Genomic DNA, 288358 nt, shown 5'->3' on the forward strand with positions numbered 1-288358 from the left:
GACATAGATATACAGAAATATAGAAAGAAAGAGAATATAGAAATGTAGAGCAACAGAGAGAGAGAGATACAGAAAAATGTAATCAAGAAAAGAGACACAGAGAGACAGAGACAGAGAGAGACAGTGAGAGAAAGAGTGAGCCAGCAAAACATATAGATATAGAAAGAGATGCTTCAATATTCTAATCAGTTAACATCATTTTTGTACCTGGTTTAATATTGATACAGAAAATTGTACCATCTATTGCCTGATTTCTTAATTATATGTTGGGAGAAGGGGGGCAGTCATGTTCTGTCCAAATAATAAAATTCTTCTCCTCTGTATCTTGTCAGAGGTGACACTTCCATTTTATCTGCACATTTGACACAAATCAAGGTAGACTACAAGATCCCCAAGGAAACATTAAGTACAATCCCTAAGGCAAAGCCTACATAAGTAGCAAAGAGTTGGAAAAAATACTTTAGAGTGAAATTATGCTCAGTAGACCCATCTCCCTACCAAAATCTCTGGAGACAAGTCAACACTCCAATTGAGCAATTAGGATGCAATTGAATTCTCTGAAGAAGTAATGAGTCTTATGGGAAGTACTTGTTAGGCTTTAAGCCAGCCAAGTCCAATGAAAGAAATCCCCTTGACTTGAGATGAGAGTGGCAGTTCTGCAGACCACAATGTATTAGATCTGTAGATATTAAAGCTAAATGCAGGGATGTGTGTTAGACAACTTGTACTGGTTCATGAAAACTGTTTAGTTTTCTACTCGAAATTTTCACCTCAGACATTGTGGGAAAATGCTAAAAATTATAGCTTGATTTATGTTTTTCAATTGTTTAGACACAAGAAAGGGATGGAGAAAACATTAATAATGCTTAGGTTCAAGTATGTTTTGCACATTTTTTTTTCTTGAGAAGCCTATAATTAAATATTTTAGTGCACTCTTAATTTAACAGTTTAGAGAGGTTGACACACACATTTTGAGATCTAGCTCAGTGGTTGGGAGGATTCAAAAGAAAGTATGAGAAAGAAAATGTATTAGACTGACTACCAAGCTGAAGGTCTATAGAATAATTATGCTAATTTCATTGTTATATGCCTGTTATGAAACTTGAACAATATATCAGCATCATTCTAGGGAACAGAATCCCTTCCATTTGAACTGTCTTAGGAAGATTTTAATGATTTCATGGCAGTATAAGATACTAGACACTGAGGTCCTTTCTCAATTTAAACTGTGGAACATTCAAACTCTATTGCAGAGAGTGCAACTCAAATGGGCTGGCCATATTGTTTGAATTTCAAACATATCCTTGTTGAAGAAATTATTTTATGGAAAACTCATACAGGGCAAGCATTCATAAGGTGGTCAGAAAAAGTGATACAAGGACATTTTCAAGGTCTCTCTTAAGAACTTTAGAATTGATTGCATAATATGATAGGCACTGGCACAGGTCCATCTATCGTGGCAGACCCTAATCATTGAAAGTGTTGTACTCTATGAGCAAAGCAGACTTGAAGTAGCTGAAAAGAAATGTGAATTTGTGCAAAATTAGAGAATCCATTCCAAATGTTCTTATTTTACTAATAATTTTATTAAAACTTTTTATTTTCAAAATAAATACATAGATAATTTTTAACATTCACCCTTGCAATTTTTCCCTCTATTCCTCCTATCCCTTCCCCTAGACTGAAAATAATACAATATATGTTAAACATATGCACTTCTTGTATATATATTTCTACAATTATTGTGCTGCACAAGAAAAATCAGATCAAAAAGGGAAAAATGAGAAAGAAAACAAAATGTAAGCAAACAACAATAAAAAGAGTGAAAATACTACGGTGTGATTCACACCCAGTCACCACAGCCCTCTTTCTGGGTGCAGATGGCTCTCTTCATCACAAGACCATTGAAACTGTCTGAATCATCTCATTGTTGAACAAAGTCACATCCATCATAATTAATCAACGTAAAATCTTGCTGTTGCCATGAACAATGATCTTCTCACTCACTTCACTTAGCGTCAGTTTCTGTGAGTTTCTCCAAGTCTCTCTAAAATCATCCTACTGATTGTTTCTTACAGAGCAATAATATTACATAACATTCTCATACCATAACTTATTCAGCCATTCTCCAACTGATGGGCATCCACTCAGTTTCCAGTTTCTTGCCACTACAAAAAGAGCTGCCACAAACATTTTTGCACATGTGGGTTTTTTCCCTCCTTTAATATCTCTTTGGGATATAAGCCCAGTAGAAACACTGATGGATCAAAGAGTATACACAGTTTGATAACTTTTTGAGCATAGTTCCAAATTGCTCTCCAGAATGGTTGAATCTATTCACAACTCCATCAACAATGTGTCAGTGTCCCAGTTTCCCCACATCCCCTCCAAAATTAGTCATTATCTTTGCCTATCATATTAGTCATTCTGAGAGGTATGGTACCTTAGAGTAGTCTTTATTTGCATTTCTGATTTAGACAACCTTTTCAGATGACTCAAACTGGTTTCAGTTTCTTCATCTGAAAAGTGTCTCTTCATATCTTTTGACCATTGATCAACTGGAGAATAGTTTGAATTCTTATAAATTTGAGTCACTTCTCTATATATTTTAGAAATGAGGCCTTTATCAGAACTCTTAGATGTAAAAATGTTTTCCCAATTCATTGCTTCCCTTCTAATCTTGCCTGCATTAGGTTTGCTTGTACAAAAACTTTTTAGCATAATATAATCAAAATTATAAATGGTGCCTGCATTCAGCTGCCTCCTCCTCCCCCTCTTGTCATCCTGGCTGATTGAAATAGACATTTTCTGAAGTTCTTCCAAAATATCTTTGGTTGGAAATTTGTTACACTCCAAATACTTGGGGTTCTGTCATTCCAAAACTAGTTCAAAGGCTTGATCTGATTCTGATCTGAGGGATGCCTAGAAGAGCTCAGATAAAGACCTGTCTACTGTCCACCATCTTGGCTACACCCCCATCTACACACACAAACTCCAAATATTCTTAATAATAATTTGTCCCTAACCTTTGATAGAGCCTTCAAAGTTCATATTGGTCTTGAATAGCAACAGTCCAACACAAAGTAACTTGACTCTAATATAGTGACGTCATTTTGGTCCTATTGGAGAAATAGAGATTATCTAATTAAATGCCTTCACTTTACAAATTAGGAAGCAAAAGTCAAGATAAAGAAAGCTGACTGCCAAGATTATAAAAGTGTTCTATAAGAGACTCAAAATTAGAAGAGTTTGTATATATGCAGGTGATATGACTGAAAGAAACATTAGAAGCTATTTAATAAAGCTCTTGAGTACCATTGAGGTAAAATGATTTTTCCAAGGCCACACTACTTGTAAATGGGAAGATATAGGGTTTAAGGTCTTCTGACTCTGAGCCCATTGATAATTCCATTATATTGTACTACTTTCATGTCCCTTTTTTTGTTGTTTTTGTTATACCTGACAGCTAATTCAACTCTAAAACTACTAGCATACTTTTCAACAATGAGATGATTCAGGGCTATTTTAATAGACTTGTGATGGAGAGAGCCATCTGCATCTAGAGAGAGCACTATAGGGAATGAATGTGGATTACAACATAGTATTGTCATCTTTGTTATGTTTGTTTGTCTTTTTTTCTTTCTCATGCTGCACAAGAAAAATCAGATCAAAGGGAGAAAAATGAGAAAGAAATCCCATTTCCTAGCTGTGTGATCCTGGGCAAGTCACTTAACCCCAATTGCCTCAGCAAAAAAGAAAAAAAAGAAAAATTGCACATATTTAACCTGTATTGGATTCCTTGTTATCTAGGAAAAAGGGGAGAGGAAAAGGGAGAGAGAAAAACTTGGAACACAAGGTTTTGCATGGGTGAATGTTGAAAACTATCTTGCATATATTTTGAAAAATAATTCTATTATTATAAAAATTAAACTATTATTATTATAAAATTATTATTATATTATAATTATAATTGTTATGATATTATATTATAATTATTATTATTATAAAAAATAAACAAATATTAGCATATTCTTTTCCTTTCCTACTTCTATAGCTTGTGAGACATATTTGGTTCTCTGCTTCCAGCCCCCTTAGATTTACAAATAAGCTGTAAATCAGATTCAGAGCTTCTCTATCTATGTCCTACATCTACCAGTAGATGTCATTCAGAATCCAGACCACCATATTGACCTTTGATACCTGTAAGGCCTGCCTTTTCCTAAACTGTAGGTGACATGCCTTTGTTGTAATTAATCTTAGTCTTTTGTCCTCTGTAACTTCAGTTAAGTTGATCTAAATTCTTCTATAATCCTGATTGGCTTCAGAACACATTATGCACTTTGACCTCTCTTGGTATACTCATAATTTTAAAAAAAAAAGCACATCCTCAAGTAATTTATATCAAGGAGTCCTTGAGAATAAAGCTACAGTTAGCATGAGGGGCAGAGGCTGAGAACTGGGTTCCAGGTTAAATAACTTAATTAATTTTGCCCAAGTCTCCAAAGAGAATAATTAAGAAATAATTAGAAATTTAGAGCCAAAGGAGCTAGGCTCAAATCTTTGGTCCCTTGCTATCTCTGGCCCTCAAGAAATCATTTCTTCTCTATGAAGTTCAATTTCTTATTTGTAAAATGAAGACCCTTTCAATTCTTTATCTATCATTCTTTATTCCAAAGTATTATAGATAGTTAATAAAACGACTGGAATTGCACTAGAAGATAGCAACAAGATATGATGCGATTTAAATCTGAAAATTTAGATTTGGAGAGATGTTAGAAATACACCCTACAATTATAGATGAGAAAACTGAGATCTACAGAGAAGTAGAAATTGGGATAAAGGTGCTAAAAATAGGTAGAACTGAAAAGATATCTCTCATGTTACAAAAGAATGAACTTGTGACCAATAAGAATGAGTGATTTGTCCAGTGTCAAAGAACTCATAAAAATCAGACATAGCTTTTGAAGGCAAATTTACTAATGTCAAATCTAGTTCCCATAATGCTATGCTATGGATTGAAAAGCCTGTGAGTACATTTAGGCTGTGGTGAGGAAGACTACAGATAGTACTCCCCTTCCTAATGAGAATTATAAGAAGTGAATAGATGTGAGGATGACAGAGAATAGATCAGTAGTAATCAGCTTGAGATTAGTTAGCTGAAGATTTGGCTAGCATTGATGTGCAAGTCAGGAAATCTGAGCCCTAGTCTTAGGGCTATTGTGATATTGCACATGTCTTTCTGCCTGACAGAACCTCCATTTCCTTCCAGGTAGAACAGTTTGTGATATTATAATTCAAAGAATGACAAGTATGTTAGTTAGAAATTTGACCTCAGATGACAAATAAAGGGTATGACATGAGTACCAAATGCAGCAAGACCATGGTATGAGGTGAGAGATTATATTATATCCCAGGTAATAGATAAAATACACATTTAATCTCTGAATAATTGTGGTCATTTCTTTCTGAGTTAAGAACAAATCATCTTTGCATTAGTTGGTTTTGAAAACTGGACAGAATCTTAGAGCCCATCGAATTTGATCCCCCCCTTTGGCAGACAAAAAAACTAAAGCACAAAGAGTTTAAATAATTCCTAAAATCACATATCTAATGAATAGTAGGACTGAAGTTTGAATCCAAGTCCTCTGAATAAATGATGAAATCCATTATTTTTTCTGCTTTCATTATTCTTCTATGTAATAAGGAATAATATAATACTCTATGTAATACTCCTCTGAATAGAAGAGTAGAAAGAACTATATTAGAAAATAAAAGTGATGCAAAAAATAAAGATATCACTAAAATTTAAAATAACCCACATTTTTATCCATTTCATTATGCTTTAAAACTACAAGAATCTGATTCCTTTATAAGCACAAACTTTTGACAAATGGGAGGATAAAAGTAAACAAACATTAATTGAAAAATGAAGAACTGCTTCTTAAGAGGTCAAGAAAGAAATATTCTAGGAAGGAAAGGGAGTCCAAAAGGACTATATATTTATAATTTATTGATCTTGTAGAAGCAACCTTCATTAAGCCTGCAATACTTTTAACAAGTAACAAGAGAGAGATATGTGTATGTGTCCCCATCAAATAACATTAGAATGATTTTCTTACAAAGGTTCCATATAAAGCTAATTCTGGGTCCCTAGTATATGGCTTATACATACAATGATTTGTTCATCTATGCACAATAAATCATCATATATAGTAAGTGCTTTCTCCTCAAATTTTCTTTGTCCACTAGCTTTTCTATGATTAAAAACAAGACAAAAATAAAAACAAGTTTTAACAAAGTAATGCAGTGCTGAAAGCAACTGTCACAGAGTGGAGATTGTTTTTGTTCTCCGTGGATAATCTAGTAGAGAAAGGTTGAACAATCATCCTATGTATATCTGGTAGAAGTCAGAATTGTGTCTGCTATGAATGGATTTCCTATGGCAAAATATCATTACAGTGAATCACTTTCCAAAATTAATCAAATTTCAATATAAAATTACATACAATTCATAGTATCTTCAACTATCCTCAGTAACACTGAAATATAAAGGATGGTATGCATCCAAACTAGGTGATCTAACCCTCGCACCCTCCCCCCCCCAAAAAAAAAGAAAAACAAAACTTTTAGCCAGAGATTCAGTAATAGGGTGAGTATGATCTAGAAATATATTAGCCCTTGAAAAAATTTCTATTAACTAAGGTAGCTAGTGTGTTTTTAATTAAACAAATGCAGGTCCTTACCAAATGAAACTACCACACCTGGTTTATGCATGATCTTTTGACTTATCCTTGGCTATATCTGTGAGTGGTATGGGGCAAATGGGACTTTGCCCTAAAATGTTGACAAGGAAAGGCATACATTTATTGTGGGGAAAAATGCTTTCTCCTTACATTGACTGATCAGTGTCATCATACTTTGACTAATGGTCCTACTCCAATCCTGTTACCAGATAGCACTGTTTCAAGGTTGCTACTCCTATGGAACCATCACTATTGCTTCCTTCATTTGAACCCACATTCATCTCCAACTTTCATGAGGTCAAGGACAAAACACTGTGAGGAAGGGTTTCTGACTCCCATATTGCAACTACATCTGTGAACAGGATTATCATCTACATCCGAGGGGTCAAACACTTGGTCTGTTGACATCATGTGGCTCATAACACTCTTGAGTGTGACCTGAACCACATTAAAATGTAGTTCTTATCTGATTTTAATGTGATAACGTATAAATAGAAAAAGAAACATATAAAAATATTTGGTTTTCTAAATCAATATACATTCCATAGGAATACTTATGTACAATTAGTGACTCCCACTTGTATTTAAAAACAAACTCTTTGAGTTTGATATTATTTCTCTACACTGTGTGTCCTCCTTCCCTGCCACTGATTTTGCCCTAATGTGAAGAATTACCAGTTAGTACTCTACTCAGAGCTTCTCTGCCTTGTGCTAAGTCCTCAATTGCCTGTCCCCACCCCCACTTAGTTTACCTTTGAAAAATGATTGCTATTTTCTTTTATTTTTCCAATAATAGATTTTTATTTTCAAAATATATGCAAAGATAGTTTTAAATATTCACCCTAGCAAAACATTGTGTTCCAAATTTTTCTGCCTCTTTTTTTCCCACTCCTTCCTCTAGACAGCATCATACAATATATGTTAAACATGTACAATTCTTCTATACATATTTTCACATTTATCATGCTGCACAATAAAAATCAGATCAAAAAGGGGAAACATGAAAAAGAAAATAAAAAGCAAACAACAACAAAAAAGATGAAAATACTATGTTGTGATTCCTCATTCAGTCTCAACAGTTCCCTTTCTGGATGCAGATGGCTCTTTCCATTACAAGTCTATTGGAATTGAACTGAATCATGTATCTATCATTTAAATGATTGATATTTATTTTAGTGGGCAAATTACAAAGGGAACTGAGCCCTTTATACAAAAGACCTTACCTTAACATGTCTTACCTTTAGCAGTCATAGCACACTGGCTAGCATCTTGCAATCATATTCTAGAGGGTAACTATGTATAAGATAAAGATGAGTAAAGAGATTTGTATAACCTGAATTCTCTTTGAATGGACAAAAGGAAAGCAATAAAAATACATAAGTAATTTCCTCCTGATTGCATATAACACTATGCCAATAGAGTGCCAGTGACCCTCATATCTTAATTCTAGAATGCGAATGGCATGTGTTTAGGCTCTTGGGAAACATTTAAAAAAACAACTACCTGACCAGATGACTAGGTTACAAAGCAAATGAACTGTAATAATAAGAGATAGTGATAAGAGTTGTGATGGTGATAATGTTTAAATGAGTCCTTCCAATACATTCTTTTATTGACAAACTGTAATCTACTCTGGCATGCCTTCCTTCCTGATCATTAAAATGTCCTTCTGCACATGTTTCCTTAATGTACTATATATACATATATGTGTCCATGTGCAGGACACACACCCAAATGAACACTGAAAACTCAGCTGAACCAAAGGATTCTGGTTGCTACAAAAAAAGGTGGGGAGCAGCTAGGTTGCACAGTGGATAGAGCACCAGCCCTGAAGACATGAGGACCGGAGTTCAAATCTGACCTCAGATGCTTAACACTTCCTACCTATGTGACCCTGGGTGAGTCACTTAACCCCAATTTCCTCAGCAAAAAAAAAAAAAAAAGAAAAAAGAAAAATGTAGGAACCAGAAAGCAGAAGAGGATGAGGACTTTGCTATTTGTAATCTATCACTAAAGTGCTAAAAGATCAAAAACAAATTTAGAATTGCCCTTTGTGGTCACACCCCAAATTTCACAAAAAAAAAAAAAAAGAAAAGAAAAGGGGGGCCCAAACAGGAGAAGACCGCTTTTTAACCTTCCTTTACAAATTTAGACTCAAAATGTCTTGGTTCTAAACCAAAGAAAAGAACAATCAAAAAAAATCCAAGTTCCCCAAAAATTTTCCAAGGCCAGGGGAGATGCGCAGAAGGGAGAAAATTCTGAGGAGGCTCAAACCGGCGAAAGAAAACTACACAAGCAAGCCCCAACCCCAGTAGGGCTTTTCCTTTCAGCTGTGATCCCACGGCAGGAGGACCAGCCTGGTTAGCCCAATCTGCCCAGTGGGAGCCCCAGCTTGGGGCCATAGACTTTTCCAGGCCCGATTTGATTGGGCAGGGAACAGGGGCAGGTTGGGTTTTGGGTCCTGGTCCGGGTCAGCTGCCAAACCCAGTCCCAAAGAGGCCCCGGCCGGGGGGACACTTTCCCCTTAGTCTCTGAAGGGCAATCATAATCCACTCAGCCCTACTAAAGTTTAGCTCTGCCTTGCTAATCCATTCCTTTGGGGAAGGAAAAACCTCACCGAGCACCCCCTTGGGAGCTAAACTTTTTAAATCTTTCCCTGGAGGAAGCCGGGCCTTCCTAGGAGACCTACCCTAAAATTTTTAAAAACATGAATAAAAAAGATGAAAAGAACGATCAACAGCTTTATGAAAAAGAGCAGGTCAGCAAACCGAAGAGACCCCAAACAGCAAAAATCATCAGATTGTCCTCCTTTACATAATTTCTCATAGAAGAGACCATTAAAAAGTCTCAAAAGAGGTTAGAAGAAAATAAAGGAAAAAAAGTTACAAGAAAAATTTCCCTGAAATACGAATTAAAAAATAAAGAATTCACTAGAAAGTAGGTTTTGAATTGGAAAAAAAAAACACACAAGAAAGTAGGATCGTGAATTGAAAAAGAAAAAATTATAAAAAAAAAAAAATTAGTGAAATGGAAAAAAATTCCACAGACCAAAAAACATTCAAAAACCAATTGGAATATACAGAAAGAATAAAAAAAGCTAAGAAAAAATAATTCTTTTAAAAATTAGAACTGAAAAAATTAAACTAATGATTCATTGGACGCAAGAATCAGTCAAAAAACAAAAAATGACAAACTGAAAAAACCCGAATTATCTACCAAAAACGACAGACTTGGAAAATAGATCTAGGAGAATAATCAGGATTATTGGACTTTCCAAACTATGATAAAAAAAGAGCCTAGATACTATTTTACAAGAAATCATCAAAGAAACTAGATGTAATAGAATCAAAGGGAAATGGATTGAAAGACACAACACCCAAAGAACCCCTAAATAAAACCCCAAAGAATATTGTGGCCAAAAACAAGATTAAGGAAAAAATTTTACAACAGCCAAAAAAACCATTTAAATACCGAGGTGCCATAAAGATCCCAAGATCTGGTGCCTCCACATTAAAGGAAAGAAGGGCCTGGAATCTATATTCGAAAGGCACAAGAACTTGGTGCCCAAGAATAAACACCCAGCTAAGTTTAATTTTTCCAGGGAAGAAGATGGAATTTAATAAACAAAATGAATTCCATTTTTTGAAGAAAAAACCAAATAAACAAAAATTTGATTCCAACCATAGAACCAAGAGATGCAGAAAAGGTAAAATCCAGAACTGTATTTCTGTTGTGGATATAAAAAATACATAATTTTGATTTTATGATATAAATAAAAGGGAAGTAGATATGGAAAAAGGGATGGGCAGAATAATGGAAGGAGGATAAAAAGAGGGAAACCAATCCCATGAGGCAAAGGAAACTTATCATATCTGGGAATTTGGGGGGAGGAACATTGTGTGAATCTTACTCCATCAAGTTGGCCAAAAAAAATAATTGACATTTGTTTTAGAAAAATTCTTCCCCATTAAAACCGGAGAGTAAAAGGGAAAAAGAAAAAGAATAAGGGAAGGGGAAAAGAATGGGGAGGGAGGGATTATAAAGAGGGTAACACTTATACTTAGTACATAAGTTCAAAAAGGGAAAGAGGGTTGGGGGAAGAAAATAAATAATCAGGGTTTTGGATGGTAGGAAACAAGTTTAGTAATTTAACTTTAAATGTGAATGGATGAACTCCCCATAAAGAGGGAAAGGAGATAGATGGATAAAAGTCAGAACCCAAAATGTTTTTACAAGAAACAATTTAGAGGGGGAACATATGGGTAAAGGAAAAGGCTGGCAAATCTTTATCTTCGGGTGAATAAAAAGGGGTAATCCATTCAGCAAAAGAAAAATTATCAATTAAGAATAAGAAGGAAACTACATCCTGCTAAAGGGAATAAACAACGAACAATATCAATATTAAACAAAACCAAGTGGATGGCACCACTTCCTAAAGGAAAGTTAAGAGGTTGCAAGAAAAATGACAACAAAACTGAAAAGGGAGATCTAACCTTCACCTAAATTAGAAAACCCAAAACAAATAAGAAAGAAATTAAAGGAAAAATAGAATATTAGAAAAAATTATTATTTGATCTTTGAGAAAATTGAATGGAGAAGAAGGGAATAACTTTCTTTCACAGTTCATGAACCTATTAAAAAATTGACCAACATCAGGCATAAAGACCTCAAAATTAAATGCAAGAAAGCAGAAATAGAAATCTTTTTTTCAGATCATGATGCAATAAAAACTACATTCAAAAAAAAAATTAGGGGCAAATAGACCAAAAAGTAATTGGAAACAAACAATCTCATCTTAAAGAATGATTGGGGTGAAGCAGCAAATTATAGATACAATTTAATAATTTCACCATGAAATAAATGAGAGACATCATACCAAAAATTTTAATAAAAAGTAAAAGAGGGAATTTTATATCCTTAGAGGTTACTTAAAAACAAGAAAGAAAAGATTAATGTTGGCTTCACTAAAAAACTAAAAAACCAAATTAAAACCCCCAATCAAATACTAAATTGAAATTTAAAATTAAAAAGAAATTAAAAAAGAAAGTAAAAAAAAAAATTGAACTAATTAATAAAAACTAAGATTTTCTAGAAAAAACCAAAAAAAAACAATTTGAAAATCTGATTAGAAAAAAAGAGGAAATGAAACTTTCCACCAAAAAGGAAATTTAAAAAAATTGGGTTACTCAACTTTATCCAATTTTTAAAAAAATGGTCCCCCAAAAAAAAACTTAGACTAAAAGGAGGGAAGAAATTGTTGAAATCCCACAGAAAAAAATAGAACACAAAAACAATCCCCAAAAAAAAATCCCCAGGCCAGATGGATTTAATGAATTTTACCAAAATTTAAAAACAATTCCCTTTAATCTTTAAATTATTTGATAAAATAAATGAAGGAGTCCCCAAATTCCTTCTATACACAACAGGTAAAATACCAAACCATAGGCAAAACAAAGAAAAAAAAAACCAATTCCTTAATATTATTAAAAATTTTAAAAAATATTGAAAAAACCCAAAAAAAATCATCTCCAAAATAATAACACAAAATCAAAATTTTACCAGGAAATCAGGGAAATTTTATTAAAAAACTATCAATAATTTGGCCATAAAAAAATTAACAAAAAAACATCTCAAAATGCAGAAAAAGCATTTGATAAAAAAACAAACATCGATTCCTATTAAAACTTGAGATATAGGAAAAAAATTTTCCTTAAAATAATACACATCTATTTAAAACCATCAGAACACAAAAGGAACAACTCAACCATTCCCAAAATCAAAAAATTCCTAATTTCACCTTACTAAAAAATTTATTAAAACACTACTAAATAAACTAAAAAAATTAAAAAAAAAACAAAGAAAGCCAAATTATCACTCCCCGATATATACAAAAAAAACCCAAATTCTCAAAAAAATTAAAAAATCCCAACACAAATTTTTATAAAATAAACCCCAAATCACGATTTTATATACACACAAAACCAACATCAAGTTAAAAGTTCCTTTAAATAACCAAAAAAAATTTAAATCCAAAAAAAATAAAACTTTAAAAAATTACAACCACCACAAATTAATCATCAACCAATTGAAAAATTAAAGCCCAACAAAAAAAAAAGAACAATATTCCTAATCAATCCCATTTCTTTAGCACTAAAAAAAACAAAAAAAATTTTTGCCAAAAAAAAACAAAAATTCATTGGAAAAAAAAGGCAAACAAGGAATTAATGAAAAAAACAAAATTAATTTTCGTACCAACTAAAATTATAATAGACAGCATTAAAAAAGATTTGGTTTGGCTAAAAATTAAAGGACAAAAAAATTGGTTCAAGGGAAAACACAACAAATAAGCAACCAAAAACCCAAAATCCCAAAAAACTTCGTTTGAAAAAAAATTTGGAAAATTAAACAAAGGCAAATACATTACCAACTTTGCCGTCACCAAGAAACAAAATTTCAAATCACAAAAGAAAAAATAAAAAGGAACATAGGAAGTTTATTCAACCTGTGGAAGGGAAGGTTTTAACCCTAAAAGGAATTGGACATTCATCACAAAAAAAAAATTTTTTATATTATATATAATTATAATTTTCAGCAAAGAAACCAAAACAAAAAGCGAAAAGAATTTATTATGCCCAAAAAAATAACCGGGAATGCTCCTTCAAAAAACCCTATTTATGCAAAAATGCATTTTTATTTCCCTTCATTTTAAAACTAATTCCCATTCTTTTTTAACAAAAAAGAAATTAACAGGCGTTTATTTAATTATTTCCAGGCATTCCATCTTTAAAAAAATTAACAAATTTTTAAAAATCACCTGATTATCCCAAAAAAATTTTTGGCAAAAAATTTCTTTTTGGAAACACCATTTTAAATTTTTTTTCAAACCGCCCCGTGGCCCCCCAAAAAAATTGGCAGGAAATGCCTTGCCAAAACCAGTTTCAAAAAAACCAATTTTTTTTACCGTTTAAACGCCTGCCGGGGGGCTTTTCCCAAGCCTTCGCCGGTCAAATTTTTACATGCTAAACGGGTAAACCCAAAAAACAAAAGCCAAAAACCTTCAAATTTACCCTTTCAAAACACTTTCCAATCAAAAGGCACAAGCCCATTTAAAGGCAACAACGACCAATACAACAAAAATACAAAAAAAACAAATATGGAACATTTTCCCGCAAAAAAAAATTTTCCTTTTGGCACCAAACCCACACACCGTAATAAATGGCCCGGCGTTTCCCCCAAAATCTGCCTGTATTCAAAATCTGACTCTTCAAGTCAGAGCTTCAAATATAGCACTTAAACAGGTAATTATTTCTTTGAAGAAAAGCTCTTGATTGGTGGTTTCTTTTAAGCCAGGAAGCATGGTGAAGTTGAGATTTTTCTGAAAAAGGCCTCAGACAAGGATTCTGTGTAATGGGCTGAGGCTTGAGTTGATGCACTGAGGTCCCAAGTACGTGAGGCTAACTAGTAATTGGGCTGTACTCTATTAATATACATGATTGGATAAAGAATGGTCCCTGCCCACTTTCTGTGCAAGTCCTGATGTGTTGTAAAAATACGATTTTGGTGGGTGGAGACAGAGAGAGAGCAGGAAAGAAGCTGGGGAGATTGGGCCTGTTGAGACTGGCTGTGGTTGTGGGCTGGTCGACTAGTTTTGACTCATTGCAACATTGCTATCCCATTCTCTTCCACCTGATCTTTCTTCACTGAAATAAAGACCGGGATTTTCTTTAACCAATTCTGTCTTGTGCTGATTTTTAAAAACACGATCTTCACATTTGGCCCAACGGTGAGAACCAAGGACTGAAGAAGTCCTGACCAGAACTTGGGTGATATTTTAATAGACAAATAAGGAACTTATTTTCTTAAAACTAAACCAGTGATCTTTTTTTTTTTTGGCAAATACAAATGCAAAAAGACTTCCATCCCGCCCCAACCCCACCCAAGAGTGGTGTTATAGAAAGCATGATTAAGCTGACAGAAATAAGGGTTACTTATAACTTGGGAAACAGATAGAGATTTGTGGTATATTAAACTGCATCTCCCTTGATCGTAGAGGAAGAGCAGATCTCTCAAGATAACTGGTCCCGGGTTGGACAAGAGACGTCCATACATTTCAGAGAATATGGTCCTCATTCAATTTCCATGGAGGCATTTTATTTATACAATGTGTTTCAGTTAGCACTAAGAATCCCTAGAAGAAAGAAAATCCTTGGTCCTTCCACCTCAAATTAGCTAATGATATTAAGGAGGAAGACAAAGAAGAGATTAATGACCATATCCAAGGCATGGAGACTTAATGAGCAAGGGTGGGTGACCTTTCCCCTCAGGAGAGTGGCTTAGCCCCACCCAGGAGCAAGTGATTGACTCTTTCCACCAACTCCACCCCTCAGGGATGGAGGGGAGGGGCAGGGGGGGGCAGGACAGGACCAATCTTGAGTAGGCTTCAAGAGGGCTTAATGAAGGCCAAAGAAAAGGGTGTGGACATCCGGGAGCTTCAGCCACTTATGTTTTCTGTAATTTCCCAGTCTAATGCCTCAGGTCAGCAAAGTTGAAGATGTGCCCCTTTTAACTTAGAAATCATTAAAGATCTTAAAAAGGCTTGCACTAATTATGGGGCTACATCAGCTTATGTTAAGATGCTGTTACAGAATTTGATTTCAAAGTCTTGACTCCTGATGACTGGAAATCTATAGCAAATGTATGCCTAGAACCTGGACAAAATTACATGTGGCTTTCTGAATATAGTGAGTTCTGTAGGATACAAGCCCAACAAAATAGTCAAAATGCTGTTCATGCTGCGATCACCTAGACCTACTACAAGGTATGGTCCATATGCAGACATCACACAGGTTAATTATTCAGTAGCAGCATATGAGCAAATTGCTGCTAATGCTATCAAAGTGTGTGCTTCGATTCACAATAAAAATGACAAAGGTGAGGCTTCATAAAATAATGCAAGGGCCAGATGAGCCCTTTGCTGACTTTTGTGGACATTTGCAGACTGCTATACAGAACTAATGGGAAAATCCACAACAAATTTTGTAATAAGGCAACTTGCTAAGGAAAATGCTAATGAGGTGCAGAAGGATTATACTAGGACTGCCCAAGGATGCCCTTTAGAGGAGTTCATAAGACGCTGTGCCACAGTGGGCACAAATGCCTTTATAGCCAGACTATGATGCAGACTTCCCAAGATTCCAACATGGTAGACAGGGTCCTTCCGGCAAGGGACCCTAGAGAGACACGTCAATGCTTTCAGTGGGTAAAGTAGGGCATCTGAAAGCTCAATGTTGGTATAGAGGCAGAATGAGAAAACAGGGTGGGAGAAAAGACCCAATATCCCATGTCCAAATGCAACAGAGGCTTCCCATTGGGCCTCAGAATGTAGACAGGTTCAGGGAAATGGGATGAGGGGCCCAGCCCCAGGGCCCCAGGCAAAAAACACTTGGGGCATGATGGCAGCCAATGGTGCACCCAGAGAGTGCCTAGACGGCCAATACCCCAATATGACCAATCAGCCAGGAAGCAACCTGATGGAAGAAAGGGATTACAATTAAGGAGAATAGAGTTTTATGCAGCTGAGACAACTGAGATACCCCTTGGAGAGGTGAAATATGTTCCTCTCCTGCCTATGGATCCCTTGCCTCCAGGCACAGTAGGCTTGACCATTTTACCTCCTGAGAGTACATACAAAACAGTGTCCATCCACATACTGATGTGGGTAAGTGGGGAATGTGTAGATAATATCCAGTCACCAATAAGACAGACAAGTGTGACATCACCCAGGAGAAATAATAGCATCAGGTTTACTCATACAGAATCCTAATAAGCAGCCTGGTGATAGTCACCCAGATTCTGATTCCAGATCACAAAATCCACAATTTACTGACAGACTGTAACAACTGACTGACCTATGCCACAATCTATATAAATGGCCTTCCATTGAAAGGATTGGTAGACACTGGTGCAGATCGGACAGTCATTAGAGGTGCCAGCTGGCCCAGTCACTGCAAAGATTAAAGCAGACACCTACATGTCTGGTGTAGGAGGATCAAAGCAACTGAAGTTAGTGCTGCCCTATGAGATGGACTTTGAAGGCAAAACAGGAGTTTGTACTCCTTAAGTTGAAAAAATCCATCAATCTGTGGGAAAGAGACGTTTTACAGCAATTAGGTTAAAAAATGAGTACTCAGTTTTTAAGCAGGGCTGCTGTTGAAGGCCTGCCAACACTTTCACCTGTTCCTATCCAATGGAAAACTGATACACCAGTGTGGATAGAGCAGGGGCCCTTAAGTAAAGATAAAATTCAGGCCTTATTAGATATAGTACAGGAGCAGCTTGACCAAGGACACTTAAAACCTTCTTAAGTCCTTGAATTCCCCAGTGTTTGTTGTGAAAAAGAAACTAAAATGGAGATGTTAACGGATTTAAGAAAAGTGAATGGAACAGATGGAAACTATGGGAACTCTTCAGCCTGACTTCCATCTCCTACTGTTGCCTAGAGAATGGCCCTTTGGGTCATGATATTAAGGATTGTTTCTATTCTATCCCTCTGGATAAGGAGGATAGAAAGATTTGCCTTTCAGTGCCCAGCGTTAACTTAGCTGAGCCTTTATAAAGATATGAATGGAAGTTTTGCCACAGGGAATGAAAACAGCCCTACTATGTTTCAAATGTATGTTGCTGCTGCTCTTGCTCAGTAAGAAAAGCATTCCCAAAAGTTATGCTATTACATTACATGGATGACATTTTGGGATCATGAGGAACAAATGTAGAGGCATGTCACAAAAGACCATAGAAACACTAAGGAATTACAAATATACATAGCACCAGAAAAAATTCAAAGACATGCCTTTTCAATATTTAGGATATGAAGTATACCCTAAGGTGCTTACAGTTCAAAACTCTCCTTAAGAACAGAAAAGCTAAACCATTAAATCATTTTCAGAAATTGATAGGAGATATCCAATGGATGCGACCAGTGTTAGGTTTGACACCTATCAGTTACAAACCGTTATATGACATTTTAAGGGGAGACAGTACTTAAATTCACCACGCCAGCTTACAAAAAGAAGCTCAAGAGCCTTGGAGAAATTGAACTGGCTTTTATCCAATGTGGTTGAAAGAGTCACTCAAAACCCTTGGAGATATGTTTTTGCCACACAAGAGGCACCTCCACAGCAGTCCTTCATCAAGGACACAGAGGATAGAGTGGGGAACCTCCAGCACAACCAGAACAAAGCCTTACACCCTACCCAGTGCTTGTGGCTAGAATTTTATTAAAGGCCACTAAGCGAGCAGTACAATTATCTGGGACAAGACCTGATAAGATATACACCTTTTATACCAATACACAAATTAATTGTGTTGTGAGACCATCCCAGAGTGGCAAATTTTATTAGCCATGGCTCCAAATTTTTTACATGGGTCTCCATTAAAGATAACAGACTATTACATAATTGGCGATGGAGTCTTGAAGAAAAGTTTCTAAAGTTCCTCTTCAAGGACCAACTATCTTCACGGATGTATCCAAACATAATATTTGTGCTGTGTACCTCATGATCTAACTATAAAGAGAGTAGTCAGACTCCTTTTCAGTCCACTCAGCAGAATGAATTGTACGATCATTCTAGCCTACTTATTATCCAGGAGACATAAATATAATATCTGATTCGCCTATTCAGTAGGTGTGTAAAAGAATTGCCACAGCCCAAAATTAAATTTGCAGCCCCAATATATATCAGCCTTTAAGAATCTTCAAGAGCAAGAGAAAGCATCCAGGTAAGATCTATATATTAATGTCCATTCTCAAGTGGACTTCCAGGTCCCATATTTGATGGCACCAAAGGCAGATCGCCTTCTAACTATGTTGGTCAATACCCCTTTGTTCCAAGAAGCTCAGGCATCTCATTCTAAAATCATCAGGCTGCCTGAGCTTTACGTTTACAATTTGGAATAAAAGAGGAAGATAGAGATACTAAAAGCCTTAAGGCTTGCCTTCCTTTCCATGTCCTACACTGCTTCCAGGGAAGAACCCTCGTGGTTTGAGAACCCAGTAAATCTGGCAAATGGATTGGACCCATTATAAATCTTTTGGTCGTCTGTCTTTCATCCATGTTGTGGTAGACACCTTTCAGGATTCACTTTTGCAATGCCAGCAGCAAAACAGACAGCCCGAATGGTCACTGAATTCTTTCATACAAGCATTTGCCATTATGGTGTGCACAAGAAAAAAGACAATGGTCCTGCTACTTCAAAACATTTTGCACACTTTTGTGCACAGTATAAGATTTTACACACCACGGGCATACCTTTAATCCTCAAGGACAGGCAATAGTGAGAGGAGAAACAGAGATATTAAGACGCTCCTCCAAAAACAAAAGAAAGGGGAGCCACAGGTAACCCTAGAGAGCTTCTAAATCTAGCTTTTATACTATTAACTTCTTTGATTTTGATAAAGATGCACTGGCTCCAGCAGACAGGTTTTATAACCCACTGGAAGGTCAGTGTCCAGTGGAGTAGCTCCACCATTGTAGATAATCGCCAGGTGATGTGGGAGACCCAGAAAGTGGTGAATGGAAAGGACCAGATAGGCTAACTACTTTGGGAGAGGGGTTTGCTTGTATCTCTACAGGTGGAGAAGGAATCAGATGGGTGCCAACGACATATTTGCCTTGTCCATCGAGAGAGACGGAGCAGACCCTGAAACAAAGGAGAAGACCCAAGAAATATCAGGTGGTGCTGTTGCTGATTGTGCTCACCATTGAAAGAGCGTGGCAGAGGGTTTGACCCATGGACATCAAAGATTGTTGGACTTTCAAAACCCTCAGGAATCAATCATTGGATTCTCTGAGCCATGGATTCGAAAACTCTCAGGAATCATTGATTCTCTGAGAAATGATAAGACTGTTACAACACTTCAAAATCTGCTGGAAATCATTGGATTCCTAACATAAAAAAGACTTTGAGACTTCAAAAACTCAGGGGATCATTGGATTCCCTGACATGTGAAACAATGGACATAGATTGGTTTTGGACTATCTCTTGGCTGCTGAAGAAGGTGTATATGTGACTGTTGTTTACATACCCACCTTCTAGGACTTCTGGTGATCTTTTCCAACACCATGTTGATTTATATTGTTTGCTATTCCTACTTGGTGTACAACATGTTTGTTCACCACATCGAGCCACACTGACTGGAGGGGAGGGTCATCCAATAGCCTCATGTATTGCTAATGTGCTTGTGTAATACCTCCCATGCTGATGGGTTTGTGCATAATAAGACCCTTCACCCAGAAACCCACTAGCAACCCCATTTCCCTTTGGTGCTTTTCATCTCCTTCCTGAGATGTCAGGTAGGGCGGATCATCTCCTTTTAGTGCTTTCACCGCCTTTTCTGAGAAGTCAGGGAGGCTGTGATCACCTTTCGGTGCTTTCACCTCCTTCTGAGAAGAAGGCGTGATCACCTCCCCTTGGGGTCTGACCTCCTGAGGAGTCAGGGAAGCATGACCACCTGTGTTTTAAAATAAAAGAAAGGGAGATGTAATGGCTGAGGCTTGAGTTGATGCACTGAGGTCCCAAGTACGTGAGGCTAACTAGTAATTGGGCCATACTCTATTAATATACATGATTGGATAAAGAATGGTCCCTGCCCACCTCTCTGTGCAAGTCCTGATGTGTTGTTAGGAAATGACGATTTTGGTGGTAGGCAGAGAGAGAGACAGGAAGAGAAGTGGGAGAGATTGGGCCTGAGTTCGAGACCTGAGCGCTGGTTGTGGCTGCTGGTCGAGCTAGTTTTTGACTCCAGTGCAACACATTGCTATCGCCGATTCTCTTCCACCTCCGATCTTTCTTCACTGAGAATAAAGACTGACAATTTTCCCCTAACCTGAATTCCTGTCTCGTGCTGATTTTAAAATACACGATCTTCACTTTCTGAATGTCTTGTTTTCAGGGCTCAGGACAGTGTGGAAGAGTAGACTGCAATGTTGACAGCTTAACAATGGGAACTGTGGATAGGTGCCCAGATTAAGTCTCTTTATCTGTATTTTGATCTCTTATAAGCACAACTACTGATGACAGCACCATGCTAAGATACTTCATTTTTAATGTGAATTTTTCAAAGGATGTACTCAAAATAAGGTTTTAATTATCAGTGACATACATGGTAGAGGCTGAAGAGCTAGAGAGAGACTCATTCTCTCAGTAGTTCAGCTTTATGCAGAGGCTTAATATCTTCTTCCCTGTTCTTTTAATTATGAAAAGTCCAGAAAATGGTAAATGGCTAATTGATTTAAGGAATTATGAAACAGGGACAGAGATGTCCAGTTCTTTGGGTAATTGCCAGAAAATAGAATGATAGTAGTGGGAAGTGAGGCAGCAATCATACTTTATTTCTTTTGAGTCAATGGAGGTTAAGTGACTTACCCAAAATCACATAGCTAGTAAATACTTGAGGTTGGATTTAAACTCAAGTCTTCTTAACTCCAGTTGTCCACTGCAAAATCTTGTCTCTGCAATCATATTTTAATAAGGCACAAAGTGTATAAGGGAAAATAGCAGAAACTACAGAGAAAAGGGGCACAATAGAGAGAGGGATATAGAAGTAGAAAAGTGCAGGGATAGGGAATAGTGTAGCAAAAGGAAGCAGGCAGTGTTGAAGAATAGACAAAGAGGTGGTAAGTCACTTGTGTAACTGTGGATTGGAGTTGGGGCAGGACGCTCAAGCAGTATAGCCTCTTAGGAGATGGAGGAGTGCTGGAGTTAACACAGGAGTTTGAGGTCTTGTTTTCAAAATTTGGTGGGGGCAGATAAACTTATCTTTGCTATACTCGGGTTCATTTATTAACACATCCAAACCTTTTCAAAGTTGTAAATAAAATGTTAAAGTTATTATACCCTTGTCATCTCAAAGTTATCAGTAACATTTGATGCCTGCTGATCTTATTGCAAATGTCTAAAAATTATCTGAGATTTATTTAAGACCAAAAGATCATGAAAGCAAGACTTAGATAACATCCTCTGATTTAAAATGGGGTCTAAGGTTGTAAAATTCTTGCCAGAGTCCTTTTTAATAGGCTGATCCTACATCTGGAAGAAGGTTATCTCCCTGAGAGCCAGTTTAGCTTCAGAAGGGACCAAGGAAGGGAACAGTTGATATGATGTTTATTGCCTGACAACTCCTGGAGAAATGCCAGAATAGAGATCTGTATATAATATTTGTAGATCTGATCAACACCTTTGATACTGTCAATCAAGAGAACTTATGGAAAATTATGTTAAAATGTGGTTGCCAGAGAAGTTCTAGGTTATAGACAATGGACAATGCTCTTGAGCTTTTCCAGTTACCAATAGAGTATGCTTTTCCCATGTTTTTTAGCATGATATTTTCAGCCATGTTGTCAAATGCCTTCAGTGAAGACAAATCTAGAATCAGCATCAGCTACCACATTGATGATAAGTTCTTCATCTTAAAAAGGCTACAAACTAAAACTAAAGTGGATGGACTGTTAGTGCATATTTTTTGTTTGCAAATGATTGTGCACTCAATGAAGCTTCTAAAGCTGAGTTGCAACAAAAAGTGGATCAATTCTTGGCAGCTTGTGCTAATTTGGGCTAATTTAACACCAAGAAAATATGGGTCCTCCATCAGCCAACACCAATCATCCATATGTGGAACCATCAGTTACAGCAAATGGAGAAGTTTTGAACGTTGTAGATAAGTTCACTTACATTGGCAATATTCTTTCCAGGGATTCCCCCACACATACTTTTTGTACCACTTGTCTCAGTATTTTCTGTGCTATTTACTGATACATCCTTGTCCACATTGATAATGAGGTTGTCACATACATTGCCAGAGCCTGCTCAGCGTTTGGGAGGCTCTGAAGTAAAGTGTGGGAAAGGATAGATATTAGACTATCAAAATTAAAGTCTACAGAGCTGTTGGTCTGATTTCATTTTATGCCTGTGAAACCTGCACAGTATACCAGCACCATGATAGGAAAATGAATCGCTTCCATTTAAATTGTCTTAGGAAGATCCTGAAGATCACCTGGCAGGCTAACTGCCAATCACTTAGGTCCTTTCTGGAGCTAACCTTTCAAACATTCAGACTCTAATGTAGAGAGCAGAGTTCTGTTGGTCTGGTCACATTGTTCAAATGCCAAATGTACACTTGCCTTAAAAAAAAAAGTATTTTGTGGATAACACACACAGGACAAAGCCTCACAAGGTGGTCAAGGACAGGCCTCTCTTAAGAACTTTAGAAATGATTGTATGACATGAGAAACACTGGCACAGGATCACCCAGAATGGCGTACACTCATCAAAAAAGGTGCTGTGCTCTATGAGCAAAGCAGAATTGAATTAGCCCAGAAGAAATGTGAGCTGTGCAAAGTTAGAGAAGCTACCCTAAATGTTTGACCTGTGGCAGAGCATTCTGAGCTCATATTGGTCTACTCAGACACATCAGACACACTGTAACTTGAATGTAACATAGTGATGTCATTTGGGGTCTTTGTTGAAAACAATCTTACTCCCTGTTATTATTACTTTATACTGGCTAACCTACAAACTTACTATCCTGAGTAGGATTGGGAGCGGCCATGGGAACCAGAACAAGATTCATCCACCACCACCCCCAGTCCCATGACACGCTCTACTATAGCTATGGGTTAATCTAAAGAAAATCATATCAAGTACAGTAATCAGTATAAACTCAAAAGATCCTTGTAGGAAATCTACCCATTTGCCCAGAAAAAAATAGATTGGTTAAAAATAGTCATTGGCCCTGGAGAAAAGTTTTTGTTGTCTATGATGATGGCCTCAACAGTGTTATGCTGTGTGTCATATAAATTGTGATGAGGATTTTTTCTTTGAATGGGTCAATCATATGCAATAGAAAGAGTTCACAAAACCATAAAATCATTTATTTAAAACCAGCCTATCATTCATCACCATAAGTGCAAAAGTGTATTGTCCTTCAACTGATTTGTCAAATATTCTTAGTGTCCTTAATTTTTCTCTGCAATAGTTTAGTTTCTCTGCAGTAGACATCTCTGCATCCTTCAGTTTGCAGTGGACATCTACTCTTGTAATTCCCCAGGTTATACATCCAGTAAGGGCACCTGAGCCTAGCGGGCCATATTCCACTGCACATGAATCCTGGGGCAAGAGACATTCGGGTCTAGTGAGTGTTGTTGGGGATCAAATACTTTTAGCTCCAATCTGCAACCTTCCCATTTTCTTTCCCATCACTACCTGCCTTTCTTCACCACAATTTCCCAACTTCATGCTGTCTATACTAGGATTCCCCCACACAAACTTTTTGTACCACTTGTCTCAGTATTTTCTGTGCCATTTACTCATACATCCTTATTAAAGTGTGATTGCAGCCTCACTTTCTACTGTCACAATGATCTTTCCATACAACAGCACAAAGCACCAAGTGTGTCTCCCTCATTTCATAATTTCTTAAATTAAATAGCAATTCAAATGTGTTCTAATATTGAACAATATAGTTAAATTCAAATAACATACACCAACTTCCCTTTGCTAGATCTTGAAAACAGGTTGGAAAAAGAAATGTTCAATATTGTCCAAACCAGAAAAGATTAAAAACCAGAGACTTTTCAGGTAAAAACCTTTCAATGATAAGAATCCTTAGGAAAAAATTCAGAAAAGTGCCAGACTATTTTTCTTCACATGACCAGGTTTGTTTTGCTTAATAATAATGACACAAATCAGAATATAATAGCTAATGGTCTTAGACTTTAATTTTCTATCATCAATTTTACTTTTTCTTATATGCCTTAAACAATAATTGCTGCTACTTCATTGTGGATCAATTATCAGCTAACCTATTCCTTAGCACTACAGTGATAAAATGCAGTATTTTATTTTGATAATTTTTATAAAGAACGGTAGAAAAGAGAAAATGAATGGATCCAGAGCATAGGGCAAAGGATGGTCCCAATGGGGTCAGTCACCATCCTGGAGAATATTGGGATCCTGGGCAAAAAAGAGGACATTGGGCATTTTGTTGGGAATGAGACACAGATAGGGATAAGAAGGGTCCAGAAATGGAGGTGAGACATTACTAAAATTTTAACTGACTTTAAAATTGTGCTAAGGGATGATCCTCTATTTCAATACAAGCCTCTTTCCACAAGTCTCTCCATCATGATGTCTCATAAGGAGAATAAATCCGTAAAGTAATGGAAGAAAATACTTACAATGATCCTCAGAGACCATCTAGACCTGGTTGGAAATCACTATTATAGCTATATTTCTTTCCAAGGTAACCATTATATTGGATTAACTTTAATTGTGAAGAAGTTTTTTTTTCTTCCGACAGAACTAAATCTCCCATTCTACAACTTTATTCCAGTATTTGCAAGTAAGTCTTCCTTCAGTACCTAATAAGAAAAAATATAATGCATCTTCAATATGACAGCCAACATGTACATGCCTTTGCTAAGCAGTGCTGTTCAAAACACAATATACACAGTAAAAAAAAAAAAAAAAAAAAAGATATGTTCTAGCCATAGGAGAGGAAGACTATAACCTCTTTTGCTTTAGACATTATGTTCCTGTTAATTGGCCCAAAGATAAAATATACTCAATTGGATGCCTCTTCAACTATTGCCTCATTTGGAGAACATCAGGCCCTTACATAACTTCAGCAGTTTTAAAGTCTTTTTTAGTCTTTTCATCATGTTATCAATTGCATCACTTTGCTTCTTCTATCTGCCATATACTAATATTAGTACAAGTACTACCACAAATACTAGCATTTATTAAATGCCTACTATGTGACAGACCATATGCTGAGAGCTTAATAAATGTTATGACATTTCAGAATCACAACAACCCTGGGATATAGGAGCTATTGTTTTCATTTACAGTTGTGGATAGTAAGGAAAACAGGGGCTAAATGACTTATTCAAGATAAAAAAGCTAGTATCTAAGCCAGAGATTGTAGGTTTAGCATTCTCCCATTTTAGTGTCTTATTATGGTCCACTTCAGCATGGCTTAAATCAGTAGTGTCAAACTCAAATAGAAATTAGGAGTTACTAAACCAGATAAAAGGATTCCTGCAGATGATATATTTTCTACCAAAAAAATATAGATTAATATTATCTGTGTCCTTTTATTTTTCATCTATTTTGATAAAGAATTCCCAATTATATTTAAATCAGGTTCAGATTATGTTTTACAAGTAGTATGTCTACTCCCTGCTTCTATTAGTGGCAACCCTACTATTCCAGTTTATACTGGCTTAAGACTTCTGTCTTCTTCAACTCCAAAATTCAATTAATCATTAATACCTATTGATTTTATGGCTCTAATATTTGTTGAATTTTTTCTTTCCTTTCTCCTCCCATTGTCACCTTTCTAGTTCAAATCTTTTTCATCTTTTATCTGGAGTTGTGAACTAATCTCCTAACTGGTCTCCTCACCATCAACACTTTAGTCACAGTCATTCATCCTATAAAGTAATAAGAAAGTCTATAAGTATTTATTTTAATATATATTTATAGTTAAATATTTCTCAAATATGCTTTTAAAAATTTAAAATTCACTTTAATAATGTTTGAGTCTCAATTCTCTCCCTTCCTCTTATCCCTTGAGAATGCAACTAATACTAAATTGACTGTACATGTGAAGTCACACAAAACATATTTCCATATTAGTCATATATGAGTATTTGTTTTTTTTTTGTTTTGTTTTTCCAATATTTCTTTTTTTTTTATTTAATAGCCTTTTATTTACAGGTTATATGCATGGGTAACTTTACAGCGTTAACAATTGCCAAACCTCTTGTTCCAATTTTTCACCTCTTACCCCCTACCCCCTCCCCTAGATGGCAGGATGACCAGTAGATGTTAAATACATTAAAATATAAATTAGATTCACAATAAGTATACATGACCAAAACATTATTTTGCTGTATAAAAAGAATCAGACTCTGAAATATTGTACAATTGGCTTGTGAAGGAAATCAAAAATGCAGGTGGGTATAAATATAGGGATTGGGAATTCAATGTAATGGTTTTTAGTCATCTTCCAGAGTTCTTTCTCTGGGAATAGTTGGTTCAGTTCATTACTGCTCCATTGGAAATGATTTGGTTGATCTCCTTGCTGAGGATGGCCAGGTCCATCAGAACTGGTCATCATATAGTATTGTTGTTGAAGTATATAATGATCTCCTGGTCCTGCTCATTTCACTCAACATCAGTTCATGTAAGTCTCTCCAGGCCTTTCTGAAATTATCCTGTTGGTCATTTCTTACAGAACAGTAATATTCCATAATTTTCATATACCACAATTTATTCAGCCATTGTCCAACTGATGGACAACCATTCAGTTTCCAGATTCTAGCCACTACAAAAAGGGCTGCCACAGACATTTGTGCACATACACGTCCCTTTCCCTTCTTTATGATCTTTTTGGGATATAAGCCCAGTAGTAACACTGCTGGATCAAAGGGGATGCACAATTTGATAACTTTTTAAGCATAGTTCCAAACTACTCTCCAGAATGGTTGTATTTGTTCACAACTCAATAATGCATCAATGTCCCAGTTTTCCCACATCCCTCCAACAATCATCATTATTTTTTCCTGTCATCTTAGCCAATCGGCAGGTGTGTAGTGTATCTTAGAGTTGTCTCAATTTTGCATTTCTCTGATTAATAATGACTTGGAGCATCTTTTCATATGACTAGAAATAGTTTCAATTTCTTCATCTGAGAATTGTCTGTTCATATCCTTTGACCATTTTTCAATTGGAGAATGGCTTGATTTTTTATAAATTAGAGTTAATTCTCTATATATTTTGGAAATGAGGCCTTTATCAGAACCTTTGACTGTAAAAATATTTTCCCAGTTTATTGCTTCCCTTCTAATCTTGTCTGCATTAGTTTTGTTTGTACAAAAACTTTTCAGTTTGGTATAATCGAAATTTTCTATTTTGTGATCAGTAATGATCTCTAGTTCTGCTTTGGTCATAAAGACCTTCCCCTTCCACAGATCTGAGAGGTAAACTATCCTGTGTTCCTCTAATTTATTAATAATTTCATTATTTATGCCTAGGTCATGAAACCATTTTGACCTCATCTTTGTGTACGGTGTTAAGTGTGGATCAATGCCTAGTTTCTGCCATATTAGTTTCCAATTTTCCAGCAATTTTTTTATCAAACAGTAAGTTCTTATCCCAAAAGCTGGGATCTTTGGGTTTGTCAAAGACTAGGTTGCTATATTTGTTGACTGTTTTATCCCTTGAACCTAATCTATTCCACTGATCAACTAATCTATTCCTTAGCCAATACCAAATAGTTTTGGTAACTGCTGCTCTATAATATAATTTTAGATCTGGTACAGCTAAGCCACCTTCATTTGATTTTTTTTTCATTAATTCCCTTGAAATTCTTGACCTTTTGTTTTTCCATATGAACTTTGTTGTTATTTTTTCTAGGTCATTAAAATAGTTTTTTGGGAGTCTGATTGGTATAGCGCTAAATAAATAGATTAGTTTAGGTAATATTGTTATCTTTATTATATTTGCTCGCCCTATCCAAGAGCATTTAATATTTTTCCAATTGGTTAGATCGGATTTGATTTGTGTGAAAAGTGGTCTGTAATTTTGCTCATAAAGTTTCTGATTTTCCCTTGGCAGATAGATTCCCAAATATTTTATATTATCAGTAGTTACTTTAAATCTTTAAATGGAATTTCTCTTTGTAACTCTGACTGTTGGATTTTGTTAGTGATATATAAGAATGCTGATGACTTATGTGGGTTTATTTTATAACCAGCAACTTTGCTAAAGTTGTGGATTATTTCTAATAACTTTTTAGTAGAATCTCTGGGGTTCTCTAAATATACCATCATGTTGTTGGCAAAGAGTGATAATTTGGTTTCCTCATTGCCTATCCTTATTCCTTTAATCTGTTTCTCAGCTCTTATTGCCAAAGCTAGCGTTTCTAATACAATATTAAATAGTAACAGTGATAGTGGGCAACCTTGTTTCACTCCAGATCTTATTGGGAATGGTTGCAGTTTGTCTCCATTACATATGATGCTTACTGATGGTTTTAAATAGATGCTGTGATTTTTTTAAGGAAAAGTCCATTTATTCCTATACTCCAGTGTTTTTAATAAGAATGGTTGTTGGTTTTGTCAAATGCTTTTCTGCATCTATTGAGATGATATATGGTTTTTGTTAATTTGGTTGTTAATATGGCCAATTATATTGATAGTTTTCCTAATATTGAACCAGCCCTGCATTCCTGGTATAAATCCTACTTGATCATAGTGTATTATCTTGGAGATGATTTTCTGTAGTCTTTTTGCTAATATCTTATTTAAGATTTTAGCATCAATATTCATTAGGGAGATTGGTCTATAATTTTCTTTCTCTTTTTTTAATCTACCTGGTTTAGGTATCATGACCATGTCTGTGTCATAGAAGGAATTTGGTAGGACTCCTTCATTCCCTATTTTATCAAATAATTTATAGCATTGGGGCCAATTGTTCTTTAAATGTTTGGTGGGAATTCACATGTAAATCCATCTGGTCCTGGGGATTTTTTCTTAGGGAGTTGTTTAATTGCCTGTTCTATTTCTTTTTCTGAAATGGGACTATTCAAGCAATTTACTTCCTCCTCTGTTAGTCTGGGAAGTCTATATTTTTGGAGGTAGTCATCCATTTCACTTAGGTTATCAAATTTATTGGCATAAAGTTGAGCAAAATAACTCCTTATTATTTCTCCAATTTCCTCTTCATTGGTAGAAAGTTCTCCATTTTCATTTTTAAGACTACTAATTTCGTTTTCCTCCCTCCTTTTACTAATTGGATTTACCAAAGGCTTATCTATTTTATTGGCTTTTTCATAGAACCAACTCTTAGTTTTATTAATTAGTTCAATAGTTTTTTTTACGTTCAATATTTGTAATTTCTCCTTTTAATTTTAGGATTTCCAATTTAGTATTTGATTGGGGGTTTTTAATTTGGTCTTTTTTTAGTTTTTTTAGTTGCAAGCCCAATTCATTAATCTTTTCTTTCTCTGTTTTATTCAAGTAAGCCTCTAAGGATATAAAATTCCCTCTTATTACTGCTTTGGCTTCATCCCATAAATTATGGTATGATGTCTCATCATTGTCATTATCTTGAGTGAAATTATTAATTGTATCTATAATTTGCTGCTTCACCCAATCATTCTTTAAGATGAGATTGTTTAGTTTCCAATTACTTTTTGGTCTATTTCCCCCTAACTTTTTGTTGAATGTAGTTTTTATTGCATCATGATCTGAAAAGAAAGCATTTACTATTTCTGCTTTCTTGCATTTAATTTTGAGGTCTTTATGTCCTAATATATGGTCAATTTTTGAATAGGTTCCATGAACTGCTGAGAAGAAAGTATATTCCTTTCTATCTCCATTCAATTTTCTCCAAAGTTCTAACATACCTAATTTTTCTAATATTATATTTACTTCTTTAATTTCTTTCTTATTTGTTTTGTGGTTTGATTTGTCTAATTCTGAGAGTGCAAGGTTGAGATCTCCTACTATTACAGTTTTGTTGTCTATTTCTTCTTGCAACTCTCTTAACTTCTCCTTTAGGAAGTTGAGTGCCATACCACTTGGTGCATATATGTTTAATATTGATATTGCTTCGTTGTTTATGCTACCCTTTAGCAGGATGTAGTTTCCTTCCTTATCTCTTTTAATTAGATCAATTTTTACTTTTGCTTGATCTGAGATAAGGATGGCTACCCCTGCTTTTTTGACTTCACCTGAAGCATAATAGATTTTGCTCCAGCCTTTTACCTTTACTCTATATGTATCCCCCTGCTTTAAATGTGTTTCTTGTAAACAACATATTGTAGGGTTCTGACTTTTGATCCAGTCTGCTATCTGCCTCCTCTTTATGGGGGAGTTCATCCCATTCACATTTACGGTTAGAATTACTAAATCTGTATTTCCTGCCATCCTAATAACCCCAGATTGTGCTTTACTTATTCTTGCCTCCCCCAACCCTCTTTCCCCCTTTTAAACTTATGTACCCCTCTTGTATCACGATACTTATCCTCTTTATAATCCCTCCCTCCCCCCCTTTGAGTCTTTCCCCCTTCCTTCCCTTATTACTCTTTTTCTTTTCCCTTTTCCTCTCCCCCGTTTTTAATGAGGCGAGAGAGAATTTTCTCTAAAACAAATGTCAATTATTTTTTCTTTGAGCCAACTCTGATGAGAGTAAGATTCACACAATGTTCCTCCCCCTCTCTAAATTCCCTCAGATATGATAAGTTTCCTTAGCCTCTTTGTGGGATGTGGTTTCCCTCTTTTTATCCCTCCTTCCCACCTTATTCTGCCATCATCCCTTTTCCATATCTACTTCCCTTTTTTATGTTATATCAGTACAATCAAATTATACATGTATTCTTTTTGTATATCCACAACAGAAATACAATTCTCAAGAGTTATTTTTACCTTTTTCTGCATCTCTTGAGTTCTATTCTTGGAGATCAAATTTTTTGTTTAGTTCTGGTTTTTTCTTCAGAAACAAATGGAATTCATTTGTCATTAAATGTCCATCTTCTTCCCTGGAAGAAAATGCTCAGCTTAGCTGGGTAGTTTATTCTTGGCTGCATCCCAAGTTCTTGTGCCTTTCGGAATATCAGATTCCAGGCCCTTCGGTCCTTTAATGTGGAGGCAACCAGATCTTGGGTGATCCTTATTGTGGCACCTCGGTATTTAAATTGTTTTTTTTTTTTTTTTTTTTTGGTTGCTTGTAAAATTTTTTCCTTAATCTGATAGTTCTGAAATTTGGCCACAATATTCCTTGGGGTTTTTATTTTAGGGTTTCTTTCAGAAGGTGTTCGATGAATTCTTTCAATGTCTATTTTACCTTCTGATTCTATTACATCTGGGCAGTTCTTTTTGATGATTTCTTGTAAAATAGTATCTAGGCTCTTTTTTTCATCATAGTTTTTGGAAAGTCCAATAATCCTCACATTATCTCTCCTTGATCTATTTTCCAAGTCCTTTGTTTTTGCAAGTAGATATTTCATGGTTTTTTCCAGTTTGTCATTTTTTTTGTTTTTGCTTGACTGATTCTTGCTTTCTCAATGAATCATTAGTTTCTATTTGTTCAGTTCTAATTTCTAAAGAATTATTTTCTTCATTAGCTTTTTTACTTCTTTCTGTATATGTCCAATTGAGTTTTTAAATGTATTGTTTTGGTCTTTAGAATTTTTTTCCATTTCACTAATTTTTTTTTTAGTAAATTATTTTCTTTTTCCAATTCACAGATCCTACTTTCTTGCGAGTTCTTTGTCTTTTCCAATTCACAAATCCTACTTTCTAGTGAATTCTTTATTTTTTCCAATTCACAATTCTTACTTTCCTGAGATTTTTCAATTTTTTCCAGTTCACAAATTTTGTTTCCCTGCACTTCCTGGGAATTTTTTATCTTTTCCAATTCGTATTTCAGGAAGTTGTTGCTCTCTTGTAAGGCTTCTCTTTCCTTTCCCCATTTATCTTATAACTCTCTTTTGAAACTTTTAATGGTCTCTTCTATGAGAGCATCACGTAAAGGAGGACAGTCTGATGCATTTTTGCTGTTTGTTGTCTCTTCAGGTTAGCTGACCTGCTCTTTTTCTGCATAGAAGGTGTCAATTGTTCTTTTCATCTTTTTATTCATGTTTTAAAGCCTTTAGGGTATGTCTCCTAGGCAAGGGGGTTACCAGCTTCCTCTGCAGAACAGGGAGAGATGTAAACCAGTTTCCGTCTCCGAGGTATGGGAGTGCTCTGAGTGAGAGTTTTCCCTTCCCCCAATAGGAAGTGGATTCAGCACTGGCGGAGCTATCGAAGTGCCCAGTTGGGCTGTGTGTGTTAGCGATTGCCCTTGGCTAGAGACTAAGGGGTGAAATTGTCACTGCCCCAGGCCAAAGCCTCTTGTGGGACCGTGAGTATTAGCAGCTTACCACAGACCGCAGACTGCTGACCGCTGATTCTACCGAACTCTGCCCCAGTGTCTCTGCCGGACAAATCAACCCTGGGAAAGCTCTATGGCCCCAAGCGGAGCCCCCCACTGCACAGATTGGAGGCTAACCCGGGCTGTGTCCTCCTGCCGTGCAGGATCACAACTGCCCCAAGGAAAAGCCCTGTACTGCGGGTTGGGGCTGTGGGCTTGTGCTGAAATCTGTGCTTTCACTTTCGGTTTGAGACTCTCCTCGGAACCTAATTTCTCTCCCAGTCTGCACTGATCTCCCCCCTGGCCCCGGAACCAACCATTTTTGGTGAGACTGCAGATTTTCTTCGGCTTGTGAGTTGTTCTACTTCTTATCTTTATGAATTGTAGCAATCAAGACTATTTTTGAGGCTCAATATAATATTGATAGAGAGGATAAGAGAAGAGCTTAGAAAGTCCTGTGTGCCTTCTCCGCCATCTTGGCTCCGCCCCCCATATATGAGCATTTGTTAAGTTCTTTCTATATGCTAGGTATTGTGCTGAACCCTAAAGAAGAGAAAAAATACAATACTTGCTCTAAGCTGCTCCAATCCTAAGAGGGAACACAAACATGAATCATAAGTACATATAAAATATATTACACATTAGATAAAAAGCAATCTCAGAGGGAAGATACTAAAGGGTACCAAAAGGTCGTTTGTTTAAATCATTAACTTTTCTAAAGTATCCCTTCAGCCATGTCACTCCTTTTACAGAAGCATAATATTTACTGTTATATGACCATTTAAAATCCCAACTCAATCCTTTACTGTTTGATGTTGTCCAAGTCACTTTCTCTCTCTTGGACTCACTTTCCCCATCTACAAGATTAAGATATTAAAGTAGATGTATTTATTTCTTTTTTTAAAAAAAATATTTATTTTTTTGTGAACTTAAGATATACAACATTTTCATAAAGTAGCAAATTAGATAAAAAGATAATTGCAAATGAAACCTCAAATCTATTACACACAACTTTTTTTTTTCTTTCCTCCATTCTTTTACCCTACAGATTGCTATCATTAAACACAAATAGTTTTATATATGTGAAATATTCTATACATATTTCTATTTATCATTTCTTTCTCTGGATATAGATATCATCTTCCTTCACAGATGCTTTGTAGTTAATTTGGATATTTGTAATAGTCAAAATGATTTTGTCCCTGAAAATCATTTTAAAAACAATATTGATGTCACTAAATAAAACATTGTCTTGTTTCTATTCAATTCACTATTCATTACTTCATGCAAATCTATCCCTGTTTTTTCTAAGATAACTGAGCTCATCATTTTTTATTGCACAGTAGCAGTGTATCATGATCCTATATCACAACTTGTTCAGTCATTCTCCAATTGACAAATATCTCTTCAATTTCCAGTTCATTGCCATCACAAAGAGAGCTGCTCTAAATACTTTAGAACATATAGGTTCTTTTCCTTTTTCCTTAATCATCTTTGGAAGTAGATGGTGATGGTATTGCTGGGTTAAAATGTATAAGTAGTTTAATAACTAGGCATAATTCCACATTGCTCTCCAAAATGGTTGTTCACAGTTCCATCAACAGTGAATTATTATCAAAATGTTTCTATATCCCCTCCAAAGTGTATTACTTTTCCCTTCAATCTTTTAGCAGGTCTGATAAGTATAAAATGTTATCTCAATTTTTTAATTTGCATTTCTCTAATTATTAATGATTTAGAGCATTTTTCTATGACTATGTATTGTTTTTATTCATTGGAAAACTGCTTTTTCATATCCTTCAACTATTTATCAACTGAAGAATGACTTATTCTTATATATTTGACAACATTTTTTATATATTTAAGATATGGGAAATTTATCTAAGAAACTGTCTAAAAATCCCACCCCTCCCATTTTCTGCTTTTTTTGTGATTTTGGCTATATTTGTTTTATTTGCTTTTTAATTTAATGTAACTGGAATTATTTGGTTTATCACTCATATTGCTCTATGTTTTATATATTCATAAATTATTTGCCTTTATGTAAGTTTGATAGGAAATGTGTTCTACATTCTTGAAAATTTCTTATAATATTTCTATTATTCATTTTGACCTTATTATAATATAGCAATAATAAGGTAAATAATATTGTAATAATGTAAATGGTATAAAATATTGGTACATTATCCAGTTTCTGCCAAACTACTTTCCAGTTTTCCAAATAACTTTTTAAATGAATAATGAATTTTTATCTGCAAAATTTGTTTTTACACTTGTCAAATGGAAAGTTGCTATAATCATTTGCTATTGTAAATTGTATGTCTATTCTCTTCCACTGATGTACTACTTTTCTATAGAGTAGATATTTTTTACCAGTTGTTTCCAAATCCAATGATTGATGGAGGTGAATTATTTTTCCAAATAAAGTGCAAAACTTTGTCTACCATTCTAGGCTTTTCATGAATTGATCCAAATACATATTTCTTTATGTATTTGTTAAGATTCTTCTTAATGAACATTTCATTTCAATAACACTGATTATTTTCTGCCTTTCAAGAACATTTAGAAATTGTTACCTACATATCTCATGTCATGCTTTTCTTTATGCTCAAGTGTTTTCCTTTCTAGTTTTGCCTTTCTAATACATATTTTTTTAACAGACCCCAGATGAAATGTCTCCACCACCATGAGTTGTAGAAGACTACAGATAATGAGGAACCTTGAATGAGGTATAAGACGCTTTTGTCCAGTAAGAGGAACTCTGCTGATGTGTTTGGTTCGGCTCCTCATTCCTCCTAGGAGCATCTCTGCCTTCCTAAGAAGTTGAGGGTGTGACAACCTATATGGTTATTAAAGCAGAGTTATATTAAAGTGGCAAAGAGACATCTGCACACAATAGCAAGTTGTTTATGTGGTCCCACATACACAGTATCATATAGTTGGTACATGTGCAATGTGCTATAGTTATATAAAGCTATTAGGGTATACAAGACTGAGAAAAATTTGAATAAATGGACTTCTATTTGACCATCTTTGTGAGTTCCGCCCCTTCAGATCTCACCCATGATCAGGATTTGGGCTAGTACCAAAATCCTCTGTTGAACAAGTCCACACAATGAGTTATTTTCTGGTCTACCCATCCAGATGTATCTTTTCCCTTCTCTCAATCACCATAGCATCCTGCATCTAACTTATTTAACTTTTATGCTTACTAGATCTAAAATTTGGAGATCTCAGTTTAAATCTTAGATAAATATAAAATATTATATTGAGTTCAAAAAATCCATTTTACAACCTCAAGATGGGAGGAGCTTTGCTAAAAAGTAGCTGATAAGAAAAAGATATTCGGGATTTAATGTACTAGAAATTGAAAATGACTCAACATTGTAATATAATAGTCTCTAAAGTAAATATAATCTTGGCTATGTTAAGAAAAGCAAAGAATCCAGAAATAACTGGATAGATCCATCCTGTTCTGAGTATATTCAGGTCTAGGTACACTAACTAGGAAGATATTAGTAAGACGGAATGTGTGCTGAAAAGGAAAATTTTGATAATAATAACTGACACTTAAATAGGTCTTTAATTTTTTTTTCAAATTATTTTGTATCATTTAAATGCTACCTCATTAAGGTATGAGCAGTTTGTTGAAAGAAGCATAAAAATACTTTGCATAAAGGAGAAATAAATCAACTTAGGAAAAAAGTAAAGGAGTATTTACTTTCAAAGTTGAAAAGTTGAGGAAAGGATTCTGGGAATATGGCAGAGTAGGTTGATAAATATCAAGCTCTCCCAATTTCCCCCACAAGTAGAATAAATTTGCATCACAGGGCAGATGAAAAACAAAGAAAACTTGGGGCAAAACAGGAGTCCTCCTGGTACAACCCTGACGAAATCTGAAGAAAGACCCTGGCCCAGAATTAACCAGTCTGTAGTACAAACATCACTGGGCTAGTGCCACAGAAACACCTAGTGAGGATTCCCTCCAGCTATTTGGTTGTGGCTGAATCCTCAGCAGAAACATATACTTTCACCATTCAGATTATTTGTCAAATTGGGGTTTGAGTCCAGGAAGACAGAGAGAACCTTTGCTGATTGGGAATACCAGGCCCAGTTGTGCTGCTGAGACTTGGCCCTGGAAGAGAAAAAAACAGCAACTACAGAGTGAAGAGTGAAGCAGGGCCAATGCTAGATGTGAGCACTTATAGGAAGATAGAGCTCATGGTTTGGGGTTCTTGGTCAGAGTGAAGAGCTGAAGGGAAGCTTGAGGTACCATCTCCCCACCCCACAATTAGAGGTGCTTACACTAATACCTCTTAATAAAAATATAATAATTAACTGAAAAAGAATAAAGAACTCCACTATTGAAACATGTTATGGGAACAGGAAAGACTGGGCTTCATCTTCAGAAGAGGACACTTTAGGTAAAAAATAAAAAGCTTCTGCCCCAAAGAGAAACATGAAATGGTTCCCTGCCTCTTATGGGCAGGAATTATGAAATAAAGATTTTTACAAGGTGTTAAGTCGGTAGAATTGATGAGACAATGGTTATCTAGTTTAGCATGGTGATTAATAATTCTCTAAGTTTAGTATGTTTGATTTAATCCCACAACAAATAATGGTTTCCTAGTGATATAATGATTGGTTTATACTCAGTGTAGAGCATATAAACTGGGAACCTCAGCCAGATTCAGAGAGCTAGAGAAAACAAAAAAACTCGAGGTGGGAGCTCAAGCTCTCAGAGCCAAGGAGGGAGATGCATTCTATCTTCATCAGGTGGTTGGCCTGGCCTCCTGCATTTCCTCCACTGAAACCAAGTCTCATCTAAAGGCCCTCCAGAAAATTAGCCTAGCCCCAAGTGAAGGAGATAGGACTTTTAAGGAGATAATTAAGACTTTTGGACTTTTAACATTTATTAAATTTTATTTTATTAAATTTATTAAAATTTAACATTTATTCTTGTGGTGATTACTCTACTGAAAAGAAGGCTGCCCCAGAGACCTCCAAGAAAACCCAACAGGAACATTATACCTGCCCAGAAAGAATTTATAGAAAAACTCAAAACAAAAAAAGAATTCAAAAATCAAATGAGAGACATTGAGGAAACTAAAGAAAAAAATTAAAACCATCCAAGAAAAACAGAAAGATTATGAAAGAAAAAGTTAATCCATTAGAAAACAAGATACAAAGATTTAAAGATGAAAATAATTCTTTGAAAATTAGAATCTGGCAAGGGGGGATTCAGTGAAACTATGAGAGATGAAGAAATAACAAAACAGATTATAAATAATGAGAAAATAGAACAGAATGTGAATCATCTCATAAGAAAAACAACAGGCCTGGAGAACAGATCAAGAAGAAAAAATATAAAAATAATTGGACTGCTAGAAAGTTGTGACCAAAAAGAGAACCTTGACACAATAATACAGAAAATAATCCTAGAAAATTGTCCTAGATTGATAGAACCTGAGGGAAAATAGAAATAGAAAAAATTCACAGATCACCATTTCATAGAGATCCTTTGTTAAAAAAACAAAAACAAAAACAAAAAAACAAAAACAAACAAACAAACAAAAAAAAAACACGTAGGAGTATTCTTGCCAAATTTTGAACCCCCCAGATCAAAGAGAAAACTTTGCAAGAAATAAGAAAAAAAGCAATTCAAATATGCTGGAGCTACAATTGGAATTGTACAATACTTAACAGCAGCTACAATAAAAGACTGCAGATCTTGGAATCATATCTACAGAAAAGAAAAAGAAAAGAAAACTAAGTCTACAGCCAAAACTATCATATCAAGCAAAATTATTTATAATTTTGAATACAAAAAAAAAAAAAAAACCCAGACATACAATGAACGTTCAGATTGTCAGGACTTTCTATCAACAAAACTTTAACTTAACAGGAAAATTAAAAAACAACCAATATGTAAGAGAAATGTTAAGGAATTCAACATAAACAAGCTGTTTAAATGTGGACAAATTGTTTATTTTCTTTACATGGAAAATGTAAAAGATTTACATCAATAATAGGGTAAGCTCAAAAGAAAGATTGGCAGAGGAAAAGTAAAAGTTGTATACCAATGAGGTGCAGAGAAAGAATAGACAGAGAAGCATTAGAGGGGGAGGAGGGCTCATAGTTCTGAAAATCTACTCACATCGAGAATGGGTTCAATAGGCAAAACTATATGTATACCACGAAGGGTATAACATCTCCAAAAACTATAATGAAATAAAGGGGGAGGGATAGATAGATAGATGGGGAAACAAAGGGTGAGGGAAGTAAGCCAGAAAAGATAAATGGTAAAGAATTTAATAAGAGTCAGCAGGAATAGGAAAAACATGTGGGTGTGTGTATGTATATGCATGTATATATACTTATGGTTGCAAGGACTAATTTTGAAGAATTATGCACCCATATGTTTTGAAAAATAAAAAGCTTTAATTAAAAAATAATATTGCTGTTACTATGTGCAATCCTACATCTGTTCACGTCATTGTGCATCAGTTTATGTAAGTTTTTCCAAGTTTTTCTGAAATATCCTGTTTGTCATTTCTTATTACAGAACACTATTCCATTATACGCATACATTACAGCTTGTTTAGCCAATTAATAGTTACCCCTTTGATTTCCAATGCTTAGCCAATGCAAAAAGAGATACTATAATTTTGTACAAAGAGCTCCTTTTTCCTTTTTTATTGTTGATGTCTTTGGCATATATATTTAGAGCTAGTATTGCTGTATTAAACGGTATGCAGAATTCTATAGCCCTTTGAATATAGTTACAAATTTCTCTCCAAAATCATTACATCAATTAACAACTCCATCAACAATGGGTCAGTGTCCCAGTTTTCCCACATCCCTCCAATATACATAATTTTTTGTTTTTGTTATATCTGAAAGGTTTGAGGTGGTACCTCATTAATTTAGAGTGCATTTCTCTAATCCCTTACATAGCTAGAAAAATCCTTGATGTCTTTCTCTAAAAATTTCCTGTTTACATTCTTTGATCATCGATCAATTGAGAAATAACATTTGATTCATTTATCCATATATTTGAGAACTTTTTCAGAAATACTTTTTTGCAAAATTTTCCATCGGTTTTCTTCTTTCTTTACGATTTTGGTTGCATTGGTTTTGTTTGTGTGAAAACTTTTTAATTTTAAATAATATTATTTTTTTATTTTATATTTATAATGCTCTTTATATCTTTTTTCAGTCTAAATTCTTACATCATCCATAAATGTGTCAGACAAATTATTTCAATATCTTTGGTATATGATAACACCCTTTATGTGTAAATCATGTACCCATTTTGCCATTATCTTAGTATATGAAATGAGATGATAGGCAATGATAACAAAGTATTTCTGGTAACTGGCCCTTGAGGAGGCTTCTTTTGATTGTTTTAAGTCAGGGGTGGGGGCACTGTTTCTGTTGCTATGGAAACAGAGCCTATCTACTAGCAGACCCTGCAGGAAAAATTCTTTTGCTTATCTTTAGTGTGAGGGGGGGGGGGGGGTCTGCTGCTCCTGAGTTGCTATAGAAACAGCATCTCTCTGTTGGTAGGCCCCAGGGACTGGGTCTTGGTGTTACTAACTCTGAAGTAGGGCTTAACTGCTGGTCAGCAATAGGGTCAAAGGTTTGACAATAGTTTGTACTCCAAAGACTGCTCACTTGCCTAGGGGACTGCCATTTAGTAGGAGGCTGAGGCCTAACTGATGGGTTATCCATGTCTTGGAGCCTTGTAGCAAGTCTCCTCTTGGGAATCTAATTACTTCTTTTGTTTTTTTGGCTTTTGCTCCCTCACAGACCTTTCCTGTTACCAGTAAGCAGGTAAGTTTTACCAGTAAAACTGTTCCCCTGCTCCTATACCAATTTGAGTTTTCTGTAATTGTTTGGATGAGAATTTGGGAGGACTTTAGAGGGATTCTTCCTCACTCTGACATTTTGATACCAGATATCCAAGAAATAGTTTTCACAACCAGAAAATGATTTAAAAAAAAAGACTTCTCTGAGAACTAAGAAAAAGTCTGAGACGGTAATGTGGGCCTTTAATTTATTTGCAGATAACTTTTTAAAATCTTAGAAGGTTAAAATTCACAAAATATGTCACGTTCTTCTTTGGAGTTTATGGGGTGATTTTATAAGGATTGTTGGTTTTTATAACAGTGGAACAAAAGTTGCTTGTGAGTTTTTAATCTTATCAGAGAAAGATGAGGTTTTGAGTACCAGAAGACTTAATTAGAACCAGTGAAAAGAATTTGGATGGGATGCTGAAGAATTGGAGAGGAGATAGAACTCAGCAGGAGGCAGAGGAAAAAAGAAAAACAAAGCAAAACAAAACAACAAAACAATCTTTAGTAGAATTGAGTGAAAAAATCAATAGGAGGGGAGTTCAAGTGAGGAGATGACTTTAATAACTAGTTCCTGATGAATTGACCAAAATTGTTCTTTGGAAGATAGTTGAATTGCCCTTTGGCACTATCAACAAATAGAAATGAAACCTCTCATTAGGTGCATATTTGCTCTCTGCTTCCCTCAAAGCTGAAAAGGAAGAAGCAAAAAAGTAAAATACACATTTTGAAATTGATTTGCTATTGGGTCAGCTAGTTGACAGCTGATTGGTTGATAACAGAATTCTGATGAATGAATGGTTCATTGTATTTGCCTACATTTCCTAGCAACAGCTAGTTTGATGAAATTTGCAATGGCTTAAAGAAAACTATTAGGCAATTCAGTAGAGTAACACTTTTTCAATACCTTTTTAAGGTTGACTATATATAAAGAGCTTGCCTATATTTCATCCATTTCACTAGAGAAGGCAAGATTTCACCAGTAGGTGGCTATAGGCCAGTAGGAGAAACTACTTTGTGTGATGCAGCTGTTTCTGAATAGACCAAAAACAACAAATCCTATGGCCCAGGGTTGTACCCCCAGAACATGAGTTTGCCTCATTCATGTACACCAACTATGCATTCATCTGCATAGTTTCTCTAAATGTATTCCTACTCTCCCAGATACTAAAAGCACTGATATGAGTGTGTGACCCAGATTTATGTTTAAGTTTTATCACTTCAGGGGCTGATATTCTTCTATATGTTTTATAGTTAATTATTTAGCTATTTAGTTGGAAGCTATTTGCTTCCAACCCTTTAAAATTTCATTTGGGATTTTCTTGGCAAAGACACAGTAATTATTTGCAATTTCCTTCTCTAGTTCACTTTACAGATGCGAAAAATCAAGGCAAATAGGGTTAAGTGACTTGTCTAGAGTCATATTTGTCCAGGTTAATACATGTCTGAGGACAGATTTGAATCCAGAAAGAACCCTCTTCCTTATTCAAGACCCAGCACTCTATACCTTGTGCCAATATTAAGTAACTAATATATTGACTAATATGTATTTTACTTCATTTTAAAGGTAATCCATTTTATGTTATTATTAAGTAGATGTTTACAATCTAATGGTATTAATATTTTGAGAGATATATTTTGTGTAAATGGGACTCCCACCCATGAAGGCTCAACAACTATAATGTTGAATAGATGTCCACCTAAAGAATGTCCTAGTACTCTAGGACTTTGAATGTAGTTATAAGGTGGTATTTCCAGCTATTCTCTGGGAACTCAAACTTGCCAGGTTGAATGAGTCAACACAAAAATGGATTGAGAGATACATGCTAAGAAGTACCCCATAAATGCATATAAATAAACATTATTTCATTTGTGACTGACAAAGGTTTTTCAAAATAGATATTATGGATATTAATACCCAATTTATAGATGGGGAAATTGAAATTCAGAGAGTGCCTTGTCTTAAGTCACACGAGTAATAAATATTCTAGATAGCATTTAGCCCAGAATTCTATCACTACATGATTTCCTTAAGTTTATTTCATGTAAGGGAGGGGAAATATGTACCTGAAAGAAATGAATACTTAGAAGGAACCTGAGAGGGGCCTTTAAATGTTTTGGTAAGAAGTTAGAATTATTCTGTTTAGTTGCAGAGAACAGAATTAGGAACAATTAAAGAAAGTTTCAAGGGAGCAAATAAAGCTTAATATAAAGAACTTGCTAACTTAATATAAACTTGCTAATAATTAAAGTTATTTGTAAAGTTCAATGTCAAATATTAGATTCCACACACTTCCCCCAAGGGAACACCTAAACAAAGACTGGATATCTACATTTCAGGTGTATAAGGGGAACTATTTTTAAGGTATGATTTGGGTTGTATGGTCTCTGATATTTCTTTTAAATGCTTGGATTCTTTTGTAACTGTTTTACTCTTGAGAAAAATGGTGCAAAGAAGTTAACTGACTAACCTGTGATCAAACACGTTAGTATTTAGTATATAAACAAGGATTCTTCTAAGGTCTTTGGTTTTGAGTCCTTTGTTCTATTGACTCTAATTGTATTCCTCTTTGGGGTGAAAGTATTACTATCAAGTATTTCAGCTGTGCAAGAGTCGCATTCATTTCATGTAATTATTAGCAACTTTCTTATTTTTGGTGCCAAATTATTTCATTGAACTGCACTCTTTCAACTGCATCACAGTTCTTCTGTAGGAAGTCATTCTACTCCATGAGATAGAATCTTCTGATTGGCTGGAAATGATCACTTTGTCTTATAATAATTTTTAAAGTATGATAAAGTGATAATGTTATTTAATGATTCAAGAAGATAATCCTGGCTTTGAATTACAATGGCTGTATAATTGCCAGTAAAGTCAATTTTCAAGTTATTAAGTAGAAGCTTTTATGAAGACACTGTATTTGTTAGATATCTAATTATTTAGAAGAGAGCTAAATGATTGCATGTATTTAAGTATTTCATTGACAAGTGAGAAAAGAGAGAAGCTATTGTCATATTGTCCCCAGTGAGCTGCCTGTCAGTAGAGCTAAGTAGTTTAAATGATCTAGAGGCAAGTTGGTGAGACTAGAGCAGATCAAATCAGCATTTCTATCATTGATGCTCAGTGGGAAGGTTCTTGTCTTGGTCATTTCATGTAACATCCAATAGTGGATAGACAAATTGTCAAAGGAAATTAATTTCTTCTCCATTACCATATAAATCTCCTTAAGTAGTTATGGCACTTCCACAACTATTATTTACATTCAATTTGAGGAATCCTTTTTGGTGAAGCAAAACTAAAGGATACAAAGGAAAGGAAGCTAGATTTTTGAATCAGAAAAAAATTAATCCTGGATCTTTGTTAATTTCCTTATTATTTGACCTTGAACAAGTCCTTTCATCTCTCTCAAATTATCTGTAAAATGAAGGACTAGACTATATAACCCAGATAACAAATCTAAAACGTGTGATTTTTTTTTTTTAACATTAGTAGTTGGCTTTTTTTGGTAATATTGAGATCTTGATTTAGTATGTATTTGTTCAGCATTTTATATGTACATAATAAATGTTACATATATGTATATATAATATATACGTATTATAAAACATGTACTTAATAAGTACAATTAAACATCTACACAGAAAGCCAGTGTGGCATAATAGAAACTGAGCTGTACTTGGAATGGAGAAGACATGGATTGAAATCGTTGTTTTGATAAATAATGATTGCGTGAAACCACTAAACAAATTATTTACTTTCTCAATACTTCAAGCAAGAGAACAGCTATACAGCACAGTGGCTACATAGTAAGCCTTAGAACCCTGGCCTATTACACATTTCCTGAATTCAAATCTGGTCCATCAGATACTTATTAGCTGTGTAACCCTGGGCAAGCTACTTAGTTCCACATAAAATGAGCTGGAGATGGAAATAGCAGTTATTTCCATTTTTTTGCCAAGAAAATCACAAATGGGATCATGAAAAGTTGGACACGACTGAAAAAACAACTGCATAACTATTTCAGGTAACTCTCTAAGAGTGACTTGCACTGGTAGAGGGAATCTCCTTACTAAGAAGTTTGTGATATCAGTGAAATGATAGGCCTGATTCCTGCTGGCAACAGAAAGGTGAAAAATAACCGTCAGTATCCTCACAGAACTTACAAACCTTTAGGGAAGTGTGTCATCCAATATGACACAAGCACTCATAAAGAAAGAATATAAAATTGGAAGAAAAGAAAGGATAAGGTAAAAGCCATATAAAATGGGAGAAAGTTGATGGAAGAATAATCACTTTGAAGTATGTGGAAAGCTTCAAGGAACAGGTAGGAAGAAGAGGAGGCCTTATAGGGATCTTAAAACTCAAAACATCCAAAAAGATGACTTTTTATGTTCTCTTTTTTTCTTGGAATGCCATGATTTTTCAAGTCAATCAGGTTCATAAGAGTCTTAGTTGAGATTATTAATTAGGGTTCTTGTATTCACCTACATAAATATGCAAAAATTGACCAAAATTAACAGCATACCAAACCATCTAAGGAATGAGAAAAAACTAATTTTGTCGATCTTATTTTCCCCTTCAATCAACATATGTTCCCAGATATTTTTCTTCATTTCATTAATCAACCAATTATTTATACAGAGGGAGAAAATCCTATTTGGATTCCAAAAATGCATGATGAACTTGGCTAAATTCTCTGAGATGTACATTAGGAAATAATTAGTCAATATCACAATCAAACTACCCAAAACAATTTTTGCCACCACTCCAGGATAATTTTTTTGCAAATTGAATAACTGTTCATTTATTTAATGAAAGGAATACTGCAGTGATTATTATATAGTCAAATCACAATTTATGACTTAGAAATAAAAGAAGTGTTTAAGAAGGATTTTCTAAAATTGACTATTGATAATAAGCATTTTGGGAAGAAATTACCCAGAGAGAGGTACAACTTCATAAAGAACTATTATTTGAATTTCAGTGGATTCTAGTAGAGAAGAACTATGATTTGAATCTCAGTGGATTCTAGTGGAGCCAGCTGAAAAGGAAAAAGCATTGCAACAAAGCATTCTATTGTCCAAAATTGCTTTATCCCAAACAGTTACACAGGAGGCCTAAAGATGTTTTGTCAGCCCTAAACTACTCTGAAGAAACCTGCAAAAAAGGTAGCAGTGTTTTCTTCTGTATTGAAACTTTGTTTCTTAGCATCTTCAAAAACCACTAGCATCTCTTGAGTTTCCAACACCAGCCCAATTTCTTCACTTATGTGTGCCATCTGCATAACACTTCCACCACAGTCACAGAATTAACACTGAGATGACTATATATTCCAAAAAGCATTTATAAAACATTGTGTGTAAGGCATTGTCAGATTCTGGGGATACAATGAGAAAAGTGCTCTCAAAGGGCTTATTTTCTACTAGAGGTGGAGGGCAAGAAAGGATATATAAGAGAGAAATGCAATTCACGAGACTGAACCAAATAATACAATAATAATAGCTCACATATAAATAGTGCTGTACAATTTACCAAATATTGCACACATATCATTTGTTCTTCACAATAATGCTATTGGTAGCTCCATTGAACAGATGAGAATTGTTTAAGTGACTTGCCCAGGATGACAGGTAAAAAAAATGCCCAAGGTATATTAAAATTTATATCTTCCTAATTCCAGATATGCCTTAAAATATTTTAATTAAATCTTTTTATTTTCAATGCATATGTATAAATGGTTTTCAACATTCTCTTGCAAAATCTTGCATTATTTATTTTTTTTCCTTTCTCCCCCGCACTCCCTTCCCTACAAAGCAAGTAATTCAATATATGTTAAAAATGTGCAATTCTTCTATATATATTTCCACAATAATCATGATACACAAAAACGTCATATCAAAAAGAAAAAAAAAGAGAAAGAAATTCAAGCAAAAAACAAAAAAATGAAAAATACTATGTTCTACTCAGTCCTCTCAGTGTGGAGATGGCTCTCTTCATCACAAGATTATTGGAAGCAGTCTGAATCACTTTTCTGTTAAAATAAGCCATGTACATCAGAATTGATCATTTTAAAATCTTGCTGTTGATGTGTACAATGTTCTACTGGTTCTAATCACTTCACTTAGCATCAGTTCATGTAAGTCTCTCCAGGTCTCTCTGAAATCATCTTGATGATTGTTTTGTATAGAATAATAATATTCCATAACATTCTTGTACCATAACTTACTATTCTCCAAATGTTGGACATACACTCAGTTTCTAGTTCTTGTCACTATAAAACATTATCTACAATCATTTTTGCACATGTGGGTCTTTTTCCCTTTTCCTTTTTTTATGATTTCTCTGGGATAAAGATCTAGTAGAAACACTGCTGGATCAAAAGATATGCACAGTTTGATAACCCATTGGGCATAATTCCAATTGTTTTGTAATTGTGTGATATAATTCCTGATGTCTTGGCAGGTAGGTTTCCTAATATTTTTATACTATTTATAGTTATTTTAAATGGAATTTCTCTTTGTATCTCTTGCTGCTGAACTTTGTTAGTATGATATAGAAATGCTGATCATTTATATGGATTTATTTTGTATACTACACCTTTGCTAAAGTTGTGAATTGGTTCTAATTTTTTAGTTGATTCTCCAAGTATGCCATCATTTCATCTTCAAAGAGTGATCATTTGGTTTCCTCATTACCAACTCCAATTCCTTTAATTTTTTTCTTTTCTTATTGATAAAGCTAATATTTCTAATACAATATTTAATAATAATGGTGATGGTAGGCATCCTTATTTTACTCCTGATCTTACTAAGGATGGTTCTAGTTTGTCCCAATTATATATGATGCTTGCTAAGGGTTTCAAGGAGATGCCACTGATCATTTTAAGGAAAACTCCATTTATTTGTATACTTTTTAGTGTTTTTAATAGGAATGGGTGTTGGATTTTGTCAGTGGCTTTTTCTGCATCCAATGAGATAATAATATGATTTTTTAGTTTTCTTATTGATATAATGAATTATGCTAATAATTTTCCTAATATTGAAATAGCCCTGCATTCCTGGTATAAATCCTACTTGGTCATGGTGTATTATTCTTGTGAGAACTTGCTATAATTTCTTTGATAATCTTTTAGTTATGTTTTTTGCATGAATATTGGTCTATAATTTTGTTTCTCTGTTTTGAATCTACCCAGTTTAGTTATCAACACCATAACTGTGTCATAAAATGAATTTGGTAGGATTCCTTCTTAACTTATTTTTCCAAATAGTGTGCATAGTATTAGAATTAACTGTTGTTTAAATTTTAGGTAAAATTCACATGTAAATCAATCTAGCCCTGGAGATTCTTCCTTAGGAAGTTTATTATAAGTTAGTTCAAATTCTTTTTCAAAAATGGGACTAATTATATAATTTATTTCTTCCTCTCTTAATCTGGACAATCTATATTTTTGTAAGTATTCATCTATTTCACTTAGATTATCAGATTTATATAGTTAGGTAAAATAGTTCCTAATTATATTTGTTTTATTAGAGCTTTTTATTTACAAGATATATGCTTGGGTAATTTTTCAGCATTGATAATTGCAAAACCTTTTGTTCCAATTTTTCCCCTTCTTACCCTTACCCCAGATGGCAGGTTGACCAATACATGTAAAATATGTTAAAGTATAACTTAAATATAATATATGTATACATGTCCAAACAGTTATTTTGCTGTACATAAAGAATCAGACTCTGAAATATTGTACAATTAACCTGTGCAGAAAATCAAAAATGCAGGCAGACAAAAATAGAGGGATTGGGAATTCTATGTAGTGGTTCACAGCCATCTCCCAGAGTTCTTTCACTGGGTGTAGCTGGTTCAATTCATTACTGCTCTTTTGGAACTGATTGGCTTCATCTCATTGCCGAAAAGGGCCACGTCCATCAGAATTAATCATCATATACTATTGTTGTTGAAGTATACAATGATTTCCTGGTCCTGCTCATTTCATTCAGCATCAGTTCATGTAAGTCTCTCTAGGTCTTTCTGAAATGTAATTCAATATATATTAAACATGGTAGAAATATATCCTAAATCCAACATATGCACACATATTTATACAATTATCTTGCTGCTCAAGAAAAATCAGATCATGAGCATAAAGAATGAGATTATAAATAAATTAGAGGAACACAGGATAGTTTACCTCTCAGACCTGTGGAAGAGGAAGGAATTTATGACCAAAGAAGTACTAGAGATCATTACTGATCACAAAATAGAAAATTTTGATTAGACCAAACTGAAAAGTTTTTGTACAAACAAAACTAATGCAGACAAGATTAGAAGGAAAGCAATAAACTGGGAAAATATTTTTACAGTCAAAGGTTCTGATAAAGGACTCATTTCCAAAATATATAGAGAATTGACTCTATAAGAAATCAAGCCATTCTCCCATTGATAAATGGTCAAAGAATATGAACAGACAATTCTCAGATGAAGAAATTGAAACTATTTCCAGCCATATGAAAAGATGCTCCAAGTCATTATTAATAAGAGAAATGCAAATTAAGACAACTCTGAGATACCACTACACACCTGTCAGACTGGCTAGAATGACAGGGAAAGATAATGTGGAATGGTGGAGGGGATGTGGGAAAACAGAGACACTAATCCATTGTTGGTGGAATTGTGAATACATCTAACCATTCTGGAGAGCAATTTGGAACTATGCTCAAAAAATTATCAAACTGTTCATATCCTTTGATCCAGCAGTGTTACTACTGGTCTTATATCCCAAAGAAATCATAAAGAAGGGAAAGGGACCTGTATGTGCACAAATGTTTGTGGTAGCCCTCTTTGTAGTGGCCAGAAACTGGAAACTGAGTGGATGCCCATCAATTGGAGAATGGCTGAATAAATTGTGGTATATCAATATTATGGAATATTATTGTTCTGTAAGAAATGACCAACAGGATGATTTCAGAAAGGCCTGGAGAGACTTACATGAACTGATGCTGAGTGAAATGAGCAGGACCAGGAGATCATTATATACTTCAACAACAATACTATATGATGACCAATTCTGATGGACATGGCCATCCTCAGCAATGAGATGAACCAAATTATTTCCAGTGGAACAGTAATGAACTGAACCAGCTATGCCCAGCGAAAGAACTCTGGGAGATGACTAAGAACCATTGCATTGAATTCCCAATCCCTATATTTTTGCCTACCTGCATTTTTGATTTCCTTCACAGGCTAATTGTACAATATTTCAGTCTGATTCTTTTTGTATAGCAAAATAATGGTTTGGTCATGTATACTTATTGTGTATCTAATTTACATTTTAATATAGTTAACATCTACTGGTCATCCTGCCATCTAGGCGAGGGGGTAGGGGGAAGGAGGGGAAAAATTGGAACAAGAGGTTTGGCAATTGTAAATGCTGTAAAGTTACCCATACATATAACCTGTAAATAAAAGGCTATTAAAATTTAAAAAAAAGAGAGGGAAAGAAAAATCAGAGCAAAAGGGAAAAATGAGAAAGAAAATAAAATGCAAGCAAACAACAAAAAAATAGTGAAAATGCTATGTTGTGAAGCACACTGAGTTTCCACACTCCTCTCTCTGGGTTCAGACTGCTCTCTTCATCACAAGATCATTGGAACTGGTCTGAATCATCTCATTATTGAGAAGAGTCATGTGCATCAGAATTTATCATCATATAATCTTGCTGTTGCCATGTACAATGTTCTCCTGGTTCTGCTCATTTCACTTAGCATCAGTTCATGTAAGTATCCTCAGGCCTTTCTGAAATCAGCCTGATGATAGTTTCTTATTAAACAATAATATTCCATAACATTCATATATCATAACTTAGTCATTCTCCAATTGATGAGCATACATTCAGTTTCCAGTTTCTTGCCACTACAAAAAGGGCTGCCACCCCACATAATTTATTAAAGACTGCAAATTACAAAGAATAGAGAAATCTTTACCAGTAACCTAACACAGATTAATTCATATTCTTCCAAAAGTCTCATATATTTTCTTACTACTTATTAAGTACTTGAGTGTTCAAGATACTGTGCTACATTTGAGACAAAAAAGGGAAATAAACTGTGTCAAAGTCCTTCAGAAAAGTCTACTTGATTGATAACTGTTTGCTAGGTTGTTTCTGCTAATGACTTCCTAATCATGCAATCGGGATACTCATATGTTACAAACAGAAACCAGCTTGAAAATTAGAGAATGAAATTAACACAGAACCACAAAGAATCTCAAATGACTCTATGACTTTGGTAGAATAACTGGCAGAAAAATGAAAGGTAAGTTTCTCTAAATATATCAAATGACATCTTACATTCTAAAAGGGATAAATTCATATTTAGCCAGCAACCCAGCAGAGCTATGATCTCCTTCCTGGTTGGTAAAAAGTAACAAGTGATACTTGTTGGGCAAGGCATAAAAGCCTTTAATCCAGTAAGAAATCCTAAAAACAGGCTTGTACTCTCTATGGGCCTATGTCACCTTATGTTAGAATGTTATTAGAGAATTTGGCTTATGAAATTGCAACTCCTAATGATGGGAAATCCATAGCAAAAACATGCTTAGAATGAGGATAGACCCTGTTGTGGCTTTCTGAGTGCAGTGAACTCTGTTGAACACAAATCCAATGAAATAGGCAGTCTGGAGTTAACAGACAAGTTACCTTTGAACAATTGGTAGGCATAGGTCCTTATGCAGAGACCATGACACAGATTAATTACCCTTTGGCCATATCTGAGCAAATCACTTCTGCTGTAACTAAAGCATGGGGTGCTCTTCCAAGAAAACAGGACATAGCAGAATCATTTACTAAGATAGTTCAGGGTCCCAATGAACCCTTTGTGGGACATCTACAAACTACCACTGGAAAAAATGAAGCAATGGAAATACGGTAAGGCAAATCACTAGATAAGTGCTAATGAGTGTAGAAGAAGAGTTATTCTATGGCTAAAAAAGGATGCCCCTCTAAATGAGATCATAAGGCACTGTGCCACAGTGGGCATGCATACCTTCCATGCCCAGACTATGATGCATGGGAAGACCCAAACATGGGGAAACAGGACCTTCTGGAATTTTGTTAAAGGCCATTAAAGGAATAATACAACTATCTGGGAAAGGATCTAACAAGATATACATCTTTTATATCAATGTACTAATTAATGTATATGGTAAAACCATCCCAGAATGGGAAATTTTATTAGTCATAGTTCCAAATTTCTCACACAGGTCTCCCATAAGTATAGTTCAGCTATATGTAATTGTCAATGAGTTTTTGAAGAAAAGATTTCTAAGACCTCCCTTAAAGGACCAACCATTTTTACAGATGCAACCAAACATAACATATGTATTTTATATTTTCCTGACTTAGTTAAAAAAAAAAAAACAGTAGTCAGAAGATCCTTTCAGTCCAAGCAGCAGAATGAGTTGTATGCAATTATGCTAGCTCTTGCTTTATTATCCAGGAGATGTAAACATAATATCTAATTTGTCTTATTCAGATAATTATTCTTTGCACTACAAAAAAATTGTTACAGCCCATATAAAATTTGTGGCCTCTTAACATGTTTCAGATTTTTAAGGAACTTCAGGAGCAAGTGCATAACCACCCAGATAAGTATTACCTCTTGCATGTCCCTTCTCATACTGGTATTCCAGGACCTATTTTTTTATGGACATTCAGAAGCAGTTAGCCCTGTTAGCCAATACTCCCCTAATTCAGGCCACCCAAGCATTTCATTCTAGATATCATCAGGCTGCACAAAATTTACTTCTGAAGTTTGGAATAACAAAAGAGGAAGCTAGGAGCATAGTAAAAGCCTATATAGCTTTCCTCCCTTTTCATGCTCTATGTGCCCTCCAGGGAAAAATTCTTGTGACTTGAGGTCCAATGACATTTGGCAGATGGATGTGACCCATTATAAATCCTTTGGTCATCTGTCTTTTATCCACATTATTTGGACACCTTCTCAGTATTTACTTTTGCAATATTGGTGGCAAAAGAGATGGCCTGGGTGTTCACTGAATTCCTTACACAGGCCTTTGCAGTTATGGGCATTTCACAAGCAGTAAAAACAGATAATGGACCTGCATATACTTTCAAACATTTTGCATGCTTTTCTGAGCAGTATCAGATTTCACACACCACTGGCAAACCCTTCAATTCTCAAGGACAGACAATAGTAAAGAAACTCTCCTCCAAAAACAAAAGAAAGGGGGAGCCACAGGTAACCCTGGAGAACATCTAAATTTAATCCTTTATACTATTAATATTTTGGTTTTTGAGGAGGATATACTGGCTCCAGCAGACAGGTTTCATAACCAACAGAAGGGCAATGGCTAGTGCCAGCAGCTCCAGTATCTTTAGATAATCTCTAGGTGGTGTGGAAAGATCCAGAGAGTGGTGAATGGAAAGGACCAGATAGACTAACTGCTTGGAGCAGAGGTTTTTTTGTTCTCTGAGAGATGGAAAAGGAATTTGATAGTTGCCAATGAGCCATATCCACCTTGTCCATTGGAAAGAGACAAAAAAACAAAAGACCCTGGAAATAAAGTAGAAGACCTGGGAAACATCAGGGGATTTCCTCTTTGCACTGACCACTGAAAGAACATGGCTATTAGCCCGATGTGTATAAGTGGGTGGGCTACCTTGACCACAAGGTTGTCTTAATGAATATTACCATGAACATAAAAGTAATTGCTTATAAGACTGATGCAGGACTTCAAAACCTGCAGGAATCATTTGATTCCCTGGCACATGAAGTGATGGACAGTAGATTGGTTTTGGACTATCTCTTGTCTGCTGAAGAAAGTGTATGTGAGGTTGTGAATTCCTCTTGTTATATGTGTATCAATAACTCACAGTAGATGAGGTGGCTCAATGGATGAGAGACGTAAGACAACCTTCATTTGGTACTTCTAGGAAGTCCTTCATTTCATCTTGTTTACTCATATTGCTTATTATATTACTACTTCTCCGTGTGTGTGATCACCCCCCCTGCCCCCCGCTGAAACTTGTTATCCATTGTTTTATGGATTTAACCACTGATAAATACCTGCCCCAATTAAAAAAAAAAGGGGGAGAGATGTTGTGGGCCACAGGTAGTGAGGAACCCTGGATGAGGAGTAAAACCATTTAGTCTAGAAAGGATCAATGTGTCTTGTTTGGCTCCCCATCCCTCATAAGTGTGTCTTTGCCTTCCTGAGAAGTCAGGGTTTGATAACCTGTGTTGTACTTTAAGCAGAGCTATGTTGACTTGGCAAGGAAACATCTGCACACAATAGTAAGTTGTTTATGTGGTAATGCATATTCAGTATCCTAAGTAATATAAGTGTATTACATAAGCATAGAGTATATAAGGCTGAGGAATATTTTGAATAAACAGGCTCCTGCTTGACTATCCTTCAGAGCCTCTTCACTCCTTACCCAATAGGCTGGTACTAAAGTCCTTTTATAAGCATATTTGGACAGATATTGACCATATAGTAGTAGAGATAATCACCTTACCTGACAACAAGATGTCTTCAAAATATAAATGGACAGTATATTCTAGAGAATAAATAATAGTTTATTATATTATATATATATATATAATTATAATATATAATATTATATCTTAATTAACTGTTACATATTTCCTAACCTCGCTAGCAGGTTAATGTTTTTGTACTATCTCCTAAATTTGCCTTCCCTCTTAGGCAGCCAAACTATAGGCCTCTGGCCTTGTTCAGAAGACAGCTACCATAATTCCTTTTTCATATTTCACTTTTTTCTTTCATAAAACCAAATAAATGAAAGATTAATGAAGACACAAATGCCTATCTAGAAATTGAAAGACACCATTGATAAATCAGGATTAAGTTAGTAGATCAAAGATTTAAAATCTATGCACACATTCATTTTATGACAAATGAACAAAAAAATTTAAGTTGCCTGTGAATCTTAAATTAGTACAAGGTTAATTGAAAAAAAATATTCCAGCACATTTGGAAATATTTTATTGCATCTTTGTCACATCTGACTGCAAAAGATATATTCATTTTTCCCATTTAGAACTGAAATAACTTCACAAAGCCACAGCCTTTTACATTCTAAACACTGGATTAATCTGCAAATTGCACTTTGGGGAGTGGCAATTCTCAAGGTCTAGTTCCCTAATCATTTCTTTTAATTCTTCTTCATAGAGTAATAGCATAGCATGACAGGGCTAGAAGGGACTTTTGAGATTATTAAGCGGAGCCTGCTCACTTAGCAGATGAGAAAACTGATTTCCAGAGACTTAAGTTCCTTTAGATAACACAGCTAGTAAGTTGGCAGAGCAGAAAATCACATCCAAGATTTCTAACTCCAAGTCTATTCTTTCAATGACAACATGCTGATTCATGATTTCTGACAGTGGACCTTACTGGCAGGATTATTGTTTTTGTTTTGTTTTGTTTTGTTTTGTTTTTTTGATGAGAGAACTTTTATTAAGGGGCCATAGTATATAAAGAAGGCAAACAGTAACAAAGCAAACTTTATGCTCATTTATAATCATTTATCTACATTAAAGGAAAATATAAAATAAAATCATAAGTAAATCATTCATCATAGCATTACCTCGCATATAATATATATTTAAGAAATGCTAGTTGACTGGAACATTTACTGAGGATCCTCACTCTCCCACAAGAAATACTTATTAGACCTCTCCATCTAGATATCCTTTAGGTATCTCTAACTCAACACCTTCTAATTGGAATTCATTAACTCCCCTAGCTTGCATATAATCTGTAATGGCTTCTTAAAAATTTTTCCATTTGTGACCCTTTTTGCCTGAGAAATTTTTACATGACCCCAGGTATATAAGTATATAAAATAGGTATACAAATCAAACATTTACTGAAAAATAATTTTGTAATGCCTACTTCAGTTATACAGTTCCATATGGAGTTTCAACCCACAGTTTATGAAGCCTTGCTCTAGAATTACAGAATCTGAGAGAAGGGACTTCAGTGATTATTAACCCATAAATGAAAATAACACCCATTACAGCATACATCGCAGTTTCTACCTGGATATACACAAGGCAAGGCAAAAAAGGTGCATCTCACTTGTTGAAAAGTTTCAAATTCCTTCTTTTTCTGGGAAGGGGGCACTAACATCATTGAATTTTCTAGCAACCATGGTGTCATTATAATCTTTCCTCTCTATCTTGATTTGTACCAATTTTGTCATATGTAAAATGGGAGTAATAATACCTACTTCACAGAATTTTAAGATCAAATAATAAAATATTTTAGCTTAAATGAAAACACACATTGCCAGGAAGCTTTACAAAGTACAGTGAAATGAGAGAAAGATGCAATGTAAAGCAACTCCTTATGTTCCTTTACATAAGCTGTCTCCCATGCCTAGAATGGAGTCTCTCCTCAGCATCATTTCTTAGAATCCTTTGCTCTCCTTCAAGGCTTAGCTCAGATACTGAATCCCCAAAGAAATCTTTTCCCCCTGAGGCTTTAGAATTCTAACACCTCTCAAATTATTTTGTATTTATTTATTTAGTTACATTTTGGATCATTCAGTTATCTTTCCCTCCTCAATTCTAGTCAGAACAATATGGGAAGAGGACACCAAGGTACATAGAGAGTACCCATTACAAAAAAATTAAAAATACTTTTATAAAGCAAACAAAGAAAAAACATGCCCCAAAATCAGACAGAGACCAGAAAACTTTAAGGTTTAAAGTTATAAATTTACTAATAAAGTGTACTTTAATCCTCTATATGAAAATACAAATTTTAATCTAATCCTTAAGAATGGGTGGGTAAAACAACAAATCATAGACACAATAATTTCATCCAAGAGAATGACAACAATGGAACATACCAAAATTTGTGGGATCTATCCAAAGCAATTATTAAAGGAAATTTTATATTTCTAGATACTTACTTGCATAAAATAGAGAAAGAGAAAATCAATGAATTGGACTTGCAACTAGAAAAGCTAGAAAAAGAACAAATTAAAAACCTCCAATTAAATACTGGATTTGAGATTCTAAAAATAAAAGGGAAGATTAATAAAATTTAAAGTAAGAAAAGTATTGAATTAATAAAACCAAGAGTTGGTTTTATGAAAAAAACAACAAAATAAACTTTTTTGTGAATTTGATAGAAAAAGGAAAGAAAAACATCAAATTGTTAGTCTCAAAAATGAAAAGGAAGAATTTTCCACCAATGAAGAGGAAACTAGAGCAATAATGAGTTATTTTGCCCAATGATATGTCCATAAATATGATAATGCAAATGAAATGGAATAATACTTAGAAAAATGCAGATTGCTCAGATTAACAGAAGAGGAAATGAATTACTTAAATAGTCCCATTTTAGAAAAAGAAACAGAGCAAGCTATTAATCGTCTCGCTAAGAAAAAATATCCAGGGCTAATTGGATTTACATGTGAATTATACCAAATATTTAAAGAACAATTAATTCCAACAATATACAAAGTATTTGAAAAAAATAAGAAGGAATCCTGCCAAATTCCTTTTATGACACAAATATGGTACTGATACCTAAACCAGCTGGGGTGAAAACAAAGAAAATTATAGACCAGTTTCCCTAAAGAATATTCATGCGCAAATCGTAAGTAAAATATTAGAAAAGAGATTATAGAAATGAAGGCAACTCTGAATTACCACTACATATCTGTCAGATTGGCCAAAATAACAGAAAAGGACAATGATGAATCTTTTTTTTTTTTTTTTTTTTTTTTTTTTTTTTTATTTAATAGCCTTTTATTTACAGGATATATACATGGGTAACTTTACAGCATTAACAATTGCCAAACCTCTTGTTCCAATTTTTCACCTCTTACCCCCCCACCCCCTCCCCTAAATGTCAGGATGACCAGTAGATGTTAAAATATATTAAAATATAACTTAGATACACAATAAGTATACATGACCAAAACATTATTTTGCTGTACAAAAAGAATCAGACTCTGAATTATTGTACAATTAGCTTGTGAAGGAAATCAAAAATGCAGGTGGGCATAAATATAGGGATTGGGAATTCAATGTAATGGTTTTTAGTCATCTCCCAGAGTTCTTTTTCTGGGTATAGCTAGTTCAGTTCATTACTGCTCCATTAGAAATGATTTGGTTGATCTCGTTGCTGAGGATGGCCTGATCCATCAGAACTGGTCATCATCTAGTATTGTTGTAGAAGTATATAATGATCTCCTGGTCCTGCTCATTTCACTCAGCATCAGTTCGTGTAAGTCTCTCCAGGCCTTTCTGAAATCATCCTGTTGGTCATTTCTTACAGAACAGTAATATTCCATAATTTTCATATACCACAATTTATTCAGCCATTCTCCAACTGATGGACATCCATTCAGTTTCCAGTTTCTAGCCACTACAAAAAGGGCTGCCACAAACATTCGTGCACATACAGGTCCCTTTCCCTTCTTTATAATCTCTTTGGGATATAATCCCAGTAGTAACACTGCTGGATCAAAGGGTATGCACAGTTTGATAACTTTTTGAGCATAGTTCCAAACTACTCTCCAAAATGGTTGGATTCGTTCACAACTCCACCAACAATGCATCAATGTCCCAGTTTTCCCGCATCCCCTCCAACAATCATCATTATTTTTTCCTGTCATCTTAGCCAATCTGACAGGTGTGTAGTGGTATCTTAGAGTTGTCTTAATTTGCATTTCTCTGATTAATAATGACTTGGAGCATCTTTTCATATGACTAGAAATAGTTTCAATTTCTTCATCTGAGAATTGTCTGTTCATATCCTTTGACCATTTTTCAATTGGAGAATGGCTTGATTTTTTATAAATTAGAGTTAATTCTCTATATATTTTGGAAATGAGGCCTTTATCAGAACCTTTGACTGTAAAAATATTTTCCCAGTTTATTGCTTCCCTTCTAATCTTGTCTGCATTAGTTTTGTTTGTACAAAAACTTTTCAGTTTGGTATAATCGAAATTTTCTATTTTGTGATCAGTAATGATCTCTAGTTCTGCTTTGGTCATAAAGACCTTCCCCTTCCACAGGTCTGAGAGGTAAACTATCCTGTGTTCCTCTAATTTATTAATAATTTCATTCTTTATGCCTAGGTCATGAACCCATTTTGACCTTATCTTGGTGTACGGCGTTAAGTATGGATCAATGCCTAGTTTCTGCCATATTAGTTTCCAATTTTCCCAGCAATTTTTATCAAACAGTAAGTTCTTATCCCAAAAGCTGGGGTCTTTGGGTTTGTCAAAGACTAGGTTGCAATAGTTGACTGTTTTGTCCCTTGAACCTAACCTATTCCACTGATCAACTAATCTCTTCCTTAGCCAATACGAATTGGTTTTGGCAACTGCTGCTCTATAATATAATTTTAGATCTGGTATAGCTAAGCCACCTTCATTTGATTTTTTTCATTAATTCCCTTGAAATTCTTGACCTTTTGTTTTTCCATATGAATTTTGTTGTTATTTTTTCTAGGTCACTAAAATAGTTTTTTGGGAGTCTGATTGGTATAGCGCTAAATAAATAGATGAGTTTAGGTAATATTGTCATCTTTATTATATTTGCTCACCCTATCCAAGAGCACTTAATATTTTTCCAATTGGTTAGATCAGACTTAATTTGTGTGAAAAGTGATCTGTAATTTTGCTCATAAAGTTTCTGATTTTCCCTTGGCAGATACATTCCTAAATATTTTATATTATCAGTAGTTACTTTAAATGGAATTTCTCTTTGTAACTCTGACTGTTGGATTTTGTTAGTGGTATATAACAATGCTGATGACTTATGTAGGTTTATTTTATAACCAGCAACTTTGCTAAAGTTGTGGATTATTTCTAATAACTTTTTAATAGAATCTCTGGGGTTCTCTAAGTATACCGTCATATCATCGGCAAAGAGTGATAATTTGGTTTCTTCATTGTCTATTTTTATTCCTTTAATCTCTTTCTCAGCTCTTATTGCCAAAGCTAGGGTTTCTAATACAATATTAAATAGTAACGGTGATAGTGGGCAACCTTGTTTTACTCCAGATCTTATTGGGAATGGTTGCAGTTTGTCTCCATTACATATGATGTTTACTGATGGTTTTAAATAGATGCTGCTGATTATTTTAAGGAAAAGTCCATTTATTCCTATACTCTCAAGTGTTTTTAATAGGAATGGATGCTGGATTTCGTCAAATGCTTTTTCTGCATCTATTGAGATGATCATATGGTTTTTGTTAATTTGGTTATTAATATGGCCAATTATATTGATAGTTTTCCTAATATTGAGCCAGCCCTGCATTCCTAGTATAAATCCTACTTGATCATAGCGTATTATCCTGGGGATGATTTTCTGTAGTCTTTTTGCTAATATCTTATTTAAGATTTTAGCATCAATATTCATTAGGGAGATTGGTCTATAATTTTCTTTCTCTGTTTTCGACCTACCTGGTTTAGGTATCAGTACCATGTCTGTGTCATAGAAGGAATTTGGTAGGACTCCTTCATTCCCTATTTTATCAAATAATTTATACAGCATTGGGGCCAACTGTTCTTTAAATGTTTGGTAGAATTCACATGTAAATCCATCTGGTCCTGGGGATTTTTTCTTAGGGAGTTGTTTAATTGCCTGTTCTATTTCTTTTTCTGAAATGGGACTATTCAAGTAATTTACTTCCTCCTCTGTTAGTCTGGGAAGTCTATATCTTTGGAGGTAGTCATCCATTTCACTTAGGTTATCAAATTTATTGGCATAAAGTTGGGCAAAATAACTTATTATTTCTCTAATTTCCTCTTCATTGGTGGAAAGTTCTCCCTTTTCATTTTTAAGACTACTAATTTCATTTTCCTCCCTCCTTTTTCTAATCAGATTTACCAAAGGCTTATCTATTTTATTGGCATTTTCATAGAACCAACTCTTAGTTTTATTAATTAGTTCAATAGTTTTTTTACTTTCAATATTTTTAATTTCTCCTTTTAATTTTAGAATGTCAAATTTAGTGTTTGATTGGGGGTTTTTAATTTGGTCTTTTTTTAGTTTTTTTAGTTGCAAGCCCAATTCATTAATCTTTTCTTTCTCTGTTTTATTCAAGTAAGCCTCTAAGGATATAACATTTCCTCTTATTACCGCTTTGGCTGCATCCCACAAATTTTGGTATGATGTCTCATCGACAATGATGAATCTTGAAGGGGATGTGGGAAAACTGGGGCACTAAGACATTGTCTGTGGAGTTGTTAACTGATTCAGCCATTCTGGAGAGGAATTTGCAACTATGCCCAAAAGACTATCAAATTGCATACCCTTTAATTGCAGTGTTTCAATTGGGCTTATATTTCAAAGAGATCTTAAAGGATAGAGAAGGATCCACATGTGCAAAAAATGTTTATAACAGTCCTTTTTATAGTGGCAAGAAACTGGAAACTGAGTGGATGCCCATAAGTTGGAGAATGGCTGAATAAATTATGCTATATGAATGTTATGGAATATAATTGTTCTAGAAGAAATTATCAGGAGAATGATTTCAGAGAGAGCTGGAGAAACATGAACTGATGCTGAACACATTGGAACCATGTACATGGCAACAGCAAGATTACACAATGATGAATTCTGATTCTCAACAATGAGACAATTCAGACCAGTTCCAATGAGCTTGTGAACCATCTACCACTAAAAAAAAGGACTGTCAGAACTGAGTGAGGATTACAACATAGCATTCTCACTCTTTTTGTTGATGTTTGCTTGCCTATTTTCTTTCTTACTTTTTCTTTTTTGATTTGATTTTTCTTGTGTAACAAGATAATTTTATAAATATGTATGCATATATTGGACTTAAATATGTATATTTTACCATGTTTAGCATCTATTGGACTTCTCGCTATCTAGGGGAGGCGGTGTAAAGAAAGAGGAATTCCAAACATTGGGTTTTGCAAGAGTGAATGTTGAAGAATTACCCATGCATCTTTTGAAAATTAAAAAGCTTTAATAAAAAAAAAGAAAATTCTAATTTTATGTGCATGAAGTTATTCAAATTTTTCCCTGCACAGTCTTCTAGTATTTTTACCCTCTCTTTCCCTCTCCAGGACTGGAGACACATCTCCCTTATCAGTCAGGTAGTGATTGTTGTTGTCATCAAGTTCATGGTTCCATTTGGGGTTTTCTTGGCAAAAATGTTGGAATGGCTTAATATTTCTTTCTCTAGTTCATTTTACAGTTGAAGGAATTAGGTGACTTTGCCCAGAATCACTCAACTAGTAAGTGACTGAGGCTGGATTTGAACAAAGGAAGATAAGTTTTTCTGAGTCTTTGTTTTGGCACTCCATTCACTATGCTATCTAGCTGCTCTACTTTGAAGAAGGAAAGACTATAAATCCTATATGGCTAAAATTTCTTCCTTTAGCTGAATGAAGAGATGTTTCTTCCTAACAAGTATGCCTTTAGAAATCAAGTTCACTTGTTTTCACTCTGCCAAGTTTATAAATCAGCCCAAAACTGGTAGCATGCATTGTGCTTCCTCATGAATTTCTGTATTTACATAAACGTGAATAAAAGGCTCATTTTCTTTCCTCTAAAATCCATCCCTCTTTCCAACTTCTCTATTTCAATAGAAGTTACCACAACCTTCCTGGTCAGGTAGATTCATAAACTTCTTGACTTGCCCTCACTTCTCAATCTGTTGCCAAGTCATATGGATTCCACTATTGTTGGATCATTGGAACTTACCCTCTTTTCCTTCTTCCACATCATCCTAATTCAGTCACTGTCTTCTATATTATTACAATAGCAGTGTTTTCTCTCCTCTGTCCCTCTTCAATTTGTGTATCACATAATTTCAAAATGATATTCTTAAAATAATCTCTGACAATGTCATCCTGCCCTGCTCTAGAAACCCCCAAGTCACTCCAATAATTTAAGGAAACAGTACTAACTTTTCTGTTTGATGCTTTAAAAACTTCACTTCTTGGTCACAACTAATTTTTCTAAGCATTACATATTTCTACTTTTCATGTATTATATTGCTTAATCAATCCCAATAATCTGAAGGACCATTTCTCATCTTCATTTCTTTGCACAGGTGTCTCCTATGCCTGGAATAATCTCCATTCTTGTAGAGGACTGAAACTCCAAAAAGGTGTGCTTAAATCAGACAGCAAAGCACATAATGCTATTTACCTATTTGATGTGAGATAATGGCTCTATATACATATATTTAGATGAGAAGGTGATGTGATGACTCTCCTCATCATTGGTGCTTGCTGAATGTTTGGTGGTGAGGTAATCATAGGCAAGAATTGGAGGGCTGAGGGAGAGAAGTCAGAGTCACTTGGCTGCAGGATGAGGAGGAGAGAGGCTGGAGACTCCAGAATTCAGGATACATTTTTGGCAAGCTGAGTGGCAGATTGCCTGCCTCCTTCATTTCTCCCCCTAAAAACCAAGAACTTTGATAGATCCTGACTCTGATTGATCCTGAGGCCCTACAGGGAGCTAGTCCAGACATTATACATTCTCATTCCCATTTTTCAGAATCTTTACCAGCTTAAAGGCTCAGCTTAAATATCTTTGTGTTACATTAGAAGATTTATACCAATCCCCACTAATTGCTTATGACTAGAGAAGAACTCCACTGAACAATAATGGTGGCAGTAAGTTTTCCTTAGATAATATAGTAGATAGAGCACTGGGCTTGGAGATAGGAATATCATGATTTGGAAGAATGTTGTACACAGCAACAAGAAAATTTTGCAATGATTCATTCTGATTGACATGGCTCTTTTCAACAGTGAGGAGATTCAGGCCAATTCCCTTGTGATGGAGAAAGCCATCTGCATCCAGAGGCAGGACTGTGGGGACTGTATGTGGATCACAATAGTACTTTCACCCTTTTTGTTTTTGTTTGCTAGCCTTTTGTTTTCTTTATTTCTCATTTTTTTTCTTTTTGATCTGTGTGTGTATGTGTGTGCGCGCGTATGCAGCATGATAATTGTAGAAATATGAATAGAAGAAATGCACATGTTTAACATATATTGGATTACTTGCTCTTTGGGGGAGGGAATGGTGGGAAAGGAGGAAGAAAAAAATTGGAGAACAAGGTTTTTCAAGGATGAATGGTGAAAACTATCTTTTTGACCCCAGTTTTGGGGATAAGAACTCACTATTTGATAAAAACTGCTGGGAAAATTGGAAACTAGTATGGAAGAAACTAGGTATTGACTCACACCTAACACCACATGCCAAGATAAGGTCGAAATGGGTTCATGATTTAAACATAAAGCAAGATATAAACAAATTACAAGAACATAGGACAGTTTACTTCTCAGATCTGTGGAGAAGGAAGGAATTTGTGTCCAAAGAAGAACTGCAACTCATAATTTAACATCAAATAGATAATTTTGATTATATTAAATTAAAAAATTTTCCACAAACAAAATTAATGCAGACAATATTAGAAGGAAAGCAATAAATGGGAAACATTTTTATATTTAAACATTCTGATAAAGGCCTCATTTCTAAAACATATGGAGAATTAAAATTTATAAAAATTCAAGCCATTCTCCAATTGATAAATGGTCAAATGATATGAACAGATAATTTTCAGATGAAGAAATTAAAAACCATTTCTAATCATATGAAAAGATGTCCTAAATCACTATTGCTCAGAAAAATGCAAATTAAGACAACTCTGAGGTACTGCTATACACCTCTGAGATTGGCTAACATAACAGGAAAAGATAATGATGAGCGTTAGAGGGGATGTGGGAAAACTAGGATACTGATACATTGTTGGTGGAACTGTGAACAGATCGAGCCATTCTGGAGAACAATTTGGAACTATGCTTTTAAAAAGTTATCAAATTGTGTATACCCTTTGATCCAGCAGTGTTTTTACTGGGCTTATATCCCAAAGAAAACTTAAAGGAAGGAAAGGGACCCACATGTGCAAAAATGTGGCAGCCCTTTTTTGTAGTGGCAAGAAATTAGAAACTGAGTGTCTGCCCATCAGGTGGAGAATGGCTGAATATGTTCTGGTATATGAATGTTATGGAATATTATCTTTTGTAAGAAACTATCAAGAGGATGATTTTAGAGAGGCCTGGAGAGATATGAACTGATACTAAGTGAAATGAACATAACCAGGAGATCGTTGTGTATGGCAACAACAATATTATAAGATGATCGATTTTAATGAAAGCGATTCTTTCCAGCAATAAGATGATTGATCCTAATTCCAATGATTTTGTGATGAAGAGAGTCATCTCCAGCTAGATTGATGACTGTGGGAACTGAATGTGGATCACGGCATAACATTCTCACTCTTTTTGATGTTTGCTTGCATTTTATTTTCTTACTCATTTTCTTTCCTTTTGGATCTGATTTTTCTTATGCATCAAGAGAATTATATAAATATGTTTATACATGTTGGATTTAACATATTTTAACATGTATAACATATATTGGATTGATTGGAGGGGTGGAGGGGAAGAAGGAGAAAATCTGAAACACAAATATATGCAAGGGTCAATGTTGAAAAATTATCTGTGCATATATTTTGAAAATAAAAAGTAAAAAAAAAAGAGAAAACTATCTTTGTATTTATTTTGAAAAAAAACTATTATTTTAAAAAAAGAGAATGTTTTGGCTCAGATCTGGCCCTAGGGTCTGGTGCATATTGTCTTTTATTTTTTTCTTCCTTTCTTTTCTGAACAGGTCATCTGCTAAGCATCCTCATCTTATTGAGACCAGAAGCTGCCAGATTTCCCAGCCAATGACCGATTAGCTATGATAGAAAAAGGGAAAGCACAACTTTTTTTTTCCCTTCTATTTTTCTCTGGATCTTGAGTTCCATACACCAGGCTAAGTTGAGCTCTTGCTTGAGTCCATAGTTTCTTCACTTCAGTCTGATGACTGGCCCTGCTGGATTTGTGAATCAAACTTTTATGAAAACTGTGTTGTATTATATTCCTTTCCTTGATCAAGGGAGCACTCAAATTATGCAGTTTCTGGAACAGTGATGTCAAACTAAAATATAAACTGGGCTACTGATCCTTATAAAAAACATCCCTGTGACTGAATATTGCTATAGAAAAACATATATTAGCATCTATTGAACTTCTTTGTGTTTTGTTAAATATTTCCCAATTATATAATCTTCTACTTTGGATCACTTTCAAAAGTTTTGCAGGGTATGTGACTAACATTTTTGTACTAGAACTGCTGATAGTGGAACTTATAGGATCTACGGAAGCGAAAAATCTCTTGTATATCAGGTCATAGATTAAAAGCTCTAAAAGAAGTTAGAAATTATCTAGTCCTGTCCATCATATTACAGTTGAAGAAATTTAGTTACAATTGGTGAAGTGACTTGTCCAAGGGCACACAGCTAATGAATAAGAAAGCCAAGAATTTTATAATTCAGTGTTAATTTTTATTAAGCATTGTTTCTGAGCTTATCAATTCAATGGTTGGATTAAAAAGATCTTAGATGAGGTGTCCTAACATGTTTGGCTGCTTCTATGGTGAGCTTACTTTATTATGCTAAAATCATGTGTTATCTGATCTCATTGAAATATAATAAGTCTAAGAAGGAGGTGGGGCTTGGCCTCTAGATGAAGGTCCAGAGCTAATTTCTGGTTAGATAAAACCATAAATTTATATGTACCTTGAAAATAAATACATGTCACAAATAACAAAGTATTTATGCAGCAATTCTCTGGTGGAAAGGGCTGTGCAATACTACCTCCCCCATTCCCCTCCACCCTACCTCATCCCACCCCATCCACTCCCCTCTCCCACCCAGGGTAAGCCTGGAATTCCCCCAGGATCCAGCTCTTTAGAGCAGAATAACAGTGGATAAGTTGCTGTCATTGTCAATTGGTATTTAAAAGGGTGTTATTACACCATAATCTATCATTTCAGAAATGTAGATAACATATTTCTTTTGGTTAATCACTTCTATTATACATCTAGGAATCAATGAGTTAGGTTTCTTAAAACTTACCTTCCTCTCATTTTCTTTTTTTTTTGGGCGGGGGTACTATGAGGGGAAAGATTTATTTTCTCTTTTTTGGAAGTGCTTAATACTTTAAAAAACACATGAGAATATGAACAGATGAGGGCTTCCTTTATCCCTCCTTTGTCACCATTTCTTTCCATATTTTTGACCAAAGGCCCAAACCTCTCTAGTCACTTTTAATTACCAAGTTGACTAGCCTATTGACTCTTTTAAAATGTTACAATTGGGGGGCGGAGCCAAGAGGGGGGCGGAGCCAAGATGGTGGAGAAGACACACAGGACTTTCTAAGCTCTTCTCTTACCCACTTTATCAATATTATATCGAGCCTCAAAAATAGTCTTGACTGCCAACCAAAAAAGAAAGAAAATCAACCCAAAACCAGTCAAGAAAAAAAATTTTCGGCAGTCCAGGGCCAAAAAAGGTTATTCCTGGGCCTGGGGAAAAGATCCAGGGCCCAGCCCAAGAGAACGGGGTTTCCCTTGGGGAGCCCCCAAACGGAAAGGAAAGCCAGGTCCCCAACTGCCCAGTAACCCCAGCTTGGGGGCTTTTCCAAGGCCGTTGATCCGGCACGGGCCGGGGGACCGGCCTTGGGTTACTCCAATCCATGAAAACTCTGGGCCTGGGGCAAGGGACACTTTCACCCCTTAGTCTCTAGCCGAGGGGAATCCCTAACCCACACAGCCCAACTGGGCACTTTGATAGCTGGCCAGTGCTGAATCCACTTCCTGTTGGGGGAAGGGAAAACTATCACTCAGAGCACTCCCATATCTTGCAGCCGGAAATCGGTTTACATCTTTCCCTGTTTGCCTTGGGAACCTTTGCCTGGAACTTTCAAAACATGAATAAAAAGAAAAAGAACAATTGAAAGCCTTCAGGAAAAAGGGCGGTTACAAACCCTGAAGGACCTCAAACGCAAAATGCATCCAGACTTGTCCCCTTTACCCGGATGCTTCCCTCAAAGAGACCATTAAAAAGTCTCCCAAAAGGAGTTGGAAGATAAATGGGGAAAGGAAAGAGAAGCCTTACAAAACCTTTCTTTCCAAAAATGAATTGGAAAAGGTTAAAAATTGGGGTTGCGGGAAACAAAAGTGGTGGGTTGGAAAAAATAAAAGAATTCACTGAAAGTGGGATTTTTGGAATTGGAAAAAAGACAAAGAGGCTCACAAAGTGGGATCTGTGAACTGGAAAAAGAAAAATAATTAACAAAAAATTAGTGAAATGGAAAAAATTCCACAGACCAAAACAATAAATTTAAAAAACTCTTGGAATTATCGAAAAAAGTAAAAAGCTAAATGAAGAAAATAATTCTTTTAAAAATTGAAACTGAAAAATTGAAACTAATGATTCTTGAAAAGCAAGAATCAGTCAAAAAGCAAAAGCAAAAAAAAAAAAAACATGAATTATCTCCAAAAACGACGGGAACTTGGAAAATAGATCTGGGAGAGATAATAGGTTATTGGACTTTGAAAACTATGATGAAAAAAGAGCCTAGATACTTTTTACAAGAAATCATCAAAGAGAACTCCAGATGTAAGAATCGGAAGGTAAAAATAGGCATTGAAAAGAATTCACCAAACACCTTCCGAAAAAACCCCTAAAATAAAACCCCAAGGAAATTGTGGAAATTTCGGAACCATCAGATTGAGGAAAAAATTTTACAACGCCAAAAAACCCTTTAAAATACCGGGTGCCCAAAGGATCAACCAAGATCTGCTGCCTCCAATTAAAGGAAAAAGAAGGGCCTGGAATTTTATTAGAAAAGGCACAAGAACTTGGGATGCAACCAAAATAAACCACCCATCTAAGCTGGAGCATTTTCTTTCCCAGGGAAGAAGATGGAATTTTAATGAAACAAATGGAATTCCATTTGGTTTCTGAAGAAAAAACAGAACTACCAAATAATTTCATCTCCAACCATAGAACCTAAGAGATTGAAAAGGTAAAATAACTCTTTGGTTGTATTTTGGTTGTGGATATCAAAAAGAATAATGTTATAATTTGATTGTCTGATATAATTAAAAAAAGTAGATGGGGAAAAGGGATGATGGCAGAATAAAATTGGGAAGGAAGGGATAAAAGGGCCCCACATCCCAAAAGAGGCTAAGGAAACTTATCATATCTGAAATTTAGAAGGGGAGGAACATTGTGGAATCTTACTCTCATCGAAGTTCTCAAAGAAATAATAATTGAATTTGTTTTAAGAGAAAATTCTCCTCGCCCCATTAAAAACGGGGAGGAAAGGAAAGGGGAAAAAAAGAGAATAAAAGGGAAGGAAGGGAAAGACCCCAAAAAGGGGGAGGGAGGGATTATAAAGAGGGTAAGCATCCATGATACAAAGGGGAATGGTTTAAAGGGGAAAGAGGCAAGAATAAGTAAATCATAATCTGGGGTTATTAGATGGCAGGGAAAGGATTTAGTAATTCTAACCGAAAATTGAATGGGATGAACTCCCCCCATAAAAGGCAGATGGAATTGGATCAAAAGTCAGAACCCTCCAATTATGTTGTTTACAAGAAAACACATTTTCAGGAGGATACATGGAAATTAAAGGTAAAAGGCTGGGGCAAAATCTTTATGCTTGGAGGTGAAGTCAAAAAGCAGGGGTTGATCCTTTCTCGGATCCAAAAGCAAAATTGATCTAATTAAAAGGAATGGAAGGTAACTACATCCTGCTAAAGGTAGCATAAACAACGAAGGCCTTATCAATCTAAAACATATTGCACCGGGTGGTATGGCATCCAACTTCCTAAAGGGAGGAAGGAAAGAAGTTCCAGAAGAAATAGACAACAAAACTGTAAAGGGGAGATCTCAACCCTTTGGAATTTCCCAAATTAGAAAAATCAAACCACAAAAAATAAGAAAGAAAGGAGTAAATAGAATATTAGAAAAATTAGGTTTTAGATGTATAGAAAAATTGGAATTGGAATAGAAAGGAATATACTTTTCTTCCTCAGCAGTTCCATGGAACCTATTCAAAAATTGACCATATATTAGGACATAAAGACCTCAAAATTAAAATGCAAGAAAGCAGACATAGTAAATGCTTTTTTTCAGATCATGATGCAATAAAAACTACATTCAACAAAAAAAGTTAGGGGAAAATAGACCAAAAGTACTTGGAAAACTAAAAACTTCATCTTAAAAGAATGATTGGGTGAAGCAACAAATTATAGATACAATTTAATTTCCCGGGATAAGAAAGGGCCTTAAAATTTGGGGATGCAGCCAAAGCGGTAATAAGAGGGAATTTTATATCCTTAGAGGCTTACTTGAATAAAACAGAGAAAGAAAAAGACCCAATGAATTGTGCTTGCAACTAAAAAACTAAAAAAGACCAAATTAAAAACCCCCAATCAAATATAAATTAAATTTAAAATTAAAAGGAGAAATTAAAAATATTGAAAGTAAAAAAAAACTATTGAACTTATTAATAAAAGTAAAGTTTTCTATGAAAAAAGCCAATCAAATAGATAAGCCTTTTTAAATCTGATTGAAAAGGGAAAATGAAATTAGTTTAGTCTTAAAATGAAAAGGAGAACTTTCCCACCAAATGAAGAGGAAATTAGAGAAATAATAAGGATTATTTTGCTCAACTTTATGCCAAAAATTTATTAACCTAATGAAATGGATGACTACCTCCCAAAAATATAGACTTCCCAGACTAAAGAGGAGGAAGTAAATTGTTTGAATAGTCCCATTTCAGAAAAAAGAAATAGAACAGGCAATTAAACAACCCCTAAGAAAAACTCCCAGGACCAGATGGATTTAATGTGACTTTTACCAAACATTTAAAGAACAAATTTGGCCCCAATCTATATAAATTTTTGATAAAATAGGGAAAAGGAGTCCTACCAAATTCCTTCTATGACACAACATGGTACTGATAACCTAAAACCGGAGGCTGAGAACAAGAAAGAAAATTATAACCAATTCTCCCTAATGAATATTGATGCAAAATCTTAAATAAGATAATTAAAAAGACTACAAGAAAAATCATCTCCAAGATAATACACTATGATCAAGTAAGGTTTATACCAGGAATGCAGGGCTGGTTCAATATTAGGAAAACTATCAATATAATTGGCCATGTTAATAACCAAATTAACAAAAACCATATGATTATCTCAATAGATGCAGAAAAAGCATTTGATAAAACCAACATCCATTCCTTTTAAAAACACTTGAGAGCATAGAATAAAATGGACTTTTCCTTAAAATAATCAACGCATCTTTTTTAAAACCATCAGTTAGCATCCAATGTAATGGAACAAACTGCAACCATTCCCAATAAGATCTGGGGAAACAAGGTTCCCACTATCACCGTTACTATTTAATATTGTTTAGAAATGCTTTTTAGCAATAAGAGCTGAGAAAAGTTAAAGGAATTAGAATAGGCAATGGAAAACCAAATTATCCTCTTTTATGGGAGGAACGGAAAGAGATTCTACTAAAAAAGTTATTAGAAATAATCCACAACTTTTAAAAGTTGCTGGTTATAAATAAACCCACATAAGTCATCAAATTTTTTATATCACTAGCAAAAATCCAACAGTCAAGTTAAAAAGAAATTTCCTTTTAAATTAACTACTGATAAATTAAAAATTTGGAATCTAGGTAAAAGGAAAATCAGAAACTTTTATGGAGCAAAATTAGAGACCACTTTTTCCACAAATTAAGTCTGATCTAACCAATTGGAAAATATTAAATGCTCTTGGATAGGGCGAGCAAATATAAAAAAGATGACAAATTACCTAAACTAATCTTTTTTGCTATACCAATCAGACTTAAAAACTATTTTTAAGACCTTAGAAAAATAACAACAAAGTTCAATGGAAAAACAAAAGGCGTTTCAAGGAATTAAAAAAAATCAAATGAAGGTGGCTTAGCTGTACCAGATCCTAAAACTATATTATGAGCAAGTTCAAATCCATTTGGTTGGGTAAGGAAAATTGATTAGTTGATCGGTGGAATAAGGTTAGGGGTTCAAGGGATAAAACAGTCAAAAATATAAACCTAGTCTTTGACAAACTCAAAGACCCCAGGTTTTGGGATAAGAACTTACTGTTTGATAAAATTGCTGGGAAAATTGAAAACAATATAGAAACTGGGCATTTGATCCATACTTAACACCGTACACCAAGAAAAGGTCAAAATGGGTTCATGACCTAGGCATAAAGAATGAAATTATTAATAAATTAGAGGAACACAGGATAGTTTGCCTCTCAGACTTGTGGAAGGGGAAGGTCTTTGTGACCAAAGAAGAACTAGAGATCATTACTGATCACAAAATAGAAAATTTGGATTATACCAAACTGAAAAGTTTTTGTAGAAACAAAACTAATTCAGACAAGTTTAGAAGGGAAGCAATAAACTGGGAAAATATTTTTACAGTCAAAGGTTCTGTTAAAGGCCTCTTTTCCAAAATATATAGAATTAACTCTAATTTATAAAAAATCAAGCCATTCTCCAATTGAAAAATGGTCAAAGGATATGAACAGACAATTCTCAGATGAAGAAATTGAAACTATTTCTAGTCATATGAAAAGATGCTCCAAGTCATTATTAATCAGAGAAATGCAAATTAAGACAACTCTAAGATACCATTACACATCTGTCAGATTGGCTAAGATGACAGGAAAAATAATGATGATTGTTGGGGGATGTGGGAAAACTGGGACATTGATGCATTGTTGGTGGAGTTGTGAACGAATCCAACCATTTTGGAGAGTAGTTTGGAACTATGCTCAAAAAGTTATCAAACTGTGCATACCCTTTGATTCAGCAGTGTTACTACTGGGCTTATATCCCAAGGAGATTATAAAGAAGGGAAAGGAACTTGTATGTGCACAAATGTTTGTGGCAGCCCTTTTTGTAGTGGCTAAAAACTGGAAACTCAATGGATGTCCATCAGTTGGAGAATGGCTGAATAAATTGTGGTATATGAATATTATGGAATATTAGTGTTCTGGAAGAAATGACCAACAGGATGATTTCAGAAAGGACTGGAGGGACTTACACGAACTGATACTGAGTGAAATGAGCAGGACCAGGAGATCATTATATACTTCAACAACAATAGTATATGATGACCAGTTCTGATGGACCAGGCCATCCTCAGCAACAAGATCAACCAAATCATTTCCAATGGAGCAGTAATGAACTGAACCAGCTATGCCCAGAAAAAGAACTCTGGGAGATGACTAAACACCATTACATTGAATTCCCAATTCCTATATTTATGCCCACATGCATTTTTGATTTCCTTCACAAGCTAGTGGTACAATATTTCAGAGTCTGATTATTTTTGTACAGCAAAATAACGTTTTGGTCATGTATACTTATTGTGTATCTAATTTATATTTTAATGTACTTAACATCTACTGGTCATCCTGCCATCTGGGGGAGGGGTTGGGGGGGGTAAGAGCTGAAAAAATGGAACAAGAGGTTTGGCAATTGTTAATGCTGTAAAATTACCCATGCATATATCCTGTAAATAAAAGGCTATTAAATTTAAAAAAAATAAAATAAAATATTACAATTATGATAATTTTCTGCCTTCTTCTTGTCTTTCTTCCCTCCCCCAATACCTGGTATTAAAAGAAAGAAAGAAAGAAACAAAAAGCAAAAAAACCCAGACCTTTGGGATTATATACATAGAGGAAGGTAAATGTGAGAATGCTGATGCAAGTATCAGATACTACTGATCAGTCCATTGGACTCTTTAGGTAATGGGCTGCCCTGTTAAATCATACCCTTTTTGTGCAAAATTTCAAGCTCTACTCGACTAGTCAAGTCTTTCCATTTGAATTATAAACACTGTGGTTATGAAATTCTGCTTTCTTTCCCTTTTCTAACATTCAGGAAAAAAAAAAAACTATTCTCTTGCATGAAAATTTATAATTATAACAAATAATTATAGTTTTCTCTTAAGATCCCATCTTTATCTTGATATTCCACTCTTTTGAAGAAATCAGACTAGATGACATAAATTTCAATATGTCCATTCCTCCTTTCCCCATCACTATGGGAAAAACATCTACTGTATCTAAATTGCCTTAAACATTAATGCATCAATATTAAGCATTAAGTATCTGGTTTCATACATGTTCGTATATGGGTACTTCCTTCATCAAAGCAATCTACAAGCTCACCATGACTAAGTTTATGGTTTTTGAGTGTTGTCATGATAGAAATCCATGACCTTCTATGAGATAGTGATTGCAGCTTGCTTTTATTCTGTTGCCCATGTTGTAACAATTGCCTTTTGCTGAAACCTCAAAAGATATCTTGGGGTTTACAAACTAGGATTGTGCCTTTAATCCAAATAACTTCTTGCTCTCATTGATTGATCAAGAGTAGTTGGTTGTTGACTAGGCTAAGTTCCAATTGGGCATCAATATAATAAAGCATTTTTTGTGTTTGTTTGTTTTTCCCCTCTCCCATTGGCCTGAGGCAATTGGGGTTAACTGACTTACCCAGGGCTACACAGCTAGGAAGTGTTCAGTTTCTGAGGCCAAATTTGAATTCTGGTCCTCCTGACTCCAGGGCTGGTGCTCTATCCACTGCACTACCTAGCTGCTCTGAGTTTTCTGTTTCTTTTTTTATATAGGTCCCAACCAGCCACATTCAACCAGCTATCTAAGGAAACACTTGGATTAAAGTTTGACTTTTAAACTTTCATTCTCCTGTGATTGCTTTTGGTGTTTTACTCCAATCTTTTACTTAAATTATGATTCAAAATGTCTTTTAATTTCTTTTCATATGTGTCTTCTTCATCAGAATTCTTTATGTAGATATGGGTTACTAAATACACAATAATCATTAGTCTCCAAGCCCCAGAATTTTAATCTCTTCAAACTTTCAAGGTACTGCAATGTAAAATCATTTTCTATATCTATCACTCAGTGTCACCAGAAACTACTTCAGTGGACCATATTTACCCTCTGATCAAAACCTATTCCTATACCAAAGTTAATTCTACTTTATTTGTTGATTGTCTTTGTTTTCCTAAACTTCAACCTTCACCTAATTTCTCTCCTGCATCCTTTCTCTTGCCTACTGTAAAATCCTTTTACTCTTGCTTTGGCAGTCTAACTCAAAATCACAACATTCTGTAAAGCAATAGACAAGACACATGAGCTGATAAAAACAATATTCCTTTTAAAGCCTAATTAAAGTGTACTGACCAGGTCAGTAATGATGGCAGCAGTATTAGATAAGATCTATATATTTCTTTAAATCAGAGCTCAAATTTCTTATCCAACATGCTTTCCCAAATTAATTATATCTATTCTCCATCATGCAATCATCTTCCCAGTTGCCTATTGCTTTACATTTATTGTTTTATGACATGGGAGTATGTGACCTACATTTTCTTCTTTTTTTAGTTAATAATAGTTCCTATGTATAAAGTTTCCAAAGAGTTTAGATAAATTCAGAAATGAATAGGTCTTCATGGGTCATGTAGTTCAATGCCTTCACTTTTAAAATTGAGGAAACTGAAGCAAAAAATAGCAAAGCAGGAAATGGAATGCATGTCCTCTAATCCCCAAACCACAATTCTTTGTAACATTCTGTACCATTTTCTCTGTACCATTCTGCCTGACAGATTAACTTGTTTGAACAACCCTGTGAGGGTATCATTTTACAGCTATATATGAACTCAAGCCCAGCAAGCTTAATTAACTCATGGACTTACATGTCTGACAAGTATCTGAGGTGGAATTTGAATCCAGATTAGAAAATCTGACTCTGGAGCTACATGACATGCATTCAAATCTTACCTCTGATGTGTATTACCTATATGGAATGGGCAAATTACTTAGTTTCCCTTAAACTCAGGCTCCTCATCTCTAAAATAAGAACATTGGACTGGATGGTCTCAGGTCCTTCCAGCTTAAAAATTATTCATTTTGTGATTTCAATTCAAGTCCTGCCTTAATTAGCTCTCAGATGATGTTATATATGACCTCTCTTAAAGAAAATCAGTCAAATTTGCAGTTAAATAATTTTTTTAGAATCTAGAATAAGACCTTTCTCACTATTTGTTAATTCCATTTGATTTGAAATGTTATTTCCCATCAAAACATTCAGGAATATCTATAACATCCCAATGGGTTATTCAAGTGACATTCTTTTGCTAAGATTGAATTTTAGGACTGGAACAAAGAAAACTCCCAATTTCTCTAGCACTTTAGCCAAAATGCCACCTTTTGTAATATTAACTGGATATACCCAGACAGCTGCAATGATGTTATCACACATTTTTGTCTGGACAGGGCTGATATTTTAAGGCATTAATCATTAGACATCTTCATGTACCTGTGATTACACCAAAGCAACTCTAGTTATATTACTGCTAACAACAGGTCACAATGAGTACCCACATATGATTTAAAAAATGATGTCATTTCTCATTAAAATGAAACTTTCATCAGAGCAGGAAATCTTCTGTGATTTTATTAGAAGAAATAACCCTTCAACTCTTCTTGGCCTCATGAGCAGTTGATTTTCTAATAAAGGAAACTGCCTAAAGAAATAAGCTGGTGGGTCCACTTTTAGTTTACATCGTTGAGAGCAATAATCAACAGTGGTTCCTTTGTTCAGGAACTTGTTCAGAGGTAGTCACAGTAAATAAAAAAATAAAAGAAGTCTTTTAACTATATCTGCCATGAATATCATTTTCTGGATAGAAGTACTCAACAATCATGTTAATTAAATTATCCAATATAGTAGTTTAAAGACATTTTCTTCAAGATAATTCATGTTTGTATAACTAAAATGGTTTATGTAAAACGGAGTCCTTTATCATTCTTTATTATGTGGTTAAGAATAATATATTGACAAGTACTGATTTAATATATGCTCTTTCCTGGAAAAAAGACAACTCAGATACATATTCTTTTATGTCTCGGTACCTATGTTTGTAGGACAAAGCAAACAAGATAATTCATTTTTTTCTTTCTTTCCTTTTATATCATTTGATCTTTTAAAAATAAGACATACAAAATAATACTTGGGGAATATCTACCTGCCAAAACAAGCTCAGGGATAATATGAACACAATTACAAAACACTTTTCAACCAGATAAAGTCAGAACTAAACAGTTGGAACAATATAAATTGGTCATAGATAGGTTCAACTAATATAATAAAAATGACAATTCCACCTAAATTGGCTGCTTCTTCAGTGTCATACCAATCAAACTGCCAAAATATTATTTTATAGCGCTAGAAAAATAATAACAAAATTCATCTGGAACAACAAAAGGTCAAGAATATCAAAGGACTTAATAGAAAAAAAATACAAAAGATGGTGGCTTGGCAGTAACATACATAAAACTACATCATAAAGCAGCAGCTGTCAATAAAACCATTTGGTACTGGCTAAGAAATAGTGGTGGATCAGTGGAATAAGTGAAATACACATGATACAATAATCAATGCCTATAGTAATCTAATATTCAGTAAACCTTCCAAACTCCAGCTTCTGAGATAAGAACTCACCTTTTGGCAAAAATTGCTGGAAAACAATATGCCAGAAACTTGGCATAGAACTACATCTCATATCCCATAAGAAAATAAGGTCAAAATGGGTACATGATTCGGGTATAAAGAATGGTGTCATAAGCAAATTAGGAGAGCAAAGGATAATTTGCTTATCAGATCTTTGGAGAAGAGAAGAATTTATGACCAAAGGAAAAGTGGAGAACATTATAAAATACAAAATGGACAAGTTTGATTATATTAAGTTTTGCTTTTGCATAAATAAAAACAACAGAAACAAGACAAATAGGGAAGTACAAAGCTGGCAAAAACATTTTTATAAACAGTTTTTCTGATAAAGGTCTCATCTCTAAAATATATAAAAACTGTGTCAAATTTATAAGAATATAAGTCATTATTCAATAAATTGTCAAATGATACAAATAGATAACTTTCAGATGACAAAATAAAAACCATCTATTGTCATATGAAAAAATATTCTACATCATTATTGATTAGAGAAATACAATTCTGAGGTGCTACCTCACACCTCTCAAATTAGCTAAGATGAAAGGAAAAGATAATAATGTTGGAGGAGATTTGAGAAAACTGGGACACTAATGCATTGTTGGTAGAATTGTGAAATGAGCCAACCATTCTGCAGAACAATTTAGAACAATGCCCAAAGAGCTATAAAATGGTGCATATCCTTTGACCTCGCAGTGCCATTATTGGGAGGGACCACAGGTGCAAAAATGTTTGTAACAGCCCTTTTTGTGGTAGCAAAGAACTGGAAAAATGAGTAGATACCCATCAATTGGGGAATGGCTGAACAAGTTGTGGTATATGAAGGTAGTGGAATATTATTGTTTTATAAAAATGATGAACAAGCTGACTTTAGAAAGGACTAGAAAGATTTACATGAAGTCATGCTGAGAAAACAAGCAGAACCAGGAATATATACACAGTAACAGCAAGAATGTGAGATGATCAACTATGCTTGGTTCTTCTCAATGGTTCAGTGCTCCAAATCATTTCCAATAGATTTTGAATAGAAAATGCCATCTGTATCCAGAAAAAGAACTATAGAGATTGAATGCAAATCAACACATGCTATGTTTACTTCTCTTTTCTGTATTTTTTCCCCTCTCCCATGGTTTTTCCCATTTGTTTTGATTTTTCTCTTACAACATGATTCATAAAGCAATGTGCATAAAATAAATAATTTTAAAAGAAAAAATAGATTAAAAATAAGACATATGAGCATGTGTTTTTCCAAAGAAAATGGTGCAACTGAAAAGAGGAGTAAAGAAAATGTTTTGATTTAATTTGAGAGGAGACTTAAAAGTTGTTTCCAGAGCTTGTTTTCTAGTCCAAAACTATTTGCTGAATCTTATCTTGAGACCTAATCCAACTAAGCCATTTGAGATAATCTAAATCTTTGATGGGTAAGGAGTAAGCTCTAAATTATATTCTTAGACAAATTATTGTCATGAAAAACTTGTTCTCTTTTTGTATACTGCAGTTCACTCTGGTTTTGTGTGCATAAGGGAAGAGAATTGAAGAGCTAATATGCATTAATTGACTACCATGTGCCAGACATTGTTCTAGGTTTTATATTGCCAAATTATATGTATTAATATCTAACATGTATAGATTAAATTTATGTCTATTATATACAATTAGAATAAAATTAAGATCTCTGTATTCCTCAGATAATCCTTTTTTTTTTTTAAACTTTCTACCCATTTTCTTCCCTACAAATTACAAACAATTGGCAGGTATTTCAGTTCTTTGTATTACATAGTTAGGATCTTAGCATCAGAGATTGATTGATGAAAAAGAACTTATCTGTTTTTTCCTCCAACTCCTTAGTTATAGATGAGGAACATGAGACTCAGAGATGTGGTAATTTTCCCAGGGCCACATGAGTCTTTTAACTCAGGTTCTAAATGCATTGACTTTTCAGGGTTCCAGGTGTCAACCACAATTCCTTGCCTTTAAATATTTTTTTTTGTTTTGTTTTCTAGATAAGTCAAATTGAACAAAATTTTTCTTGGGCAATTGACTCATCAATAGTAAGAATGATAATTGGTGCTGGTCACAGAGTTAACTGTTAATGCAGTTAGATGTCCAGGCTAAGGATTAGGGGAAAGGTAAATTTGGATGTGGAAATTCTCAGCTTTTATTATCAGCTTCTTCGTTGTGATAGGTGTGTAGAGTTGACAGTGTAAGGCATCTTTGTTGAAACTGCTAGTATATAGTCTTCATTTGTTTGCATGTCTAAGTAGAATTCTAATTGTGGGTTCATATTACATACAAAATTCCTCAGTTTCAAAGACTAATGAAGGCTTAGTTACAGCAAGAAGTGTTTCAACACTGGTTGACCCAGTACAATACAGGAATGTATTGCTAGATACCCCATAAATTGCTATAAAAGTTCCCTAATGCCTATTAAATACAATCTGAACTCTTCATCTGCCGTTTAAGGTCATTATGATGAATACAAAGGTTATTATTATGTTCTGAGAAGGTTTAAGTCTCTCAAATGTTTAGAAACCTAGATGTATGAATTCTGAAGAGAAAAATATAAAGATTTTTTAATAGTTTTAACTGTTCTTTCAACTCCACAGCCCTCCTAAAAGAAAGAAATGGAAATGTGTTACTGTTATTTTTACTAAGAAATCTTATTCTCATCCTCATTCCCTTCTGATTCTATTGTCATACAAAGATATGGCTTTTCTCATACCTCCTTTGGAAACTTAGAGACAATTTTTTTTCAGTCTGGTTTCTCCAGGAACTATTCTCCAGTCAAACAGCCTTCTGTGCTATACTACCAACATTAAGTACTAATGCTACTTGATCACTAGCTTTTTGAAAGCTCTATAACCTTACTTTTTCTCAGATATTCAGACTCTTACAACTTCCATCCTGATCATTTTCTGCCCTCTCTTCTTAAGTAACTCAATCCTCATGCTCTCTCTCTGTTTCTTGATTTATAAATTCTGTCTCCCTTTGCCCTTCCACTTTCCTTCCTTAGGAAGTATGTATTAAAAGCTTATTTCCTAGCACATATGTGAATGTACATTAGTAAAGAAGAAAGGGAACATAAATAAAGTAAAACAAAACAAAACAAAACAAAAGAAAAACCTTCAGTCTGAGCCCTGTTTTACCACTTGCGATCTGTGAGGTGCTGGACAAGCCATACAATCTGCTATAGCCTCAATTTCCTATCAGCAAAATGAGGCTAATATTTTACACTTACCAGAACTACAGAGTAGTTGAGGTGTAAGGTCCTTAAGAACAATAGAATATTATGTAATTGTTGGAGCATATGAGTGCTCACAGTAGGCTAACATCTCTGATATAAGAGCTTGTTGATCCGTTTTCAAGGCTGCTCTTCCATCTTCGGTGTCCCACCTCCATCAAGTCTCACCTGTGGTGCCACAATACTCTAGTTGGAGTAAAGCCATTCCCCAAGAAAACCTTGGCAGACAAACTAAATCAGGTTAAGGATAACCACAGTCTTTTTTAAAGATTTCTTTTTTATTTTCAAACATATGTATAGATAGTTTTCAAGATTCACCTCTGCAAAACCTGGTGTTCCAAAATTTTTTCCATCCCTTCTGCCTACCCCCTCCCCTAGATGGCAAATAATCCAATATATGTTAAACACGTGCAATCTTCTATACATATTTCCACAATTATCATATTACACAGGAAAAATCAGATCAAAAAGGGAAAAAATGAGAAAGAAAACAAAATGCAAGCCAATAACAAAAAAGATGAAAATGCTATACTGTGATCTACACTCAGTCCCCATAGTTTGTTCATTCTCTCTCTCTCTCTCTCTCTCTCTCTCTCTCTCTCTCTCTCTCTCTTTATTTCTCTCTCTCTCTCTCTTTCTTTCTCTCTCTCACCAGTCTCTTGGACTTGGCCTAAATCTAGCTTGTCTTTGAAAAGAGTCACATTCATCAGAAATTATTATTGTATAATCTAGCTGTTGTTACAGTGATCTCCCGGTTCTGCTTGTTTCATTTAGCTTCAGTTCATATAAGTCTCTCCAGTTCTCTCTAAAATCAACCTGCTGATCGTTTCTTACAGAATAATAATATTCCATAATATTCATATACTACAAGTTATTCAGCCATTCTCCAGTTGATGGGCATCCACTCAGTTTCCAGTTTCTTGCCACTACAAAAAGGGCTGCCACAAATATTTTTGCACATGTGGCTCCCTTTTCCTCATTTAAAATCTCTTTGGGATATAGGCCAAGTGTTTCTATTGAGTTTATATATTTTATTATTATTATTATTATAGCTTTTTTATTTATAAGATATATGCATTGGTAATTTTTCAGCATTAACCCTTGCAAAACCTTCTATAACCACAGCCTTAAATCCAATTCACAAGCAAATTAAGACATCACATTTCACATCTTGAGGTCATTGATCTTAGAAAATAAAGGAAAAAGAACAATGTATATATTAATTGTTATCTACAGAAAGCAGAGATGACTCTAATATTAGCATCACAAGAGGTTTTTTAATATTTATGCAATGGAACATGCATAGGGCAAATTGGGGGGATTGAAAGAAGCATGGAATTGTAGACCAAACTGCACTTGACTTTAGAAATTACCTGGTCTGGATTCCAAGTGTAAGAGAGATCATTGACTTACTGGATCAATTATTTCACCCTTTGAAAGGAACTATCAGGTTCCTTAATGTATTGAGAAAGTCTCAATCAACCAATAAAATAATTTAAATTAAATGTGAAAAATTCTTAAAAATCAATGAATGTAATATTGTCTGGAATTCTGTAATGTTCGGGTTAGCTTTCTGGAGGATCTCAGGACCAGACTTGATCTTAGGGGAGGAGTGCAGGAAGCAGGAGAGCCACCAGGAGGATGGTCAAAGATGGAATGTCTCATTTCCAGTCCTCTTAGCCTTTAAATACCTTGGTATGATTACATCATTACAGCACACTCTTCATGTGTCAACTAAGGAATCATTACATCATCATGCTAAATACCAAGTATATGTACATTAAAGAACCAAAATCTCATCAATCCACTGAGTTAACACCTTGTTGTAAGTATCCCTATTTCAAATACACTTCTCCAGACTTCTGGCCCTCTACAGAATTCTATTCCAATTGGTTGAGGGACTTGTTATAACCTGTGAGTCTTCTTTAAAGTATCAGATTAGTTCAGTACCCAGTACCCTATGAAGTAAAAGCTCCCAGTTAAGTCCCTGATAAAGAATAGCTAAAGGAAGCAGGGGGAAGAGGAAAGCATCTTGACTTTTAGCCTCAGGTTCCTTCCTCTATTTTTTGACTGTGGAATATCTTTTAAATTGATGCATCAGGAGAATATTGGACTTGCCATTCCACCCACCCCAAGAGGGTATTTTCCTGAGAAAGTAGCAATTATTGGCAGCATTTGTAAATTGGGAGTCAAGAATAGGTTGGGTAACAATTATTCTTTTCTCCCCAACTCCTGCCCTAATACTTGGAGAATCCAGCATACATACTGATTATCCCTTAAATACCAAGCCATTCTGTTTATTAGTCTACTCACCTTCCATGTGCTACTCCTTCACCCCTATTAGCCACACACTAAAATGGCCAAGCCCTCAATCTTGTCAACATTCATAATTGTACCACCTCCATGTTCAATAATTCTGAAATAATTCCCTTATCTGACTACAATCTATTGACTTTTCACCCATTTCTCTTCCCTTCACTTATAAAACTTCTACTGTTATGATTCAAACCAGTTCCAATTGTTCTGTGATAAAGAGAGTTATCTACACACAGAGAGAGGACCATGCGAACTGAGTGTGGACCACAACATAGCATTTTCACTCTTTTTATTGTTTGCTTGCATTTCATTTTGCTTCTCTTTTTTTCATGCATCATGATAATTGTGTAAATATGTATGCATATATTGGATTTAACATGTATTTCTACCATGTTTAACATATATTGGACTACTTGCCATCTAGGAAAGGGCATGTGGGAAAAGGGGGAAAATCGAAACACAAGGTTTTGCAAGGACTAATGTTGAAGAATTTTCCATGCATATGTTTTGAAAAATAAAAAGCTTTAATTAAAAAAAATACCTCTGCTCTTCAACTACACTGTATATATCTTTTAATCTTTTGAATGTTCAACTCTCTCCCAGGCTATCTGTCTTATACTAAACTATTTTCCTCTTTTTTTCTCATCTTGACCATTAACCAATTCAATTCTTCAATGTTTTTGTTTTCTTGAATCCCCATCTCTTTTACATTGCCAGTTATGCCTAGCCAAAGCTCAGCCTTGCATAACAACCAACTTCACTTCTGTGCCTACATGTATGTGCAACTAAACAAAGGTGGAGAAAATCACATAACTTTTAACTGAGTACACTACAAATTTATATTACTTTTTAAATACATGTCACAATAGTTTTCAACATTCATTTTTGTAAGATTTGGGGTTTTTCTTGCTCCCTTCCTTATCTCCCCCCACCCCAAGACAGCAAGCAATCTGATAGAGGTTAAATATGTACAATTCTTTAAAATATATCTATCTCCATTATAAAATTTTATATTATGTAACTCCAACTGGGCCATCACTGCTGCTGGGCAATCTTAGACATCCCTTGTCAATTCACTATCACATTCTACACAAAGGTACTTCTAAATTTTTCATCCCCTCTCAAATATTTCTTAGCTTCTTTTGCCCTCATTCTCTCAATAGGAAATTTTGCTTTTCATTTTAGAAAAACTCATTATCCATCTCCCCTTCCCTTTGTCTCCATTTTGCCACTCTCTTCTCCTTAATCCTGTCTTACATGATAAAGTAAAATTTCTCCTTAGTAAAGCTAATCCTTCACTTTGTCCTACTGATCCCATCCCACCCCATCTCCTCCAACAGATGGGCCCTTCAGTCATTCCCATACTTTCATTTTTTTTCTTCTCTCCTTCTCCTGGTTCATTTTCTACTACCTACAAACATAACCTTATGAGTCCTATCCTGAAAACAAAGCAGAACACTTTACTTGATCTTTCCATCCCTGCTGTCATCCTATTCCATTCCTGTCCTTTGTAGCTGAAGTCCTCAAAAAGACTTTCTACAAAAGATACCTCCACCTTCTTTCTTCTCTCTCTCTTCTTAAATCTTTTCATTCTGGCATCCAAAGGAGTATGTTCTTCCTCCTCTGCTCCAACTACTGATCTTATGAATTTCCGTTAAGTCCTAATTAAAATCCCTCTTAATTATGGGGGACTTTCCTAACCCCTCTTAATTCAAGTAACCTCCCTCGTTTAATGATTTCCTATTTATCCTGTATGTAGTTTTTTTGTATTTGTTTGCCTGTTGTCTCTCCCATCAATTGGTAAGCTCTTTGAAGACAAAGATGGTCTTTCCAATCTTTTTGTGTCTGACACAGTAGGAGATTAACAACTTGAAAAACAACTTCTAGACTTCATAGGTGAATAGCTGTATCAGGCTTAAGAGAAATTTTTGAAACTCACTAAAAAGAAAAAAAAGCATTTTCAAGGGCTATGTTACCCCATTGCATGAATGAGCTTTTCTAAACCTCAGCCCCTGTTTCCCTGAACTCTGTATGCATTAGTGAGAGAATGTATAGCAAAATATTGAGACTATTAAAAAAATTATAATAGCTTTCCCAAAAATTCAGTCAAGCCTACTAAATGATATCTCTAACAATCATGGGTTGAAATACAGCAGTGGGAGCTTATAACATATATTTATAAGGAGAGACAATCCCAAATTTATTAAGGTTACAACTACAACCCTTACAGGATATATGGGCACATTTTAAGGATCCAATTTGTTAAGACAAAAAGAAATTGGGATAGTGGCACCAAAGTATGTACTGCACCATCAAAGACATTTTGGTAGGAGCAATGATGTTTTGCTTTAAGTAACATTGGTCTCAATAAACAGCAGATGTATAGTTTTTATATTATCAAATACAATAAAAAATTTACTCCCAAACCATACCCAACTTCTTAATAAAAAACAAAATATTTTTTCATCTATATGTCCTTCCTACTGCAAACAAAAAGAGATCAGTTATGGATACAAAAAAGTCTAAATTCAAGTCTCAATCCTAATACTGAGTGATATTATATGTTGTAATCTTTCTCAGCTTTCCCCCTCATCTATAAATTTAGAATGATACACATTCTATCTCATGTTATTATTGTACAGCTCAGATCAGAAAGTTTATGTGTGGAGTGCCTTATAAATCTTAAAGTGGAATATCAATGTGAGGGGTTACTAATGTTCAAACATATCCCTTGGGTCAATGACTAATCGACCACCTTTGAAATTTTTGCAGGTAAATTCAAGAATTGTCAGTGGTGCTGCCAAAAGCTAATTCATAGACATTCTAAATTGGGAAAATAAGTTTCTTATGGGATACTTCTCCAGGGAAAAAGTTCCTGAATCAAAGACAAAAGCATCATGATCAAGAAATATAAAATAACACAAATGATGAATCTAGGGAATTTTTCTTATAGCTCTAACCATGGAGTTGTAACTATTAACTATTAATAATCAGCCCTTTTATGCATCTCCTGAATTGAACTTGATTTATTTCATGTACTTTTTTTTTCTTTTATGTGCAAAGGGGGGGCAATTTGTATGGAACATCAAATATACTGTCAGACTCAGTTTATTAAATTTTCTCAATATTTTTGTTTTCTTTTTTTAAAAAAAAGTATTTGTTACAAGGGATATAATATTGGGGAGGAGATAGGATAAGAACATATGCAGAAATGGAAGTATTATAAATTCTAAAAAACAAAACAAAAAACCCTGATCATTTACTCCTGAATTTTAATCTGCAGCATTTCTGTCTTTGGGACAAGGCAGAGTTAGACACAAGACTGCAAGACTGCAAGACTGCAAGACTAACAAGAGTTAGACACCTGACTGCAAGAGTCACATGATGGGAATAAGAAGTTTAAGATGGAATTAAAATTCTGTATTTAGTGATTAACTAATAAAGTTTATATATTCAGTGATTACTTACCAACCTTATTGAAACCGTGTCATAAATGAGTGGCTTTTCCTTTTGAACAAGATAAAGAAAGACTGAAATTGGCCTGGAATACCTTGAGCTTTGTTTATTCAGAAACTGGACATCCTATCTCTTAGTGTAGTAGATGCTGCCAGAAGGCCAAATAAATTGGGAAAAGTTATTGAGACAACACTGCAAATGGAACTCAGCAGAAGGCATCCCAAGACTTCTATATTCTTAACTTTTTACAGCTTATCCTTTCAAAAATGGCTCCTAATTGGTCCCACTGGGAGGCTCAGGGCTCAGCCATCAGGCACAACAAGTACAGATTTGAGGACTGTCACCTGTGATATAGGTTTTACAAGAGAAAACATGGAAATCTCCACTAATACCTGGACAGGTTGTTTGACTAAACTATATTGCTCTGTAATGATAATAATAACTGACAACTGTATTGAATTTTGAGATTGCAAAAATATTTTACATATATTATCTTGTTTGAGCTTTATCACAATTCCATGAGACAGGTATTTTTGTTATTTATTAATTTTTATACTTAAGAAATAAGAAAAAAAGAGCCTCAGATAGATTCAGTTTACCCAAGATAAAATATCTAGTAACTACCAGGAGTGGAATTTGAACCTAACTCTCTCTTTACTACAAAGTAAACATGGTTACTATTAGATTATACCATGGACCATACTGTACTGTGACAATTTTTTTTCAGATTCCCTTCCCCTGGATTTAATTTATTGCACATTTATAGAGTCTACTGAATGTAAACTATTATGTGACATTAGGAATGCATATGGAAAGTCAGTGATGTCTTGAAAGGTGGCAGCAAGTTCTTCACCCAGATAATGGCATACAAGTGAAATTAGTGAAATATTTACAAGAAATCAAAGTGAGAGGCAAGAGCAATAGGAACATTATGGGAGGACTCACTGCTAACTGTGGATATGGTGGGGGTGTTCTCCTAATGAAAAATAGTATAGCTGAGTTTGAGCTTGAAAGAAGTGGAGGATGGCTTGGGGGGGGGCAAAATGGGGGGAGCAGGAAGAACTCTCTGTGATCCCCTCTAACCTTCTCTCAAATCACAGCAGATTAATCCTCTATATTGGTTTTGAAGTCAAAGAATCTACAGATATTTGGAGTACAACACATTCCTAGAAGAAGATACCTTAGAAGAACTTCAGAACAGGTCTGTTTCAGATGGGCAAGGGGACAGTCTTTGGAGACCCAGACTGCAGCATGGGAGACTGGGACAAGGAGCTGGGCTAAGAGTCAGATAATTGAAGCTTCCACCCACCTGGGAATTTTCTGTGAGCCTTTTAGGCTACTCTGTCCTGGTTGCAAGCAGGTGTTTTGGCAGATTTGCCTTTTGCAAAGGGCAAATTGTACACCACTAAGTCAACCCCAGAATAACACTGGATCTAGCCACCATTACCCAGAAGTGAAAATCAATGAGCAGAACTGACCCAGGGCAAATTAAAGCAGCTGTTGCTCCTTTGCATTAAACAGACCTCAAGCCTTAAAAAAATAAAAATAAAAAGTACAAAAAAAAACTCTCACCATAGATGGCTTTTATGGAAAGAGAGAACAGACCTCAAATCCTGAGTTTTCTAAAGGCAAAGAAACTCCAGATGAAGCCTCAAAGAGAGACATGACCTGGTCCCCATTTCATTAGGCTTTCTTCAAAGATTGCACAAAGGATCTTAAAAGAGAGTTAGAAGAAAAGTAGAGACATGAAATGAGATCATTGCAAGAAGAAATAGAAAAAGCATACAATGTCCTACAAAAGTCATATGAAAAAGACACCAATTGACTGAAAAACAAATTTGTGAAATGGAAAAAAGAATCCATTGACCAAAAAAATACAATTGGCTAACTGCAAAATGAACTAAAAATGGTAACTGAAGAAAATAAAACACTAAAAATTAGAATTGAATGAATGGACGTGAATGACTCAATAAAAGTTCAAGAATCAGTCAAACAAAAACAAAAAAAGAAAGAAAAAGTAGAAGAAAATGTGAAATATCTCCTAGAAAAGAACAACTGACCTGGGAAAATAGACCAAGGAGAAACAATCTAAAGATTATTGGATTTCGTGAAAGCCATGATGAAAAAAAGAACCTAGACATTATCTTACAGGAAATCATAAAAGAAAACTGCTCTGAAATTTTAGAATCAGAAGGTTAAAATAGCTATAGAAAGAATCATTGATCATCTCCTGAAAAAAAATTCAATCTACAAGGAATACTGCGACTAAATTTTAGAACTATTGCACCAAGGAAAAGATATTGCAAGCAGCCAGAAAGAAACAATTTAAATACCAAGGAGCCAAAATTATGATTACCCACGGCCTAGCAGCTTCCATCTGAAAGGATCAAAGTGCCTCAAATCTGATATTCTGAAAGGCAAAGCAAAGGAATTTGAATTAAAATCAAGAATAATATGTGCAACTAAAATGAGCATTATCTTTCAGGGATTAAGATGGACATTCAATGATATAGTGAATTTCACCTATTTCTAATGAAAAGATCAGAACTGAACAAAAAAATTTGATCTCCAAACTCATAACTCAAGCATAAAATAAAAAGGAAAGAACTTTTGAGAACTATTTTTCTGTTATGGGCATACTTAGAAAATGTGGGTATTATTTGATTTTATTATGATAATATGAAAAAGAAACTAGTGGTGGAAATAGGATCGTACTGGAAAAAGAGGAAAAGGTTATAAAATAAGAGAAATTACATCTCATGAAGAGGCAAAGAAAATCTATTATAACTGAGAGAAAGAAGGAAGGAGGATGAGCCTTGTGTGAATCTTACTCTCATCAGATTTGGCTCTAAGAGACAATATCAGACATATTTGGTTTCACAGAGAAACTTGTCTTATCTTATAGGAAAGTAGGGGGGAAAGAAGAAAAACAAAGGAAAAGACTAATAGAAGGGAAAACAAAAGAATTAGGGGAAAGGTATAAAAAAGGGGAGGTGCCATTAAAGGGGGAAGGCTGTTTGAAGGAGATGGTCATCAAAAGCAAAATACTGGGGAGGAGGGCAAGGGGAAAGGAAAGAGAAAACCTAATTTGGGGTAAATAAGATGGCAAGATACACAGAATTAGTTATTTTAACTGTGAATGTGAATGGGATGAACTATCTCATAAAACAGAAGAGAATAGCAGATGGGATTAAAAGCCAGAATTCTACAATATGTTGTGTACAAGAAACACATTTAAAGCAGAGTGATACAAACAGAGTAAAGGTAAAGGGCTGGAGCAGAATATATTATGCTTCAGGTAAAGAAAAAAAAAAAGCAGGAGTAGTAATACTGATCTCAGATCAAGTAAAAGCAAAAATATATCTAATTAAAAGAGATAAGGAAAGAAACTATATCTTACTAAAGGGTACCATAGTTAATGAAGCAATATGAATATTAAACATATATTCACCAAGTAATATAGCATGGAAATTCCTAAAGGAGAAGTTAAGAGAGATACAAGAAGAAATAAAAAGCAAAACTATACTGGTGAGGATCTCAACCTTGCTCTCGTAGAACTAGATAAATCGAACCACAAAATAAAGAAAGAAGTTAAGGAGGTAACAAAATGTTAGAAAAGTTAGGTATGATAGAGCTTTGGAGAAAATTGAATGGAGACAGAAAGGAGTTTAGTTTTTTCTCAGCAGTTCATGGAACATACAAAAATTGACCATGTTTTAGGGCATAAATCTTCAAAATCAAAAGCAGAAAGAAACAAGTGGAGAATTTAAAATTATACGTAGGAATGAGTGTTTACTTGAGAATTTTTAAGAGCAGAAATACAGAATAGTAGAGAGACTTCCAGATATATAGTCTGCAGACCTCAGTCAAAATTTTAATTCTGACACACACTAATTTTGTGACTTTAAATATTTTTCATTCATTCATATTCATCTATTTATTTATCTTTGTATCTCTTTTCTCATATTTAGTTTGAACTGGTGGTTCTTGAAGACCATATTTGAACAATAATGAACTATACAACACCATTCTTTTCAAGTCACTGTATCATAGAACTTAAGATCTTAAATTTTACATGAGATCAGAAGCTAAGGGATATGTATTCAGTCATTCCCATGTGGGGCGGAGCCAAGATGGCGGAGAAGACACACGCGTCTTTCTAAGCTCTTCTCTTACCCTCTTTATCAATAATATATCAAGCCTCAAAAATAGTCTTGACTGCTACAATTCGTAAAGATAAGAAGTAGAACAACTCACCAGCCGAAAAAAATCTGCAGTCTCGCCAAAAAAGGTTGGTTCCGGGGCCAGGGGGGAGATCGGCACAGACTGGGAGAGAAATTAGGTTCCGAGGAGAGTCTCAAACCGAGGGTGAAGGCACAGATCTCAGCACAAGCGCGCAGCCCCAACCCGCAGTAAGGGGCTTTTCCTTGGGGCAGTTGTGATCCTGCACGGCAGGAGGACGCAGCCCGGGTTAGCCTCCAATCTGCGCAGGGGGGAGCTCGGCTTGGGCCATAGAGCTTTTTTCCAGGGCCGATTTGCATCAGGCGAGACTCTGGGCAGAGTTTGTGGCTGTCTGCGTCCTGCAGTCAGCTCTACACTCACAGTCCCACAAGAGGCTCCGGCCTGGGCAGTGACGTTCACCACTTAGTCTAGCCCAGGCAATCGATAATCCACCAGCCCTTCAAGCAGTTTGATAGCTCTGCCAGTGCTGAATCCACTCCTGTTGGGGAAGGGAAAACCTCACATAGAGCACTCCCATACCTTGAGCCGGAAATCGGTTTACATCTCTCCCTATTCTGCAGAGGAAGCTGTAACCCCTTGCCTAGAGACCACCCTAAAGGCTTTAAAACATGAATAAAAGATGAAAGAACAATCGACAGTTTATGCAGAAAAAGAGCAGGTCAGCAAACCTAAGAGACCTCAAACAGCAAAATGCATCAGACTGTCCTCCTTACAGAATGCTCTCAGAAGAGGCCACAAAGTCTCAAAAGAGAGTTAGAAGATAAATGGGAAAGGAAAGAGAGCCTTACAAGAGAGCAACAACTTCCTGAAATACGAATTGAAAAATAAAGAATTCACACAAAGTAGGATTTAGTGATTTGAAAAGACAAAGAACTCCAAGAAAGTAGGATCCATGAATTGAAAAGACAAAGAACACGCAAGAAAGTAGGATCTGTGAATTGAAAGAAAATAATTCACTAAAAAAAAAATTAGTGAAATGGAAAAAATCTACAGACCAAAAACAATACATTCAAAACTAAATTGACATATACAGAAAGAAGTAAAAAAGCTATTGAAGAAAATAATTTTAAAAATTAGAACTGAACAAATTGAAACTAATGATCTCATTGAGACAGCAAGAATCAGTCAAGCAAAACAAAAATGACAAACTGAAAAACCACGAATTATCTACTTGCAAAAAACGACAGACTTGGAAAATAGATCTAGGAGAGATAATCTGAGGATTATTGGACTTCTGAAAACTATGATGAAAAAAAGAGCCTAGATACTATTTTACAAGAAATCATCAAAGAGAACTGCCCAGATGTAATAGAATCAGAAGGCAAAATAGGCATTGAAAGAATTCATCGAACACCTTCTGAAAGAAACCCTAAAATAAAAACCCCAAGGAATATTGTGGCAAAATTTCAGAACTATAAGATTAAGGAAAATTTTACAAGCAGCCAAAAACCATTTAAATACCGAGGTGCCACAATAGATCACCCAAGATCTGGCTGCCTACATTAAAGGAAAGAAGGCCTGGAATATGATATTCCGAAAGGCACAAGAACTTCTGAGATGCAGCCTAAGAATAAACTACCCAGCTAAGTTGAGCATTTTCTTCCAGGGAAGAAGATGGATATTTAATGAAACAAATGAATTCCATTTGTTTCGAAGAAAACCAGAACTAAACAAAAATTTGATCTACAAGAATAGAACTCAAGAGATGCAGGAAAAGGTAAAATAACCTTTGAGAATTGTATTTCTGTTGTGGATATACAAAAGAATACATGTATAATTTGATTGTACTGAATAACATAAAAAGGGAAGTAGATATGGAAAAGGGATGATGGCAGAATAAGGTGGAAGGAGGGATAAAAGAGGGGAACCACATCCCACAAAGAGGCTAAGGAAACTTATCATATCTGAGGGAATTTAGAGAGGGAGGAACATGTGTGAATCTTACTCTCATCAGAGTTGGCTCAAAGAAAAATAATTGACATTTGTTTTAGAGAAAATCTCTCTCATTAAAAAACGGGGGAGAGGAAAAGGAAAAGAAAAAGAGTAATAAGGAAGGAAGGGGAAAGACTCAAAGGGGGAGAGGGAGGGATTATAAAGAGGATAAGTATCGATACAAGAGGGGATATAAGTTTAAAGGGGGAAAGAGGGTTGGGGGAGGCAAGAATAAGAAGCACAATCTGGGGTTATTAGGATGGCAGGAAATACAGATTTAGTAATTCTAACCGTAAATGTAATGGATGAACTCCCATAAAGAGGAGGCGATAGCAGACTGGATCAAAAGTCAGAACCCTACAATATGTTGTTTACAAGAAACACATTTAAAGCAGGGGATGCATATAGAGTAAAAGTAAAAGGCTGGAGCAAATCTATTATGCTTCAGTGAAGTCAAAAGAGGGTAGCCATCCTATCTCAGATCAAGCAAAAGTAAAATTGATCTAATTAAAAGAGATAAGAAGCTAACTACATCCTGCTAAAGGGTAGCAAAACAACGAAGCAATATCAATATTAAACATATATGCACCAAGTGGTATGGCACTCAACTTCCTAAAGGAGAAGTTAAGAGAGTGCAAGAAGAAATAGACAACAAAACTGTAATAGTAGGAGATCTCAACCTTGCACTCTCAGAATTAGACAACTCAAACCACAAAACAAATAAGAAAGAAATTAAAGAAGTAAATAGAATATTAGAAAAATTAGGTATGTTGGATCTTGGAGAAAATTGAATGGAGATAGAAGGAATATACTTTCTTCTCAGCAGTCATGGAACCTATTCAAAAATTGACCATATTAGGACATAAAGACCTTAAATTAAATGCAAGAAAGCAGAAATAGTAAATGCTTTCTTTTCTGATCATGATGCAAAAAAACTACATTCAACAAAAAATTAGGGGAATAGACCAAAAAGTAATTGAAACTAAACAATCTCATCTTAAAGAATGATTGGTGAAGCAGCAAATTATGATACAATTAATATCACCTAAGATAATGACAATGATGAGACATCATACCAAAATTTGTGGGATGCAGCCAAAGCGTAATAAGAGGGAATTTTATATCCTTAGAGGCTTACTTGAATAAAACAGAGAAAGAAAAGATTAATGAATTGGGCTTGAACTAAAAACTAAAAAGACCAAATTAAAACCCCAATCAAATACTAAATTGGAAATTCTAAATTGAAAGGAGAAATTAAAAATATTGAAAGTAAAAACTATTGAACTAATTAATAAAACTAAGAGTTGGTTCTATGAAAAGCCAATAAAATAGATAAGCCTTTGGTAAATCTGATTAGAAAAAGGAGGGAGGAAATGAAATTAGTAGTCTTAAAATGAAAAGGAGAACTTCCACCAATGAAGAGGAAATTAGAAAAATAATAAGGAGTTATTTTGCTCAACTTATGCCAATAAATTTGATAACCAAGTGAAATGGATGACTACCCAAAAATACAGACTTCCCAGACTAACAGAGGAAGAAGTAAATTGCTTGAATAGTCCCATTTCAGAAAAGAAATAGAACAGCAATTAAACAACTCCCTAAGAAAAATCCCCAGGACCAGATGGATTTACATGTGAATTTACCAAACATTTAAAGAACAATTGGCCCTAATGCTAATATAAATTATTTGATAAAATAGGGAATGAAGGAGTCCTACCAAATTCCTTCTATGACACAGACATGGTATGATACCTAAACCAGGTAGGCTGAAAACAGAGAAAGAAAATTATAGACCAATCTCCCTAATGAATATTGATGCTAAAATCTTAAATAAGATATTAGCAAAAAGACTACAGAAAATCATCTCCAAGATAATACACTATGATCAAGTAGGATTTATACCAGGAATGCAGGGCTGGTTCAATATTAGGAAAACTATCAATATAATTGGCCATGTCAATAACCAAATTAACAAAACCATATGATCATCTCAATAGATGCAGAAAAGCATTTGATAAAATCCAACATCCATTCCTATTAAAACACTTGAGAGTATAGGAATAATGGACTTTCCTTAAAATAATCAGCAGCATCTATTTAAACCATCAGTAAGCATCATATGTAATGGAGACAAACTGCAACCATTCCAATAAGATCTGAGGAAACAAGGTTGCCCATATCACCGTTACTATTTAATATTGTATTAGAAACGCTAGCTATAGCAATAAGAGCTGAGAAAGAGATTAAAGGAATAAGAATAGGCAATGAGAAGCCAAATTATCACTCTTTGCCGATGACATGATGGTATACTTAGAGAACCCCAGAGATTCTGCTAAAAGTTATTAGAAATAATCCACAACTTAGCTAAAGTTGTGGTTATAAATAAACCCATAAGTCATCAGCATTCTTATATATCACTAACAAATCCAACAGTCAGAGTTACAAAGAGAAATTCCATTTAAAGTAACTACTGATAATATAAATATTTAGGAATCTATCTGCCAAGGGAAAATCAGAAACTTTATGAGCAAAATTACAGACCACTTTTCACACAAATTAAGTCTGATCTAACCAATTGAAAAATATTAAATGCTCTTGGATAGGGCGAGCAAATATAATAAAGATGACAATATTACCTAAACTAATCTATTTATTTAGCGCTATACCAATCAGACTCCCAAAAACTATTTTAATGACCTAGAAAAAATAACAACAAAGTTCATATGGAAAACAAAAGGTCAAGAATTCAAGGAATTAATGAAAAAAAATCAAATGATGGTGGCTTTAGCTGTACCAGATCTAAAACTATACTATAGAGCAGCAGTTACCAAAACTATTTGTATGGCTAAGAACAGATTAGTTGATCAGTGGAATAGATTAGGTTCAGGATAAACAGTCAACAAATATAGCAACCTAGTCTTTGACAAACCCAAAGATCCCAGCTTTTGGGATAAGAACTTACTGTTTGATAAAAATTGCGGAAAATTGGAAACTAATATGGCAGAAACTAGGCATTGATCCATACTTAACGCCGTATACCAAGATAAGGTCAAAATGGGTTCATGACCTAGGCATAAAGAATGAAATTATTAATAAATTAGAGGAACTTAGGATAGTTCACCTCTCGGACCTGTGGAAGGGGAAGGTTTTTATGACCAAAGCAGAACTAGAGATCATTACTGATCACAAAATAGAAAATTTCGATTATACCAAACTGAAAAGTTTTGTACAAACAAAACTAATGCAGACAAGATTAGAAGGAAGCAATAAACTGGAAAATATTTTACAGTCAAAGGTTCTGATAAAGGCCTCATTTCCAAAATATATAGAGAATTAACTCTAATTTATAAAAATCAAGCCATTCTCCAATTGAAAATGGTCAAAGGATATGAACAGACAATTCTCAGATGAAGAAATTGAAACTATTTCTAGTCATATGAAAAGATGCTCCAAGTCATTATTAATCAGAGAAATGCAAATTAAGACAACTCTAAGATACACTACACACCTGTCAGATTGGCTAAGATGACAGGAAAATAATGATGATTGTTGGAGGGGATGTGGGAAAACTGGGACATTGATTCATTGTTGGTGGAGTTGTGAACGAATCCAACCATTTTGGAGAGTAGTTTGGAACTATGCTCAAAAGTTATCAAACTGTCATACCTTTGATCCACAGTAGTGTTACTACTGGGATTATATCCCAAAGAGATTATAAAGAAGGGAAAGGGACCTGTATGTGCACGAATGTTTGTGGCAGCCCTTTTGTAGTGGCTAGAAACTGGAAACTGAATGGATGTCCATCAGTTGGAGAATGGCTGAATAAATTGTGGTATATGAAAATTATGGAATATTACTGTTCTGTAAGAATGACCAACAGGATGATTTCAGAAAGGCCTGGAGAGACTTACACGAACTGATGCTGAGGAAATGAGCAGGACCAGGAGATCATTATATACTTCAACAATACTAGATGATGACTAGCCCTGATGGATCAGGCCATCCTCAGCAACAAGATCAACCAAATCATTTCTAATGGAGCAGTAATGAACTGAACTAACATACCCAGAAAAGAACTCTGGGAGATGACTAAAACCATTACATTGAATTCCCAGTCCCTATATTTATGCACACCTGCATCTTTGATTTCCTTCATAAGTTTAATTGTAAATAATTCAGAGTCTGATTCTTTTGTACAGCAAAATAATGTTTTGGTCATGTATACTTATTGTGTATCTAAGTTATATTTTAATATATTTAAATCTACTGGTCATCCTGCCATTTAGGGAGGGGTGGGGGGGTAAGAGGTGAAAAATTGGAACAAGAGGTTTGGCAATTGTTAATGCTGTAAAGTTACCCATGTATATATCCTGTAAATTAAAGGCTATTAAATAAAAAAAAAAAAAAAGTCATTCCCATGTTATAGATGAAGAAACTGATGTTCAGTGAGGCCAAGAAAATTTTTCAGAAATATTCAGCTAGTATCAGAGACAGAATTTAATTCCAGAAGATGAAAATAAATAAATCATGGGGATTACAATAAATATAATACACTTTGCATACATTATCTAGTTTGTTTCTCATTAGCAATCCTATATTGTAGGTACATTATTATTTCCATTATAGAAATGCCAAAAATGAGGCACAGAAAGGTCAAATAATGTGCCTTTTTTAATTCACACAATTAATGAGCATCTACGGAGTGATCTGAACCCAGGTTTTGCTAACTTCAAGTTCAGCACTTTATTTATTCCATGTCTGTTTCTCAAACTTTTCTTGACTTTGCTTGAGGACTTTCAATGAAGCGCAAACTAATTTTCTAGTTTTTTTTTTAATCATTCTATTCCTATAAGGAAGTGTTTTTTTTGTTTTACTTTAAAATTTTTATTTTTCTAAAAAGATAGAAATCTACCTCTTTTCAACTTCTAACCATTATTTTCAGTTCTTCTCACTGGATCCAAGCAAATATAATCTGCACCCATTTTAGTTTCTTTTGAATAAATATAGCCATCCAGAGCCATATTCTCAACATGAGTACTATCCCATCCAGTCTTGAGACTTCTAATTTCCCTCCCTCCTTTAGGATTCCTAGTTCTTATTTTTAACCATCTATCATCCATTTGTGTATAGACATTCATATTTCATCTTTTTGTATATAGTCCAATGGATTTTTTGCTTGTTCCTTTCTTGAACTTTGTCTCCTGTGGATTATCGGAAATCTTTTGCTGTTCTTCCTACATTCTTGATGATTCCTATTCTTGATGATGCCAACCTTGGCAGGGGTACATAAGGAATTTTCTCTTTTCCTTCTTTTTCAGCTTAAAGTATTTTCAGTTTTTTTGTTTAAGTCTTGTATTGTTCAATGTGCTCTATTCTTGGCAAAAAGATTTCTTTTCTTTTAAGCAGTGATCTAAAAGCTCAAATCTTATTCTGAGAAAGCATCTTGTTAACCAGCTATTCACTTTTCACATCTAATTTTGTCATGTCTGTTATCAGAAGTAACAATGAAAACAATCCCTATTTCTTCAGATCTTCTAGTGTTCTGCCCAGAACTTCATAAACTTTAATTTTTTGTTTAGGATTTTTTTAATATGTATTATGTGTATCCAAGTGAAGCACTAGATTTGACAAGTCTTGTGAGATCCTTTGTCATATCCAGGATATATTTCCCAGGAACCAAAACAGACTTTTCCGTGATTAATATCAGCAGAAAGTCCCAAATATCTCTACTTAATGACCTTAACCATTATGTCATCTTTAAATCCTTCCAATCACTCCTCAGATCACTAGCAATTATTGCCTTCTTAGATGGTCCAAGGGAAAAGCCACATACCCATTGCTCCATGTTCATTGACTCTTCTTTCTAATCTTCTGTTGTAATATCTTTCAACCTCCATCCTCCTGACATAGGCTAGAAATTCCTTTTCCTTTTAAAGATGCTTTTTCTTTTCATTTATTTTCTCTTCTTTTCTTTTCCATTTCATCTCCATAAATGTTGTGTAGTTTTCTTTTGTTTTTTATAGCTCAGATCTCCTTGGCAACTTACAGAATTTAGAAGTATTCTTTCAGTAACTTTACCTTCTTTTTGCAGTCTGTATTCTTAGCTTATAGTTACCTGATTGTGAAATAAAGACAAACAGTACATACCCTTTGCAGATCATATGAAAATCTATCCTTTATATTTATTTCCTAGTAAGTAAATATTTATTCCTTTACTAAGTGTAAGAAAAAATGACTTGATAAATGATTGCAGGTGAATGTTATAGGGAGAGAAAGGACAGAGAGAGTTTGAAGTTTAAAGCGTGGGTAACTTTACAATATGCTGACATAGAAATAGAGAAGTTAGAAAAAGAATAGATAGGAATTTTTGTTTGTTTTGTTTTGTTTTTGAGAGGTGCAAGACAAGGAATTTTGTTTTGAACAGTTTGAGTTTGACATGCAAGAAAGTTACATTTCATTTGAAATGTTCACTAGCAACTGTGATACTTAAACTCAGATAAGATTTAAAAGGTATAAGGAGAGGTCAAAATTTAAGCCACATGAGAGAATGAGATTACAAAAGCAGAAATTAGAGAAGGAATAGGGAGATCAACATAACTTGATGAAAGGGGGTCAGGATTAATGATGCAAAGACTTGAATTTAGATCCTTGTTCTGCCATTTAATGTCTATATGGCTTTTGGCAAATATTTTATCCTCAGTTACCTTATGTAGAAAATGAATGGGTTGAATGTGATGATTCCTAATATATCTTATAGCTCTAAAATTATGATTCTATGAACAGGAGAATGTCCAAAGCAAAGTCATACTATTTTCACACTTTGGAGAAAGTGTAGAGAAAGAAGTTGAGGCAATGAAGGATACTAAGAAACAGAGAGGAAGACAGAGAATTGGAAGAAAGCCAAGAGAGGAGTAAGCCAACAGGCCAAATTCATCAAAAGATTAAGAAAGATGAGGATTAAATGAAAATTTTTTAGATTTGGTGATCAGGAGGCCATTGATAACTTTGGGGAAAGTAGTTGTAGTCATCAGAATGGAAGGACTGAGAGATGGGATACTAAAAGATGAGGACTGAACTCCTGATTAAGCAGAAGCAGAAAGTTTAGGTGGTCACATGTAAAAGCTCACTTGTATAATGCCTATTACTGAGCAGTCTGAAGGCGGTGGATCACTTCAGCTTGAGTGTTTTGAGTTATCATGGGATAAAGTTTATGGAATAGCCACACAAAGGCTAGTAGCAATCAACAGACTATACTAATGAGAGACCTCATGCTTCCAGTAGTAGATAAATCTAACCCAACAATAAATGAGAAAGAAATTAAAGAGGTGAATATAATTCTAGAAAATGTAGCTATAATAGCTTCTGAAAATAGTTGAATGGTAATAGAAAGGAATATACCTTTGTCTCATCAGTACATAATACTTAATGAAAAACTGACCAGGTTGGATCATAAAGCCTCATAACCAAAGGTAGAAAAGCAGAAGTATTAAATGCATCCTTTTCAGATCAAAATTCAACAAAAATCATACTCAATAAAAGACAATGGAAAGATAAAGGAAAAATTGATTAAAACATAAATAATCTAATCCTTAATAAATAGGTCAAACAACAAATCATAGAAACAATTAAAATTTTTACTAAAGAGAATGACAATAATGACATATATCAAAATTATGGGATGCAGCCAAAGAAGTATTTAGGAGAAAATTTATATCTCTAAACACCTGCATCAATGAAATACAGACAGAACAGATAAAAAATTGGACATGTGAAAAAAATTTCTTCAAAGCCTCATTTTAATATTCTTGATAATATCAAAGTAAAACAGGGAAGAATGATAGATTTAATTGTAAATCCTTAATTATAAAGTATTCATGCCCTAGCCCTACTTCTTTTTTATGGATATTTAAATAATTAACATGGAGTAAATCAGCCTTTATGTCAGGAAGAGATGCATTAAAATCATGCAATTAAAACATACTGTATTTCTCAAATGGCATAGTCAATTTTAAACTCTTTGGGCATAATTCCAGATTGCTCTCTGAAATGTTTGGATTAGTTCACAATTCCACAAAAGATGAATTTAGTGGTCCAATTTTTTCACATCCCTTATAATGTTTGTCACTTTCCCTTTCAATCATTTTAGTCTATGTAATAGATGTAAAATGATATCTCAAGTTTGTTTTGATTTGCATTCTCTAATCATAATTTAGAATATTTTATATGACTATATTTCATTATGATTTCTTCATTGAAAATGGCCTTTTCATATCCTTTGATCATTTATCAATTGGAGAATGACTCATAGATTTGACAAAGTTATTTATATATTTTAGATTATTAGACCTTTGTCTGAGAAACTGTGTATAAAGTCTCCCCCTGACCCAGTTTTCTATTTTCCTTCTGATCTTGGCTATATTTGTTTTATTTGACTTTGTGAGCTTGAGAAAGTCATTAACCTCTTAGTAATCCCGGGTAATTGTAAGATTATTTTGCAGATGAATTGCTGATTTGGATTAGAAGGTAGAGTGATCTCTATACATACAGAGGTTTCCTACATGTATATATGATGCCTTGTTGTCTCCTGTCTCTTCCAGCTCATATGTCTGAAGTATACTAATAAATATGATACATGTCTTCTTGCAATTTGAAACAAGAATATAAACATCTTACTCTCTACTGGTGACGTTTTTATTATCTTTAACTAGGAGTGAAGAAGCAGCTGAATCTGCTAATTATTGTAGCAAAAGAAGCTGAATGTAACCGTATACAAATAAAATTGTGTGGCAGACATTTTCCAACATCATGATGACCAACACAAAATAGTCTCTTCCAATAGGCTTATTCAGGTAACTTCTTGGTTCAGCCTGGGTGGATGTTTCAGGTAGATGGCTCATAATCTGACTTCTACAGAACTAAGGTTCTTCCATGATTGAAGTACCTGCCTAAAGAATTTTTCAGGTCAAAATAATCTCTTCCATGCTACATGAAGTAGAAATTTTCTGGTTTTCATTTCAATAGTTTTTAAGAACATTCAACGTTCCTTGGCAGGGCAAATGACCCTGCAACATGTAGGCAAGAGCCATCTCATGACACACATGTGAAGGGCTAGAATAGAATACAAGTTTGCATTCTGCTTATCATATCCAAAACATTCCAATATTTAAACTTTTAGGACTTTCAACAGAGAATTCATCCCAGAAGTGACTATTTCCAGCCTTTCCAATCTAGGGGCTAACCAAAGATATCTAATTAGATTAAAAGGGTGGCAGGGTACTATGGCACATCAAGAAAATATACCTTCATAAAATATCCTTCATGTTATTAGGCTCTAGGCACCACATCTTAGAAGGGACATTGACAAATATTTTCCAGTCTAGGGTAGCCTCCATGGAAATGATCCACATAACCATACTAGAAGAAAATTGGTTGAAGAAAGAGGGGGATTCTTTGCTAAGAAAAGAAAAAATTCTGGGAGAATTTATTCACTTTCAATACATATTGGAAGGACTATCCTGTGGAACAAAGATTAGATTTATTTTGTTTGGTCCCAGTGAGAAGATTCATAGTGATAGGTTGATTTAGAAGGAGATAGATTTTGAGTGAGGGGGGAAAAAAAGCCTTTTCTGATACAACAATTAGAGCTATCCCAGAATGCAACTTATTGCTTTGTAAGGAACTGAAGTCTTTGTCACCAAAGAACTTCAAACAAAAGATCAATTTTTGGGAACACTGCAGACAGAATTTGTTCATGTATCAAGTAGACTTAGGATTAGGTGAATATTAACACCAGTTTTAATTTTACAATTCAGTGTTTTTGTGATTTTAAAATTGTGGTTTTTAAGCATTTTCTTTAAAAATATATGTTTTGTTGTTGTAAAGTAATTTTTATCATATCCAACTCTGTAACCCCATTTAGTTTTGGATGAATATTACTTATCATTTTAAAGTAGTTCCATTTATTTCTATGCTGTCTAGTATTTTTAATAAGAATGGATGTTGTATTTTATCAGACCTTTTTTTTGCATCTATTTAGATAAGCACGTGATTGTTAGTATTATTATTGACATGGTCAAATATGCTGATAGTTTTCCTAATATTAAGCCAACCCTGGATTTCTGATATAATTCCCACACAGTTATAATATGTGATCCTTGTAATATATTGCCAGATCTCTTTGTTAATATTTATTTAATTTTTTTCATCAATACTCATGAGGGAAATTAGCACCATATCTGTGCCATAAACTGAATTTAGTAAGAATTCTTTTCTTATTTTTCCAAAGTATTTATATAGTATAGCAATTAATTATTATTTAAATGTTTGGTAGAATACATTTGTCCCTGAATTTTTTCTTCTTCTTGATAATTTGTTCAATTTCTTTTTCTAAAATAAGGTTATTGAAATATTGTATTTCCTCTTCTGCTAGTTTGGATAATTTATATTTTTAAAAATATTTATCCATTTCATTTAGATTCAGGTTTTTTTGATATACAATTAAATAAACTAGCTTCTAATTATTTTTTAATTTCCTCTTCTTTGGTAATAAATTGATTCCTTTCATTTTTGTTCCTGTCAATATGATTTTTTTTCCTTTTTCTAAAAAATAAAATTAATTTCTTATCAATTTTGCTATTTTTTCATAAAACTAGCACCTAATTTTATTTATTAGTTCAATAGTTTTCTGACCGTCTCTTTATTTACCTTTCTTTTGATACATAGGCTTTACAATTGGTGTTTAATTGGGGATTTTAAATTTGTTCTTTTTCTAGGTTTTTTTTTCCTCACATGCCCAATCTGTTATCTATTCTGTCTCTCTTTCATTGGTATAAATGTTTAGAGATATAAATTTGCAGCTAAACATTTCTTCAGCTGCATCCCATAAATTTTGATATGTTGTATCATTATTGTCATTCTCTTTAGTAAAATTTTTTATTGTTTCTATGATTTGTTCTTTGATCTACTTAATCTTGAGGATTAGATTATTTAGTTTCTAATCAATTTTTTATTTATCTTTCCATTGCCTTTTGTTGAGTGTATTTTTGGTTGCATTTTGATTTGAAAAGGATGAATCTAATACTTCTGCTTTTCTGTTTTCAGTTGTGAAGTTTTTCTGACCCAATATGGTCAGTTTATGAGTAGATGCCATGTACTGATGAGACAAAGGTATATTCCTTTGCTATTGCCATTCAACTTTCTTCAGAGAGCTATAATCTCCAGATTTTCTAGAATTATTGTCACCTCTTTAATTTCTTTCTTATTTATTGTAGGGTTAGGTCTGAAAGGGTGAGGTTACCCACTAGTATAATCTATTTCCTCCTAAAACTAATTAAACTGATCCTTTAAAAATTCAGATACTATGCTGTTGGATACATCTCTGTTTAATGTTGATAATTCTTTATAGTCTATCATATTTTTTTCAGTAAGGTTTAGTTTCCTTTCTTCTCTCTTTTAATTAGATCTTTTTTTCTTTTGCTTTGTCTGAGATCACGATTGTTCCTGATTTTTTTTTTAATATCATCTGAACCATAATAGATTCTGTCCCATCCCCTTATCTTTACTCTGTGTCTCTGAGTCTTAGATGTATTTCTTGTAAACAGTGTTATTTTAGGATTCTGGTTGTTAATACATTCTGCTATATACTTCCATTTTATTGGTGAGCTCTATGATAACTGTTTATTTCTCTCCATCCTCTTTTTCATTGCTTGTCTCTTCTCTTCCTCTAACCTTATGCCCTGTCCTCATAAGTGTTTTACTGCTGATCAATGATTCCCCCAATTTGCCCTCCATTCTCTCAGTGCTGCCCTCCCCCCGTCCTTTCTCTTATCCCCATTCCTTTTTACTTTCCTATGGAGTAAGGTTGATTTGTATATTCAACTGAGTATGTATATTATTCCTTTTTTTTTTGAGTCAGATCTGATAAGAGTAAGATTTAAATATTGTCTGTCACTCTCATTATTCTTTCTACTATAATAGCTCTTTCACATTTCTTTTATGTGAGATAATTTGACTCATTCTATCTTTCCCTTCCCCTTTGTCCAGTGCAAACTTCTTTCTCATCCCTTAATTAGTTGTATATCATTGCACTCTAGTCATTTCATATCACACCTTCTATGTATGTACTCCTAATTGTCCTTATAGTTACGAAGTTCTTTAAAGTTAAAGTTCTTTAGTTAAAAATATCACCTTGTCATGTAGGAATACAAATCATTTAACCTTATTGAATCTCTTATATTTTATCATTTTTATTTTTTTCCTTTTTAATGTCTCTTTTGAGTCATATTTAAGGATCATTTTTTATTAAGTTCTGCTATTTTTAATTATAAATGCTTGAATATCCTCTATTTCATTAAATATTCCTTCCTCTCACTCCCAGAATAATCATACTGTTTTGTGAATACTTGAGTTGTGGTTATTATCCCAACTCTTTTGTCTGCAGGAATATTATATGGCAAGCCTTCTAATTCTTTATTATAGAAGTGCTAAATTACATGTAATCCTGCCTAGATGTGTCTTTGTGATATTTGAATTGTTTCTTTCTGTTTGCTTGTTGTATTTTTTTCCTCAACTTGATTGATAATTTTCATTTTGGGATTTCTTTCATGTGGTGATCAGTGGATCCTTTTATTTACATTTTACCTCTTGTTCTAGGATATGAGGAAAATTTTTCTTAATACAGTTTTGAAAGATGCTGTTCAGGCTGTTTTTTTGTTTTTTTTTTGATCATGTGTTTTATGCAGTCCTGTGATTCTTAAATTACCACTCTTGAATTTATTTGCCAGGTCAATTGTTTTTCCAATGAGAAATTTCACATTTTCTTCTTTTTTAAAAAAATATTTTAATTTTATTTTGTTATTTCTTGAAATCTTATTGCAATCATTGGGTTCCATGTGGCCAATTCTAATTCTTAAGGATTTATTTTCTTGGCCAATTCAATTTTTAATGAGTTATTTTGTTCAGTGAATTTTTAAATATCTTCTTCCATTTTTTTTGTGTTTATTTTACTATGTTGTTGACTCACGATTCCTTTATATTACTCTCATTTATTTTCCCAATTGTTCTTCTATTTGTTAAATTTGCTTTTAAAAAGTGTTTTTAAAACTCTTCCAGGAGCTTTTTCTGCTTTGATGCTGATTTATATTTTTTCTTTGAGGCTTACCATTTATGACATTTTGACACTTGTCTTCTTCTAAATTTGTGCTTTGATCTTCTCTGTTACCATAATAATTTTCTAAGGTTAAGTATTTTTTTTTGCTTGTGATTTTATTTTATGATTTTGTGCTTTTGTGTAAGAGTTGGGTTCTGCTCCTTCACTGTCCCAAGTTTCTTGTTCTGGGGCCCAGTGCCTTGCAGCTTTCACTGGATCCCAGAGGCTAGCTATTGGTTCACATTAGAAGGGGCCTCCAAGTGACCTGTATTGAGGGTATAGTCTACTGCTCTCCAGCTCCAGGGGCAGGATCTCACTGCCAGCTTTTTGGGTGTAGTGGTAGAAATAGCTACTGATCAGCAATGGTGTGTGTGTGTGTGGTGGGAGGACTGTTCCTTAGAGATCTTGCTGTGCTATTATTTTGAAACAGATGGCTTACCTTCTGGGCTGCAGGCTTGCAGTGGAGCAGTATCTTAGTGGTGGATTTCCTTAAGGCTTCAGAGCTTTACTGTAGACCAGAGTATGCTTCCCTCCCATCCCAGTGCAACAGACCTTTCCTGCTGGGTTGATAGGCTGCTTCATCAATTCTAAACAGAATCCGAAGTATTTTTTAAGGTTATTCAGAAGGAATTTGGGAGAACTTCAGGGAATTTCTTTTTTTTTTTTCCCTTCCTTTTTTTTTTTTTTTAATAGCCTTTTATTTACAGGATATATGTATGCATGGGTAATTTTACAGCATTAACAATTGCCAAACCTCTTGTTCCAATTTTTCACCTCTTACCCCCCCACCCCCTCCCCTAGATGGCAGGATGACCAGTAGATGTTAAATATATTAAAATATAAATTAGATAAACAATAAGCATACATGACCAAAACGTTATTTTGCTGTACAAAAGAATCAGACTCTGAAATATTGTACAATTAAGCTGAAGGAAATAAAAAATGCAGGTGTGCATAAATATAGGTATTAGAATTTAATGTAATGGTTTTTAGTCATCTCCCAGAGTTCTTTTTCTAGGCATAGCTGGTTCAGTTCATTACTGCTCCATTAGAAATGATTTGGTTGATCTCGTTGCTGAGTATGGCCTGGTCCATCAGAACTGGTCATCATATAGTATTGTTGTTGAAGTATATAATGATCTTCTGGTCCTGCTCATTTCACTCAGCATCAGTTCATGTAAGTCATTCTAGACCTTTTTGAAATTATCCTGTTGGTCATTTCTTACAGAACAGTAATATTCCATAATATTCATATACCACAGTTTATTCAGCCATTCTCCAACTGATGGAAATCCATTCAGTTTCCAGTTTTTAGCCACTACAAAAGGGCTGCCACAAACATTCGTGCACATACAGGTCCCTTTCCCTTCTTTATAATTTCTTTGGGATATAATCCCAATAGTAACACTGCTGGATCAAAGGGTATGCACAGTTTGATAACTTTTTGAGCATAGTTCCAAACTACTCTCCAAAATGGTTGGATTTGTTCACAACTCCAAAACAATGCATCAATGTCCCAGTTTTCCCACATCCCCTCCAACAATCATCATTATTTTTTCCTGTCATCTTAGCCAATCTGACAGGTGTGTAGTGATATCTTAGAGTTGTCTTAATTTGGATTTCTCTGATTAATAATGACTTGGAACATATTTTCATATGACTAGAAATAGTTTCAATTTCTTCATCTGAGAATTGTCTGTTCATATCCTTTGACCATTTTTCAATTGGAGAATGGCTTGATTTTTTATAAATTAGAGTTAATTCTCTATATATTTTGGAAATGAGGCCTTTATCAGAATCTTTGACTGTAAAAATATTTTCCCAGTTTATTGCTACCCTTCTAATCTTATCTGCATTAGTTTTGTTTGTACAAAACTTTTCAGTTTGGTTAATTGAAATTTTCTATTTTGTGATCAGTAATGATCTCTAGTTCTGCTTTGGCCATAAAGACCTTCCCCTTCCACAGGTCTGAGAGGTAAACTATCCTATGTTCCTTTAATTTATTAATAATTTCATTCTTTATGCCTAGGTCATGAACCCATTTTGACCTTATCTTGGTGTACGGCGTTAAGTATGGATCAATGCCTAGTTTCTGCCATATTAGTTTCCAATTTTCCCAGCAATTTTATCAAACAGTAAGTTCTTATCCCAAAAGCTGGGATCTTTGGGTTTGATCAAAGACTAGGTTGCTATATTTGTTGACTGTTTTATCCTTGAACCTAATCTATTCCACTGATCAACTAATCTGTTCCTTAGCCAATACCAAATAGTTTTGGTAACTGCTGCTCTATAATATAATTTTAGATCTGGTACAGCTAAGCCACCTTCATTTGATTTTTTTCATTAATTCCTTGAAATTCTTGACCTTTTGTTTTCCATATGAACTTTGTTGTTATTTTTCTAGGTCATTAAAATAGTTTTTGGGACTCTGATTGGTATAGCGCTAAATAAATAGATTAGTTTAGGTAATATTGTCATCTTTATTATATTTGCTCGCCTATCCAAGAGCATTTAATATTTTCCAATTGGTTAGATCAGACTTAATTTGTGTGAAAAGTGGTCTGTAATTTTGCTCATAAAGTTTCTGATTTTCCCTTGGCAGATAGATTCCTAAATATTTTATATTATCAGTAGTTACTTTAAATGAATTTCTCTTTGTAACTCTGACTGTTGGATTTTGTTAGTGATATATAAGAATGCTGATGACTTATGTGGGTTTATTTTATAACCAGCAACTTTGCTAAAGTTGTAGATTATTTCTAATAACTTTTTAGCAGAATCTCTGGGGTTCTCTAAGTATGCCATCATGTCATCGGCAAAGAGTGATAATTTGGCTTCCTCATTGCCTATTCTTATTCCTTTAATCTTTCTCAGCTCTTATTGCTAAAGCTAGCGTTTCTAATACAATATTAAATAGTAAAGGTGATAGTGGGCAACCTTGTTTCACTCCAGATCTTATTGGGAATGGTTGCAGTTTGTCTCCATTACATATGATGCTTACTGATGGTTTTAAATAGATGCTGCTGATTATTTTAAGGAAAAGTCCATCTATTCCTATACTCTCAAGTGTTTTTAATAGGAATGATGTTGGATTTTATCAAATGCTTTTTCTGCATCTATTGAGATGATCATATGGTTTTTGTTAATTTGGTTATTAACATGGCCAATTATATTGATAGTTTTCCTAATATTGAACCAGCCCTGCATTCCTGGTATAAATCCTACTTGATCATAGTGTATTATCTTGGAGATGATTTTCTGTAGTCTTTTTGCTAATATCTTATTTAAGATTTTAGCATCAATATTCATTAGAGAGATTGGTCTATAATTTTCTTTCTCTGTTTTCAGCCTACCTGGTATAGGTATCAGTACCATGTCTGTGTCATAGAAGGAAGTTGGTAGGACTCCTTCATTCCCTATTTTATCAAATAATTTATATAGCATTGGGGCTAATTGTTCTTTAAATGTTTGGTAAAATTCACATGTAAATCCATCTGGTCCTGGGGATTTTTTTCTTAGGGAGTTGTTTAATTGCCTGTTCTATTTCTTTTTCTGAAATGGGACTATTCAAGCAATTTACTTCCTCCTCTGTTAGTCTGGGAAGTCTATATTTTTGGAGGTAGTCATCCATTTCACTTAGGTTATCAAATTTATTGGCATAAAGTTGAGCAAAATAACTCCTTATTATTTCTGTAATTTCCTCTTCACTGGTGGAAAGTTCTCCCTTTTCATTTTTAAGACTACTAATTTCATTTTCCTCCCTCCTTTTCTAATCAGATTTACCAAAGGCTTATCTATTTTATTGGCTTTTTCATAGAATCAACTCTTAGTTTTATTAATTAGTTCAATAGTTTTTTTACTTTCAATATTTTTAATTTCTCCTTTTAACTTTAGAATTTCCAATTTAGCATTTGATTAGGGGTTTTTAATTTGGTCTTTTTTTAGTTTTTTTTTTATTTGCAAGCCCATTTCATTAATCTTTTCTTTCTCTGTTTTATTCAAGTAAGCCTCTAAGGATATAAAATTCCCTCTTATTACCGCTTTGGCTGCATCCCACAAATTTTTGTATGAAGTCTCATCATTGTCATTATCTTGAGTGAAATTATTAATTGTATCTATAATTTGCTGCTTCACCCAATCATTCTTTAAGATGAGATTGTTTAGTTTCCAATTACTTTTTGATCTATTTCCCCCTAACTTTTTGTTGAATGTAGTTTTTATTGCATCATGATCTGAAAAGAAAACATTTACTATTTCTGCTTTCTTGCATTTCATTTTGAGGTCTTTATGTCCTAATATATGGTCAATTTTTGAATAGGTTCCATGAACTGCTGAGAAGAAAGTATATTCCTTTCTATCGCCATTCAATTTTCTCCAAAGATCCAACATACCTAATTTTTCTAATATTCTATTTACTTCTTTAATTTCTTTCTTATTTGTTTTGTGATTTGATTTGTCTAATTCTGAGAGTGCAAGGTTGAGATCTCCTACTATTACAGTTTTGTTGTCTATTTCTTCTTGCAACTCTCTTAACTTCTCCTTTAGGAAGTTGGATGCCATACCACTTGGTGCATATATGTTTAATATTGATATTGGTTCGTTGTTTATGCTACCCTTTAGCAGGATGTAGTTTCCTTCCTTATCTCTTTTAATTAGATCAATGTTTGCTTTTGCTTGATCTGAGATAAGGATGGCTACCCCTGCTTTTTTGACTTCACCTGAAGCATAATAGATTTTGCTCCAGCCTTTTACCTTTACTCTATATATATCTCCCTGCTTTAAATGTGTTTCTTGTAAACAACATATTGTAGGGTTCTGACTTTTGATCCAGTCTGCTATCTGCCTCCTCTTTATGGGGGAGTTCATCCCATTCAAATTTACGGTTAGAATTACTAAATCTGTATTTCCTGCCATCCTAATAAACCCAGATTATGCTTTACTTATTATTGCTTCCCCCAACCTTCTTTCCCCCTTTTCAACTTATGTACCCCTCTTGTATCATGATGCTTACCCTCTTTATAATCCCTCCCTCCCCGCCTTTGAGTCTTTTCCCCTTCCTTCCCTTATTACTCTTTTTCTTTTCCCTTTTCCTCTCCCCCGTTTTAATGAGGCAAGAGAGAATTTTCTCTAAAACAAATGTCAATTATTTTTCTTTGAGCCAACTCTGATGAGAGTAAGATTCACAATGTTCCTCCCCTCTTAAATTCCCTCAGATATGATAAGTTTCCTTTGCCTCTTTGTGGGATGTGGTTTCCCTCTTTTTATCCCTCCTTCCCACCTTATTCTGCCATCATCCCTTTTCCATATCTACTTCCCTTTTTTATGTTATATCAGTACAATCAAATTATACATGTATTCTTTTTGTATATCCACAACAGAAATACAATTCTCAAGAGTTATTTACCTTTTCTGCATCTCTTGAGTTCTATTCTTGGAGATCAAATTTTTTGTTTAGTTCTGGTTTTTCTTCAGAAACAAATGGAATTCATTTGTTTCATTAAATTCCATCTTCTTCCTGGAAGAAAATGCTCATTAGCTGGGTAGTTTATTCTTGGCTGCATCCCAAGTTCTTGTGCCTTTCAGAATATCATATTCCAGGCCCTTCTTTCCTTTAATGTAGAGGCAGCCAGATCTTGGGTGATCCTTATTGTGGCACCTTGGTATTTAAATGTTTTTTTTTGTTTTTTTTTTTGCTGCTTGTAAAATTTTTTCCTTAATCTGATAGTTCTGAAATTTGGCCACAATATTCCTTGGGGTTTTATTTTAGGGTTTCTTTCAGAAGGTGTTTGATGAATTCTTTCAATGCCTATTTTACCTTCTGATTCTATTACATCTGGGCAGTTCTCTTTTGATGATTTCTTGTAAAATAGTATCTAGGGTCTTTTTTTTCATCATAGTTTTCGGAAGAGTCCAATAATCCTCAGATTATCTCTCTAGATCTATTTTCAAGTCTGTTGTTTTTGCAAGTAGATAATTCATGGTTTTTTCCAGTTTGTTATTTTCTTGTTTTTGCTTGACTGATTCTTGCTGTCTCAATGAATCATTAGTTTCTATTTGTTTAGTTCTAATTTTTAAAGAATTATTTTCTTCATTAGCTTTTTTTTACTTCTTTCTGTATATGTCAATTGAGTTTTTAAATGTATTGTTTTGGTCTGTGGAATTTTTTTCCATTTCACTAATTTTTTTTTAGTGAATTATTTTCTTTTTCCAATTCACAGATCCTACTTTCTTGCGAGTTCTTTATTTTTTCAATTCACCAATTTTGTTTCCCTGCACTTCCTGGAGATTTTTAACTTTTCAATTCATATTTCAGGAAGTTGTTGCTCTCTTGTAAGGCTTCTCTTTCCTTTCCCCATTTATCTTCTAACTCTCTTTTGAGACTTTTAATGGTCTCTTCTATGAGAGCATCATGTAAAGGAGGACAGTCTGATGCATTTTTGCTGTTTGAGGTCTCTCAGTAAAGAGAGGTTTACTGACCTGCTTTTTTTCTGCATAGAAGCTGTCGATTGTTCTTTTCATCTTTTTATTCATGTTTTAAAGCCTTTAGGGTATGTCTCCTAGGCAAGGGGGTTACCAGCTTCCTCTGCAGAGCAGGGAGAGATGTAAACCGATTTCCGGTTCCGAGGTATGGGAGTGCTCTGAGAGTTTTCCCTTCCCTCAACAGGAAGTGGATTAAGCACTGGCCGAGCTATGGAAGTGCCCAGTTGGGCTGTGTGGGTTAGAGATTGCCCTTGGCTAGAGACTAAGGGGTGAAAGTGTCACTGCCCCAGGCCGGAGCCTCTTGTGGGACTGTGAGTATTAGCAGCTGACTGCAGACCGCCCCCAACTCTGCCCCAGTATCTCTGCCTGATGCAAATTGTCCCTGGAAAAGCTCTATGGCCCCAAGCCAAGCCCCACACTGTGCAGATTGGAGGCCAACCTGAGCTGTGTCCTCCTGCTGTGCAGGATCACAGCTGCCCCAAGGAAAAGCCCCGTACTGCGGGTTGGGGCTGCAAGCTTGTGCTGAGATCTGTACTTTCACTTTCGGTTTGAGGCTCTCCTCAGAACCTAAATTTTCTCCCAGTCTGCGCTGATCTCCCCCCAGGGCCCGGAACCAACCTTTTTTTGGCGAGACTGCAGATTTTCTTTGGCTGGTGAGTTGTTCTACTTCTTATCTTTACAAATTGTAGCAGTCAAGACTATTTTTGAGGCTTGATATAATATTGATAAAGAGGGTAAGAGAAGAGCTTAGAAAGTCCTGTGTGTCTTCTCTGCCATCTTTGCTCCGCCCCCTCGAACTAAAGGGAATTTCTTCCTTGCTCCAGAAGTTTATAATATAATTTTAAAACTTATTTTTTTTTTATTTTTTGGATAAAGAGATTTTTTTATATAATAAATTCTTTACCTTTCTGTCTCCCATGAACTATGATTTCTTGAAGATCATTGACATTGGGTCAGTCTTACCAGTAATCTGTAATAATGGAAATTATGATAGATGCATTCTCTACATAATTTAGTTGTTATAAGGGTTGAGTGAGATAATAAGTAGGAATTGTTTTGTGACCTTAAAGTACTATGTTAAAGTAAATTAATAATCAAACATAAATAATAAAGTTTAAATTCACAAGGATACTTGGGGAACATCTAATTTAATATGTTTATCTTACAATGAAGGAAACTGAGACCTAGAGGGGGGAATGAGTAACCTAAATATATCAAATATCAGAACATATGTTAAAACCTAAGTTCTGATTTTAGAACTAAAGTTATTTTATATAATACAACAGAATGATACTAACGAACAACTATAAGAAGATTGTAAAGGGAAAATTTCTTGCTAAAAATTATAGAAAAGATACATATATTTAAATTATGTATTATTAATAGGAATTATCATCTTAAGTTTCCTGAAGTTCCATTTTTGAACTTCAGAGTAATAAAGCAGCAAAAAAAACCAAATTGCCACTGGTGGTCAACATTCACTTCATTAGTACCTAATTTCCAAGAAAAATATGACGTGATACTAAGAAAAATAAAATTTATCCTCAAAGATAAAACCTAATGGACCTGAAGAAATAAATACAAAGTGTGAAAAGATATTCAAGTTAAGGAGCAGTTGCAAAATATCTCTAGCAGCAATGGACAATAACATGAATGAAAAAAAATGGTGATTTGTAGAAATTTATCTCAAGAATGGTTTTTCAAGTGAATGATAAAGCAATGCTATAAATAGTTCATTTTTGAATAAGTAAAAACAAACAAGTCAATAAGTTCTTTTATTGTGGATTGTTTTGTTTTTCCTTATGGTGTGTTCAGTTATTTTGATCAATATTTGAATTTTAAATTCAGAAACCATAAAGAGATTTATTCATTTATATCATTTTATGGCAAATTCTCATTTACATAAGATTTACATAAGATTTTTCAAGTGGCCATTTTTTTCAAGTGAATCTACCCTTAAAGGGAAATAAAATTCTTTACCCCATTTAGTAATGAGTGTTTGAGCTAATACATGACATAGCTAATCTATGCCTTGAATAGCATTCTATGACTCTCTTGATAATGAGTTTGAAGTCATTTGGACAAATGCCTTATAGTTTATATGGCAATTGGTTTACTTTTCCCTCTGGAATGTGAAGTCAAACAAGGTATTCTAAACAATTTGAAAAAAATCAAGTAAGGAAAAACAATTAAAAAATAAAAATCCCTCCAAAAGCATGTAAATCTCCAAACAAGAGAGAGAAGAGTTGGTTTACTTCTTAAACAGTTAATGAAATAGGCAAATTAACAGAGAAATAATTTTTTTTATTTAATTTATGAATTTTGTTAGTTTTCTGCTTCTAAAGTGGTACCACATTTAATAGTGCCAAGAAGCATCATTGAAATGAAATATTGTTTGATGTGGAGCCAGCATATTTATGACCTTTTTGAGAAGTTAATACAAAAGAGTGTTTGTCATTAAAGGTCTCCCCAAGTACCTCATTACAATATGGTGGGAATCCTAGGTGCTCAAAGACTGGACCACCTGCAGAACAAAAGCTCTGTCAAGGTTTGGGTAGATTTGAGAGGACGTTTAAGTCCTGGCTAACATATTATAATTGTTGTCTCAGAATCACTCAGTTTAGCATAAGCTTAGAGAGGCTAATTATTACTTATCTGGACATTTAATTAATGAAGATTTTTCATCATAGCAATTCATGGTGACCAGGCAAAGTGGATGGCGCTTGCAACTGGTAATTTGATATTCTTAGGGCATAGACAGGGATTTTTAAGCATTAAAAGATACAGAAAGAACAGTGAAGAATGTTTACCTATATTGCTGTTCTGTGAGGTGAATAATAGATGTTGATAAACCTTGTTTCCTCCCTGTGTCACAAGTGTTTCAGCAAAAAATTAGGTGTTATATACAAAATTATTTCCTCTATGCAACCAGCCAGCCCTGGTGGCTTGTGATTATTCTCTATCATTTGTTGGTTAATGTTTGGCATTTCAAGCCCTCTTCAACCTCCCTTCCATTTATTCTTTTAGACTTCTTATTCTATTCCCCTATCATATAATCTCTGTTCAGCCAAAACAGCCCTACTTCCTGTTCACCACAACTTGAATGTATTTTTTCTTTATCTTCCTAGAAACTTCCCTGAAATGTACTTTTTCTTTCCCTCCCCTAGAAACCATATTTTTCTTCAAATGTCAATTCAAATGTTATGTTCCATAGTAGTTCTTCCTCCATTTCCCCAATTCTTAGTGACTTCTGAAATTATTTTTATTTACATTTTGTTTACTTTGTATTTATTTTGCATCTTTAACTTTCCACCTGTATCCTATCAAAATACAAGCTTCTAGAAAACAGAGCTTTCTCATTGTTGTTTTAGTAGCTCTATTGCTTTTCACAATGCTGCTGACATTTAATACATTCTTACTAAGTATTTATTGAACATATGAATGAATGAAAAACATATCAGAAACATTCTGCTAATCGCATGAAATGCATATTACATAATTTTCAGACTGATGCTCACTTGTGGTTAAACTTGCTAAAGAATCTCCTCTCTATTTTGGCCAAAATGCAGTTTATATTGTGGAGAGGTTACAGAGTTATTCTTTCTGTATTCATACAATCGTAGTCTCTAAAGTGTAGTATATGTACCCCAAATGTGTGCAACACATTTTTTTGGATCTTTTGGAATACATAAAGAAAACATTATAGATTATTTTTTCTATTTGTCTAAATAGAGGAAGAACATGGTTCTCCAATATTTAATATTCACATTCACATCTGTGTCTTCCTTCAATTTTTATATTCTATGACCACATGCCACTTGTAATACCTAAGATATCCTAAAGGAAAATATGAGTTCTACCATTCAGAGGATAATAATGGTATCCTCACTCATTCATTTGCTCTCAGCATATTGCAAAATATTACAATTTTTCTATCACCATTTAACTGTTTCTATGGATTATAATCTTTAGTTTAAACTAAAGCAAACCTTTAAAATGGACTAATAGCTTAAAAGGATTCTTGCAAAGAAATGTATTGAAATCAACAGGTGTGGAGGATACAAAATAAACCCACATAAGTCAGAAGCATTCTTATACTAACAAAATTCAACACTTAGAGTTACAAAGAGAAATTCCATTTAAATTAACTACCCATAGTGTAAAATATTTGGGAATCTATCTGCCAAGGGAAAATCAGGAACTATATGACAAAAACTACAAAAGACTTTCCACACAAATAAAGTGAGATCTAACCAACTGGAAAAATATCAAATGCTTTTGGATAGGGCAAGCAAATATCATAAAGATGACAATACTACCTAAACTAATCTATTTATTTAGTGCTATACCAATCAGACTCCCAAAAATTATTTTAATGACCTAGAAAAAATAACAAAGTTCATATGGGAAAACAAAAGGTCAAAAATTTCAAGGGAATTAATGAAAAATAAAATAAAATAAAATAAAGGTGGCCTAGCTGTACCAGAAATAAAATTATATTATAAAGCTGCCATTATCAAAACTATTTGGTATTGGCTAAGAAATAGACTAGTTGATCAGTGGAATAGGTTAGGTTTAAAGGACAAAACAGTCAATAACTTTAACAATCTAGTGTTTGACAAACCCAAAGACTCCAGCTTTTGGGATAAGAACTCACTGTTTGACAAAAACTGCTGGGAAAATTGGAAATTAGTATGGCAGAAACTAGGCATTGACCCACACTTAATACCATTCACCAAGAGAAGGTCAAAATGGATCCATGACCTAGGCATAAAGAATGAGATTATAAATAAATTAAAAGAACATAGGATAGTTTACCTCTCAGACCTTTGGAAGAGTAAGGAATTTATGACCAAAGAACTAGAGATCATTAAAATAGAAAATTTTGATTAGTTTTTTTGTACAAACAAAACTAATGCAGACAAGATTAGAAGGGATGCAGTAAACTGGGAAAATATTTTCACAGTCAAAGATTCTGATAAAGGCCTCAGTTCCAAAATATATAGAGAATTGACTCTAATTTATAAGAAATCAAGCCCTTCTCCAATTGATAAATGGTCAAAGTATATAAACAGACAATTCTCAGAAGAAGAAATTGAAACTATTTCTAACCATATGAAAAAATGCTCCAAGTCATTATTAATCAGAGAAATACAAATTTAGACAACTCTGAGATACCACTACACACCTGTCAAATTGGCAAGAATGACAGGGAAAGATAATGTGGAGATGTTGGAGGAGGGAAAACTGGGAAACTGATACATTGTTGGTGGAATTGTGAATACATCCAGCCATTCTGGGAGCAATTTGGAACTATGCTCAAAAAGTTATCAAACTGTGCATACCCTTTGATCCAGCAGTGTTACTACTGGGATTATATCCCAAAGAGATCTTAAAAAAGGGCAAGGGATCTGTATGTGCACGAATGTTTGTGGCAGCCCTCTTTGTAGTGGCCAGAAACTGGAAACTGAGTAGATGCCCATCAATTGGAGAATGGCTGAATAAATTGTGGTATATGAATATTATGGAATATTATTGCTCTGTAAGAAATGACCAACAGGATGATTTCAAAAAGGTCTAGAATGACTTACATGAACTGATGCTAAGTGAAATGAGCAGGACCAGGAGATCATTATATACTTCAACAACAATACTATATGATGATCAATTCTGATGGACGTGGCCCTCTTCAAGAATGAGATGAACCAAATCAGTTCCAATAGAGCAGTAATGAATTGAACCAGGTTCATCCAGTGAAAGAACTCTGGAAAATGACTATGAAACACTACATAGGATTCCCAATCCCTCTATTTTTGTCCACCTGCATTTTTTATTTCCTTCACAGCCTAATTGTACAATATTTCAAAATCTGATTTTTTTGTACACAAAATAACTATATGGACATGTATACATATATTGTATTTGACTTATACTTTAACATATTTAACATGTATTGGTCAACCTGCCATCTGGGGGAGAGGGTGGGGGGAAGGAAGGGAAAAGTTGAAACAAAAGGTTTTGCTACTATCAATGCTGAAAAATTACCCATGCATATATCTTGTAAATTAAAATCTATATGTATATGTGTATATATATATATATATATATATATATATATATATGTATAAACCAACAGTTGTGATCAAAGATTAAAGAACCAACCAAAAGGATAATTATAGAGATTGTGTTGGGTTTCACAGTTAGCCAATCTATCATTGATGCCTCAGGGAACAACTAACAACTTTCAGGTCACATCCTGTCAGTATCTGTGATATGGTCTTATCTAGCTGTGCTACCACATTTACAATGTAGTAACTATTTTATATCTGAGCCCATTCTCCTCAAGGTGTCAAGGAAAGAATGTGTCCCTGAGTCATTGGAAACAATGGGTGATAATTCTGTTTTTGCCATTCAAAGAAAGTAGCCCTTTATAAAAAAAAATATTTTATAAATGGAATTAGAGAGTTAGTCACTGGAGGTTAATAGTTGAGAATAGGACACAATATGGAGGTTCAAAGCAATAGCATTAGACACAAGACATTTCAGTCTTTTACAACCAACTCCAGAATCCGACAGGAGAGATGTGACTAGTCTTCTGAAGAAAAACTTCAGATCATCACCTATGCCCCCAAAATATGAAAACAATAACAAAATGGCAGCTGACATTTTTCCTACTCTTAAGTTTGTCATTAGTCCAATTACTCAGTAAAAAGCAATGATATACTAATCAGATCTGACAAGAAGTCACAATGAACATGAAAGATTTTGTACAATAGAAGTTTGTTGGTTATCTTGAAATAAAGTAGTTTTTAAGAGTCATTGAGCATAAGAGTGTTAGATCTTTTACAGCTAGACAAATGTTTCAGGTTTTCTTAACTTTATTATGACAAATGGTTGTCAGTAATATAATAGCTAGCAAATATTTTAACACAGCTTGGAGGAGCTTAATAAACATGATTGACTGATACACACTTAACTTGTCTCTTCACAGCAAAGGTGATACTGTAACAAATGAGACAGTAACTGCTTGTTGAAAGAAACTCTTCATAGGAAAGAGAATTTTGGGTCAGATATCATTGTTATGTGACCAAAAATAATATCATCTCTTAAAAATTTCATGTCTATATACTTTAAAACTTGGAAACAATTATCTAACCTATTTCAAATTTTCCCAATGTAAAGTCTTATGGAATTTTAAATTCACTTGCCAAAATATAAAAGTGTAATCATTCTCCAGAGTTTAAAAGAATAACTGCTTGTGACCAGGAAAAATGTATTTATTTGCTAGATTTTAATAAAAAATTTTGTAAAATTTTGGTGGGTGGAATTGAAAAATGCTTGTCTTTTAATAAGCACAGAAAATGATCCACTTTCTCCATTTGAACCTATTCATTTTTGTTATTTAACTCTAGCGTTATAACAGTGATTAAAACAGAATATGAAAATAAAGTTAGAAAAAAAATTTAAATATTTGCTTCATATATAAGTTTTCTCAAACCCTTGGCAGCCATCTTAAAGCATCTAAAGAGATATAATGAAGAAGAAGGTTTTTTATAAGAGTGTTTAGGTCCTAGTAAGTTAAACTTAAAAGAAGGGGGAGAAGCTGAAGAAGTAGATTGGGCTTTGACTTAAAGGGATTTAAGTGAACGGAATGAAAAACGCATTTTTAGTTGTTTGATGTCAATTTTGCAGCGTTTTGTCAATAGTAGAATATGCCAGGAATTTTTTATAGGCTTTATATGGAATTTGAACAGAATTAGTTAAACAGAATTGAATAAAGAAATAATGGGAAAATGAAAGAATTAAGTTTTAATAGATAATATTCTTCATGTAAGACCCCCAGTTCTGTTTCCACTCTGATCCCTCATATCTATCACCTGAGGCAGCCTGTGTCCTCTTGCTCTGATTAGTTGGTTCTTTCCCAAACCTCCATTTCACAGACCACCCCCAGCCCAATGATTCCTTTATTTCTTCCATACTTTCTCTACCATGTATTTACATCATCCCCTCCAGGGCCTACAACTCTTTAGCTTTCCATTATGTGTTTTCTTCCTCTATTAGAATTTTGGCATCTAGATGTTAGAGGTAGCCTTTCTTCTTCCCATTCATATTTTTATTTCCAGTACTCAACCTAGTGCCTGATATATAGAAAGTACATAACAAAAGTTTGTTAGCTTGACTTTACTAAATGATGGATTCTATTCTAACTTGTCTATGCAGATTTAATACCAGGGTTTTAGTTTTATATTGTTGTTGTTTCTTCTAAAGGGGAGAATATAAATGCTGCATAATTATAGATACATTTTAAATTTAAAAATAACAAAACTATGAAGCTTCTACTAAAAATACTTATAACTGTGCTTTATTATTTATGACAGGAAAGATCATGTTTGTCTTGCCCATGAAAGGAGTTTCCTTGAGAATATACTTCTCACCATACAGTGATAAGATGTGCAGAATGGGGCATATATTTTAAAGACATAATCAATATGTTGTTTTGTCTTGCTTAACTAAATAAATTTATTGCAAATGAGATTATATTGGGGGGAGGGGTTCATTGGGAGTAATAGTAATAGTAAAAATAAAATCTATTTTATACAAATACATACACATGTAATTTGTATAAGACTGGATGTGTATGTGTTTTTGAAAACACAGAAGTAGAAAATGGGACATGTTATTAAAAAAAGAGAGAGAGTAGACTTTTATGGTGATAGATGAGTGTATGAATTCACTTCAGTAACAAACTTTTATTCCAAATGCATGGAGGGGGCTACTACAATAGTTTGTATAATATGTCCATCCTCACGAGGCTTGGAGTCTAGTAGAGGAAATAAGACTTATACTAAAAATAAAATACAGTCCATAATAAAATGTGAAAACTCATAAGCAACAAAAGAAAGCATTTCAAGATCTCCTGGGAAAAATGAATTATTTTCTACCTTGAGGCATGACAGAAGACTTCGTGTAAGAATATTATTTGAGTTGAACCTTGAAGGGTGGATGATCTTGAAAGACTGGTTGATAGTGGGATGGTTAAGGGAGTAATTAGGGTTCATGGTACCACATGAACAAAAACCCAGTGATTTTTTTTTATTTAATAGCTTTTTATTTACAGGTTATATGTATGGGTAACTTTACAGCATTAACAATTGCCAAACCTCTTGTTCCAATTTTTCCCTTCTTACCCCTCACCCCCTCCCCCAGATGGCAGGATGACCAGTAGATGTTAAATATATTAATATATAAATTAGATACACAATAAGTATCCATGACCAAACTGTTGTTTTGTTGTACAAAAAGAATCAGACTCTGAAATATTGTACAATTAGCTTGTGAAGGAAATCAAAATGCAGGTGGGCATGAATATAGGGATTGGGAATTCAATGTAATGGTTTTTAGTCATCTCCCAGAGTTCTTTCTCTGGGTGTAGCTGGTTCAGTTCATTACTGCTCCATTGGAAATGATTTGGTTGATCTCCTTGCTGAGGATGGCCAGGTCCATCAGAACTGGTCATCATATAGTATTGTTGTTGAAGTATATAATGATCTCCTGCTTCTGCTCGTTTCACTCAGCATCAGTTCGTGTAAGTCTCTCCAGGCCTTTCTGAAATCATCCTGTTGGTCATTTCTTACAGAACAATAATATTCCATAATATTCATATACCACAATTTATTCAGCCATTCTCCAACTGATGGGCATCCACTCAGTTTCCAGTTTCTAGCCACTACAAAGAGGGCTGCCCCAGTGATTTATTTTTAAAGTAGTTCCACTAGAACATGTGCATTATATGAGAATATGGAATGACCTGAGACTTAGACAGGGAAGACCTGCATAAGATATACACTGACATATGTGACTTTGGATAAATCACTTCACCACAGAGTTTCATTATCCTTAACTGAAAAATGGGGATAATAATAGCATTTACCATATAAGATAGTTGTGAGGATCAAATGAGTAATAAATATAAAGAACTTTGCAAATATTTATGTGTTATATAAAGTGAACCTATGTAATTATTATTGCTGTTGTTATTTGTAGGCAAAGGAAGAAGAGTTTGATAACCATTTCTTATAATTCCACACATAATATTATCTAACTAGTCCTATGATAATCATATTTTTTCCACCTTCAAATTGAAAAATTCTTAGTCTTTTCAAAATAATCTTTCTCAATATTTCTAAAGGCATCATTAATATACATCATCAATTCAGATGCACTTCAAAAGAAAGAGAATTTTAGTTAATAGCTCTTGCATTTTCTGATAGATTTCATTTAGTTGCTGGATATGCCATCACTATGCTAACTTTTTATGATATCAATCAATTTACAAACAGGTTTTAAGAATGTGATTGTTAATGGAAATGGAAGGTTTCTGTGCCACTAACAAAAATTGATTTATATCTAAATGGGTGGTTTCTGATACATTTTGAGTTGATTTTGTCATTTCAATGACAACAGTAAGGTTTCATTTATTAATCTGAAATCAACATTTTCACAAACTAATCTAGGACTGGATATAGATTTAGCATAAATCCTTAAGTGATATGCAAACAAATCACAGAAAAGATAAATTTTAAAATGAACATCAAATGAAAAATCAGTACATAAGAAATCGAAGTCATTTCTATAAGCAGAAAAGTGAAAGTAACATTTTTCCCCCTTATATCTGTGCAACCCCATGACTGCCATCAACAGTTTTTACAGGACTTTTGACCCAAAGCAAATGTAAACAAGAGTCAAGTCCTACTGAAAGCTACGTGTATAACTTTGAGGATTTAAAATTTCAATTTGAGAGCCAAAATGGCAAAAAGTAGACAGGACTTTACCCAAGTTCTTATTGCCTTCCATCAGAATCAACACCAGATCGAGCCTCTGATGGAATTTGAAGTGAAAGAACTCACAAATATTTGGAGTGTAACAAATTTCCAGAAGAATTCCCAGTCCTTCTTGGAAGGAGTTCAGGAAAGTCTGCATCAGTCAGGGAGGAAGAGACACCCCAAAAGAAGCTCAGCATAGGGAGGCCCAGGGTAGAGAGATACCCCATGGGAATATAGTGGCAGACTTAGCCAAAATACAGCAGTGTTGACTACTCTGATCTGATTCAGAACCCTTTGGATTGGCAAACTAATGAGATCTCCAGCACAAGTACAGAGGCAAGTTGAGCCCCTGATCACTATTATGCCTCGCCACAAAAGAAGATACTTGGCCAGGCCCATTCAACTAGGGAGTAAGCCTACAGCACCACTGGTCCCAGAGCAATGCTGTCACCCAGTAGAGGAAGCTCAGGACCATCTCTGCTGTGCCTTAGGAACAGACCTCAACCTTTAAGAGTGAGCAAAAAACAAAAACAAAAACAAGAAGGGCCCTGACCATACATACCTATTATGGAGACAAAGAAGAACAGACTTTAAACTCTGAGAACATTAAAGGCAAAATGTCTTCCAAAGGGAAATATAAACTGGTCTCCAACTCAAAAAGTTGTGTTGGAAGAACTCAAAAAAAAATCTTAAAAGATAGAAGAAAAATAGGGAAAGAAAATGAAAACTTTGCAGGAGAGTTTGAAAAAGAAAACAGAAATTTTCTGAATAAAACAACTTTTTAAAAATACATTTGGTGAAATGGGAAAAAAACATACTGAAGAAAACCATTTCTTAAAAAAATAGATTTGACAAAATGTAAAAACTATACTAGTAGGGAATCTCAACCTTGCTCTGTCAAAACTAGGTAAATCAAATCATAAAATAAACAAGAAAAAAATTAAGGAGGTAAGTAGAATTTTACAAAAATTAGATACAATAGATCTTTAGAGAAAACTGAATAGAGGCTGAAAGTAATAAATATTTTTCTCAGCAGTACATGGAAGCTACACAAAAATTGGCCATATATTAGGCCATAAAACCTCACAATCAAATGCAGAAAAGCAGAAGTACTAAATGCATCCTTTAAGGATCGATATGCAATAAAAATTACATGTAATAAAGGGGCAGGGAAGACCAAAAATTAGTTGGAAACTAAATAAACTAATCCCAAAGAATGAGTGGGTAAAACAATCCATAGAAACAATAATTTCATCCAGGAGTATGACAATAATGAGACAACATAACATTTATCAGAAGAAGGCAAAACAGTTCTCAGAATAAATTTTATATATCTATATGCTTACATTAAAAATAGAGAAAAATAAAATCAATGTATTATGCATGCAAAAAGAACAATAAAAAATCAATGCCAACTTTGAAATTCTGAAAATAAAAGGAGAGATTAATAAGATTGAAAGTAAGAAAACTATTAAAATAATAATAAATGAACAAAACTAAAAGTTGGTTTTATGAAAAACCAACAAAATAGGCAAGCCTTTAGTTAATTTGACAAAGAAAAGGAAAAAAAAATCAAATTGTCAATATCAAAAATGAAGAGGGTAAATGAAGAGGAAATTAAAGCAATAATTAGGAGTTACTTTGCCCAACTTTATGCCAATAAATGTGATAAAAGAGATGGAACAAGCTATTAATAAATTCTCTAAGAAAAAAAATCTCCAGTATCTGATGGATTTACAAGTGAATTTACCAATTATATAAAGAACAAGTAATTCTAACATTACAGAAATTATTTGGAAAAAAAGGGAAGAAGGAATTTTACAAAATTCCTTTTATGACACAGATACAGTGTTAATACTTAAACCAGGAAAGATCAAATAGAAAAAGAAAAGAATAGACCAATTTCTATAATGAACATTGATGCACAATTCTTAAATAAAATATGAGGAAAGAGATTATAGTAACATCTCCAGGACAATATACTATGATCAAGTAGGACTTATACCAGGAACGCAGAACTGGTTCAATATCAGGAAAACTATTAGCATAATTGATCATATAAATAACCAAACTAACAGAAAACATATAATTATATCAATAGATTAAAAAAAAGCATTTGACAAAATACAACACCTACTCCTTTTAAAAATACTAGAGAACATATGACTGATTGGAGTTTTCCTTAAAATGATAATTATCATCTATGTAAAGCCATCAGCAAGTATTATTTGTAATAGGGATAGAAAAGGAATGGTTACCAAAAGGATCAGGGGTGAAACATCATTGCCCATTGTCACTATTACTATTCAATATTGTATTAGAAGTGTTAGCTTTAGCAATCAAGGAAGAAAAATGAAATTAAATGAAATAGAGTAGGCAATGAGAAAATAAAAAAAGTTTTTCTTGGCAGATGATATGATAGTATAATTAGAGGATCAATTAAAAACTACTAGAAACAATGAACAAGTTTAGCAAAATTATAGGATACAAAATAAATCTACAGAAATCATCAGCATTTCTATAAATTACCAACAAAGTCCAGCAGTGAGAGCTACAAAGAGAAACTCTATTTGAAATAAGTGTAGGTAATATAAAGTATTTAGGAGTCCACCTACCAAAAAAGGCCAGGAAAAATATAAGCATAATTACAAAACACTTTTCACACAAATAGATCTAAACAATTGGAAGATTATCAAGTGCTCATAGGTAGGCTGAATAATATAATAAAAATGACAATTCTATCAAAATCAATCTACTTATTCAGTGTCAGACCAAGCAAACTGTCAATTATAGAACTAGAAAAAATAATAACAAAATTTATCTGGAAGAATAAAAGATCAAGAATTTCAATGGAATTAATGAAAAAATGTAAATCAAGATGGCTTATCTATATTAGATCTAAAACTATATTATAAAGCAGAGGTCATAAAAGGCATTTGGTACTGGATAAGAAATAGTGTATTTGATCATTGGAATAGGTTAGCTTTACAAGAAATAATAGTCAATGACTACAGTAATCTAGTGTTTGATAAACCCAAAGACTACAGCTTCTGAACAAAAATTGCTTGGAAAATTGGAAAATAGTATGACATAAACTAGACATTTACCAATACTTAACACCTTATACTAAGATAAGGTCAAGATGGGGGGGTCAAGATTTAATAATAAAGGGTAATTGTATAAGCAAATTAGGAAAAGAAGGAATATTCTCCACCTCATATCTGTGAAGAAGGAATTTACAAGCCATTCTAAATCAATAAATGGTCAAAAGATATGAACTGGTAATTTTCAGATGAAGAAATTAAAGCTATTTCTAGTCATATGAAAAAATGTTCTAAATTACTATTGATTAGAAAAAATACAAATCAAAACAACTCAGAAGTACCACTACACACCTCTCAAATTGCCTTAAAATGACAGGAAAAGATAAAGATTACCACAGAGATCATTAAAAAAGAGAAAAGGACCCACATGTGTAAGAATGTTTGTAGTAGCCTTTTATGCAGTGGGAAGGAACTGGACACGAAGTGGTTGCCCATCATTTGGGGAATGACTGAATAAATTATGGTATATGAATGTTATGGAATATTGTTGTTCTATAAGAAATGATCAGCAGGATGATATCAGAAAGGCCCAGAAAGACTTCATGAATTGATGTTAAGTGAGTAGAACCAAGAGGACACAGCAACAACAAGATTATGTGATGATCAATTCTGAGGGACTTGACTCTTTCCAAACAACAAGGTGATGAATGTCATTTCTAATAGTCTTGTGATGGAGAGAGCCACCTGCACTCAGAAAGAGAACTGTGGAGACTAAGTGTGGATTACAATATAGTATTTTCACCTTTTTTTAATTTTTGCTTGTTTACTTTTTTCACTCTTTTTTCTTTCTGATATGATTTTTCTTGTGCAGCATGATAAATGTGGAAATGTAGAAGAATTGCACATATTGAATGGATATTGGATTATTTGCTGTAAGGTAGAGGGGGTGAGAGGAAAGGAAGGAGAAAAATTTGGAAGACAAGGTTTTGAAAGGTTGAATATTAAAACCATCCTTGCATGTATTTTGAAAATAAAAGATATTATGTTTCAAAAAAAAAAAAAAAAAGAACTCAAGTTGAAATATTAACACATGTTATCCCCAGATAGAGTGGTGATAGTGGTGATAGTGGTGATAAACACAGAATGAAGATAGTGGTATATAAATATGGGTATGTGGGAGGCAGAGAAGGGGGGGATGAAGAGGGAGAGAGGGAGGGAAAAAGGAAGGAAATGGAAGGAAGAAGAGGGAGGGAAGGTGGGAAAAGGAGGGAGAAAGGGAAGTAGGGCGAGAAAGGGATAGAAGGAGAAAGAAAGGTAGGAGGAGAGGGAGAGGAAGAGGGAAAGGGAAAAAGGAGACACAGAGAGAGAAGGTATTACTAAGGAGAGAATTTGTTTTGCTTGTCTATATATTTTTAAATATTTTTGTTTTTCTTATTTTCCCAGTGGGGAAGGAGGAAGGGAAGAAGGGATTCAGATAATGCAAATATGAAAGTAAAATAAAATTGAATTGAAAAAAAAAAGGGAGGGTTCATATATATGAGGAGTAGTTACTAGGAAGAACCAGAGATAGAAAATAGAATTAATAAAAATGCATTTTACTTAAAAATAAAAATAATCCAAGATGTGATTCAAGATACAGTCTTATTGATATCAATAGTTCTTTTTTTCTACATTTCCTCAATCTCTCTTTGTGCTTCACAGATAGCCAATCCTCTCTGACATCAGAAGGTCTTCCAAGTAACTACTCAGATTATATCCTATAGGCAGCTATCTACTCTGCTTAGTCATCATGCAAATCCAAAAACCTAGGGAAAGCTTCCCTCATAGCTAAAGTTATCAATTAAGTCAAGGACCTAGATGCCATGATTTTAAGGCAGCTAAGGTGTTCAGAATTCTAAAACTATGGAGTTGGGAAGCCTTGAAAGTAAATTTCAGTTTAGCCACTTTTTAGCTATGTGGGAGGCAGAGAAGGGGGGGATGAAGAGGGAGAGAGGGAGGGAATTTTTTTTACCTAATCATTTCACTTAAGCTTTTGAAACTTTATTTTCTTTATGTGTTACACAGAGACAGTAATAGCATTTATTTCACAGAGTTGTTGTGAGGAGCAAAAGATATAATACATGCAAAATACTTTGTATATTTTAAAGTACTACATAAAGGTTAGGTTTTATTTATGTAGCTAGAATTTAGGTAGCATTTTAAGATTTGCAAAATGCCATATATGTTATCTTATTTGATCTTCACAGAAACTCTGAGATAGATCCAATTATTATCCCCATTTTGCAGATGAAGAGACTAAGGCTGAGAGAAGGTAGATTGCACATTTATTATTTTTATTATTTTTCTGCATAACAGAAAACATTCATAATGAAATTCAGAAGATATCTAGAGAATCTAGATAAAAAAAGAATCACAGAATATGATAGGGCTTTCATAATTACAAGAACAACAAAAGGAAACTATTACAGATATTTTTTCTACATTGTTTTACAGCTTTAACTTTTTTCTAAATAATTTTTTGGGGGTGGGAAGATTTCAGTTTTTATAGAAACATTCTCAACATCAAAATGAAATTGACCAAGTCTTATTTATTTACTTACATACTAATTTGTATATTTGTTTAAATTACTTTTATTGGATGTTGATAGAATCCCCCAAACCTTATCCCTTCCCACAAAAAAAGGCAAAGACAAGAACAGGCATTACCTTCAGATATGTACTTGGAAGTTTATGTTATAAATCATACTTCACTGGCAGAGAAAATAATGGGAACAATCATCACTACTTATGACTGGAAATAACATCTAGGTAAACACCAACATCTGCCACCTGTGTAAACAAATCTGTTATCAAAGGACAGGTTAGGCTGCATGCTATTTTAATATTCATCAGAGATAGGAGAATTTATAAATCCCTATCCCTCTGTGTTCTTAAGAGGGGAAGAAAAGCATACATAGTTTAAAAGTTTAAAAAACTATTATTTTAAATTTCATGAATTTTTACTGCTCAAATGCAATTCAATGAAGAGAATTGCTTAAGATTTCAGGAAGGAGAACTGATTTAGATCTACTAGGCTATACATCTACAGCCTAGTAGAGAGTACTGGCTCAGGAGTCAGGAGGGCCTGAATTCAAATCTAGCCTCAGACAGTTGTCACTTACTGTATGCCTCTGAACAAATCACTTAACTCTGATTTCCTAACCAAAAGAAAACTAAATAAATAAGAGGAAGAAAGGAAAGAAGGAGGGAAAGAGGGAGGGAGGAAAGAAAAAACAATCAGAGACTCAGAATTAGAGAAGCCAAAAGGGATTTATTTCAATCCACAAGAAAGGGCAACTCCAACTGACAAGGTGATGTTAGTAAAGAAGTGCAACGCACAAATTGCAAAACACAAAAATTAAATATATCCTGCATGTCTATTAAATTGACTCATGCATGTTAATGCAAAATCCCCCACTTGCCCTGGCCTTTTCTCTCATTGTTTGAAGGAACCAGGATTTATATTCTAAACAAGGAAATCTACCCCTGATACAACAATAACAACAACAACAAATTGCCTTTAAAATAAGTTCTTAAATGCTAATTAAGAGTTGGGGAAACAGAAAGAGAATGTTCATTCAAGACAATCAAACACCTGCAGTTTTTTAGCTATAACTCAATTTGTTATTGCAAAGTCTCAAGTCACAATTAGGATATATGTGGAAGTCACATCCTTATGAGAAGTCTTCACTTAGTTTCTCTGATTCAGTTCCTCCTCTTTATTTATTAAGCTTTGAAGACCTCTCACACCATTCTTGATACATTTCCTCAACCATTTTGTTCTCAGTCTCCAATCCCTCTGGACCTGGTTTAACCTTTTGCTCTACTAAGGTCCATCCTTGTCTAACTGGACTTCCTTCTTCAGGTTTTTCCAATTTTTATTATCCTGACTAGTGATGTCGTACTACCTTTGTGATAAACTGTAACATAAAGGGGAGACAGACAAGGAACAGGATGACTCCATTTAAAGTTATCTGCAGAAATCAAAGAAACTGTTTCTACTAGTTTCCTCCAAACCAAGACCACCAAGAAATAGATGGTGAAGACCAGGTTTGGAATGGGATGTGGGTCAATTTTTTGATGTCTTGGCTAACTTCCTTTACTGCCTGCTCATCATTATCATGCAATAAGTAGTTTAATACCCATCTATACCGAAGTACTGCTTCTCTAGTGTAAATGGCTTGGTCTGCTAACAAATCCAGTGCTTTTGTGGTCTGGTCAACGATGGTCTGGAGTCCAATTAGCCTATTCAGATAGGTTGAGGTTCTGTACCCCCAACTCCCATTCAGAGGACACCTATTACCCCAACCATTTGTGTCCCCGGTAATTAGAGTACATAACCTATCACAAATAAAAATAGCTATCACAAAAGTCAGCAACAACAAAAATGCTAAAAGAAACAGATCACAAACTTTTTAGACATATTCTCAAGGTTTATGTATCCATCTAGTAGGAAGTAATCTCCTTCTCAGCTTTAACTTCAAATCATCAGGATAGTTTGAGTCCACAGTCCACTCAATGGATGTGGTAACTAATCCCTTAGCCCACATCTGTTGGTTCCAGCCTTTCTCCTTAGTTCTCAAAGTGATGTCCCACATCAGTAAGACTTGGAAAATTCCCTCCCAGGAAAAAGTGAGTTTTTTTTTCCTTTTTCCACATCTGGATCAACACCCAGTCTCTGGGCTCAAATCTGTGTACAGGAAATCCTAATGGTGGAATCTGAGCAATTAGTCCTTTATTCTGCAACATAATCAAATGTTTTGTCAGAGAGCTCATATAATTCCTGAGGAATTCATCTCTACTGTCAAAATACTTTCAGTTTCCCTCTTCTCTTCTGGGATAAGCATACCCAAAGAGGAGTTCATAAGGGGATATTCCAATATCCCTCCAGGATTTGGTCCTAATTCTGAGAAGGGCCAGGGGCAGGCATTAAGTCCATGGCAATCTTGTTTCTAATGCTAATTTTGGAAGTTGCCTCCTGATCTCCTGGTTCATCCTTTCTACTTTACCTGAGCAAGAAGGGTGCCAAGGAGTATGAAACTCCCAGGTAATATCAAAGACCTTTGACAGGGACTGAAAAATCTTAGAGGTAAAATGAATCCCCTGGTCCAAGTCTATCCTCTCCACTATTCCCTGTCTGGGAATAATATGTTCCAATCAAATCTTACTAACAATTCAAGAAGTAATTTGGGTCACTAGGAAGACCTTTACCCATGAGATCAGATGATCTACTATGACAAGCAGGTATCTGAGTTAACCTACCAAGGGGCAGCTCAATAAAGTTCACCTATATGTTCTACAAAGGTATAATTCCCAGGGGCCTTCCTCCTGTTGGTGCCTTTTGCAGGGCAGATTTAAATTTGTTCTTCAATAAATAAGGCAACCATCCACTAGCTAGCATGCAAGGGTATACAGGTCAGGGGATACAAACTGGGTCAAGACTGCATCCTGTAGGTTTTGGACGTGGCAAAGCTGCTGTAAAATATGCCTCATATTTACCTTGTTCAGCACTTCCCAGCAATGAGGGAGGTACCATTTACCATTACAGTCCTTGGGCTCCCAACTCTCAGGCTCATTATTTTTCCTCTTCTGACAAAGGTGGAGTGCCTAGACTTGGGACAAAGGAGGGGATCAAGACTAACAGAAGATCAGCCCATGCAGATTCCTCATTCCCTGCCCTTATTTCCTTAACTGAAAGATGGTTTCCTCTATCTTCAAAGGACTGACCAGATTGATGGTCATTCACATATAAAATAATATTGGTTTCAGGCAGTAAAATGTTTTTCAAGACTTGTAATAACAATGTAGTATAGGCTAATTCCTTATCCTTAGGATGACCTTATCTCTTTCTTCCCAATTTTTTCCAAACACATGCACCACTCCCCAGGCATATTTAGAATCAGTATAAATATTCCCTCGTTTCTTTTCCAATATCTTCAGGACTTGATTGAGGGCATAAAGTTCACAGGTTTGGGCAGACTGTTTTAGGACAACGTCAGGGGTCCTCAAACTACAGTCTGCAGGCCAGACACGGCAGCTGAGGACGATTATCCCTCACCCAGGACTATGAAGTTTCTTTATAGTTTTTGTTTTTACTATACTCCGGCCCTCCAACAGTCTGAGGGACAGTGAATTGGCCTCCTATTTAAAAAGTTTGAGGACCCCTGTAAGGTAATCCTCCAACTTCAACTATTGCACTCCTATGTCCATCAGTTATAGTATATCCATTTTTTTTTCCTTTTTTCCTTCCACCACTTGAGAAGATCCATCTATGAATAAATTATTACCCCTGGGATTGGGGATTCTTACATATCTTCCCATATTTTTGTTTGAAAATCAATTATTTCAAAATAACAATGTTTTTGTCATGGCCCTTTTTGACCATCACTGGCAGTTAGAAAAGAGAGAGGATTCAAATGATGATCTTGGGCTAATATCAAATCATCTTTTTCTAGGAGTATGGCCTCATATTTCAGAATTCTGCATCTGATGATCCATCTCTTGGTCCTTTGATTTAATATGGACCTAACTTGGTGGGGAACACTAACTATGAGGCTACCTCCAAAAGTGAATTTTCTGCTTCCCTCCACTAATAGCTGCAACAGCTTGAATACTAATAGGCCATCTCTGTGCTACCAGATCTAATATTATGAAAAAAAAGGACACAGGTCTCTTTTGACCTCCTTTCTTTTATGCCAATACCCCTAAAGCTGTTCCCTGAACTACATTAACAAATAAATGAAAGGGTTTTTCTAGGGAAGGGAGAGCCAGTACAGAAGACATTAAAGCCTCTTTTCATTGTAGGAAATTCATTTGTCCTGCCACTTACTATTTAACATTGTTAGGCTCCCCTTCCAATAGATTTTGGTATTAGGATTTTGCCAAAATAGTATATGAATTATTGCAATTTCTACAATACCCTGTTAATCCTAGAAATTTTTGGAGTTCTTTCTTTGTTTTTTGCAGTGGATTCTGGAGGATTCTAGACACACGTTTGGGATCAAGCTTCTTACTCCACTCATTAATTAGGGGCCCTAAGCATCTTACTTCCCTTTCCACAAATTGTGGGGTTTCCTTTTGAGATTCTGAGCCCCTCCCTCCTTAGATAGTTTAGCAATTCAGTGGAGGCTTTACTGATCTCTCTTTTTTTATTTTTTTCCAGTGAGTAAAAATCATCAACATATTGTGAGTTGGGTACCTGGAGGAGCTCTAAATTTCTCTAAAATGGTTTTAAATACTTGCCCAAATAGATCAGGGGATTCTGTATATTTCTGTGGCAGAATACAAGCACCTATACTGATGTTTTCTTACAGTGTCCAGCTCTTCCCATTAAAAAGCAAAGGACCTGCTTTCAGGATTTAGTGGACAAACTCAGAACGCATCTTTTAAGTCTACCACACTAAACCACTTACTGGTCTCAAAAAATCTTTCCCATTACTGTATATCTATTTGGCATTACAGTATGAGAAGGGAGGACTATTCTATTAATTTCCCTCAAATCCTGCACCAACCTGTAGGAGCCATTTTCCTTCTTAACTGGTAGTATAGGGATATTAAAAGGAGATATGCAGGGTTCTAGTAATCCCTTTGTCACTGATCCTTGGATTACTAGTTGTAGTCCTCTTTTTCCCTCCAAAGTAATGGGGTACTATCTGACTCTGACCATCATGTTCAAGTCCTTCAGATTGATTCTTATGAAATCTGTTAAACCTTAGGATTAATTCTATTTTCTTCCATTCTTTTAATAACAACATTCTTCTGATTGTATAATCTGAGTCCCCTGTGGTATTGAATAGACAATTTGGTAATCAAATCTCTTCCTAACAAATTTACAGCTGCCTCTGGGACTAGCAGGAATTTTTCCAAAGTCAGCACCCTAGCACATTCTAGTTTCAAAACCTCAGTAAGAGGTACAATAAAAATTTGTCCTTTTACATCTGAAATTAAGATATTTTCTTTGAATGATATGAACCCCAGGGCAACTGAGTTACAGAGGATCTAGCAGCCCTAGTATGTATCAAGAAAACCAATTCCTCTTTGTCTAGTCCATTCTTAAATTTATTAAGGGCTCTAGATGAGTCGTTTCAATGAGCCCCTAACACCCATAATCCTCCAGTTCTATCAGGGAGTAGATCTTTTGTTCCCTCTTCCTCTGTGCGCAATCTGTATTCATATGTCCTTCTAGTCCATAAATGAAACAAATCAATGGAGTCTGTCCAGGATGGGCCACTCCCCTTCCTTTTTCTGAATCTTCTGCTGACAGGCCTTTAGGGCAAAAAGCCCTCCTTCCCCACCTATACCAGATTGCCCTTGAATTTTCTTTATAGCCTTAGCAACTGTTTGCACCATCTGAAACATAACTTTAGTTTGCTCCTCCTATTGTTTGAGGGACTGTAGCATAATTTGGGCATTCTTTCTCTTTCTTTCTTCTCCACAGTCCTCTGGTTACATATATCTTCTGGCCCATTTTTAATAATTCTTGCAAGGGCTTGCTCTGCCACCCCTCTTTCTTCTGTAGCTTTTTGTTCATATCTGGCTACAATTGGTGACAAAGTATACCCAAATCAGACTCTATCATAGCATCATTTTCTCCATCATACATCTTCATTATACATTTCTTGACTCTTTTTAAAAAGACTGAGGAGATCTCTTCCTTTACTTGCTTTATTTCTGTTACTTTATTTATATTTTGACTTCAAGGGACTGAATTTCCAAACCCTGAACAATCATCTGTCTTAGGTCTCTCATACTTTCTCTATAAACTGGATTATTATATCCCCTTTGGGATCCTGAAGGGAAAATTTTTGTTCTTTCCTGGGACCTCCCTGTGCCATCAGACGGACATCATCCCAGGTCTGCTCTTCACCTTTCCTAATCAGCCCCTGCTTTTCTTCAGTGAAAAGGATCCCTAATATTGACATCAGTTCCATCCAGATGTTAATATTAGGACCAAGGAATTGGTCAAACTGTTCCACTAACCCAGATGGATCATCTACAATGGCCTTCATCTCTTTTTTAAAAGTTTCTCACCTCCATGCTTCTCAGGGAAGTATTTACAAACCTGATTCCTTCCTGGGCAAGGAGGACCTCTCTAAATGGAAACAAGCTAGTCTTTGTGGATAGTGGAATGTTTTCTGATCTTTTAATATTTGTTTAAGTTTCCTCAGAAGAGAGCCATGAGGAGAGGAAAGAGTTAATGGTTTTAAATAATTTCAGCTCGTTTCTTCAACTCCTCCCTAGAGCTGAGGCAAGAATGAGAGTTCCAGTAGCCATAGGAGCAGTGGCCATAGGATCAGGAGCAAAGGGAGAAAGCAGTGATGAGAGGAGGTCCCAATGATAGAGTTTCTCTGGTTCTTCTTCCTCCTACTTCAAAACAGATTACCCCACAATTGGCAACCATGAGGCCACATATTCACTCTCCTCAGAATTAACAAACTCCTTTGAATTTACATACAGATTCAATTTTTGGCAGACTCGGATCTCAGAAGATATATACTTTGGTCAGAAGACATTTTCTGCAAATGAGGCATCTGCCCAAATAATAGTATTTAATCATTTTTATTTTTGTCCTTCCCTGTATATTTTAGTATTTTTAATCCAATTCTTAAATCTACTTCCTAAGAGTCTATCTTTCAGAATACTAAATAAGTTCTTAGAGCTAGCAACTTTAGATTATTTCTTTCCCATGATTCACAGTTTCTTGTCCTCTTTAACTCTTTAACTCGCTGTATCTTACCAAAGTAAAATAGAATCCTTACAGATCTGAATCACTTAGAATTTTCCCAAAATCAAAGGGAAATGAGAGCCTTTTATGTACTTTAATTGCCTAAATTCTCTCAATCCCAGTCATCCAGGAAGTTCACTAGTTCTTGGCAGTATGACAGTGTTCTTACAGATCTGACCATTTAGGGTTTCTTCACCAGTTTCTTGCTCACCTGGGTTGTACACAAATTATCTGGCTGATTTTGAACTTCTCTCAGCTAGCTTAACTCCTGGACCAGATTAATTCTCTATCTTTGCTAACCCATCTGTGTTTTTGCTTTCTCCAAGAGTCTCTCTTTAAGAGCTTACCCAATTGGAGCGAGAGTTCCTAGCCAAGTCCCAAGGATCATGGAAGAACTCTCCAGAGGGTACCTGCCCAAGCATTTGATATGGTAGAGTCCCCTCACAAACAGAAAATATCCTGGATGAGCCCCCAAACTGTGTGAAACAATAACAACCACAAAAATAATCAGAGACTCTCATAGTAAGAAAAACAAAAAGGTGTTTATTAAGATCTCATGAGAAAGGGCAACTCCCATCTGACAAAGTGTTTTGTCAGTAAAGAAGTATAAAACACAAGATTAAATAGATCCTGACCTTAGAAGCCCCGCCCCCAACCCCACCCTCATCCCTATCTTTTTCCCATTGTTTGTGAGAGTCCAGGCTTACATTCTAAAAGAAGAAAGCTATCCCAGAAACAAAAGAATAAATCATCTTTACAAGAAGTATTAAATGCTAATTAAGAGTTGAGGAAAACAAAAAGGGAATGTCAAATATCTATAGCTTTTTAGCTATAATTAAACTTGTTATTGCAAAGTTTTAAGTCACAATTAGGGCATAGATCAAAATCACATCCTTATAAGAAGTCTTCATTTAGTTTCTCCCATAAAGGAAGGAAGAGAAAAGGAGGAAGGAAATAAAGGAGGGAGAGAGAAGGAGGAAGGGAGAACTACAGCCTGGTATAATAAAATGAGTGCTGACTTTGTATCCAAAGGATCTGATTCAAATCTTGACTTTGCTTCCTGGATATATGCTTCAAGGCGACTCACTCATTCGTGAAGCTTCTTTTTCCTTATTTTTAAAATAAATATTACTTTCATTATCTAGTTCAAGAATTATGCCAGAAAAATACTTAGTAGATGATGAAGTACTAGAGAAATGTGAATAATAATTATTATACAGTGTTTTCTTATGATTCATTTATATGGGAATTGGACTTGCATCATTAACCACTAAATCACAGGACAAGTACATTAGTAAACAAATGAAAGGAGGACTAGTTGGGTGAAAATGACCATTACTATGATCAAGCCCCGTGTTAGCTCTGGGGATAGAAGATGAAAAACACATCTAACCTTGTTCTTAAAAAACTCAGATTCTAATGGGAGAGGCATTTCATATATGAAGATGCAGTTATTCAGTTATCTTTGGGACATGGTAGCAACAAAGAGGCAATAAATCTTTAGTGAATTTTTCATTTATATTTATATTTATCTATGAAGTTTATCCATTTGACAATTCTGTGGACTTTGGTGATGAGGAACAATTATCCTTTATTTCCAATAGTCGTGGCTGCCAAGGAATGCTGAGGAATAGTTGTGATGGTAGCTGTAGTATCTGCAGAGGCAAGTACATCACTCAATGGTAACCAATGGAAGAGTGGTATGCTTTTGGGAAAGGGAAGCTGCTATAATGGCAGCTTCTAGATGAAAGGCTTTCAGCTGCCATCTCCAAGATCTGAGAGGAGATAGTGGACAAGGTAATTGCAAAGGTTTAGCTCACCTGCCCCTCCCTCAGAACACCATTTTGCTTCACTAAAGGAAAACTTAAAATCTTTAGAAATGTTATCTTAGTTTGTCCAGAACAGGCTTAGAAGAGAGGGATTAAAGAACAAAAACAAAACAAAACAAAAACCCAAAAAGCTGATAACAGTTTTAAATTAACATAATACTTTAAAGTTTATAGACTGTTACAATTAACTTTTTAAAACAAGGGCTCTAATGGGAAGTTTTTCACAGCTAAAGGATAGACTAAAGGATTCATGGACATAGAAACCACTCTGATGATGAGAGAAGACCAGGAATTTTTGAGAGGATAAGAGTATTTATGGTGGTGGTGGTTGGTTGTTGGGCATTTTTGGACTTGGGCCAGCACCAGCAGGTAGACAATTGAAAGGAAAGGATGCTGCTACCCTGACTAAATTTAATCTTGAGCAGCTGGAAGAATAGTGTTCTTCCTACTTAAGAATTGACACTTGAGCAAGATTTGCTACCACACTGGGACTGCCTGAATTTATACTCTTTTTACTTCCTTTTACTCTTCTACCTCCAGGTAAAGATAAGTTGATGTTTATTGCATTCTGAGTGAGTCCTTGTGATAAATAAGTGGACCACAAAATAGGAATTGACATAGGGGAATCTCTGAACAAATAAACTGTAGACTTAAACACAAGTGAAAATCTCTCTCTCTCTCTCTCTCTCCCTCCCTCTCTCTCTCTCTTTCTTTTCCCCTCCCTTCTTTTTTTTTCCTTCCTCCTACCACTCTTCTGTGTGTGTATCTGTCTGTTTCCCCACCAATATCACCATCCCCCCAAAAGAAAGACTTAAACTATATTATATTTATTTTTGTAACTTCATGGCAACCCCATGAGACAGATACTATGGATACTTTAGCCCCATTTTACAAATGAGGAAACAGGTTCAAAGAGTATTTTTGATTTTGTCCCATAGTAAGTGTCCCTAAAAAGAAATTTGAACCAAAATTTCCATATGTCAAGTCCAATGGACAATACAATCTCTTCTTTTATTTGAGGAGGAGGACAAGGAAAAGGAGAAAAAAAAGGAAGAGACATTTATATGATAACTTAAAATTTGACAAGTCCTTTACATACATTCTGTCTTTTATCTTTACAATACCTTTTAAAATAATGCTACAGACCATTACCTGCATTTTATAGATGAAAAAATTGAGAATCAAAAAGATAAAGTGATAAATCCAGTATCACACAGTAAGTTAATTCTGAAGGCAGAATTTGCCTCCAGGTCATCCTGGCTCCAAGTTGCTAGCACTCTACCAAGATCAAAAGAAAGAGGAAAAAGTGGTCTAAATGTGTGTCTGTCTATCCTATCATCTGATCCCAACGAAGAATGACTCAAAGTCAACTATGTGAAACTTCTAATTTATTGTCTTTAGACAAAATATGGCTCAAAGCAAGCCCTCAATAAATGTTTATTGGCTTGACTGTATAGATGGAGGTAAAAGAACTGAGAAGACTGTGCTTCCTACATAAGACATCTCATCCTTCTCACCTTACCACAACTTCAGATGCCATCTCTGGGATGCCAGGCTCTGCAGCCTTAGTTTTACCTTACCCAGAACCAGGGCTCTACACTTCCCAACCATCACTGTGCTATCTTACTGCAATACCCCTACTTTTCTGCTGTCTAACACTACTTCATGTATTTTTTTTTTCATACATTAGAATGTATTTCTGAGGTCAGGGATTATTTATATTGCTTGCATTTATATCCTGAGGGTTTAACACAGTGCCCACCACATAGTAAATTTTAGATAAAAAATGTTTTGCCTGTTTCTATCTATCTAATATATTTATCACTCTATTTTAAAAATTAATTTTAACTATTCAGTGGAGTCCATCTACAAGTTGTCACTGTTGGTGATGATTGAAAAAAAATAGGTCACTTTAATTAACCATGTAGACAAACTCTACCTTCTGAGTTGATGGAATTTATGACTTGGACAAGTTCCAGAATTATTCTTTCATGACATAAGTTTCCAGAAGGATCAATTGGTACCCAAGCAGCATAGAATCTGCAAAATACTAGAGAATATTTTTTTAATTTTAAAATAGCTTGTCAATGCTGCAGAATCTGTATGGTCTATGACAGTTCCATATAGCCAGTCTAATTTATAACTGTGATGCAGCTCTCCTTTGCTTTCCATTTCTTACCATGGTACCCTTCCACAAACAACTAGTAAAGTTTACTAGTCTCCATTTCCTTCAAAATAAAATATAAATTCCTGTAGTGGATATTTAAGACTTTACATAATCTGATTCCAGCTAATTTTACTATTATTTCTTCTCATGCACTATTTCCTCTAGTTAGATGGGCTTATTGTTAGCTATTCCCTACATAGGACATTGTATCTCCCACTCATTTGCCTTTGCAAAAAAATGCCTGGAAAAAGCATCAGCACCTTCAATGCTTACCTCTTGCAAGAAGAAGTAATATTTTCCCTTAGTTATTACTTCCATCTCTTCTGTTTGAAATTAGTATATACATGTGTATACATATATGCATACATATAATGTGTGTATGTATACGAATGTATGCATAGATGTGTATGTGAGCATGTAACAATCTAGTAGAGTGTAAGAGAATCTAATTGCCTTGAGGGCAAATACTATCTGAAGCATGTGTACAAACACACATGCATAAAAATTTATAAATTTATAGATAAGTGCATGTATTACTCTAGTGCCTGGAACAATTTCTGATCACCACTCCCCAAAATATGTGCTTCCTTTTTCTACTAGAATATAAACTCCCTGATGTTGGACCTCTCTTTGCTTATATTTATATGCCAAACATTTAGTATATAATCAATTTCTTCTCTTCCTGCCTCCTTGCCTCTCTCTTTACCTCCCTCCTTCTCTGCCTTCCTCCTTGTATCCTTCCCTCCTTTTCTTCCTCCCTCCCTTCCTCCCTTCCTTCCTTCCTCCCTTCCCCTCCCTTATCTCTTCCTTCCTTCCTTCCTTCCTTCCTTCCTTCCTTCCTGCCTTCCTTCCTTCCTTCCTTTCTTCTTTCCTCCTTTCCTTCCTTCCATCCCAGAATATCATAGCCAAAAATAACATTAGAAGTCATCTAATACAATGTCCCACTAAATGAAAGAATGCATTCCTTTTGCAACAAATCTGACAGTTCATGAACACTTTTAGTAACAGTGAACTCACTTATTCACAAGGCAGTTTCTTCCAGGTTTTTGGCATGTAAACTTCTCTTAGCATTTTATTTGGGAATTAAATACAAAAATGAGGCTTATACCTTTCTTTATAAGGTAGAGGGGGAGTGAGGAGGCAGAAGATGAAAAAGACAAAATTCCTAATAGTGATGCAATATGTCTATTGGGCCACATTATTAACTGGCAACTTACCCAATAGGGTTTCCTGACTATGTAGTACATATATCATTGGCTGCATATCCAATATTCATTATTGATATATTTGGGGGAAAAAAAGACAAATCTCACTTTCTCCTACTGTGCAATGAAATTTATTTCATAGTAGGTAGGCTTAAGACAGTCAATTACCATAGACCAAAGATCATATTTAATGTGTATTTGCCTTCTCTTCTTTTTTAAAAAACCAAAATATTAACATTTCACTCAGATAGTTTAATCAATGGGTACTTTTTCACTTCCTCTTTAGGAACTGAGTCAGCAGCAAATACAGAGCCACAGAGCCTTAGTTATTTGTGCTATAAAAGTTTCCTTGCTATTTTATTGTCAACCATCAATTCTTCCTGAAAAGGACAATAAGGAATGTGTGTGAGGATGGATCTTCGTTTGGCATTTCATAGGATTTTATTTCAATGAGTAAATTTGATGTTATATAGTCTATTTTCTTCTATTTTAGAAGAAGTCATTGAGTTTTGAATATAATTGGGGGAAATATTAAATAAAAAAATTAAATTAAAAAAGTCATTGAGAATTAGAAAGGTTAAATGACTTCTCCAAAGTCACTCAGTTAGTCAGTAGTAAATAATACAAGCTCAAGCTTTTCTAAATCCAAATTCATTGGACTTTCCACTAACCCATATTATCTCTATTCAGTTTTTTTTTTCTTGGTAGAGATGAGTGAGTGTGTGTGTGTGTGTGTGTGTGTGTGTTTGGGATTTTTTGTTCAGTATCTAAGAACTCAAGGGAAACTATTAGACAGCTGTTGGTTAGCCTGCAGAAAATAAATTGAAACACATTTCTCTTGATATAGTCCCCTGTGTCTACTGCTGAATACAATATCAATGTGATTGCTTATCCTTCTTTGTATTCATGGTGCCACTTTTGTATATTTTTCATCTGGAAAGAAACTTGTTTTCTTTTTCTTTTATCAAGAGTTAAAAAAAATAGCATCTGCTTTCTTTCTCTCCTAAAACCATTTATATAACTTAGTCCACAGCTCTTATACCCCATCTCAACTCAAGGCCTTATGAAAGGAAGAACTCTCAGCTTGGGAGCTCAACTCAGAAGAGTAATTTATCTCTTTGACTCCATACTAGCCCCATAAATTAGAGTTAATCTAGGCAAAATTCTCAAAAATCTAGCTCAAATGTAGGTGTCTTCAAATATGGAGAACAGTGACCCCATGACTTCAAAGGACTAGATGATCATTGGGTTTAGAGCATTGATTTTTTAACTCACCACAGAAAATGAACAATACAAAGTATTCACAAAAGTCCATGAACAAAAAAAGAGACATAAATCATATTAGGTTCATTATTCTCTCCCTGAAAGGAAGCAGTATGTATATCACTGCCAGCATGTCTAATATTTATTGACTCACCCGAATCAAAAAGAAAATATATCTCCTTACACTGAACAAAGAAATGTACTGCACAATGAGAATGGTTAGGACAGTCAGCTTAGGCTTAAGCACATTAGGAATTCCATTATTAAAAATTTTACTTCACATTGTATTTATGCTAAAGCAATATCTCAGTTGGAAAAATTAAGATTTTTTTCTCACCCCCATGGCATAGTTTTACTCTTAGTTATAGGTCACTCTTTATTGATTGTCTTCTTCCTTCTCAAGAAAATATTGTTCAGAAAAACTTCTCCATATAGGACACCTATGGCCAAATGATGAAATTCAGAAACCCAGAATCTTTAAGAAATTCTTAAACTTGGAAATACTTACCTTGGAATTTTCTATGTGCTAACTCTGGAGATATCTAAGGGATACAGAAAATCAGTAAGCCTGAAATCAGGAAAATCTAGGTTTAAAATCTAACTTTAAACAAACCTGTTAACTGTGTGACTCTGGACAAGACACTTAAGCTCTTACACTTAACCTTTTACAGTTACCTCAACTGTAAAATGAGGGTTATAGTACCTACTTCCTAGAGTTCTTATGAAACTCAAATGAATAGTATAGTACTTAATAGGTACTTGATAAAGTATATTAATGAACCTAGTAGTTCTTGACTTGTATTCTAAAAAAAAAAAAAAAAAAAGAAAGCATAAGAAGGCAGAAACTGAAGGTCTAAGAGCTCATTTCTCAGATGAGCTTCTCCTCCCAATAGCCTTTACTGCTCCTGATTAATGGAGGGGGAGGATAAATCTTTCTCTATGTCCACCTAGTCTGGAAGTCAAAAGAGAGAAAGGAGACTACAACTTTTTTTTCAAATCCAGTTTATAGACTATGGGGGAAAAGAAAATTTTTCTATAAACCTGTATTTTCAACCACTTAAATTTTCTTTCTCTTAACTTTGATAATTAATAATATATTTCATCAAAATTTTCAGTCCCTAAATACTTCACATACATTAATCCTCATAACACACCCTGAGCACGTTTACTCATTTGGCTTTGTTGCTTGATTGTGCTTGTTGTTGTTGCTGTTGATATTTTTGTTCAGACCTATGATTTCAGTGGTCTAAGGATACTTCCTGAGAAAATTACTTCTATCTCCAGATTTGTGACTATTTTAAAACTCATATTCTTAAGGCATTGTTTGGGGTCACTGATAGCTTACATTATCAAGCCAAGGTCACATAATCTGTATATGTCACAGATGGGATCTGAACCCAGGTTTTCCATTCCCTTTCTATGTTTTCTCTCCTCTGAGGTAGAAATACATGCATTATTATCCTATTTTCCACAACAATCCCAGAGTTAGTCAGTATCCAAAAGCCATCTATTCCATTCTGTGACTGAACAGATATCTCTTGGTCAATGCCTCCATGAGCCCTGTGGGATCATTGATTTTACAGTTGGGATGGGTGTGAGAGACTCAAAGAGGTTATTTATCTAAAGCCATGAGAGATATAAATATCATGGTCAGAATTTGAACTCAAATCTTCTCACTCTAGAACCTATGCTTTTTCTACTATCTTATGCTTTTCCCCTTCAGGAGTTTAGATTCACTGAAGTGTTTTACAGGAGACAGAGCCAAGTAGGTGGAATAAAGATAGGAACTCATCCAACCTCTCCCCCAAACTGCTCCAAATCCCTTTAAATAATGACTCTCAACAAGTTTTAGAGCATCAGAACACCCAAAAAGATGGAATAAAATATTTTCCAGTAGAACACAACTCATAAGAACAGCAGAAAAGGTTTGTGATATCAGGGTGGAAGTCCAGGGTGAAGTCCTGGTGCAAGCCATTTCAGCCCAGCCCTGGACCAGTTCTAGCCCTAGTCCCAGTCCCATGCCAGTAAAGCAGGAATTGGTCCAATGACCTCCGAATCATTGGAAATACTAGTGTTTTCAGACCTCTCAGGCTAAAGACATCAAAAAGGATCTGGAAATTCAGCAGAAAAAAATCTGTGGCAACAGAGAGGGAAACCAGTTTGCAATTCCAGTGCAGAGCATACCAGGGTAGGTTACAGCCCAAGACCCCAGCATTAGCTAAGAAGGACTCTGTTTCTTTATCACGCTAGATTTTGCAACTACAGTGTGGTAGGGACACTCCTAAGAGCTTTAGGGCAGAAAAGAGTGCTTGTGGTCAGATCCCTAGAAGGATCTCTGAAAACAGCTGTACAAAATCCCTGTAGCTTGGAATAATGCACCTTCCACCTTGGAAACAAAATTAAAAATTTAACAACCAACTCTGAGGAATCTGTTCTAGTCGGTGTCAGCTTACACCTTGCTAGATGACATCTAGATTCCCTTCTGGATCTAAATAAATTATTCTATGATTATTATCCCCATTGTGTAAATGATAAAATTAAGACTGAAAGGTTGTGTAGTACTTATGGTCACAAAGCAATGTACTACCCAAGTTTTCTTGACACTAAGCCAAACATCTTACTGTATCCCGTATTTTATCTTTTTTAATACCCAAGAGTAAATAAAACACAACAATGCCCATCAGCATTGTGCCCCTAATGCGTAAGTAATAACTTTCCAGGGTAGAAGTCCATAGAGTTTTCTATCCAAAATTTCTCTTGAGATTGTGAATTAAAACAAACACAAATTTAACAACTTTAATCAATTTATTTATTTTGGTAAGTATTTACTATTTATGGGATGTTGTGATCATGAAAATATTATTTTTTATCTTCAAATTACAAGGATGAGGTTCTAAAATGATAATGATAGCATATGTCTATGAGAATTGAGAGTAAGAAGGCATGTTCTTTTCCTCCACTCCCTTTGAATAGAGGTTTCACTGATAATTCTTTCTGTATTTCAGCAGTGAAAGTAGGTCAAGCCCCTCAACTGCTGTGAAAGAAGGAGTCCTATTGACAAGGTTCAAAGCTGCTACAAAGATTTCTGAAGAAGTGCCCTTCCAGCAGCTATCTGTGTTACAGGAATCTCCAAAGGACTTTCCAGAATGGAAAAAGAAATTCTATGATATTCATGGACTTCACCAATTCAAACAATATTCATTCACTAAAGAGAAGCACTTGTCTCCTTTTTTCTATCCTTGAAATAGTAAATCCCTAGAAACTAAGTTTCTCAGCTTAAAGTAGGCATATAATTAGTTTGATGTGTGATATTTTTGCTAGAAACCAACATACCCCTGAAAAAGTGTCATAGAAAAGTATCAGCATGGGATAGGGAGGAAGGAGATGGACAAAGTAGAGCATGGTGAGGAATTTGATTTTACATTTGATCATGTAAACATGACATCAAGGCAGTAAATTATTCTAATTCAACCTGCAATAGAAAAAATAGTGGAGGCAGCGCCAAGATGGAGAGAAAAGGTAATTAATTGCCTGAGCTCTCCCCAAAATCCCTGTAAAAACATTTAAATAATGTCATTACATAATTACTGCAGAACACACAAAAGGATGTGAAAAATACTTTTCCAACCAAAGATAACTTAGAAGGTAAGTAGGAAAGGATTGCAATATCTGGGTAAGTATAGAGCACAATCCAATACAGGCTCACCAGAGCAGACTGGTACCAAGCAAAGCAGGAAGAGTCCTTGTGAGCCATTCAATCAGCAGCAACAGCCTCTACTTCTAGAGCTTTCATTTCACAGATGACAAGGAAATTGAACAACATATCAGAAGGAGATTATAGGATCTGTTTGCTGATAGTGGCAACAGGAATCTGTTGCTTTGCTCATACTCAGATCTGAATTACAGTCCACAATCCCAAGGCAAGGAGAAGTACTATCTGCAATGGAACAGGGACCTTTATCACAGTTCCAGAGCAGAAAACACTGCATGTAGCTGCTCATAGATGAGAGCGTAGCCCAGAAGAATAACAAACACATTCCTCCTTAGATCATTCCACTTTGGAAGAACTGAAAAATTTACAATTCTCTAAAAGTATCTCTGAAAACAACTGCACAAAACCCCTAAAGCTTAGGACATCCCAGAAGCAGAGCCTTATTTTAGCATAAAGTTAAAAAAAAAAAAAAAAGACTGGAAAAATGAGCAAACAAGGAAAAAATTCTGGTCATAAAAAGTTACTATGAGGAGCAAAACTGTCCTGATACTTTTTAATCAGAGGATAAAATAGAAATTGAAAGAATCTACCAATCACCTGAAAGAGAATCCAGAATGCAAACTCCCAGGGATATTATAGCCAAATTACAGAGCTCCCAGGTCAAGGAGAGCATATTGCAAACAGAAAGAAACAATTCAAGTATTGTGAAGCCACAGGTAACACAAGAATTGTCAATTTCTTATATAAAAGTATTGAAGTGATTGGAACATGTTATTTCAAAGGAAAAAGGAAGTAAGGATTGCAATCAAGAATTACCTTCCTAATAAAAATGCATATAATCCTTCAGGAAGGAAAATGGATATTCAATAGAGTAGAGGATTTTCAAACTTTCTTGATGAAAAGACCAGAGCTCAACAGAAAATCTGACTTTCAAATGCAAGAGTGAAGAGAAACTTTTATAAAAAGGCAAATAGAGAAGGGAAATCATTAGGGAATTAATAAGTTGGAATTATTTACATTGGCATGGTAATATTTGCGACTCATCAATACTTTCTTACTATTAGGACAATTAGACAGTGTAGGACAGTTAAAAGATGTATATATAGACAGAATGTATAAGTATGAGTTAAAAATGAAAGGAAGATATCTAAGAAAGTTAAGGTATGAGAAAAAGCAATGTACAGGGAAGGAGGGAAAGGGAGCAGTAAAATAAGGTAAATTATCTCACATAAAAGTGTCAAGAAAAAGAAGGGAAGATGTAAGGGGCAGCAAGTGAATAGTCTCTCTTACTTTCTTTAATTGACTCTAAGAGGGAATAACACACACACACACACACACACACACACACACACACACACACTCACTTAGGTAGGAGGGGAAAGATGTGAAGAAATGGAAGGGAGGGTAAAATTTGGGAGACAGTATCAGAAGTTAACATTTTTGAGGAGGAACAAGGTGAAAGGAGAGAGAGAATAGAATAACAAGGCAATGGAGAATAGGATAGAGAGGAATATATTTAGCAGTCATAACTGTGCAAACATTTTGAAGGAAGTTTTTCAAAGGCCTTATTTCTCAAATATATAAATGAGTAAAATTTATAAAAGTTGAAGAAAGTACTCTAAATTGGTACTGATTGGATGAATTGAAATTGAAAAAATTGTGAGGTAATACCTCACACTTATTAGATTGGTTAATAGGACAGAAAATGAAAATGGTAAATGTTAGAAAGGATGTGGAGAAAATGAAACATTAATGCACTATTGGTGGAGTTGTAAACCAATTCACCCATTCTTTAGAGTAATTTGGAGTTATGTCAAGTTAGAGCTATATGCTTACAAAATCATGCATAATTTTTGACCTAGCAGTGCCATTATGAAGCATCCAAAAAGGGATTTAAAAAGGGGGGAAAGGACATATATGTGTGGAAATATAAATAACAGCTTTTATCTGCTAACAGATGACAAGGTGTTGGAGATTGGGAGGATACCATTTGGGTATTGGGGAATGACTTAACAAATTGTTCTGAGATTATGTTGAAATACTATTCGGCTCTAAGAAATAAAATAAGGAGTGAAACAAGATTGTTCATTATTACCACTGTTATTCAATATTGTACTAGATATGTTAGATTTAGCAATGAGAAGAAAAATTAAAGTGAAGAAATTAGAGTAGGTAAGGATGAAAAAAAAGCTAGCATTCATTGCAGATGATATGATGGTATATTCAATTCAAATTGTTCTGAGATTATGTTGGAATACTATTCTGCTCTAAGAAATAAAATAAGGAGTGAAATAAGATTGTTCATTATTACCACTGTTATTCAATATTGTACTAGATATGTTAGATTTAGCAATGAGAAGAAAAAATAAAGTGAAGGAATTAGAGTAGGTAAGGATGAAAAAAAAAACAGCATTCATTGCAGATGATATGATGGTATATTTAGAGAATCCTAGAAATTCAAATAAATAACTATTAGAAACAATTAACAACTTTAGCAAAGTTGTACTTTATAAAATAAACTCGCATAAATTATTGGCATTTCTATACATTACCAAGTAAAACCTAGCAGCAAGAGATAGAAATAGAAATTCCATTTAAAATAATGTAGACATAAAAATATTTTGGAATTTGCCTGCCAACAAAAAGTCAATGAACATCATTACAAAACACTTTTCACATAAATAAAGTTAGATCTAAACAACTGGAAGAACATCAAATGCTCATTTGTAGGTCAAATTAATACAATAAAAATGACAATTTTACCTAAATTCATCTACTTATTCAGTGCCATAACAATCAAATTGCCAAGAAATTATTTTATAAGGACTAGAAAAAATATCAAAATTCTTCTGGAAGAACAAAAGGTCAAGAATTTCAAGGGAATTAGTGTGTGGGGGGGGGGAAGCAAGCAAAGGTGGCCTACCTATACCAGATACAACTTGGTAGTAGCTAAGAAATAGCATAGTAAATCAGTGGAATATGTTAGGTTCACAAGACACAATAGTCAACAATCACAGTAATCTAGTGTTTAATAAACTCAAAGACTCCAGCTTCTGGGATAAGAACTCATTATTGGACAAAAATTTCTGGGAAAATTAGAAAATATTATGGCAGAAACTAGGCACTGATGAACACTAACAGCCTATACCATGATGAGGTTAAAGTAGGTTGATAAAGTAGGTTGAAGTTAGACTTCAGATTGATACCATAAGTAAATTAGGAGAACTAGAAGTAATAGTTTACCTCTCAGATCTATGGAGAAGTAAACAATGCATGGCCAAAGAAAAACTAGAGAACATTATAAAATGCAAAATGGATAATTCTGATTACAGTAAGTTAAAACATTTTTACACAAACAAAACTAAATTATCCAAAATTAGAATGGAAACATAAAACTGGGAAGGAATTTTTACAGCCAGTGTTTCTGATAAAGGTCTCATTTCTAAAATATATAGAGAACTGGAGAACTGATTCAAATTTATATGAATACAAGCCATTGCCTAATTGATAAATAGTGAAAGAATATGAATAGACAATTTTCATATAAAAAAATAAAGCCATTTTTAGTCATATGAAAAATGTTCTAAATTACTATTGATTATAGAAATACAAATTAAAACAACTCTGAAGTACCATTTCAAAACTCATGGAATGGCTAAGATAACAGAAAAAGATAATGATGAATGTTGGAGGAAATGTGGGAAAACTGGGACACTAATGCATTGTTGGTGGAGTTGTGAACTGATAAAACCATTCTTGAGAGTCATATGGATCTATGCCCAAAGGGCTATCAAATTGTGCATACACTTTGAGCCAGCCATTGTGCTACTGGATCTGTATCCCAAGGAAAACATAGAGGCAGAAAGATCCATATGTGCATTACTGTGGCAAGGAATTAGAAATTGAGTGGATACCCTTCTGTTGCAGAGTGGTTGAATAAATTATGGTATATGAGTATAATGGAATATTATTGTTCTATAAGAAATGATGAGCAGGCTATTTTTAGAAAGGCCTGGGAAAATTTAGATGAACTAAGTGAAGTTAACAGAACCAGGAGAACATTGTACACAGTAACAATAAGATAACATAATGATCAATTGTGATAGACTTGGCTCTTTTCAACAATGAATTGATTCAAGGTAGTTCCAATAGACTTGTGATAAAAAGTGGCAACCACATCCAGAGAGAGAACTGGAGACTGAAGATATATCAAAGGAGAGTATTTTCAACTGTTTGTTGCTGATTGTTTGCTTCTTATTTTTCTTATGGTTTTTCCTCCCCTTTTGATCTGATTTTTCTTTTTGCACAGCATGACAAATGTGGAAATATATTTAGAATAATTGCATGTATTTAATCTATATCAGATTGCTTGCTGTCTTGGGGTTGAGGAAGGAGGTTTCAGAAAAAGCTGGATTTACATCAACTTATAAAAAATGAATTGTACTATCTAAAAAATAACACCAATATTGTAGAATGATTACCTCTGTATGACTTGGCTGTCATCAACATTGTAAAGATCCGTGACAACTCTGAAGGATTTATGATGAAAAAGGCTAACCATCCCCAGACAAAGAAATGATGGTGTCTGAATAAACATTGAAGTATACTTTTTTTAATTTTATTTTTCTTGAAGTTATTTATATATTTGTTTGGTCTTTGTTTTCTTTCACAGCATGACTAATATGGAAATATGTTTTTCTTGATTACACATGTATAAGTTATATGGAATTGCTTGTTTTCTTAAGGGCAGGAAGGGAGAGAATTCAAAACTCAAAGTTTTAAAAATAAATGTTAAAATTGTTTTTCATGTAATTGGGAAAAATATTAAGAATTCATTTTTTTTAATTAAAAAAAGAATAGTGGGTTCAAATTCTATCTCATTAAGGACTATAGGTTTTTATAGGACTATCATTCTACAGAATTAAGGAACCTCAAAGGGTTTCCAATCAAACTCCATTATTTTATATTTGATGAAAATGAGACCCAGAGAGGTTGTCATTTGCTCTAGATCACGCATAAGAGAGGGGTTCAAATCCAGATCCTCCAGTTCTCCAGAGCCATTGCTCTTTTCAGATTGCTATTTACTACCTGTGATCTTGGATAAGTCACTTTCCTCCTGAGAATATTTTCTTATCTGTTACATGTTACATGTAATATATTGCTTATAAGGTCTCTTAGAGATCTAGGTTACTTATGTTAATTTATTAACATTAGGAGACACCAATGAAGATCTATAATAGGATTTCAAACTTCAGAAGACAACAAAGCTCTTGACTTTAAGTGGAAAAGACAGACCTCTCATATGGAAAAGTGCAGGGACCCTACAGTTCCAAAAGCAATCATTACAATTGAAGGAAAGAAGGGAGGATGTCAAGTATTATGTGAATTTTGCTCTTATTGAATTTAGCTCAAAGAGAGACGATCAGATTCATTAGTTCATATAGAGATTTGTCTCACCATATAAGAAAGTAGGAGAGAATGAGGAAAGGAAAGGGAAAGGCTAACATAAGAAGAAAAGAAGTAGAAGGAGAGAAGGATAAGAGAGGGGAGAGGGCTGTAAAAGGAGGAGTGTTAGAAGAAAAAGTTAGTCAGAAGCAAAACACTGAGGAGAAAGGAAAGGGGGAAAGGAAAGAAAAAAAATATAACTAGGGGAAAATAAAATGGAGGAAATACAATCGGTAAGTTTAACTATTAATGTGAATAGGATGAACTCTCCCATAAAACAAAATCAGAAGACTGTATTAAAAGTAGAATCCTACAATATGTTGTTAACAAGAAACACATTTAAAACAGAGCAATACAGAGTAAAGATAAAAAGTTAGAGCCGAATCTACTATACTTCAGGTGAAATTAAAAAAAGCAGAGATAGCAATCTGAAACTCAGATCAAGCAAAAACAAAAATAGATCTAATTAAAAGAGATAAAAAAGGAATGTACATTTTGCTAAAGGGTAGAGTAGATAATGAAATAATATCAATACTAAAGATATATGGACCAAGTGATATAACATCCAAATTCTTAGAACAGTTAAGAAAGCTGCAAGAAGAAATAGACAGCAAAACTATACCAGTGGGGTATCTCAACCTTGCTCTTTCAGAACTAGATTAAATTGAAACACAAAATAAGTAAGAAAAAAGTTAAGGAGTAAATAGAATTTTAGAAAAGTTAGATATGATAGATCTTTGGAAAATATTGAATGTATACAGAAAAGAATATACATTTTTTTCTCAGCAGCACATGAAACCTACACAAAAATTGACTATGTATTAGAGCATAAAAACTTCAAAATCAAATGCAGAAAGGCAAAAAATAGTAAATACATCTTTTTCAGAACATGAAACAATACAAATTATGTGTAATAAAGGGCCAGGGAAAAATAAACCAAAAATTGGAAATTAAATAATCTAATCCTAAAGAATGTATGAGTGAAACAAGAAGTCATAGATGATATTTCATCCAAAAAGAATGGCATTAAAGAGACAACAGACCAAAATTTATGGGATTCAGCCAAAGTGCTTCTTAGAGGAAGTTTTACATCTCTAAATGTTTACATGCATAATATAGAAAAAGATTAGACCAATGAATTGGGAATGCAACTAAAAAACCTAGAAAAATAACAAATTAAAAAAAACAATTTAATGCCAAATTTGAAATTTTGAAAAAAAAAAAAGGAAGATTAATAAAATTGAAAATAAGAAAACTATTGACCTAACAAAACTAAGAGTTGGCTTATGGAAAAACAATGACAACAACAACAACAACAACAATAACAACAACAACAACAAACATCAACAACAAAATAAACCATTAGTTAATTTGATTAGAAAAAGGAAAGAAGAAAATCAAATTAGTTTTATCAAAAATGAAAAGGATGAACTTTCCACAAATGAAGACGAAGTTAGAGCAATGATTAGGAGCTATTTTACCCAACTATATGCCATTACATTTTATAACCTAAGTGAAATAGATGAATATTTACAAATAAAAATATTGCCCAGATTAACAGAGGAGAAAATAAATTACTTAAAATAGCATCATTTTAGAAAAAGAAAGTGATTTCTTTTATCTATTAATCCTATTAATCAATTCCCCAAGAAAAAATCTCTAGGGTTAGATGGAGTTACATCTGAACTCTACTATTTTAAAAAACAATTAAATTCAATACTAAGCAAATTATTTGAAATAATAGGAAAAGAAAAGACCTATCAAATTCATTTTATGATACAGATATTGTGCTGGTTCCTAAATCTTATAGGATCAAAACAAGAGAAAGTGAATTGTAGATCAATTTCCCTAATGAATATTTTATTCAAGAAAATATTAGCGAAGACATTAATTTTCCAATATGTTTTTGGATTCTCTATTTGTAGGGTAGGTGTCTTTTGTGTATGAAATGTAATGAGTTTTTAGCTAGTATCATAAGCATTTGATGGTTTGTACTTTTTCATCTTGACATTGTGTTGCAGTTTCTATCATTCTCTTGTATGATTTGCTTTGATTACAAAATGTAAATTCCTTACAGATAAATTTCCCATGACATGCTATCAAAACCCCCTCTATTTCTATAAAGAAATATAAGAACTCTACAATTTGTTCAACATTTCTTGATCAATTTGCTGTTAGCTAAATAGATGCTGAAGTCTTTCATGGAGAACTTTTTTAAACTCTGTATTTGGATATTAGCCATTTCATTGGCTTAGCCTGAAGATAAAGTATTTGACATCACATTCTACAAATCCAGAAACATTTACCTGTTGTCATCCTTTATTTTTGCATTGCAGAGTGATTGTTTTTTGTGCTCAACATATTTTCTTTTTTTTAATTATTATTATAGCTTTTTATTTAGAAGATATATGCATGTGTAATTTTTCAGCATTGACCCTTGCAAAACATTCTGTTCCAACTTTTCCCTTCCTTCCTCCCATCCTCTCTCCTAGATAGCAGGTAGACCAATATATGCTAAATATGTTAAAGTATATATTAAATACAATATATATATATATATATATATATATATATATATATATACATATATATATATATATATGCATATCCATACAGTTATTTTGCTACACAAGAAGAATCGGACTTAGAAATAAGGTAAAAATAACCTGAGAAGGAAATAAAAAATGCAAACAGACAAAAACAGAGGGAGTGGAAATCCTATGTTGTGGCTCACACTCATTTCCCAGAGTTCTTTTGCTGGGTATAGCTGCTTCTTTTCATTATTGAGCAAATGGAACTGATTTGGTTCATCTCATTGTTGAAGAGAGCCATGTCCATCAGAATTGATCATCATGTAATTGTTGTTGAAGTGTAATGGGCTGAGGCTTGAGTTGATGCACTGAGGTCCCAAGCATGTGAGGCTAAATAGTAATTGGACTATACTCTATTAATATACATGCTTGGATAAAGAATGGCCCCCGCCCACTCTCTGTGCAAGTCCTGTTGTGTTGTATAGGAAATGATGATTTTGGTGGGTGGAGGCAGAGAAACAGGAAGAGAGGCTGGGAGAGATTGAGCCTGGGTTCTATGCTCCTAGCTGCTAGTCATGTGGCTGCTGGTCTAGCTAGCTTCTTGACTCAGCTGCACACATTGTTCTTGCCCATTCTCTTCCACCTCCGATCTTTCTTCACTGTGAATAAAGATTGATGATTTTCTCCTAACCTGAATTCCTGACTCCGGCTGATTTTGAAATATTTGGTCTTCACATTGAAGTATATAATGATCTCCTGGTCCTGCTCATTTCACTCAGCATCAGTTCATGTAAGTTTCTCCAGGCCTTTCTGAAATCATCCTCCAGGTCATTTCTTCCAGAACAATAATATTCCATAACATTCATGTACCACAACTTATTCAGCCATTCTCCAGTTGGTGGGCATCCATTCAATTTCCATTTTCTAGCCACTACAAAAAAGGCTGGCACAAATATTTTAGAACATACGGGTCCCTTTCACTTCTTTAAGATTTCTTTGGGATATAAGCCCAGTAGTAACACTGCTGGATCAAAGGTTATGTAAAGTTTGATAACTTTTTGAGAATAGTTCCAAATTGCTCTCTAGAATGGTTGGATGCATTTACAATTCCACTAACAATGTATCAGTGTCCCAGTTTTCCCACATCCCCTCCAACATTCAGGGTTTATTTTTCCTGTCATCCTACCCAATCTGAAAGGTGTACAGTGGAATCTCAGAGTTGTCTTAATGTGCATTTCTCTCATTAATAATGATTTGGACCATCTTTTCATATGGCTAGAAATAGTTTCTATTTCTTCATCTGAAAATTGTCTGTTCATATCCTTTGGCCATTTATCAATTGGAGAATGGCTTGATTTCTAATAAATTAGGGTCAATTCTCTATATATTTTGGAAATGAGGCCTTTATCAGAACCTTTAAGTGTAAAAATGTTTTCCCAGTTTATTGCTTCCTTTCTAATCTTGTCTGCATTAGTTTTGTTTATACAAAAGCTTTTTTCATTTGATATAATCAAAATTTTCTATTTTGTGATCAATAATGATCTCTAGTTCTTTGGTCACAAATTCCTTCCTCCTCCACAAGTCTGAGAGATAAAGTATTCTACATTCTTCTAATTTATTTATAATCTCATTCTTTATGCCTAGATCATGAACCCATTTTTACCTTGTCTTTGTGTATGGTGTTAAATGTGGGTCAATACCTAGTTTTTGTTATACTTATTTCCAATTTTCACAGCAGATTTTGTCAAATAGTGAATTCTTATCCCAAAAGCTGTTGTCTTTGGGTTTGTCAAACACTAGATTATTAAAGTTATTGACTATTTTGTCCTGTGAATCTAATCTATTCCACTAATCAACTAATCTATTTCATAGCCAATACCAAATGGTTTTGGTGACTGCTGCTTTATAATATAGTTTTAGATCAGTAAAGCTAGGCCACCTTTGTTTCATTTTTTTTTTCACTAATTCCTTGAAACCCTTTTGTTCTTCCAGATGAATTTTGTTGTTATTTTTTCTAGGTCATTTAAATAGTTTTTTTGGGAATCTGATTAGTATAGCACTAAATAAATAGATTAGTTTATTGTCATCTTTGTGATATTTGCTCACCCTATCCAAGAGCACTTAATATTTTTCCAATTGCTTAAATCTGACTTTGTTTTTGTTGAAAGTATTTTGTAGCTTTGCTCATATAATTCCTGACTTTCCCTTGGCAGATAGATTCCCAAATATTTTATCCTATTGGTAGTTACTTTAAATGTAATTTATCTTTGTGGACTCTGTTAGTGATATATAAGAATGCTGATGATTTATGTGGGTTTATTTTGTATCCTGTAACTTTGCTAAAGTTGTGGATAATTTCTAATAGCTTTTTAGTAGAATCTCTAGGGTTTTCAAGGTATACCCTCATATCATCTGCAAAGAGTGATTAATTTTGTTTCCTCACTACCTACTCTAATTCCTTTAATCTCTTTCTCAACTCATTGCTGAAGCTAGCATTTTTAATACAATATTGAACAGCAATGGTGATAGTGGGCAGCCTTATTTCACTCCTGATCTTATTGAGAATGGTTCCAGTTTATCCCCATTACATATAATGCTTAGTGATGGTTTTAAATAGATGCTACTGACTATTTTAAAGAAAAGTCCACTTATTCCTATATTCTTAAGTGTTTTTAATAGGAATGGATCCAAAAATATTTTCTTATGTTTTTAGGCCATTTATCCTGTGCTCTCAAAGTATGCATCATTTTTCTTTCCCCCTTTTGTTGGGGGAGCATTTAGGCTTTCTAGAAATGACTGAAGATGATGAGCCCTTTATTTTGTTTCCATTTTACAGCTTTTAATTAGGCAATGTTCAGATTCACCGTGCCCAAATTATATGTTAAGACTGGTATCTCCTAGCTGCTTATTGTTCTAAGCATGTTCTTCCCATTAAACTTTGACTTCAGGATACCAGTCAATTTCTTCATTTATGAACCCCCCCTTTTTTTCTCAATAACTTGATATCTGAAGTGTCTTGCCTGGAAAAGACCATGGTATTTACAAATATTATCTTTATCCCTTAATTCAATGTAATCTCTGGATTTAAAGTCAAACCTTTCAATTCTTTTTCTTCCTTGGTCTGCATTTAAATAAAAAAAAAGAAAAACATTCACTTATTAAATTCAAATGACATTTTTATTGTTGGAGGAAATAGGAAGTGAAAGTAGCTATTTAATGTGCTTTTCAGTGGAGCCACATAAGTTGATGGCATCCTTGGACATAAAATGATAAACAAGATGTTTGACTGTAAATCTTTCTTTAATCAATAAGCCGTATTTGGTTCTTTAAAGAAGTTATGAAAATGAACTTAAAAGCTAGGCAGAAAAATGAGGCTGAAATTGGCTTTGTAAAAGATGCTATATTTTATATCAATTATTCTTGTCATTATTGTTTTGGTGGCAGTTTTTAGTTAGAGGACAATTTTTTAATAGGAATCAAATATACTATGCTTGATTCAAAAGCATATACTATATAAATAAGCCTTCAGTGCAAAATTGTCCCACCATTTTTGCAGTAATTAATAGACATGGTGTAAATTTGAGAATGGTTTATTTAATAATTATAAATTCAATAATGAATTGCTATTTACACTCCTGAGAATTTTTGACAAATCCCTTTTGCTCCTTAGTCAATAAAATAATTTATTCTAGATATTTATATTTTTTATTTGTATAAACTATGAATGTTTTATATAAAATGCAAAAATTGGCCTACATTAGAAATAATTGTTGCTATTTTCTTCCTTTGATATACATATGTGGGCATCTTCTATTTAGAAAAATGAAATCTGGCTTTTATCTGAGAGAAAGCTGCTAAAGAACTTAGCTAGTAATCTATTTGAAGCATTTGAGTCAATAATTATGAATCTTTTTCTGGACTTACCAATTGCCACTTTTAAAGAAATCTAGATTTTAAACAACTTCACATGATATGGTAATTCTCTCTTTCATTATATTAGTGCCACATAAGCTTTCTGTTCCATGACTGATTTAGCTTGCTCTTTTGTTGTACTGGAGTACTTTTGAATAGATAACACTAAATTTCCAAACTGCATCCTGAGGAGTTCTTTCTCATAGTTTTTTTTCTTCTTTGTAAGCCTCTATTATAGACTTTTTGATCGATATTCTTTTATTTCTGTTCTTCTTTGCATAGATTCCCTTCTTGTATCATCATCTATTTAGCTTTCATTTTTAATTGTTTGATTAAGAGTTTTAAAAATTTGTGAAATATCTGTTTTAATTTCATTTTATGTGTGTGTGCATCTGTGTGTCTCATGGACTTTATTGGGCAGATATGGTGTTCAGGATTTGTAATTCATGCCAATATGTAAGCTTCTAAAATCCTGTTCCTTCCACAATTTCTTTTCTTTTCTTTTTTTTTCTTTTTTAAACTCAGTCTTTCATGTAAGTGGTTGATACATGGTCTTAATAATACTTCAAGATAGCTCCACCTTTCATCCTGTAGACCTTATGGTAGCAATGGTTATAACATTTATTGTTGGGTGCACATCTGTAATTTTAACTATTCATCATCAAATGCTGTGAGATAAAGTGTTCTTTTGTGATGATTATAATAGATTAAGAACTTTTAAAAATCACTGTTTTTAGTAAAGTTGGTTAATTCATGGATTCACACCACCAAACTCAAAGACTTTTTGAAATTGCATTTTAAGCACATTCACTAAAGTATTCAAGGCATCAGCATTACTTTAACCATGCATTTTGTTACCAGGTATCATTTCTAGAATTTGTATTAATTGCAGGACTTCAGGTTCTTCAGCTTTTCCCTCTATAGATTTAAATAACTTCTCAATTTCTACTCATTTCATCTAATGTGGACAGCATAAAAAATTATGTTTTGACTATCATCCTTCAATAATCTAAAATATATTATTTAACTTGGAACTAAGAATAATTTTGTCAAAAAAAAAGTCTCTTTTTGTGATAAATACTATCTAGATCAAATTTATTTTCAGTAGATCATACACTGGCCTTTCTGATTTCTTCCAAGTTAGCTTCCTTTTTTTTTTTTTTTTTTTTTTTTTTTTTTTTGGCAGTACCAGAATAAAACAATCAACCAAAGCAGAAAGATGAAGTGTTGTTTCAACCAGGAATATGTAAGTCTTAAAAAGTAGAAACAAACTAAGTTATAAAGGCTTTGAAGGCATTTTTATTTGATCCTGGAGGCAATAAGTAATCACTGAAGTTTACTGAGTGGGGTGGGGCACAGGAATACCATAATTGGACCAGTGCTTTAGAAAAATCATTTTAGTAGCTATTGGAGTAGGAAAAGAACTGTGACTCTAATTGGGCTATTTAAGTAGCCTAGGTGTGGCGTGATGAGTTCTGGGATTGGAGTGATGTCAGGGTCAGAGGAAAGAAAGAGGAATATTTGAAAGATATCGTGAAAGTAAAATCTACAGGTTGATGACAGATTGGATATGGGGGATGTAAAATATTGAGAAGTTGAGTATGATTTGTTGCTTTTGACACAAAGGAACTAGAAGGATAGTATTGCCCTCTAGAGTTATTAGGGATATAGGAGGCAGGATATTATGGGAAAAAGATAATGAATTCAATTTTTGACATGCTGAGTTTAACATGCACAAAAGGAAGCTGAAGAGGGAAAATTAGAAGAAGGTATTCAGCAAGGGACAAAATGGAGAAGTCCAAAGAAGTCTTAAAATATTATAGGACAATTAGAACCTGATTATCCTGGGTCTCCTCCTTAAATGGATATTTTGGAATCTGTATCTCTGCCTGACATTTAGAAACCTAGATCCTAACCCAATTAGTGGTATCAGCAGTGTTCAAAAGTCTAAAGTTTTAGGGTTCTTTTCAGAACTTCACAGCTTCTGTAGCTGTCTCAGGAAACACCAAGTCCCTAAAGTACTTTACATTGACTAGAATGCCCTTACTTTGTTTTTTTAAGCTTTTTATTTTCAAAACATATGCATAGTTTTCAACATTTTCCCTTACAAAAACCTGTGTTCCATTTTTTTTTTTCTCTTTCCCTTCTCCCCCATGGGCCTCTTTCTGTGTGCAAATGGCTCTTTCCAACACAAGTCCATTGAAATTGGCCTGAATCACCTAACTGTTGAAAAGAGCCATGTCCATCAGAACTGATCATCATATAATCTTGCTGTTGCTGTGTATAATGATCTCCTAGTTCTACACACTTCACATAGCATCAGTTCACGTAAGTCTCTCCAGGGCCTTCTGAAATCATCCTGCTGATCATTACTTACAATGTACAAAATGTACATTGTACAATGTACAAAAATTCAATATTAAAAACAATATTGTATAGCATTCATATACTGTAAGTTCTTCAGCCATTCTCCAACTGATGAGCATCAACTCAGTTTCGAGTTCCTTGCCACTACAAAAAAGAGCTGCTACATATATTTTTGCACATGTGAGTCTATTTACTTTTTTTATGATCTCTTTGGGATATAATCCCAGTAGAAATACTGATGGATCAAAGAAAAAGAGCAGTTTGATAGCACTTTTGGCACAGTTCCATATTGTTCTCCAGAATGGTTGGATCAGTTCATAATTCCACAAGCAATGTATTAGTGTCCTAGTTTTTTCCACATCACTTCCAACATTCATCATTATCTTTTCCTGTCATCTTAGTCAATATGACTGGTATCTCAGAGTTGTCTTAACTTGCATTTCTCTGAGCATTTTTTCACATGACTAGAAATGGTTTTAATTTCTTCCTTTGAAAATTGTCTATTCCATATCCTTTAACCATTTATCAATTGGAGAATGATTTGGAATACCCTTGCTTTGACATTGCTCCTCTTCCACCCATGCATGTATAAATTATAAAATAATTTTGAGAGGCAAAATTTTAGATTAAATTATAATCAATTTGTATTAATTACAGCAGCAAGTTATTAACAATGGAGCTCTTTATGTTCTTAATAGTCAAAGACAAAGCTATAAGAAAAGGATCCTGGAAATACATACAAGAGAGCCCTTTATAGCGGGAACAGAAAGTTCAAACAATGTCTTGAATTCCCCCCTCTACATTCTCCAGAAGATTATAAGCCCTTTAAGGAAAAGAAGCCTTAAAAACAACAACAACAAAAACAAACAAACAAACAAACAAAAAATTACAGCACTTAGTATTGTAACATTCACTCTACTAGGCACTGAATAAATACTAAATAAGAAAATTAGGGGCAGCTAATGGCACAATGTATAGAGCACTGGCTCTAGAACCAGGAGGACCAAATTCATATGCAGCCTCAGATACATAAACCTTACTAGCTGTGGGACTTCAAGCATGTCACTTAACAACAATTCCTTACCAAAGGGGGGAAAAAAGAAAATTACTTAATTGTTAACTACCATCACTTAAAATATTTGGCCAAATAAAATTCTACAGAAAAATATGTGGTAATGTGATGCAATGGAAAAAGGGCTGAGACTAAAATCAGACTTCATTCTAAATCCTGCCTCTGACACCTATTTATGTCTGTGTCTTTGCATGTCATTTAAATCTACCAGATTTAGTTTTCTTATCCATAAAAATGAAAGGGTTGGAACAAATGGCCTCTGAGGTCCCATCTAAATCTATATCTAGAATTCTATAAAATAAATGGGGCCATTGCATGTAGGCAGACTCTCTTGCAAGAAAAAAAAATTAATATCATCATACTTCCATGCATATGGAAATAGCATGTGAGCCTACAGTGGGAGGAAGCTCGCCTATTATTCCCTCTTCCTGTCAAAAAATAGTTAAAATGTGTTGCAGGATGATTAAGTAGTTAAATTTAATAGCATATAAGTATGTGCTTCCATAAAATAATTTTCCTTTATTTTTATTGATTCTCTAACACTTTATTGAGTAGAATGCATGTTTTGTGTGGTGTTTACTGTAGTCTTATTGATTCTCTACAGTCTGAGTAGATGAGAAGCATAGAAATGTTTTTTTTTTCCCTATTATTTTCTCTCAGAGCTTCTCAAGGTCTTAAACTGTAAGGTAACCTTTAGTTCTAAGTTTTGCATCTTTATAAAATGATGTTTCCTGTATTGAGTAGTGGTGATGCTTGTATTAAATAAGCTACATGCATGTTCCTCAAAGACTGTTAATAAGTTACTCCTCCCCTCCAAATTTTTTTCTTATTAGTTTTCATTTTAATTGCTAAGAACTTTGGTTCTCTCATGTTATGAGCCAGAACTTGAAACAAGGTGATAACTCAATGGAATTGATAGAAACAATGCTTAAGTTAACATCTTTGAGAGTTCACACATTAGCTCACACATTAGTTCACATATTTGGGAGATTTCAGGGTTCAGTATGAGATATCCAAATTCACACCTCCCATAATCCCACCCTCAGGGGAGGAGTCAACCTTTGGGTTTACACCTCTAAAAGAGCATAAAAACAGCTGAGCTCAGTCAGGATGGTTCAGTTGAAAAGATTGAGAGGGGAGTGTCAGTTGGAGATTGAGAAGCCACAAGTCAGAGTTGAGCTAGAGGCAGAAGCTGGAAGAGCTAAAAGACAAGCTGCAAGTGCTCTTGAAACCAAGGAGGGAGATAGACCTCTCTCTATATATATGCATATGCACTACTTTATAAGGCAGCTCATTATAATTTTAATTTTAATTATGGACAACTCTATTAAAGGGGGCAACTAAGTAGTACAATGGATAGAGGACTGGATCAACCCTGGATTCTGGAGAAACCAAGTTCAAATCTGGCATCAGCCATTTAATAGCCAAACAGCTATGTGTCCTTGGGCAAATAATCTATATGTCCCTTAGTTTTCTCATCTATAAAATGATGGAAAAGGAAATGGATAACCACTCTTACATTTTTGTCAAGGAAACCCCAAATGGGTTGGACACCACTATAACAACTTATTAACAACAATCAATTATCAAAAATGTCTTCCTTCTGTTGAACTATAGTTTACCTCTACTTCTACCCTTTTGTATTAGTTGCTCTACAGCAAGATGCTGAGCACGCCTAAATCTTCTTTCACATAATAATCATTCAAGTAGGGAATTAATCTTAATCTTGTCTTCTGCAGGCTTAAACTAGATTCTCCAAATATTTTTCAGGTTTCAAGTCACTTCAATAACTAATTTATCTTCTTCTTAACACATACGGTATTTGCACTCCCAACTTATAATACCTTTTTTTTTTTTTTTTTTAATTTAATAGCCTTTTATTTACAGGATATATACATGGGTAACTTTACAGCATTAACAATTGCCAAACCTCTTGTTCCAATTTTTCACCTCTTAACCCCCACCCCTCCCCTAAATGGCAGGATGACCAGTAGATGTTAAATATATTAAAATATAACTTAGATACACAATAAGTATACATGACCAAAACATTATTTTGCTGTACAAAAAGAATCAGACTCTGAATTATTGTACGATTAGCTTGTGAAGGAAATCAAAAATGCAGGTGTGCATAAATATAGGGATTGGGAATTCAATGTAATGGTTTTTAGTCATCTCCCAGAGTTCTTTTTCTGGGTATAGCTAGTTCAGTTCATTACTGCTCCATTAGAAATGATTTGGTTGATCTCGTTGCTGAGGATGGCCTGATCCATCAGAACTGGTCATCATCTAGTATTGTTGTAGAAGTATATAATGATCTCCTGGTCCTGCTCATTTCACTCAGCATCAGTTCGTGTAAGTCTCTCCAGGCCTTTCTGAAATCATCCTGTTGGTCATTTCTTACAGAACAGTAATATTCCATAATTTTCATATACCACAATTTATTCAGCCATTCTCCAACTGATGGACATCCATTCAGTTTCCAGTTTCTAGCCACTACAAAAAGGGCTGCCACAAACATTCGTGCACATACAGGTCCCTTTCCCTTCTTTATAATCTCTTTGGGATATAATCCCAGTAGTAACACTGCTGGATCAAAGGGTATGCACAGTTTGATAACTTTTTGAGCATAGATCCAAACTACTCTCCAAAATGGTTGGATTCGTTCACAACTCCACCAACAATGAATCAATGTCCCAGTTTTCCCACATCCCCTCCAACAATCATCATTATTTTTTCCTGTCATCTTAGCCAATCTGACAGGTGTGTAGTGGTATCTTAGAGTTGTCACCTCTTTTTTAAAAATGATGAAAGTCAAATATTTTATTTCAGATGTGATTTGATCAGAGTACAAAACATCCAGAACACTATCTTTTGTCAATGGCCCCTGTTTCTCTTTTTTTTAACAGAGATATTATTTGGTGACATACTTTGAATACAGGTATGTATATGTATATTAACTATGATAGTTGGGAATTAAGGGCACATTTTTTAACATAGAGTTTGATTTTATTCTGTTTAGAAGGTACATTTGATTAAGTTGCACTGGTTGGGCATTTTTTCTGTTTTTGGCACTGATTAATTTAGAAATCAATAACAATAAAAATTGCTTCCCCTTTATTCTTCTGATTTTTCATTCTCCATCCCTTATAAAGTTTGTCTATTTGTTATTATATCAGATAGTCATAATCAATGTATATATTTTTAAATTCTACTCTCTTAACTATATATATATATATACACATATGAATGTATATAGATAGATATAGAGACAGAAAGAGACAGAGAGAGAAAGAGAATGTAATATGTATATACAATTCAAGAAATATATTTTCTGGGTAATTAATAATTTTATTTATTATAGCTAGCAAAAATTTAATAAAAGGATGTTTGTGTGGCCATCTCTCATAAACCAAAGAATGATACTAATGGCCTATATTGATGCTTATATGTCATTGGATGTTCTTGATAAATGGCAATTGACTCTGATTGGTTAACAATGAGAATGAATATTAAAATTAACTAATAAGAATAATAAAATAAACTAATGAGAAGAATGAAAATTATAATGAGAAGCAGAGCTATTTTAATGAGAGGCTAGGAGAAGGTAATTTTATTTATGTCACTCTTATTTCCAGATCACCCCTATATGATGACAACGTATTTTAAAATCAGCCAGTGTCAGGAATTCAGGTTAAGGGAAAATCTTCAATCTTTATTCTCAGTAGAGGTGAAGAAGAATCGGAGGTGAAGGAGGATCGGAGGTGAAGGAGGATCGGAGGTGAAGGGGGGATCGCAATAGCAATGTGTGCAGCTGAGTCAAGAAGCCAGCCAGACCAGAAGCCAGCCAGCCTTCTCTTCCGCTCCTCTCTCCACTCCTCTGCCTCCACCCACCAAAATCGTCATTTCCTATACAACACATCAGGACACATCAGGACTTGCAGAGAATGGGTGGGGCCATTCTTTCTCCAAGCATATATATTAATAGAGTGTAGTCCAATTACTATTTAGCCTCACATGCTTGGGACCTCAGTGCATCAATTCGAGCTTCAGTCTATTACATCCCCAGCCCTGGACAATGTAGACAAAGTATCTACCCTCTACCCAAGGTGCATGGAATACAATGATTTTCCCCTGTTGGGTGGGGTCTGAACAAGATTAAAGAAAATGTTAAATCCCATCTCTTTATCAGTCCTATTATTCAGGATCTGATTTTATCTAGCAGAGAATGAGGAAATAGGAAGGGAAGAAATCCTAGATCTCCCCAGATTATTAATATATTGATAGAAATACTAATTTTCCTCTACATATAGTGAATATATATATATATATATATATATATATATATAGCTGTATGTTACATGATTTATATTATTGTTATATTAGGTGACATATGTATGTATGTGTGTGTGTATATATATAAAACCTAAAAAGAATAAGAACTGCCCTTTGCCTTTTTTAAAAAATTCCAGAATTTAGTCCAAGGAACAGTAGATGCTTTTTTAAATGATTGATATTTCTTCCTATATTTCCATTAGAAATCACAGAAGAATTAACAAATATAGATTATATACTGTTAAAATAAGACCATACCATCATCTTTTATATAGGGTTATGATATTAGTTGGATAGACATATCTGGGACAAATTTAGGAATGGATCTAACTCAGAAAACTATCCTATAACATCCTTCTTTGGTGTTCCCTTTCTCTTTTATATGTAAATACATTGCATAATTCAACATTTTAATAAATCTATGAATCTGACAATATGGATAATCCTTCACCAGCAAATATTGAAATCTAGATGTCTTTTTATACCATCTGATTCCACAAGCTTTTCACAAAGGAACCACAGAACGTAGAAGAGATCCAGCCATATGAACGTTAAGGTAGATAGATAGAAATAGCTATTGCAATACAATTGATTTCCTTCATTTTTATTTTATTTTATGTTTAAAAATATTAATTATGGGTACCATATTTCATGGTCCTTCTGCTATTCCTTGCTCTTGCCACATGACTAGCCACCTCCTCTACCAATCCTTCATTTTTTTCAAGGTTATACCTTATTCAATTTCTTGGACACAGATCCTTAAAAATATATATACCATGGTGTACCTGAAATTCACAAAATTAGCCATTATTATAAATTTTATCATTTGGATGAGGGTATTTCTTGGCTATTTGTTTTCTATAGAGATTTATCTTCCTTTCATATGTGACATATAAGTCTTTGGGAGGAAATAAAAAATGCATGTGAAATATTGCACTGGTGTGGAAAACAGAAAATAGCATAATAATGCTGCATCTTATAATATCTATCAAAAATCATCAAAAAATTTTCCATAACTTCCATGCATATGTCATATACTCCATGAAATAAAGATTTTATTTGCATAATTTTACAGGATCACAGAATTTCAGAAGAATATACCTTAGTGGCCAATTATTTGGTCCCAAACCTGAAAAAGGACCCTTTCTATAGCATACATGAAAGATAAGCTGATTGTTTTCCTTTTATACATATTTTTCTTACTTCTGTTCTATAGAAAAATGAACCAGAGGCAGCTAGGTGGCGCAGTGGATAGAGCACCAGCCCTAAAATCAGGAGGACCTGAGTTCAAATGTGATCTGAGACAGCTAACATTTTCTAGCTGTGTGACCCTGGGCAAATAACTTAACCCCAGTTGCCTCTGGAAAAAAAGAAAAAAAAAAAAAAAAGCATCCATTCCTTCCTCCAAATGATAATCTTTTAAATATTTGAAAGAAAGGGGGCAGAATTTTAACAAAAGAGCCAGCAGGAGCCAGTTTTAAGGTGAAAAGAAAGAGTTTCTAATGATGGAAATTTAGGAACCATGACAGTATAATGAGTCATATTGGGCTCATGAGGGCCTTCTCAGGATTGCTCTTATTTCATTAAGAGGTAGAATTAAACTTAATACAAATTTCCTATCCTGGAGACAGTCACCACTTTAAACATTTGTGTTTCTTTTGTTTGTTTGTTTGTTTTTTGATAACTTCCTGAGACTGTAACTTCTTGAGGGCAGGAACTATTTTTATTTTATCAGTTAGGTGCAAAATAAGAGTGTATGGGATTGAATTGAACTGTAAACACTCTGAAAAATCAAGTTTTCCTACTGCAATAAGTCATTTTAAATTTGTTTTTGTTACTGTAATTCCTATTTCATCCCTTGGTGAGTCTCAGTTTCCCCATTTGTAAAATTGTTGCAATCAAATGTATTCTATTTATCTTAGACTTGATGTTAGTAACTTTTTTTTTTTTTTGGTAAAATGTGAACCACTACTCAAATGTAATTATAGTTATACTTTCCACATTGTAGAGGAAATTAAGGGGCACAATATCCCCTCACTCTGGAAAATACTCATAGAATGTTTTGATTCTCCCTTCACACCAGAGAAGAAGTCAATGATTATGGTATTAAAAGACAAAATATATTTATATTATACAAAGATATATATGAATTTCTGAGTTTTCAAACATTTTATGTGCCATCTGTTGGCCTTTTCTATGGCTTCCACAAAACCCCTTCCAAATTCCCAATACTTTACATTGATTTACAATATATTGGAACTATGATGGAAAAAAATCACAATGTGGAAGGGATAATTATTATTATTAATTTTATTATCAACTACATTTTTATTTTATTCTTCCTAAAAATGCCATTGTTTGTTGTTGTATGTACATTTGCATGGAAAGATAGTTTTCAACATTCATTCTTGCAAAAGCTTGTATCCCAAATCCCAATCCCTTTCTCCCCTTTTCTAGACAGCAAATAATCCAATATAGGTTAAACATGTGCAATTCTTCTAAACATGTTTCTACATTTATCATGCTGCACAAGAAAAATTAGAGCAAAATGGGAAAAAAATGAGAAGAAAAAAAAAACCGAAAAAGCAAACAACAACAAAAAGGTAAAATACTATGTTGTGATCTATATTCATTCCCCTCTCTCTGAATGCAGATGGCTCACTCCATCACAAATCTATTGCAATTGGCCTAACTCTCACTGTTAAAAAAAATTAAGTCTGTCACAGTTGATCATTACACAATCTTGTTGTTGCTACACAAAATGCTCTTTTGGCTATACTCACTTCACTTAGAATCAGTTCATGTAAGTCTCTCCAGGTCTTTCTGAAATCACAAGAAAATATATTAATCCCCACTCTAACATATCCCATTTTGTTATACTTTAGAATTTGAATATCACTAATATTCTTTCTGCAGAAAGTAAGGAGCACTGGAAAGAGAGCTGTCCTTGAATCAAGAGCCCTGAATTCAAATATTACTTCAGTCTGATAATGATCCTATTTAACATCTAAGTTGTCCCCTAACACAAAAATTCTCTGAGACTATAATAGCAGATATTAATAATTACAGCAATCCATGACAATTCTGCAGTATTAATAATGAAAAATGTTTCCACCTTCAGAGAATTAATGACTCTGAGTACAGATTGAAGCACATTTTAATTTTTTTTTTAATTTTTCTTGCTTTTGTTAACATAGCCAGTATAAAATTGTTCTGAATGACTTTACATGTATAACAAAGTATCATATTGTTTTTCTTTTCAATAGATGGATTAAGGGTTGGTGGGAGAGAATTTAGAATTCAAAAATTTTGAAAAGAATTTAAAATATAAAATAAATAATATGGTAGTAGAGCAGGTATCATGTGAGGGAAGATGGGAAAAGTGAGGGAGATACTTAAACAATGAAATCAGTAATCTAGTCAAAAAGAAAATATCTTAATATTATCTGATCAAATTCTAGCTAACGTTTTTCTTAGAATGTCGCAATATGATCTTTTTCATAACTATGTCACTTTTGCTTAAATTAGTTCTTATTAACAATAATAAAAATTATGTAGATTTACATCACTTTTATTTTTATTTTCTTGATGACATTCACTCCTATTAAGAAATTTGAGGTGTTTTATTGCCAGTAGTTTTCAAGGAGTCAAATGAAATTTCTCAGGATTTAGTATCATTAGACTAGGTTGGAAGAGAAGAGATTATCTTCTGTTCAGATATGACCTTTACCATCTTAAAGAGCAATATGTTATTTTGGAATGAAGGCTAACATAATAACCTTTTTTTTCACGAATGTCTGTTGGACATAAGATACTTAAGAATGTCCCACTATATGTCAATGTAACAGAAAGGAAATATAAAATAAGATTTTCAAGGATTTAGAAAGCACTAAATTGTCAATCTGTCTAATAAATATAGCTTCCCATCTAATAAAGGCTGAAGGGATAGGGCAAGAAATAAATTTATGAATCACCCACTCCTGTTAGAGAATTGGATGAAGAATAGGGGATGTAAGAAGAGAAAAGCAAAGGAAAATCAAGTTAAAACAGAAATCCATTGGCTTCAAATGAGCAAAACCAGCATATATTAACCTTCCCCAAAACTTTCCTTTTGTTGGCAATTCTGAACTTTCTTGCTACTGTGGAACTCATTACTATCTTCCCAGTCAGGATTACCAGGTCAGTGTCATTATCCCTTTCACACTCTTATTCACCCCCACATAATTCATTGATAAATCTTGTCATTTATAACTTAACAACTTTTGTGAATCCTCTTCCCTCTATTCGTATAGTCACAACCACGGTTTAGCCCTTTATCACTTCTCATCTAAACTACTCTGATATACTTCTAACTGGTAGAACTTGCCCCAACTCTCACCTATCCCAATCCATATTCTGTCCAGTTATCAAGGAGATATTTTGAACTACGACACCCTATTGCTTAATAGTTCTAGTAGGTTCCATCTCTATTAATTTTAATATCAGATATAAAGTTTAGTGTTTGTTCCCCACTCTTCTTTCTCTCCCTGCCCCATGATGAAAATTAGAGGGGCAAAAGTTTGCTTTGAGTATACACTTTTAGAACTGTAGCTTCTCATAACATGGGTACTTAAAAGATTTAGAAGAACAAATAAGTTATATTACTTATGAATTTTGCTTTCTACACTTACATCAGAATTCAACCCTACAAGGCATAGCTCATCACACCACTGACTATTTATTTATGATCCTTATTCACCAAGTATTTAAAGCCATGGAGTTATCAGTGATTGAAAAAATTCATCAACTCCCTGGGACCTCGGGAACATTCTAAATTCTCTCTGTTAATTTACAAATAAGGAAACTAAGACACACAAAGTATAATGGACTGGTTTGAAGGAGATATTTTAGTATCCATTTCAGTTCCCTTTCTTCTGTATCATTAAATTCAATTCAGTATCAAATATATGGCAGGCATCTATTTCATGGAAGTCACTGAGGTTATTAAAAAGAAAAACCCAAAAGATACCCCAGCTTTAAGAAGTTTTTACTGAACTCAAGTCAAGGAATTTGACTTGTTTTTATTTTCTTGACTGCTGTGATACAGGAGTTACCTGTCAGTGGCTGCTAGAGATCTAACTCAGACCTATAGAATGGATCTCTTCATGTAAGAGGAGGATGATGAGGATGATAAAAGGAGATTGAGAGACAGTTGCATTCTCTGACCTCCCTCCTCTTTCCTCTGGCCTCCAATTTATTTCATTCCCAATCCACAAGGACCATCTGTGTTAGTAAAGGCTGCTTTGCAATTCCTTCAAGTGCTATGATTCACAGATGTGGAGGCTCTCAGAAACTTGACCTGCCCTTTCACTTAGATATGTTCCTTAACATTTGATGACATTCACTACTATTAAGAAATTTGAGGTGTTTTATTTATAGTAGTTTTCAAAGAGTCAAATGACATTGACAAATTCCACATCATATCCTGTGCAATTTGCTTACAACTCCCAGCTGTTAAGACTCTCAGAGCTTCAATTTTCTTGTATTTAAGGTAGGGAAGATAATGACCTGATTGGATTCTTTTAAGAAAAGTGCCTTTGAAAATTTACAATCCTATATGAGATGTTTTTTTTTTTTTTTTTTGTTGTTGTTGTTGATGATGATGAGGAGGAAGAGGAGGAGGAATAGGGAAGAAATGAAATGAAATGAAGCAGATTATGGACAAAATGTTAAATACTTTGATTGTATCCCATTTGTTATATTACTCTATCCCATTTATTATATTATTTTCCATTATAATTACTCATGCTTGTCTCATGTTACTATATCATTTGTAAATAGTTGTTTACTTGTTATCTTTCTCATTAGGCTATAAGATCCTTGAAAGCAAGGACTGTCTCCCTCCAATTCTTCTTTCCTTCCTTCCTTCCTTTTTTATTGTTTTTATCTTCAATGCTTTGCAGTGTTTGGTACATGGTAAGCATTTAAGAAAGGTTTGTTAACTTGATTTGACTTATTTATTAACCTCCAGAAAGCAAGTAGCATACTCATTAAAAGTTTGTTTAGATAAGCATCTAAAACAGTGCTTTTCCCTAAATATTTTCAGCTCTAAATATTGCTCAAAATCATTTGGATTGATTAAAGCAGTTATTCAAACACAAAACTGAATCAGTACTGAATATTTTTCTGTACTATATATGAATGCTGCAAAAGTAGGGAATTTCAAATTTTTCAGTAATGTTTTAGCTTTGATTTAGTTTGATTTCTGAAGGCAATAGTGGAACTGTTGAACTAATATTGAAGGAAAATGAATGAAATTTGAAATTATGTAAAAAACTTTTTAATGTGTATCTATGACACCCCAAAAGATCTAATTAAAATCTATAAAGCTGAGTAAGATAATAAATTTGAAAGAGCTTTGAATACTAGAAGACTAAGCTCAGCCTGCTTTCAGTTAAACTTGGCAGAATAGTGTGTACTTGGGTTAAGATACTTGCAAACCATTTTATTTTTATTATGAGGTTGTTGGGTTTTTTATGTATATGAAGGGTATTTTAAAATTATCATCTGTAAATTCCTTCCAAATCTCAGAGCTTTCTAAAAGACATCAAGGAAAGTTCTATCCTGCTTCAATTCATGTTAGTACTATTTTGTTACCTATAATTCACTTCATTAAATATGAAAATACCAAGATTCATGAGAGAGTGAGGAATTTTCTTTTTCTTTTCACTACACATTCAATTCATATACTATTCAATGTAAAACAGGGCACTGGACCTTTGCCAAGTGATTAGAGTAATGTTTCATTTTCCATTTTTAGTTCTATTCAAATGTTTTTTCTCCAGCTCACTATGCCCTTTAGAACTGGCTTCAGTTTATTTTTCTTTCATTTTCTTTCTCTCTCTCTTCCTTCTTTTCTCCCTCTGTGCGTCCCTCACTCCTTTCTTTCTCCTTCACTCCCTTTCTCTCTCTCCTCCCTCTTTCCCTTCTTTCCTTCCTTTTCTATTCTCTTTTTTTTTTCTTCCTTCACAGGATTAAGCAATATTTAATACAGGATGTTTGACACTTTCCTCTTCAGTAAGCTAACATAAATTTTCTAGGTTTTTCCTACTTAAATTAATGCTCCAGATACATTTTTGAAAAACCAACGAAAAGGATTACTTTGAAAAGAATATAAGAAAATGTAAGATATAAATATAGGTCATCAACATCCAAGAAATGTTTAAGTATGCCCAGAGTAGCATCCCCAATTTCCACTAAAGATTGTAGAATGAGACAAATTAAACGTTCATGTAGAAAAACCCAAAAGATTTAGCTTTTCTACAAAAAGGAACTAGAGACAGGAGATTTATGAAGAAATATGGAGTACTAATACGGGCAAAATGCATCAGGGACTAGCTATTTGATCTGGTTTTTAATCATTTCAGACTCTCACTAGGGTTTTTCTATTGAATATAACAAAAGCATTTCCCTGTCTCATCATTACTCATAGGAAAGTCAGTCCAGACAAGCCTTCTTCTCACCCCACCCCCAAAACATCGTTTCTCAAAAGAATTTAAATGTTAAGCACCAAGAGGATTTAAAAATAAATGATATCTTGATCTTCTAGACTATTCAGACGTACATTTCTTGAATTTTTCTTGGAATGGGAAGAGAAGGATCATTTTTGTATTTTCAGGAGAATCACATAACTTTAGAGTAGCAACAGTTCCCAATATCTATTAATGGGACCTATATTGGAAAAATTGTCTCCAGTATTCCTCTAAAAAACTTCTAGCTAATAACTCCACTGAGATCAGAGATAGACATTTTGGAACCCCAGGGTACATATCTAAGGTGGAATATCATTCTAGGAAATCTTATAGCCCAGGGCAGAGATGAAATTAAGGTGAAAAAAAAAATTACTGGAAAAATAACAAAGAACCAGACAAGGTTCAGAGGCAGAAAAAGGATTTTATATGTAATTCTGGTAATAGTAAGGATCCAGTAGAGTTTTAAAAGTATGGGAAAGGGGGTGATATGGTAAGATCTGCTCTTTAAGAAAATCACTTTGGTAGCTGAGAGAAAGGTGAACTGAAATTGGGAGACTTGAAGTGGTAAGATCAATCAGAAATTTATTGCAAAATTCCAGTAACAAATTGATGAGGGCTTGTATGAGGGAAATAAAGGAGAGAAATTGAAGCACAGAGGACATGTTTTGAAGTTGAAAGTGATAAGGCTGGATATGGGGGATGAGAGAGTAGGGAAATCAAAGACAACATACACGTCCTTTAACCAAGATAATTGACATTAGAGATGTTTGAGACGGGGCTAGAAGGTAGGTGTAGATGGAAGAGAATTAGCTCAATTTTAGACATATTAAATTTAAAGTATCTAAAGGAATTCAATGGGGACTTGAGATTTTTGCTATTATGATTTCTTAAGTCTGGATATTCTCCTGATTGTCAGTGTTCTTCTAGGAAGATTATAACAGAATTAGCATCTTTGTGTAAGATCCTCTTTCAAGGGAAAATGCATTTCTTAATGTAATTTTAGGTCATTAAATTTTTTTCAGTTGCCATTAATGAGAAGTGACCTATTTTCTCATCCTTTGGTTGATTATATACAAGCTCATAACATTCCCCTTCCCCTAAAACCATCCCTATTCTGGAATCACTGTATTTTATTAGTAAAGGTATAGATTCTGTTAAAGAAAACAGAGAGGGTGGATAGATAGAGAAAAAGAGACACAGAGACAGAGAGAGATAGATAGAGGGAGAGAAATAGAGACAGAGACAGAGAGCATAAAAACTTACTATGCCAGATACTATGCCAAAACATGGATATACAAAGAAAAATAAAAGCCAGTCCTTGCTCTCAAGGAGATTATAGTATAATGGGTGAGACAACACATAAACATGTAACAAACTATATACAGGAGAAAGTTTTAAAAATTAATAGAAGAAAGCATTAGAATCAAAAGGGCCTAGGAAAGCCTTCTGGTAAAAACTAGTTTGTTTGTTTTTTCTTGCTGGGGCAATTGGGATTAAGTGACTTGCCTAGAGTCACAAAGCTATAAAGTGTTCTGTCTGAGTTCAGATTTGAACTCAGGTCCTGGTTCCTGACCAGTACTGTCAGTACCTGACTTCAGGTCTGTTACTCTACCCACTGCACCATCTAACTGCCCAGGCATACATACACACACACACACACACACATATATATATATATATATTTAAATAGCTTTTTCTTTTTCCAAATATATGCACAGATAGTTTTCAACATCTACCTTTGCAAAACCTTATATTCCAAATTTTTCTCCTTCTCTCTCCTTTTCCCCCACCACTAGAAAGTAAGCAATCCTATAATAGGAAAATGTGTGCAAATCTTCTAAATATTTTTCCATATTTTTCATGCAGTACAAGAAAAATCAGATCAAAAGGAAAAAAATGAGAAAGGAAAAAAAAAGGAGACAAACAACAGCAACAATAAACAAGATGAAAATAATATTAAGTCTCCATCAGAACGATGGATTCGATAGCTCTCTCCATCACAAGTCTATTGGAATTGCCTTGAATCATTTCATTGTTGAAAAGAGCCAAATCCATCAAAGTTGATAATCATATAATCTTGTTGAGTACAATGTTCTCTTGGAAGAACCTAAGATATTAGTTGATGCTTAGAGGAAAGGTTCTGGCCAGTAGGCAGAGATGAAGATAAAAAGAAATCCAGACATGAGGGACAGTTAGTAAAAAATTTCAGGAGACAAGGAGATGTGTCTTGTTCTAGGAACACTCACTACAACTATATAGAATTATATAGAATCTATGTAATGTATTAACAACTAGAAGAATTTTAACAGTAGAGAGAAAACCAGGCCTCAGTCTTGGAAGAAGAAAAACAGAAATTCTGAAAGACAGAAAGGAGGAAGAAGGACATTTTAAGGAAGATAGAGGAAGAAGGCAGTACATATGCATAGACATAGGTAATATCTATTATTGGTAAAAGTTTATAGCTTATAAGCAAAGTATTCATATGACATTAAAGGGTAGGTGGGAACTACATTATATAGGTCCTTATAATCAAACTGAAGTTATTGTACTTTATCTTAGGGACAATGGGAACATACTGTGTGTTTTTTAGTAGGAAGGTAACATTTGCATACCTGTGCTTTTTTATATCAATAACTGCTTGGATATATTAAACAGAGAAAGGAATGACTGGAAACCAAATGACAAACTAAGTACTATTTAGAAATAAGTGATAAAGATCTGAACTGGAATGATAATTGTATGAATAACAAAAGATGTAGGGGCAGGGAAAGATGGATGGAAGACATAGTAAGGAAGTATAAATAACAAATTTTTGAAAAGTGAGAAAAGATGAAGGCTAAGGGAAAATGAACCATCCAGGATGGCTTTCCGTTTCAAGCTAAACTACTACTCTAACATAGTTTTTAACATACTTAGCAATGCACTTTCTGTCAAAATATCAAGAATCTGTCTCCGTTCTTCTGGATTAGAGTTGTTCTACAGAGCTGAGAAGTGAAAATGAAGCCGAGTCTCAGAGGATACGGTGTGCCTTGGTGAAAGGGCAGTTTTTTTTTGTGTCCCCTCCCTCCCCCCAAGATAGCTGGAAATCTGCTCTGCTCAGTGTATCATCTATGTCTCTGTGGAACCCTTTCTTATCAAAGTAAGATATAATTCATTTTGTTCTTACTTAGGACTTAATAGCAAACTTTTACTTCATTGAAGTAATTGAACCCAAATTAGGTAATCACTCAAAGTAATCTAAAACACAGGGTCATATTTTTTTCACTAAGCAACTAATAAAATCTTCAAATGTTTTATAAAATGAGTATTTTTTTTATTATTCAATCTTTTCAATCTTATCTGACCCCATTTGGGATTTTCTTAGCAAAGTTACTGGAATGGTTTGCCATTTCCTTTTTCAGCTAATTTTACAGATGAATACGAGTATTAGACAATAAATATCAAATATATTGATACTTCAACTGCTACTGATGTGATGCTCTAGCCCTCACTAAAGCAGTAACAATTTGATGCCTTAGGAGATGACCAGTCTAGCTATCATCTAACTAATGCTTTAAATTTGTAAAAGGACTTTAATTTTCATGTCTACTTCTTCCTCATCATCACTCTTGGTAATGAATCAAGTCAGTACACTAGAGAGCACCTCATCTGGAATCAAAGGCTATGAGTTCTATTAACTATGCCCCTTTTGGCACACTACTTAATTCATCTGGGCCTTATATTTCTAATATGCTGAAAAAATGACAGAGAAAGAGGCAGAGGCAGACAGATACAGAAAGACAGACAGTGTAAGAGAGACACAGAGAAAGACAGAGACACAAAAAGAGACTGACAAAGAGACACAGAGAGAAACAGAGAGAGAAAGGGGGGGAGGTTGGAATAAGTGACTTCTACTCTAAAGTTATAATCTTTTAATCCCATGATTTTTCTCTCCACAGCAAGGTTACATAATTTACTGAGGATCGACAATAAACCAGCAGCAGATATAAGATTTAAATCTGCCATACCTAATTTATTATCTGTTGCTCAGCATTCTGTCACCCTTGCCTTTCTATCTGATTAGCTAAAAGATATATGCCAACATAGAACAGAAATATGGATGTAGAATCTATAATCCCTATAAACCTACCTGATAGTGAGGACTACAGAATGGGGGGGGAGGGGGGGAGGGGAGGGAGTGGGACAACCAAAGAGGTCCTTATTCTGACTTCTGGAAAAAATGCCAAACCATGAACTAGTACTTCTGATCTGTCACAAAAACAAATATAATTTCCTCTTCCATTTAATTTTCTTTTTTCTTTCACCTGTCTGATAGGCTGGCTAGTTACCATGGAGACTAATAGCACAGAAAAAGCTGGAAAAGATAGAACATCTGTGAACATGGAGTAACTTCTTTTGCATTATCTAGATACCGGGAATAAAGAACATACATATTGGGAAAATGAGAGACATAGAAGGACTATTTTTAGATCCACATATTATGTGTTTAACTTACATAAAAATTCTCAAAATTTATTTACACCTGGGCTCATAAAGGCACAACTCATCATATCCAACCTTCTTATTTCAAAGATATGGCAAAAAGGTCCAGAAAATTTAATGGAATGAAGGGAGGTCCTTGGTCAACCTATCCTCATTTAGCTTTTCATTAATTTCTCCCAAAATATCCTTCCTCAAATTCGATTTCTAGTCTTGTTTTGTTTTTCTACAGTGCCAAAGCCTTCTATATAACCAGTGCTTACCACAATACTTGTCACTATTAGGCACTTAATAAATTCTTAATGACTATCTTTATAATTTTCTTCCTTTATTTGGGTATACACCTTTATTTCTGTCCTTGTTCATTTGGTTATTTACCTCATACCAAATTCACGAGTAATGCACAGAAAGTAAGGGGGAAGTAGGAAAAAGAAATAGTAGTTGTGGCTGTAATACAGCCCCCTTCTCCCAGTCATTTGTTGATATTAGAAGTGTGATGGGCAAATAATTAAAGTCTTTAAACTATATTAAGTGCTATCTCTTGTCGTGCCAGGTTTTAGGAAGAGATAAGTATATATGATCCAGAAAAACACAGTTGGCCTTTCCAGTGCCTTTGAATTGATGATATGGCTTTCTTGTTTGCAGCCTTGTAGTTTTAAGCAAGAGAATCACCAAGAACTCCTGCAACCATCAGAACTCTGTTCCCACTGAATGAGACTTAAGATTAGATATAATCTTGGCATGGTGAATAGAACACTGCACTTGAAGCCCATAAGACTGGCATTCAAATGTCTTCCCAAATATTGACTCTATACTACAAGGCAATCCCATGCTATGGTTTCCTCATATATATAATGGGGGAGGGATAAAGTGCACTTAATTTTCTCTTCCAGGTCTAAATATGTAGCCCTTTCATTTTTCCCCATAGACCATGATAGACAGAAGAAAAAATAAAGATGTTCAAATCTGAAAGAAGTTTGAGTCCTTAGAGCTGAAGCTGGGAAGTACTTTATGATATTTGTCTAAGCTGCTTGAATTCATTATGATTCTAGTAAGATAATTTACTGCTATACTTTTAACCATCAAACTAGAGTTTTGCATACATATGGATTTATTTAGCTTTATATTTAACAGAGGTAATTTTCAGTGACAGAAGCAAAAAAATGGAGTAACCCCAGTATAGAATGTGGGATGTAAGTGTCCTTAGGCCTGGAATAGCATCCTAGCATTCCATATGTCAAGTTGGTGATCACCCTATTATATAAGGTATTCCAGAGATCTTAGTGAGGTTTGAAATTTCAGGAGGACATGGGACACGTCTATCATATATTGCATACCTTTTCAAAAAATCTATTCAGTATTTTACAAATAAAATAATAATTTCCCATTTTTGATGTTTCTATATATCTTCTTTCAATTGAAATCAAAGCCCCATTCACTAATTAACGGTTATTCACCTCACATTTACATCTGTAGAAGTATTATTATTTTTCCTATTCTACAAGTCGAGGATGAAGAACACCTGAGGGTTTCAGAAATTTGAGCAGAGCTTAGAATTATTCTAGTCACTACCATTCAATATTAAATTTCTATGAAATGAAAAGTCCAGATATTAGTGACAGAAAAGATAACAACAAATTTTGCAGGGAAAATTAAAATGGAAAAAAAGATGAAGAGTTTCACATATAAGGAAGTTACCATATTTCATGTAAGCCTATGAGATAACATCTCATGATAGGAGCAATACAAGAAGTTGCATCTCTGCCCTGAAATGTGCAGGAATGAGAAGCAAATCATGTTATTGGAAAGGCCTTGGCTCAGAAATGTTCATTTCCTCTTAGGAAAAATGAAATCAAGGTTGTTTATCAACCTTTACAAAAACTGACTCCTCAGTGTGGTTAACTCTGACATATAGCAAAAGGAAGAAGTGTCTCTCTCCAGTATCCTTTTTTATAATATAATATGAGTGTGTGTGTGTGTGTGTGTGTGCGTGTGTGTGTGTGTGTAAAACTTCCAAAAAGATGATTTCTGTAGAACGATTCAGGTACTCAAAGATTGTATTCAAATATTAGACATACCTGAAATAAAGACCATCCTATATAAATACTACTTTAATTATGATTTTCAAATTAGTTTTTCTAGTTCAGCAGTCAAGAGAAAGTCCTTGTGACCCCAAAGTGGCCCCATGCAGTGTAACCACTACTGAAAATCTTGTGTTGAAAATAGAAAAATGAAAAGTGAGTTCCTATTCAGCCTAGTGATGTGTGCTCCAGCTCTAAAAGGATGATATCTCGGTTTTAACTGGGAATTTTAAGTTAAAACTTCTTATTGAAGAATAAAGTCTTTGAATGGAGCTGGATTCTGATCTCCAAAAGTATCCTGAAATACCTAAGGAGCAAGGATTTAGATACCATTAGGGCAAAGGTCACAATTCTTACTTTTGTTTACTTCAGCTGAGAAATCCAAATCAGATATTCGTGCCTTCTCACTACAAATTGTTGCCTTCCTACATGCTGAAATTAATTTCTCTATGCCCAAAAGTTGTATTCAGCTTCTAATTTGGCTTTTTTTGTATATTTTTGACACATTAATACTCCAGCAAAATCATGACAAAAAGCAAATGACTGCTGTATTTTTCATATATTCACCTTCATGAAAGGTTAAAACAAACATTCAACTAATAAAATTCAACTCAACAATTTATTATGCATATAAATGTATGTAATATCTCTCTCACTTTAATCCAATTCACTTGCACATCATGGCATCATTTCCTTGGGGTCATGGTCCTCTCTGAGAATGAAGGACAAATAACAACAATTAAGGATCTCCTATTTACCAGACACTATGCTAAGCTCTTAGGATACCAAAAGAAAAAAAAAAAACAAACAGTCCTTGCTCTAAAAAAAAAAAAACAAAAAAAAAAAAAACCCCAAAAAAACCACATAGTTCTTTAGAAACTATCATAGACGATAATCAGCAAACAGCTGTGTACAATCAAGATACATACAGGATAAATTGGAGATAGACCCAGAGAGAAGATGCTAAGATTAAAGAGAACTGAAAAAGACTTCTTAAAGGTGTTTTAGCTGGGACTTCAAGAAAGTGCAAGGAACAGCAGGGAGGCCAATGTCACTGAATCACAGAGTACGTAGAGAGGAATAAGATATGAAAAGATTAGAAAGTAGGAAGGAGTCAATTTATGAAGAATTAAAAAAAATATATAGCATTTTATATGTGATGGTGGAGGTAATAAGGAGCCATTGACGTTTGAATCAAGGGGAAATATGGGCAGACATATTTTAGAAAGATTATATTTGAGTGAAGGATAATCAGGAGTGGGGAGAGATTTGAGGCATGGGGACCAATTGCCAGTTTGGTGGCAGTGTCAGAAGAGAAAAGGAAGCATTAATAATAGATGTTATGTAGATAGGAAAAATAGTATATGACACAATTTTTTTTTTTTTTCATGTAAAAAGTCATTGCTTTTCTCAAATCAAAACCAAATATTTTATTACCATTACTTTTTTTATTTTTCATCTATCATTTTAGCTCAATATTCAATTGGCTAGTTTCCCTTCATGCTATTATTATAGTAAAGTATCAATAATTGCTGTTTCATTCCCATTGGATAGAGGTGGATATGATCAATTATCACTCAGTCAAAAATCACAGTTCCAGGCACTGTGTTAAATGCTGAAGATACAAAAATAATCAAAAAGAAAGATGTAAAAGAAAGGTAGTCTCTGCCCTCAAAAAGTTTATCAATTCTAATGAGAGATTGTAAAGGGCTTAAACTCTGAATAGGTGCACTTGAATCGGACAACCAAGCACTTAAGGCTAATTACCTATTGGACAATAACTCTATTAGCCAGTTTGGAATTTCTCTTCTCATGGTTAATGCTAGCTCAATGCTTGGGGTTAGGAGAATTGTAGGAGGGATTAGGGGATGGAGTGAGACAAGCCAGAATCACTTTGGAGGAAGACAATGAGAAGGGAGATTGGTGGAGAGTTTGTGGCAGTATTGTCCATCCTGTTCACTTCTCCCCCTAAAGACCAAGGACTTTGGCTTATCCTGACTGCAGCTGATTCTGAGGCCTCCAGGGAGCTAGCCCAGAACTTACAGGACAGGACAACTGAAACAAAGATAGCTGTAAAGGGGGAGGAGAGAATTGGCACATGCTCAGAGGAATGATTCACAGTCTGAAGATCTAGAGGATAGCTGGTCTGGGCTCCTCCCCAAAATGAAGGCTCCAGGGGAAACTCAGCAGTGGAAGAAGAGGAATAAATTTATGTTCTAGGGAAACAGATGAAGCAGAGTGACAAAAATTGGAGAGTCTAAAGTACATTTTCTTACATTTTATTATCTTTCATAGAAACACCTACATCATTGTTGCTTTTTTACAAAGGGTGTCCTTACCTTCCATTAGAATCTGATACATATTGTGTTTGCATAGCTTTACACCCTCCACCCTAGAAATAACAATGGTTGACATGTAGCTCCAAGCACCAACAGCTACCTATCTTGGAAAAACAAATTAGTAATTCTCATTTTAACTCATAAGGTGTTTCAGATTTTCTCCTAATCATGAATAGTTGAGCAAATAACAGCTATTCCCTGAGGGAAGTCAGGTAGAACCAGAATTTTAAAAAGCAAAACAGATTCTAGACTTCATGAAGAAAAAGTACTTCATCTTCCCTTGTGTTCTGAGCCTATTAATGAGGGTGATTCTGAAAATGCAACTATGCTTGTTTAATGTGATACAAAAAAGGGGATTGTTTCTAATGACTTGTATGGTGAATTACATTTGACATATTCCTTTCTGAACCTCCCTGTCAGTTAAGTAACTGATGTACTATATCAATACTTGTTCATTCAACTCATATGTTAAGAAAAAAAATGCACAAGGGAAAATACATTCATTTTCATTACTGAGACACTAAGAAGTCAGAGCCTCTGATATATTAAAAACAGCTATTATAAAAGATAATCATGCTGTGGTGGAAAAAGGCAGGATTTACTTAAAAGGACCTGTATTCAAGTTCCACTTCTGATATAATTCCATAGTGGGTCAATCATAAGAATATCTTTTAAACTCTGTGTCCCAGGCATCATTTCAAGACCATATTCTTCATTGGGAATTTCCTATATCAATTAAATTACAGGTATAATTTAAAAAACAGACAAATAAATTGTACAAGTGAACTATCTACCACAGTGGCAGATTTTCATGTTGCAAATAGAAAAATAGCATATATAACTTCAAGCCCATACTTGTATTTCCAGAGATTCTTTTGCCTTCCTCCTTTTATCAATGGCAGATCATATAAATTCTTCAACCTAGAAAATCAATCAACAAAAAAGTGATCAAAAGTTAGGGCCTTACTGTGTACCACTATGCTAAATTCTGGGGATAAAAATCTAAAAAAATAAAGAAAAAACAATCCCTGCCCCCAAGGAGCCTATGCTATAATGGGATAAGACAACACATAAAGGATACTGAAAAGCAAAGATGAAGAATAACAGAAAAAGGTACCTGATATGGAGACATGGGGATCAATAAAAAATGTCCTAAAGTAATACAGCCAGGTGTTGTCTAAGTTGAGCTTTCTCCTTACATGAATGTTTGGAATTGATAGCCCTTCCCACCAATCAGAGAGTTGGAGGGTAGTGATGAGATAAAGTAACAAAACTAATAAGAGATCTTGCAGGATGATGAATTTATCTTAATAATTACTGGGGCAAGGAAGAGAAGTAAGTCAGAGAAACCTCAAAATAGTTTAGCTAGATGAGAAATAACAAATGGGATCTATGAGTTGCTATGGCAAAAAAGTTTATCACCTGGTCACCCACTTTGGAGTGATGAGTCTTCTTTTTTCCTTTTTTAGAGGGATAGGAGTAGGCAATTAAATCAAGGCCAACAAGTTATCAAAAATAATGGTCATTTGGCTATCTCTTTTAGACCAAAGAAAAAATATTTTATCAAGGATTTTTTGGGACTTATGAGAGAAAATAATGAGAAAGGGAGAGAATGGAAAAATGAATGACAAAATGACTTGATGAAAATCAAAGGGGGAAATCCCCTTTGAGAACATTGACAAAATAAAAGAGGACAGTCTCCTTTGATACACAGACCTTATAAATAAAAGACACAAAGGAAAACGTAGATGTCTCCCTTCCTCTAGGTACATCTGATGCAGTTCTGTGGCTCTGGTCTGTTCTTCTCCAGCTCTGGTCTGTTCTTCTCCAGCTAAGGTCACTTGTAGAAGTTTTCCTTGTGTTTTTCTATTTTATTGTCCCCTTTTTGAATACAGAAAGGATTAAAGGTTAGAATCAGAAATTTTAGGTTGAGGAGAGTCAAAATCTTAAGAGATTCTCAGGAAAGGACCTCTGTCTGGGTGAAGCAATCTCAACATACAGGAGAGCACTCTTTCCAGACTTAATCTCTGCCTCTTTTCCTACAAAATGCCTTGGGGTGGGTGTCATAACTGAGACATTTTAAAAGGTTTGAGGGTTCCAGAGACATAGTGAGTGGAGAATTTAATCCTTTTATTTAATACTCCAGCCAGAGTAGTGATAAAAAAAAAAGTTCATTTTGTCTCTCTTAGACCAAAGAACACTGAAGCCTTTCTTTCTTGAAATCAAAGAATCAATCAATACACATGATTTGTCTACATCTGTAAAATGAAAAGGAAATGTCAAACCACTCTACCATCTTTGTCAAGAAAAACCCAAATGGAGGCATTAAACTTTTTTTGCCAATTTTAACCCCTTTTTATCTGAGAAATTTTTATGCCATCCTTTTTTGAATGTGAGCCAAGGTCTTTCTGGCAGTGCTTGTGTATGCACAATGCAAAGTGTGCATGCTGTTTGTTCAAAATCAATACTGCAGTGCAATCTGGAAATCTGTCTTATGCAATCTGGAATTATGCCTATAAAACTGTGCATACCTTTTGAGCCAGCATTGCCATTACTGGGACTGTATTCCAAGGAAATCATAAAGGAGGGAAAAGGACTCACATGTACAAAAATATTTGCAGCAGCTCTTTTTTGTGGTATCAAAGAACTGGAAAAGGAGTGGATGTCCGTCAATTGCTGAATGGCTGAAAAAGTTTTGGTATATGAAGGTAATGGGATATTGTTGTTCTATAAAAAATAATGAAAAAGCTGATTATAGAAAGGTCTGGAAAGATTTACATGAACTGATGCTGATTGAAAAAAGTAGAAACAGGAATACATTGTACACAATAACAGCAAGAATGTGCAATGATCAACTATGACAGGCTTGATTCTTCTCAATGGTTCAGTGATCCAAAGCAATCCCAGTAGATTGGACAGAAAATGCCATCTGCATACAGAAAAAGTTCAAAGGAGACTGAATATAAATCAACACATGCTATGTTCACTTCATTTTTCTTTTTTTATGTCTCCCAAGGTTTTTCCCTTTTGCTCTGATTTTTCTCTCCCAATATGATTAATAAAGCAATGTGCATTAAAGATTAATTTACTACAATTAAAAAGATGACTACAGTACATTTGTATGATGAAACATGGAGAAGCACTGTCAGAAACATCTTAGATTCATTACACATTTGATTTTGAATTACTTTTTGGTCATTGTATTTAAAATTCTTATACTGTTACTAGATTTTCCAAAATCCCCACATTTAATTATGTAATCTCCATATGAGATTTTGATCTATAATTTAAGAAGCTTTGTCTTAGATTATTCTTAATTGCATATATGATTTCTCAATTTAGTGCTCTGCATTACTTATTAATAAATGTTTATTGATTTAATTTGAATTCAGGACCTTGGTATATAGTGAGGCAGCATTGATAAAAGGTCTTTACCAATTCTGGGCCATGCAGCTATTCATTAGTTCCTATGCACCCTAATCAGTCCCATAATGAAAATCACTAGGATTGGAGACAGTTTCATTATTTCCTTGAGTTCAAAATTTCCTTAACTATGTATTACTTTCATCTGTTCACAATGGGCACTGGAAAGAATTTTTGGACTGAGTTCAGGGTTGAAGTGAATTCATAACAAGGACAGGAGCAATGTGAAGTGAATATATAAAAAGGATAGTAATCTTAATAGGTAGACTCTAGGGCTCACCACTTGAATGATAATAAATGTGCCTATCACCCTTTGATGCCTCTTTCTGGGAAAATATATAAGTACGGACATAGTCATTCTCTATTCCTAATGGTATTCTAGAGATACAATGGTAGTCAACCTCTATTTGTGTTCTCTTGGTTTCTTGGCGAGTATGTGGCGAGTTTGTCTAGAAAGCCTTTTAATTTGTATAACTAGTCATTGACTATAAAAACTGGGAGTGTGCAGGATGAGTATGGGGGGAAATGAATAGAAGGCATAGATTACATAAAAATAATGTTTTGGGATGGGCAAATAAACCATACTGTTGTTGAACTAGAATCAGTAATTGTAGAATTATCTTAAACATATAATTATAAACTACGTAGTTAATGTCTTTAACCCAGAAGCTCTAAAGCTTTAGTAATAATAAAGATTGTCCTGATCAAAGGCACATTGAGATGGAGTTCAGTTTGATATCAATGCTGGATTAGAACATTTTTTTAAACTAATTTACTCATACCAATTCATTACAATGAAAAGTACAGATAACTTTCCCAAATTTGATCCATGAGGATATATGACTGTGCTCTAAAAAAATATTTACTTAGAGAGAGTTGTAGCATATCCTACTATAATTTTTTTCTGAGTAGTTTAATTCAATAGTTGGCAATTTCAAATCAAGAGGGAGGCTGTCAATATATTCTTGACCAGCAGGCAACTTACTACATCATCTAATAAGGAATCTTTCCCGTGGCCAAGAGAAAGAAAGAGTAATTAAATAGAAAGATGTTTTTTGCCCTCCAAATAAGATAAAATGAAAATCAAGATGTAATCATGTAGAGATCAAGAAATGATCTTAGAGATCATCTAGTTAAATCCATTCATTTTATAAATGAGGAAAGTAAGGCTAAAAGAGGAAAAACAATTTGACCCTGATAATATAATTAATAACAGCCAAGATTTGAACTCAGGACCTCTGACTTCAAATCCAATAACCTTTTCACTAGTCCATAAAGGTTAAATCCAACTTAATCCAGATTTGTGAGTATGCCCTTAGAGAAAAGATTCATGAACAATTAATCTAGACGCCCTGGAGTTCCTCTCCTCTTACTGCTGAAAGAGTCAGGTGTCTTAGTGTTATACCTCTAAGCAAGATAACTGATTTCACAGAATCATTATCTATAAAGATGGAAGGTGTGCTTATATACAGAGCTAATGCTATGGTCATCACTTTTTTTTTCCTCTAGACAATTTTATTTCTGTGGTTAGTTAATTTATTTTTAATAGTTTTTTATTTACAAGTTATATGTATGAGTAATTTTACAGCATTGACAATTGCCAAACCTTTTGTTCCAATTTTTCCCCTCCTTCCCCCCATCCCCTCCCCAAGATGGCAGGGATGACCAGTAGATGTTAAATATATTAAAGTATAAATTAGATACACAATATATATACATGGTCATCACTTCTGTTGGAGGTTGTTTAAGGGAGAAAATTAATTTTGTTTTGTTTGGATTGGGGAGGAAAGAGGCAAATGCATTTGAACATAATGATAATTTTACTTTTAATTCAATATTCAGTTTGTTTGTATTTTCAATTCATAAATTATTCACACAGAAAGGGGCCTTAGAGAGTATTGTTTCAAACCTATTCCTTTTGCAGATGAGAGAACCATGGCCCAGAGAAGTTAAAAATTACTTGCCAGAGGTTACATGGTGAATGGGAGTCAAGACTTGAATCAAGATTTCCTAATTCCAAGTCCCATATCAGACATATTTTCCTATACTATGCTACATCAAATCATACTGAAATATAAAATAGGCTCCCAAATGAAAATGTTAGCGTGAACAGTTTAAATCTCAGAGAATACAAAATAGAATAACAAAAACAACTTCTTAAAATTAGTCTCCATAAAAAAAAAGTAAGAGAAACATTTGCTTTGGGACTCAAAAGAATATACAGTCTTATAAAATTGCATTGCCTTTAGTATACATCATTCTTAATGTCCATTTTTCCAATCTTCAAAATATCCCTAGGAAATAAGACTGTTTCTCATCTTTCCAAAGATAGAAAACAAATTGGACAGTTTCTCCCATGTTATAGTGTAAGGCAAAGCAACTTATTTGAAGGAAACATTAAGTGCTTTTTCAAAGGTTAAGTGTAAAAGGGTAGCAGATTTAGAAATGATTAAAGACAATCACTGATGCCTGAGAGATGAACCTCCTAGGGGAAAAAATCACTTGGTCCCATCAAGATTGCAGAGCAAGCCCACTCTTTATCTACCTTTATCTAATCTCTTCTTTTTGAGTAGATATACTCATTCATAGCTATATTCTAGTCATGGTGCTATACTCAAGTTTAATTACCTAATTTTTTTTTTATTTTTTAATTATCTATTTATTTAAAACTAAATATAAAATAAGGAAAAAATAGAAAAAGAAAAATAAGAAAATTTTTAAAAAGCATTGTCATGTGCCCAGGAAAACATCAAAGGGGAATAAAAATATGTAATAATAAACTTTCATTTCAAGAAAGAATGTATGATCATAGAAGACAGTATATTCATGACTGTACATTTTTTTTCCTTCCTTGTAGGTTATTATTTTGTTCCTTACTCTACATTTTTTACTTTATTTTTTTCCTCTTTCATCTTCCCTTCCCCAAGCAGGCTACAATTAAGTACACACACACACACACACACACACACATTCAAAATTCTCATATGTATATTTATATACACACATGCATATACATGTCCCTATATGCATATGTGTACACATAAAATATAAACATCTACATCTACATGCTTGTCAACAGTCATCTGAAATATTAATATGACTGACATATAATATAGATTTCTCTTGATTGAATCTTTCAGTTTGTCTTTGGCCAAGATGAATGATTAATAGCCCTACTTTTTTTTCTAATAAATTCTACTTTTGATCCTTGTTATAATGTTTGTATATCTTTTATTTCCCCTTATAATTTAATTCTCCTCATTAACTTGCCTTGCTATTGTTTACCCTTCCTCCATCCTTGCAGTCTTCCTTTATTTTCTCTCTCCTTTCCCCCCTCCACATCTTTTCTCTCCCTCTTTATCTCTTTCCCATTAATCAACATACCTTGCCCCACTGCCATAAATCTACACATCCTTCCACACCCACTTCATCCTATTCCCTCCCCCCTTATTTTTTATAGATTTTGGAGGGTGCCATACCCTTTATGATATTTATATCTATCTATATCATATCTATATATCTAAGTATCTCTATTTATCTATATCTGTATCTATATATGATCTCCAATTTAATCCATTCCTAATGTAAGTAGGTTTTCAGAACTACCAGCCCTTCTCCCCTCTTCTAATGTCTATTATTTCTTCCCCTGAAATTCATTTCTACAATATAATTATTATTTTTACCTTTTCCTAGAAAATTTTGCTTTTTAAGGTCAGATCAATCATACTTAGCCCCAACTCATTCAACAACATTCATAGTTCTTTAGATTGTCACTTATTATTCTAGGACCAGCACTCTTTTATCATAGCTATTGTTGTAGTTCCAGCATATTTGAATTGATGTTTTGGTTTTTTTTTCTTTCTACAAGAAATGGCTTCTGTACTCATCAGGTACACTGGATCCTTTCCCCCAGGACCACATCTCTAAAGAGCAGCAGAGGTTTCTTCAGTTTTCCCAATCTCAGACCCCAACTCCCTTTGTGGTCTGGAAAGTGAAAATTCCATAGGTCAGCACTGAAACTACCTCCAAACCCAGCTAGATCCAGGGCTCCCTGCTTGCTGGTTCTGTGGAGCTAGCCTGGAGATGTTTATACTTCACACAGATTAAACCTCAGTTCTGGGTTTTTTCTCTGGGTCTTCTCACCTTGTGCCAGAAGAGCTCCTACTTTGTCCCAAATCTTTTACACTAATTTATGTTCATCCTGAGGCACAATTTTTTTTTGGGGGGGGAGGCAATCTGAAGAACTTGGAATTTTCTGAGCTACTTTACTATCTTCCCAGAATCCTCCAGATTCCTCATTTTTAAAAAAGAGTTGGAGATGACCTTTGATGCCCTGCTTCATTCTAAATTTCAAACTCTAAGGATTATAGATCATAGTTTTAAGGGACCACATGAGAAAGGAGACCAACACCATCAACAGGTTCAGTAACTTGTCCCAAATCATACATCTAGTTTTAGTTAGCATTTGACTTCAGGTTTTCAAGCCCAGTGTTTGATCCTCTATGCCTTTTCTTAGATAACATCTCCTAGGTTTACCTCCAGAGTATTTCTTTTTGTGCTGTTCTTGTTCAGACATATCTGAATTTTTGTGACCCCATGGTTTTCTTGGAAAAGATACTGGAATTGTTTGCCATTTTCTTCTTCAGTTCATTTTTAAGATGAGTAAACTGAGGCAAAAAAGGATAAATGATTTTCCCAGGTTTATTTAGCTAGTAAGTATTTCAAGCCCTGTGTGGCACTGTATGTCTTATATCATGCTTGTTATTTTTTGTGACATCTGCCTTGGTGGATGTAAATAAACAGTTTTGTCTTTAATCCTGTTTCAAAACTACTTGCAGTTCAAACATTCTTAATTTGATTAATGAATCATCACACAAATGAAGTTCTCTTGACCCATTTTTCTTGGTCTCTCTCTCCCTGGCCAAGTTTCCATTATTCCTGTATCATATGCCCTAGCCCAGAAACACAAACTACTTAATGTCTCTGCCACTATCCTTTGAATAACTTCTTCATTTCCCATATCTGCCTTTCTCTTCTGAAGCTCCTACTTTCAATTAGTATAAGTGATAAAAGACTACAAATAGTGACACAAGAGAACAATCTGGAATCAGATAACATAAGTTCAAACCCTGTTTCTCACACCAATTGCCTTATGATATTGGCCAAGTAATTTAACCTTCCTAGATCTGTCATCAGTGCTAAAATGAAGGGATTGGACTAGATGGCTCCTTTGATCATTTTCAGCTCTGTCTTAAATCCTTCTTTTCCTTGGTGTCATGATTCCTAAAGAAAATCTTTATTTTTTTTCTATCTACTTGGAATGCCAGGTAGCTAAGAAACATGGCAACATGATAATACTTAATGAGTAATATGGTAGTTTTATGTTTTTACCATAGATGGTGAGTACTAATAAAAACCCAAGGTTTCAGAATGGGAACTTGGACTGTTACAACAAAGAGTGATGTTGCAAATATTAAGGTGTGTGTATACCATGTGCATCATGTGTATATATAATCATTATTATATAATGTGTGTATGTGTCTGTGTATCGTATGTATCATGTGTAAATGTAATCATTATTATACAAAATATATTAGACCTTGTGTTTCTTTCGTTTACTCATTTTTATCTTTAAAAAATGAGAATAATGAATGATGTCTTACCTTTTTCAAATATATCTGAGTTGAGCTGGAATAGACAAACTCATAATTCTTCTCAAATCTAATATCTCAACCCCACACCTCATGATTGCTATAGAAAAATATCCAAAACCATTTTTTTATTATTTCATTAAGTCTCTAAACTTTGAAATAAGAATTAGTTACTAATAATCTTATCATTATACATTTTAAATAAAAAGAAACTGAGGCAGAGAAAAGCTAAGTAACTTTTCCATGGTCACACAGCTAAGAAGTGTCGAAGTGAGATTTAAAACCTAGGTCTCAGAGGCAGAGCCAAGGTGGCAGAGGAAAGACAGGAACTTGCCCAATCTCTCCCCCAAATTGTTCCAAATTCCTTTAAGTAATGACTCTAAACAAATTTTAGAGTGTCAGAACACCCAAAAAGACAGAATAGAACATTTTCCACCCAAAGGCAACTTAGAAGCTCAGTAGAAAATATAGGAACCCAGTGTAGTCTCAGCCCCAGACTAGTGCCAACCCAGCCCAGGCCCTACCTCTGAAGCAGCAGAAGTACTGGTGGTTTCCAGACCTCTCAGCCCAGGGATACCAAACAGGAGCTCAAAAGTCAGCAGAAAAGGTCTATGGAGCCAGAGTGTAAACCAGTGCAGCCCCTACCCTAACCCCAACTCTAGCCTATTAAGTCGTTTCTGAAATTTTAACAGTCTATGAGTCTTCTTTCCTCTGAGCTCCTATAGTAAGATTTTGCACTCCTTTTATGGCATTTCCAGATTAACTCAGATTACTTATCAAGTTGGCAAATCCTGTCTTTATTTCATTATTTTATACACATTGTTCTATTTCCCTAAAAACTTTCAAACTCCTTGAAGGAAAGGCCCTAGCATATTTTTAATTTCCAGGTCATTTAATTATTTGTATGTAATAATGCACATATGTATTATTAGATATTGAATTAATGAATATTTATAGTATATATACATATAGATTAATTTTATCCCAGAAAACATTACCTGAAAGCTTAATATAAATGATATATAATGTATCTATTTGGCGGATAGTCTATTCCTGATGAATATATATATATATATATATATATATATATATATATAGGATTCAAAATGTACTAAGTATAACACAGAAAGACAGAAAGACACAAAAGAATTAAAACCAAATTGTACATATGTAAGAGACCAAGAAAAAAAAAAGTTGAAACAATGACCTTTAAACATTTTGGCATAAATAATTGATTTTAATACTAAGCTAATATTTATGTCAAGTGAAGTGACATTGTGTTACTCAAATTTCTTCATAGATTACACACTTTCCAAAAAGATAAACAAACCAACCAACCCTTGTTTTGACTAATCTGTCAGTCCCTTTTAAAGCTCTATTTTCTAATCTTCACACCAATTCCAAAATGTTCCATTTTTGCACATTAAGCACCTTTGTTATTTAATGAAATAAGAGACCATAGCAAACAAGTAACGTCTTCTTTTAGAGAGTGCAATCCAAGTGTATTTTTTTGTGGAGGGCAGGGGACAGAATCACTTCTCATGGTCTATCTGGACTATTGGAATAAAAATGGATGATAGAGATTATAGTCATCATCTGTACTGGTGCATGCAAGAAAATCAAAGTCTTATCAAAATCCTTACTGCCATCTGTATCTACACTATGTTCCTGAAAGTCAAAAAACCCTGAAATCTTACAAATGATGATCCTGATGTTTAGTCTACCATGATGCCAAAAGAAAAAATAAATGTTAATGTTCCTGATCTGTTATGTAGATAGAGTATTGGCATCCCTCTCCCTCCAAAATAGCTAATCCCCTCTCAGTGTCTGAAATGCTAACCTTTTGGTTTCATCCCTAATGCTTTTTAAAGTACTCTAAAAAATACTGCCATGATGCAAATTATTCATCTCTACTATCCTTGACTGGAATTTATCAGTATATTTTCCTTCACATGCAGGTAGAATGGAATAGACATTAGATAAGCAATGCTAAAAGTGAGCAGGAATGGAGGATATGATATTCAAGGCAAGCTTTGCCAACTTCACTTAAATTGTTATTCTTCACTGGACCATTATCCATGTCCTCCTCAATTACTGATGACTGGGGAGTTGTTGGAATCAGATTATTTTAGCTATCTACTCTTGCATGATAACAACATAGATAGAAGACAGATTAGAGGACACAAAAAGGCTTGGATTTCTTTCAGTCTCTTTGCACAATGCCAAATGGTGATGAGGTTCCCACAAAGATCAAGAGAGAAATTATCAATTCCAAAAAGCTTCCTGCAATGATCTATGCACTAGAACATTAGTCTCTGAGAGAAAACAAAAAATCAGGAGACTGAGCTCACTTAGAATGTAATGGAAAGGACAATGTACACAATCTTCCATCAGAACAAAGAGGCTTACAGAAGGTCAGAGAAGGCAAATGTACTGGAAGCAATTTATTGTATAAACACTGGTTGGTTCCTTTAGCAAGGAGGAAAATCAATAAATGAACCATTTTGACATACAGATTGGAAACACTAGGGCTACAAATAACCAAGAAATCAGAAGTGAAAAGAAAAAATATATATAATATATTCTGATACTTGTATCTACAAAAAGCAAATGTGAATATAATTGAATGAATCAATGAATCAGTGGATGGGCAGATAGATTTAACATTACAAAAATATATAGTAGGAAAAGAAGAGTACTCATTCTTCTCTTTCAATATACAATATGATGTGTGGATTCTGTGCTTGTTAGATGACTTGGTCCTCTCTAGGGTACACTTTCTCCTACATCTCTCTTTTTTCAGTCCTCCCTCCTCACTTGTAAAATATTGAGATTCTATCTGAATATTTCATAATCAAAACTCAAGCTAAGTAATATCATTTTTTCCTGCTTATAATAGACTATCAGTTCATTAAAAGCTCAATGTTTGCCAAAACATTTTAACCCAAAGCTTAAGAAAACATTTGTATGTTGTTTAGATTTGGAAACTTGCTATTTCACTAAGTGAAAAGAGAAAAAAATCTTAATTATAAAGTGTTCTTTGACTAGAAGCACAGGGATCTGTTTTAACCTATACAAAGCCACTGTCAAATCCATTCTGATTTCCAGAGAAAATTCAGTGTTCAACAAGAACTATTCAAAAGTATGTTTTCTGGAGTGTAGTTTGTGGTACTTAAGAGTACTTTAACATAATAGAAAAAAATGTTAGGTAACAAAATGTAAGCTATGATATAACTGAAACTAAAACTATATACATTCAGACACATTAAATGCAATTTCAAACACCATGTCATAATCATGTGACAGACAAATCATACTGGAATGTAATAATAAAAGACTTTTTTCTAGCAGCAAAAGTTTCAAAAGAAATCATTATTTTTTTAAAGACAAGTAGCTAATGCAGTGGATAGAGAGTGGAGTCTAAAGTCAGAAATTGTGTGATCCTGAGTAACTAGTTTAAACTCTGCCTCAATTTACTCAACTTTAAAATGGGAATTATATCAGCACATACCTCCCAGAGTTGTGAGGATCAAATGAGATAATAAAGGGACTTAGCATGGCACATGGTTTAGAGTAAGCACAGTAATGATTATTTCCTTCTTTCCAATTACTAAGTGGAAGCTTTGTAAATAATTAGCAGCAGCATCTATCCACCAGTGATTTGGTTTTGTAAGTTCACAAGTAGAAAGGGAGAATGTGTTTCTTTGTTAAAATACTCACATATAAGTTACAGGAGATCACCAGGCAACACATAATTGTCTCATTGAAAGCACTGTGTGTGGCCAAAGACAGTGAGCTTGAAATGGAATAATTTCATCCTTTAAAACCTTGGATTTGCTTCCTACAGAGGATAATTTGCTTTGTTCTGTCCAATAATTGAGTCTAGCTCTCCAATTCTCAAATCCTAGAATTTAAAGGGACAACAAAAGTCAACTCTCAGAAAGATAAGGGGGGCATCTATTGACAATAAATAAGCAGTTAAATAAACATTCCCCATCTTTTATTTTCCTAAATCACATAAGCTACAAGCAAGCTATGTTATCTCCATACTGTAGAATGTCAGCTCCTAATGAGCAGAAGATGTTTTGTTTTTATTGTTGTTTTTGCTCTTCAAGATCTAGCACAGTGTCTGGCACATAATATACTTTTTTGGCTGGAAGTGGCTTATTTTTATCAAAATATTAATGTGTTACAATGTACTCATACAAAATCTAGGTGAATATGATTTGTAACTCCATGAGTGAGGCCTCAACTGAAGTTTAAATAGTTTAAAAGGACAATTTTCCTGGTCTGTGGTCATATGACTTTACAAGACCTTATCCAACCTCTCATTTTAAAGATGGGAAAACTGTGAGGGTTTTTTAAATACATGGTAGTTTTCATAAACATATGAACTAAGGAGAATTGCTAGATAGGCACCCATGTGCCAAATGTTTCATTTTTTAAAAAACGTTTAAAAAACAATGATGAATTAAATTATCTTTATTTCAAAAACCAATGGATAGTCTGGTTTTTTTAATAGTTTCTCAGGACTAGAAATAAAAATTTTTATGAATTTTTTGGCATTCTGGTGAGACCATGAAACCCTTTTCAGAATAATATTGTTAAACAGTTGAAGAAAATGCCAAAATTCAATTAGTCAATCAGTAAGCATTTATTTATTGCTTATTCTAAGACCTAGGGGAATGATGAAAAGGGTAGTAATCATGACTTGGTCTCCAGATCCTCACCCTAACCACCTTAAGTTGTTCCATCCTCTATATAACCCTGTTTTATAGCTAGATTTGACCAGAAAATCTGATAATTTATCATCCCCTCTTTTGTATATGTAATTTCTTTTTGTGCAAAATGAGGCTATTGGCCTGAGTGAACATTGAGGTACCTTATAATTCAACTTCTGAGCTTATTCCTTGTTCAGTCTTATCCCAAAGGGGAAGCATTGGATGACTGATGCAGATAAGTTAAATGAGGGGCAAAAAGTCTTAATTGTTAGAGGTATGACAGGCCCAGTTTGGAAAGCTAGTGGCTTCTTTTTCCCTCCTTGGAGGTCATCCAGCAAACGTTGGATAGCTAAGTTAAGAATACTGTCAGAAAGATCCTTGTTCATTCAGGTTAACTTAGAGGCCTTTTTGGACCCTGTGAAAGGTTTACTGAGGTCTGGTCCAGACTAGGGAAGGGCAGGGCCCCATTGGCATAGCACGTGACTATGCTTTATTAGCTTCTGTAGGGGAGTATTAGAACTGTTGTAAAAGAACATTTCTAAAGCCTAGAAATGTTTGGGAAAGAGACACTGGTGCAGGAGATTTTTTTTTAAATCCTAGTATAGGAGTTTATGTTTAGCCCTAATATATTTCATATCACTCATATTCTTGCCTCATTTCAACTCAAGTATTCCTGGACAGGCATCTCACAAAAGGCTTACTTACAAGAGGAGACAATGCAAGATTGAGCATACTTTGGTGTAAATTTATATCAGTGGGAAAATAACTCAAAACATATTTTCTACTGACTAAGTCATTAGCACATCTGTCTCTCAATATGATTCCATCTGTCAAATAGTCAGGAAGATATCTGTTTACTCTGCCACTTCTTCAGCTGTCAAGAGTACTTGTTTCCAAACTATGACTCTTCTCACTTTCCACACTGAACCACTCAGGAATGAGAGTTCTCTATCTTCTCCCTTTGCCTGTTGGGAATATAATCCTTTATTCTCCTCCTAGTACTTATAAGAACAGAACACTGAAAATCTGTAGGATATTTTACATATACATTTGTAAACTGATGAGTAAAGATTATAGTTATATATTATAATGATCTGATGATAATGATAATCATAAAAACTGGGAGAAATAAAGTTTGTATCCAAAGTTTCTTCCTATATTTTTCTCTCACATTTTTCTCTCCAGAATCTTTCCTTCTCAAACAAAAACATACACAGGGCCTTGGGTAACCTTCCTGAAAAATATTTTGTGGGTTTTTATCAGAAAGATAACAATCATACTCAGCACCTGCTACAACAATGTAGCAATTAGCTAATTGTTCATCCGTGGATCTATGATTAAATGCTGTCATTAACTGGACTCCTCTTATTTCCCTTGCAGCACAAAGACTGTATGATGTAACTAGTATTGAATACAAGTAGAAGCTATTTACACTAAATTCAAATTAAAGTATCTATAGTCTTAAACTTTTCTGGCAAGTACATAATAATCAGGGGTCAATGGGCATAGAAAAAATAATGGGATATGTCAAAACATCTTCCTTATTTGAAAATAAAAATAGAATAATCTCTCTGTCTCTCTCTCTCTCTCTGTCTCTCTCTCTCTCTCTCTCTCTTTCTTGCTCTCACTCTCTCACCATCTCACTCTCTTGTTCTTACTTTCATTCTGTCTCTCTTTCTTTGTTTGTATGTCTTTGACACACATATACATATACACATTTTTGCTCTGTAGAGTTCCTGAGATGTTGAATCAGAAAATGTTAAGCTTAATTTTTCACAGAAAAACAAAGCATCTCCCAGAATGTTAAAATTGACCTCTTTATCATAAAAAGAATTCGGTACAAGAATGTTGGTTCATTTGTTTGTTTCTTTTTTGTATCAAAAAGGAGACACAATCTAAGTAATTAGAAAACTAGATAATGAATCCATTATAAAAGCTGACATGGATAATTCAAATCCTTTTCTGTAAGACTAACTTTTTTATTAACTTATGCCAGTTGATTTAGAAAATGCCTAAAAATGGAAAGGAACCTTAAAGACTATATAATTCCTTCTTCTGTTTTTCTCCACTTCACTGATATAGAACAGCACCTTCTCTGTAAGAAGTAATGCTAGAAGGTTTCCTAGGGGCACTGGAGGTAAGTGTTTTGCTTGTGAGTGTGCTGCTATTTTATGTCAGAGCAAGATTTGAATCCAGAACTTTCAGAGCTGCAAAGCTGAACCTCCATCCACAATTCCACACTTCCTCTCATTTTAAACATCAGAACACTAAGGCCCAGATATTTAAGATGACACCCTAAAGCCATAAAGCTATTTAGGGGATGAAATTATATTTAGTATATAACAAATTAAACTATTTCTGCAATTAAATTATGAGGTCTTCCTCAAACCTCATACATAGTAGTAATATTTCTAAAATGTGAAAATGTTTCTTTATCTATTAAGCCTTCTCTGGACATTTTATCCATAAGGAATTTCTCTTCCCTTTGAACACCTATATAAAGAATATATTCTGTTCTTTCATTATTTATTGAGAGGTCATCTAATGATCATATCCTATCTTGTATTTAATAATTTGTATATGTATCATCCCTCCTAAGAAAATTTAGGGTCTTGAATGTAAGAACCTTACCATTTTTTTCTGTTTAGTTCTTTGTAAAGTCTAGATATTGAACTAAATACAAAATTAATGAATGCCATTCTAATTAACTGAGAATATGGAAATATTAAGAAGACTAATCAGCAAAAGAATCCTTAAAAAGGGTTTAAAAGAGGCGAAGCTACAAAATTAATGACAGGATGATAGTGATCTTTCATTTCACCAACAAGAAGAGAGTATTCTTGGTCAATAGAAGCTAAGAAAATATTCTTATCTGTGTCAGCAGCATAGGAAACAAAAGAATGAAAAAATAAGAAATATGAATGAAAAAGGGAAAATACTATAAAAACAGGAATAACCACAAAATATAAACTAAGCAGAGGATAGGACAGAGGAGAAAGGTGAAAAAGGAGCAGGGACAGCATAGGAGTATTTAAGGACAAACATACTCTACATACTTTAGTATCCCCAGAAGGCAACACTATGTGAGCATGGCAATATAATTGTTGGTCCTGCTGATTGCCATGAGTCATTAAGAAAAGGTTGACTTATATTGTCTATATCCTATTTAACAAAGCAAGTGTGTAATATAATAATGGAAGTTTTTTTTTTCCAAAATCTAATTAACATATTTGAAGAATTACTTTCAACTAGCTAAAGTACAAAGAAAATTTCTTAAATGACTATGTAGTTGTATTTTCTACAATGTTTAACATATATTGGACTACTTACCATCCAAGAGAGTGGGTGGAGGAAAGGGAAAAAATTGGAACACAAGGTTTTGTAAGGGTTAGTGTTGAATAATTATCCATTTATGTGTTTTGAAAAATAAAAAAAAAGCTTTAATTTTAAAAATGACTATGTAGTGATCCCAAGTTTTAAAAAATTCCTGGCTAAATTTTTAATATCTATTTCACACATTTTATAATTCTTTTTAAAAGACCAATCCTATTATGTACCTATGCTTATTCAAATAATGGTAACAGATGAAATTACTATATATTTTATTAAGATTAAAGCCATATCCAGGTGGTACCCATATTTATCCCTTTAGTACCTTAAAATGTTTCTACTCTAATTCTTTCATTTTTACATTTTGTATTTGGAGGGAAATAGATCTTTAGTTTTGACAATATTAGTTTTACATCTTTCTGTTGGGGTTTTCCTGGAGGCAGCCTTAGTCTCATTTGAAATAAATAATTACTCCAAAACGCAGCCAGCTGGTAAAAGTGCAAACGTTTATTTCTCCTTCCAAATTAGCCCAGTTAGTTGAGGTCTATCTCTCTGCTTGGCTCCAAGAGATCTTGCAGCTTTGTCCTTGGCTTCTGCCTCTGCTTTCTTCAGCCTCCAGCTCAACTCCGACTCGTGGCTTTTCAATCTCCAACTGAGGCGAGTAGGCTTCTGTATCTCCCAGAGTGCTCTGTCTCCAACCCCAGTCGAAGTTTACCAGAACTCTCTTGAGTCGCTCACTGGAACTGTATTTATGCTACTTCTCTGAGAGTGGGATTGTGAGATATCTCCCAGCATGCTCTCTGAAATCTCCCAAACATGTGAACTCCATTGAATTCTTAGATACTTACCAGTTCTCTAAAGGTGTGAACACAAGCATTGTTTCCATCAGTTGTACTTAGTACCTAGTTCAAGTTCTGGCCCAAAATAACTCTTTCTAAGATTAAATCAACTCCAATGGCTTAACACTTTGTAAAGATTCCAACATCTTTCTATTAGATTTCAATCTTAATACCATTCCCAAGAATATTGCTACTTAAGTTATGCCTCCTTTTCTCTAGAAATTCCCAGAACTTCCTCTCAGCTTCTGAAAATACAATCTTTATTATATTTGAAAAGACAAAAATAGCCTTCACTTGATGCTCTCTAACTGCCATCATATTTTTCTCCTGTTTGCTAGAATAAACAATATGTCTACAGATGGTGTTTCCATTGCATTCCATTCATTCCATGTTGTTTTCCATCTTGCTTTTGATGCTTTACAAAGTGCCTCATACTCTATAGAATTGTATTCTGCTGTAATGCCTGAGAAACTGAGGCAAGGCAGAGATTAGGCTTTAAATATTTTAATAGTGGAGAATTTAGATTAGTGGCCAAACAGGACCCATGTCCAGCCCCCAACTGGCTAAATGGAACTCTTGTCTCAAAGCATCCAGCACTCAGTAAGTAATTCCATAGATTTTTATAGGGCTCCAGCTATCAGGGAAACAAAGACAAGTGAGGGCAGAGCACCAGGTGAGTGGAAATTCCAGGAAGGGCTATAACTTTTTAATTCTGATAGGTTGAGAGTCAAGAAGGTAATGGAGTAGGAGATAGAAAGTCTGGGCCAAAAAGATAATGAGTACCATCCAGGGAATTGAGATAAGCCATCTGGAGTTTTATGACTCTTTGGAATGTGGGAATCAACAGAGCAACAGTCTTATTCAGGCAAGGAAGGGTGGTATCCAGCATGGAAACTGAGGTATTACAATTCAGGGATACAGGTATTATACTGCAAAGTTATCAATGACCTCTGCCTTGCAAAGTACAAAGACCTTTTGATCTGTTTTCATTTTCCTTTACTTTTTTTACAGGATCTGACAATAATGATTGCCTCCTTCTTTAAATTTGGCCTACCCCAGTCTCCATGACTCTTCCCTATCGTGGCTTTCCTGCTGTTTTTCAGTCTACTCTTCTTTACCTTATTCAAGGAGTCCCCCTTTTGTTACTCTCTCTTAAATAGGCATATCCTTAGAACTCAGTCTTTACTCTTTTGTCCTTTTCACTTTGTAATTCTTCCATTAACTATAGAATTGTAACCTAAAACCTTCTAGTATATTATGACTCCAACTTTTTCATGTCATTTTAATGAGCTTTTATTTTTTATTGATACTTTCTTCTCAGTATATCCTTTACCACCACTTTAGATCAGTCCTTTCAAACTTCATATCCTGTAAAATGATTTGCCTGTTTCTAGCCTTCCCTCTCATCAATAAATGAGACAAATGCTAATAAATTAATTTTACTAAAATACCATTGTCACAGTTTCATCACATCAATCCCTTGCTTTAAAAAATAAAGAATACTAATTAGTTTGATTGACAACTTTCCAGATGGTAAAATTATGTGGGAACAACATAAAGTCCATTTTCCTCTGCTTAGAACTCAAGGTTTTCAACAATCTATTTTAAATTCACCTTTATATTATCTTTGGGTTCTTTACCCAGACTTAAATTTGCTGCCCCAGCTCAAATGATTTTCATGCTGTTTCCTTGTTCTTCTTCTTTTCCATACAAATACCTCTGCTGCAATTGTTTCTCTTTTCAGTCAATCAAAAAGCATCATTAAGCATCAGTAATTATCAGTACAAATCCAATGAATTAAATAATACTTACTTGTATGAAAACTATATCCTAATGGAGAGGAGTCCATAAGGACATACATAGAACAAATAGAAAAAAAAAAAGAATACACACAAAATAATTAAATATAGGATAATTTGAGGAGGAGAATTTTTCAGAATGTCCACTCCACTCTCCTCCAAATTTATAAATTTACTAGCTCTTCAAGGATCAGCTAAAAACTTGCTTCCTCCATGAAGTGTAAAGTTGCTGCCCCAAAGCACTTTTTACTTCTATATTTTATATTCACAAAACACAGAAAGAAGGCATATCTATGCAACTCATTTAGAGCTTGCAGCAGACCTCTCTAATTTGTTTTAATCTTTTTATCCAAATGTGTTTTTTTGCTAGTTACTAATTGTTCTATCATCAGATATTTATTGTTTAACATGTGCCAGGTACTTTGTAAACCACTGGGAATACAAAGGCAAATGATGAAATATTCCTTGCCCTTGAGAGGTTTACATTTTAGTAAGAAAAATATAATTTGGAAGTATATGTGTAATAAACTCAAACAATGCAAATAAATACAAGATAATGATGAAGAGATGAAGGTTTTAGGAATGACAGATTTTTATCTTTCTATGGCTTTGTTTACATGTAGTAGATAATAATGATAATAACAGCAAGCATTTATATAGCTCTTAAAGTTTTGAGAAACACTTTGCAAATATTGTACATTTTTATCTTCACAATAAACCTAAGAAGTGCTATTATTATTTCCATTTTACAGGTGATAAAACTGAGGTTGACAAACTTAAGAGATTTGCACAAAGTTAAACAAATGGCATTTCTGGATGAGATTTGAACTCAAGTTATCTTGAGTCTAAATCCAATGATTTTTCCAAAGTATGGTTTAATTGTTTCCATATATAAAAGTACCTGAAATATTATTAATCACTGGACATTCAAAATAGCCTGATTCCACTAAGAGGGTGATTACAGGAGTATAATAGACAATTTACCAATGGTATGACTCAATGCATATATCAACTATCTATGCATTTTTTAATGACTCTTGCTGGAAAATATAAGTTCTCTATTTTAGATAACTGAAAAGTTGTTATGTTAGGTTATTTAAGCCATAAGGATATTCACACAGCAGGATACACAAACACACACACACACATATAACATATACATATACATAGATACATAGATATGTGTGTATATATATATATATATATATATACACATGTGTATACATATATGTGAATATAAACTTTCTTTTTTCATGTTTCTAAAGAAAAACATACTTTTTATATGGGGATTGGTTAGTTGATCTCTAAAAGCCCTTCTAGCTCTATACCCTATATTTCTAGCAAGCTTTTATCAAGGTACTTCTTGGATTATCAATTTTAATCTCTCTCTTGCTGAGTAGACAACCCTTTTGAACTAATGTGACCAAAATCATTCATTTTCTGAACACCAGTTTCAGATGGGTAATATTTTCTCATGTATTTAACCTGGTTCTCAAAAACCAGTCAATAAAAACATATGTGAAGTTCCTTGCCAAGCCAAGATTTGAAATCTTTCTCTGGATAAAACTTAGTAGCCTTTGTTTTTTATTAGAGACATTTAATAATTCAGGACTTCAGTGTCTGGTATCTTATCCTGGCAGTGATCTTCAGAGTCTTCCTATGACAATTCAAATGGAAGCAATTCAGTTTCCTGGCATGTCACTGGTATTCCATCCAAATTTCTCAGGCATACAACAACAAGGTCAACACAACAGCTCTGTAGACTTTCAGTTTGGTAGTCAGTCTAATACCTCTTCTCTACCACACTTTCCTTTGAAGCCTCCCAAACACTAAGCTTGCTATGGCAATATTATCATTGTGGACATCCCTGGAAAGTATATTGCCAAGGTAAGAAAATTTATCTATAGTATTCAAAAATTCACTATTTGCTATAAGGAAAGATTTAAGTATAGATGTGTGGTTCTGTCTGATGGACGACTTATGCTTTCTTGATGTTAACTGTTAGGCCAAAATTAGCACAAAAAGCAGAGAACTTATCCATAATTTGTTGCATCTCAACTTCAGAGGCTGCATTGAATGCAGTCATCTGCAAACAACAACAACAACAAAATGAAGCAACACTCCCTCTACTTTAATTTTGGCTTATAAGCTTTTCAAGTTTAAGAATTTACCATCAGTGTGGCAGCTAACTTTGATTCCATGTTTGTCCTCATTGAAGGTGTTTGACAACATGGCTGAAATTGCCAAGCATTCCAGCTCTACTGCAGAGAATACAACTTAATTGGGTCAATCACATTGTTTGAGAACCAAATGTATACTTGCCAAAAAGACTATATTATGAACAACTTACACAGGGCAAGTTCTCACAAGATGGTGGATACAAGGACACTTTCAAGGTCTCTCTTAAGACCTTTAAAATTGATTGTATGACATGGGAGATACCGGCACAGGACCACCCAGTCATGCCCTCATGAGAGAAGGTGCTGTGCCCTATGAGCAAAGCAGAATTGAATTAACTCTGAAAAAAATGTGAGCTGTGCAAAGTTAGAGAAGTCACACTAAATGTTCAGAGGGACCATTTTATCCAATTTGTGGCAGAGCATTCTGAACTTGTATTGGTCTGATCAATCACAGTTAAACTTGCTAACTTGACTCTAATATAGTGTTGTCATTTTGCTTGCCTTTGAGAACAAAGGACCACAACCAAGTAAGGATTAGGGATCACCTCCTTAAAGCAATAAGACACCACTCTGGGAATTAAGTAGGAGTTTTAACATACTCAGTTTTTAAAAATCTGTCATTCAAGTTTTGGAGATAAAATTGTTATAAATAATTTTCAGAAGTTATATTCAAGGCTAGCATTGTAGTGAGAGTCTAACTCTACACAAATAAATTGAAAATAATATGTGATACCTGACCATCTTGGGTTAAGATGTATAAATTGCTTTATGTATATTTTCTCATTTCATATCCACAAAATATTGTAAAGTAAGGACTAGAATTATTTAAAATCTAGATTTTCTGAGTCTATAGTCTCAGACAGGAATCATATTACTATAAAAAAGAAACTTCACAGATCATCTCATCTAAACTTTTCATTTTTTTTGTTGCTAAAATAACTGAAGGATATAAATGTTGAATGACTTGTCCAATGTGAGTAAGCTTTCCCATTTTCCTACAGAAAGTGTCAATATAGGATTTGAACCCATGTCATTTGAATGTGAATATGAATATGCTGATTCCAGCAATAGTACATTATAGAAAAAATATTTTAAATGTATGCTTCCACTTATTATATGACTACTTATATGGGGCACTTAGGTAACATAGTAGTATTGAGTGCTGGAATAGGAATCAGGAAGACTCATTTCTTGTTACTTCAAATATACTTAGATACTTAATAGGTAGGTGACCCTAGACAAGGGTTCTATTTGCCTCAATTTCCTCATCTGTAAAATGAGCTGCAGAAGGAAATGGCAAAACACTATAATATCTTTGCCATAAGTTGAACACGGCTGAAACAACTCAATGACAAGAACACTAAAAGCCAAGTTCTTCACTAGGTGCTGCTTATTTAAGACTTGACTCTTGTGTTCATTGTGGAAGAGAATAAACCTTTATATAGCAACTACTATTTTAGGTACTGTACTAAGTTCTTTATAAATATCTCAACTGATTATAAAAATACCCATTTTATACCTAAAATAACTTTTTCAGGGTAACACAGCTCCTAAGTACCTGCCACCAGATCTTAATTGAGATCTTCTTAACCCCAAGCCCAAAAATCTTTCATGGCACGTAGGTATTATTGAATTTTAAAGCAAACCCAAACTAAAAACTCCAAGTAACTCTTTTGGTCAATTACAGTGAGCCCTAGCTCTATCACCCCCCAAAAAATTTGTCTCATCCTATATTTTTTCTTTTCCAGGGATCTTCTATCCCTACCTTTTTATTTAACCAGACAAGTGAGCTTTTCACAAGGAATGATGGGCATGTTCCATCCATACACATCTTAAACCCCTCCCCCTCCTTTTCTAAGGAGCAGCTCAGCTCCAAAGCTTCATCATTTAGATTCTCTTTGTTATCCTTCTGGAAGCTTTTGTGGATTTTCTTGGGGGGAAAAATGGATTATCAGACCTTTGAAGTACTATGTAATTGCCTACTTGAGATTGAATGAATATTTTTTCATATTCTACTATCATTCATTTCTATGACAATGGATCAATGAAGAGGCAGCTTTGCTTTCCTTTGGCATACTTAGATGTCCCTTAAATATAGAGGTGAGTTTAGACTATTTGGTAAGTGGCAGAATTTAAATTGTTCTTTCCTAGGGTAGAGAACTAGAGTTTAACATTTCACCCTTTGAAGAGACTGATTCTTCAAGATCAACACATTGGTTGGTTCAAATTCAATATGTATTTATTAAATTAACAACCATGACTGATGTTTTCACATCAGGAGAAATGTTTGAGAAAATAGTCGACATCAGTTTGACATGAATTTTTCATAAACAAAGCAATGTATAAGAGACATATGATGGTAAAAAAAGCATATCATTTGTGAGCACACAAAGGAAACCCATTATCAGATGGTTTTCTGTCTGTATACATGTGTATGTATGTATGTGTGTGGGCATACTTATGTTTTTACTAAATAGAACTGTTTTTATTTCCCAGCAGGGATGCTTCTATATTTCGGTTTCCTCAATTTATTTCTGTATTGCATAATGAAATGTTATTGCAAAATTTCAGCTTGTAAAAAATATCTCTTTTTAGAAAGGTTAGTAGTATGTAGCTGAATCAGATAGTGTCTGAAAATGTCATTCAGTCCACAGCAATCTAATCATGTAGTTGTGCCAAGCAGTAAAGGTCCACAAAGAGAACTAGAAATAATAATCCTTCTACTTTTCAAACATTTACTAAATGTGTGATTTTGGTTTAATTCTGTCACCTATTTGAGTTTCAGTTTCCTCATCTATAAAATAGGCATAAAACATATACTATCCAACTTATAGTACACTTCTGAAAAAAAGAAAAAAAATGCTTTATCAAGCTTAAATGATATAAAGTTTGAGTGATAGCCACCATCATTACTATTATCACTCTCAAACTAGATAAAAAGACCCTAAAGGGATCTTGGCCCATTTTTATATCTCTTTTTCTCTCTCTCTCTTTTCTCTCTTCTTCTTCTTCTTCTTCTCTCTCTCTCTCTCTCTCTCTCTCTCTCTCTCTCTCATTCTCTCTCTCTCTCTCTCTTTCTCTCTCTGTCTCTCTTTCTCCCTCCCTCCTTTCCTCTCTCCCTCACTTGTTCCCTTTCTTCCTTCCTCCCACTTTCCTTTCCCTCCCTCTCTCTCTTTTTTCTTTTTTTTTAAATTTTGTTTACTTATTTTTTTTAACCCATTGCTTTATGAATCATTTTGGGAAGGAAAAATCAGAGCAAAAAGGGAAAAAGCATGCCTCTCTCCCTCTATTCCTCCCTCCCTCCCCCCCATCTGTCTCTGTCTCTGTCTCTTTCTCTGTCTGTTTGTCTCTGTGTGTGTGTCTCTATTTTTCTTGTGGGTTTGTTTTTGTTTTTCTTTTTCTTTTGGGGGGGGGGCATAGGAGATCTATGTTTTCTTTCACAACATGACTTTTATGGAAATGTTTTGCATAACTTCATAAGTGGTTTCTTAATGGAATTTGAAGGTGGAGATAAGGGAAAAAATCTGGAACTCAAAAGTTTTAAAAAGGAAAGTAAAAAAATAATGTAACTGGGGCAAATGTAAAATAAATAAGGGCTCAACAACAACAACAAAAAAGAAATGTTTCATCAGAAACACCTACATATAATTATACCTACTAAGGATCTAGGGAAGCTTTACTTAAAATAGTGTCAGTCGTTATACTTGATAGAGCACTGCATCTGTGATCTCATTAGTACTGCAAACTGCAATCCAAGCATGCTTATACTTCATGGATATTTTGGTCTAAGATCTTCCATATATTTTATACAACAGAATGATATATATCTCTCTAGTAAAAATAAAAGAAAATAAAAACAAAAAACAAAAAACAAAACAAAACAAACCATTTTATAGATAATAAACTACTCCAAAGAAGAGGAAAAACATGAAGTTATTTTTTTCTTTACACAATATACCCCATCTCACTTTTGCCTTACAAAATCCCAGGCTTTCTTCAAAATGACTTCCACATATGGCAAATTTATTCCAATTGTTCATACCGTTCCTTTCTTTTACCAAAATTACTTTGTCTGTCTTTGTTTTAAATAACATTCTGTGTATGTATGGTTTTCCCCATGTAGAATTGCAGCTATACAAAAAATTAAAATGTTCTCTGTTCTTATAATGTTCGTATTTTAAATGAGAATACAGAAGCAAATGGTATCACCACAAATACAAATATAGGACTAAAAGACTTTTAAAAAAAAAGGAAAATATTACCAAAGGAGAAGTATGGAAAAATTTAGAGATGAAATGGCAGCCAAATTAAACATTGGAGGAGAAAGTCAAGAATTATAAGATTCAATAATTTCAAAGTTTGTAGGGAATCTCACCAGCTGTCTAGTCCAATTAATCCCTGATGGGAAACTCCACTTTAATATTTTTGACAAGTGGTCCTTTTGTCTCGATTTGAAGACCTCTAAGCAGGGGGGACCTCTTAATTTCTTGAGGCAGCTTATTCTATTTTTAGACATCTCTAATTGGTAAAAGTGGATTAAAAAAAATGACCTGACATAGAAGAAAGAACCCAACCATAAAACCTTACTAGAAGAACACAAAAGACTAGGGTTCATCTTCAGAGGAGGACACTGACAGAAAAATCAACTGGAAAAGGAGATAAAGAGTCTCAAAGCTGAAAATAATTCTTTCAAAATTAGAATTGTAAAGCTATGAGACCAAGAAATAATAAAACAGATTATAAAGAATGAAAAAATAAAACAGAATGTGAAATATAAGAAAAACAACAAATCTAGAGAACAGATCAAGAAAAAAAAAATTAAGAATAATTGAAGTACTTGAAAGCTGTGACCAAAAAAAGAAAAAAGAACCTTAACCCTCCATAATAATATTTGCCATCATCTACAATGCATGATCAACGAACCAATGAGCCCTGTTTCAACTCTCCGACCATTGAGCCACTCTCTTTCAATAACTTTAGCTCTAGGTATCAAATTAGGCCTTGCCCCCTTCCACTTCTGAGTGCCAGAAGTAACACAAGGAATCCCACTCCTAACTGGAATAATCCTTCTAACATGACAAAAAAATTGCCCCCACAGCTATCCTTTTCCAAATTGCCCCTTGCCTAAATATAAAAGTTCTCATTACTCTTGCAATCCTATCCACCCTCATAGGTGGCTGAGGGGGTCTCAACCAGACCCACCTATGAAAGATTCTACACAATAATGCAATAAATAATCCAAGAAAATTGTCTTGGAACAACAGAACATGAGAGGAAAGTAGAATTAGAAAAGAATACACTGATCACTGCCTCAAAGAAATCCTTTGTGGAAAATAAATGGGAATATTATTGCCAAATTTGAAACCCACAGATCAAACAGAAAATTTTGCAAGAAACAAGAAAAAAATTAAAATACTCTAGCGCTACAATTTGGATTGTTCAGAACTTAGCAGCAGCCACAACAAAAGACTGTAGATTCTGAAGTCATATCTTCTAGCAATCAAAAGAACTAAATAGTCAAAAACATGATATCCAACCCATTGAATAGGAAAAAAAATGGACATTCAGTAAGCTTGCAGATTTTCTGAACTTTCTATCAATCAAACCCTAACTCAATAGAAGTTTTAACAGACAAGAATTAATATCAACATTCAATTTCAAGGAATTAGCATGGACAGATTGTTGATGTTTTTACATGGAAATGTATTCCTTACGTTTAAGATCGACATCAGTAATAGGGTAGCTCAAAAGAAAGATTGGGACAGAGTTGAAAGAAAAATAGTAATTATGTTATTATACAAATGAGGTGCAGAGGAAGAATAAACATGGAGGTATGGGGGGGGTGTTATGTGCCAGAACTCGAAACAAGGTACTAAGTAAGTGGAACTGAGGAGACAGTGGTTAAATCTAGTTTAGCATTGATTTAATCCTACAACAAATAATGGTTTCCTAGTGATATAATGATTGGTGTGTACTCAGTGTGGAACGTATAAGGGAGGAGCTGTCAGGGCCAGTAGGACAAGCCCACTTGAAGCTCTTGGAGAAAGAGACAGATTCATTCCATCTTCCACCTTTGTGCTGGCTGGAGGTTGAAGCTGGCAGAGGCAAGGAGGCAAGTGGCAGGAGCTCTCGGAACCAAGGAGAGAGATAGGCCTCTAAGAAAGCTAACCAGGCCTCAGGAAAAGTGACAAGACTTTGAAGGAAACAATAAAGAATTTGGACTTTAACTCCTGGCTACATTTGGGGAAATTACACTGAACTGGAACAAAGGCTGTCTCCAAAAGCCCCCCAAGAAATCTGCTCCCAGAGAACAATACATTCAAGAGAAGAACATTACATGGGAGAAGGATTCATTGTTCTGAAAGCCCATTCGTATCAGAAATGAGTTAAAGAGGCAACATTAAATCTATATTATGAGGGGTAAAACACCCTCTAAAATCTATAAAGATTTAAATAGGGAGGAATGAGTGGAGGGGAAGCAAAGGGTGGGGGAAGAAGATAAGGGAGGGGATCTATAGTTAGGGAGAAGTTATGTAATAGGTAAATTAAGGAGCAGAATTAAAACAAAAATTAACAGGGACAGGAAAGATGGGTTTGTGCATATGTGTAGGGAGGAGTGTGTATGTGTCTGTGTGTGTGTATGTGTGTCTGTGTCTGTATCTGTGTCTGTGTGTATGCATATATCTATAAGGGTATACATGAATATATCTTTGCTTAATTGTAGCAAGCTTGGGGGACTTGGTGGGAGAATGATAGGGAGAAAAAAAAAAAAGAAAAAAGGTACACAACAGAGCTCCTTCAAGAAGCGAGAATTTATAAACTTTGTGCTTGTATTTATATTTTCAGTATTTAGCACAGCACTGACACATAGAACTCAATAAACACTTATTGATTTGATTTGTCTCTCAGCAGCAGTGGCAAAGGCAATGAAACCCTTGTTTCTTATGACTCTCTTTAACTCTCTCCTTTGCTGGATGTCTGAAGTATGTTTTCTGTTATGACTGTCTAAGATGGCATGAACTATATGTTCACTTCCAAGGCCAGAGATGTAAAGAAGAATGAGAAGACTGTGCCATTTTTCCAGAATGACGATGAAATGAACTTTAGGCTAGAGGAGTGAAGAGGATTCCATGTGGGCCACATGTCTCAAAATGAACAATCCCTTGAGCCACCATTGTCAAAATGCTGCTGGACAAGGACCTCTCTATGTCACCTATGAATCCAAGGGAAACAAAAAAAGAAGACTTAATATTAACTGCAAAGTCTCCAAGTATATGTCACTCAGGAACAAGAGTTACATAACTCTAAGGAAGACCAGAAGAAGAAACTGACAGTGTCTACAATAAAAGTACTATGAGGAAATGAAGGACTACCTAGGCAAAGAAACATAGTGATCTATCTTAAAGCAACTATTTCCAGGTCCCTTCTCTTAGGCTCAGTTCAACCACCCAAATACAATAATACCCTCTTTCTGAAAGACCAGGAAGAAGAAGGAAAGGGTAGTTTCTTTACTGATTTGCCAAACTTACCCTTCACCCATGTACAGATCCCTCAATCTTTTCCCAAGTTTTCTGGGTTTCCTAAACCACCTTTGGCCTTCTAATCCTCCTGAGTTGAAACAGGCAACCCATTTTGTGACATTGCAGATACATATGCATGTACTCCCAGGTGGAATGGGAGGAGTATCTGTATTTTTTTTTTTTATATAACAACCCATTTCCTTCTTTGTTGCACTCCCAGTTTCTCTTCCCTTTCATTCTATCATTTTCTAACCCTGATAATGACTTTGCATGTTTGTTTCTTTTTTTGACTGAATGTAATATTGTAGAATTGGAGAGAATGTCCATGGATAAGGAGATGGATATAGATATAGATATAACGTCCAAGAGAGACAGAAAAACAGAGGCAGAGAGAATTTAAATTGAAAAGTAAGAGTTTCAAATAGAGGAAATAAAATATCCTCTATGATGAAGTGCTTAAGGGAAGAGATTATCTAATTTTTGATCCTCATATTTCCATGTTCTTGTACATAGTAGATGTTAGCAGATATTCAGAATAATAATTTCAGCGATGCAAACAGCTATAGAGATAATAAATTTAAACACATAACCAAACACACACATGCACAAAGATTTTCTTTCTTTTATTATTACTGAAGTGCTGATGGTGGTAATAAGAAACCATTTAAAATATTGGTAAATATTTATTATCTATTCTACTACAACTATGATCATTTCAATAGAAGCATCAATAACTTTATAGGCCACAGCAGTCAATTCTTCGCAAATCCACATATTAAGCACCTTTGATGTTCTAGTTGGTATCTAGAACATAATAATCTTTCTTTTTTTACAACTGACTTTTAGGGAAAAGAAAGGATGGGGGGTAGGGGAACAGATGCAGCTTTCTTATATAGAAAGACTTTGCTTATTACATGGTCCTTTTAAATCACAGGCTTTGGAAAGGTGTTATTTTAGCTCTTTTTATTTCAACCTTTAATTACCACCTCTGTGCACCGGAATGTTCTTTAAGTAGGTTCTGGGAGTTGTTGATTTTAATTGGTTTTTAAGGAATTGATTTATTTTCAGGAGACTTAAAAAGTACAGATTTCAAAAGGGTAATACTGGTTTCCACAGAATTACTATGACGTTCAATCCCTAATGATCTCATTTATTAGTATATGTAGATACTATCTCAATGGCCAAGAAAACCACAGAGGGTTTTTTTTTTTTTAATAACAAAGTTTAATCTTGTCCATTGTCCTAAGATTTTTTTTTAAGAAGAATGGAAGAACTAATAGCATGTCTACTGGTGATCTAAAAAATCCTTGGTTAAGTCTCTTTATAGTGTTTGAGTTAAATGGCAATGGAAGATTTAAACCAATATAAAACAATGCTAAAAGCTAAAAAAGCAATTACAATAACACTTGAACTAGTGTTCAAGTCAATATAGTCATTTGTATCATATGCTTCAAGTTTCCACTAAAATAAAATATAGACTTAGGAATGTCTTTTAGTCATGATAAATAAAAGTAATTCTGAAGTTGTTTTCTACAACTGAAGAATTAGCATTTTATTTGTATTTTGTATAGAGTTTTTTGCTGGTTTAATCTTGTGAAAGATTATAGAAATGTGATCATTATTCTTATGTAAGAAACATGTATTCAGGTCTGGACATCACACACAGAATTGAAACAAATGAAGAAATTTCCAAAAGATGAAAAACTTTGTGACAAGCACATCTAACACCATATAATCTAATGAAATTTAACTATTTTGTTTTAGGCACTTATTACTTTTTAGGCACTATTCTAGATTCTAAGGACTGTGGAAATAAAAATAATTTTCTAAATTTTCACGAATTTGCTTCTAAGATGCAAAATGATAAATTACATGCAAAATAATTTTTTCTCTTTTTTTAAGGCTTTCTTTATCTCTCTTTTTTAAAGCTCTTATTTTCAAAACATATGCATGGATAATTTTTCAATACTGACCCTTTCATAGCCTTGTGTTTCAGATTTTCCTCCCTGCCCCCCACCCCTCCCCAGATGGTAAGCAATCCAATATATGTCATACATGTTAAAATATATGTTAAATACAATATGTGTAAACATATTTATACAATTCTCTTGCTGCACAAGAAAAATCAGATCAAAAAGGTAAGTAAATAAGTAAGATAACAAAATGCAAGTGAACAAAAACAAAAAGAGTATGTTATGTTGTGATCTACATTTAGTTTTCATAGTCCTCTCTCTGGATGTAGATGGCTCTCTTCATCACAAGATCATTAGAACTGGCATCACTCACCTCATTGTTGGAAAGTGTCATTTTCATCAGAATTGATCTTTATATAATCTTATTGTTGCCATATACAATGATCCCCTGGTTCTGCTTATTTCACTTAGCATCAGTAAGTCTCTCTAAAATCATCCTCCTAATCATTTCTTATAGAACAATATTGCATTACATTCATATATCATAATTTATTCAGCCATTCTTCAACAGATGGGCATCCACTCAGTTTTTAGTTTCTTGCTATTATGAGCTGCCACAAACATTTCCTGCAAAATAATTTTGAGGAAGAAAAGAACACAACAATTATGGGGGCTGGATTATCTCAGATATACTCTAGAAATGTCCCCAGTGAACCATTTTTTTTCATAGATTGAATCATATTATGGGAGATATTATTTAAATATAAATTGCTAATGAAGCCCTTTGTAAAATGGAATAATCATATACCATCCCCACCTATATTTTCATACCAAAAAATTAGCAGATTGTTTTTTTTTTTTTTTTTTTTTTTTTTTTTGTTGCTGAGGCAGTTGGGGTTAGATGACTTGCCCAGGGTCACACAGCCAGGAAATATTAAGTGTCTGAATATTAAGTGTCTGAAGCCAGATTTGAACTCAGGTCCTCCTGACTTCAGAGATAGATTAGCAGATTGGTTTTGACTAAATCAGTGTTCCCTCAAATCCTAAATCTTGTTCTATCAGATATTGTGTGTGTGTGTATGTGTGTATAAAAATATTATACATACATAGTATTGAAAAATTAATAGACCTCTTGGAAGAATTCATATATATACACTCAAAAAAAAGTAAATCTTGCAAGCATATTTACCACTTAAAGTTACAGGACCAGAGGGATCTGTAAATAATTGTGTCTAAGTCCCCTCAAAACAACAAAGCTGCTGTAGGAGCAGCTAGGTGACACAATGGGTAGAGCACTAGCCCTGAAGTCAAAAGGACCTGAGTTCAGATCTGGTCTCAGACCCTTAACAGTTCCTTAAGCGAGTCATTTAACCCCAATTGTCTCAGGGGAAAAAAAAGAAAGAAAACAAAACAAACAAGCAAGCAAGCAAACAAACAAACAAACAAAAACTTGTTGTATAGAATAAATTCTGAACATGACCTAGTCACGGGAAGATGCAGTAATCAATTTGACTGGAGCAGAGGAATCAGGTAGGGAGATAAGAAGAAATAAAGATGGAAAGAGGAACAGTACCTATATTGCAAAAGACTTAGAAACTCTTATATAAAGACATTTGTATTAGGCTGCCTGTTCTTGTAACATTCTGAATGACATTGAGTTGTCACTAAAATTTTCTGTTTTTTCTAGTCTAGTTATATGGATAATTGAAATTTGCTATTTATTTATATCACCTTTGTGAGGAAAATCCTCAGATTTAAATCTCCTGATATTTTTCTTAAGATTCAGAGTAACATTTCAAAGTTCTTGTAGAAAACGTCTCCATCTGGATAACTCAGCAACAACTAAAACTCAAGATGCTTCTAACATTGAATCTATGATTTCTCCCCTAAATGCTATTCCTTTCCTTGACCTGTTGGCCCTTGCCAATATCACCACTCTTTTCCCATTTATTAAAACTAGTGATTTTAGGAGCCAGGTTAGATTCTGTCCTCACAAAACTCAGATCCATCAGTCACCAAGTATTGGAAATGTTACCAATATTTGTTGATCTTTCTGCATCTAACATAAATGTTAGATGTCTTCCTTTATGTCATCACTTCATGAATCTTTTCTACCTATCAATGGCAAAAGCACTAACTTTTGAGCCAAAGATTAGTTCAAATCTTTTATTTTACATTTACTACTTATGCGACCTTAGATAGGTCACTTAAGTCCCTAGTACTGAGTTGATTCATTTGTATAATGAAATCATAGGATTGATGATTCTAAGGTGCCTTTTGATTCTAGTTTTATACATCTCTGGTCAATCCTACACAAACTAGATTGGGCTTCTTAATACACAAGTATGGCCATAGTACTCTGCAGTCCAAACACCTTCATTCACACTTCTTATCACTCTAATACTCAAATATTATTGTTATTGAAAAATTTGGTTCCAAAGAGAAAAGAACCCATATGTGCAAAAATGTAGCATCCATTTTTGGAATGGCAGGGAACTAAATTGAGTGGATGCTCAACAATTGGGGAATGGCAGAATAAGTTATGATATATGCATGTTATTTGAATATTATTGTTCTATAAGAAATGATCAGCAGGATGATTTCAGGAAGGTTTGGTGGAACGTATAGGAACTGATGCTAAGTGAAGTGAGTAGAACCAAGAGAACATTGTACACAGCAGCAAGATTATATGATGATTCATTCTGATGGAAGTGTCTCTTTTCAACAATGAGGTGATTCAGGCCAATTCCAATAAACAGTGATAGAGAGAGCCATCTGCATCCAGAGAGAGGACTGTGCAGACTGAATGTGGATCAAAGCATAGGGTTTTCTCTGTTTTTCTTATTTGCTTTTTGTTTTCTTTCTCATTTTTTTCCCTTTCTGATCAGATTTTTTTCTTGTGCAGTGATAATTGTAGAAATATATATAGAATAATTGCACATGTTTAACTATGACATTGAAGAATTGCCATATATGTAGGAGGTGGAATATTCTTTTTCCTTAAATTTGTATATAATATCCAAAATATTTCTGTTGAGCATTCCAGATACTCTAATAATAAATATTAATTAGAGGTCATGTAATCGCAGATTGACTTCTATAGCAGAAATGACCTCTGAATCAGAAAGACTCTGGTTCACTTCTTACCCATAACATATGCTGGCTGTATGACTCAAGGCAAATTGGTACTTATTGCAGGAACAAGCTTTTTATTTACAAAGTATATGCATAGGTAATTTTTTCCAACACTGACCAATGCATAACTTTTTGTTCCACATTTTCCCCTCCTTGTCCTCATCTTCTCCTTTAGCTGGCAGGTAGTCCAATACATGTTAAATATGTTGAAATACATGTTAGATCCAATATATATGTGTGTGTGTATAGATAGATGGACAGATATACAGTCATCTTGTTGCACAAGAAAAATCAGATGAAAAAGAAAACAAAATGCAAGCAAATAATGGAGAGAGTGAGAATGCTATGTGTGTTCTATACTCTGTTCCTATGGTTCTCTCTCTGGGTATAGATAGATCTCTTTACCACTGCACAAGTGGAACTGGTTTGAATCATCTCAATGTTGAAGAGAGCCATGTCCATCAGAATTTATCATTGTATAGCCTTGTTATTGCCAAATATAATGATTTCCTGGTTCTACTCATTTCACTTACCATCAACTCATGCAGGTCTCTCCAGGCCTCTCTGAAATCATCCTGCTGGTTGTTTCTTATAGAACAATAATATTCCATAGCATTCATATACCATAATTTATTCAGCCATTCTCCAATTGATGAGCATCCACTCAGTTTCCAGTTTCTTGTCACTCAAAGAGGGCTGCCACAAACATTTTTTCATATGTGGGTCCCTTTCCCTCCTTTAAGATATCTCTGGGATATAAGTCCAGTAGAAATGCTTCTGGATCAAAGGGTATGCAAAGTTTCATAACTTTTTGAGTATAGTTTCAAACTGCTCTTCAGAATGGTTGGATCCATTCACAGTTCCACCAACAATGTATCAGTGTCCCAGTTTTCCCACATTTCCTCCAACATTTGTCATTATCTTTTCTTGTCATCTTAGCCAATCTGACAGGTATGTAGTGGTATCTGCGAGTTGTTTTAATTTGCATTTCTCTGATCAATAGTGATTTGGAGCACCTTTAGATGGGGCCAAAAATAGCTTCAATTTCTTCATTTGAAAATTGTCTGCTCATATCCTTTGGCCATTTATCAACTGGAGAATGGCTTGAACTATTATAAATTTGAGTCAATTTTCTATATATTTTAGAAATGAGGCCTTTATCCGATCCTTAGCATGTAAAAATGTTTTTCCAGTTTATTGCTTCCCTTTAAATCATGTATGCATTAGTTTTATTTGTATAAAACCTTTTTAACATAATGTTCAAAATTGTCTATTTTATGATCAATAATGGTCTCTATTTCTTCTTTGGTCATAAATTCCTTCCTCTTCCACAAATCTGAGAGGTAAACTATCCTATGTTCTTCTAATTTATTTATAATATAATTCTTTATGTCTATATCATGAAACCATTCAACCTTATCTTGGTATACAGTATTAGGTGTGGGTCTATACCTACTTTCTGCCATATTAGTTTCCAATTTTCCCAGCAGTTTTTGTCAAATAGTGAATTCTTATCCCCAAATCTGGGGCCTTTGGGTATGTTAAATACTAGATTGTTTTGGTCATTGACTATTTTGTTTTGTGAACATAATCTATTCCAATAATCATCTTCTCTATTTCTTAGCCAGTACCAAACGGTTTAGATGACCACTGCTTTATAATGCAGTTTTAGATCTGGTACAGCTAGGCCACCTTCATTTGCTTTTATCTTCATTAATTCCTTTGAAATTCTAGCCCTTTTGTTCTTCCAGATGAATTTTGTTGTTATTTTTTCTAGTTCAGTAAATTAGTTTCTTGGGAGTTTGTTTGGTATAGCACAAAATAGATTAGTTTAGATAGTATTGTCATCTTTATTATATTTGCTCAACCTATTCATGAGCACTTGATATTTTTTCCAATTGCTAAGATCTTAGTTTATTTGTCTGGAGAGTGTTTTGTAGTTTTGATTATATAGTTCCTGACTCTCCCTTGGCAGATAAATTCCCAAATATTTTATATTATCAAAAGTTATTTTAAATGGAATTTCTCTTTGTATCTCTTGCTGTTGGATTTTGTTAGTGATGTATAAGAATGTTGATAATTTATGTGGATTTATTTTGTATCCTGCAACTTTTCTAAAGTTGTGAATTATTTCTAGTAGCTTTTTAGTTGATTCTTTGTGGTTCTCTAAGTATATCATCATATCATCTGCAAAGAGTGATAATTTGGTTTGCTCATTACCTACTCTAATTCCTTTAATCCCTTTTTCTTCTCTTCTTGCAAAGGCTAGTATTTCTTTATATATATATATATAACTTTTTATTGACAGAACATATGCATGGGTAATTTTTTTACAATATTATCCCTTGCACGCACTTCTGTTCCAACTTTTCCCTTCCCTCCCTCCACCCTCTACCCTATATGACAAGCAGTCTTATACATGTTAAATATGTTACAGTATATCCTAGATACAATATATGTGTGCAGAACTGAACAGTTCTCTTGTTGCACAGGGAGAATTGGATTCAGAAGGTAAAAATAGCCTGGGAAGAAAAACAAAAATGTCAACAGTTTACATTCATTTCCCAGTGTTCCTTCTCTGGGTGTAGCTGCGTCTGTCCATCATTGATCAGTTGAAACTGAGTTAGATCTTCTCTTTGTCGAAGATATCCACTTCCATCAGAATACATACTCATACAGTATTGTTGTTGAAGTGTATAATGATCTCCTGGTTGATGCTCATTACATGCAGCATCAGTTCATATAAGTCTTTCTAAGCCTCTCTGTGTTCATCCTGCTGGTCATTTCTTACAAAACAATAATATTCAATAGCATTCATATACCACAATTTATCCAACCATTCTCCAATTGATGGGCATCCATTCATTTTCCAGTTTCTAGACACTACAAAAAAGGACTGCCACAAACATTTTGGCACATACAGATCCCTTTTCCTTCTTTAGTATTTCTTTGGGATATAACCCCAGTAGTAGCACTGCTAGATCAAAGGGTATGCACAGTTTGATAACTTTTGGGGCATAATTCCAGAATGGTTGCATTTGTTCACAACTCCACCAACAATGCATCAATGTCCCAGTTTTCCCGCATCCCCTCCATTCACCATTATTTTTTCCTGTCATCTTAGTCAATCTGATAGGTGTGTAGTGGCATCTCAGAGTTGTCTTAATTTGCATTTCTCTGATCAATAGTGATTTGGAACACTCTTTCATATGAGTGGAAATAGTTTCAATTTCATGCTCTGAAAACTGTCTGTTCATATAAAGGCTAGTATTTCTAATGCAATGTTAAATAGCAATGGTGATAGTGGGCAACCTTGTTTCACCCCTGATCTTATTGGGAATGGTTCTAGTTTTTCCCCATTACATATGATGCTTGCTGAGGATTTTAAATAGATGTTACTGACTATTTTAAAGAAAAGTCAATTTATTCCTACTTTCTCTAGTGTTTTCAATAGAAATGGGTGTTAGATTTTATCAAATGCTTTTTCTGCATCTATTGAGATGATCATATAGTTTTGTTAATTTGGTTATTAATATGGCCAATTATACTGATTTTTTTTAATATTGAACCAGCCCAGCATTCCTGGTATAAATCCTACTTGGTCGGGGTATATTAACCTGGGGATGATTTTCTGTAATCTTTTTTCTAATATTTTATTTAAGATTTTTGCATCACTATTCATTAGGGAGATTGGTCTATAACTTTCTTTCTCTGTTTTTGTGGTACCTGGTTTAGGTATCAGTACCATGTCTGTGTCATAAAAGGAATTTAATAGGAGTTCTTCATTCCCAATTTTTTCAAATAGTTTATATAATATTGGAGTTAATTGTTCTTTAAATGTTTGGTAGAAATCATATGTTAATCTAGCTAAACCTCGGAATTTTTTCTTAGGGAGTTGATTAATAGCTTCTTCTATTTCTTTTTCTAAAAGGGAACTATTTGGCTTAGAGAGCTGCCTCTCTCTTTATCTTGTTTTGCTCAACCAGATATATTGTTCTTTAAGAAAGAAAAATGGATACCATAATAACAAAATCTTCTTTGGCCAATTTCACATAGTATGTATTATTATTCAGAAAAAAAAACCTTCTTCTCTTTGTAAAAAAATAAAAATAAAATAGGACTATTTAAGTAATTTGTTTCCTTTTCTGTTAATCTAGGTAATCTATATTTTTGTAGATATTCCTCCATTTTACTTAGGTTGCCAAATTTGCTGGCACAAGGTTGGGCCAAGTAACTTGATAATTGCTCTAGTTTCCTCTTCATTGGTGGAAAGTTCTCCCTTTTCATATTTAAGACTAATGGCTTGATTTTCCTCTTTCCTTTTTCTAATCAAATTAGCTAAAGGTTTATCTATGTTGTTTTTTTCCCACAAAACCAACTCTTTTCTTTATTAATTCAAAAGTTTTTTTTAGTTTCAATTTTATTGATCTCTCTTTTTATTTTTAGAATTTTAAGTTTGGTATTTGATTGGGGGTGGGAGGTTAATTTGTTCTTTTTTAATTTTTTTAGTTGCAAGCCCAGTTATTGATCTTGTCTTTCTCTATTTTATGCAAGTAAGCATCTAGAGATATAAAATTTCCCCTTATTACCACCTTGGTTGCATCCCACAAATTTTGGTATGTTGTCTCATTATTGTTATTTTTTGGATGAAATTATTGATTGTGTATATGATTTGCTGTTTCACCTATTCTTTCTTTAGGATGAGATTATTTAGTTTCCAATTTCTTTTTGGTGTATTTCCCTGGCCTTTTATTGAATGTAATTTTTATTGTATCATGATCTGGAATGAATGTATTTACTATTTCTGCCTTTCTGCATTTGATTTTGAGGTCTTTATGTCCTAATATATGGTTAATTTTTGCATAGGTTCCATGAACTACCAAGAAGAAAGTATAATCCTTTCTGTCTCTTAACAATTTTCTCCAAAGATCTATCATATCTAGTTTTTCTAGTATTCTATTTACCTCTTTAACTTCTTTCTTATTTATTTTGTTGTTTGATTTATCTAATTCTGAGAGAGCAAAGTTGAGATCTCCCACTATTATAATTTTGCTATTTTTTCTTGCAATTCTCTTAACTTCTATTTTAGGAATTTAAATGCTATACTTCTTTGTTCACACATGTTTAATATCAATATTGCTTCATTATCTACCCTTTCCACAAGATATAGTTTCCTTCTTTATCTCTTTTAATTAGATCAATTTTTGCTTTTGCTTGATCTGAAATCAGGATGGCTACCCCTGCTGTTTTTACTGCACAAGAAGCATAATACATTCTGCTCCAGTCTTTTACCTTTACACTGTATGTATTGCTCTGCTTTAAAGGTGTTTCTTGTAAACAACATATTATAGAATTCAGGCTTTTAATCCAGTCTGTTATTAGCTTACATTTTATGGGAGAGTTTACCCCATTCACATTTATAGTTAAAATTATTAATTCTGTATTTCCTACCATCTTATTAACCCCAAATTATACTTTTCTTTTTCCTTTCCCCCTTTCCCTCCTTCCCAGTATTTTACTTATGAGAACAACTTGCCTCAAGCAGTCCTCCCCCTTTTGAGACCCTCCCCCATCCTTATACCTTTACCCTATTATTTCTTTTTTCCCTTCTATTTAGCTTACCCCTTCTCTATTCCCCTTTCCCTTCCAACTTTTCTATAAGATGACAGATGTTTCTTGGTGAAACCAAATATATCTAATATTCTTTTTAGGCCAAATCTGATGAGAGTAAGATTCACACAATATTCATCACCTCCCTTTTTTCCCTCAATTATAATGTTTTCTTTGCCTCTTCCTGAGATGTCATGTCCATCATTTTACCTCCACTTTCCTCTTTTTTTCTGTTACAATCCCCTTTCCATCTCTAGTTTCTTTTTTATAACAGTAAAATCACATTATACATGTACTTTCAATGTATTCTCATAACAGAAATACAGTTCTCAAGAGATTTTTTTTCTTTTTTATTATCTTTTTATGCTTTTCTTGAATTCTATATTTGGAGGTCAAATTTTTTGTTTAGCTCTGGTCTTTTCATCAAAAATAAATGGAATTCACCAGTTTCCATGAATGTACATCTTCTTCCCTGAAAGAAAATTCTCAGTTTAGCAGGATAATTAATTATTGCCTGCATTCTAAATTCTTTTACCTTTTGGAATATCAGATTCCAGGCCCTGAAATGTTTTAAAGTGGAAGCTACTAGGTCCCGAGTAATCCTTATTGTGGCTCCTCAGTGTTTGAATTATTTCTTTGTGGTTACTTCTAATATTTTTTCCTTGGTCTGATAATTCTCAAATTTAGCTATGATATACCTTGGGGTTTTAAATTTGGGGTCTCTTTCAGCAGGTATTTGGCGAATTCTTTCAATGATCATTTTACCTTCTGATTCTCTGATAACCAGGTAGTTTTCTTTGATGATTTCCTGAAAGATAGCATTTAGACTCTTTTTTTCATCATGTATTGCAGGGAGTCCAATAAGCCTTAGATTTTCTCTCCTACATTTGTTTTCCAGGTTGGTTGTTTTCCTTTTTTTTTTTTTTTTTTATTTAATAGCCTTTTATTTACAGGATATATGCATGGGTAACTTTACAGCATTAACAATTGCCAAACCTCTTGTTCCAATTTTTCACCTCTTGCCCTACCCCTCCCTAGATGGCAGGATGACCAGTAGATGTTAAATATATTAAAATATAAATTAGATACACAATAAGTATACATGACCAAAACGTTATTTTGCTGTACAAAAAGAATCAGACTCTGAAATATTGTACAAATAGCTTGTGAAGGAAATCAAAAATGCAGGTGTGCATAAATATAGGGATTGGGAATTCAATGTAATGGTTTTTAGTCATCTCCCAGAGTTCTTTTTCTGGGCATAGCTATTTCAGTTCATTACTGCTCCTTTGGAAATGATTTGGTTGATCTCGTTGCTGAGGATGGCCTGGTCCATCAGAACTGGTCATCATATAGTATTGTTGTTGAAGTATATAATGATCTCCTGGTCCTGCTCATTTCACTCAGCATCAGTTCGTGTAAGTCTCTCCAGGCCTTTCTGAAATCATCCTGTTGGTCATTTCTTACAAAACAGTAATATTCCATAATATTCATATACAACAATTTATTCAGCCATTCTCCAACTGATGGACATCCATTCAGTTTCCAGTTTTTAGCCACTACAAAAGGGATGCCACAAACATTCGTGACATACAGGTCCCTTTCCTTCTTTTGATCTCTTTGGGATATAATCCCAATAGTAACACTGCTGGATCAAAGGGTATGCACAGTTTGATAACTTTTTGAGCATAGTTCCAAACTACTCTCCAAAATGGTTGGATTCGTTCACAACTCCACCAAAAATGCATCAATGTCCCAGTTTTCCCGCATCCCCTCCAACAATTATCATTATTTTTCCTGTCATCTAGCCAATCTGACAGGTGTGTAGTAGATCTCTAGAGTTGTCTTAATTTACATTTCTCTGATTAATAATGACTGGGAGCATCTTTTCATATAACTAGAAATAGTTTCAATTTCTTCATCTGAGAATTGTCTGTTCATATCCTTTGACCATTTTTCAATTGGAGAATGGCTTGATTTTTTATAATTTAGAGTTAATTCTGAATATATTTTGGAAATGAGGCCTTAATCAGAACCTTTGACTGTAAAAATATTTTCCCAGTTTATTGCTTCCCTTCTAATCTTGTCTGCATTAGTTTTGTTTGTAAAAAAACTTTTCAGTTTGGTATAATCGAAATTTTCTGTTTTGTGATCAGTAATGCTCTCTAGTTCTACTTTGGTCATAAAGACCTTCCCCTTCCACAGGTCTGAGAGGTAAACTATCCTGTGTTCCTCTAATTTATTAATAATTTCATTCTTTGTGCCTAGGTCATGAACCCATTTTGACCTTATCTTGGTGTACGGTGTTAATTACGGATCAATGCCTAGTTTCTGCCATATTAGTTTCCAATTTTCCCAGCAATTTTTATCAAACAGTAAGTTCTTATCCCAAAAGCTGGGATCTTTGGGTTTGTCAAAGACTAGGTTGCTATATTTGTTGACTGTTTTATCCCTTGAACCTAATCTATTCGACTGATCAACTAATCTGTTCCTTAGCCAATACCAAATGGTTTTGGTAACTGCTGCTCTATAATATAATTTTAGATCTGGTACAGCTAAGCCACCTTCATTGATTTTTTTTCATTAATTCCCTTGAAATTCTTGACCTTTTGTTTTTCCATATGAACTTTGTTGTTATTTTTTCTAGGTCATTAAAATAGTTTTTTGGGACTCTGATTGGTATAGCGCTAAATAAATAGATTGGTTTAGGTAATATTGTCATCTTTATTATATTTGCTTGCCCTATCCAAGAGCATTTAATATTTTTTCCAATTGGTTAGATCAGACGTAATTTGTATGAAAAGTGGTCTGTAATTTTGGTCATAAAGTTTCTGATTTTCCCTTGGCAGATAGATTCCTAAATATTTTATATTATCAGTAGTTACTTTAAATGGAATTTCTCTTTGTAACTCTGACTGTTGGATTTTGTTAGTGATATATAAGAATGCTGATGACTTATGTGGGTTTATTTTATAACCAGCAACTTTGCTAAAGTTGTGGATTATTTCTAACAACTTTTTAGCAGAATCTCTGGGGTTCTCTAAGTATACGATCATGTCATCGGCAAAGAGTGATAATTTAGCTTCCTCATTGCCTATTCTTATTCCTTTAATCTCTTTCTCTGCTCTTATTGGTAAAGCTAGCATTTCTAATACAATATTAAATAGTAACGGTGATAGTGGGCAACCTTGTTTCCTCAGATCTTATTGGAATGGTTGCAGTTTGTCTCCATTACATATGATGCTTACTGATGGTTTTAAATAGATGCTGCTGATTATTTTAAGGAAAAGTCCATTTATTCCTATACTCTCAAGTGTTTTTAATAGGAATGGATGTTGGATTTTATCAAATGTTTTTTCTGCATCTATTGATATGGTTTTTGTTAATTTGGTTATTAACATGGCCAATTATATTGATAATTTTCCTAATATTGAACCAGCCCTGCATTCCTGGTATAAATCCTACTTGATCATAGTGTATTATCTTGGAGATGATTTTCTGTAGTCTTTTTGCTAATATCTTATTTAAGATTTTAGCATCAATATTCATTAGGGAGATTGGTCTATAATTTTCTTTCTCTGTTTCAGCCTACCTGGTTTAGGTATCAGTACCATGTCTGTATCATAGAAGGAATATGGTAGGACTCCTTCATTCCCTATTTTATCAAATAATGTATATACCATTGGGGCCAATTGTTCTTTAAATGTTTGGTAAAATTCACATGTAAATCCATCTGGTCCTGGGGATTTTTTTCTTAGGGAGTTGTTTAATTGCCTGTTCTATTTCTTCTGAAATGGGACTATTCAAGCCATTTACTTCCTCCTCTGTTAGTCTGGGAAGTCTATATTTTTGGAGGTAGTCATCCATTTCACTTAGGTTATCAAATTTATTGGCATAAAGTTGAGCAAAATAACTCATTATTTCTCTAATTTCCTCTTCATTGGTGGAAAGTTCTCCCTATTCATTTTTAAGACTACTAATTTCATTTTCCTCTCTCCTTTTTCTAATCAGATTTACCAAAGGCTTATCTATTTTATTGGCTTTTTCATAGAACCAACTCTTAGTTTTATTAATTAGTTCAAATTTTTTTTTTACTTTCAATATTTTTATTTTCTCCTTTTAATTTTAGAATTTCCAATTTAGTATTTGATTGGGGGTTTTTAATTTGGTCTTTTTTTTTACTTTTTTTAGTTGCAAGCCAAATTCATTAATCTTTTCTTTCTCTGTTTTATTCAAGTAAGCCTCTAAGCAATATAATTTGCCATGTTAATAACCAAATTAACAAAAGCCATATGATCATCTCAATAGATGCAGAAAAAGCATTTGATAAAATCCAACATCCATTCCTATTAAAAACACTTGAGAGTATAGGAATAAATGGACTTTTCCTTAAAATAATCAGCAGCATCTATTTAAACCCATCAGTAAGCATCATATGTAATGGAGACAAACTGCAACCATTCCCAATAAGATCTGGAGTGTAACAAGGTTGCCCACTATCACCGTTACTATTTAATATTGTATTAGAAACACTAGCTATAGCAATAAAAGCTGAGAAAATGATTAAAGAATAAGAATAGGCAATGAGGAAGCCAAATTATCAATCTTTGCCGATGACATGATGGTATACTTAGAGAACCCCAGAGATTCTGCTAAAAAGTTATTAGAAATAATCCACAACTTTAAGCAAAGTTGCTGTTATAAATAAACCCACATAAGTCATCAGCATTCTTATATATCACTAACAAAATCCAACAGTCAGAGTTACAAAGAGAAATTCCATTTAAAGTAACTACTGATAATATAAAATATTAGGAATCTATCTGCCAAGGGAAAATCAGAAACTGTATGAGCAAAATTACAGACCACTTTTCACACAAATTAAGTCTGATCTAACCAATTGGAAAAATATTAAATGCTCTTGGATAGGGCGAGCAAATATAATAAAGATGACAATATTACCTAAACTAATCTATTTATTTAGCGCTATACCAATCAGACTCCCAAAAAACTATTTTAATGACCTAGAAAAAATAACAACAAAGTTCATATGGAAAAACAAAAGGTCAAGAATTTCAAGGGAATTAATGAAAAATAAATCAAATGATGGTGGCTTAGCTGTACCAGATCTAAAATTATATTATAGAGCAGCAGTTACCAAAACTATTTGTTATTGGCTAAGGAATAGATTAGTTGATCAGTGGAATAGATTAGGTTCAAGGGACAAAACAGTAAACAAATATAGCAACCTAGTCTTTGACAAACCCAAAGATCCCAGTTTTTGGGATAAGAACTTACTGTTTGATAAAAATTGCTGGGAAAATTGGAAACTAATATGGCAGAAACTAGGCATTGATCCATACTTAACACAGTACACCAAGATAAGGTCAAAATGGGTTCATGACCTAGGCATAAAGAATGAAATTATTAATAAATTAGAGGAACATAGGATGGTTTACCTCTCAGACCTGTGGAAGGGAAGGTCTTTATGACAAGAAGAACTAGAGATCATTACTGATCACAAAATAGAAAATTTCGATTATACCAAACTGAAAAGTTTTGTACAAACAAAACTAATGCAGACAAGATTAGAAGGGAAGCAATAAACTGGGAAAATATTTTTACAGTCAAAGGTTCTGATAAAGGCCTCATTTCCAAAATATATAGAGAATTAACTCTAATTTATAAAAAATCATGCCATTCTCCAATTGAAAAATGGTCAAAGGATATGAACAGACAATTCTCAGATGAAGAAATTGAAACTATTTCTAGTCATATGAAAAGATGCTCCAAATCATTATTAATCAGAGAAATGCAAATTAAGACAACTCTATGATACCACTACATACCTGTCAGATTGGCTAAGATGACAGGAAAAAATAATGATGATTGTTGTAGGGGATGCGGGAAAACTGGGATATTGATGCATTGTTGGTGGAGTTGTGAACGAATCCAACCATTTTGGAGAGTAGTTTGGAACTATGCTCAAAAAGTTATCAAACTGTGCATACCCTTTGATCCAGCAGTGTTACTACTGGGATTATATCCCAAAGAGATTATAAAGAAGGGAAAGGGACCTGTATGTGCACGAATGTTCGTGGCAGCCCTTTTTGTAGTGGCTAGAAACTGGAAACTGAATGGATGTCCATCAGTTGGAGAATGGCTGAATAAACTGTGGTATATGAAAATTATGGAATATTACAGTTCTGTAAAAAATGACCAATAGGATGATTTCAGAAAGGCCTGGAGGGACTTACACGAACTGATGCTGAGCGAAATGAGCAGGACCAGGAGATCATTATATACTTCAACAACAATAATAGATGATGACCAGTTCTGATGGATCAGGCCATCCTCAGCAAGGAGATCAACCAAATCATTTCTAATGGAGCAGTAATGAACTGAACTAGCTATGCCCAGAAAAATAACTCTGGGAGATGACTAAAACCATTACATTAAATTCCCAATCCCTATATTTATGACACATGCATTTTGATTTCCTTCACAAGCTAAATTGTACAATAATTCAGAGTCTTATTCTTTTGTACAGCAAAATAATGTTTTGGTCATGTATACTTATTGTGTTCTAATTATATTTTAATATATTTAACATCTACTGGTCATCCTGCCATCTAGGGAGGTGGGGCCAGGTAAGAGGTGAAAGAATTGGAACAAGAGGTTTGGCAATTGTTAATGCTGTAAAGTTACCCATGTATATATCCCGTAAATAAAAGGCTATTAAATAAAAATTAAAAAAAAAAAGAATATGGAACACACACACACACACACACACACACAAAAAAAAAAAACAAGTAAGCCTCTAAGGATATAAAATTCCCTCTTATTACTGCTTTGGCTGCATCCCACAAATTTTGGTATGATGTCTCATCATTGTCATTATCTAGAGTGAAATTATTAATTGTATCTATAATTTGCTGCTTCACCCAATCATTCTTTAAGATGAGATTGTTTAGTTTCAATTACTTTTGGTCTATTTCCCCTAACTTTTTGTTGAATATAGTTTTATTGCATCATGATCTGAAGAAAGCATTTACTATTTCTGCTTTCTTGCATTTAATTTTGAGTCTTTATGTCCTAATATATGGTCAATTTTGAATAGGTTCCATGAACTGCTGAGAAGAAAGTATATTCCTTTCTATCTCCATTCAATTTTCTCCAAAGATCCAACATACCTAATTTTTCTAATATTCTATTTAATTCTTTGATTTCTTTCTTATTTGTTTTGTGGTTTGATTTGTTTAATTCTGAGAGTTCAAGGTTGAGATCTCCTACTATTACAGTTTTGTTATCTATTTCTTCTTGCAACTCTCTTAACTTCTCCTTTAGGAAGTTGGATGCCATACCACTTGGTGCATATATGTTTAATATTGATATTGCTTCGTTGTTTATGCTACCCTTTAGCAGGATATAGTTTCCTTCCTTATCTCTTTTAATTAGATCAATTTTTACTTTTGCTTGATCTGAGATAAGGATGGCTACCCTACTTTTTGACTTCACCTGAAGCATAATAGATTTTGCTCCAGCCTTTACCTTTACTCTATATCTATCTCCTGCTTTAAATGTGTTTCTTAGTAAACAACATATTGTAGAGGTTCTGACTTTGATCCAGTCTGCTATCTGCCTCCTCTTTATGGGGGAGTTCATCCCATTTACATTTACGGTTAGAATTACTAAATCTGTATTTCCTGCCATCCTAATAACCCCAGATTATGCTTTACTTATTCTTGCTTCCCCAACCCTCTTTCCCCCTTTTAAACTTATGTACCCTCTTGTATCACGATACTTATCCTCTTTACAATCCCTCCCTCCCCTTTGAGTCTTTCCCCTTCCTTCCCTTATTACTCTTTTTCTTTTCCCTTTTCCTCTCCCCGTTTTTAATGAGGCGAGAGAAATTTTCTCTAAAACAAATGTCAATTATTTTTTCTTTGAGCCAACTCTGATGAGGTAAGATTCACACAATGTTCCTCCCTCTCTAAATTCCCTCAGATATGATAAGTTTCCTTAGCCTCTTTGTGGGATGTGGTTTCCCTCTTTTATCCCTCCTTCCCACCTTATTCTGCCATCATCCCTTTTCCATATCTACTTCCCTTTTTTATGTTATATCAGTACAATCAAATTATACATGTATTCTTTTTGTATATCCACAACAGAAATACAATTCTCAAGAGTTATTTTTATCTTTTCTGCATCTTTTGAGTTCTATGGTTGGAGATCAAATTTTTTGTTTAGTTCTGGTTTTTTCTTCAGAAACAAATGGAATTCATTTGTTTCATTAAATATCCATCTTCTTCCCTGGAAGAAAATGCTCAGCTTAGCTGGGTAGTTTATTCTTGGCTGCATCCCAAGTTCTTGTGCCTTTCGGAATATCATATTCCAGGCCCTTCTTTCCTTTAATGTAGAGGCAGCCAGATCTTGGGTGATTCTTATTGTGGCACCTTGGTATTTAAATATTGTTTGCTGCTTGTAATTTTCATTAATCTGATAGTCTGAAATTTGCAAATATTCCTTGGGGTTTTATTTAGGGTTTCTTTCAGAAGATGTTCGTTTAAATTCTTTCAATGCCTATTTTACCTTTGATACTATTACATCTGGAGAGTTCTCTTTGAATTTCTTGTAAAATAGTATCAGGCTCTTTTTCATCATAGTTTTCGGAAAGTCCAATAATCCTCAGATTATCTCTCCTAGAGCTATTTTCAAGTCTGTCGTTTTTGCAAGTAGATAATTCATGGTTTTTCCAGTTTGTCATTTTTGTTTTTGCTTGACTGATTCTTGCATGTCTCAATGAATCCATAGTTTCTATTTGTTTAGTTCTAATTTTAAAGATTATTTTCTTCATTAGCTTTTTACTTCTTTCTGTATATGTCAATTGGTTTTAAATGTATTGTTTTGGTCTGTGATTTTTTTCTCAATTCACTAATTTTTTATTGTAATTATTTTCTTTCAATTCACAGATCCTACTTTCTTCTAGTTCTTGTCTTTTCAATTCACAAATCCTACTTTCTTGAGTTCTTTATTTTTCCAATTCACCAATTTTGTTCCTGCACTTCCTGGGAATTTTTAACTTTTCCAATTCGTATTTGGAGTTGTTGCTCTCTTAGTGAAGGCTTCTCTTTCCTTTCCCCATTTATCTTCTAACTCTCTTTGAGACTTTTAATGGTCTCTTCTATGAAGCATCATGTAAAGGAGTTCAGTCTGATGCATTTTGCTGTTGAGGTCTCTTCAGGTTTGCTGACCTTCTTTTTCTGCATAGCTGTAGATCGTTCTTTTCATCTTTTATTCATGTTTCAAAGCCTTTAGGTTGTCTCTAGGCAAGGCGGTTACCAGCTTCCTCTGCAGAGCAGGGAAGATGTAAACCGATTTCTGGCTCTGAGTATGGGAAGTGCTCTGGTAGAGTCCCTTCCCAACAGGAAGTGGATTCAGCACTGGCCGAGCTATCAAAGTGCCCAGTTGGGCTGTGTGGGTTAGAGATTGCCCTTGGCTAGAGACTAAGGGGTGAAAGTGTCACTGCCCCAGGCCCGAGCCTCTTGTGGGACTGAGTATTAGCAGCTGTCCGCAGACCGCAGACCACCACAAACTCTGCCCAGCGTCTCTGCCTGATGCAAATCGGCCCTGGAAAAGCTCTATGGCCCCAAGCCAAGCTCCCCACTGGGTAGATTGGAGGCTAACCCGGGCTGTGTCCTCCTGCCATGCAGGATCACAACTGCCTCAAGGAAAAGCCCCGTATTGCTAGTTGGGGCTGCGAGCTTTTGCTGAGATCTGTGCTTTCACTTTCGGTTTGAGGCTCTCCTCAGAACATAATTTCTCTCCCAGTCTGGGCTGATTTCCCCCCCTGGCCCGGGAACCAACCTTTTTTTGGCAAGACTGCAGATTTTCTTCTGCTGGTGAGTTGTTCTACTTCTTATCTTTACGAATTGTAGCAGTCAAGACTATTTTTGAGGCTCAATATAATATTGATAAAGAGGGTAAGAGAAGAGCTTAGAAAGTTGCGTGTATCTTCTCAGCCATCTTGGCTCCAACCCCGGTTGTTTTCCTAATTATATATTTTATATATTTTTTCTTTTTTGTGGTTTTGCTTAACTGATTCTTGTCTCATTGAGTCATTAATTTCCATTTGCTCAATTTTGAATTTTAGTGAATTATTTTCTTCATTTACTTTTTTTTTACTTCTTTTTGTCTTTGTCCAGTTGAATTTTTAAATGAGTTGTTTTGTTCGATGAATTTTTTTCTATTTCACAAATTCTTTTTTTTAAGGAGTTATTTTCTTCTTCTGTTTCACAAATTCTGTTTTTCTGGGAGTTGCTTTCTTTTTCCTTTCATCAAATTTATCTTTTAATGAGTTATATGCTTTTTCCATTTCACTAAGTCTGTTTTGTAGTGAATTTTCTTCAGATAGTTTCTGTGTTGTCTTTTCTAAACTCTCTTGCAAATTTTTTTTATTTTCTTTCCCCATTTTTCTTATAACTCTCTTTTAAGATCTTTTTCTTTAATTTCTTCTAGGAGAGCCTTGTGTGATGGGAACCAGGTTATATTGCCTTTTGGGGCTTCATTGGAGACAATCTGCCTTTAGTCTTCTCAGGGTTTGAAATCTGTTCTTCTCTTTCACAATAGAAGCTATCTTCAGAATCTTCTTTACTTTTTTACTCATTTTTTTTTTAAGTCAAAGTCTGCCTTTTGGGTGAGGGAGGTTTTCCATGTGACCTAGACTGTGCTGGGTTAGTGCTGATTCACTCCAGGTGCTGGGTGGGTGAGGACAGATCCTGTGAGATTCTGATATTTTGGGGTTTACTATTGATTTTTTGTGTTTGTGTAGGATGTTTTATCACTTCTCTGATGATCTGCTGGCTTGCTACCAGGGCAGAGTGGCCACCACTGCTGTAGATTCCTATAGATTCCTCCACCTACATTCTATGCCATGGGAGTCTCTGCACTGCCCAGCAGAGTCTCCAACACCAGTGGAGTATGCACCTCCCTGGGACTCTGTGCTGTCTGCCCTGTTGTTTGTACTCATATGCTTGCTGCCTTCCCCCTGTTTTCAATTGAAACTGACCTTTTTTGGTAATCTTCGAAATTATCTTCTGCTAATAATTTGTTGCACTCCCAATATTTGTGAGTTCTGCTGGTCTAGCACTAATTCAGAGGCTGGATTTTATAATTAGTGTGAGGGTTGTAGAGAAGGTCAGAGAGTGTCATCTCTGCCATCTTGACTTCCTGAAGATCTAATTCTGACCAGCAGAATAGATCCCTTCATGTAAGAGGATGATAACAATACAAGGAGACTGAGAGTCAGTTGCCTTTTCTGACCTCTCTTTTTTTTATCCTTGCCTTCAATTTATTTCATTACCAATCTATAAGATCTGAATCAGTAAAGGCTGATTTGCAATTCCTTCAGGACTGTTATGATCCAATTTCAGAGAATTGAGCTGCCCCTTCATGCTTAGGTGTAATCCTTAACAGATACTCTAGGCAACTAAGTATAAATTAATGTGTCAAATTGTATTTGTGAATGGTCTTTCCTCATCTGAGACTTCCTTCATCATCATCATCATCAACTAACTTTTAGCTAGTGATTATTATGTGCCAAACACTATGCTAAATGTTTTTTTAAATCTCCTTTGATCCTTATAACACTCTGAGAATTAATTTCTATTATTGTCCCCATTTTGTTTTTAATAGTATTTTCTCCAGTTACATGTCAAGGCATTTTTTTTTATTTTTACAAGATTTGGGATTCCAAATTTTTCTCCCTACTTCCCCCTCTTTCTAAAATGGTAAACAGTTTGACATATACTTGTCCTATTATGTAGAACATATTTCCATATTAGTCACAGTTGTGAAGGAAGACACAAATCAAAAGAAAAAAACACCCCAAAAATAAAGTAAGTGGAAAAAATAATTTTTCAATCTTAATTTAGATTCCATCACTTCTTTAACTAGATGAATACCTTTTTCCCTCATGAGTCCTTGATGTTGCTAAGAAGAGCTGAGACATTCATAGTTAATTATAACTTAGTGTTGCTGCTATTGTATACAGTATTTTCTTGGTTCTGCTCATTTCACTTTGCATAAATTCATATAAGTCTATCGAGGTTTTTCTACATTCTGCCTGTTCATAATTTCTTACTGAACAATAGTACTGATACATCACAGCTTGTCTGACTATTCCCCAATTCATAGGCACCCCCTCAATTTTCAATTGCCAACTCTAATTGCCACCACAAAAAGGGATGCTAAGAATATTTTTGCACATGTAGATTCTTTTCCCTTTTTTATGATTTCTTTGGCATATAGACATATCAGAGATCAAAGATCAAAAAACATACACAGTTTAGTAGCTCTTTGGGCATAGTTCCAAATTGTTCTTTAGACTGCTTTAATCAATTTACAACTCTTCCAACAGTACCTTATTATAGCAATTTTCACACATTCTCTCCAATATTTATCGCTTTCCATTTTTGTCATATTAGCCAATATGATAAGTATGAAGTAGTATATCAGAGTTATTATTATTTTCATTTTATTTTATTTCTCAGAGTGATTTAGAACATTTCTTCATATGCCTATAGATAGCTTTGATTTATTCATCTGAAAACTGTCTGTTCGTATCCTTTTACCAATTATCAACTGGAGAATTACTTGTATTCTTATAAATTCAGTTCTCTATATATTTGAAAATGAGACCTTTATCAAAGACACTTATTGTAATGATTATTTCCATTTTCTGTTTTCCTTCTAATCTTAATTGCATTATTTTTGTTTGTGAAAAAGATTTTCATTTAATATAATCAAAATTATCCCTTTTATATTTTATAATGTTCTCTTTTATTTGATTATGAATTTGTAACTCACTTAATTTCTCCTTAAAGAATTCAGATGCTACAATAGTTGATGACTATAGTAATCTAGTGTTTAGTGTTTCATAAACCTAAAGACTCCAACTTCTGGGATAAGAAAATTGCTGGAAAAATTGGAAAATATATGGAAGAAACTAGGCATTAAACAATCTTTTACAAATATAAGGTTGAAATAGGTTCATGATTTATACATAAAGTGTGATACTATAAGAATATTAGGAGAACAAGGGATAGTCCACCTCTCAGATCTGTGAAGATGTAAGGAATTTACGGCCAAAGAAGAACTAGAGACCGTTATGAAATTCAAAGTGAATAATTTTTATTATATTAAATTAAAAATTTTTGTCCAAAAATACCCAATGAAGATGAGTAGAAGGAAAGGAGAAAACTGGGGGAAATTTTTGATATCCAAAGGTTCTGATAAAGACCTCATTTCTAAAATAGAGAAAATTGATTCAAATTTATAAGAATAATTCTCTATTTGATAAATGGTCAATGGATATGAACAGATGGTTTTGAGACAAAGAAATTAAAACCATTACTAGTCATATAAAAAAAGTCTTAAATCACTATTTATCAGAGAAATGCAAATTATGACAACTCTGAGGTACTACAACATACCTCTTAGATTGGCTAAGGATTTACAGTATTAGATAAAGATAAATGTTGGAGGGGATGTGAGAAAACTGGGACAGAGACATTGTTGGTGGAGTAATGAATGATGCAACCATTATGGAGAAAAATTTAGAATTATGCCAAAAGGGCTATCAAATTGTGCATACCCTTTGATCTAGCAGTGTCTCTCCTGGGTATCCCAAAGAGATCATAAAAAACTGAAAAGGACTCACATGTGCAAACATGTTGGTAGCAGCCCTTGTTGTGGTATCAAGGAACTGAAAACTGAATGGAGAATGGCTAAAAAAGTTATGGTATTGAATGTTATGTAATATTATTGTTTTAAAAGATGCAATCAGCAGGATGATTTCAGAAAGTCCTGGACAGACTTATGTGAACTGATGCTAGGTTAAGTGAGTAGAAGCAAGAGAACATTGTACATAGCAAAAACAAGATTATGTGATGATCAACTCTGATGGACATGACTCTTCAACAATTAGGTGATTCAGGCTAATTCCCAAACACCTCTCATGGAGACAACCATATACATCCATAAAGAGAACTGTGGGGACTGAGTGTGAAGTACAATCTAGTATTTTAAACTTTTTTGTTCTTTGCTTGCTTTTTTTCCTTTCTCCTTTTTTTCCTTTTTGATCTGATTTTTCTTGTGCAGCATAATAAATGTAAAAATACATATAGAAGAATTGTAAATGTTTAATATATATTATATTACTTGCTGGCTAAGGGAGGGGATAAGGGGAAGGAAGGAAGAAAAATTTGGAACACAAGATTTTGCAAGAGTAAATGTTGAAAACTATCTGTATATACTTTTAAAATAAAAAGCTATTACTAGATGAATTTGAATGCTACGCCATTTGTTGCATATATGTTTATTATTGCTATTACTTCAGTATCTATGGTATCTTTTAATAATATGTAGTTCTCTTCCTTATTTTTTAAATTATGTCTATTTTTGCTTTGTCTGAGATTAGAATTGCTACTTTTTTTTTTCTTTTGTTTTTTGCTTTAACTGAAACATTGTAGATTTTTCTCCAAAACTTTCCTTTACTCGGTGTATGTCTCTCTGGTTCAATTGTGTTTCTTGTAAAAAAACTTTTTAGGTTTCTGATTTTTGATCCATTTTGCTATCTGATTATATTTTATGGGAAAGTTCATTCCATACACAGTTACAATTACTAATTCTGTATTTGCCCGCATTCTATTTTTTCTTTCTATTTGTCTTCTCTATCCTTGTACCTTTTCTCTCTGTGGCAGTGTTTTTCTTGTGTTTACAGATTTCCCCAAATCTACATTTTTTTTCTTTTTCCCCCCATCCTACTTCCTGGTTGGGTATGAGAGATTTGTATATTCCAATAATTGTATATTTGATTCCCTCTGTGAGTAAATATTGATGAAAGTAAGTTTCCAGCCATGTCTATTGCTAGTCCTTTCATCATCTCCTATATTATAATAGGTTTTTTGCACCTCTTCATGTGAAATAATTTACTTCTCCCTTCCTTTTGTTCCCAATATATGCCTTTTTCTCATATCCTAGTTTTTTTTTATATTATTCCCTCAGATTTACTTTATACCTGTACCCTCTGTCTATATATAATCTTCCAGCTATACTATTAGTGGCACAATTTTTAAGAATTACAAATATCATCTTCCCATATAGGATGTAAATAATACAATTCCACTGAATTTCTTATATTTTCTTTTCTCTTTTCCCCTTTTTAGTATTCTTTTGGGTCTTGATATTGGAGATCAAAAATTTTGTTCAATTCTTATCTTCTCCTTATGAAAGTTTGAAATTCTTCTATTTCATTGAATGGCCTTTTTTCCCTCTTGATATACTGTGCTTACTTTTACCAGGTAGTAATCATAACTCTTTTGTGCATCATCCCTATTTTATATATGAGAAAACTGAGACAAACGTGAGTTAAGTGAATCATACATTCATACAACTGATAAATGTCAGACAGGATTTGAACTCAGGTCTTCCAGAGCAATTGCTTTAGTCACTACACTACTTAGATATCCCCTATTACCGCCCTCATAGCAACATTCAGAAATAGCAACATTTAGAAATTTCAGATGCAGTACCTTTCCATTTCCCCAATTGTCAGCCACTGCAGCTTCCACTAATGAACTGAAGTACTAAGCTTCTTTCAACTTTACTACTGCATATTCCATTGTTCCCTGTGGTAGCACAAATCTTATCTACTAGCATTTGTTGGCATTTGTAAAGGAAAAGGTTAAGTTAGAGGGGGGAAAGAAAATAAATGAAGTAATGGTTGAGCATGTCAAGTGAACAAATATATCTAAGGAGCCTGAATATTATGTCAAATGGCTTATAGACAATGTTTATTTGCTGATTACTAGGATTTCCAAAATTAATAATAGAACATTTATGTTCTATAACATTTCTTCATAGAAAGCAAATGTATATCTACTTCATATCTTTTAAACAATATTTTGGTTAAAATGTTTTTGATTATATATTATATTTCAATATTTGTATCAGAATATCATTTTGTCTGAGAATAAAAATATAGCACTCACCTGTGGAGATTGGGGAGACTAGACTGGTGGGAAGTAGTGTGTTTCATAATGAGAGAGGGGGAAATTACACAAGAAATTTCATTAGGAATGTACGACCTGTCTTCTGGGTCTGTCACACAAGCTGTTGAGGAGACAAAACACATTTATAGACAATAGGAGCCTTGGGAGACTGATAATAGGAGGCTCTAAGAGGTTAAAAAGAAATCATTATCTTTTTGTTCTTTTCTTTTCCCACTAGTGCTTACATGACAGACACCCAGGCTTCTAAAAATCCATCAAGAAGGACAGGAAGGGATGGGCATTTTAAAAGTATGCAAGAATTAAATGAGATTTTCAAGTTAGTCCCAACATGCCTGTTATCTAAAAGGGGATAACCATGGACCAAGATGTTTTGAAGTTACCACAAACAAAATTTTAAAAATTATGAGATGAAAAGTCTACTGTTTGATTAGTTAGTAAATATAAAGCTTACTTTCTAGGCTATGGTCTTATCTAGTCCTTTCAGTTTGAGGGGCATCTCCAAACTTAAAGCATCCATTTATATCTTTCCCAATGACGTTTTTACCATCTAATTTTATGCTATTTAAGTTGAATTCAAAGTAGATAGAAGATTTCCACATACTACCTTCTCCTTTTTTCTGGCCTCTCCTTCTCCCACTCCAGTTATCCCAAGCATCTGGTTCCAGCTGACTTTGCTAATATATTTTTCCCAGCTGACTTTTCTAATATATTTTATGCATAATATTTTATGCATATATATTTTATGCATCAAGTTATGCAAAACACACTTTCATATTAGCTATGTTGTGGAAGAAAACATAAATAGAATAAAATAATAAAATAAAAGAACATTTGAAAAATATACTTCAATTTACATTCAGAGTCTACCGGTTTTCTTTTTCTAGGTGGACTGTATTTTTCATCATGGGTCCTTTCAAATTGTTTTGGGATCATTGTTTTGATCAGAATAACTGAGGCTTTCACAGTTGATTTCCCTTAAAATATTACTATTATTGTGTATATTCTCTTGATTCTGCTCATTTTATTTTGTATGAGTTGAGATAATTCTTCCCAGATTTTTATGAGCCATCCTGCTTATCATTTTTTTTAATTTAATAGCCTTTTATTTACAGGTTATATGCATGGATAACTTTACAGCATTAACAATTGCCAAACCTCTTGTTCCAATTTTTCATCTCTTACCCCCCACCCCCTCCCCTAGATGGCAGGATGACCAGTAGATGTTAAATACATTAAAATATAAATTAGATACACAATAAGTATACATGACCAAAACGTTATTTTGCTGTATAAAAAGAATCAGACTCTGAAATATTGTACAATTAGCTTGTGAAGGAAATCAAAAATGCAGGTGGGCATAAATATAGGGATTGGGAATTCAATGTAATGGTTTTTAGTTATCTCCCAAAGTTCTTTCTCTGGGCATAGTTGGTTCAGTTCATTACTGCTCCATTGGAAATGATTTGGTTGATCTCATTGCTGAGGATGGCCAGGTCCATCAGAACTGGTCATCTGCTTATCATTTCTTAAGCAAAATAAGTATTCTAAGTATATACCACAATTTGTTTAGCCATTTCTCATCTGATGGGCCTTTCCTTGGAATACAATTCTTTACTATCACAAAAAGAGATACGATAAATATTTTTGTACTAAAAGGTCCTTTCCCCCTTTCTTTGATTTCTTTGGAATATGGAACTAGTGGTAGTATTACTAAGTGAAAAGGTATGCACAACTTTATTCCCATTTGGGCATAGTTACAAATTGTTCTCCAGTATGATTGGACGAGTTCTCAACTCCATCCACAAGGTCCACTTTTTCTACATTCCTTTCAGAATTTGTCATTTTCCTTTTCTGTCATGTTACCCAATCTGACAGGAATAACATGGTGTCTTGGAGTTGTTTTAATTTGCATTTCTTTTATCAGTAGTAATTTAGAGCTCTTGTTCATGTAACTATTGATAGTTTTGAAATCTCCTGAAAATTTCCTATTCATATCCTTTGACCATTTATCAACTGAGAAATGGTTCTTTATTTATTTTTTTTAAATTTGTGTCATTTCCCTCTATATGTGAGAAATGAGACCTTTATAATACAAATTTGTTGTAAATTGCTTTCCAGTTTCCTGTTTTTCTTTTAATAGTGATTATATTTGTTTTATTTCTACAAAAGATTTTAATTTCATGTTATCAGAATTATCCATTTTACTTCCGTTGATTAGCTCTGTATTTTGTTTGGTCATATATTCTTTCCTTATTCATAGATCTTACAGGTACAGTTTTCCCATGCTCCCATAATTTACTTATAATATCACCTATTATGTCTAAATCATTTATCTATTTTGAAGTTATCTTGACATTCAGTGTGAGATGTTGGCACCTAAATGCTTTCAGTTGTCCCAGTAATTTTTATCAGATGGTGAGTTCTTAACCCAAGATGTAGGGTTTTATATTTTAGTATAACAAACACTATATTAATATGATAATTTACTACTATGGATTGTGTATTTAATCTATCCACTAATCCACCATTCTATTTTGTAGCCAGTATCAAAATTTTAAGATTATTGATTTGTAATATAATTTGAAATCTGGTATGTAATGTTTAGGCTAGCTTTCTAGAGGTCCTTCAGATGGGTCTTGGTCTCAGCAGGATAGACACCACAAGAATGGTCAGGAATAGAGTCTACAGTCTTTATTCTGACCCAGTCTTGATCTTAGTGGAGGAGTGCAGGAGGCAGGAGAGGCACCAGGAGGATGGTCAAAAATGGAATGTCTCATTTCCAGTCCTCTCACCCCTTAAAATACCCTATTACAATTACATTATTACAACATACTGATTATGTGTGAACTAGAGAACCATTACATCACCATGCTAAGTACTAAGTATATATATACTAGAGAACCATGATCTCATCAATTCCACTGAGTTAACACTTTGTTTCAAGTATATTTCTCCAAAGTTCCGGTCCTCTACACTAGTATGATAGGCCATCTTCTTTAACATTTTTTAATAAAAAAATGATTCCCTTGATGTGTTGAACTTTTGTTTTCCAGATGATTTTTTGGCATTTTTTTAAGTCTTTAAAAGAATTTTTGGTGGTGTGATTTGTATGGCACTGATTAAGAAAATTAATTTAGGAAGAATTTTAATTTTTATTAAATTAGTTTATTTTATTCATGAACAACTAATGTTTTTTTCCAACTGTTTAGACAGGGAATTTTTCTTTCTATATCTTTTTGCTAGATTTTGTTGATAATTATAGAAATAGTGATTATTCTTATAGAGTTCTTTTATGTTCTACAACAATTTTGCTAAAGTTGTTACTTCTTTCAACTAGTTTTTTATTTGATTTTCTATCCTTCCTTAGGTATACCATATCATTTGTAAAAAGATAATTTTGTTTCCTAATTGTCTTTTTATTCTTGCAATTTCTTTTTCTTGTCTTATTACTATAGCTATTATTCCTAGTACAAAATTGAATAATAGTGGTGATAAGTACATCCTTTCTTCACTCTTAATATCATTGGGAAGAGTTCAAGTTTACCACTACTGCAGATAACACTTCCTGTTGATTTTAGATAGATATTTCTTATCATTTTAAGAATGGCTCCATTTATTCACATCCTTTCTAGTGTTTTAATAGGAAAGGGTGTCATCTATTGATATAATGGTCATCTGTTGTTGTGCTGTTGTTGTTTTGGCCTATTATGCTGATAGTTTCCCTAATCTTGAATCAGTTCTATTAGAAATAACACTCTTCCACTCTTCACACTGAAAATCAGATATCAAGGAAAATTTATTAAAAAAAAAAATCTTAAGGAATGATCTTGATGTTTCTGGCCAAAAGCAAGCTCCACTCCTCTTTGAGAAGAGGGAGCACCTTGTACAAAAGTGGGGGAACCTTAATACTTGCTAGTGTGGTGTAGGCCCTCCCTTCAGAGAAGGGATTGGTCTGTTTTATCCAGGTTATAGTCTTTCTGATACGTCCATTACATGTTTCCCCTTAGTATGTATCAAATATGTCCCCCTCCCCCATCATACATTCCATGTTCAAAAATGTCAGAAAACTCCTCCTCTGGGGTATGTTGTTTAATATTCAATTAGCCTATTAAATAAGCATAGTAGTGATTTGGTCAAGTCAAGTCATTTACCCCAACTAGTTTGGGCTGGAGGGACTATTATCTTAAGTTTGTGGTTTTCTCAAAACCACAAGAGTCTGAAACCACCTGTGCCTCCCTAGTCTCCCAATTTCTTATTTTCTCATGGCTTTTAGTAATCACTTAATTGCTCTGTGAATCCTCACTTTCCTTAACCTCTCACATTCTGAAAACTTCTTGGTCAGTGGTACCCACTATCCCATACTACTTCAAAGCTTGTAACACTGTGGAAATCTAATTTTTCAGTATTTCTCACAATTCTGCTTCACTAGTACAAATTTTGCCCTGGTCATAGTGTATGGTCTTTATAACATATTATTGTACTCTTCTTGCTAATTTTTCATTTAAAAATTTTGCATTGCTATTCATTAAGGAAATCAGTCTGCAAAACCATATTTATGTCATAAAACAAATTTCGTAGAACTTTTTCTTCACCTATTGTTGATGAATTTATATAGTATTGAGATTAATTTTCCCCCATAAATGTTGGATAGAATTCAATTGCAAATTCCTCTATTCCTAGGAGATATTTTTTAACTCTTCCAGGAATTCTTGTTTTGCTCTTGCCCAGTTCATGCCTTTTCCCCCTTTTAGGCTTTGCTTATAATTCTTTTGACTTTATTATCTTTTTCTAAGATACTGTCTTGATGTTCCTTGTAACCAGTTACCAGAGTAACTTTTTATGGTCAGATTCTTTTAATTTGTTTGCTATTTTCCCCCATCCCCCACCACATTTTTGATCTTAAACTTTATGTTAAAGTTGGTCTAAGTTCTGCAGCATGAGGTTGGGGTGGGAGTAACTATCTCAAGTTTCAGACTTTTTCATACTGCTTTTTTGTGGAGATAGTTCTAGGGATTTGTATGATTTCAGTAATTCCAAGGAGGTGTGCTCTGGGGAGAGGTTTAATCACTCCTCCTCTTCATCTCTGTTCCTTGCACAGAAAGAGTCCATGATTCTTTGTGATAACAATCAATATTGTTTTTTAGAGCATTTGTTTTCTTCACACTGAAATTGATACTGTTCCTTAGGTTCCCTTATGCCTTGGGAACAGAAATGATATTATTAAATAGCACCTAAGGAACTCTGCTCCCTCTGGAATGGAAGTATTATTGTTTCTCTGGATCTATGATGCATTATGACCAAGAGCAAATCTATTCCATGAAACTGTTTCTTTTTAACTGAAAATACTCCTCTTTACCCTTGAAATACAGGTCAAAAATGTGTATTGGCAATGGATATTCCAAGCATCATCAGGTCTTTCATCCAGTATTAGCACAAGAGTCCTCTCCAAACTTTTTCTGACCATTTTCCAGGTCCCTTGACAACCTTTGGCATGAGAACTCCCAAAATTGCTACTGCTTCTATCACTATTGACTATTTCCACCACTGGTGTTTCACACAAATGGGGTCTAGGCAAGACTCCACCCCTGTGTCATAAATCTCTTTTTTTCATTTAAGTTGTCTTGGGCTAGAAGAATGTCTCGTCCTGACTTTTTATTGCCTCTGTCACTCCAGAATTCGATTTCAGGCATTAAACTTGTTTGGAGGGGAATCAAGACTTTGTTAATTCAATCACTTTTAGTGGTGCCTGCAGTTAGTGTTATCAGAAAGGCAGTAGTCTAATTTTGAATATCCTGTTTCATTCCTACTGTGCAGTCAATGAGGCCTGATAGCCTATGTCCCTTTAATCATTTTCCTAGGTAAAAGGCCTGATCCCTCAATGTTACTTCTTCCACCCAAAGTATATTTTCTGCTGCCTTCTCCCCTCCCCCCCATTAATAGGTTTAAGGCTTTTGAATCTGGCCCCCTATTTTAAAACATTTGTTAATTTCTCCTAATTGCCACCCTACATACCTCATTTTCCCTGCTCCCCATCATAGGCATCTCATGAAGAAATACCACATTTATGCTCCAGAAAAATGTTTTAAGTATAACTTTGATGGGTTGTTTTAATTCTATTCCAGTTTCCCTTCAGGTTTATAAATATTCAAAGATAATGAATTTCGTTTTTACTCGGTACAAAAACCAATAGTTTTTTTTTAAGGACTGAGACTTATCTTGGTAGTACAGGAGATGTTAGGATGCATTCATTTAAAACTGATCTTGAAGGAAGTGTTTACCCTGGTCGAGAAATAAATGGATAAAGAAGATTAGACTTTTGTTGACAATTCATCCTTTTGAAAGAGCAACACAATTACAATTCTCCTTTGGCTGTATGTGTCTCTGAAACTGGTGGGGTGAAGGAGAGATGAGGATGGAAACTGCTCCCTTCCAAAAGGGAAGTCTGCCCAATGTAATATATCTCAGGGTGAACTTGGTGAACAGGGTGAAATGTAGCCATGCTTAAAATCTCCTGTCCACTCCATAGTGAGACAAAGAAAAGCAACCCCAACTGACAACACTGACTGATTAAAATTTCTAAATTGGTTTCTTGCTATAGCTACATGGCACTGCTGTTTGGAAGAGTTTTCTTTGAGAGTTCAAATATGGCTTCAGGGATTTACTAGCTATGTGAACTTGGACAAGTCACTTAACTCTATTCATCTTAGTTCATCAATTGTAAAATGAGCTGGAGAAGGATACTCCAATATCTTTGTCTGGAAAATTTTAAATGGGGTTGGACTAAACTGAAAAATATGAAGAATAACCAAACAAAAGAAAGAAGTTTTTATTTTGACTTTAGGCTTTTGTTCAGATTAAGAAATACTTTTGTAATCCTTTATTCTACTTCCCTTCATCAAAATGCCTCCTACTAATCAAATCAAATTTTGAAAATATTCTAGTTACATTTACATAGAGAACACTGGGGGTGAGAGGAAGTCGAGATTTTAAAATGATATGTATTTTTTTTAAATTACAATAGGCCTTTGTGGATTAACAACAGCGTTTAGCTAAATTTGTGGGAACTCTTACCTTCTCTCAGATTTAAGTTTCTGTTGTTTTGATAACAGAATTATGAATGTTGACAGAGGAATATCTCTACATCAATGGAGCTTTTCTAGTTTCTTTAGCTTGAAATCTCAAACTTGTCCATACTTACTGTAATTTCTCTAATTTTCTTTATGTTTCATTGCTGTTTCAATCCTTATAGGCTGTGGCTGCAAAGCATACATACAAGTAGCCATTCTATAAATGCTTTGACTTGATAATCAAAGACATTAGCAAATTTATTTAAAAGAACTGTTATCTTCACAAACTCCTTTTCCTTCTTTGGCTACTAAAATTCAACTGATCTTTGGATTGAGACTGAAGGAATTATGAATATACCCATCCAGCTCAACCCCTTCAGTTTACAATGAAATTGAGAAAAGTGGCAGGAAATTTTTAAATGGGGTTGGACTAAACTGAAAAATATGAAAAATAACCAAACAAAAGAAAGCAGTTTTCATCTTGTTTAGATTAAGGAATACTTTTGCAATCCTTTATTCTACCTCCGTTCACCAAAATGCTTCCTACTAAACAAATCAAATTTTGATGAAAATTCACAGTCACAAAAATAGCAACCAGAAGCAGGATTTCACCTTGGATCTTTGATTCTTAAATCCAGGACTATCTGCATTACATCTACTTCTTCTCGTGAATCTGATAATGTTGAAAGTGACCATTGAGTGGCAGTGGCTACATTTAGAAATCCTGTCTAGGTCAACTCTTTTCTCCTAATTAACAAAGATTGGATTCTTTTTCCTTTTACTTGCTGACAGTTGTGAATGACAGCAGAGCAACTAGTTCAGGGTCTTTTAAAGAATGCTTTTTCTTAAAGACAGTAAATGGTTACAGGTTTATATTTTTTAATGCAAACTGAAGCAGTATGATAGAATGGATTTATTTTTTATAACAATAACTTTTAATTTTTCAAGATACATGCAAAGATAAATTTCAATATTCACCCTTGCAAAACCTTGTGCTCCAAATTTTTCTCCCTCTATCCTTCCTCCTTCCCTTCTCCCTAGACACCACATAATGCAATATGTTAAACATTTGCAATGTACAATTAAACATGTTACATATGAAACATGTATAATTCTATTCATATTTACACATTTATCACACTGCACAAAAAAATGAAATTAAAAGGGAAAAAAGTGAGAAAGAAAAAACAAACAAGCAAGCAAACATCAAACAACAGCAACAACAAAAAAAACCCAGTAAAAATACTGTTATAATCCACATTCAGTTCCTATAGTCCTCTCTTTAAATGCAGATGTTTCTCTCCATCATAAATCTATTGAAATTGACTCGAATCACCACATTGTTCAAAAGAGTCAAGTTCATCACAGTTGATTATCACATAATTTTATTATAGCTGTCAACAATGTTCTCTTGGTTCTACTCACTTTACTTAACATCAGTTCATATAAGTCTCTCCAGGACTTTCTGAAATCAGCCTGCCATATAAGTTTCTTATAATGATCACAGATTTAGAGAGTAGAATGTAAACTCTTTGAATGCATTTTTATGGTCATATTTATAAAACTAGGACCACAAAGAAGATTTTAAACATGTGTTTTTGAACTGGCCTAAATTAACTAAGTAAAGATTAATTCCACAAGAGGAATGGGAGCCTAAGAATCAAGTGTAACAGAAAAACATATAACATCAACTTTCCCCTGTTGATGAATTTGAATACATGCACATATTTGTCTGAATGTGTATCAGAAAGAAAATAAATGAATGATGGAGATGGTTAGTCATAATAATATCTAAAAACATTTAGGTTTGGTACGTATTAGACAATTTAATGGTGACTATTAGGCCATCTATTCAGACATTTGCAAGATGGAAAGAATCTCTGACAGTCCTTATGGGACTGAGCTAATCAGACTTTAGAGCTTGCCTTATTTAAAAGCATCAACATCCCCTAGAAAGAAACGGAATAGAAGAATAGACCTTTTTCCACTGGGAGTGTAAAGAGCTCTAGTGGAAGCCAGAAAGAAGAATCTTTGGTAAAGTGGAATTAAGGACTGGTAGGAATCACAAAAAGTAGGACTCTAAATTCTTGCTATTAAAAAATGGATTCTGTATATCAGTGGTCTCCAAAGTGGAAACAGAGGCTTACTGGGAGGTGGTGTGTTTATGGATGGTATACTCCCAAAGTGGCTACTCTTCTATTCTGTTTCTCTCTAGGGGATATTGGTGCTTTTAAATAAGGCAAGCTTTATGCTAAAGGGGCATGTGATCAAGCAATCAGAGAGTAAAAAATATGAGTCATCTCCCAACTTCCCTACAGTAACCAGTCATGGGGTTACTATTTAATCATCAACATCTGCACTTCACCCATTACAACTAGACATTTCTCCTTTTGTACTTTTCCTGCTGCAGTGCAAGTTTCACACTTATCTCCTTCTGAAATGGGTGTTGATTTATGTATGTGTGTGTGCTTATATGTGTGTGTGTGTGTAGTAATATAAACACTTCTCAGTACTCATTCCATCAACTGTGCAGGATGCTTTTAGGAACAAACTCAATCCACCACCCACTCAGTACACATATCCAATATGCCCATTAGGAGAAAGCATTACTGATAAGGGTTTATAATTTAAAACATTTGGAAACCACTACTCTAGATTCCCTACAGTGAAAAGAACTACCAATGATTATGAGATTACAAAGATATTACCTTTCACCTGGTTGTAGAAAATGTTAGCTATAAAACTGGAAATTCAAGAGTTACTCTAGGTCCTGAGAAAAAAACTAAGTCACTTTGATGTAATCCTAGTGAAATATATGAGCAAATATAGTAAGACAAAAGGAATAACTGTGGTGTTTGAAAAGGTTTGAGAGACATAACTTCTGGGTAATTTAAACATTTTATTAAAAACAGAATTTTAATAAAAGAATGATCACTTGACAATTTCTCTCTTAAACCAATGACCATCATCGTGGTAGAACTCATGGTTCTTTTGGAAAATTAGTGTTCCTGAGGGTGGCAATCAAATGTGATTAGTTAAATTAATGAGATAATTAATATGACAATAAAAGACTTGCCCTGAACGTTGATCATATCAGTTACCCCCAAATCTATTTCAATCTATTTAAATAATTTCCCCCCAACAAAATCTGAGTAGAATACAATGCTGCACCACCTAAATGGGGTCTGGATAGAAGAGAAGCTTACCTTAACTTTTAGAGACTGAAGTCCTGAAATAAAGATAAACAAAAAGGGAGAAATCTGAATCTTCCCAAATCATTGATTATTAACAATCATTTTCTCACACTGTAATCTAAGAAAGAGTAGTCCAGTAGTTTTTATTGTATAAGATCTTACATATAGATTTATAGATATCTTAGAGGGCATATAGTCTAATTTCTCATTTTATATCTAAAGTTCTAGCTTCATTAAATCACTTAGCCAAGGACAGGCTAAAATATGGAGTGTGTCTTGGGGAATAATATTAAAGATGGGCTACCCTATGTATGTGGTCCTGGATATTTACTTTATTATTTGGGAAACCTCTATACTCCCTCCCCCATTTCCATCTGTTGACAAGGCTATCTAACTATATGTTAATGACTATTAGAGTCCATTCATAAGCAGGACACTTTGCAAGAGATTTAATTCAGTCAGCAGAGATAGTGTAAAAGTAATAACAAGAAACAATTCACTAATGATAAGAATTGCTGTTACAAGAAACAGAGTGCTAACTTCATCTAACAGCTGAACAAAGCACCATCAACATCAAATGAATGAGAATTGAAAAGCAATCAGACAAATGCTGCAATATTTCATCTACAAATCATTTTGGAGCTTTTTCAATGGAAAAGCAGCCTGCAGTATTTAATTTGGTTTTCCAAAAAAAAAATCAATATATTACTAACATATTATTAAAAATGTTTTATTTTTTAAAATAACAGGAAATTTTTCAAATTAAATTCTCATAACATCACTCCAAAGAAAATCACAATTGTGATAGCAACCTTCTATCGTGGCTGGCCCAATTAGTGGTACTGCAGAAATGTGTGAATTCCATTGAGATGCCCACTCTTATATCATCTTAGTTCCTTTCATGTATCCTATGTTCCTGTCAAACACATTTAGTCTGTTCTCTGAATATGGACTGTACTTCTCTCCCTCTTTGCACTTTTTCTTGAAATGTATTTCCTCCATCTTCTCACTTGCTAAATTTTTAACCATCCTATAAAGTTAAGTTATAATTCTGTTTTCATTATGAATTTTTCCATGATTGCCCAGCAACAGTAATATTCTTCTTCCCTTGACATCACATAGGATTTTGTTTGTGTTTGATACCTCTTTAATACAATTATTATGTAATGTGCATTTTAATTATCTGTCTCTCAGTTCTATATGGATTGTGTTATTCTGTGAGTCATTGACTTACTATATGTCTGGAAGAATGCTGGTATTAAAAGGATGGATTTTCTTTCAAGGGGAAACTTGGTCTCATTTCCAGAGTGTACAATTTCCAGAAAGTAATACTGCCTGCTCTCTTCTTCCCATTCAATTCTTATTGTCAATCTCCATCGTCTGTTCAAGATAGAGGTATTGATGGATAAGCAGTGTAGGTTGTTCATCTTACTGCATATCATGGTCTAAACAATAAGCATTCTTCATGTACTTGCTTCTTTCTGAGTGGATAGTCTGAACTCTTACAAATGGTTGTGGATCTTATTAAATCAACTGAGTAGTATTTGGAAGAGTAGAGAAAGGAATATTGGAGAGAACATTTCAATGTCATCAGCAAATAGGACTATCTAGAAAATTTTAGTATCTTTCAGTGCAGTCTATGCTAGATATCAGAATTATGAGTAATACAAAAAGGAATGAAATCTAATGTACCTAAGTGGATTTCTGAACATTATCAATATATATACACAATAGCATAAAAGATAACATTTAGGAAGCATGTGATCAAAATAGATGATAGAATATTTGTGTCACAAAAACAGGGGAGAACAGATGAGCAGCCAATATATTAACCTAAAAACCCTGTGATTATTTTTAAGTTTTAATTTTGATATATTTTGTTTTTAAATGAACTTTTCTACCCAAAAAACCATCTGCTGTAACATCAGCAATAGGAAAGAAGAAAGAGAAAGGGCACAAAAAAGGTGTTTTAGCAAAATTTATCAATGTATTAAACAATTTTAATAACATTTGTGACATTCCATACCCACAGCTTCCTGCCTTTGTAAATAAGAGATAGGTATACCATTTTTGTCTGTGTTTTTTTTTTTTTTTCATTTCATCTTAGGGGATACATTTAAACTTCATGATTCCATAGCATTCAGTTTGGGTTATTTTTTTTTTTAATTTACATTATGGTATCACTGTGCATTACTCTCTTTATTCTGGTTATAATTCTACATCATTGCATATAACTTCCCATACATCTCTGAATTTTAATATTTATCATTTCTTTTGCTGCAATAATATTCTATAATTTATTTATTCTTTTTATATGACACTCTACTTTTATTTCCAGTTCTTTGCTACATTAAAGGTGCTGCTTATGAATATTTCAAGGTACATAGTATCTATGTAATGTTAAAACTTAGATCTAAAGGAAAACCTCCAACAATTTTGAAAGATCTTCTTTGAAGGATTAAAGGAAGGAAGAGGTTTACATAATGAGAAGATATGGACATCTAGTGCTCTATAACAGTGTGACCTTACCAACGATACCATAATTATGTTAACATATTTAAGAAAGTTTGTCTCATTCCTCTATTAAAAGATAATTTCTATGAAAACCATGCATTAACCAAACTATCCTTCTACAATGCTAAGAAAAGTTTTATAGATGGTAGATGCTTAACATTGTCCAAGTTCAAATGAAATGGATTAAAATATAAGAACTGAGGTAGGTTACTCTAGTTCCTTTAACCAGACTTCAGCACTATCTTAATTTTCCCTTTTTGCCATGGCTTTTAATAATCTTGATAAATAACTAACTACTAAGACATTCTCTACTTAGATTCACTTAGATTCAACATATGTATCTTCATCTAACATTATTTTACCTCAATGTTTCTCTGTCTTTATGTTTATTTTCTTATCTTCTAAGCCTCGGAGGGAAAGATGTCTGCTTTTCAACTTCCTCTGCAAAGAAAAATTATACAGTTGAAGAGCCTTTAGTTGGGATTCAAGGGATCAAGGTTTTAGTCCCTTTAGTAGCAATAACTACTGTGGTGATCTTCTTCTTTAAAATATAAGAATTCTCTCTGAGAGAAAGCAGGTTTCTCGGAGAGGTTTTCTGGAGGCAGCCTTAGTCTCAGTTGAAATAAATAATTACTCCAAAATCGCAACCAGCTGATAAAAAAGATCTGAACTTTTATTGTGTCCTTCAATATAGCCCGGTTAGCTCAGAGGCTTATCTCTCTGCTTGATTCCAAGAGATCTTGCAGCTTTGTCCTTTATCACCTCCAGCTCAACTCCGACTCATGGCTTCTCAATCTCCAACTGAGGTGAGTAGGCTTCTGTATCTCCCAGAGTTCTCTGTCTCCGACCCCAGTCGATGTTCCCCAGAAAACTCTTTCGAGTGGCTCACTGGAGCTGTATTTACGCTACTTCTCCAAGAGTGGGATTGTGGGATATCTCCCAGCATGCTCTCTGGCCCTAAGAGCTTCAATGGGAGGTGTGAATTCAGATATCTCTTTCTAAACCCTGAAATCTCTCAAACATGTGAACTCCAATGAGTACTTAAATATTTCTTGCTTCTATGAGCTCTCTAAAGGTGTGAACACAAGCATCATTTCTATCAATTGTACTTAGTACCTTCTTTCAACTTCTGACCCAAAATATCTCCTTCTAAGATCAAATCAATCATATTGAACCATGCTAAATTAGATAATTATTGTCTCATCAACTCTAATGGCTTAACACTTTGTAAAGATTCCAACAAACTACAGACCCTTTACCAAATAAAAAAAAATCTCTCCAAAGTTTCATTTTTTACCTATAAAAATAAATTTAAAACAAATTTACCACTAAGACTATCTGTTCTAGAGTTCTGTGATGAAATTAATGTCTCTTCTCTCTAAAGTTAACTAGGGTTAGATCCCAGATCCCTGTGGAATCTGCCTCTATCAGCTTACAATATCTGCTGGAAACTAAATTAGCATTGCCTTTTCCTACTAAGCCTTCCCCATATTGGAAGAGAGAGAGGATAGGAAAGGGAAGATTCAGAACTACACTCTCGGCCACAAATTGGAGTAGATTAGTCTGGAACTGATTTTTATCCTGGGGTATGGCTCAACAAACTAATAGATCACCTATATAGTCCCTCCACAATCTTTCGCTACCCAAAGTCAAAACCATATCTGTTAAAGTCTCATTCCCCACCCATCTGCCCCCAAGACCTGGTTCTCTTACACCAGTGTCAGAGGGACTGAGACAAAGAGAGATGTTAACGTTTCTTTGGTTTCTGCTCTGCATATTTTGATGGTAATATTTTCATCAGGATATAATCACACAGCTGCTGACCACTGATGGAATATAAACACTGACAAAGACATATTCCTTTCTTTTCTTTTTTGTTTGTGATTACTTTGTATCTAATCTGTATGTATTTTGTATATCCCTGCTGTATCTGTCATCAGAATATAAAGTCCTTGAGGGTAGATACAAATTCACTTTTGTTTTACTATCTCTAGTGACTAACACATGTTAGAAGCATAAATACTTGCTTCCTTGATACCATCATATTAACAAAAAATCATAATTATATAGCATTTTGACATTTGTCAAGAATTTTCTTCAATAACTTTGTGTGCTAAGTAACTGCGTGTTAATTACTGAAAACTTTGGGGTTTTATTGATTTGAATAATCCCTCCAAGATGGCAGATCCCAACTCACTCATGATTCTCCAATCTGAATGATTCTTTTCTGTACCCTAATAAAAGTTCAACATAAGAGGCTGTGGGGCTTACCTTGTCTTTTTATGATATGAGGATACCAAAGAAGAAACCAGGCTGTGCATCAGCTGTCTCTTGCTCTTGCCATATGATAAAGACATCTTTATTTAAAAAAAAATAAAAAATTATTTTATAATATCCCATATTCTAGTTTTTTTCCATACCTTCTTTTTTGGGACTTGTCCTAGCTTGCTTACATCCAGAATGCTCTTATCCATTGTTTTCTGAGCTATTTTCATTTTCATTTTAATCAGCTTTTATTTTTAAGATTTTGCCTCCATGATTTAGAGCCATATATTGATGCTAATATAATATTTAAATGAATCTTTTATCCCGTTTTGTAGATAAGAAAATTGGAATTCAGATTACCTAAGTGATTTGCCCACAGTTGTACAAGCTTTGGAGTGTCAATGCCAGAAATTAAACTGAGGCATTTTGTCTCAAAGCTTAGCATTCATTGCACTATTCCACAATATACTATGTAGTTAATAATTTATTTTTCCTAATTGATACAAATCTACATTTTATGTTTGCCAAAAGACTGAAAGATTCTTGAAGGAGGGGACCTTCCTTTCTATCTTTCCACAATGCCCACTATATTGCAAGGCACATAGAAGATAATAAGTAATACTTGCAGAACTAATGAGACAGATGCTAAGCAAATATGTAAGGTAAACAAAATTCATTGTTGGCATTCCAACATCTTCACTAAGGTCCCTCCCAATGTTGAAGCTCTTATCTCTCTCAAAAGAACCTGTTGTCCAGTGAGATGATTGAGACCAGTTTCAATGATCTTGTGATAAAGAAAGCCATCTACATTCAGAGAGAGAACCATGGGAACTAAGTGTGGATCACAACATATCATTCTCACTCTTGTTGATGTTCGCTTGCATTTTGTTTTCTTATTCTTTTTCTTTCTTTTTTGATCTGATTTTATTTGTGCAGCAAGATAATTGTGTGTATATATATGTATATATACATATTTATGTATATTGAATTTAATATATTATTATATTTATTATAATAAAAATACATATATTTTAAAATGTATAACATATATTGGATTGCTTGCCATCCAGGGGATAGGGTGGAGGTAAAGAGTGGAAAATTTGGAACACAAGGCTATGCAAGGGTAACTGTTGAAAATTTTTCTGTGCATTTGTTTTGAAAATAAAAAGTTTTAATAAAAAATTTAAACTTAAAAAATAATACAAAACAAGAACTTGTTGTCTTCATGATATTTGGGGATTGTTTTTTGTTATACATGTAATATGATTTTATTTAGGCTTTTATGACAATAAATTGTTACCATACTCAGGTTTATTTTAAAAGAAACTTTATTATTTAATATAAATAGGAATTGGAGCTATGATTTCATTGATATAGAGAATTTTCAGATGAGGAATGTTACTTTATTCATCCAGTTGGGACTTCCTTAATTTATAGTCTTGGAGAGTCATCAAGGGCACTAAGAGTTCAAGTGACTTTTTCTGGGTGACAAAGACAAAGTTCATAGATTGAACTTAAGCCCAGGAATGAAATTCTCTATTCCCTATATTCCATTGCTTCTCATTTAATATTTAACCCCAAATGATAACTCTTTTGCAGTGAAAATTTATCCATTTTATGATCCGAATGGGGCATATATTTGGATGCAGTAAGACTTTACTAACTTCCTCATATAAAAGCCAACATTTATATGGTATACTGGCCCTACATTCTTTTCCTAACATCTCCTCATCTTTCTGTATCTTCCTGGAGGTATTAGGTGTAAATCTTTCAGAAAGGTCTTGTGATAGCACCAGATTGTGGATGAAGGCCACCTTTAGACTGACAAGACAGAACCATTATATGAAAGCACCTATATAAAAAATAAAAACTGAAGGGAAAAGAGAGGAATCATTAAAAAATCAAAGCAGGATTGGTTGAATTCAAGAAAAATCAGGTCAAATATAACTGAAGAGTTTGTGTTTCAACTAAAGAAAGTGATGAAACTTCTAGGAAGCAAAAATTTTAAACACTATCCTACTTTCTGGTTTGCTTTACCATAATCCATCAGCTGTGACTTAACTTTACTAGGGCTGATTTATTTCTAATTCACTTCTGAAGCTGCATTTGGTTCTGTTGCATTTAAGCATTTTAGTTATCTCTCCCTTGCAGACTTTTTTTTAGGTTCCTGCCAATCAGCATTGTGCTGGGTAGTATAAAGATCTATAGAAGCAGAAGATAATCTTGCAGTTTTCAGAGTGTTTATGCTCAAAAAAGGACAACAGAACTAAAATGCAACTGGAAAGTAAATGATAATAGTCTGTCTTTTGTTTCTCTCCCTGTCTCTTTCTTAAGTAGTATAGTGTGAAGAGGCATGTGAACAGTTAGAAGAGCTTAGATAAAAGATACAATATTTAGGGATGGGAAGTTTAGATGCAATCCCTGGGATTGCTAGAATAAATTCAGTTTAATCTACATAGTTAAACGTTAAAGTCACAAAGACATTAAGAAAAATTTCACTTTTTGAAAACTCTGTCAATAAAAGACATGAATTATTTGTGTTTTTCACTATAGAATGTTGCTATACATCTCTATGATTGTACAGTATATTCCCTTTACAAATGCTGCTTCAGAGGCATCATGATAAAGAGATAAAGGAGAAAAGCATCGACCTCATTGGCTGGAAAGCCTGTGTTCAGATTCCAACTCTAACAAATAAACTGGGTGACCTTGGCAAGTAACTCATTTCATTGCTCTAGGAAATCCTCTGCTACTATAAATTGCAGAGAAGTTGATGATATACATTGGTAAAGGGACTTTCCTCTGTAGAACCCCTGTACATGAATGAAATTATAGATTTAGTCCTCATACTTGCCTCACCATATGCAGTATCATATCTATTATATAGAGATGTATAATTTCATGATGGAAGGGAAATCAGAAGTTATCTAACTTGGTATCTACTAAGTTTCTTTTATGTGTAAAGCAAAATAGAGCTAAGAATTGGAAGGTCAAAATGCATATCTCACACCCCTCTCATTTGTATGTATGTGTCTCTGTGTGTGTATCTATATCTATATCTAGATAGATAGATACATAGGTGGGTAGGTAGATAGATAGCTAGATGGAAGAGAGGGAATAACTAACAACAAGGAGAAAGGTCAGAATAAGTTCCAAGGAAGAGTGGAACTTTTTCTGAACCTGGAAGAGAGACTGTGAATTGCAGTACATTGCTGGAAAGAAGGATAGCTAATACAAAGACACAGAGATAGGAAACAAGATGGTGAGACCAAGTCTAGCTGACAATGTAGACCAGTTTGTTTGGAATAATGAATGTGAGACAGTAGATGTGATATAAAATCAAATAAGTCTGGATATGAATGCAGCCAGATAGATAAAAATCTATTAATGTTCATCAAAGAAATTTGTAATTTATATTTTTATATATAAATATATATGTTTATATAAAAATATAATTATATAATAATATATATTTATATTTTTGTGGATTGTTTATTCCAAAGGCAATAGTGACACCATCATTTTTAGAGAAAATAAAAATGTATGGAGTCCAGAGAATTGAAATGTCCTATCCAATGTTAGTCAATGAGTATATAAAAGAAGTTGAATTTGAACATTACATTTCATTTCTGGTAAATTGCTTTTCCAATTACTTTTAACCTATCTTTCTTCAGTTAACTTGAGGACTATATCTATTTTTCTGTGTTTTGCTATTTACTTGAAATGATTCTGGAGTGATTCTAGCAACTATTTGGCAGCACAATAAATAATTAATGGCCAGCTAATTCTTCTGTAAACCCTTTAGTTATTTCCAACTCAGGGTCCAATTGAAGAAAATGCCCCCCCCGCAATGAACAAAATGATCGATCAGTCACCAATAAATAGGTTCTGTATTCCAGAAGAAAAGACCAGGGAAATTGCAGAATATAAGAAAAGAGCAAGCCCAGATTCCTTTTGAAATTACAAGAAAACTCTTAAAAAAGGATCTCTCCAGCAAGAACAGCTAATTCAATGAAAGCACCTTTGAGCAAAATAAGAAGCCAGTCAGTGCTGATGAGTCAATGACTCACAAATTCCACCATATTTAACTAGAGTCACTCCCTCTTCCGCATCTTCACTTTGAGCTGGCAGATGCACTTCCCTTGAAAGCCTTTTCAGAGTCTATTTGACACACTACATGCTGGCCTGTAGCCATTTCTTGCTATTCAAACTCTTACTATATTCAGCCCTCTTCTTCCAGCAAAGCCCAATAGTCTCTATTCTGGCAATTTAATTGATTGCCTTTGTTATAGAATTTCTTTTTTCTCCTCCTCCCCATCCTTATATAACTCTAGATTTTCTAGTTTCTTTGTTTTTTATGTTATGCTTATATTTCCTCTGCTTTATTGTTTTCCCCTAGACCTCCATATTAAGACCCACTGCCTCCTCTGCGTTCATAGTGAAATTCTATTTGTAACCCATCATTGCAATGCTTATTATTCCCAAATCAACTTTTCCACATCCATTCATTTGCCCTCTTGTCCATCTCTCAATTCAAGCCATGTCTTGGTTTCATGTCAAAACCAATATTACCTCTCAAACTTGATGTTAGAGTATTTAACTCCAGGTCTATTTTTCTCCTAAAACCTATTTTATGATGCAGTGTGCAGAGTTATTATGACACATACTGGAAAAAAAAAGTCACTGACATTTATCAACCTTGGCACCAGAAAAGGCCTGATTTACTGTAATTAAGGTTGGGTTGTACCGAAAATGTGTATGCATTTCTTATATAGAGAGGATATACTTAACTCTGCTATTAATTCACAAACATTGGGTGCACAGGCAGATATGTGAATTTAGGTGTTTGAAGAGAGTGTGAATTTAAAACTGGTCAAGATTTATGGGCAATAAAGGGAAATATGCTCATAATTCACAACTGGACTGTTAGACCCTGGCTCAGCATCAGAGGAATACAAGACAGACCATTAGTTTCACTAGACAGCACTGGAATTGAAATAGAATGGTCAGGCATCACTAATGTGATTAAGGCTCTTGATTTCACAGTTTAAAAAAATAGATTAGTTGTCCCAAATGTGATTTCAGAGCTTTCAGGGCATATGCATCAGAGGTCAATAACCAGTTGTTGACAAGGGATAGCATAACCTTGAAATATTAAGAACTGGATAAGGTTAGAACTCCAAAGAAGGTTTTGTGTTCTCTTTTCCAAACAAGATTCAAAAAAGTTTTCCTAATGGAATATTTAAAACAAGCTTCTGGGATAATGAAACCACTATTTTTTTTAAAGGCAGCTGGCTTTTATTTCCACTCCATGAATCACCCTCTACATTCAACACTTCTCAAATATATTATGTGGCAACCCAATGGAATTTAATGCACTTGCATCAATTAGCATCTACTCTATACATCTAACAGCACCAGGAAAACTTTAATATGAAAAGACAAAAGAAAAGAATTTTTAAACAAGTTTATACTGGAGGTTATCAGTATTCTTTGAATAAGAATATATCTATTATATAAGAATACATCTGTTGAATAAGAATATATTATTTGTATGAGAATATATATTCAAAGCAATTATTCATTCATCCACTGGCAAAAAATATAAACATAATATTATTCTGATTTAATGACTTTGATATAATAACAGCATTTAATACAATAGGCTAACTACATATGTGTATATATAGATATATATATGCATATGCACATGCACACACACATATGTAGATGTATCTGTATGTGTGTATATATATATATATATATATATATTATATATATATTTATTTTTTAGAGAAACTAATGTTTTTCTTTAAGGAATAATTTTGGTCTATATTATCTGGAAACTCTCTAGATAGAATTGACTTGATTAAGCATGTTTCATGGAATTTTCAGGGCCTAATCTCAGGACAGAGTAATAGCTCCTAAAAATAAAATGCTCATAAGGGAAATTGACTCAAAAATATGTTGCTTCATTATATTACTAACATTCTAATTTCTTAATTTCAATGACGAAATCATGAAATTAAAATAAAACAATTCTTTAGATCTTTAAGGGGTGCCAATATAATTAAATGGACTTATTTTATAGATGGGAAAACAGAAAGGGAAAATTTGAATGATTTTATTAAGGCTATAGAATTTTTCAAAGGTAGTCCAGATTCTCATTTTTCCTGATATGATCTTCAACCTCTCCATGCTACCTCTATTTTTCCCTCAAGTAATCTTTATTTAAAAGTATTTTCCAATTGTCATATTGTAATATAATGAAAAAAACACTAAATGATAAATCTAGATGCTATCACCATTGTGTACATATTTCTATAGGAAATATTTCATTTCAATAGCATGATTTTACCTAATAAAAATAGGTGATCACATAAAATGGGTGATCATGATTGCAGAGCAAATAAGTAGACAAAGACTATTCTGTAATAAATATGACCTTGTCAAGTTCATAAAGCTGGTAAAAGTCTCCAAGACTCCAAATCAAGTCTTCTGACTAGGCTCAGTGATTTTCATTACCCTACTCTGCCTGTATGAATTATCTTCTACTCTTTGTAAAATGAGTTTTAAGGGGTAGAATGAAGGCAGTTTGCTGAGAAAGATATTAGCTAACAATATCAGACACAGTATTATAAACATGAAAAAAGCATACATTGATTGTACTTGGATATCTGCTTGAGACACTCACTAACTATTTTCTGTAGATGTAAACTGGTTTCCTTAAAAGAAAAGGAGGTGGAAAGACTTTAATACTTCTAAAGTATGCTGTTTATTAGAGAAGATGAAGGGTTCTTAGAGAAGATGAAAGAAATTATTCATGATTGATGATGATGATGATGATGATGATGATGATGATATTTTAAATGACTTGGATCAAGTTCATCTTTGTCACTTAATATTTGTATAACCTGGAAAAATCAATATACTTTCTTGAAACTTATTATTCTCATCTGAAGATGAGCATCATATTTATTTTCACTATTTTTTTAACAAAGTTGTTGTGAGAAAAGTAATTTGTAAACCACAAAACACTCTATTTGGGGGATGAAGGCAGTTCCTTAATCAATCTGATGAAATTATAGAGAGGTGAGTTTTTGTTGGGACCTTGATATTATTATCCTATAGAGAGAATATCAATGCCTTTTAATCTGGAACAAAGTATTCTGGAGTGTGGCCTGAACCAGATTAAAATATAGTTGGAGATAAGACAGTAAAGTTAAATTTTAAAAAATAGATACAATTATATCTCAAAACTAAATCAGATTGTGGCTAGCAGGAATAGTTATGTTTAGTTCAGTGGTCCCTGTTTCCATTTGATTTTTAGACTACTTCTCTGGAGAAAGAGTTTGATCAATGGGGTGTATTACCAAGATGAATTTGTTTGTTTGGCTTACAGTGTTGCAAGATATACTATATTATCTTGTGAAGAGAAAATCTTTTGTACTATCTTATAAAAGAGAAGCTATAGACTCTTCTTATCCTTTTGCCTTTTTTTTCAGAAAAGTTAAAATTAGCTTAGGGCCCTTGGAAGAAGAAAACCTTCCCCTTACAACCACTTATATTGTAAAGCAGATAGCAGCAGTTGAGAAGAGAAATACATAGTCCAACTACTAAGAGCTCTTGAATCTGGTCTTCTGCAGGTGTGTTGAGAGTCCTCCAGGGATTTTCTTCTAGTACCTCCAAGTTCAAAAGCTCAATAATGTAGCCTTCAATCAGAGAATGGTGTTTTTCTAAGAAATCCAGAGAAGTACAAGAGTTTAGAGAAGAGAATAACATATATAATCCTTGAAGAGGTATAATTGACAAAGGACTTTTTTGCCTTCTATTATTTTGACTTGTTTAGTTTATGTGGTTCCAGTGAGGGGAAAGAATGGCTGCTTAGTATACAGAATATTTTTCTGAGAAAGCTCAGTAAAGTTCTATACACAACAAGGTGCAAATGAATCTGGAAGCTGAATGGGGAAATTGGCATTCACTAGAATATCTAGCTTTGCTGCATGAGCAACGACCCCAAGTTTTTTGTTTATTTTTTCCTTTCAAGGAAGCCCAAACTAAAGTACTATGTGTTTGAAGGATTTTTCGGGTCATAGGGTAGATGGGCCTTACTAGGAAAGGGGGAAAGTATATTTTCTGATTATCATTTATTGTGGAAGTTTGTGTGTTTAGTTTTAACAGGCAGAATAAAAATCAAAAATATGTTGTAGCTACCTAACAAGGAAATAGCAATTTAAGTAGAATCAACAGTCGTGTTTAGGTAAAGAACCCATTACATATTATACTTATATTGAATATATTATAGATGTTTAATTCTGAGATTACTAGCAAAATTGATAAAAGTAGACAATAGCTAAAGGAAAGTAACTAGTACAAAAAGTAATCTAGAATCCATTTCATTGTAACATTTTCAATACATTTTTCAAATAACATTTAAGAAAAAAATGATCATATTAAAATTAAAAAATCAATTTAATGTAATTTTACCACTTGTTAGGGTCTGTTGCTGGGACAAAAAGGACTTTGCAGAAGATGGGCTAGTTAATGGCAAAATATTGGTTTTAACTTGGAATGATAAATGGAAGGTTACATAATTTAAATCAAATCACTCAAGAGAAGCAGGCTAGGGCAACCTGCCAACCCTCTCATCTTGAACCACAAAGACCACTTCCATATTAGTAAAGCTCAGAGAAAGGATAAAATCATGGGGAACCAAGAAGACTCAGGCATTTAGGTTCTAACACAAAGAAAAAGACCACTTTAGTCTTTTGCATGCATTTGATTAATGGTTTCACCAACTACTTTCTGATATTTCTAGGTCTAAATGTGAAGGCAGCTCCAAGATCAGAGAAACACAAGTGTTTTACATTTAAGGCAGGAGAGAAATCATATTCAAGAGATCTGAAATTCCTCTAATAGAGCGGGAAATATCAATTAGCTAGAAAATTAGAAGTTTCTAAACTAAAAAGATAAGGAGAAAGAAATATAAATTAGCTAGAAGGGGAAAATGTAGTTAGAATGTAGACAGTTTATTGGGTTGAGAAAGTTTACTGAAGAAAAAACACAGAATTTTCTGAATTATTATAGTATTTAGCATAAGATTTGGCTTTGGAATTCCTGAAGACTAATTAGGATAGAAATCAAGAAGTAAAGAAAAATTAATTATATAATTACTATGTGTCAGACATTGTATTAGTCTCTAAATAACTAAGTTATTGTCAGCAATACAATTGTCTAGGACAATTCCAAAAGACTTGAATTGAAAAATGTTCATCATTTCCAGAGACAGAACTGATAGAATCTGAGTAAAAATTGAAGAATACCAATTTTAAAACTTCTTTATTTGGGGTGAATTTTTATTTTCATCTGTGTTTACTTTCACAACATGACTTAAGTGGAAATATATTTTGCACAACTATACATGTATAACCTTTATCAAATGGTTTGCCTTCTAAAAAAGGAATGTGGAAAAGGAGGAAGAACATTTGGAACTTATTTCTTAAAAAAACAAATACTGAAGATTGTTTTTACATGTAATTGGGGGAAAATAAAATATTTTTGAAAACAGATGCTATTACTGTATGAATGTACTATGCAATACTAGAGATGTTACTATGAAATACTAGGGATAGTGACTAAATATGTGATTTACTTGTTATAAGATAGTTTTATGTAAGAAAATTCCTTTTGTCATTCTCTACGATTCAAAGTCTTAAAAATATTCACAGCACTAAAAGATCAAGCCATTTTCTGTCACATAACCAACATGTGTCATAAATGGGACTGACCAGCATTTGATATTTTATGAACCAACCATTTCAGAGAAATAGGAGAGCATATAATAATACATAAAAATGATGTCTTATTTGGTATGTGAATATTAATTTTAAAAACTGTGATGGCTAGTGATTCCCATTGGCATCTTTATTAGAGGATGAACCTGTACAAGAGCCTTACAAATAATTTGTCTATTGGGGAAGTTTCATTCCAGATTCTTGCCTTCTAGTGGCTTACCTAATCAAAAAACCAAGCTTTGTTTCTCTTCAACTTCAACATTATATCCAGACCACTGTGACCTCACAGGATGTGACTTTTCTGCAATACAATACACAAAATAGATGATACACAGCATGACAGTTGGAAATATATTGATTTTGGAGTCAGGAGACCTAGATTTGGATATCACATTTAAAACCAAAATATCTCTATGTCATATTTTGTCATGTAGAAAATAAGTTGGATCTCTTTGAGTTTTTTTTTTTTCAATTGACCTACCTACGTCAGACTATTAGTCATCATTCTAGTTTAAGATCACTAAGTTTTCTTATCAGGAGAAATGAAGTAGCAAATCACCAGGTACTTCTAGGTTAGAGTCACCTTGGTAAACTGAATCCAGAAAGAATCAGAGGATGATAAGTCTAGAGCTAGAAGTGACAGTTAAAATCATTTAATTCAACAGTTTGATTTTATAGATAAAAACACTAAGACCCAGGGAAGTTAAGTGACTTGCTTAAATACACACATATAGTAGTTGTCAACCTATAACCTAGGTTCTCTGACTTCAGATACACTGATATTTCATCTATATTAAACTGTCTCAGAGAACTCTTCTTAGTTAATCAGACAGTCACATAATTAAATTACTCTCTCAATTCTGAGGGCTGAGGAGATATCTGGTGCTTATAACAGTCTCTTCCCTGTGTCATTATTCTGATAGATGGCATTGAATCTCCATTTTAGCAGCCTTGGTTAAAAAAAAAAAAAGCTGAATAGTGATGACTGTTTTCTTCCTAGTGTAAAATTATTAAAAACTGAGATGGGGAATTATGGGAAGATGATGGAATAAGGCAAGAAATTACTTGGCCTCCTAAATCCCTGATCTTCCCCCCACAATTTAAAATAATGCCCAAAAGGAACTTTCAGAGTAGAAGGAATAATGAAAAATTAAGGTAGAACAACCTACACAACTTGGGAAGACATTAGAGAAGATTTGACCTACTAGGGTGGTCTGATATCAAGACAATGAAAATACATTATCAACAAATAGCAAACCCTGAAGACAGCTTTGTTGGTGATAGCCTTGGCTTGAAAACCTTTTACCCTACAATCTGAGTGATGGTTAGGTAGCTGATGAGGGGAAAATTATGGGGCCCTTCACTGACACTGAACTTGAGGCCCAAGCATATTGGCCTGATTTGATTCTAGGCTGTGGAGCTAGGTTAGGAGGAGAGAACACACAATAGGTGAGAGAGTGTAATTGGAAAAGAGTGAAAACATGGTTGGTCATGGTAATTTGCAGGACAGGGAAATTTCTAATTTTGGGTCCAGGTTAGAGGGGGTAGGTGGTATGTTTCCAGGACAGCAAGAAGTGAGAGAGTTAATGCAGTGATGCAGGGGACAGGTGAATGAGTGTCTGTACAAGGGTTACTATTGGCTTAAGAATAAAGAGATAATTCATAAACAAATACTTATGAATAATGATCATAATTCTAGCACATTAGAAGAACTAAAAAATCAAAGGTTGTCAAAACAATAATACAAAAAAACCACAAGTGTGGACATTATACCCCATATCCTGGTAGGAAAGCCAGACCCTAATATAATGTTAACAAACAAGAAATAGGCTGTTAAAATGAGTAAACAGAAAATGAACTGATCATAATAGTTACATGGAGTAATGATCAGTGTTCAAACTCAGAAGACAGTGAAATCAAAACAACTATTTGTAAAGTTCAAAGAAAAATATAAAATTGGGACAAACTCAAAAATAATTCTTGGAAGAGAATAGGAAGGACTTTAAGTATCAATTAAGAGAGGTAGAGGAGAAATTGGGAAAAGAAATGAGTAATAAAAAAAATTTTAAAAACTATTTTAAAAAATTAACCAATTAGAAAGAGATACAAAAACTTAGAAAAAATAACTCCTTAAATATTAGAATTTGGCAAGGGGAAGCTAATTACTTCATAACATAGCAAGACATAATAAAATGAAATCAAAAGAATGAAATATAGAAGAGAATATGAAATATCTCAATGGAAAAACAACTAGCATGGAAAACAGGTTGAGAAGATATAATATAAGAAAAATTGGACTACCTGAAAGTCAAGATAAAAAAAAATTAGACATTATACTTTAAGAAATTATTAAGGAAAAGTACCTTGAAGTTTTAGAACAGTGGGTAAATAGAAATTAGAAAAAAATACACTGATCATCACCTGAAGGAGATCCCAGAATGAAAACTCACAAGAAAAGTATAGCCAAATTCCAAAGCTTTCAGGCTAAGAAGAAAATATTACAAACAACTAAAAAGAAACATTTCAAATATTGTGAAGCTACAAACAGAATATAACATAAAATTTAGTTGCTTATACATTAAAAGATTAAATGGTATGGATTATGTCATTTTGCAGAGCAAAAGAAGCAGGTTTTAAACCAAACTGGGCTGTTTGCCCCCAAAAAGTTGAGTGTAATTTTTCAAGAAAAAAATATTTCAAGCATTCTTGAGGAAAAGACCAAAATCAAACAGAAAATTTTACTTGCAAATAGAAGAATCCAAAAGAATATAAGAGGGTAAATGTGAACAGCCAATGATAAGGCAAAAGCTTTACTTCCTGTATGTCAAAATAATATTTGTAACTTAACAATGTTATAATTATTAGGATATAAATAGATAGATACATATTTGTTATTCAGGCCTTTTCAATCATGCCCAACTCATTGTGGCTCCATTTGAGATTTTCTTGGCAAAGATACTAGAGTAGTTTATCATTTTCTTTTCCAATTCATTCTACAAATTTGGACATTGAAGCAAACAGAATTTAATGATGCCCAGAATTACCTTGCCACTAAATATGTGACTTTGGGTTTGAACTCAGAAAGATGAGTCTTTCTCTGACCCCAGGTCTGGTCTCTGTCTACTCTGCCAAATAGTTTGTTTTTGATATAATGATACATAAATATAAAGACTGGGGCTGAATTGATTAGGAGAGAATTACCACAAAAAATTAAAATGAGTAAGGAGAGGTAAAATGGAATAAACCATTTCATACAAAAAGGCAAAAGTGGAAGAAGAGGATGGGATGGAGTTCAGCCAGCAAGGGGAATTTATCTTCACTAGAGCTGGTTTAAAGAATAAATGAATATATAAAGAGTCTTTGTGACATACCAAGAAATAGGAAAGTAAGAAGACAAAATGAGGGAAAGTCTCTTAGAAAAGTATATGAATTAGAGAGGTGAGTGTCAAAAATAAACTTTATTTTTGTGGAAGAGAAATTTAAAGAGAGAAAGAAAGGATAAACAGTGGAGAAAACATGATGGAAGGAAAAGTGATTGTAAATGGGATGAACTCACCCATAAAATAGAAACAGCAGAATGAATAAAACACTAGAATCTGATAATAAGCTGTTTATGAGAAACTTTTAAAATGAGAGGCATAAATAGAATAAAAATAAAGGACTGGAGTAGAATTTATTATATTGTAGCTGATGTGAAATAAAAACAACAAAACAAAACAGGGATAATAATTGTGATCTCACACAAAGTTAAAGATAAGACTGATTAATTTAAAAAAGATTAGCAGGGAGGGGCAGTTAGTTGGTGCAGTGGATAAAGCTCCAGTCCTGAAGTCAGGAGGATCTGAGTTCAAATCTGGCGTCAGACACTTAACATTTCCTCCCCGAGTGTGACCCTGATCAAGTCATTCAATCCTAACTGCCTCAGCAAAAAGAAAAAAAAAAGAAAAAAAAAAAAGAAAAGCAGGGGAAACTATATTATATTAAAAGGTCCGTTGGATAATGAAGTAATCTCAATACCAAAAAAAAAAAAAAATATATATATATATATATATATATTATATATTATATATATATAATATATGTGGGATATATATATATATATATATATATATATATTATATATATCCCAAATGTCATAGCATTCAAACATATAAATGAAAAGGGAAATTAATTAATGAATTACAGGCAAAAATAGTTAGCATAAATATAATAATTTTAATATTTCTCCTTCTAGAAGAAGCAAATAAATCTAACACAAATAAATAAGAAAATCAAGGAGAAGAATATAATTTTAAATAAGCTAGATATGACAGAAATCTGAAAAAATTACATAAGAATAAAAAGTAATATGCCTTTTTTTCCTCAGTGATACATGGATTCTTTTTACAAAAACTCACCATATACTAGAACATATAAACCTTATAGTCAAGGCTGAAAAACAGATATATAAAATGCATCCATTTTGGATCATAAAGTACTATGGAAGCATGGGTTTGAAATTAACTGGAGACCTAATCTTAAAGAATGAGTAGGCCAAAGAACTAATAATAAATAATTTTATTAAAGGAAATAATAAGAAAACATGTCAAAATATATAAGATGCAAAAAGAAAAAGAGTAATCAGAAAAAACTTTATATCTCTATATTTTCATATCAATAAAATGGGGAAAAAGCAAATCAATGACTTGAAAATTAAAAATAAACTTGTTATATGAAAAGTTAGCTAAAAGAATAGATAAACCTTTGTTTTAATATATTTTGCTAAAATAAGATAAAACCAAATTATAAGAAAATGAAATTAAAACAATTATTAAGAATCATAGGGTTTAATTCTATGTCAAAAAATTTAACCATTAAATAAAATGGAACAATATTCACAGAATATGAATTGCACAAATTAAAAAATATGTAATAGAATATCTAAATATATTTATTTTAGTAAAGGAAATTGAACAAAATATAAATGAACTCTTTAAAAATTTATTTTCAGGGGGGTGGGGGGGGAAAGCCAAGATGGTAGAGAAGGCACATATGACTTTCTAAGCTCCTCTCTTACCCTCATTATCAGTATTATTTCGAGCCTCAAAAATAGCTTGACTGCTACAATTCATAAAGGTTAGAAGTATAACAACTCACCAGCTGAAGATAATTTGGAGTCTCTCCAGAAAAGGTTTGTCCTCTGGCCCAGGGAGATCAGCATAAGCAGGGAGCAGAGCCCCAAACCGGAAGTGAGAGCACAGATCTCAGCACAAGCTAGCAACCCCAACCCATAGTCTGGGGCTTTTCGTTGGGGCAGTTGCAAACCTGAATGGCAGGGGGCCACAGCCCAGGGCAGCCTCTAATCTGCATAGTGGGGGGCTCAGCTTGGGGTAATAGAGCTTTCACAGGGTGATTTGCTTTGGGGCAGAGACTTCTGGTTGAGCCTGGCTATTTGTCGGTCAACAGCTAATAACCATAGCCCCACAAGGGGCTCTGCCCTGGGGCAGTGACACCTTCACTGCTTAGTCTCTAGCCTTAGGGCAGTTGCTAAACCACACAGCTCAATTGGGCACTTCCATAGCTAGGCCAGTACTAAATCACCTCCATTGGGGGAAGGGGTAACTTTCACTCAGAGCACTCCCATATCTCTGAGCCAGAAGCCGGTTTACATCCCTCCTTGCTCTGCAGAGGAAGCTGGTAACCCCCTTACCTAGAAGGCATACCCTAAAGACTTTAAACAATGAATAAAAAATGAAAAGAACAATCGACAGCTTCTATACAGAAAAAGAGCAGGTCTGCAAACCAGAAGAGACCAATAGCAAACAGGCACCAGACAACACCCCAAAGGGGAATGTTACCTGTCCCCTTTTGCATAATGCTCTCATAGAAGAGACCACTAAAAGTCTCAAAAGAGAGTTAGAAGAAATATGAGGAAAGGAAAGAGAAGCTTAACAAGAGAGCAACAACTTATTGAAATATGCATTGGAAAAGATAAAAAATTCCCAGGAAGTGCAGGGAAACAAAATTTGTGAATTGGAAAAAGTAAAAAGAACACCTCTGGTAAGTAAGATTTGTGAATTGGAAAAGACAAAGAACTCACAAGAAAGTAGGATCTGTGAATTGGAAAAAGAAAATAATTCATTTAAAAAAAATTAGTGAAATGGAAAAAAATTCCATAAAACAAAACAATTCATTTAAAAACTCAATTGGACATATACAGAAAAAAATTTAAAAAAAGCTAATGAAGAAAATAATTCATTAAAAACCAGAATTGAACAAATAGAAACTAATGATTCATTGAGACAACAAGAATCAGTCAAGCGAAACCAAAAAATAGATAAACAGGAAAAAACTATGCAATATCTACTTGGAAAAATGACAGATCTAGAAAATAGATCTAGGAGAGATCATCTGAAGATTATTGGACTTTCCAAAAATTATAATGAAAAATAGAGCCTAGATATTATTTTACAAGAAATCATCAAAGAGAGGTGTCCAGAAGTAATAGAATCAGAAGGTAAAATAGGCATTGAAAGAATTCGTCGAACACCTTCTGAAAAAGACACTAAAATAAAAACCCCCAAGCTATATTGTGGCCAAATTTCAGAACTATCAGATTAAGGAAAAAATTTTACAAGCAGCCAGAAAAAAACAATTTAAATACTAAGGTGCCACAATAAGGATCACCCAAGATCTGGCTGCCTCCACATTAAAGTATCAAAGAGCCTGGAATCTGATATTCCGAAAGGCAAAAGACCTTATAATGCAGCCAAGAATAAACTACCTAACTAAACTGAGCATTTTCTTCCAGGGAAGAAGATGGACATTTAATGAAACAAATGAATCCCATTTGTTTGTATGGAAAAAAAACAGAATTAACAAAAAATTTGATCTCCAACCACAGGACTCAAAAGATGCAGAAAAGGTAAAAGAAACTCTTGAGAACTGTCTTTTGCTTGTGGATATACAAAAAGACTACATGTATAATTTGATTTTACTGATATAACATAAAAAGGGAAGTAGAAATTGAAAAGGGATGATGGCAGAAAACGGGGAAAGGGGGGATAAAAAGAGGGAAACCACATCCCATGAAGAGGCAAAGGAAACATCTTATCTGAAGAAATTTAGAGAGGGGGAGGAACATTATGTGAATCTTACTCTCATCAGAGTTGGCCCAAAGAAAAAATAATTGACATACTTGTTTTAAGAGAAAATCTGCTCTTACCTCATTAAAAAGGGGGAGAGGAAAAGGGAAAAGAAAAAGAGTAATAAGGGAAGGGTACAATAAAGAGGATTAGATTCAAAGTGGGGGGAGAGATGATTCTAAAGAAGGTGAGCATCATGATACAAGTGGGGCACATAAGTTTAAAATGGGGAAAGAGGGTTGGGGGGCAAGAAAAACAAAAGCATAATCTGGGGATATTAGGATGGCAGGAAATACAGAATGAGTAATTTTATTCGTAAATATGAATGGGATAAACTCTCCAATAAAGAGGAGGCAGATAGCAGACTGGATCAAAAGGCAGAACTCTACAATATGTTGTTTACAGGAAACATTCAAAGCAGGGAAATACATACAGAGTAAAGGTAAAAGGCTGCAGCAAAATCTATTATGCTTCAGGTGAAGTCAAAAAAGCAGGGGTAGCCATCCTTATCTCAGATCAAGCAAAAGCAAAAATTGATCTAATTAAAAGAGATAAGGAAGGAAACTATATCTTGCTGAAGGGTAGCATAGACAACAAAGCAATATCAATACTAAACATATATGCACCAAGTGGTATAGAATCTAACTTCCTAAAGGAGAAGTTAAGAGAGCTGCAAGAAGAAATAGACAGCAAAACTGTAATAGTGGGGGATCTCAACCTTGCACTCTCAGAATTAGACAAATCAAACCACAAAACAAATAAGAAAGAAATTAAAGAGGTAAATAGAATATTAGAAAAATTAGGTATGATAGATCTTTGGAGAAAATTGAATGGAGATAGAAAGGAATATATTTCCTTTTCAGCAGTTCATAAAACCTATTAAAAAATTGACTATATATTAATTAGGGCATAAAGACCTCAAAATTAAATGCAAGAAGGCTGAAATAGTAAATGCTTTCTTTTCAGATCACAATGCAATAAAAACCACATTCAACAAAAAGTTAGGGGTAAATAGACCAAAAAGTAATTGGAAACTAAACAAATTCATCTTAAAGAATGATTGGGTGAAACAGCAAATTATACATACAATTAATAATTTCACTCTAGATAATGACAATGATGAGACATCACACCAATATTTGTGGGATGCAGCAAAAGCAGTAATAAGAGGAAATTTTACATCCTTAGAGTCTTACTTGAATAAAACAGAGAAAGAAAAGATTAATGAATTGGGCTTGCAACTAAAAAAACTAAAAGAAGAGCAAATTAAAAACCCCCAATCAAATACTAAATTTGAAATTCTAAAATTAAAAGGAGAAATTAATAATATTGAAAATAAAAAACACTATTGAACTAATTAATAAAACTAAGAGTTGGTTCTATGAAAAAGCCAATAAAATAGATAAGCCTTTGGTAAATCTGATTAGAAAAAGGAGAGAGGAAAATGAAATTAGTAGTCTTAAAAATGAAAAGGGAGAACTTTCCACCAATGAAGAGGAAATTAGAGAAATAATGAGTTATTTTGCCCAACTTTATGTCAATAAATTCGATAACCTAAGTGAAATGGATGACTACCTCCAAAAATATAGACTTCCCAGACTAACAGAGGAGGAAGTAAATTGCTTGAATAGTCCCATTTCAGAAAAAGAAATAGAACAATCTAATAATCAACTCCCTAAGAAAAAATCCCCAGGACCAGGTGGATTTACATGTGAATTCTGCCAAACATTTAAAGAACAATTAGCCATAATGCTATATAAATTGTTTGATAAATAGGGAATGAAGGAGTCCTACCAAATTCCTTTTATGACACAGACATGTTACTGATACCTAAACCAGGTAGGTTGAAAACAGAGAAAGAAAACTATAAACCAATCTCCCTAATGAATATTGATGCTAAAAGCTTAAATAAGATATTAGCAAAAAGAATACAGAAAATCATCCCCAGGATAATACACTATGATCAAATAGGATTTATACCAAGAATGCAGGGATGGTTCAATATTAGTAAAATTATCAATATAATTGACCACTTTAATAACCAAATTAACAAAAACCATATGATCATCTCAATAGATGCAGAAAAATCATTTGATAAAATCCAACATCCATTCCTATTAAAAACACTTCAGAGAATAGGAATAAATGGAATTTTCCTTAAAATAACCAGCAGCATCTATTTAAAACCATCAGTAAGCATCATAGGTAATGGGAAAAAACTACAACCATTCCCAGTAAGATCAGGAGTGAAACAAGGTTGCCCACTATCACCATAACTATTCAATGTTGTATTAAAAATGCTAGCTTTGGCAATAAGAGTTGAGAAAGAGATTAAAGGAATTAGAGTAGGTAATGAAGAAACCAAATTATCACTCTTTGCTGATGATATGATGGTATACTTAGAGAACCCCAGAGATTCTACTAAAAGTTATTAGAAATAATCCACACCTTTAGCAAAGTTGCAGGATACAAATAAACGCCCATAAATCATCAGCATTCTTATATATCATTAACAAAATCCAGCAGTCAGAGTTACAAAGAGAAATTCCATTTAAAGTAACTACTGATAGTATAAAATACTTAGGAATCTTTCAGCCAAGAGAAAACCAGAAACTTTATGAGCAAAACTATAAAACGCTTTCCACACAAATTAAGTCTGATATAACCAATTGGAAAAATATTAAATGCTCTTAGATTGGGTGAGCAAATATAATAAAAATGACAATACTACCTAAACTAATCTATTTGATGAGCGCTATACCACTCAGATTCCCAAAAAATTATTTTAATGACCTGGAAAAAATAACAACAAAATTCATATGGAAAAACAAAAGATCAAGAATTTCAAGGGACTTAATGAAAAAAAAATATCAAATGAAGGTGGCTTAGCTGTACCAGATCTAAAATTATATAATAGAGCAGCAGTTACCAAAACCATTTGGTACTGGCTAATGAATAGATTATTTGATCAGTGGAATAGGTTAGGTTCAAAGGACAAAACAGTCAATAACTTTAATACTCTAGTGTTTGACAAACACAAAGACCCCAGCTTTTGGGATAAGAACATACTGTTTGACAAAAATTGCTGGGAAAATTGGTAACTAATATGGCAGAAACTAGGCATTGACCCACACTTAACACCGTACACCAAGATAAGGTCAAAATAGGTTCATGATCTAGGCATAAATAATGAGATTATAAATAAATTAGAGGAACACAGGATAGTTTACCTCTCAGCCCTGTGGAAGAGGAAGGACTTTATGACCAAAGAAGAACTAGAGATCATTACTGATCACAATATATAAAATTTTTATTATACCAAACTGAAAATTTTTTGTACAAACAAAACTAATGCAGAGAAGATTAGAAAGGAAGTAATAAACTGGGGAAATATTTTTACAGTCAAAGGTTCTGATAAAGGACTCATTTCCAAAATATATAGAGAATTGACTCTAATTTATAAGAAATCAAGCCATTCTCCAATTGATAAATGGTCAAAGGATATGAACAGACAATTCTCAGATGAAGAAATTGAAACTATTTCTAGCCATGTGAAAAGATGCTCCAAGTCATTATTAATCAGAGAAATGCAAATTAAAACAACTCTGAGATACCACTACCCATCTGTCAGACTGGCTAGAATGACAGGGAAATATAATGCAGAATGATGGAGGAGATGTGGGAAAACGGGGACACTAATTCATTGTTGGTGGAATTGTGAATACATCTAACCATTCTGGAGAGCAATTTGGAACTATGCACAAAAACTGTGCATACCCTTTGATCCAGCAGTATTACTACTGGGCTTATATCCCAAAGAGATCATAAAGAAGGGAAAGGGACCTCTATGTGCATGAATGTTTGTGGCAGCCCTCATTGTAGTTTCCAGAAACTGGTGAGTGGATGCCCATCAATTGGAGAATGGCTGAATAAATTGTAGTATATGAATATTATAGAATATTATTGTTCAGTAAGAAATCAACAACAGGATGATTTTAGAAAGGCCTGGAGAGACTTATACGAACTGATGCTGAGTGAAACAAGAAAGGCCAAAACATCATTATATATTTCAACAACAATACTATATGATGAACAATTCTGATGGACCTGGCCATCCTCATCAATGAGATGAACCAAATCAGTTCCAATGGAGCAGTAATGAACTGAGCCAGATACACCCAGCGAAAGAACTCTGGGAGATGACTAAAAACCATGACATTGAATTTCCAATCCCTATATTTTTGCCCACCTGCATTTTTGATTTCCTTCACAGGCTAATTGTACAATATTTCTGAGTCTTGATTCTTTTTGTACAGCAAAATTAATGGTTTGGTCATGTATACTTATTGTGTATCTAATTTATATTTTAATATATTTAACATCTACTGGTCATCCTGCCATCTGGGGGAGGGGATGAGGGGAAAGAGGGGAAAAATTGGAAGAAGAGGTTCGGCAATTGTCAATGCTGTAAAGTTACCCATACATATAACCTGTAAATAATAGGCTATTAAAAATTTTAAAAAATAAAAAATAAAATAAAATACATAGAACTACAAACATTTTTTTTCAATTTATGTAATACAACAAGTATTTCTATAACACAGTACAAAGAAAGATGATTGCATATGAAACTACAAATCCACCATACCCAAATTGCTGTTCCTTTGAACTAGGTGAATTTCTTTTTATTCTTGCCTTCCCTCTCTTGCAAACTGAGAACTGGCTAACATTAGACACAAATAGTATATGTAAAATTATTCTATGCATACTTCTACTTATCAATTCTTTCTTTGTCTGATAAAGGTAGCACCTTTCTTCATATTTTCCTTTTTGTTCATTTCAAATTTATGATAATAAAATAATTTATGTGCTCAAAGTTGTTCATAATACAATATTGCTATTACTCTATACAATTTATCTTGGTTCTGCTTATTTTGCTTTTCATTATTTAATGCAAAGCTTTTCATTTTTTTTTTCTAAAATCATTGAACTTACCATATCTTAAGGTCTAGGAGAATCCTATCACAATCATATACCACTACTTGTTCAGGTATTTCCCAATCAATGGGTATCCCTACAATTTCCTGTTTTTTTTGCCATTCCAAAGAGAGCTGGTATAAACATTTTGAAATATATTAAGTTCCTTTCCTTTTTTCCAAATTGTCTTTGGAAATAAACCAAATAGTGGTGTTGCTGGGACAACTGTATAGGTAGTTTAATAACTCTGGGCATAATTCCATATTACTCTCCAAAATGGTGGGATCCTTCATAATTCCACCAACATTTGCCCCTTTCACTTATATTATTTAGCCAATCTAATAGCAATAAAAGGATATTTAAACTTTTTTATTTGCATTTTCTAATCAATAATGATTTAAGAGATTTTTTTCTACCTGTTCATATCCTTTGACTGTTTATCAATTTATCAATGAGGAATGACTCATAGTTTTATAGACTTTATTTTTTTATTATACCTTTTTATTTACAAGATATATGAATGGATAATTTTTCAGCATTGACAATTAAAAAATCTTTTCTTCCAACTTTTCCCAGTCTTCCCCCATCCCTTCCCAAAGATGGCATGTTGACCTATACGTGTTAAATATGTTAAAGTATAAGTTAAATACAATATATGTATACATGTCCAAACAGTTGTTTTGCTGTACAAAAAGAATTGGAGTTTGAAATAGTGTACAATTAGTCTGTGAAGGAAATCAAAAATGCAGGTGGACAAAAATAGAGGGATTAGTAATCCTATGTAGTGGTTCAGTCATCTGCCAGAGTTCTTTCCCTGGGTATAGCTGGTTCAATTCATTACTGCTCTATTGGAACTGATTTGGTTCATCTCATTGTTGAAGAGGTCCATCAGAACTGATAATCATATAGTATTGTTGTTGAAGTGTACAATAATCCCCTGTTCCTGCTCATTTCACTCAGCATCAGTCCATGTAAGTCTCTCCAGGCCTTTCTGAAATCTTCCTGCTGGTCATTTCTTACAAAATAATAATATTCTATAATATTCATATACCACAATTTATTCTGCCATTCTCCCATTGATGGGCATGCACTCAGTTTCCAGTTTCTTGTCATCCAAAGAGGGCTGCCACAAACATTCTTACACATACAGGTCTTTTTCCCTTCTTGAAAATCTCTTTGGAACCCACTAGCCTAGTAGTAACACTGCTGGATCAAAGGGTATGCACAGTTTGATTACTTTTTCAGCATAGTTCCAAATTGCTCTCCAGGATGGCTGATTGTATTCACAATTACACCAACAATGTATCAGTGTCCCGGTTTTCCCACATCCCTTTCAACATTCTGCATTATTTTTCCCTGTCATTCTAGCCAATCTGACAGGTGTGTAGTGGTATCTTAGAGTTGTCTTTATTTGCATTTCTCTGATTAATAATGACTTTGAGCATCTTTTCATTTGACTAGAAATAATTTCAATTTCTTCATCTGAGAGTTGTCTGTTCATATCCTTTAACCATTTCTCAACTGGAGAATGGCTTGATCTCTTATAAATTAGGGTCAATTCTCTATATAGTTTGGAAATTAGGCCTTTATCAGAATCTTTGATATAAAAATGTTTTCCCTGTTTATTGCTTCCCTTCTAGATCTTGTCTGCATTAGTTTTGTTTGTACAAAAACTTTTCAGTTTGATATCATCAAAAGTTTCTATTTTGTGATCGATAATGATCTCTAGTTCTTCTTTGGTCATAAATTTCTTCCTCTTCCACAGGTCTGAGAGGTAAACAATCCTATGTTCTTCTACTTTATATAAAATCTCATTCTTTATGCATAGGTCATGAACCCATTGATCTTATCTTGGTGTACGGTGTTAAGTGTGGGTCAGTGCCTAGTTTCTGCCACACTAATTTCCAATTTTCCCAGCAATTTTTGTCAAAAACTGAGTTCCTATCCCAAAAGCTGGGTTCTTTGGTTTTGTCAAATACTAGATTATTGAAGTTATTGGCTGTTTTGTGTTTTGAACCTAACCTGTTCCACTGATCAACTAGTCTATTTCTTAGCCAATAGCCAATGGTTTTCGTAACCACTGCTTTATAATATAATTTTAGATCTGGTACAGCTAGGCCACCTTCATTTGATTTTTTTCTTCATTAATTCCCTTGAAATTCTTGACCTTTTGTTTTTCTATATGAATTTTGTTGTTATTTTTTCTAGGTCATTAAAATAGTTTTTTGGGAGTCTAATTGGTATAGTGTTAAATAAATATATTAGTTTAGGTAGTATTGTCATCTTTATTATGTTTGCTCATCCTATCCAAGAGCATTTAATATTTTTAAAATTGGTTAGGTCTGACTTTACTTGTGTGGAAAGTGTTTTGTAGTTTTGCTCATATATTTTCTGATTTTCCCTTGGTAGATAGATTCCTAAACATTTTATACTATCAGTAGTTGCTTTAAATGGAATTTCCCTTTCTATCTCTAAGTGTTGGATTTTGTTAGTGATATATAAGAATGCTGCTGACTTATGTGGATTTATTTTATATCCTGCAACTTTGCTAAAGGTGTGGATTATTTCTAATAGCTTCTTAGTAGAATCTCTAGGATTCTCTAAGTATACCATCATATCATCAGCAAAGAGTGATTATCTGGTTTCCGCATAACCTACTCTAATTCCTTTAATCTCTTTCTCAACCCTTATTGCCAAAGCTAGCATTTCTAATACAATATTAAATAGTAATGGTGATAGTGGACATCCTTGTTTCACTCCTGATTTTATTGGGAATGGTTCCATCTTATCCCCATTACATATGATGCTTACTGGTTATTTTAAATATATGGTACTGATTATTTTAAGGAAAAGTCCATTTATTCCTATACTCTCAAGTGTTTTAATAGGAATAGATGTTGAATTTTATCAAGTGCTTTTTCTGCATCTATTGAGATGATCATATGTTTTTTTTAATTTGTTACTGATATGGACAATTATACTTATAGTTTTCCTGATATTGAACCAATCTTGCATTCCTGGTATAAATCTTACTTGATCATGGTGTATTATCCTGAGGATGGTTTTCTGTAGTCTTTTCACTAAAGATTTTAGATTAATATTCATTAGGGAGATTGGTCTATAATTTTCTTTCTCTGTTTTCAAACTATCTGGTTTAGGTATCAGTACCATGTCTGTGTCATAAAAGGAATTTGGTAGGACTCCTCCAATCCCTATTTTTTCAAATACTTTATATAGCATTGGGGCTAATATTTCTTTAAATGTTTAGTAGAATTCACATGTAAATCCATCTGGTCCTGCGGATTTTTTTTAGGGAGTTGATTAATAGCTTGTTCTATTTCTTTTTCTGAAATGGGACTATTCAAGCAATTTACTTTCTCCTCTGTTAATTTGGAAAGCCTATATTTTTGGAGGTAGTCATCCATTTCACTTAAGTTATCAAATTTATTGGCATAAAGTTGGGCAAAGTAACTCCTTATTATTGCTCTAATTTCCTCTTAATTGGTGGAAAGTTATCTGTTTTCATTTTCAAGACTAACAATGTGATTTTCCTCTTTCCTTTTTCTAATCAGATTGAACAAAGGTTTATCTATTTTATTGGTTTTTTTTTCATAAAACCAACTCTTAGTTTTAATTATTATTTCTATAGGTTTTTTTTTACTTTCATTATTATTAATTTCTACTTTTAATTTTAGAATTTCGAGTTTAGTATTTGATTGGGGGGGGGGTTAATTTGGTCTTTTTCTAGCTTTTTAAGTTGCAAGCCCAATTCATTGATCTTCTCTTTCTCTATTTTATTCAAGTAAGCCTCTAAAACTATAAAATTTCCCCTTATTACTGCTTTGGCTCCATCCCACAGATTTTGATATGATGTCTCATCATTGCCATTATCTTGAGTGAAATTATTAATTGTGTCTATAATTTGCTATTTCACCCAATCATTCTTTAAGATGAGATTATATAGTTTTCAATTTCTTTTTGGTCTATTTAATCCTAACTTTTTGTTGAATGTAGTTTTTATTGCATCATGATCTGAAAAGAAAGCATTTACTATTTCTGCCTTCTTGCATTTAATTTTGAGGTCTTTATATCCTAATATGTGATCAATTTTTTTATTGGTTCCATGAACTGCTGAGAAGAAAGTATACTTCTTTCTGTCTTGATTTAGTTTTCTCCAATGATCTATCATATATAACTTTTCTAATATACAATTTACCTCTTTAACTTCTTTCTCATTTGTTTTGTGGTTTGATTTATCTAATTCTGAGAGTGCAAGGTTGAGATCTCCCACTATTATAATTTTACTGTCTGTTTCTTCTTGCAACTCTCTTAACTTCTCCTTTAAGTAGTTAGATGATATACTACTTGGTGCATATATGTTTAATATTGATATTTCTTCATTGTCTATGCTACCCTTTAGCAAGATAAAATTTCCTTCCTTATCTCTTTAAATTAAATCAATTTTTGGTTTTGATTGATCTGAGATAAGGATGGCTATTCCTGCTTTTTTAACTTCACCTGAAGCATAATAGATTCTGCTCCAGCCTTTTACCTTTATTCTATATGTAAATGTGTTTCCTATAAACAACATACTGTAGGGTTCTGACTTTTTATCCAGTCTGCTATCTGCCTCTGCTTTATGGGAGAATTCATCCCATTCACATTTATGGTTAAAATTACTAATTCAGTATTTCCTGCCATTATGTTAACCCCAGATTATGCTTTTCTTTTTCTTGCCCCCTCTTACCCCTTTTCCCAGTATTGAACTTATGGGCTCAACTTGTGTCACTCAGTCCTCCCTCTTTAGGACCCGTCCCTCCTCCCTTTGAATCCCTTCCCCTTTCTTGTACCTTCCCTTATTACTCTTTTCCTTATCCTCTTTCCTCTCTCACTTTTTAATGAGGTGAGAGAAGATTCTCTGTAAAACAAATATGTCAATTATTTTCTCTTTGAGAAAATTCTGATGAGAGTAAGATTCACACAATGTTCCTTCCTCTCTCTTAGTTCCCTCAGATATGATGGTTTTCCTTTGCCTCTTCGTGGGATGTAGTTTCTCTCTTTTAATCTCCCCTTTTCCTTTTTTCTGACACTATCCTCTTTCCATTTCTACTTCCCTTTTTTATGTTATATCAGTAAAATCAAATTATATATGTACTCTTTATGTATATGCACAACAGAAATACAGTTCTCAAGAGTTCCTTTTACCTTTTTCTGCTTTCGTTGAGTCCCATGGTTAGAGATCAAATTTTTTGTTTAGATCTGTTTTTTTTTTTTTCTTTAGAAATAAATGTACTTCATCTGCTTCATTAAAATGTCTGTCTTCTTCCATGGAAGAAATTGCTTAGCTTGGCTGAGTAGTTTTCTTGGCTGCATTTCAAGTTCTTTTGCCTTTCAGAATATCAGATTTCAGACCCTTAAATCCTTCAATGTGGAGGCAGCCAGATCTTGAGTGATTCTTATTATGGCACCTTGGTATTTGAATTTTTTTCCCTGTCTGCTTGTAATATTTTTCCTTAATCTGATAGTTCTGAAATTTGGTCATCATATTCCTTGTAATTTTTATTTTAGGGTCTTTTTCAGAAGCTGTTGGATGAAGTCTTTCGATGCCTATTTTATCTTCTGATTCTATTACATTTGGGCAGTTCTCTTTGATAATTTCCTGTAAAATAGTATCTAGGCTCTTTTTTTTTCATCATAATTTTCGGGAAGTCCAGTAATCCTAAAATTATCTCTCCTAGATCTATTTTCCAGGGATGTTGTTTTTCCAAATAGATATTTAACATTTTTTCCTAATTTTTCATTTTTTTGTTTGCTTGACTGATTCTTGATGTCTCAATGAATCATTCATTTCTGTTTGTTCAATTATGATTTTTAATGAGTTATTTTCTTCATTTTTTACTTCTTCTTGTATATATTCAACTGAGTTTTTAAATGAGTTGTTTTGTTCTATGGAGTTTTTTTACATTTCATTATTTTTTTTAGTGAGTTATTTTCTTTTTTCAATTCATAAATTGTATTTTCCTGGGAGTTCTTTCACTTTTCCAATTCACAAATTCTGTTTCTCTGCACTTCCTGTGAATTCTTTACCTTTTCCAAGTCACATTTCAGAAAGTTGTACTCTCTTGCATAGCTTCTCTTTCTTTTCCCTGTTTTTCTTCTAGCTCTCTTTTAAGATTTTAAATAGTCTCTTCTAGGAAAGATTGTGTGATGGGGGCCAACCCCCTTTGAGGTATTATCTGGAGACTGTTTGCTATTAGTCTCCTCAGAGTTGAAAACCTGCTCTCTTTCTGTATAGAAGCTTTCATTTGTCCTTTTAATGTTTTTAGGGTCTGCCTTCAGGGCAAGGAAGTTACCAGTTTCCTTTGCAGAGCAGGGATAGGTATATGGACAGTAGCTGTTCTGCAAATGGGCTGCAAAGAGCAGCGAGGTATGGGACTGCTCTGGGAAAAAGTTCCCCACTGGAAGTGATTTAGGCCTGGGTAGCACCAGGCCAAGCTGTGGAAGTGCCCAGCGAAGAACCCTGCTGTGAGGATTAGTGACTGCCCTGGGGCTAGAGCTTGAGCAGCAAAAGTGTTACTACCACAAGTCAAAGCACTGTGGGACTGTGGATATTAGTAGCTAACTAGCAAATAGCTCCACATGGACAGAAAGTGTCTCTTCCCAGGGAAGCACAGTCACACTGTGAAAGTTATATTGCCTCAGGCTGAGCCTCCCACTTTGCAGATTAGAGGATGCCCCAGGCTGCACCCCCCTGCCATGCAGATTTGTGACTGCCTCAGCCTGTGCTTCAGAATGCAGCTGCACAGCTGTGCTGTGGTCTGTGCTGAGTCACTTCTGGTTTTGGGTGGGTATAGCCAGATCTTGTTAGGTTCTGTCAATTTTTCGAGTATCTATCTTCTATCTTTGGCTTTAATTTTTCTGCTGGTCTACTACTTTGCAAGCAGAGCAGAGCAGCCAGCCTATGGCAGAGTCATCTCTGTAAATTTTCTAACCACAGAGGCCCCCCTGCCCAGTCTGCTCAATATTATCTAGATTCTAGCTCTATCCCTGTTTGTGCTGATCTGTTCCCACTGCTCAAGACAAACCTTTTCTGGTGATCTTCCAGATTATCTTCAGCTGGTAGGTGTTGTAATTCTAATATTCATGAATTTTCCCAGTCAAGTGCTATTTTTGAGGCTGAATGTAATAATTGGTCGTGAGGATATGAGAAGAGCTTAGAAAGTCACATGTGCCTTCTCTGCTATCTTGGCTCTTCTCCCCATCATATAGGCTTTAAAAGGTGTATATATTTTAGATATGAAACCTTTGTCTGATAAACTCTGTACAGAAATTTTTCCCTTTTTTAAAATTTTTTTTGCTTTCCTTCAAATCTTGGCTACATTGATTTATTGTACAAAACATTTTAACTAATAGAATTGAAATTATCTATTTTATATCTATTGTTACTCTATATCTCTTGTATATTCATAAATTGTTTGCCTATCCATAAATCTAAAAGTAATATGTTCTAATTTCTTTTGTTCAATGTCTCTTTAGATCTGGATTATGTATCAATTTTGACCTTATTTTGGTAAGTAGTGTGAGATATTAATCTATGCCCAGTGACTGTCATACTGCTTTCCAGTATTATCAACAATTTTTACCAAATAACAAATTCTTATCTCAAAATATTAAATGTAATGTTCAGACTAGCTTTCTGGAGGACCTCAGGACCAGTCTTGATCTTAGTGCAGGAGTGCAGAAGGCAGGACAACCATGAAGAGGCTGGTCAAAGTAGTATGTCTATTTTCCAGTTCATCTTAGCCCTCATATATCTTATTGTAATTGCATCATTATAGCATACTGATAATGTGTGAACTTAGAGAACCATTACCACACCATGCTAAGTACTAAGTACATGTATACTAAAGAACCATTTCCTCTCAATTCCACTGAATTAACACCTTGTTTCAAGTATACTTTTCCAGAGTTCCGGCTCTCTACAATTAAATCTTTACACTTAGGAAATACAAGATTACTATCTTTATTTGTTGCTATAAAATTTTGCATCTATTTTATTTCATCAATCTGCCTTTCTATTTCTTAGCCAGTATTAGAATTTTGATAATTACTGATTCATAGTAAAATTTTAGTATCTACTAAGGTAAATTAAAGTTAAATTTGAGATTAATTAAATCAAAGCTAAAAAAAAAATCATTGAATTAACAAATAATTTTTATCCTTTTTTTCTTTATTTGCTTTGATAATCCTGACTTTTTTTTCCAAATGATTTTTTTTTAATAATTCACATCAAAGTTACAATTTTTATTTGTGGATTTCCCTCCATCTTATTTTTGCTTGCTATTTTCTTTCTTAGCCTCTTGTTTTACCCTATTGTTGTTATCTTATCTTCTTCCCTTACCCTCTTATTCTTTATTTTAATCACCCCTTTAAATGTCCCTCTGTGATCTTTTCACACAACCCTCCTAATCTTAATTTATATAATCTAGATGTTCTTTTAAAAGTCTCCCTCACCCTTTATTCTAGTTTTCTCACCTTTCAAGAAGGTCAGAAGACTTCCAAACTTCTTTAAATGTATATCTTATTTCTTCTTCATTACAGAAGAGTTAAGTTCTAGTATCAACACCCCTCCACACACATCCTGCTTCTTTCATATTAGTTCTTCCTTTCACAAAACTAATGCAGACAAGATTAGAAGGGAAGCAATAAACTGGGAAAATATTTTTACAGTCAAAGGTTCTGATAAAGGCCTCATTTCCAAAATATATAGAGAATTAACCCTAATTTATAAAAAATCAAGCCATTCTCCAATTGAGAAATGGTCAAAGGATATGAACAGACAATTTTCAGATGAAGAAATTGAAACTATTTCTAGTCATATGAAAAGATGCTCCAAGTCATTATTAATCAGAGAAATGCAAATTAAGACAACTCTAAGATACCACTACACACCTGTCAGATTGGCTAAGATGACAGGAAAAAATAATGATGATTGTTGGAGGGGATGCAGGAAAACTGGGACATTGATGTATTGTTGGTGGAGTTGTGAACAAATCCAACCATTTTGGAGAGTAGTTTGGAACTATGCTCAAAAAGTTATCAAACTGTGCATACCCTTTGATCCAGCAGTGTTACTACTGGGATTATATCCCAAAGAGATTATAAAGAAGGGAAAGGGACCTGTATGTGCACGAATGTTTGTGGCAGCCCTTTTTGTAGTGGCTAAAAACTGGAAACTGAATGGATGTCCATCAGTTGGAGAATGGCTGAATAAATTGTGGTATATGAATATTATGGAATATTACTGTTCTGTAAGAAATGACCAACAGGATAATTTCAGAAAGGCCTGGAGAGACTTACACGAATTGATGCTGAGTGAAATGAGCAGGACCAGGAGATCATTATATACTTCAACAACAATACTATATGATGACCAGTTCTGATGGACCAGGCCATCCTCAGCAACAAGATCAACCAAATCATTTCTAATGGAGCAGTAATGAACTGAACCAGCTATGCCGAGAAAACGAACTCTGGGAGATGACTAAAAACCATTACATTGAATTCCCAATCCCTATATTTATGCACACCTGCATTTTTGATTTCCTTCACAAGCTAATTATACAATATTTCAGAGTCTGATTCTTTTTGTACAGCAAAATAACATTTTGATCATGTATACTTATTGTGTATCTAATTTATATTTTAATATATTTAATATCTACTGGTCATCCTGCCATCTAGGGGAGGGGGTGGGGGGGATAAGAGGTGAAAAATTGGAACAAGAGGTTTGGCAATTGTTAATGCTGTAAAGTTACCCATGCATATATCCTGTAAATAAAAGGCTATTAAATAAAAAAAAAAATTAGTTCTTCCTTTCATACTCTATTTTGATAAGATAATTTCCTCTTTCAATCTATTCCTACCCAATGCTGTTTTTAGAATCATTTCATCAAACACAATTCCAACCTTTGTTTCAAACTAACTTAGTAATAAGTTTTATTAATACTATTACTAATGATAATTATTAATATTAATAACATTTTCATCTATCATAAGTAAGCAGTTTGACCTTAATCATTGCCTTATAGGCTTAATGATTTCTTTACATTTCTTCTGAATATTTTCTATTGAATTTTCAAGTTCTGATCTTTTTATTAAAAATACCTGAAAATCTTTCAGTTCATAAAATGTACACTTCTTTTTTCACTCAAGATTACTCTCAACTTTGCTGGATAAGTTGTTCTTAGATACAACTTAAGCCCCTTTGCTAACTTCAAAATAGAGTTTCAAGACCTATGGACTTTTAGTATAGAAGTCTTGTGAAATCTTGATTGCTTTTCCACAGTTTTAAAATTGTTTTTTTTTTTTTTCTTGTGACTTGCATAAGCAAAGGTTTTTCTTTAACCTGGAAATTGTGAAATTTGACAATGACATTCCTGTAAATCTATCCCAACCACCCCATCCTATTGTGGCAACTATCTCTTTCAGGTAATGATTGGTGGATTCTTTCTATTTCTACCTTACCTTCTTGTTCTAGAACTTCAGGATAATTTTCTTTAATAATTTCTTGTAATATGATATACAGAGTCCTTTTGTGATAACTTTTAGGTAGACTGAAAATTCTTTTATTGTCTCTCTTTGATCTGTTTCATAGATGAATTGTTTTTCTAGTGAGAAGTTTCAGATTCTCTTCTATTTTTTCTAGTTTCATTATAACTTGGTGTCTTATAATGTAATATGATTCCAATTGCCTAATTCTTATTTTCAAGGAGTTATTTTCTTCCTTAAGATTTTGCATCTATGTCCTTTTCTAATTGATTAATGTCCTTATAATTTTCTTGGATTTTTAAAAAATGTTTTCTAATTTGTTCTCATTCTCTTATTTGATTTTTGAATTCCTTTTTAAATTTTTCCAAGATTTTCTTTTGGGGTTTATTTCAATTTTACATTATTCTTTAAAATAGGAGTAGCTTTTTTTTTTAATCTCATTATCTTCCTCTTTCTTCTTTTATATCAAAATAGCTATCAGTGGTTGGGTTTTATTTTTTCTTTTGCTTATTCCTCTTATTTCTAATTTTTTTTCATTTTATTTTTAAGCAGTTTAATATCACTATAATCAAGTTTTAATAAAAAGATGTGGTAATGTTGCCCTAGATCTCAGGTCCTTCTTATTGTTATTTTCTCACTACTCTCCGGGACTCAATCTTCCTCTTCTCATAAGCCACAATTAAGTTCCCAAAGCACACTGTTATAAAAATGTTCTTGCTCTCTGTACTTCCTCATTCATCTGCCATGTATTCATTCCTCCTTAGAATACCTCCTCAGAGGCAGGGAGCCTCTGCTAGTATTTTCTTCATTAGCCTGTCTCAGAATAAATTGTCCATTTAAGGGACAAGTCTTCCACTTTCATAAAGTCCTCTTAATCAAACTTTTGACTCAAATGACCAAATTTTGATTCATAATCACTCACTAGCACTAGCAATTCAGTGTCTGGACTTTTGGCCAGAGTTCTCCTGAGTTTCTGAAATAGATTTTACTTAGTTGCTTCTGGGTAAGGAGGATTCCACCTCAGTGATGGGTAAAGAAGAGTTTGGCTTTTCTGGGGGTCTCCTAGTAGACATCATGGACTCAAAAAGGCATTGGCTACATAGGAGCTGCCACTTGTCCATAAAATTAAGGTAGCAAGATATCACAGAAGAGTCATTGTGATCAATTTTATGGCTACTTTGGTCATCTAGAGGCTCCCACTCAGATGGGATACATTATTTTTCCACAGGCTTCTCAAATTCTTTTTTTAGAACCTAGTCTTTTTCATTTTTTTCTGTCACTTCATTCTTAGCCTAAGAAACATCTGGACATGTATATTCCCTTCTCCAAACTCCTCAGTTTCTTCATCCTCATTCTCATCTTCTTCACCCCCACAATTCATTAAAGTTTATGTTTCTACTTCAGAAAAAATAATGGAAACAAGACATTCTTCACTCTTCATCTTTCAGCTAATCAGACATATTGAACAAAACTCATGATCTTAGGTGCCTCCCTTATAAATAAGCTTCTTAAGAAAAAAGCATCAGAACCAGATGAATTTACAACTAACTTTCAGCAAACATTTAAAGATCAAGTAATGCATTTTTAAATGAATCATTTGGAATAGGCAAAGAAAAAATGCTACCAAACTTTTTATGAAACAAATTTAATAATGATGCCTAAACTAGGAAGAGCAAAACCAAATAAAGAAGATCATAAATCACTTTCACTAAACTGATGCAAAAATTCTGAATAAAATACTATCTATTGCACCATAACAATATATCACAAAGATCATACATTGTTGCCAAGTGGGAATTATACCAGGAATGCAGACCAGGTCCAATATGAGGAAAACTATTAACATAATTGATTATATCAATAACAAAATCAACAAAAATCACATGATTATCTCAATAGATGCAGAAAAAGTTTTTTGTAAAATACCTTTCCTCTTGGGACAGCTAAGTGGTATAATGGAAAGAGCACCAGCCCTGAATTCAGAAGAAACTGAATTCAAATCTGGTCTCAGACACTTAAAACTTCCTAGCTGTGTGAGCCTGAGCAAGTCAAGGTAGTCCCAGTTGCCTCAGCAAAAAAAAAAATATATATATATATATATATATATATATATATATATACATGTATATATGTATACACACACACACACACACACACACCCCTTTCTTATTGAAAAAATTTTCTATTGAAAGCACTTAAAAACCTAGGTGTAAATAGATTTTTCAATAAAATGATAAGAAGCAACTACCTAAAACCATCAGCAAGCATTATCTGTTAAGGAAATAATCTAGAAGCCTTTTCAATAAGATCAGGAATGAAACAAGGATGCCCATTATCCTCAATAGTATTTAATATCTAAAAATATTAGCAACAGCAATAAAAAATAGAAAAATATGAATAGGCAATGAGGAAGTAAAGTTTCTGTTTTGCAGACAATATAATGGTATACTAACAATTTTAATTAAGTCACAGGATTCAAAATAAAATCATACAATTCATCAGCATTTATACACATCAAAGATTTTAAAACTGTGGATAAGTACCTCATATAGGGTTATGTAACTGAATGTAAGGATTGCAAATTTATGATTTATTGTGTTTGATGTATTTATGGTGTTTGATTTGTATATCTAGTTTATATATGTATATATTCAAGATCATATAAAAATTTCTTCAACAAAAAGGGATTGCAAGTGGAAAAAATTTAAGTTCTGCTATTATAGATCACCAACAAAGCCCTGTGAGAAGATAGAGATTTCATTTAAACTAACCATAGACAATATAAGATACCATGAAGTCTACCTGTCAAGACAAACTCAGGAACTTTATAAACATAATTATAAAACACTCTTCATATAAATAAGGT

The sequence above is a fragment of the Sarcophilus harrisii genome, chromosome 3 (genome assembly GCF_902635505.1).
Source record: "Sarcophilus harrisii chromosome 3, mSarHar1.11, whole genome shotgun sequence".
Classification (NCBI taxonomy): domain Eukaryota; kingdom Metazoa; phylum Chordata; class Mammalia; order Dasyuromorphia; family Dasyuridae; genus Sarcophilus; species Sarcophilus harrisii.